Here is a 217,198-nt window from a genome sequence, read left to right as displayed (position 1 = left end):
CGCAGCAACACGAATGAGCTCATCCCGGCAGCGCGGGATGGAATGAAACACCATCTCTGGCTGTAGAACTGTCCACGTAATAATCCCACGGGCCTCGGTCGTTCGGCTCATTGTCACTACCCAGCAAATACCTCGCCTGGGGTCCGGGGCGAAGGGGGGGTTAGCGGGCCCTGGCTTCTAGCGGGGTGCTGCGCTAAAGTTTGGGGCACCGTGTTCCTCGCGGAAGGCAAACGATATCGGTGGGACGGGGGATAAGGCCCAGGTACATGTTGGTGTGAGGCGCATGCTAATGTTAATACCTGCTGCACTGGGTCAGCGGCTTTTATGAATGCACACAGTGCTCTTCCCTGTTTGAATAACCCTGGTTGTCTGTCCCATCCATATCCCCTACAACCTCTAACACGCATCGTCATTTTGTCATCGTGTGACCCCCAAGTACCTTAGGGATGATGGGTAATGATGGGAAGGGATGAGACGAACTCAATTCCTTGCGACATTATCATGTGAAATCCCCCATTTGGCAAAGGGTCTTAGTGAGACAACATGTTTTTTGAGAAACGCAGACACTACAGAACATCATCCAATTTCTCAGAGAGCAAATCCCACGTTACCCCAAACTACTCAGGCGCTTTGAAAAACCACACAAGGATTCAGCCAAATCAAGAGACTGCTTGTTAGACACAGGGCGCATCTTGTCATCTCCACCCCCACCAGCGGCCTCACCACAACCCCGAGATCTGGTCCACGCGGGGAAACGGGCCATTGGTCCTCGGTTCACCGCTGCTGCTTCGACCTGCACCGTTGACTCTGCAGTACCTGCAACAACTCTTCAACTGCTAGATTCGGTACGACTGTGAACTCAAAATCTCACCCTTTCTCCAATCCAGCCCAGTCAGGACCAAAAACCCCTGGTCAGGCAGGCCTGCCCTTTTTCCTGCACGTCGAGTGACAGTTGGCCCACACACTCCCTTATTTTGCCTTACATTAGCCAAGTCCCCCCCAACCGCCGCTCCGGGCGGACGGAGGTGGGAACAACCATTTGGCTGCGAGGCGGACGCGAGATGACGGTGACGAGCTTGGTTGCTTGACTTATGTCATACCCTTGAAGGATCTCGGGTCGACGGAATTTTTGGCCTTCGCATCGCTCTTGGTTGCAGCTATGGTGGAGTGCAAAATCTTGGCCTCAAGGGTATCTAGTTTTCCATTGCCGCGCAAAACAATATGTGTGTCTACTCATACAAGTCTTTGAATGCCGTCGCAATGCCTCCCGTGATATGAGTACCTCTGTGTAACTTTCCCCCGACTCCAACAACACGTGTACGAGAAAAAGAAGCAGAAACCCCAAAAATAGATCAAACCAACCCGTGCGGGTTCAAGAAGTTGGCCGCGCCTCATCGAAACTATGTCTCCGACTAACCATCGTCTTTTTTCCACGTTTGCGACACACTCTTTCAACCTTCCTCACCATATCATAAGAATAGAATAGGCGCAAGGGACGACCCTTAATCCCGCTTCGTGCGGTCGTCTTGTTCCTGTACCGGCTCGATAATCATTGGCACCAAGCTCCTTGGCGATGTGTTTTCCTAAAAGCTCCTCTTCAGCGGCGTCGTGGCCAGCCCCGTCGATCGTCCAACACCGCACCAGCAGCCGGCGTCTCCTTCTCGCTCAACCTGGACTACAATGTCCATCGAGTGCTTGAGGAGGTACTCGCGCACCCGATCGCGTACCTCATCCAGACTAGCCCCTCGGCCCGCCACAACGTGTACTATGCCCTGCAGCTTGTCGCCTGTGTCCTCGCTGCTGCGGTCGTCCATCCAAAACTTGGGCACTGAGTAGTTGACAACTCCTTTCTGTTGCAGAATACCGGCGAGGGTGTTGCGCAAGTTGTACTCGACATCATCAGGGATGTTGAGAAGCAAGTTGCGTGCCGAAGACTTGATAAGGGGTATCGCCGCCAGGAAAATAAGGATCGCGATAGCGCAAGATGCCAAGGGATCCCAGAACGTCCATCCAGTATAGTACGTGAGGATTGTCGAGAGCACCACTGACGCACTGCCCATGGTATCGGCAAGGACGTGCAAGAAAATGCCCTCCATGTTGTCATTGTGATGGGAGTGTGCGTGGCTGTGCTTCTTGCCGTGGGAGTGGTCATGTGCATGATCATGATCGTGCCCGCCGTGCGAATGCGAATGGCCATGGGAGTGGTCATGGCCGTGGTGATGGTGGCCGAAACCCCACAGACCCAGCAGGTTAATCACTCCGCCCAGAAAACTGACAATGAGCAACTCCTTGAGACGATGAAGTTGTTGGCCTTCCCATATCCGTTCGAACGCTTCTACGATAATCTCTACACTCAATAGCCTGTGTTGATTAGACATGATACGTCATGTTCCAGTTTGGAGTACCCACATCAGCAAAATGCCATTGGCGAAACCACTCAATGTCTCGATCTTCCCAAGACCAAAAGGAAATCGCTGGCTCTGGGGCCACTTGCTTGTAACCGCGGCGCAGAGACCGACGAAGAGGGCGAAACAATCGAAAAACATGTGGATCGTGTCGCTGAGCAAGCCCAGTGAGTCGGTAACGTAGCCGTAGAACGCTTGAACAGCCATGAAGCCAAAATTGAGCCTATGAAACGCAATGGTCAGCCAATAAAGACACTCGAGGAACACAGCTTGACTCACGTCATGAAGTAGAAGATTCTCCTTGAGTCCTTTTCCGCGACAATCGTATGCAGAAATGGAACTGCTGGTGTGTATTGGAGAATAATCCTGGTGAATAGGGAGGGTTTCGAGTGATCGTGTGCATGGCTGTGGGCATGGCCGTGGGCATGGCTGTGGCTGTGGTCGTGGCCGTGGCCGTGACAATGACTGTGACTGTGGTCATGGTCATGGCCATGATCACCGTGGATATGATCGTGGTCATGGTCATGTTCTCTTATCGATGTGCTGTCGAGAGGCTGGAAAGCCCCCGAGAAGGAACCACTTGTAGGCGTCAGGAGTTGGCGCCCGCTCGGGGTGACGTCTGTTTTCCAGCCGTCCATTGACGCGAGCGATCGGGGTGGCGCCCTTTCTCGAGAGTGTAAAGAATGGCTCGAGTTCGCTCGACTGTGTGGATGGCCATGGGCGTGGCCATTGTGACTATGGGAGTGATCGTGATCGTGTACGTGGCTGTTGCCGGCCGAGTCTTGGCTCTGGCTGTGGGTATGCAGCCCGCCGTTGGACATTGTCGACTTCAACGCATTGAGGGACGGCGGCGAGTGGGAGTGGGAGTGCATGTGATGATGGTGAGCGTGCGGAAGGGCGGAGGATGGCAAGGCGTAGGACGATGCCATGCTTGACGGTAGCGAGACGATGTTGGGTCGGTCTGGGGACGACGTCGGTGTCGGTATCGGCGGGGATCTAGGCGAGAAAAAGAGGTCTTTCTCCCTGGGCCCCCTCTGTCGTAATTTCTTTGGCTCGTTCTCGTTGGTCTCTCCACCGAAGATCCGTTGGTTCGGGACCCTTTTAAAAGATCCTCCTTATCGCGAGAAAGCCTGAGTCATGAGTCGGAGGAATATTTGCTCTCCTTGGATGAAGTTTTGAGAGAGGAACGGTGCTGTAAAGGGGATTGTTGCAATTGAGGTGTCGTGGGACCCTCCGATGCCGTAGAGCTGGGAGGAGCTGGAAGGGTAAAGGTAACGGCGCTGCGACAGTAGAATGACAGTCGTGTGCTCGTAGTGGCGCTGTTGAGCCTTATCCCAGCGGCAATTCAGGGGACTTGCACAGGCTAAAAAGGCCGGAATGGAGTCGCCCCGTTAGCTAATGACGTTGCGGTGCACACCAACGCTGCTACGCCCAGAAGTTCGATCGATGATGGCCGTACTGGCGCGTCGCACAGACAATGTTGAAAAACGCGAGGTTGAACGGTGTCTGTCACTGATGGCTTGTCAAAACAGAGAGGGGGATGGACGCAGAGAAATGGGCTGAAAAGCTCAGATCAAAGAATGAAAACAAGCAGCAGTGGGCACCTAACGTCAGAGGTGGAATGCAACACCGGCAGCGGAAGCGTGGTTTTTTTTTTGGCTGAACCACGGGACGTCGGGTGGTGCCTCCTTTCAGATGAATCTCTCTCTCCCCTCCCACTTTGTCCCAATAGGGAATCCGGCTGTCAACCCCTGCAGATTTCTCCGTGTGGGGAGGGAGCTAGGCGACACGTTCGTAGTCGCAGTGGACATGATTCGTTGGAGAGGCGTAGAATGCCCATCCAGAGAGACACTCTGAACTGGGTCTACGTGGGCGCGTTGGGAGCTGGCTGCATAAAGATGCCCATGCAGATAATGCGGCCCCGATCCCAGGCTGATAATATCTGATGGGCCTCCCGCGGAAATGGCGGTGTTTTTCAGTGGTTCTGCTAACAGTGGCCATCCAGTCTAATTGCGACATGTCTCTAAATGTCTGGGCATGCCATGCCTGTCGGAGGAGCAGTCAAGATGGAAATGCGCCGAGTTGGCAGCCGTCGCCGACAAATTTCTGACAACGCGGCTGGTCTGTGTCTGTTTGGCATGTGCAGCAGCCGGTTTCTCGTTGATTAGATGACGAAAACACAGAGGATGGTCAAATCTGGCTGATGCCCATGGAGCAAGAGTCCGATTTCCAAAGCTGCGGGTTTGCTGCAAGGCTAGAAAATGTACTCTGTGCGCAACGCAGGTACCTATCTACTTTCATATTGTACATTTGGTCCCCTGTGTGGTACGTACCTGCTTGCTTATCGGTACACGTGACCAATGGACTTGCGATATCACCAGCAGTAGCCCCCTGATTGGCGCCACAGTTGCAACTGCAAAAGGCCCATCCCAAGTTGGAAGGCGCGAACGAAGACGAGCTTCTTGGAAGAGGGGTCTAGCCCAGTCACGCACTTTTGCGCATTTGACCACCTTCGACAACAGGCCACCGTCTCATACGCAAGGCATTCAGAGATACGTACGTCTGTTCACTGACGTACAAAAGCTACTGCCCGTGTCCGACCTTTCCCATCGCCAACTTGGCCCCTCATGCGCTAAGACCACAGGACGGCAACGGGACAGCTTGCATAAGCGCTACCACCACGGCCAACGCCTGAGGGTTAAGGGTCAACGGCAATCTGTGATTCCACACAGCTCATCTTATCACACGACCTCAACTGGCACCGTTGTACTTATCTATCTAATCCGCATCGCCATCATGTCGGCGGCGCCTCTTGTTTTTGCCGTCCTGGCCGGTGTGTTGACCACCCTCGTTGCCGCCTCTGGTATCAACCTGATATTCAAGATACTGCCCTCGCGCTATCATGCGGCAGAGAATCCCAAGGATGACCACATCCAGATCCTAGTCTTGGGTGACATAGGCCGAAGCCCTCGCATGCAGTATCATGCACTAAGCGTCATGAAGCACGGAGGAAAAGTTGACCTCGTGGGCTACAAGGAAACAGCCCGTCATCCTGATCTCGTAGGCAATGACAGAGTCACTTTGTACCCTCTGCCAGCACTTCCAAGCGTTTTCAAATGGAACACGTTGCCCCTCTTGATCAACAAGCCTGCCAAAGTCGTCTGGCAGGCTTGGTCTATCTTCTACGTGCTGGCTTACACGGCGCCTCCAGCTCGATGGATCATTATTCAGGTACGTAAACTGCAATCTCTTACCCACATGTCTAACTCTTTACAGAATCCACCATCGATTCCAACATTGCATCTGGCTCTACTTATATCCCTACTGAGGGGCAGTCACCTGCTTATTGATTGGCACAACTATGGCTGGTCCATCATGGCTACCGGTCGCAGCAGGAAGAACCCCTTGGTATGGATGTACAAGAAGTACGAGACCTTTTTTGGAAGGATTGTGCCTACAGCCAACCTCACCGTCACTCAAGCCATGGCCCGCCAACTCCGCGAGAAGCCTTACAACAATAAGAAGCCTATTCATGTGTTGCATGACCGTCCTGCTGAAGTTTTCCAGCCCATTCAGTCGGCTGGTGCTCGCAAAGATTTCCTTTCTCGTCTTAAAGAAACCAAAGACTTTGCCGATGCTATTCTGGAGGGTACCACCCGCCTCATCGTCAGCAGTACCTCATGGACACCTGACGAAGACTTTGGCTTGCTGCTGGATGCATTGGTAGCATATGCGCACCCTGAGGAGGCCGTTACCGAGAATGGAGTTGGAAGGCCTCACATTCTAGCCATCATCACCGGCAAGGGCCCTCAAAAAGCCGAATATGAGGAAAAGATCAAGACTTTACGCCTAGAGGGCAAGCTGCCGGGTATTACGATTCTTACGACATGGCTATCGACACGGGAATATGCCACCCTTCTCGCCTGCGCGGACCTCGGTGTCTGCCTGCACATGTCCAGCTCTGGCGTGGATTTACCAATGAAAGTAGTAGACATGTTCGGTTCCGGTCTGCCAGTCGCCGCCTACTCGGCCTATGAGAGTTTCGGTGAGCTTGTCAAGGAGGGTGAAAATGGATGCGGCTTTGAGACTGCTACCGAGTTAGCCGAGGTTTTAATTCGACTGCTGAGTGAGAGTGGTAGGGAGGAGTTGAAGAATTTGAAGGCTGGTGCTGTGAAGGAAGGCAGCCTTAGATGGGACGAGGAGTGGGATCGCGTCGTTGGCCGGGTTGTTGGAGTTATTGACATCTGATACCCATGCAGTAGCTCAGACGAGCCGCACAATCGTAAAATTAAGTTCCTAAAACATGAAAACTATACAAAGTAATTAATTCTCAGGAACAAAATTGTTGAACAAATGCTATATAACTTCTCGGCTGCAAGACAAGGTTGCCATGGGGTTTGTTGGATTGGGAAAAAAGAAAGTACGACAAAAGATTGATTTCGCCCGGACTTGAACCGGAGACCTTCAGTGTGTTAGACTGACGTGATAACCAACTACACCACGAAACCATGTAACATCTTGTCAGATGCTGTGGTGTTGATGTGGAGCGGCAGAATTCGGCTCATAACCTAACGGCAATTTGTGGGGCTTCAGTTACGGCCCCCACAGCTACGCTGGAGACTCCATAACAGCCGTCAACTTTCAATGTAGCAAGAACAAAGTAAGTACTTGCCTTCATGATAAGGCTGTTTTAGAATTTCGCTTAACGCAGCAGGTGGGATTTGAGCCTAATTGTCTAGTGTGCAACGCTGGGTGTCTACATGATATCATTTTCCAATCCAAAAACACCTAGACTAGACTAATTGCTTTACTAACCTTGCTTCTGACCTACAACTAAACATGTTAACACCGCAAGGTCAGACTTAGCACTAGCAGTCAACAACGCGACCTTACCAACACCGTTCTTGCCAGCGGGTTTTCTAATTACATAATCATGCTCTTCGAGTCATCAACCGCTAGACACAATGTGAATATCGCGGCACTTGAACTTCATTGCAGCCGTGAATCTTGGAAATGCAAGTCGAGTAACCTCTTCCTAAGAGAGAGAAAGTTATCGCAGCGGATTCTTTTTTTTCATCGACATAGTTATTGGGCAAACCGATGTGAGCCCATTTTTGCCCACAGTGCGACTCAAAACTGTGTTGAGAAGTACCCGTACTTGGCCTCGCACAAGTCGCGTTGCAGACTGAATCTTATGTCCGTCAGAAGGAGTACCGACAAAACTGCACTGCCGAGATGGGCTGCAGCAACGGCTTAGACTGCTGTGCCTCAATTGTAGTATCAACAATAACAATGCTCCAGGCAGCAATGGTCCATGGCAAGGGTCAGCTTCGGAAATTGGTACCAACACCAGCAGTTCAGACTTGCGACCAAAAGCGCTTTCGCTGTTGAACAGCCACTGATTTCTTTGGCGTTTCCGGATAGGATCCGATTCGCTGCGTCAGACAATTAATTGCATTTGGCTCTTATTCCTTCTTTCCGCGTTCACTTCCTCAACAATGTGTCGCACTACGCCGTGATTTGCCAATGTGGTCCCTACTCGAGGCGGATTACGGCATGTAAGGGAGGAAGGGGGCTTACCATCTCCTTCCAATCCAGGGGTAGTGACTACTGGAGCTGCCATGAGGTTGATGAAGATCCTGGTTCTTGAATGGAAACCACCCACTGCAATCGGCTAATTGGTTCAACATGTATGCCGGGCTGTGAAGTATAAATGTCCTCGCAACCTGCGTCTCAGCCGTCGAGAAAACATATTGACTTTATTTGCAACAAAAACCCAGACTTCTTACCTGTCCATCTGTGGACCATCTCTGAAAATGAGCCACGAACACTTTCAAGAGCGCCTTGACCTTGTCAAGGCTATCATTGTCGGTTTTGATCTGGAGGTGAGAGCTTGGCCACGTTATCATAAAATAAACTTGCTAATACTTTTTCGAAGCCAACGGACATTCTGCCTGTCGACTATGACGAGAATTCCCCATTCCAGTACAACAACTTTATTTACAAAATCACACTTGCAAACTCGGCTACGGCGAGAAACTTCGCCAATGGTGGACCATACACCATCCCTCCGCCAGCGGGAGGCGTCTCGACTTTTATTATGCGCTTATCCAACCCCAAGGCGGAGGGTATCGTGCAAGACAACCGCATCGAGAATGAAGTCGCAGCAATCCATCTCGCCCGTCAGGGCCTTCTAGCTTTCAGACCAGAGGTTGCATTTCTCATCCCAGCCGTCTATGCTTGGCGGTCACATAAGAGCGCAAAAGGTGGTTTCGGCTGGACATTGATGGAGTTCAAGGAGGGCATCCCACTTGACAGAAAGTTCCGGGACTTGCCTGACGAAGACAAGAAAAATATACTCGAGCAGATTGCGGATGTATTCTCAGGGATTCAGCGGGCTCCCCTGCCCGATAGCATCCAGTCTCACGGAGGGTTGACTATCGATGATGCTGGAAAGATAGTAGGCGGAGAGATGACAACGCTCAAAGGAGGTCCCTGGGCTTCATATCTCGACTTCTGGAAATCGAAGTTGGCTTACCAGCTAGAGGATTCTGGAGAAAGCCCTGTACTAGAGGGTTGGAAGCCCAATGGTGTAGAGGAACGCATCAGCCGTTTCATCTCTTCCGGGCTCGATCAATACTTTGCCAGTACCGGCCTAGACACAGCCAAGCGTGTACTTATACACGGGGACTTAAGTAAGTCGTAACTCCATTTCTAGCCTTTTGTAACGCAAGATCTGATTCCATCGACAGCCACGAACAATATTCAATACCAACCTGAAACGAACAAGTTGACGGGAATTCTCGATTTCGACTTTGCCTACGTCTCTCACCCGTGCCATGAGTTCTTTGCCTCACTTGGGGACATTGGAGGAAACACTGGCGGCGGTACCGGAAGAGACCCGGACCTCAGCGGAGGTCGCTTGGGGAAGGCTATGATTACTGGCAACTTTGACATTCCTGACTTGCCGGAGGAGGCAACTGGACAACTTAGGACAGCCAAGGCGTGGGATGACGCTTTAGCTGCCAGGGGCACCATGAGACCAAGCGATATTCCCCAAATGCCTGCGCTTGATCAACTCAGAAAGCTTGAGGGGCTACTATGCCCTTTTGCTTTGTTGCACCCAATGGTGTTGAGGGGGCAAACGCCAGAGCAGATCACAGAAATGCGGAAGGCTGCGGAGAAGGACTTGACTGACTGCCTTGAATCCTTTGGATACTGAGTTGGTCAAGTCAGGGCCGCTCATAGAATGTACTTAACCCAGGAAGTTGATAAGAACGTTAAACCGGAAACAAAGAGAACAATTGAGGTAACCCAAGTAAGTATCCTCAAGATGGGGCATGTGTTGATTTTGGTTAGATCGTGGATCCCAGTTAAATGGAGGTGGCAACGGAACCCCACAACGACGATCCAAAGAGGGCTAAACCCACACAGAACATAGTGCAAATTTTCCTTAGATTTGACAACAGCCAGTAATGGCTCAATCATCCCGACAGGTCTATTAGTCTAGTTGGTTAGGACGTCGGATTCTGATTAACACCAGAACTTTCCGTAAGCCCAGGTTCGAATCCTGGATGGACCTAATATTTTGCTTTTTGAGTGCGTGAGGTCTCAAAAAATCGAGAACGTCTCTCTCTATTCTTTTGCAAGGTCCCAAAACCGAAAAATATGCTTCAACATATCGCGGCTGAGATGTCTGGCTACTGCATGTTCGCAGTAGTTTCATCTATAGCCGTAGTTGAGCGTAATGAGTCTCCAAGTAAAGTTAAGGGTCGGTATAAGAGTGATTCAAACCAGATCTGTCTGAAATAGTAATGGGTCTTTTAACAATGGGAAGGAAATGAGGGGAAGTTTGAAAAATTGTAGCCCAAAAGTTGATGGTGCTTAGTATATAAAGGTGTATAATTTACTTGAACATTCAACGATATCGACAATGGAAGTTCAAGACGTGAAGTCAGCCGAAATGCTGAGGTTAGATACTTATTTCCGTCCATGTAAAGGTGTCTCGCCTCAGTCAGATGCTCAGAATGACGGTACATTCCCGGCAGTGCTCTAGTGTATCTTTGGTGTTCCGGCTCAACTTGGTACACTGCTCTGTTCACAATAAGACTGACAACAGTGCGATGTCAACATTTGCCTCGCAGAAAGATGCTAGTATCATCCAGGTAAGGCTTGACAGCTAAGCTAGATGTTGCCGGACACGTGCAATATAGGCTGAGACACATGTTTGCGACTAGCAACCTAACCATTCAGCCGGTGACGCTGCCTTTTCCCCCACAGCTGTCACTTTCACTACACGATGGGGAATTGGCCAAGCTAAATTACCATTCTGCATAACCTGGTGTTTTAGTAGACTTAGATCCGGTGTGAAACAGAAGTTGGGAAGTTCTGCGAGGTTTCTCTGGCTGAAGGGAATGCTGTGGTAATTGGCGCTACTTGCAAATTTCCCGTGCATTCCTGCCGTTCTTTTGGAAATCGCAGAGCTCATAGCTCAGGGGCAGCCTGGATATAAAACCTATGCCAAATCTTTGAGTAAACAGGGAGAAATCTTTTTCGATGGTCTTCAACGGGGACAACAGAGAATACAATCGTTTATGACCTAGCCCAAGACACGCTCGTTAATTAGGTATTCTGAGCTTCGTTCTAAGTTGCCTAATGATCATAAACAGCACAACGTTTTGATATAATCAAGCCTCGTTAACAACAAGATGGCTCCCGTTACCAATTCTACGGGACTCGACACAGGCGGTCTTGCCTGCACAACCCCAGCATGCCTCGGACTCGCCGCAGACATTTTCTTCAATCTTGCTGCCAACTATACAGAAATCGATCCCTGTACAGACTTTGACAAGCGTAAGACTGCTGACTGCTTGCCCCTCTATCACCGTCCCTGGAGTTGCGTCTCCATGTTCATGTTGTCCTCCACTTCCAGAAGAATGGTTTATTTCTTCGCAGACTAACGTTGCTTCATAAAGTCGCATGTGATGGCTTTAGAAGGAAAAGTGTGCCATCCGCCGGCTCGGGCCAAGCATCCACGTTCAACTCTGATTCGGTTCAAGCCTTGTTAAAGAATATCCTTGAGAACCCTTACCCCTCGGGACCGGCAACCGGGTTCATCTCTGAATCTTTGTCTGCAGATCAGGTTGCTGTCGACCGAGATAACTTCAAGCTCACAACCGATGCATACAATGCATGCTTGAACTACACCGCCGTCGAGGCCGCAGGGCTGGCTCCTCTCATCGCTGTTCTTGACCTCATCGAGGAGGCTTTTCCGAAAAAGAAGCCTGAGGACCTGATCACCAAGGACGATAACTTGGGCAAAGTGCTCCTTCTTTTTACCCAGCACTCTATCCCCACATTCGAACTAATTCAACCTTCCTGGGATGAAGCCAACTCTGTTAGTATTTTCCCGGTTCTACTCATAACGATCGATACTTTCTAGCCCAAGTTTATCAGCTTGCATTGTGCCAAAAGAAAAAAAAAGAAGAAGCTCATAACTTATAGAACAGGACAATCATTAGAGTCTTGCCCGCCGGCGGATCGCCACTCACTCCCGATACTCCTGATGAGACAGTCGACAAGTATCTAGCTATCCAGGCATCAGTGCTTCGAGCGGTTCACCCAGCAAACCTCACCGAGGAAGCAGCGGCGAAGCTTGCATCGGGTGTCACCAAGTTTGAAATAGATGCTGCTAACTTGGGAGAATTTGACGACAGCAAGGATGGCAAATATGTGTGTGGCAGAAGCCGATTCCTCCGTCATCATCATGATGAAATCCTCATACTAACGGCTCCTAGCAACCATACAAAACGTTCACGTTGGAGCAAGTGACAAGCGTCGCTCCGGAACTCGGACATGATTTCGTCATCAAGAGCATGGCACCGCCTGGCTACACTCCCACCGACCTCGTCTTCTCGCCTGGCTATTTCGGCAATCTGTCTGTACTGCTGTCCAACACTACAGCAGACACACTAAAGGGGTTTTTCATCTGGAAGGCGGTTCGCACGTTAGCCGGGTACGTCGAGGCCGAGGTCATGGAGCCGCTGGTTGACATAAGGGGTACACTACTAGGTTTGGACCCCAATTTAGTTGGCCGTGCCCCTCGTTGGAAACGATGTGTCTCCCACGTCGAGGAAGGAGCCTCATGGATTGAACTATCCAACGGGCTCGGCTGGATTCTCGGCCGCTTCTTCGTCGACAAAGCCTACTCAAAGGCGGCCCGAGAGCTTACCACGAACCTCATGAGCAATATCCAGACGGAGTTCATAACACGCCTTGCCGATAGAGAATGGTTATCCGCCGGGGTTAAAAAGATTGCCGAGGAGAAAGTCCGCGCCATCACGAAGAAGATTGGCTACCCCGACGTCGGGCCCAACACGGTAGACCCGAAAGACATCGCGAAGCACTATAGTGATTTCAAGGTCAGCGACTCCTACTTCAACAACACGGTCAGCGCTGCTCTTTGGTTCACCGGCAAGCTGTGGTCTCAGCTGGGGACGCCTACAGATAAGGGCATTTGGCTGTTCAGCCCGTCGGTGGTCAACGCCTTCTACTTTCCAGAATTCAACGACATCTTCATCCAAGCGGGAATCCAACAGCAGCCCCTGTACGACGTCGACTACCCCTCGTACATCAACTACGGCGGCATGGGCGCCGTTCTCGGCCATGAGCTGACCCATGGGTTCGACGACCAGGGTCACAACTACGGGCCCGACGGCTCCTTTACCAACTGGTTCGACGAGAGCAGTGAGAAGGCCTTCCAGGAGCGCGCCCAGTGCTTCGCCAAGCAGTACGACGAGTTTGCCGTCACGGCCCCCAACGGCACTCTCGTGCACGTCGAAGGCAACTTCACACTCGGTGAAAACATTGCTGACTCGGGCGGCCTCACCACCTCGTACGCGGCTTGGAAGCGCCAGCAGGCAAGTGGCACAACCCAGGACTACAACCTCCCGGGCCTCGGTAACTTTACCCACGACCAGCTCTTCTTCATCAAGTATGCCCAGTCTTGGTGCGACGTCTCCAGCGCCAGGGGATTCGACGTTTGGCTCATCAAGAACGATCCGCACTCGCCCGGCTTCGCGCGCATCAAGGGCCCCTTGGATAATTCGAAGGAGTTCAAAACCGCTTTCAACTGCCCCGTCAAAGAACCCAGGTGTGAGCTTTGGTAGAAAAACGTGAAAGCAAGCCCACGGAGGTATTTTTCCTCTGGAAAACGGTAGCCCAGCGTTGCTTCACATATTGTTGATTACAAGCGGATTAATAGTCTTCTGGGATTGAAGACGACATGAACTCATCTCCATCTGTATGGCATTAGATCCTATGACTACGCGTTTGTTTCTTAATGAAAGCGGTTGTGGTTACACTGGTTTACTCTACTCGTGAGAAATGATGACCTTCCACACCCAGAACCCTAGCAAGCTCCTCAATCCCGGTATGATCGCGACAACTCTTCATCCGATGACACCACATCACGCCCTTCTTCTCCTCGTCCTCAAACACAAACTCACCGCCACGGCGACAACGGATGTGGGAACGCGGTGGGACAAAGGGACCACGGACGCGAGAATACTAGATGGCAAAAGCGTATACGTCTGACATGGCTTCGTCTCATCAGTTTTTTTGCTCAATAAACACAAATCTAGAACAGTTGGAAAACTACCCCCGCAGTGAAAGTGTCGTATAAAGACGCCGAAAACTCTGGAAGGGGACTCAAGCCGCTGTACAGACTCTTGAAAGTATGAGGCTTGACTTCCTTGTCAAGGACCTGTAACTCACTCCCCGGCGTCGACGAGCATCTGGGACAACGGGCAGATCGCCCGTCACCGCGACGTGCCCGCCGGCGACCCCCGGTTCTATCTAGCAGGTATCTTGCTCAGATTGTACCTTGGCATTTTCTCAACTCTGGGAGACAAAGATCTAATAAAGTGTAGAGATGCCTTGTGAATTCGAACTAGCGCGAGACTATCTGCAAATCACGCATATTCAGGGGCCATATTGTTCTACTATCCATTTCGGAAAGACTGGGGAGATGCGACGTTGTAGTCATCACCAAACTCAGACGAACGCGGAAAATTCGTATGGCCATGCAGACTGCCTTGCTGTACTAGGTGTTCCAACCAAACTCACCTCTAATCCAAACTCGTGGGCGGCGGCAGACCATGCAGCCGGCACACACATAACCGGTGTCAGATAGCCATAAATGTCATTTGATCTCTTCTTCATTGCCTGATAGGAATTGACTTTCTTTTCAGGCGGGCGAATACGCCACAGTCACTTCTGAACCACGTATACATGGCGGATGCCTTCATCGCCATGTCTGCTCTTCACTAGTCGCCCATCTCGCACAGTACAACCAATATACCCAAAAGGCGGATTCAAATGTACAGTTCCTCCAAATAACCCGCTCAAGGCCTGTATATACAAAAGGAAATTCATGTTTCCTTTGAGAGAAGACAAGACATTACGATCAATAAGAAAAATATACACGCTCAGAACAAATGTTTTGTTGTTGCAAAAAGAAAGCAAGGGGAATCAAGTCGTAACGAGAGTTGGCTCTTTAGCCGGCGACGCCCGAGGCGGGGTACCCTATCGAAACATGTTAGTGATATTTCATGGATGGGTGCGAGAAAATGGTACTTACACCACGAGCACACAGCGATAATGGCATACAAGCAGATGAGCTGCAGCCCCTCGAGCCAATGGCTCTTCCCGTCGCCAATCAAATAATTCACCAGCAGGACTGCAACAAACAACACGGCAACCTGGAACAAGTCGAAACTGAGGGTCATGGCGTCGTTGCCCATGCCCCAGCCGATGATAACCAACAACGGGATGAGGAAGAGAGCGACCTGCATACTAGAGCCGACAGCGACGCCGATGGCAAGGTCCATCTTATCCTTGATAGCGACAGTAACGGCCGTCGCGTGCTCGGCGGCGTTTCCAACAATGGGTAGCAGGATAAGACCGACGAACTCCTCGCTGATGCCGGAAGTCTTGGTGACATAATCGATGGAGCTAACCATGGCTTCGGCGCAGAAAGCGATTAAAACAGTGGAGATGGTGAGAGTGCCGACGGCAACGAAGAAATGTAGCTGGGGATCCTCCTCTTCATCGTCATCTTCAGCAGGACGCTGCATCATAATCCTGCTCAGCTCCTCCCGCTCGTTCTCGCCTCTGACGCCCGTTTGTGCCATGCGCGCACCAGTGCCGGCGAGGCCACGAGCAAGCGCGCCCTCCTTCAGCCCACCACGGCTCCACGGTTTGGCGGCGACCTTTTGCGACTCCTCGTTAAAGACAGCCTGGTGAGTCTTGAGCTGGAAGAAGAGGTAGGAAGCATAAATGATGAGGAGAATGACGGCGGTTCCGCGGGAGAGGGCAGCGACGTGAACGTTGTTGTCCGTGCCATCGTTCTTGTCGAAGACGGTCGGGACAATGACGGAAGCAACGGCCAGGGCGAGGAGAGAGGCAGCAGTCTGGGCGACGGTGGTGTTGAAGTACTGTTCAGGCCGACGAAGGCCGCCGAAGAAAAAGCAGAAGCCCATGACGAGGAGCAGGTTGGAAAGGATAGAGCCAATGAGAGAGGTTTGGACAATGAGTACCTTGCCTTCAGCGAGAGCGATAATGGCGACAATGAGTTCGACAGCGTTTCTGTACGTGTTAGTTGGGATGTACGGAGGTGCAAAAACAAACTGACTTACCCGAAAGTCGCATTGAGAAGACCTCCCAATGATTCACCGGTCCTCAGTGCAATTTCCTCTGTTGCGAAACCTAGCATTGCTGCTAACGGGATAATGGCGATAAAGTTGACAACGAAGACGGCAATCTTGTTGACCGAGCCGACGTATGAGATGGCGATACCGGCTGGGGCGGCCAATATCAAAATGTTGATCCACGAGTTGAGAAGCGTTCGTTGCAGTTGGTTGGCAACGGTAAAGGGCGCCTTGGGCTGCACATGCTTGATCAAACCCGACTTTTGCTTTTTGGGCTTTTCCCTTTCCTCCTCGGGTGGCGTCCTGTCTTCCGTCGAGTTGTCGGTCTTGCGATTCCTCAGGGCTGCGCCGCCCTCCTGCTCCTTGTTTTCGAACATGGTCTCACCGCTACCGCTGCCTGTCCCTGACCTCGTCTCCTTGCTCATGCTGCGTACTGTATCCGAATCCCTGGGCGCAGGCTCGCTCTGTACATGGTGAATGGGCTCTTCGGTCTCCTCCTCCTCTGGCGTGGTGCCGGGTACCACTCGCTGGGCTTCAAGGTTGGCGCCATCCCAGGTGGAGCGCTTGCGGGGGCGGGTATCCCAAGAAACATGGCGAAAAGGATTCCATGTCTGCTCCTGACTCCGGCGGCTTAGGCCGTGAGCTTTGCGTTTGATATCGAAATGGTTAACTGAACCAATAAGGTTGGGCATGGTTAGTGAGGGCGAACGAAACGCAGGCTGAACGACGAAGGCGGGAGAAGACGAGGATGAGTGAGAGTGAAGAGAGTAAAGTAAAGTAGTTCGTTAAGTAAGACAGGGTGATGACGTGAAACTGGTGGTGTGGAGTGCAGGGTGGACAAATATGGAGAGGATGGAGGCAACGGGGGGGGTGGACGAAGATTGCTCGAATCCGCCCTTGAAAATCGGTAAATGATTGGGGGCAGGTGGGTAGGCTAAAAGCTCTAGAGCGGTAGTCTAACGAGATAGCTTCCCACCATACAAAAAAGGAGTGGGAATGAAAATGCCAAGAGTGGAAAACAACAAATTGTATCGTGTTATTGGGCAATGGGTTCGTGGTAAGAATGTTTTGAGACTCTTGTTCTCTTCTCCCGCGGCTAAATGCAACAGTGACGGGGGTAGAGGGGGATGGGCAGGTAATAAGCTGATGCAGATTGGATTTCTTCACTTACAGGTGCTCATGCTGACGACAGGTGGTGTGTTTTGTTTGCCTGCCGAGTACCTACTGCTATGCTTGTCGGGTGTTGGTTGTGGCAAAGATCAGATCGCTTCGGATCAGCGCCTGAATGATGAGACGAAACGCGAACCGAGCTGTACTCGGGGTATTGTAGGTTGCCTTCTTTCCGAAAAGTTTGTAACCTTGTGGCCAAACTGTCTTCGTGTATCGTCGCTTTGTATACAGCTTGAGGAGTATGTGTTGTGGCGCGGTAGCCAGAGAGGCCTCCTTACGTTTCCGCTTGTTGGGGGATGGTAGCAACCGCTGCTGACCGGAGATGAGATGGGGCCGAGATCGGTTGGTGGTGAGGTCGACAAAGCCAGGGCGGGAAGACGCGCAAGCCAAGGCCGGTTGCCGCTGCAGTAGTAGTGTAGTTGATGACTACGAGCCAACAAGTCGGGCGTCGTCTGCAAAATGGGCTTGGCTGGGCTGTGTGTGTGTGTGTGCGTGCAGGTTCGATGGAGAAAAAGAAGTATCGAGGGCAAAGGCGGGTTGGCCGCTGGTGCTTCTGGTCCGCGACGGCGGGTGTAGTAGCGTATGCAGTATGCACTCTCGATGAGGCTGTGCTCCGGAAAAGTGGGAGCTCTGGAACGAGTGCGAGTCGTGTCGGGCGGTTGCTACGGTTTTCCACAGCTCTTATTACTAGAGACTGACTAACATTAACTTGAACGTTGGTAGACCTAGCTGAGCTTAGCAGGGCGCCGAAAAAAAGCTCTCGAGGTGAAGTGAGGAAATGGGGGGAAAGGCGAGAAGGATGTTAAGATGGAATGAATGACAGATGAGGGTGGGAGTGAGGAAAGGGAAATGAGGGTAGATGTACCTACTGTACTATGAATGTAGCTCAGGGAATAGGGGAGAGAGCTCTGATGAAGGATCTTCAGCACAAAGAAAGTAGACACAAGCGCTCATACCGTTTCAAACGAACCCGCCTACGTCAGTATTTTCCCCCCCTCTGCCATCCATCGCTACTACGTTGGGTGCAGCGCTAATTTCCCTGAATCGATACCTTCACTTCCGCCTATCCAATTTTGTCCATTCTGCTGTTGCTCACCTCCGTCAGTGACTTTTCCAATTCCGATTTCTCCAAACCAGCCAATGTCATCACTCAACCATATCCAGAAAGTGGGGCCACCCATTTAACGCCCCTTTTTTTCGTTTTAATGTTTATTTTTTTTATTTTTTTGTATTATTCATTGGCTGTTATTACACTGCAAGAATAGTCTATGCATTATTTTCTCATCTTATTGGACTGGATTGGCAATGGAATTTCTGTCCCATCATCTTCGAGGTAGTCGGTGTCAAGCGAGTCCCGACGCACTTGAAAACATGTCGTCAGCAAGCCCTGGTGACGTGCCAAGCCGCGCCACCTACTTTAATACTACTATGTTCGACGCAGCACACCAAAATCCATCCAAAACAAGCTTCTGCCAAGGCACAACCCTCAGCCAAGATATTCTGCCAAGGCGGTACCAGTCGATCTCGTCGCCTTGGCTTTTTGCTTCTCCCATCTTTCTCTCAACTCAATTCTTTACTGACAGGAACCACTGCTATTTACCGTTGAAGAAAAGCAGATGCAATGAATTGCCGCCCTGTAGCTTACCTACCTGTACACATTTGTGTCTTGACATCGCTATCCCCATCTTGAGCAATATGAGATGCGCGATGACATCAGCCACACACACCATCCCTCACACTCCGTTTGCCAGCCACATCAACCTTGACGAACAAATCATCATCTCTCCGCGCCAGACCGTCACACCTGTTGCCCGCGCATTAAGGCTCACAACAGAGTTTCGCCCAACATCAGACCTGATTTTCAGGCGGACCTGATCCTTACCCGCAACAAGGCTTGCTTCCATACCTGAACAGGGGATATGCTGAGTTAACGTTGGCAAACAATTAGCAACTAGCCCCCAAAAGCCAACTCAAATCGTAGACTCCTAAAGCCATGAACCATCCTTCCCGAACGAGGCAAGACTCACCCAATAGCTTCATCTGCTAAAAGAATTTGAGTATATCTCGGCGAATAAGATTTCAACAAGCCTCACGGCGACAAACCCGGCAGAGGCCTTTCACGGGCGTTGGGAGGCTGTGTGGCTGACATGCCTCAACAGCCACCCCCGGATATCAAGAATACTATGTCAACAATCCCGCCACCTTGTTTGAATGCATTGTTCGAAATGACTTCTAGCCTTGAATCCTCCCCGCCTTCCATTCACAACACGCGCATGCATCATGTGACGCTACCGGCTCCCGGAGTGAACGAGCCAAAACCCTCCGTCGTGGCGCAGCACATGATTCCAGACCCGCACGGACCAAGCCACACCGAGGTACGACATTTGACATGACAAGCACCAGTATACCTACACCAGTAACTGGGGGGGGGGGGGGGGGGGGGGGGGTCCTCGCCCAACAAACTCAATGCACCGCCACACCTCTTCAGCGTCGTCCCCAACGGGCAAGTCTCCGACGCCGTTGTTACAATGACGCGCTGAAGGCTGTCTCTGGTGGCTTTATTCGTGTCAGAACCAATCGTCAAAAACCTGCTCCATAGGTACCGGCATGTCCTGACTCCCGATACGCAGTTGTACTGCTACGGAATCTAGAGCTACGACGTTGCCCAGACAAACAGAGCAGCTTCTAGCTCTTTTCCCTTTTCGTAGTGACACAACTAGATAAGAATCATCGCTCTCGACACCTTCATCTCGAGAGTTTCAATCTACCTAGGTAACAAGTGGCCAGATAGGGAATGTAGCATGTAAACATTACATGTTGCAGGAGACCAAACCACATCCATCCAATACATCACTCCGTGAACACAGACGCACGCACACACACACACACACAACCTAATATGCCATTATTTTCATGATATTCATCGTAAAGCGTAGAGAATTACACTATTCACACAATCCCAAACTCCGCATCGAGACTTTTTGTTTCCCCCTTCTAACCCTCTGACGTCCACCCACGTCAACCCTCTTACTCCCTCTCCCCCCTCTCCCCCCTCTCCCTCTCGCGACCCCTCGGCCCGCCTCCCAGCCCAAGCCCATCCTGCACACTAGCCCTCCTCAAGAACCTCATGCCATCCGCCGGACTACTCATCAGTCTCGGCCCCGGACTCGGGCTCCCTCCGATGCCGCTCCTCTCGAACGCCGGCCCCCCGCTCACACCGCCAGGTCCGTGCTGCTGCTGCTGCAAATCCCCGAGCACGCCCGCCGGCATGTTCAGACTGGGGATGCTAGCCTCCGGGACCACCTCCAGCGTAGTAGGCCTCATGGCCCCCGGCGTGGTCATGGCCTGCGGCGGTCCCCTCTCCAGCGTCTCCTTGTAGAAGGCCTCCAGCCCCGCGACGTCGCTGCAGAACCTTTCCAGGTCGTCCATGATGGGTATCGGGTCGCCCACCAGCCCCGTCTCCTTCCCCGTCGCCTTCCCTTCAACGGACCGTATCGCGGGCGAGCCGATGCCGAAGTGAGCCGGCTTGACCATCGGCGAGCTGATGGGCGTAGGCTCCGGGATGCCAAAGGGCGTGTAGCTTCCCACGGGAATGATCCTGCCTCCCCTCTCGACGACGTTGTTGTTGTTGTTGGTGGTGTTATTGTTGTTATTCCCCCCCGTGCCGCTCGCCGACTCTCTTATATCCTTCAGCTCCTTGTCCCTGGCCGCCGAGGCGCGGTTGCTAAACAGCCTGTTTGCCAGGACCAGGAAGTGCCCGTCGTCCGTGATCTCCGCGAGTAGTACGCCGGAGCGATGTATGTACTGGCTGTATTTGAAGTCCGGCTTGCCCCACGAAAAGCTGACGTCCACGTCTTTGGGGTAGTTGGAGGCGGCCTCCATGTCGAGTACGAAGTCGAACTTGCGCATAATGACCTTTTGGTAGAAATGCTTGCCGGGGGCTGTCTGCGGGGCGAACGAGTTGGGTTCGTAGTACGTCACGGGCTGCTGGCTGGGCGGCAGTACGGCCAGTTTGATGAGGTACGGCCGTCTGAACGGGTTCACCTCCGTGATGGAGCACGCTTCCTTGATGGGAACCTCGACGAGCCTGAGTCCGTAGGTAGCCGCCTCTCTCGCCCAGCCTTCCACGACATCCTCGATCAACTTGGCAGTGACGTTCATCCAGTCGATACGGATATGGTAGCAGTTATCAGGGTTATGCAGCCTGTCGTAGTGCAAATCAACCCTCTCGGGCCGGTAGGAGCGTTTCCTGTGATCCACGTCGTACTTGATGACTTTGCTCAGCACGACCTTTGGCATCTTCTTGTTAAACATGACCGAGGCGGTCGGCGTCGTGGACCCGGACGTTGGCGAGCTGCCCTCGTTGATGGAGGTAGGCCGTGAGATCATGCCGCCACGGGGCGAGTCCCTCGGCATTGTCTCCGTCATGGGCGTTGAGGGCACCGAGAAGTCTTTTCTGCGCGAGTTGAACCAGCCGGGCTGCGGCTTCGCGTACTCGCCTGCGATGGAGTAGAAATACTGGCCGTCCCTGAACGGATGCCGCTTCTCAACGTGCTCAAACAGGCCCCCGCGGTCCTTTTTGTCCTCGGACCGTTCATACGTCTCCACCATGAGCATGTTGCCCAACTGCTCCGCTTCCTCACGACTATTGAGGTCATCGAAATTGTCCATGAGCCACGTTGTCATGTCCGAGCCGATAAAGCAGTTGTAATGCAGCCGTAGATGCCACCTCCGATTTTGAAGTTTTACGCCACCGTTTTCGACGGGTTGCTGTATTGCCTCCGCCAGCGCGCCGAGATTCAAGTTGGACTTGCGGAAGCGTTCCCGGGAGGAAATCAGCTGCCCCCGGCGGTTTCCCTCCATGCCCTCCACGAGCGGGAGGTTGTCCAGCTCCGCAGCGATGACGACTGAAGGATCCTCAGTCTTGTAGACAATATCCAGCGGGTTGGGATCGCGGCGGTCATTAACGGTCTGGTATCTCCGCTCAGAAGGCGGGATGTAGCGGTGCTTCTGCCACGATAATGACAGCCGCCTGATACCCTCCAGCCGGACCTCTTCCGCGTTGTCGCCGGCCTGGTTTCTCGGAACGGCAGACGACCGTGATATTATCGGGATAAGCACAAACCTCGCCCGCCAAAACCTCAGGTTTTCCGTCATCTCATCGTGGTGACCGGCAAGGTACGAGTCGATATAATTCCAGTTTCTCTCTGGCCGTGGCGCAGAGATGTCCACCTCCTGGGTCTGGTACCCGACGTCCATCAGAGTTCGGATGGCAGGCCTATACAGCGGCCCCGAGTTCGAACTGCCCACCGTCGACTCGGCCGGCTTGCGAATGTAGATATTCACCTCGATTTCGGTTCCGTTGACGCAGGAGAGCTGATGGATCGTGTTGCCCACAGACAAGAAGATGCTTGTGCCGTCCTCCATCACATGGTCGCGCGAGAAAATCTCCGCAATACGCAGCAATCTCTGCCCAAATGCCTTGGCGACTGACGGTCCGATAACGACCTGGAAGCCCTGCGAGAAACGGAGACTGATCAGCTCCCGTAGGAACTCCTCTCTCGATTTCGGTTCTTCAGAAAGTTCGTCATCCGCGTTCTGCGCAATGACATACGGCTGCCTCTGGTACTCCGTGTCGAACTGTGTTTTGCTGGGGAAGTACTCGGTGGTTAGCGGCACGGCGGCGGGGCAACACAACGCCTTCCACTTCATGACCTTCATCTCCGAAGTACGCGGGAAGACATGCTGCCACCGGCTGTACAGCACCGTGTCGTCCACCTTGTGTCTATCCGGGTTTGACGGGTTCAACACCGTCAGCCAAGGCGAAATAGCCGTGGTAGGCGATAATGTAGACGGCAATTCCGGCATGACCCCGGCCCTCAACTTGCTATTAAACATCTTCTGGTTATCGTCCTCCGCCCTAAAGACATTAGAGTGTCTCTGATCGCGATCTTCATGGAAATGATCCTTTCTCGCCAGCGAAGACGGCAGGACTGAGCCGTGGCGATGCTGCTGTGCGGTTGCAGATTCTCCTCTCCGTGACGCCCTCATATTGATAGGTATACTTGGCGTCGAGGGTAAGTCCTTCAGCGTGTCCCTAGAGTCCGAACGGAACAGCCCCGGCGACAGCGACGAAATAGCCGGCTTGATAACCTGTGGCGACGAAGGGCGCGGAAGGGTCGACATGACCAGCGGCGTCGTGGGGCTGGTAATGTTCTGCTCCGTCGAAGCGCGCACCGTTTCGAAGCTAGCTTCAGCAGCCACGACTTTGGGCGCGGCAATACCGAAACCTCGTATGCCGAGACTGATGTGACGCATGAACTTTGGTGGTTTTGAGGGTGAGCTCATGGACGACGCCTTGGACGTGTGGTTGTTAGAATCGGCTGTTGAAGAAGCGGCTGTTGAAGACGCGGCTGTAGACGCCGTTGCCGGGACCGGGTTCCCAGCCTTCCTCGTAGCAGCTATAATCTCGGCCTTTTCGCTGTCGCCAATGTTGACAGACAGTTTCCGACCAGCAGCAACAGCAGCGAGACTCTGGTTCGGCACAATCTTCTTTTCCGGCAGAGAGGTGCCGAATAACCCGGTGTCCTCCATCAGCTGCCTTCTCGTAGTCTCATCCAAGTCCCTCGACACCTTGGGCAGCGCCGGGCGCCTCGACGTCGGTAGCCGCGCCCTCGATTCGTCATACTCCTGTAACTGCTTCCACAGACTCTTCTCCCCAGGTCGGACAAGCCTATCCAGAATGAACTTTTGAAACCCGTAAACATGATCCACAAGGCCATCGGGATGGCGCTTCAAAGGTATCATTGCAATCTCATCCGCCCCGGCTAGTCTCGACTTCAACGAGGTCTTCGTCTCTGCGATTGTAACCGGGAACAGCGGGTCAGCCTGCAGTGGCGTGGTCTCAATCTCGTTCGTCTCGAGCACGCTCCGCATCTGCAAATCGTACATCCTTGCACGGATAGCAAAGTCCTCGCTCGCAGCCCGGTCCTCGTCTTCCTTCGGATCAGCCACAGATATCGCAATGCCCTGGTAGGAAAGCGCCTCTTCTGAGGTGCCTGTCCAGTACGAGACATGAAGCCACTGCGGCAGCGCGTACGACCACTCATCCTGCGGGTTCGCGAGCCTGTCGATGCGGTGGACGAGTTCCAGCCCCTTGGTTGGAGAAAGCGACTCCGCCAGAGACTGGTAACTCCCGATAATGGGTGTGGCTTGCTGCTTCGGCGTGCCCTCGCGGCTCCTGGCAGACCTTTTTCTCGACAGTCCGTGGGAATCCCCAGATGTCTGCGGGTTTCGGTAGCGAAACAGCGGCACCGAGTGGAGGGGCATCTTGGGCACGCAAATCAAGTCGATGCCGATGCCGTTCCCCACTAGCGCCTCTGTCGTCCTGCGCAGGCTCTCATACTCAACCTCGAACACTCCCGGGCCCGGGCTGATGACGGCAATCGAGATGCCCGTCCGCATGAGATCGCGATCGATGTAGTCGTGCGCAAACTGCGAGGATGCAAGGTTAATCGCCTCCAGAAAGTTGCCGTGCATTGCCAACGAAGACTCGGCTTTCACTCTGTTCGACGTAACCCCCTTTGAACCCTCCTCCGCCAGCGGCACAAATGCGCTCCCTGCCTGTTGGTGGTGCAGACTGATGTCACGGCGGAAGAAGTTGAACTCGCGCTTCAACTGGTAGAGAATCTTGGTCCACTCTCCGCTCGCCATCTCGCTGACCACGACCCGGTAAAAGTCCTTGTACGGTCTCTTCTCGCCCGAGATCTGCGTGCCGGTGTAGTAATCCCCATGCAGAGTATTACCCGCGAGTTCCGTCGTCAGGCCGGTGTCGTATTCCACCCTCGCAAACAAGACAATGGAGACGAGGTGCTTCGCCTTGAGCTTCGCCCACTTTTTGAACAGCGCAGGCAGGAAGCCGTTGACGACCTTGTTGAACAGGATCTCTCCACTGCCCTCCGAGTCAAAGTCCCACATCTCGCGCGCCATCTGAATAAAGAGCACATACCGCGCCGATTCGCTCCTAAAAATAGGCCGGGTGTCTTTGGTAAAGAAAGCTGAATGCGTTTTGCGCCCGTCAACGTACACGGCCGTCACCTGCGCCTTTATCGTGCCCATGAACAGTATCGACTGGCCCTTGTACACGGTCCGCTCCGTCAACTCCCCGATAGCCAGGCGCCACATATCTGACCTCGATAGATACTGGTCTTTGAAGGAGAGCTCGACGTGCGAGGCGGCCGTGGCGGGGTTATCCGCATCCACAGGAGTCAAAAGCACCTGCGTGCCCTTCTTCATGCCGAAGGCGTCGGCAATGTGCTTGACGACGTAGATGTCGACGTTCGGCAGCCTGCACTTGAGCTCCTTGGACATTTCCTTGGCGATGAAGAAGTACTTCTTCCCCAACACTGGACCCTCCGCATTCGCAGTTGTGGCATCGTTCTGGCTTGAGTTCGCTCCAGCACCCGCGGTGTTTCCTCCGCCGGCGGTGCGCACATGGTCCTTGGTCGCCGTCTTATCGCCCTCCGTCTTCAACACCGTGATGGCAACCAGGCTTCCCGGCCTCACTTCGCCTTTCACGAGGTCAGGGCTGAGAAGCACCTCATCACGCGAGTACCCCTCATTTACGCCGACAACACACCGTTTCTCTAATCGGCGCTGCTTCACTGACGTCGACGAATTATCGCCGCGAACCGTAGAAGCGCTGGAGACGGTATCTGGGGATCGTGGAGAGTCTACCGACGAAGTGGCGGATGGCGGCTCAAGGCTGCTTCTACTAAACTGACGTAGGTGCGAGGGCCAGTTGGTGCTCTTGCGCATGGAGGGCGGCGGGCCGGAGCCATTGCGCATCGTTGGTGGAGGCATGTCGCTAATCTCGGCGGGGGAGGGGAGGACGTCTTCGGTCACGGGGGGCCTGTGACGTGGTTTCGCAGTGGCATTTCGTTCCTTCGAGTAATGTATATTTCTTTTGTAGTATATTTTGCGCGCGGAGAAGCAGTGGTCGTCGTCAATGGGAGTCTATTAGTCGCACCACTCGACTCTATCGTGGAGTGTGGTGCATCATGGCAGATGCAGCTCCATCGCGACGGCAGAATTGTGGCATCGAGCTTCCGCTAAGCTACACCGCCTTCTTCTTTGGGGGTTCCCCAGGATTTTGACATCTGTTGCCCCCACTGTCTTGTCCTGTCTTACCTTGCCGACTTCGGTGGGACTGCAGACCGTGCTCGTTCTGACGGATTAACGGGTTGTTAAGATAGTTCCAGCTTTTCAGAGGCTTTCTTTGGCGTTCAGGGTGTGGTTATTATGTATATATATATACATATATATATATTAAATTCTAGTATCTTAGTGTAAGTGATGAAGTTCGCACCAATCAATAAGACATATAGACACATTATCATTAAATCTTATTACCAATACTTCGGACTGTCACAAAACGCAATGTCAAGTTCCATTCGCGATGCTATTCACCAGCAGTCTTTTCCGTGAGGAGGTCGCAACGGAGAAGAAAATACTCAATGTTAATTAAGCTTCGCATGTAAGTCTTCACATCCATGTGTAAGTATCTTGCTCCAAGATTCAAGAGCACGCCATAATACCAACACGAGATCATACTCGTTCTCCGCCCGTCAAAGCGATATGCTCCCCGTCATCAAGTTGATGAGAAATTACGCATGTTGATTTATTGAATCCACTCTTTCCTCGAAGCAATATCTTCGTGCTCCAGTCATCGTTCTGTCAGCTTACACTTTGCAAGAAACTGGTTAACAGCGTGAGAATTCAAGTATTGAAAATACCAAAGTTGGCAGTGTGAGAATGTATGTGATTGGTAGCTTCTTGTATCAAGCGTGACTGAGCATAATAAAACGCTAACAGCTTCTACCGAGCTCGACCGTTGATGACCAGTGGGAAAACCATGGCTTCTTGAGATTACTGCGCAAAGTTAAATAGCAGGTAAGATCTTGAAATTCTGGCCGAAGACCCGACATCTATCAAAAAGCAAAATTTAGATATACCAGGTACAGGACAACCGTCTTGCAAGCTACCATAATTCGTCCTGTCTTTAACCCAAAACGGAGGTAAGTGTGGCCAGTCTTTACGGTGAAGCTAGTGATCAAGTTGATTGATGGTGCGGAAGAGGACTCTTCATCCCACCCTTTAGATAACGATTGAACTAGCCGAGGATAAGACGATAGGAAGAATCATGACTTTACGGCTGAGCGCCACCGATAAGACATCAGACATCATCTTGATTGCTGCCCTAAGGCTGCCTGGTTGGAATATGCCGACGAACTACCGAAATGCAACGCAATCGGTGGCGCATTATTCCCTCTTGTCTATTATATGAGCAGAATAGTAGTATGTGCAACAACAAGATGCGCAGAATGGCGGATGGAGTTGCGGTGACTTGAACTATTGGTCATCGCCATTTCTCTAAATAATCGCCTCATAATACAGCATCTCTAAAGAACCCGAGGCTACGGTAAGCCCCTCTATTCGGGGTGCGCGGGCGCTTCCAAAATGCATGGGGGTGAACGTGCCTGTAGAGTCTGCATCAAGAGGCGTGGTGGAGGCTGCATATCCGAGTGGCTGACAGAGATCCCCTTGGCAGTGCAAAAACACAAGCGATTCGGCATCGACGACCCGAAAGGTGAGCCGATTTTTTCGAGCGGCAGACTCGCTTGCGCGCAAGCGAGACCTCGTTCACATTCCTTTTCGTGGGATTGATGCGATGACCTCTCAGCCTCACTGTTGGCAATTGGCAGGCGCATATGTTTCGCTATAGGTCCGGCAAGTGACATCAAGACACGTCTTATCCGTTGTGACTCAATAAGACTGTAAATGCCGTGATCAGCAGCATTGTAACAGTCGCAGTTTCTTGGTGACTTATAGGTGTTACGGCTCCCAGAATGGAAAGTTTCGTCACATTTTATGTTACGCAAGCCCATCCATGGGGTTTGCTCGTTGTCTTATCTAAACTTGCGCTGCCAGTATGCCAATGTCAGAAAGAAATCACATTTGCTGGCATAAGCCGGTCAGGGCCGGCCCGCGGGCTGGACGGGCGGAAGAAAGGGCTCGTTGTACTATGTAAGAACCAGGTTACATTGACATGGAATATCAACGGCGGCCTCAGAGTATGAAAGGCTAAGACAACCGTAAGGAATCAGGAGGCCTTTAGCCACCAGATGGGTCATCATGAGGCGGCGTCCGCCGGCGGAGTGGCAAGAGCAGTTGCCGAGGAACAAGCCTTTTTTCAATGTTGCCATATAAATGAATAGTGAGGCTGTAATGAAACGAAAGAAACCGGCGGTGGATGACAGCCAACTACACGGAGGCGCTGGGCCAGGGGAAATAGTCGGTGACCAATGTCACCGGGATATTACGATAGGGAAACGTTCCGTTGGGCATGCCCTTTTGCAAGGTCATGTCTGAAAATGAGAGGAGCCCAGGTACCGATAAGACGCACGGCTACCTTTGCTGAGCTAGGACAGCCAATAGCTAGTCATTATCCCCCAGGATGATGTGAAATGAGATCATAACGCAATGTCGGCCGGAGAGGTTCGCAGCTCGTTTGGCCGGAAAGTTCAATAATTGTGAGGTAGTTTGCGAAGGGCGTGCGCAGATAGCTCGCTCTCGCGTGAATGCTTCCGACTTCCGTTGATACCTTTAGACATTCAGAGAAAGCAAACTAGAGACCAAACGCATAGCACAAGCCATGCGAAAGCCAAGGTAAGGCTTGCTCGCTAGTGAGCAATTGCAAGGACGAACCAGTCAGTCACGGAAGACTACATTGTATCCCCGGGGAACCGTGCGTTGGGTAGCTTCTGTCATGGCGTCATGGCTGGATGGCGTCTGCGCCAGGAACCTGGACGTTGGGCTCTGCATGTTCCGAGTTGAAATCCCATGACCATAATCTCTTGTTAAGATCATACAGTTGTACATCGCGATTTGCAAAACGATGCCCATCCTCTTTTGGCAGCAGAGGATTGCAAGAGATTGCGCAGGGGGCCTTGGTCAGGTGCCCATCACGGAAGGTGTATCCCGTCCCACAACCTGATCGGCGGGCCCATGCTGGACATGGGTTGTGTTTCGTCTTGGCTCTAAGTGCCAGTTGTTTGTAAGGACCGCCGGGTATCAAAAACCTGAGGGAGAGTACCGTGGCAAGGCTTCTGATGGCCGGCGGCGCAAATCTAATCTACCTAGTACATCGCTGGCAGATGGTCCATGCGATGTGCGCCTCGCGTGTTCAGATGTAGGGTGTAAGTCTTGAAAGGTAGTGAGTGATGTGTGTCGCGCCACAGGTAAGTCTGCATGAGCATGTCGGTTAACTTGTGCGATACCCTGTACTCTGCCTGTCTGCACATTGCATTCTTGATTACAGGGCAGAGCGAGCGCAGCTGGTTGGAGCACAAAAAGGCACATGGCAACAGGGCTGCCCCCTCAACCACAGCAGAGACGCAGCAAGAAGTTTGCAGCTGCCTTACGTGAATGGGTGTCTTATCTGCAGCTCGCACTGCACCTTGGCTCGAGTATGGCGCGTGGACAGGGCCAAGAAGGCCTTATCCACCCTTTCGTAGGCTCTGAAGACCGCAGACGTGGCGGTGCAACGCAACAGCAGTGTGTGCACAGCAGCTTTAACGTCATCCGGTGTGTGAGTCAATGTGTGGTGCACACGAAGAACTTCTGTTGATATGACAGGAATTGAATATGTGAACTGAATTAAGATTGATCCCATGGGCGAAGGCCATTTTGGGTTCCGGTTCCGGAAGCCCGGTGTAGTATTACCCTGCTATGCCTGCCTAGACAGTGACAGGCATCTGACCTCTGGGCAGCAACTGGGTGAAAGGACAGGGTCAAGGCTGGTCGGACGGGCACTTGTTTGTCTCGTCGTCGGTCAAGGGATTGTGGCACTACGCCGAGAGTACCGAGTAGCTTGGCAGGCAAAATAGCAACTGGATAAGATGGCAGCATGGGAAACCGTAGATCGATTGGAATTCGAGCGGCGGTGAGAATGACTGATGGGGAGGATTGCCCAGGGGGTTTACTAGAACATCATAGACGCAAAGGGCGGGGTGATTGACTGGCGGATGGAGCGACGAAAGGCAGATTTACATCTGTCGTGGTGATGTTCCTGTAGATCATGCCTATTGGATAAGGTGAGCTGATCTGGGAGGATAGGCTTTCACCCTGGGATGTTTTATCGGGTTGTACGAGATACTGTGTGCAGTGTCAAAGTATCCTGTCCGAAAGTGATTCGCGTCGCTCCACCGCCCCGAATCCAGCCACGGCGATTGGGATAGAAATCCACATCCAGACATCTGGTCCATTTGCTGCTGCAACCTTGTCGATGACTAGCAGTAGGTCACTCGCAGCATTGTGTGGGCGCTCAACATGGACTTGCACTGCTGCCCCTCATCATGGTTGACCTGTCAGCGTGCTGGACCATGGTCTCCGCTCGTCGGGATACGCGGCATATTGCAAGAGACTGGCTTTTGCCCAGTAGATTGGCGCTGTTGCGAGCAGGAGCAAGCGCCGGGAATGAGGGTCGGCGAATGATTATTAGTCGGCGACAACAGCCTTTGTCAGCGACTGATGTAATATTTGGGGGTCTGCGGGTTGGGGCAGCGACGAACATCTGTTGGCCTCGCAGGGGTATGCTGGACATGAGGCATCAGAGGCGGAACGCTGGCGTGTTGTCGTGGGGAGGTGTGGGCACAGAGGGCACAGCTCCGTCGGGTCGGCTCCGACAATGAGACGCTGACAACGTATTGTGTGCACCACAGGCTGTGAGACCGAATGACCAATGACTTTGACAATGAACCATGAATACTATGTACAGAGTAGAAGGGCTCTGTCATACTGTAAACGGGTCCGACCTGTTCAAGGGCCAGGATCAGGGGCGATGACGGCCAGAAGTGGGAGAAGGCGAGGCGACACAGCGAAGCCCAATCAGTGACAGTCGTACCCTGTACAGAGTAGAGGTGGATGATTTACGGGAAGTTGAAGGGTGGATGACGACGTCGCCGGCGGGATGAACGACTAGGGTCCTCATTATGACCTGAAGCAGGCATGGTTCGGGCCATGGACGGGAGGTCGAGGTCACGTCGAACAGCAAGACAGGCAGGGCTGCCTCGGGAGAAGGAAGCTGAACGGAACTCTAAAGAAGAAACTCTCAGAAACACTTTGGAGTTGAAGACGGAGTAAAGGCGGAGGAAGTGCAAGGTATGGTCCTGTAGATGTAATTAGTCGGCGTGGGATTGGATGGCGGGGGGCTCAGGTGGGCAGAAGCTGAACTTGTTGAGGCGCCGAGATGCTGGCTACAATTTCACCATAAGACGCGGAGGAGAAAGAAAGATGGGAAAATGGGAGGTCACGAGGTCCAGGAAGGGGAAGAGTCAGGGACAAGGCAGGTAACAATTGCCCACCGCCTGTTGTCTCTGGAGGTTTGAACGTGTTGTACTCCGTACCCCATACATAACTAGGGAAGGTAGTAAACTGGAGGGTAATAATGGCAAAAGCTATTCTGCGCAGCAGCCCGCCCTATGTCGCCTCAAAATTCAGGGTCTTCAGGTCATTTAGCAAGGGTCCTTTGGAGGCTCTCACGCGCTGGTGTCCAGTAAAAGAGCTGAGCGGGACGAGTCCAGTTTAATGTTACCTAAGGGGGTTTGTCTTAAACTAGGTTTACCCCAGTCCCGGGCCTCGTCTTTCTCTTCTCTCTCTCTCTCTTTTTTTTCTTTCTCCTTTTTCCCTTTTTAGACTTAGAGAAAAAATAAAGATAAAAAAGAATAAATATAATAAAAAAAAGACCCCCGCAGCCGTCGCCCATTTTAGAGGGGCAAACGGCAGGCACACGCAGCACTAAGGTGCGTATGCAGTAGCGGGAGAGGCAAGGACAGAAAGGAGTACCGCGGCCGTGTTCACCGCAATTTTGCCCCCTCCTCATACCCTCCTATGTCATATTTGGGGTAAAAGAGCGCTGAGTGCAGTGTGACTGCATCTCATCAGGGTAGGAATGAGAAGATACCATGGGTGTGGTGAGCTGAGGGTGGTGGCTGCCGTTGCCATTGCCGTTAGGTTATAATTGATGTGCCGCTTACCAAGCCTTACAGAGCCACAGCACACAAAACACACAATAGACCAGAAGGAAAGAAACAGGACAGAAGGCGCTGCTTCTTCCTGCTGATTGGAGTCGGTTGGGTGCGTTTGGTGGGAAAGGAGGAAGGAGGAGCGGGAAGGATCCCACGAAATGTTCGGTACGTACCGGCTAGCGGGGCCTTTCCCTCTCAGTGGTAGTACTAGGAAGTGTCTCTGGGGCTTCTGGGGCCTTGCCATCAATCGGCCAACCACTCATTATCACCGCCATTATACGGCATCAACCCCTAGCACCGCTAGCTACGTAGTGGCAGTCTTTCTGTATCGTACCTAGTACTAGTCCCTACCTGGCCTGCTAGCTTGCTAGTCTAGCCTGCCTAGGCAGTGCGTAGTGGAAGGTACGATCCTAGCCCACCCACATCCATAACCTATCCACCTGCTCATCCACCCACCCGGTACGTATTTTCTGCCACCACGCGAGCCACCGACGATTGCGGCACTTCCGTTGTGCTCTCTCTCTCTCGGCTCCGCTTAGCGCTATCGTCGTCGAGCACCACTGGTTTGAGCTGTCTCTCCTGCTCATCTCTGTCTTTCTCCTCACTCAGACGCTCTTCCCCCCACCAACACACACACACACACACACACACACTCCCACCCCCCCAAAACTCCAACAACGCTCGAGACATCAAACTCACAAACAAAACACCATGGCCGGATACGCAACATTGACCTGACCACATAGCTTCTCACACACCCACCCACCCTTTCCGGGCCATGTCCATGTCAATCTCTCTGCCACCCTCGCCCTGACGCTCGTCCCGACCACTCCCTTCCAGCGTCGCCTTCGTTTCTTCTGCCTGTTGACCAGGTCCTCCCGTCTTGATTGTCCCCGCCAAGTTACACGGAGTAATTCGCCTTCCCCTTCGACCACACGCATACGCACACGCACATCACACATCCCTCCGCGCCCAACGCTGCCCCGACGCTCCTAAACAAATAGTAGTACATTGCATTACTTCATACCGACCCCCCGGCCCGCCGAGTTCATCCCGATCGAAATATCACCGCTCTTCTTCCCATTCCTCGACCACTCACTTACTTACCACCCATCTTCGACATCTACTGCAACTCAAGTACTCTTCTCCGCACCGACGCCAAACAGATTGCTATTGCGTTTCTCTGACGCCTCTGTGTTGTTGCTCCCGTAACCTTGCTCGACAACCTGCCGCCAGCACGAATGCGAACAAATACCGAGCAACACTCAGCCCAGCACCCCGGCTACTTCTTGATCCGCCGCTGCCATTCGCCGCCTTTGTCCCGAGCATCTGGTTTCCCTTTTCGCCTGCGTCACATCCAGTCTCTCTCTCTCACCCTCCTCCCTTCTAAACTGCCATCAGCCCTTCCGCCCCCCCGATTTCGATAGTTCACTTTACGTCGTCGCCGTTACTCCCTCGCGACACATCACTTTGTGACGCCCTTCGCCGCCCGTTTGACGCGTTTAACTCCCTCGCTCCGCATCCCAGCCTTTTCGTCTTTCTGAGACCGTTTACTGCAAAGATCCCCGCAATCCGTACCAAAGCTTGTACTGCATCCGAAGTGTGCTTTTTTGCACCTTACCTGGAGCTGACGAGTAAGCTTGCAAAGAAGCATCTCGTCGCTACGTTCCGATATCGTAGCAACGCCTAATTTGTTCAACCTTCGACGACCTTCCGACGACTCGCCACGATTAAGCTTCAGGCCCCGGCTAGCTCTCCCCAACTCCGTGCACCCCTCAACTCTGTTCTGTTGGTCTCAGCCCGCGTCTAGCCACCGCATACCGCCTTCTGGATGAGCCTCACCCTGCACCATCACGGTTTCTCACGTCGCTTACCCTCAATCACATGGAATCTCTGTCGGAAGCAATGCTGCCCCCATTAAGCCATCATCACTGCGCGCCCTGTTGAGAAAATGGCCGTGTCCCCCAGAATTTGAACGACTAGAGTCTCTGCAAGCCTCTCGTACCTTGGAATTTCCCAGCCGGCTCATTCAAAATGCTGGGAAAGCTCTTCAACCTGGGCACTGGAAGTGCTGCGAACGCTCCCACCCCATCACAAGCCAATAACAATACTTACAAAGACCCCCCACAATCCCTCGAGTCTATGCAGGAAGACATCCACACCCGCAACCTCCTGTTCCCAGACACTGAGGCACTATATCAACATCGAAATGATCAAGTTTTCCCACTTTCCATGGCTTCTGCCCTTCCTATGGCGTCCATGGCAAGTGCCTTTGATTATGACGGCGACATTGATCTAGATACTCGGCATGTTCGCCTCCTCATCATGCAAGATGCCGTGGCTTCTTTTCCGGCCCAGCTTCTCTTCGACAGCCATCCCGCTCCCCCAAAACCACCAAACACTGCTGATCGCCCGGCGACGGGTATTCCTGGCCAGGACTCTCAAAGAGCTCCTACTTCGCCTCGAAAAAGCAGCTTGAACCAGACATCACGGCCACTGGTGATTCAGCCGGACAGTCCCCAACCCCGCCAAGGTGCCTTCGACCGCAGGGCCTCAATGCAAGGCCGAACTCAATCTCAAGCTGAGACAGAACTCCAGCGCGCACGACGTGAGTACAATGACGAGATTCATGCCTTTGCTGGGTCCGTCTTTGGAAACTCGGAATTGATGGCCTACAAAGGCACCTCGACAAAGGTTCATATTGTTCCGACTGACAATCGACCCGAGTATGGAGGCTCTTACGTCGGCGACGGCCGTGGTTCTATCGGCCGCTCAAGTATGCGCTCCAGCAGACTGGCTCAGTCTTACACATCGGACAATGTTTCGCCTATCCAACCACCACAAGGATTCAACTCCTCGGCGCCAACTCCACGGAGTCTCCCAGAGAGGAGGAAAATCCTCATCACACGATTGTTCCCCGTTCTCTTGCCCAGTGACGACACTGATGCACAGAGTGACACTCCTTTGAGCCGCTTCTCGGACCAGAATACCGGCTTTCCATTTCCTCAGTCGGCGGATGATACTAACCCACCCAAGAAGAAGAAACCGCAACCCAAACAAAAACGCACGCCCATGTACGCCGTGGTGCTGGTAATCCAGCTTCCCCCTACATCTGCCCAGCCGATTCCTCCCTCCGCCATCAGGTCGACCTTTCGCGGCGCCAGCTCATACACTGAACAAGAGTCCTTCCCATCATCCATGAGTTCTGCACGGCGCTCTGGGTGGACTCTTTCGGGATCTGGCTTTCCCATTGACTCTCTAGATTCTTCCTGTTCGACCGATGTGGATGACCGAATGGACACCATTACTCAGCACTGGGATATTATAATGCGTACACTGACACACCTCCAGGGGGTCGTTGCAACTACACTTGGGGGGCTGCTCAAGCAGGCGGACATTGCTTCCCCTGATCCCTACCCTCCATCGTTTTCGTCATGGGCTGGCAGAGCCCCATCGATGAGCGGCAGGCGCGAGGAACCGCACTTCATCAAGCCCCCCAAGACTAACGCAAAAGTAATTGCCTTGTCACCCAATTGCTTGCAGCACGAGGAGAACATCGTACAGGAAGCAAACCTGGCAAGGGTGAGAGTCGTTACTGGTCTGAGAGCACAGCGCGTCATCACCGCGCAAGGAAGGTGGGGCATTTGGAGAGACGAAGCCAGGTGGATGGCGAAAAAGGCTGGAGAAAAAGAACATGGGTTCTTCTTCTTCAACCTTCTTACCGGGTTCCTTGCAACACACACCGACTGGCTTAACGCCATGAGTCCGGCATGGTATCGCAGGAAGCATCATCAGCAACAAAAGGCGAAGGGTGAGGAGGACTTGTCATTACCGGCACGAACCGTCATCATCGCCCACGACAAGATGCTGGCGCGGCGGCTCCTCTTCCTCCTCTCTGCCTTTTTGCCTTCGCATCAGCACATCTCTTCAGTCCGTCCCCATAGACCAAGTACATCCACGTCCTTTGGGGCCTTCTCCCAGTCTCCCCCTTCGCTCATCATACCAATCCTTCGAGAAGAGTCCTTGCGTCGCAAGATTAACCGACGAACTGGTCCAAGGCGGGCCTCACACTCCCGCACTGTCAGTCAAAGTACGCGGGCTTCTGGCGTACCGCCTCAGTTGGCGCATCTGAGCATGGAAAGCCGTCATGAGAGACGTGTTTCAGATGCGGCCTCGATTCGATCTAATCTTCCCATTCCTGGTAATGATCAGATTAGCAGGAAGAGCAGCGCGGCGACGACAACCACAATCACTCCAGAAACTACCATCCCGCACTTTACTACCGCGCAGAGATTTGAGAACCGGCGAAGTTTGAGGCCTGGCAGCAGCGGAAGTGTCGCCGCAGATGATCTCAAGAGAACATTGAAGCGAGGAGAAAGCTCAGGACATGTGAGCACAGCGAGTACCGACTCGCGCATGTCAGGCTCAAGATGGGGTAGTGTTATTAGCACTCTTTGGAATGGAAAAAGAAGGGACTCGACTGGCCTTACAACACCTAATCACCCCTACGGCAGCAACCCGACCTCTCCGACAAAATCTGTGCATAACGGTCGAAACAAGCTTGCAGAAATGGTCAGAGAGGCCAGAACTGAAGGTCTTCGCCGACCAGAAGATCGCGGGCAGAACAACCAAGGCAACGGGAATGGTCCTAATACGCCTCGTGGGTTTGATGAACAAGCCATTGAAGATGCCCCCGAGAGATTTACCTTTCCCGAGCGGGTTCCCGATCCAAGTGGTGATTTCCAGTCCCCCGTTAAAACATCGATCAATGCTGAAGATGGAGTCATTGACGTTGATATACCCTTCCCTGATTACATCACGTCTTTTGAGACTGCAGTAAGCTCGCCATCAAGCAGCGGGTATCTCTCGACGCCAGGAATCGGCAGCGGACTAGAGGGGTTTGAACAATTCTCGAGGATCACAATTGACGGAGACTCTCCCATGAACGTGACTGGGTTTCTTCAGCGCTACCACCAGGACTTCATTCTTCAGGCTGTACCCCCTCAAGACGATCTCATGGAGGACATCAAGAAGTCCATGAGAGCCGAGCCCACTCCGTTCATCACGCAGCCGTTCTACTCGATGGAACAACCAGCGGACCGATGGGTTGACGTCAGCAATGCTCTCATTGCAGATACAACGACACATACCATCATGAGGATTCGCTACCGTCGACTTATCCGGCCCAAGCCGTTCTCGGATAGGTCAGTCCCTCTCGGCTCTGCTGGCTCCAGTTCGTACAGCGCGGCCCCTATGACTCCATCCATCCTACCTTACGAAACACAACTGGACGACGAATTCATCGAAGAACCAATTGCAAGCTTGGACGAAGTATTGATCGAGGCAGTTGAACGAGTTATTGCTCAGAGCAATGAAGTGAGCAAACAGAGCTCGTCAAACTCTTCTCGATCAACCAGTAAGCGACGGGACCGCAGCAATAGTGAAGCTTCGGCATCAGTCGACTCGCATAACACCCCTCGCATTCCAATGGCATCTCAAGAAGTGCCCCGCGATCAATGTAAGACAGTAGTACTGTCGGCCTTGGATGAAATTATTCGCGACGTCATCGAAGAACGCGACCAGGAAAACGCAGACACCAACAGCCATACAGACCGGGACCGAGAAAGCGCACTCCGCGAAGCAGTGCGAATTTGGCTCGACACTGTCGACTCCAGCGAATAAACGCAAAATTTCCCTCACGAGCAATATAGTCGGCGGCCATCGGCATGCTACTATAACCGTGGGCTTACGACGTAATGACATTAAGCAGCAACAACAGTCCTGCTATCACCTGTACTACCACCAGCCTATTTTCCTTAGTCAGAAGAGAGAGAGAGAGAGAGAGAGAGAGAGAGCGAAAGGAGACGTAAACTGAATTGATACCCCGAGGCATAAGGACTACTTTTGCTTTTTGAGAGAGTGCTCACGCCGTGCTGCATTGCAGTCAGCATTGGCTAGTGGATGGCATGAGACGATTTACACACGAGACGTGAGCCTCAGATCGGCGTTATGGGTGGTTTAGTAGACAAATCGTACCATATCTGGTTACGACTTCCAGAGCAGTGGAACGCAATGCGTATCTGGGTTGTCGGTTAATACAATGTAGTGCCAAGAACGAGAATAAAATAGCAGCAGGAACTTTCCTGGTACCTTGACATGTCTCCTGCTCAAGTGACTCTTGCAAGTATTAGCGCATGTGGGTTGCTAACAAGATCATTATTTTAAGTGATACACAGCCTGCGTTCTCAGTAAGAAAAGTTACGGTTCAATTTGTAGCCATGTGACTAGTTTCAAATGTTTCAGCTTCTCAGAGATATCAGTGTCAAATGGCCCAAAGTCATTGTTTAGTTCCATTCGTCGTGAGCCCCTATGCTGTGATATTGAGCTTTGCATAATATTCTATCAGTCTTTGAACATAGGCCTAGGTCAAAAGAGTTGGAAATCCCGATGGCATCCATATTCCTCAAGCAAGTCTCTTTGACCAAGCCTTCACAGGGGGGGGGGGGGCTCTAAACAGTTGTCCTTGGCTTCAATGTGACAGACAGGCTGTGTGCACAACCAGCATTGACAAATAAAGACATCGATGCCCAAATTAGTACAAAGCACTAGCCATCAATGACAAGAGAAGCCGTACTATTATCGTTCTTTATCCATGTCTACCCTTGTAGCAAGGTGCAACCGTTACCGAGGACGAAGGCAAATGAAAGCACAAATAGCCAATACCATCCCAAGATGGATGTTTCTGCTTGTGGTGATCAGCTATTTCCTATAAGCGCCATCTTCTAATCACGATTTCACGCCCTGAACTTGGACAAATCGCAGAACAGAACGCCTAAAATCACCGAGAGCTACATGTCCAACGTCTGGAGCGCAACATGTCTAACCGAGTGCCTGATATCATTGCCCTTCCTACAGGAGAGCACAAATCTACGCAGCAACAGTCGCTACATTCTAACTTAGTCCCTGATCAAATTGCGCTACCCTCGGGAGAACCGAAGGCGAAACAGCCAGAACTTCCACAGCAGCCTGAGCTAGAAGAATATATTGATCCTCGACTGCTACAGGTGCAACCGCAACTCCCACAACACCACTCACCCAACGGATACCTACCGGAAACACCACAAGATCTCCCCCCGACCCCATCCTCAGATGGGTTCTATGGCTATCAATCATCTCTCCCGCAGCAGCCGCCTCAGATGCCATTGCGTTCGGACCCGTCTGGCAACTTCAACATCGGGCTCCTCGCCGAAGCTAACGAGAACTATCTCCTCGCAGGCCAATCAACCTTTAACCCTTCGCCTCCCCAAGACCACGCTCCACAAGAACAACACATCCAGCACCAGGCCGAACCAGAGGACCCCGAACACTATTTCAAGTCCTGCAACTTCTGTCGCAAAGGACGGCACCATTGCTCCGGTGAACGCCCCTGCAACGTATGCGTCACCGTCAACGTCCGCTGCGAGTACGAGCTCCTCCCTGGCGCCGGCGCCAAGGTCTCTCGCAACCGCAAGCGCAACCTCGATGTCGCAGCGGGTAGCCAACCGGTGGCCCCGAACGATCCATCCGCGAAGCGTCGTAAGACGGGCCAGTTCCAACAGCAGCCTGAGATCCAGCGTCCTCCGCTACATCGCATAAAGTCCCCTCACAACCTCACCGAGAACGGCTCCTGCGACCACTGCAGCGCGGGCGGCAACGAGGGAAAGGACTGCGACGCGAACCACGCCGAGCAGATCGAGTGCTCGCAGTGCACCAAGTACCGCAACCTCGCCGACCCGAATCACATATGCAAGGTCCGCGGCGGCGGCGAGTACTGGCAGAAGCGCTTCGCAAACTCTCGGCCCTTATACCCCAACACCGATAGTGAGGCGAGCTGCTGTGCCGGATGCAAGAAGAAGCGGACCGCGCATAAGCCTCAGATGTGCGACATCGACATTCAAGTCAAGATCGGGTGCACGCCGTGTAGGAGACAAGGCCGGCTCTGCGAAGCGTACAACGAGAGACGTGCCAACGGGACGCTCCAAGGCGAGTCGACGGCGGCGGAGCAGATGTGGAACCGGCCGGACCCGAGTGACGGCGACCTCGCACCCGGACGGAGGCCGTGGTGGAGACACCTGTGCGAGGCTTGCATCCCTGAGCTCGACAACAAGCGCTGGACGCCCTGCTCGTGGATCAACGATTTCAGACTCGGGGAGTACAAGTGTCTTACCTGCACCGAGAAGGGCCGCCGCTGCGTCGACCCCTGGACGAAGCGGGAGTTCACCGAACCGTACGTCTACCCGGGGCACGGCGACCACCTCGTCATTGACGGCAAATCCGTCAACCGCATAGGAAACCGGAAGTGCGGGAACTGCAGGGTGAACCACCATTCCTGCCGCGGCTTCGACGGCCCGACTGGCTTTGCGTGCTCCAAATGCACGGCTTGGGGTCTCCGTTGCATGGTGCAGCGCGAACCGGGAAAGCCCGCCGTGGAGCTGCCGCACCCGGACCGGAAGTTGATCGGTTGGACGCGCAACACGGGCGACACGGGGCACTTGTTCGTTGCCTGTGTGACGTGTCGGATGAAAGGGCGCAACTGCGATCGTAAGCGGCCGTGCGATAGCTGTGTCAAGTTCGGGTCCCAGTGTGACGCCTTTCTGGGCGGCGGAGGGCGGTGCAGACGTGACGAGAACCTGACTGGCGCCGACTCGCCGGACTACTACATGGCTCTTGGGTACGGGCCGGGAGGCGTGGATACTTCTCGGTGGGATGTGCCCGAAAACGAGCTCATCGGACCGAATAGGCCAAAGTGGGTGGTCACGAACGTCCAGCCGACGCAACAGCAACAAGAGCAACATCATAGGTCTGAGGCGCAGAATGTCTTGCCGCGGGAGTATGGAGGGGTTGAGGCTGCCCCGGATGGCCTGAGAAGAAACCCGCCGCGGTCCAAGAGGGCACCTCGATCTTTACAACCTGCGCGGTCTACCAAGCGAGGCGGCGGCGCATCAAGTGCTTCACAACAACAACAACTACTTCCGGGAACATCGTCAACACAAACCCCTACGCCAACCTCTGAAGGCGTCGGGGAGAAATACGATGCTTTCTGGAACTCCTTCTCACCAATTAAGGGTTCATACTGGGATGATGCCACACGGGTGAACACGCCGGTGGGGAGCAGCCCCCGTTACTTTGGCGACAACCTCGCCGCTGCCGAGGCCACGCAGAATGGCAAGGACTGGGAGAGCTGGGTGACGGACTTTAACGATTTCAACGACTTTAACGCTGCGCCCCAGAGCATGGCGCCGTTTGAAGGGCGGCCGCAAAACTTGGACGAGATCCAGCGGATCGTCGGTGAGGATGTCGTTATGAGCGACGTGGATGCAGAACGGCTTGCCAACGAAATAATTGACCCGATATTGCGGGAAATGGCAGCAGACATACGAAACGCCGAGGCTGAAGAGGACAAGGAGCAAAAGTCCATCCTGGGCCAAGTCCGGGACGCGATGACGGCATTCTGCCGGGATGCCCGCTTCGTGCCCGTCGAGCTCCGCCACTACCCCATCCCGGACCTCTTCGAAGTGCCCGAGCAAGCGCGGGTCCCGGGCCCCGAGCGGATCCTTCTGCAGCTCACTGACCAACCCGGCGCCGCACCCCGGCAACCATTCGCCAGGTCCGCGAACCCCACCGCCCAGGAGCAGCACCTCCAGGGTCTTTTGGTGAAGTGGAAGAAGCCGGGCTTCAACGTCCTCAACTCCATCCCCGATCAACCCCTAGCGGAGGGCAACTTATGGAACCCCGAAGGTAACGACAACCGCACCTGCGAGGAGTGGCAGACCAGCCCTGCCAACGGGCAAAGATGCAACCGGCCCGTGCCAAACGGCGCCGCCTGCGAGAACCTGGAACACATGGTCCGGCCAACGGCCTACATGGTCTGCGACGGCTGCGACGGCAAGAGCAAGACAAGTCTCTTCGAGGGCGCGCAGCCGCTGACACACGGCGAGTTCATGAGGATGCGGGCGTACGCCTGCGACGCCTGCTCCGGCCGCGAAAAGGCCGCGGCCGACTTTGGCGCCCCCGGGAAACCCGCGCACGCGCTGACGGGATGCATGTGCGGGCTCAAGATCCTGGGGAGGAGGCTCTGCATGCATCACCGCTGGGGGCTGGCGACGCAGCTCATGGTGCAAACCATGTTCGTGGCCGAGTGGGCCGTGGCGAACTACGGCCCCGACGCGTGTCTCTTCTGCAAGGGCGGCGGCACCGGTAAGACGGACCTCGGGGGGGATTTCCTGGGGTCGCTGGTCTACCTGTGCTTGAACTGCCAGGGTGTCGTGGCCGAGAGCTTCGAGCCGGCGTTGAGGGATGGTGTTCAGCGGTGGTTGGGCGGGACGGTTCCCGCGACGCTTGTAAAGCAGCACTGGGGCAGTGTTCTGCCGCCTCCTCATTCTCCTCCTCCTGCTGACATGCCGTCATAATTTCCGATTGTAGGTTGGGTTTTCCTTAGATGAACGACCTGTGGTTTTTTGTTGCTATGACGAGGTAGGGAACATTGGGGAAGTAAGGGAGACTGAGCAGGATATGGTGATTGGGCCCGCTGAAGCATACGGAGCGTACGCCGAGGGATTGGTCGCGGTTTAGGATTGGATAACCACGGGGGACGGAGACTTTTTAGCATAGGTTTCGGTGAATACCACCATGGCGGTGAGTGGTGAAACGTACGGAGGCTTGCAGCTTTGTTTTGGAAAGAAATAGACGATGGAAAAAGAAAGCATTCTTGGTTGTGACATCTTTCGTACTTTCTTTCTTTCTTTCAGGCTATGCGGGTGGTTGATCGATAATGCCGACGGAGGGGGCCGTAAAGCAGCCGTTGAGATTTCTTGCATGAGGAGGGGGGTTGGCTGCATTAGTTAATGAGGCAGGGGGCTGTGTATGTGTTTGTGAATGTGAGTGAGTGGTTGGATTCGACATGTGAGTTGTTGAGAGGTGGGCGAGCGAGCCACTTCAACATCCTGCTGGGTACGCGGACTTGAAACTGGAACTAGAACCGGAACTGGAACTGGGACGTGAATATTCTCTCTGTTCACACCAGCTCGTTTGATGCTATTTGGTCACATCATTTGGTGATGCTTTCTTTCCGTAGTTGAATCTTGGACATGGCTCGAGACTTGTGCTTACTTACTTCATACCAAGTAGCAAATACCGTGAGAGAGGAACAGTTCGCCATCCACACATCATCAGTACAGCTTCAAGCTCAACACCTCATATTGCTATTAAAGACAGTATTCTAAAACCACAGGAGTTCTTACTCACATGACCAAAGGCGTAGTCCCGACACTACAAGGACACAGCGGATGTTTGGCTCGTCAACATCACATGAAATCCAAAACAGGCATAACCTCTGGGTTCAACTAACGAAAAAAGGGAATTTGTATGACTTGACCACTGACTCTGACCTCGAAACCTCGCGGTGTCTCGGAAGAAAGAAGAAAATTACAGTATGAAAAGAAGAAAAAAGGAGTACCGATATAAAGAAGAGACAGAGACGAGCCGATTTTTGGTCTCAAAATGGCCCCCCCAGTGCGTAAAGAATCTCGAGTCTGCCCCTCGCGAGGTTTGGAGGCCATCAACCAGGCTGGTGAACAAACATGCCCGTAGCCCTATGGTTTCTCCATGACATCTGATGAGTGACACCCTTTGACAGCCCTGTCAAAAGGCTCACACACCTCCCCGCGCCATCCATACATCTCTAGTGACGCGGCCATGTCCATGAAGTTGCCCTTGAAAGAAAACATGGTCCAAAAGTGCAGCAAGTCAGAATCCGACTCCCCGTCCGATGCAGCACAAACAAGTTTTTGATCATTGATCCCCGCGTCAACATGTCGTCTCCGTTCCTGACTCAGTAGAGGGCCAGCTTGGGCCGCCTCAGAGTCTGGACGAAGAAACCGTGCATTTAGCATCCTGCCAGCATCCACCAGCCCAGTCAAGGCCCAGATGTTTCCATGCCCGTGGCCGCTCGGTTCGCCACTACCCCCCTCCCGCTCTCTCAATGTCGCAAAGAAACCGCTCACATTATTACACACTTGGAGCAGCATCCTGCTTCTTGCTCGCCGTTCTCGACGTCCATGGGCTTTGGTGGGCCGTTAATGCCTGAGGCGCCGCCGCTGCCCGTCGAGTAGCCCTGCATCTCGCGGTTGTATCTCCGGATCTCGCGAACAATATCGTAGAAAGCCTTGTCGACGTTGATGCGGGACTTGGCCGATGTCTCGATAAACTTGCAGCCGAAAGACTTGGCAAGAGCCTCTCCCTCTGTAGAGCGAAAGAAAAAAAAAATAGTGTCAGTCTTCATATCGCAGCAGTTGGGATAGAAAATGCGGCGTGGCAGGAATCATACCTTGTCGTGTGACCTCTCTCTCACCCTCCAGATCGCATTTGTTGCCGACGACAACCATGGGGAAGTAGTCCTTGTCCTTCACTCTCAGAATTTGTTGCTGGAATGTGGTGATTTCCTCGAAGCTCTGTCGCGAAGTAATGGAATAGACCAGCAGGAAACCCTCTCCTGTTCTCATGTACTGCTCTCGCATGGCCGAGTACTCTTCCTGGCCGGCGGTATCAAGGACGTCGAGCAGAGCAACCTCCTCGTCAATGACGCACTGCTTGCGGTAGGAGTCTGCAAATGGGATGATGAGGTTAGCACGCGATTAATTTGCGGTCGCATCATGGGACGATGGGAACTGTCGAGCGACGCACCTTCGATTGTCGGGTCATATTCGTCGACGAAATGGCTCTGGATCAATTGAATGGTCAAGCAGGATTTACCGACACCACCGCCGCCGACGACGACCAGCTTGTACTCCCTCAGAAACTGCGAGATGACATGACAGGTTAGCAACGGGGGCTGGACGACGAATGAGGAATGCGAACATGTAGAGACGAACCTTGGAGGCCATTGTGATGTGTGTATGTGGTTGAAGATGTCGATGATGACGACGGGCTTCCTCGTGGTGTTTGTTGATGGCTCGAAGCAGCAGCTAAGGCAGGCGACGCTGGAATCCGGATGGCAAGTCAGGAGGAGCCAGGCGGACTAGGGGAATGGACCAGATGGGAGATCGGGAAGGGGCTCGAATGGTTGATATTCAGGCGGATTTGCAGCGAGCGAAACGTCGGGCGGGAATCTAGGACGGCACAGGCCGGATTGCGAAGTTTAAAGGTGAAACGACGAGGTTCGATGGCAGAAATCCGGGACTGACAGCAGACAGTCTTTCGAGAAGGAGAACGAGAGAATGGGGTGGTGTTTCGTTGCTAAGGGGGGCTTTTTGGCAAAATGTGGAGATGGGGGAACGGGTCGGTCCAGTCGTAAGGAAGGAGCCACTTACCTAAGGTAACCTGCTTTGCCTAGGGCCATCCAGCAGGTCCCTTTTACCCTTTTACCGGGGCTCCTGCTCCTGCAGCTGCAGCACGGCGGAAAATCGTAATGGCCCTGCACAAGCCAATTTGTACCCTCCCCTGTATCTGCGGATACCTCTTTCGAGGGCCCTTGCTTTTTTGGCAAGGAGGGGAACAGGAACGGCAAGTACCTACTTCCCACAGAAACAGGGCAAGGTACCTATCCGTACACCTACCTACCTCCCTGAGGCACCTCACCTTACCTCTCCCTACACTGGTGCCAGAGCCGGCCTTAGCACCCGCCCTGTGCCTTGCCTGGACCTTCTTGTCATCTCCTTCTCTCCGTCCGTCTCTGTTTCTCACTGTCCTTGCCTGGTCCCTCTCACTCTCTCCTTATCCAGAAACGGTACCTTAACCATGGCTTTTACTACCTAGGAACCAGTACAGTGAAGTACACTCTAGAAGCACTGGGAGTGCCAGCAGTCCTCCCCCCATCTCGGTCTCTAATGATACTTCCTGTTTCCTGGTTTTTTTTTTTTTTCTCGGTTCACCCTTCCTCCTCTTCCTCCTTTTTATGAGACGAGACGAGAGACCCAATGCGCGCGGCTTCTGCCACACCAAGCGCTTTTTCGCTCGCTCTACCTAACCCAGGCACTTTGACTTCCTATTAGTCGCTTTCTCTTGCTTCAAGGCAGAATTGGGTGGATGCGGTTGGTCAGCGCAGGCCCGGTGTTAGCGCTCAAGTTATGATTTGACGATTACAGTTGCAGACAGCCCAGGCACTTCTCGAGGCACACACACTAATGCTAGGGTACGCATGCGCTACGCAACAAACAGAGTGCAGTGGGAGGTAGCAGCACACATCCGTAGGTTATTTAGCATCTATCTGACGGAAGCGCTATTGCGCTGGCGCCAACGTTGCTTCATTGACTGGTAGTCGCATGGGCCGGACTCCGACGAGGTCTGGGCATGGGAATGAGAATATTAAAATCGTGGTCGTATTGGCAGTCAATACCGAGTGCAATCCTACTTTGCCATGGAATTGGCCGTCCTCCTTTAGATACACCGAAAGAGGGAAAAACAAAATTCGGGTGACAACTACAGTACGGATAACGAAGATGGCTCTGGTGAAAGTGCCACTTGACTGGGGATAGAAGAAAAAAAAAAGGAACTCTTGGTGAGTTTGTCGCGGCGGCTTTCTTGTGCAGTAGCGTCGGGCTGCAGCAGGGGGGGCCTGGAACCATAAAAAGAGGCCCAGTGCAGACGCCTGCAGACTTTAACAGCGAGAAGGCGAGGGGGCCCAAGACTCCAAGGGGGGGGGGGGGGGGACGCCACAGAGCGCAAGCTCATCGATCAATGAGGTGAGGGATATCGAAGGCGGACTGGGGGGGTGGTATCCGCATGTGTTGTACTGCGGTTCGCGCAGGTCGAATTGAGATGCGAGTGTGAGATGGGGAATCCTACTTTGTAAGGCAACAGAGGGAAGAGTGGCCCGAGGTACGTACTTGTTGAACAAGGACCAACACTGGCAGAAATGCAGCGACGCCAGCGGCAATTCCCAAATCCTGTGACAGGGAAGCACAACAGTGGGCTTATTCGTTTATTGACCTTTGCCATAGAGCAAATATGCAACTAGTGCGAGTAGACGAAACCTCGTCCCCAGCTTCCCGTCTCTGCCCATCCAGATCGTGATTTCACAGCAAAAGAAAACGAAAAAAAATACTAAAGCGTAAAAACAGGATCAAATGAAATCAATGTTACTGGTCTCATGGTGGTGCGACATGGGCTCTCTTGTTGGAACCGCCCCCAATTCTTCAGTCATTTCATCTCACTAAACAACCCCTTCCCCCCCGACACGGTAACAGAGCAAAAAGACGTATCGCATTCCCTCGTTCTACAGCCCCACTGGTCTGATTGCTTTAATAACACGCGAGGTCAAGTGAGGTGAGTTACCTCGCTTTCTGTGCGCGTTCATCTCACTTTACCGCTAAGTGAGTGACACCTCATTACCGCCTTTTCTTGCCCTTGCTTGGGTTGATTCTTCGTCATCTACTTATCTAGCTGTGCCACCTACAACACTGGCAGCCACTGAAAGGCATCAAAATCCACGGCTCTGCCTCGGCCGATTGTTGGTGATGCGTGGGACTAAGATAGCCTTGACCAAACTGGTTATATTATAGCCGGTTCATGATCGACCATTATCCGTCACTGCTGTCGTCCAGAGACACTTTACAATATGACAAGGAAAAAAAACAAAAAAAACAGCCGCAATCCTTTCCCAATCAACGGCCAGGATGACGATAAATTCATCCAGGGCTCCAGGGCTCCTCGTCCAACCGCTTTACCGTGCCTTGACGATTGGCGATAAGTGGAATCGGGAGCATGACCATATGTAGCTAAAGGGGCGGAAATGTGGATACCTAAGCTGCAGCAGACAGGGGGGCTCTTCTGGCCACACGTGCCTTCCGGTTTCAATTGGCACGGTGTATACAGTGTCCCCCGTTCATGTCCATCTCCCTCTTAGACCCATGGAACAACACCATGAAAAAAAAACTCTACATTTCGTACTGCGCTTCACCCTGATCAAGGGCTGCTCGGCCTAGACCTCCTCCATCTCTTCCCGGTTGCCCTCAACCGTCCCGAGGTAAAAGTTAAAGATACGACAACCCTAAGCTAATCTTTGCAGTGAGAGAGCCATCGCTACAACTTTCCGGTCTCGCCCCAACATCATCTAAATTCGCCTCGTCGCCCCCCTTCGTTGTTATGGCAGGTAACGCTCAACTCCGCCTCGCCATCGGCAAACATTCAAACCCCTGTTCTCAATGTAAAATGTCCTGCTACAAACCTCGACAGCTCCCTGCCACATCCTAGCCTTGGTTCGGTGCTTTAAATCGCCACCAGCTTTATTACGGATCCATCTGCTTGCGTCGCCTCCTTTCTTCACCTTGGAACTTGAGCCTCCTTGCGTTCCCCGCGTCCACGTGGAAGTCCGTTAGGCGGCTTTGACCATCCGGGCACCAAAGCAAGGTCCTTACCTTTCGTGTTGCCTTCAGCTTACACTACACAATCATGGCCAGGTCGACATGTCAATCAGCTAGTCTTGGTGTGTGTGTGTTGTCGGGTGGCGGCGATGTTTGCCCAGACATCGTGACATCTTATAGAAATTCTCATTCCAGTCGTTGCTAGCCTGTCAGCCTGAACCGGTCCTTACGGCAGCCGACAAAGACGAGTCTCTGTTGGCCGTCTTGCTTGAATGCCTCGTGCTGCACACGGCAATCTGACAACGGAACTTCCTCGACGTGTCACGACTGCAAAGATGCAAGGGGCAACGCGTTGGAACGCTAAATATCTCCCGCCTCTCACACATATGAGGTGCCACATCGGCACTCATCCCAAGTTTTCGCTGATACGGCTGATGATACGGACTGAAGTGCGGTGCTACTATCTGATATACCAATACTCTCTTTTTGTGAAAGAATCTATCCCTAGACATGAGTTAATGCACCGCCTCAGCCCAGCTTAGACCGAATGCGGCTACTTGAGCACCATCTTCAAAGACTTGGCTCTACCCAACCCTTGCCCGAGTACGCCATCATCGCACCCAGCTGCATGCGGTCAACTCAAGACAGTGGAGATAACAGAAAGTCCGTAGAGACGGGGATGATGTGCTCAGGCCAACATAAATGCCTTTCACAATTACTTGACCTTTCTCGCGACCTGCTTAGTTTCGATATCACTGGCATACACGCGGAATCCACTTACAGAGTACCATCTTGATAATAAGACCAACTGGGTATAGTTGACGTTGAAATTGAATGAAGACGTAAGACGGAAGACGGGTGACGGCTTACAAGACGAGCTTATACCGTGTGCATAGCCATATGGTACGGTATCGCAACGGCAGCAAGCACTTGGCACAAGGCCTCGCTCCATGATGCCTGTCATGAAGGACCGGACTATTAATCACATTTCATTCCTATTCTTCCAGTTGTAGCGCTGTAATGGACATCCCCTCGTTCATTCTTTGGCTACTTCAAGCTTTCTGTTTCAACGGCGCAACAGTGCATGGGCTACTGCACCCCATACCGCAAAAGCTGCTAGGTGGCTTCTGTCATTATGACAGAGCAGGTCGAGCTTGCTTCTGCCCCGGACGTGTTGAAGCAATGAAGCGTCAGAATGGGCATGGATTGTCATCTTCCGTTTAGCTAAACTTTCGCCGCAACATAACTCAAAACTCCAGACCGGAACACTGTCGCCCATACTGACATCCCTGCAGACCACCCGGACATGGGCCAACTTTGCTTTGCCCTGACATCTCAACTTCGCTCCTCCTTCTGCCAGAGCGCCTTGACTGCGCTGCGACTGTCGTCAGACAACCGCCAGCCAACGCCTCGTGAGCCGTCAGATCTTGAGTGGCTGTCCATGCGCACCGCCAAATACGCCAAGTTCATTATATACTTCCTTTCGGGTCCAGCGACCCAAACCGTCAATCGGATTTCGTGAAGGCGCCATTAATCGTGCAGGGTCAAATGCCCCAAGGGCCAAAGCGCAGGAGTACATCCTCCATCGCACCGTCCCACGCGTCCGGCCTCTTATCCGTTCCAAGCTGTCATAACCAGTAAGACAGTGCCGATCGTGTTACTCGAAGTTCTACTAGCATTTTGTGTCGATCTACCATGATGTTGCGCTCAGGACTCTTCTTTTGATCCCCTCGACAGGTTTCTGGTCTTTCAAGTGGAGGTGACAGGGGCATCCACAGGCCATCTGGGGATGGATGAATGCACGACACCCACAACAGAAGATGCAAGTCACCTTAACGGGGCCGTTCGCCGTGTCAAGCAAATTCGTATCACCCAACATACCACACGAATGATTGTCTAATGGGGAAAATCGCCTCTCAGCGACTTATGGTCCACAACCTATTTGTTCTATGGTTCATTAGACAGTGGATAACCTTGGAGCCTAGACATCTAGTGAACACTAAATTCGTGCCCCGGATTTGGGCGCTGGCACTAAACACGTCGCCTTGTTAGTGATCGCTTCGCTACAAGGCGTTGTGATAAATGTGTTGGGTCTTAGCTTCTAGAAGCCTTGTCTGGGTCAGAGGACGGCCCTAGACTGCGGCCGAGTCGGGCATAGTAAGTCAGTAATGGGTATTACCATCTTGATGAGGCCGATAATCAAGAGCTGGCCCTGGAGTATTATCATGTCGGGCATTTGTCTCCCCCAACACCGATATACAAGCACCGGCCTGACCTTAAACCATGCTTCACATTTGGTCTTTTTTTCCTGACACCCGAAGGGACCTGGCCCCAAAGCTGAACCAGAGCACAGTGCGGGATCACTTTGGCGTGGTGAAATGCCCGATAGGCCAACCGATGAACAACGGATCCATGTCGTTTGAGGTGACCTTTGCAACAACGACTGGGTTATCTTCGCAGACATACTTTTGTGGAGCATGAACCGACCTTCCATCACGTCTTCATATTCGGCTGACTCGATGCAACAGGCATAGCGTGACCGAAGTGTGGTCGCTAGGAGTCTTCAGAGGATTCTCCTATTGCTATGTACGGATACGCCAAAAGAAGTCGTCGATAAGGATCCGCAAGCGACTGCCCCATCGTGCCGTCACGCGACGGGGACCTAGCCAAATGTTGTCAAGCATTAATCCAAGATAGCACCGAGTTCCAACCCACACTCATCTCCCGTCGAAACGAAGCCAGTCTCCAATCGGTAGGTAACTGGATGCCATATCTCGCTCGCGGGTCCTATTATCTTATTGGTAACACAAAAGACTGCCCCCACGGCGTGCTCAACAACAACAACTTTTCTAGAAGCCAAGTAGAATCATTTCGATCGGCCCCTGACTCTGCAGCTGTTAATCTGCAATCTGCGCGTGGTAACCACACCTCTATACGGGTACCCGGGGATGCATTACGTCGAAACCCCAATTTACGATACTGAGCCTGCCTTTCGACCCTGGCCAAATGGATGGTTGGCAGCGTCTGGAATTACGGGATCAATTGTCTTGCGACGTCGAGTCAGTCTGTGCGAGAGTTGCCCTTCTCCCGCACCATTAGAAGATCTGCGATTTGATTCCCACCTCGCTCTCCACGTGGGCCGAAATTGGCTTCCAGGTCTGGCGAGGACCGTCCCCACGTGTGGTCTTTGCGCGTTTTGCGCCGCCTGCCTCCCGCCAGGTTGACCCGGACGAGACCCAGGTCTCTCTCTCTATCGTACGGCAGCGTCACGAAAGTGCGGCGAGCCAATCCGAGTCTGGACACCGAGCAGGTAGTTGTGATGCTCGGTATCCGTATCAAATTCAGAAAGCCGATGACCAGCAACAACATTGCATCTACCGCGCAGCGAGAAACAGCCACATCCATGGTCGTGCAGTAGTGTAATCACCTATTCGAGATGACAAGGTTACAGTCGGGAAATCCGACGACAAGGACATGTAATTGCCGCATCGGCGCCATGCTTTTCGGATCGTGGGGGGGTTTTGCTAGCTAACTAATTTGAGTTTCTACAGAATCACTCACTCGCCTTTGCTCGCTGCGGCGGCGGCGGCGGCGGCGGCGGTGTCATCCTCTCCTTCAACGTATACACGTTTACCCTGAACGCCCTCGATAACCTCATCTATGATGCTTTCGATGTACGCCTGGTCCCTGTAAGAGGATTAGTATTTTTTTTTTTTTTTTTTTTGGGTGGTATTTTTTCCCTTCTCAGAGGGAACCCTGAAAATGGAATCAAAATTGCGGCGCGGCCCGAGTAAATGTCAACTTACCTTCCGACAAGCGTCACCGTACCGTTCTGTTCCCATCGAGGGTAGCTGCCGACCTTGACACCCTTTGGCTCCACCTTGGCCGCGAGTTGTGTCAGATAAGCAGCAACGGCGCTCTCCGGAAGCGGGGTGGAGATGAGAACTCGGCAGAGACCCTTACCCTCCGGGTCGGTAAGTCGGGGCACAATGACCGGCTTCAGTCCGTCCAAGAGCTTCTCAACTGTCGGCGTGTTAGTCGGTCCTTACCGGACTCATGTCTCTAGGGGATGACCTACAAAGCCGCGGAACGCCGGGCAAGATGTGAATGTTGCCGTTGACGACGTTGACCGGCACCCAGAGATCATCGTGGGGGAAGAGGAACTGCTTGGCGGGATCGCGCTTCTCATCGGTAGGGAGGATGACCATTCTCAGCTTGGCCTGCAGCGCGGGAGAGTCGACGTTCCAGTCAAAGTTTGGCTGATTCGGGTGTGGCTTGGAGAGTTTCTTCATGCGTTCGAAAGCGTCCTGGTTGAGGACCAGAGGTAGATCAAAGGCCTTGGCTATTGATTGATAAGTGATGTCGTCGTGCCTGTCATCGATGAGCAATGATCTGTGAATTGGCTAGTCCAAAAACCTACGTTGGCCCGATTCCGCCGCTGTAATATCCCGTTAGCTTCTTTCTCAAAGTTGTTCGGCTCGGAGTACCAACCTAGTGACTACGAAGTCGTAGCGGTCACTCATCCGCCGTACTGCTTCAATGATTTCGCTCTCATCATCCTCGATGACTTCGACTCTCTTCAGGTTCTAGTTTCGGGTCAGCATTGGCATAGGGCCTCTACTGGTCCCAGATGCCAACTTACAATGCCTAGGTTGAAGCACCACTTGGCCATGTAGGCCGAGTTGGTCTGACCAATGGGTTAATACGCCTTCCAAGCCTTTAGGTCGACCCCATGACGCGGGGCCACACTCACATCAACCGTCTACGAATGCATCAGTATGTTGATAATCTCAGGCCGGATACGGACAATGAGTCACCTTTCCGCCGAGAACTTCATCTCCGATGATCAGACACGCCGCCGTGTGGATCATGCGGGTGTTTCGCTCATCCGCCGAGACCATGATTCTACGGGCGAGACCGGAGCTCGGAGCGGCGGGGGGCTTGACGGCGTTTACTATTGTTTGCGCCGAGGGAAGATGCCGAGACAGCTGGGACAGGCGGGAGAACATGGAGCTCTCTGACCGTGTCTATTTTGGGTTTTGTCAGGAACGATGTTTGGAAGGAAAAAGGAATGACCAACGGTAAGACTGCGGATGAGTGGGAACGCACGCAATGGTTTGGATACTGGCCAATTGTATGTGCGTATGTCTCTTGCGGGCTTTGCAGAAAGGAAGGTTGATGAATCGCACGAATCAAGTTAATGAACGGAGCGGATACGCGTCAAGTAAAATGGACGGACGGCTATGTATTGAAAGTCGCGAGCTTGCAGTGTAAACTTGAACGAGTGGCCGCCGTTGTTCGGAGGTGCCCTGGGAGAATGTCGGCGTCACTATACCAGCTGTAAGCCCCACTAGTCGGCGGGTGAGGTCACTGGTGGGGCATCCTCTCACAGCTCTCTGCTATGTACTGTTAGTGTATGGCGGGGCCTGCTGTTTTGGGTGCTTACGGGTACTGAGTTGGACGCCGGTCTCAGCTTTTGCCCGCCAGAAGAGCGGGGGGAGGGGAGGGGAGGGGAGTGAGGGGTGGCTTGACTTTTTGGTCTGACGTCCTTAGTGTGGCGACCCGAATCAAGCATCGGTCGTTGGACCCTGAGAAGTCATTTGTCGAAGCCAGCAACTCTTCTTCTTGGTTGCTTGATTATTCATTGATTTTTGGTTCTGGTACTCCTCAAGCTATTGTATCGTCGAATACTTTGTCGCCCACTCTTAGGCGACTTCGAATTCCTTGCTCGATTCCTAAGCGCCCACCCCGCCTTTAGACCTAAGCAGTCATGGTGCGCAAGCTTTCTCTGACCCGGCCGCGTGGCTGTCTCGTCTGATCACAGCGCTGACTTCGTTCTGAACGATTTTTCAGGCGTCCGAGTCGAGACTTTATACCTTCTCGCAGGAGACTAAGGACCACCTGCGCAAGTTCCGTCTCGGAACCTCGCGGTCGAACGACCCTCAAGCTGTTATCTGTATGTGCGTCTCCTAGCTGTCTGTTCCGCGATTCAATAAATTAGACAACACGAGGCGCGACGTTTGCTTACAGCTCGCCACCACAGACTACATCGACAAGAACACGCACGAGATCAAGCAGGATGACGACAAGGTCGTGTACAAGACGCTCGAGGAGATCGGAGACGACCTACCAGACCACAGCCCGCGGTTCGTTCTGCTGAGCTACCCGCTTACGCTGGTATGAGCCCTCCTCTCACCAAAAATATCCAGCTGGAAGAAATACAATAGGACTGACGAGACGCACAGCCCTCCGGCCGCCTGTCGGTGCCCTACGTACTGCTCTACTATCTCCCCATCACCTGCAACAGCGAGATCCGCATGCTCTACGCCGGCGCCAAGGAGCTGATGCGGAACACGAGCGAGGTCGGTCGTGTGATTGACATACAAGACGTCGAGGACTTGGAGGAGATACCAGAGAAGCTGGGCGCTGCATGATTTAAAATAAAACAAAACATACTGAGGGCATATGGATGGTACACATAGAAACAGACAGGCTGGCCGTCACAATGGAGCGGGATGGTGGTATGCAGCAAGCGTACATAATACAAGTCTTCAAGCTGAGAATGGTGTGCGCGAACGGGATATCTTTGAATTTTAAACGTAACTCGTGATATAAACGAAAAAGAAAATACACCCATAAGACCAGATCTATTCCGGCAGCACCTCCTTCTCGTTCAGCCCCATCTGTTTGCTGACATTCCTCACCACCTCCTTGAACGCTAAACATGCGGGACTATCAGGGAAACTGTCGAAGAAGCTCTCTCCGTAGTCACACGCCATACCGATGCGCGGGTCCAACGGCACGCTCCCCAGGAACGGAATCCCCATCTCCTCGGCCAGCGCCCGTCCGCCTCCCGTGGTTGCCTTGAAAATCTCGCTCTGGTTCGTGCACTTGGGGCACACGAAGCCCGCCATGTTCTCCGCGAGACCGAGGACCTTGATCCCGGCCTTGCGGCAAAAGTCAATCTCCTTGCGGACGTCGAGCAGGGAGACCTCCTGTGGTGTGGTGACGACCACGGCGCCGTCGATGCCGGATTCACGCAGGAACGTGTTCACCGAGAGGTGCTCGTCGCTCGTCCCCGGCGGCGTGTCGACCAGGAGGAAGTCCAGGGCACCCCACTCGACGTCCTTGAGGAACTGCTTGATGAGACCGTTCTTCTTCGCCCCGCGCCAGATGATGGCCGCGTCGCGGTCCGGCAGCATGAACTGGATCGACATTACGCCGAGGTTGTCGAGGACCCAGACGGGCGACCAGCCTGCGCCCGAGACGTGGATCGTCTCCGTCTCGACGCCGAGCATCTTGGGGATCGAAGGCCCGCAGATGTCCGTGTCCATGATGCCCACGCTGCTGTCCGGGTTTGTGGCGAAGGCGTGCGCCAGGAGGGTTGTGAATGTTGACTTGCCGACGCCGCCTTTGCCTGACAGCACCAGGATCTTGTGGGAGATGGAGGACAGCCGTGACGAGATGATGGGGATGTCTGGGTCCGGGCCCTTGGTTGCCGTCGCGGCGCAGATTTCCTTGTTCGGGCAGCCGGCACAGGAGTCTGCCGTGCCTGCTGTGGCGGACTCGGGGCCCGGGCAGTGCTCCGGTTCTGGGGCGACGAGTTCAGGAGCTTGTTTTTGCGGGTTGGAGATGACATCCTGAACGGAGGTTTCAGTGTCCGCCTCGTGTGAGGGTGCCATTTTGGCGAGCTGGCGAGGAGCGTATGTGTGTGTGTGTATGTCTGTGTGTGTGGTGGATGAAGGTGAAGTTGGTCAAAGTTGGAGAGAGACGTATGGCGGGATGAGATATTGTCTCCTTGAGGCGAAAGTTCCGGGACCGGCGTTGACTTGATGTCAAGTTGATTGATAAGCCGGGTTCAACTAGTGGCTCTGTCGCAGCGTCAAAAATGGGGACCTTATGAGTAACAGGAGTGAAAGATGAGTTCCTACGTTTTTTTTTGACAGCGGTGAATATCACTTGGTATAATAAGCCTGTTAATTGAGAGGCTTTTGTCGATGCGCCGATGCGAATAAAGGTTGCAGTGAGTGAGCGATGGTTGACAAAAGAAGTTGTTGTGAGTGAGTGGTGGCGAAACACACTCAAATCCACGGTCGACCCGCGGAGATGGAACCCCACTTAATAGAGTCACTAGCGATGCCCAATCTATTGACAACTAAACATGACAAAGTTTCTTGTTATTTCTAATCATGAGTAAAGATTCCGTGGGAAAGGTGTAGGGACACAAACGAAGAAGAGAGATCACGAACGTCGGCAGCAAAAACAAAAGGATAGGTCCATCCAGGATTCGAACCTGGGCTTACGGAAGGCTCTGGTGTTAATCAGAATCCGACGTCCTAACCAACTAGACTAATAGACCGTGGAAGGCTTGTTGTTCGTTGATGCTAGTGCGAAAACTGCGACCTATGACGGGAATTTTCCGACTGAGACCACAAAACTCAGCAGAAACCCCTCGTCTGATTTCGTGCAGAATGCGGGCTGTCCTGTGGCTGGGTCTGTGGTGGGCACCGTTACAGGGCTACAGGGTGGCCTTCAGTGAGGGGCAGATCTTATCGGAGCCAAAAACACCCCGCTGTTGCCCCTCGCAAAATTTCTACAGTTTCTTTATCAGATCCGCAAACTGAGCAGTGACTGACTGTCCCAAGCCCGCGCCGCCCGCACCACCGCTCGGAGGTAAGTTGTTTCCCTCGTACGTAACCCTCTAGAAAATCGGCCCACGCCTCGCTTTCTTTCTTCCTCTCCTCGTTTTTACCCCCCTTTCAGCTTTATTTTTGTCCAATTTCTTACCCTTTCTTTTCAAGTCTTTTCCGTCTTTGCATACAGATACCCTATAGACAGCAATCATGTCTTCCACCGCTGAGATCCCCGAGTCCCGCGAGGCCCTCGAGGCCATCGCTGCCGCCGCCGACGAGTCACAGGCCCAGACCATCGCCGAGCTGCGCCAGACACTCACGTCCGAGACTAGCCCCCTCCCTCTCCGTTTCCGCGCCCTCTTTTCCCTAAAGCACGTCGCCTCCAAGTCCAAGGGCCCCGACAGCGAGGCTGCCATCGATGCCATCGCCGCCGGATTCGCCTCGCCCTCGGCCCTGCTCAAGCATGAGCTCGCATACTGCCTTGGCCAGACCGGCAACCTCTACGCCGTGGAGCCGCTGCGCGCTGTCCTGAAGGACCTGCAGGAGGACCCCATGTGCCGTCACGAGGCCGCTGAGGCCTTGGGCGCGCTGGGCGACGAGGGCCAGCTGGAGATCCTGAAGGAGTTCAGGGACCGTAAGGGAGAGGATGTCTGCATTGTAGAGACCTGCGAGATTGCCATCGACCGCATTGAGTGGGAGAACTCCGAGCAGAGGAAGCAGGAGAAGCTTCGTAAGAGGTACGATACCAAAGAAAACTACGCGCACATTTCTGGAATCAAGGGTATCATGTTCTATGTGCTAACGCCTATACCCGCTTAGCGACTTCACATCTGTAGACCCCGCGCCGCCCATGGAGGAGTCGCAGCGCAGCGTTGAGGACCTTGAGAAGACCCTCCTGGACCCCAAGCTGCCCCTCTTCCTCCGATACCGCGCCATGTTCGCCCTGCGCGACCTTGCGTCGCCGCCCGACCTGCCCACCGCCGTCCCCGCTGTGCTTGCCCTGGCAAAGGGCTTCGCCGATTCATCCGCTCTCTTCCGTCACGAGATTGCCTTTGTCTTTGGCCAGCTATCGCACCCAGCTTCTATCCCCGCGTTGACTGCGGCGCTTAGCAACACCGAGGAGGCGAGCATGGTGCGCCATGAGGCTGCCGAGGCCTTGGGAAGCCTTGGTGACGAGGAGGGCGTCGAGGCGACGCTCTTGAAGTTCTTGCACGACAAGGAGAAGGTCGTACGCGAGAGTGTCATCGTTGCCCTTGACATGGCTGAGTACGAGGCCAGTGGGCAGGCGGAGTATGCGTTGATCCCTGAGGGGGCCAAGGCGGCTGCTTAAACGAAGCACATGGGAAGGGTATACGTGGTAGTTCGTTTAGGTTGGGCGGGAATTAGATCTTTAGTTGGGATAAGGTACTTAAAAGCGACGGGCAAAAAGTTTAGTGTATTTCAGTTGTTATGAGACCACCTGGAAATCGTCAGCATTTCGTCTCTCAATAAGTCCACTGCATTGTCAAAAGGGAAGTCATACTTGAAGCCACAATCACAGGTGAAGAAGATGGTGCTGCCTTCGTCTGCACTGCGGAGCTGCACAGCAGTAAAGCGAACTTCCTCTCTTCCGCACTTGGGGCACGTTTCTCTAATCGTGGCCTCGGTGTTGATGTTCCTGTCGACCGTCTGAACGTTCGATTGCAACTTTTGTCTCAACTGGGAAGGGAAATCGGAGGGCTTCGTCTGAGTAATGATCGTCTTGGAACCGGTGTCTGTAGGACTCAACTGTGAGTGGGGGGTGTCGCAAAGTATTCGCCAGTGATTGACGTACCCTTGTTGTCGGCGCCGCAGCAGTCGCAGACGAGAGTGTTTTTCTCAGTGCCCATGGACGCGGGCAGCAAGTTGCCGCAGTCGTTGCAGAAGACAAGGGTTCCAATGGCAGACATTGTGGCGCTAATGAGTTGGTATTGTCACGGTTGAGGTATCGCTGTCTTTCTATCTTCAACGGAATGTCGCGGCAAAGAGACCGACAAAATATTTCTCTGGAAGATTTTCGGCAGGCATTATCGTTATCGGTCTTCTCTCCCTTATCGGCACTATTCTTATCAGGGGAGGAGCCGCCCGGTGCCGGATTAACCGATACATAGTACAAGACAAGGCAAGGCAGCAACAGTATCTGGGGGGTGAGAGTCAGGAACGGAACAACTGGCCACTGGCTGGGCTAAGCTCACGCACGGACCACGGATCGAACAAGGGTCTTTCCTCGCGAGGCTGTCGCAACCTTCCCACTCTCCATCCCATACACGACAACGTCGACGGATCGCAGCTCGACGTTTGCCTGTTGCAGTTGAGATTCTCTCAATCAAAGGATGATGCAACCCACTCCAATTCTATCACCAGCCTTCCACTAGATTGCCCGCTTGGCTCCGTAAACGACAGACGTTTCCTCCGTAGATGCGACCACCTCCGAGCGCGCGACTCGCCAACCGAACCTCATTGCTTCGATTCTACATCTAACTCGGTAATATGTTTGTAGGAAAGGCCTAGGTCCGAGGACACTATCATAATGGTGAACGGCCAAGGAGTCATGCCGGGTGGCCCTCCTAATGGAGGCTATATGCAGCCTCAAGCTGCAGAACAGCGTCCCATGGCGCGGCCATTCACACTCCCGGAGGCGTTGCCTTATTCTCCACAGACCTCTGTCATCCCATTTACGTCCGGTATGTTATGGCTTATGGGCTTAGGCTTTATTGTGCTGACATCTGCCAGACCTGATTCCAGACCCGACTATCGGTTCAGGATCGCTTGCAGCCAGCGTCTCTCACCTCTTTAACAGCCAAGAGTTCGAGAACCTCAACACAGAGGCGACAGGTCCGAATCAGAACCGAGGGCTGAAGCACCTGAAATACGCCGTCGATCATGTTCTTCACGATTTGAAGCCGAACCAAAGGACATACTAGTGAGACTGAGGACTTCCGGTCGCAAGATGATGGATGCTGACCTTGTGATCCTTACAGCAAGTTTAAGTCCGTACCTAAACCGAACGTCAACTCGAATGCGAACCCGACGGGCGGTGTCCAGAGCCTTATCTCTGGTCTCTCTCCGGTAGCCAAGATGATGTTTGATAGAGCTCCAACCTTCATCAAACCGCCCCCTGGAGCGCCTGGCCATGCCCCTCTAAATGGACAAGTACCTGCTCAGTCACAACATCCTCCAACACCGAAGAGCGTTGCATCCCAATCAAAGCATACACCAGGTCCTCCCGAAACACACCAAAAAAATAATTTCAAGTTTGAGGTTGCCATTCCCTCAAAGAAATTTGATCCCAGCGCATACGTAGAAATCCCCGATGGCTCAGTTCCACAACCTACTATCAAGTCTGAAGACCGGAAACCCTCAGCCCCAATCCAGCCTCCTTCCGCTCAGCAAACTCCTACGCAAAGCCATAAACAGTTGCAGCCTGCGCCTTCTCAAACAACTCCCCAGGCAGTTCCTGCCCCAGTCACTCCTGCTGAATCCACTACACTCGCTCCTGCCCAGCCTGGCGCTGTGCAAATTGCACCCAAGAAGTCTACACCGCCAGGAGCATCAGTTACTCCAAGAGAAGGCTCATTCACTATAGATCTTTCTCATGCTCCTGGCTTTAACAAGGACGAATATCTGGAAATGCCAGTTCCCAACTCGCCAGACGAGCCAATGGGCTTGTCCGCGCGTAGACAAGATAGCGCTTACCAAAACAGGCAGGAAGAGATTAATACAAATCTTAACCAAATACAGCGAGCAGAAGCGGCACTACAGGAATTTGAGCGATTGACGAAAAGCGTTTTCGAGGCCATTAGAGGTGTGCTTGGAGGCGAACCAGGATATGAGCATGTCGGAACCCGAGGCAGCGACGGCGAGGCTATCTTGACTGCCTCGACCCAGCAAAAACTTCAGACTGCAATACAGAAGACTATCGATCTCGGAAGCTACGATAGAGCCCCTATCGAAGACCTTCAATACATTCAAAGGCTGAGCGAAGCCGGTTTAACGCATATGCTGAACCTGGACTTTAGGGTTGAGGAGTCTTGGGGTGAGTCGGAAGTTGCGGGCTGGTTTAACCAGCTGCCAGAGATTGAGATGGGGCTTAAAACTGCTCGCACTTGCTTGCGCATAATGTGTGGTGGTAGAGAGGAGAAGCAAATTTATGCAGAGACGATCATCCAGAAGTCCATCGATGTCTTCAAAGGTGTCGTTGAAGGTATCATCATCCCCATCGTTGAAATGAGGGGATCTGGCTCATCGTCTGCCTTGTTCAAAATGCTGCAACCACACAAGAAGGCGATTGGACCAGTTTTGACAAACTGCCAGAAGTTGTTTGCATTACTTGCCAAGCTCGTTACCACCATCGAGCTGTCGGACACAGCTCTCGGCACCTTGGAATTTACTGCATCAAATCTCTTATTTGTGGACAATGCCTATCTGGAGAAAGATTCTGTCGTTGGGGTCCAGAAGTTTGACGGCATACGTCTTGTTGCTATGGACATGCTTTGCCAGATCTTCCTCGCCAAGCCCGATCAGCGTCGTGGCATATTTGATGATATTCTTACCTCGCTGGAGAAGCTGCCTGTTGGCAAGCAGAGCGCACGGCAATTCCGTCTAGCAAATGGTGGAAGTATCCAACCCGTATCGGCGTTGATCATGCGTCTTGTTCAGGCTAGCTCCGGCAAAGTGGAGGAAAAGGGCGCCCGCAGTCGACTAGCAATGGTGGATGATGATGACGAGGACCAGGAGATGCATACTCAGGGGAAGCCGAATATCATTGCCACCGTCAAGTCCGAGGAAGCGGGAGCCTCTCAGCACCGGCTTGCATTGGAAGAGCTAAAGGCCGTGGCACTGCCTTTGACGGAAGGCGCGACGCACAACGCTAACTACGTTGTCAACTTCATAGTGAATCGCGCTCTGAAGTCCACCAAGTCTGGTGATACACCTTATCGCAACCTCCTAGACCTTTTCGTCGAGGACTTTACGGAATGTCTCGACTCTCCGGACTGGCCTTCTGCGGAGCTCATTCTACGCCAGTTGACCTACTACATGATGCAGCTGTGGGAGGGAGAGAAATCTGCGGCACCGGCCAAAAACATGGCCCTCGAATTACTTGGTGTCATGAGTGCTGCGATCTCCAAACTGCGATCACATGTCCGCAGAACCGCGAATTCTATGGACATTAGTGAATCAAATGGGCTGTCCAAATACTTATCGGAGCTAGCCACGGCCGCTTTGGAGCAAAAGTCCCGTGTCGAACATGACGTATCTTGGTCAGGACCGTATCGAACGACTCTCGAGCATCTTCAGCAGCGCCGGAGCGACGATCCTCACCTACAGGGCGCCATTTCCTTCATGATCGCGGACTGGGCTTACAGAATTATTGCCGGATACGATGCGATGCAAGAGACTAATGAATCAATTGATCAGGAATTCGGCCGCCTCGCATTCCGACTTCGCATGATGATTGAAGATCCCCGGTGGCTGTCGAATGAGTACACATTTAAGGACGTCAGCAACATGCATACAAAGCTCTCATACGCGACTATCTTGCTCCGGTCGCCATTCTGCGAACATTTTCAGGCTATGCTCAATGTGCTTCTCAAAGCTATGGCTAGTGATCAAGCTACTGTCCGAAGCAAGAGTCTGAAGAGCATCAACCAGCTCTTGGAGACAGATCCTGCTATCCTTGATGGAGATTCCGTGGTTGTTCACCTCATCATCAACTGCTCGAGCGACTCATCACCCCAAGTGCGTGACTCTGCAATTGGTCTTATGGGCAAGTGTATTGGCCTGCGCCCAAGGCTGGAAGATAAAATGGCGGAGAGAATCATTGAAAGATTTATTGATTCTGGTATTGGCGTACGGAAAAGGGCCATGAAGCTGGCAAAGGACATCTATCTACGCAATAACAGCAGAGAGATCCGAAGCGCAATCGCCAATGGCTTACTTCATCGCGTACAAGACCCAGACGAGAGCGTTCGGGAGCTTGCTCGCCAGATGATCGAAGAGGTCTGGTTTGCTCCATTTTACCAAGTTGACGATACAGCAACTTACAAGACGTCCCTCACTGACCATGTTGCTCTCATGATACAAACTGTCAAATCAGGAAACGTGGGAGCTGTGCTCGACAAAGTGCTTCAGTCCATTCTTGGAGGGCAAAACAAGGCTAACACTGGGCCCTTCAGTGTCAGCATGAAGCTGGTCGAGAAGATGTTCGAGTTGATTGACAATCTCGATTCCGACGACCCTACCATTCCGTCAGGGCGGGACGCTTTACAAGTCCTCCAAATCTTTGCAAAGGCAGATGCAAAGCTCTTCACCTTTGAGGAAATCCGCCTTCTCAAGCCTCACCTTGCCAGTTTTAGCGGCACAGACGACCTCACTGTGTTCAAGGCCGTCGCAGTCATATATCGCCAGGTATTGCCCCAGCTCTCGAGCAAGTATGCCGATTTCTTAAGGGAGCTACGAGAACAGCTTCAAACCTGTGTCGGCAGATTAGGCAAGAGTTTGCTGGACGATGTCATTGCTTGTTTATGGATTATTGCTGAACTACTGGACAACCGCGACAAGCTGGCTCATCTTGGTGCCTCTAGCCTACGCGGAGTTGCCAGCATGCGCAACACGCAATTGGATTCTACAAAGCTTCAGAAATTTGCCAGGTACTCAATTATCGTAGGAATGGTTGGTAAACACTGCGATCTAGATTCTGAAATCGCAGTGTTCAAGAAGATTTTCCCCAAGTACTCTGGCACATCGGTCGCCAAACTCATGGTTGACAACTTGTCACCTTGGGCCGACGCTTCGCAGCCTATGGAGGCGAGAAGACATGCCTTGGATGCCATAGGTCTCATCTGTCAGGCTCATCCACGCAACTACGTCTCGCCCAATGTATACACCAAGTTCCAGCAGGTTTTCGAGGCCAGGCTTCCAGCACTTGAGAGCACTATCCTTCGGTCATTCAAAGAGTTCCTCGTCACCGAGGAACGACGATCCGAGGCTGCTAGTGCGGCTGCCGCAGCCGGCGTTGAAAGTGACAAGAAGCGTGAGCTGACTGTCATGGGTGGCACGAGCTTCGATGATGTAGCAAGCGCAACTACCCAACGCTTCCTGAAAGAAATAACTCGTATCTCTCTAGCATCACAAGATGAGCATGCTTTTCTGGCTGTGGAGGTACTTGGCAGCATCAACCGACAAGGTTTGGTTCACCCCAAGGAAACGGGTGTCACACTCATCACTTTGGAGACCTCTTCAGTTCCCAAAATTTCCGAAGTGGCTTTCATGGAGCATCGAGCCCTTCACGAGAAGCACGAGACGGTGCTCGAAAGAGAGTACGTCAAGGCGATTCAGGCTGCATTCGAGTATCAGCGAGATATTGTCCATGATACTCGCGGTGCAACTGAAAACCCTTTCCAGTCTAAGCTTCATCTTCTGATGGAAGTGCTCAAAGTGAGCAAATCAAAGAATCGACAAAAGTTTTTGGAGAAGCTCGTGGCTCAGGTAGATTTCGACCACTCTAAACTTGATGTCTCCAAGCCGATGCCTGCGCATGTCGAGCTCTCGCGATTTATCATTGAGAACCTCGCTTACTTTGACTATGTCACAGTCGGAGAGGTCTTGGTTACGGTCAACGCTATGGAGAAGCTATTTTCCTCTACTGGATCCAGCATGGCACATGTCATTGAGTCTGAAATTTTCAACATGCGTATGGATTTAGATCAGCCGACAGAGCCCCAACCTGACGGACAGCCACCTTTACAAATCCAGCCAACGATACCCCCGAAGCGATTGCGGCAGCTAACGTCTGGTTCTATTATCCTCCTGTGTCTTTGGGAAGCGCGAACCTACCTCCGGCGCGTTTATGGTCTCAAACGCGAGATGAAGGCCAAGCCCGCGGCCAAAGATCTGACCAAAGCACCGACTAGGGTACCAGGTGTCACGGGTGACAAATTTTGGGAAGAGGTCACATCACACATAGAGGGTCTTGCTTCCCAAGAAGCTACTCTGAAAAAGTGCAAGGCTTTCGTCGAGCTGATGAATGTCGATAAAGAATTCAAGGTCGCATCCGATGATGACTTAGATGGCGAAGATGACACCCCGAGCGAGGGCGAAGATGAAGAACCAACAGGTGATGGTCGAGGGCGAAAACGAAAAGCCAGCAGCTCGGCCGGACGCCCTAAGAAACGCCAGCGTTCCACGTCACGCCCGCGTGGTCGTGGCCGGCCGAGGAAGAACCCAATCGAGGGTGAGGGTGACGTCGAAGCCGACATTGACGAAATGGACTTTATTTAAAGTCACGATAGAGCAGCAAGGTATTCAGATCGCTTTCGTTCGATACCAGAAGTACGGCTGCGGCTATAGAAGAATGGTGGGAGAGGACAAGGCATACATACGTCTTCCTCGGCCTGCCTTCTGTGTACATGTATATCATTGCCATCTTTGCACAAAAAACACATACAGGGCATCATGGGTTTGTGGAGTCTGCATCAAGAAGGGGAGAGAGGTTTAGGTGTTAATGCCTGCAGTTGCACTTTGATGTTGTCGCTTACACGAACAACCTATTCGAGATAATTGCTGGCAAAGGGCAACTGAACTAAAGAAGGGGCGTTTTTTATTTTATTTTATTAATGAGCGGTAAATGAGACAGCGTGGGAGGCTTTGAAGATCGTGGGATAAAAAAGTCTTTTGGTTTCCCTACGCAGACGGGATGCTTCTTGTTTTTGGAATGATACCTCTCTATTACTGGCTACCGCATATCTAGATTGTGCGGGAATGCAAACCATATGAACTAGACTTGAGGAGGTCCATGATGGTGAACTGCAGCAGGCAACGTATGAAAGTGAAGTGCTCAATACAAATGCATAGGAACATCAAAACTATTCGTTCCCGCTAATCCGTCTCCAACCGTTTGCCAGCCTGCACAGATGGGCTACGAAACCGCAATTCCGAAACGAGCGACTGATTTTGTCTAAAATGCAGGAAGTCTGGTATGGCCGTTGATTGTGTATTAAAAACAAAGTTGCATGAGTGAGCGAACATACCTACCTGGCTGGGTGGTGAGGGGAGAAAGGTTCGTGATGCCCCCAAAACCACAGCTCCAAACGCTGGTACCCGGCCCGGAGAAGTTGGAATCGAATGAAAAACAAAGGAAAAGCAAAAAAATCGTCACCCACAGGATTCGAACCTGCGCGTCCGAAGACACTGGCTTGATAGCAGATAATAGCAGGCCAGCCCATTAACCACTCTGGCAAGGTGACTAAGCTGTTGTTGTAAAATGGAGCGCACCAAGACGTACAAGATGGAACGTGTTGGTGCAGTAGCCGCTAAACCGGTCTCGTCTCGTCTAGTGGGTTTGCATGCATGGTTTAGGGAATGGCTGAGTATGGTGAACGATGAAGAGCTTCTCTTAGGGATAGCCTTTTCCGTGGTGTATTTACTTGCACTTCGTCCTTGAACGCAGGACGCTACATTCAACATTCGTGACACTATGACGTCCAGCAACAAGATTGCAGGCTGTGGCGTCGCTTGTGAGGGAAGGGCAAAACATCTAGGCCGGATTTAATGTATTGGTGCGGCCAATTGAGACTTCGAATACGGCACACAAAAATCCTGACAACGACCTCATGACACTCAAAAGCAAATTAAATTAGGAAACGACCATCCTTGGTAACCCGAAGATGTGGTTTACGGGGGTAAAAAAAAAAAAAAAAAAGACACATTATAGGATATCCAACGCCTTATATCATGGCAAACATTTCACTAATAGCCTACAAGCCTTATTTCCTCGATCCGAGGTCGTCTTCGCTCTCGTGGAACATGCTCCTCCTAAGCGTCCCTGTTCCAGCGGGGCTCACTGGCAACATCCTCGCTGAGATGTAATCTTCACCGTCCGACGCTCCCGTGGGCGGGCTCAGCGGGCTCGGGTGCCCTGGCGTCGGCGTCTCAGGCACCGTGGCCGGGATACCGCGAGCACCCTGTTGCGCGCTCGGCTGCGCGCCTGATGCATCTTGTTCTCCCCCTGATGACGTCGAGCTGACAGTCGCCTGGCTAAGGTTCCTCAGGTGTCGGGCATCATGCTCGCTTAGTCCTGATACATCGGAACCGACTCGTCCCGCAGGAGCGGAAGTGGTGATCGGTGGCGATGGCGGGCCAGGGTCCGGAGACTGCGCGCGGGTCTGGTAGCCGAGGGCACCTGAAGAGCGGGAGATTGACGAGGCGTTCTCGTTGCTGGAGACAGAGGCGTAGTAAGAGGACTGGTGCACCGTTCCGGGGTTGGAGCCCGTGCCGAAGTGCGTGTGTTTGTTGATGATTTCCACGGGGGTGAGGCCCACGCCGTGGAGCTCTGCGCGTGGGGAAGTATCTGTGACTTGATTAGAACTACTGTACGTAATGTGCATTGAGGGATACTGGAGACATACCAGGCAGCTCAGCGATGTGGTTGTCAGCCATCTCATGAGCCACGAATGGCACGGGGGATGCCGCGGGAGGCGGAGGCGGTGTTCGGATCTCTGACATGTCCTGTGTAGAGGGCATCTCTTCCGTCGTGACGGTGGGGGCTTTAGCCGGCTCACTGGGCTGACCCCTGATCCACGAGATGATGCGCGATCCGTTGTCGTCTGTCGTTGTAGCGGTTCCATTGCCGCGTCTAAGGATCTTACGTCGGCGCCAAAGGCAAAATCCGACGAGGATGGCTGTGATGAAGACGAGACCGAGAACGACGCCGAGTACAGGCGCAACCCATTTAGGGGTTCCGCCGCCGCCGCCACCGCCACCTTGGTTATCTGAATCTCCAGGAACAGTTGGACGAGGGGTCGCCTTGTCTTCAGTGTACGGATACCAGGTATTGATCTTTGAGGTGACGTAGGGTGTCGCGAATATAGCTGCCAAACTAGGGTTTGACCAGCCTGATACTACGGGTGTTGTTGCTGTAGCTGAACCCCGTCCGTTGCCGCCAATCTTGCTCTGAACTGCTGTTGGGACAGTGTAGTTGGACCACTTACTAGGGCTGTATGAGTCTGACCACTGAGCACTCGAGACGTTGAACATCCGCAATATGGCCTTGTCAACGCAAGGTGGCTTGCCACCTCCGGACGTCTCTGCAAAGCCACCGATAACCATCATCTGGTCGGGGTACGGCATCACACACTGGTGGCCTGCACGAGCATGGAGGCTTTCTCCTTGGTAGACTCTGGTCCATTGGAAGGATGGAAGGGACAGAACCCAGACATCATCGCTGAAACCCGTCTTGGCATCAATACCGGAGTAGCCGCCGTAGTAGTAGACGTTAAAGCTGGATCGGTCTTGAGCAGGAGCCACCACGGCGCAGCCTTTCGTAAGGGCAGGGGGCCCGTCTTTGGTCTCCTGTTGATACCATTTCTTACTAGCAACGTCGTATATATCAATCGTCTTCATAAACGTGGGGCTCTCTTCTTTCTGTAATTGGGTGTCAGCTATAATGAGGAGATAATAATTTTTACGCACAACCTACGTTGAGCACGGAATCATCAGTCTTTCTGATCGCAAAGTTGGCAACTTCGGGATAGGTAACACCTCCCACCACGACCAAGATGCCCTGTGGTCCAACCGGAACCCAGACAACCGATGGGTTGGCTCTGGGTTTAATAAAGCTAGGTAGCGTTTCGTTGGAGAATTTCTCAGCATACTGTTGCGACATGTCGAGGGTAATGAGGTAGTTGGAGGTAGTATTCGCAGTGAGAGTTCGGTTCGTCTCCCCCCGAAACACATCACCCCAGACTGGCGAACGCATGCCTCCTACATACCAGGCCTTGTTCTCGGAAGGGGCGCTAGCGGCTCCTCCGTATGCGACATATCGGGTAATGCCATTTGATAAGGTCATTTGGTCGCCGCCGGCCTCGAACAATGGTTTCTCTGGATAGTCGTACCAACGCCAGACGAGAGCCCTGTCGCCGTCCGGTGACTCGGCGACGTCCGTCTTCTTGCGCAGTGCGCCTCCGTAGAGGAAGAACTCTGCGTCATTGTAAAGCAGTGCGCCATCGATCATGTTCGGGGCAATACTGTTAGTACTTCCAGATCCTCCCAATGACTTTGCTTTGGTTCCAATCAAGTTGGTCAGGTTCGTCGTCCCATCAAACGACTTGCTGAAGTTGAATGAGTACATCAACCCACGCGGGTTATCTACGGCTATCAGCTAATGACAATGTTGATTGCGCCGCTGGCAAACTCACTCAACGAAGACAAATCGCCGTAGCTCCCATCCTGCATTGTCGGAACCCAGGCGAGAGTGCCTCCATCAATCCATAGGGTATCGCGGATGACAGCAACTGCGTGATTGTCAGTATGTGGATGTGGCAGTCTACACACAGCGTTCGCATACCTCTTGGTGAATCCCAGTAACACATGGTACCGGCAACTTGTCCCGGCTCCCATCCTTCATATTGCCCAGCTACAAGGCCAACGAAGGCGGCGAGGAGGACTGAGCGCGAAGCAGCCATCGTTGCAAAGGCGTTGTGCCTGAGTTTCCTGGACTGGCGAGGCGTAATGCAAGAAATCACGTATGCCTTCGTTGTCTCAGCACATGGCGGCTGTTCGGGGTGCTTATCTGGGGTGGGGATGCCACTGCGTTACCAAAAACGGGTGGCAAAGGGGTCTACCGGTAAGCAGCGGGGGGAGCGGACGATCAGAGTAAGCAGAAAAGAGAACGGAGGCTCAGGTGAGATCAGGCTCACTGCCCAAGAGAAAGAGAAGACAAGGTCTACAAAACTACCAAGGCGGTGCCTGTGAGAGAAGAGGGATGAAAACCTTCCAAGACGAACGGTTCTTCTTTCGAGGAATAGCCGCAAGAGGGATGGAAACGGACGGCTCGAGAACACGTTCGATAACGATTATCCCCGCACCATCGCCTTCGCCGAGTGCCAGAACGAACGGATCGGTACGGTGGGTGGCGAGTAAGGCCCGATGGAAGACAACCAAAGAGTCGGCAGACACACTGATAGGATCCTTGCCACAAGAAGATTCCGAACGACTCCCAACTCAGCGACCTGTATAAGGCTGGACCCACTGGACGAAAGTACGAATGGAAGAGGCAACGGAAAAGATGGAGGGTAGCAGAGGATGTGTTGGGTGTATGCAAGCCTTCGGCCCAGGTCAAGGCTGGGGGTGGTCGCCTGGGGCTCATGGATAGGACCACTTGCGAGGAAAGGAAGCTCGTACAGACTCACTTGAGGGTGGGAGGCCCTCCAATCATGATTGGTGGGTAAAGACGGGCGAGGAGTGACATTTCGGAGCAGTGCAGCAAACTCGTAGTGCTGCTCGTGGAAGCCCCCTTGGCCCCAGCCTCATCATCGGCTCAACAAATCAGCAAGTCAGTTGCTGTCTTGTTTATCGTGGAGGGAACTTAAAAGTGCAATCGAGCTGGACCGGATCGTCGCTGCAAAGTTTGTGTCCATGTCTCACGTCGAAGAGAAAAAAAATAGCTAGCTTGTCAGTTATTCCTGCTCCCACTGCCATGACCAATAGACAAAAGTTTTGACAAACTAAGCACCCATTCATCAAAAGAGAAGTTACTGCAGGCAAGAGTGCCACAATCAGGCTGTGCTTCAGTTTGCGGAAAGACGGAAAAGAGGGACGGCAACCCCGGCTAGGACATTCAAAAGAGCAACCGTTTTCTGCCTCTCTTGGCATTTGTTGCCGAGACAGAGCAGCTACAACAGTCATGGGTTGTTTAACTTATCAACAAAGAAGGATGAATTTGAAAGCAAACGTGTGCTATGTCTAGTAAATAATAAGCGGATTTCAGTCCACTGTTGTTAAGAGAATATTCTTTCCCGTGTTCTCAAACGTGGTATTTCCTGTCTCTCGGTATGATGGAAGTTTCCTCGTAAACTTTTGCTTGGATGGTTTCGGAGCGTGTCATTGATCGTCCCGGGAGTACTTGTTGATCTGGACCTGGATGAGGCGCAAGACAACACCATCGGGTAAAATGACATGATTCGGGGTGAGCACGCTAGAGGTAAAAGTCTGCTAGTCAGCGGGACGCAGATGGTATAGTTGCTGCCTGTGCCTCTCATGAGCTTTTGGGCGTGAGCGGTCCCGGCATAAGCATGCATATATGAGGGTGTAGTGGCAGTGGTCAATACAAGGGATGAATATCTGCAAGTCAGTCAATAGATGGGTTGCCAAGTTTACCTACAAGGCCTGGAAGGAACCAGCACAGTTGGAGCTGTGGGCTCGGACTGGGATTGAGGACAGGGGGGAGCTCTGGGAAGCTCCAGTGTCGATATGCCCAGCCTTATAGGTTATAGCGCTGCCAGGCACAAGCAGAGTCAGTTGCTCACTAAATAAAGTATGGTAGGATCATAGTGTCAGCCTTGTAGGATGGGTCAAGTAAGACGTATCCTTGAAATATCAATTGTCGGTGAGACCTTGGGATTATTAGAGATTTTGGCCAGGTCGTTGTAGTATTTACCACTTTCATGCAGAGACGGAGCATCATACATCAGGCTGCTAAAAGAAGCGAAATGACAGTCTGTCGGGTGTGGATGAAGAGGCCGGCCATGAGGCCAGCTTCTTCTATTATGACATTGACTGATAAGGAAGAAAGGAAGGGCGGGAGAACAAAGACGGTTGACAACGGCTTGCTGGAGGAGCACATGGGAAGCTAACCTCAATACAGTAAGACTCGGATGAGGTAATCGCAGTTGCCGCCAATAAAATGCCTCAAAACTTGATGTTTAAAGAGCTAGAGGCGTGGGCAGGCACAGACGCAACAGACCCACTTTCACCCATTACCCCTCTTTCCCTCTCCAGGCTTAGGCCCGCTTACTAGGCCTAAATAAGATAAATGGCCCCATCCTGCGCTAACCGGATAAAGATCTAGTTCGTCTCTATTGTAAGCTCTCTTCCTCTTCTCTCCCCTGATCCCAGTCATCTTGTTTTCACTGTTGACAACTCTTCTTCTCCTCATTCACAAAATCTCACCCTAGCTGTTGTTCCCACAGCCTGCCCAACCACCCATATCTATCCCTCAAGACCATGACATGTACTATGTTTCCGCAACAGTCAATCAGAGCTCGCGACATAGCCACCATCTTACAAATACCTCACTGTTTTTTTACATCCAGATTTGAACAGTGCTTACCTTCTCAGCCTCACCTCCACCCATTGAGCAATATATGACCGGGAATACACAATGGGCTGAAGGACCCTGATGAAGCCTGCTTCCAGAGTAACAAATTGTTGTTCATCTCGGAATGTGGGCAAGCTGCCTCGGACTCTCTTATTCTGCTTACGCCACACTACCCATGATTCCATCAATTACCACTCCATCACACGAGCATTTTGCACCGCAGGATTCTGGTACCTCTCGTCCTCTCAGGGAACGTCTTTATTCGTACAAGTGGCACATCAGACCAACGCTGTGCAGCTTAGATTGCCTCCCAGAGAACCCCTGTTCGGTGCAGATCAACCGTGCCACGAGGTAATCGTAAGTCTCTTTTTCCTTTGTTACTACTTCAGCCATCTTCTACAGGGTGTACAGTTGGACAGCATTTACCAATTATGACAGTTGCACAACTGCCCATGTTCCTTGCTTTCTACTCATGCCTTTTCCTCTGGTTCCTAATACCATGCTGTCCGATGTACCTGACCGCTTGAAAAATAATATCGCATGCGTCTCTGGGTCGGATGATCTTCAATCTTTGTTCCCCACGCCGGAACTTAACCGTTACAGGCGCTTCGCATCCCGCATGGCTGCCACCCTATTGCTTTTCAGTTATGTTATGACCCCAGAAGTCGCTCCCGCTCCAACAAGTATGCTTCAAAGAGTTTGGTTACGTTACTTTCCATCTCCACCCCACACTACCTCTTTAGACCTAGACTGATCCAACATGAGCAGGTATACATAATACACGCAAAGTCGGCCATGGAATGCAGAGTGATGGATAGTTGTTGCGCAGGCAGAGCAGAATCTGGCCAGTCGCATCCGCCGTCCAAGCCCGGGTCCCCTGAATGTGCAGGACTCTCTTCGGTCTTGGCCTTGCCAATGCCACCCGCCTCAACCCAGGCACAGTAACAATGGCCGGCCGATGCCGCCCCACCGTTGCCCGACCTCGTCCATCCATCCATGTGGCTAGGCTTCTAGCGAGTCGCGACTCGTCATTCTCACCACCCACGAAGCCGTGGGATTTGGTATTGTCTTACTCTATACTACTCAGTGATCCATTCACTCTTCCCTTTGTCCTGTCTGTCTGTGTCTTTCTTGACCCACAGACGTTTTTCAGCTCCAACATGGTTGATCATGTCATACATCTGGCCAAGTCAGAGAATGCTGTCCTGCTCTCGAGGGGCCTCTCCAGTGGTGCTTTTCCTTTTCCAACCTTGGTGTTCAATCTCGATACTGCCACCTCTCATGATACTGGTAATGAAGTGCATTCGGGCGTTGGCTTTAGTCCTCAAAGCACCGCCGCACTGCCTGCACGATCCTCCCGGAACACGTACCCAAGTGGCGTATGTTGCCTTCATCACTTCTATTGTTCTTGGCGACCGTACCTTTGGAGCCGTTCCTGTGTGCCGTGGCTATAGACACCCGTCCACCTTTTGACCAAGGCTTTCGCCTGCCTTGAAAGGCAGTTGTTGTCCGTCTAAATTCAACACCCCTGTCGTCATCATCAGTGCAGGTCCGAGCCGGGGTCGCAGTGGATTACCACACCCCTCCTCCCGCACCCATATCCTCGTTTTTCTCGCCTCTTGCGCGCCATTGCACTTACCTGATCTTGTATTCGCCAATGGCTGTCGAACGAAGCCTCACGGCGGGAGCCTGACTCCATCTACCCCGACTGCCGTCCGAATCACGCCCCTCTAGCGTGGTGGCACGCCAGTACATGACTTGGCTCCCGCGTCGTTGGATTGCTTCGTCATTTCGTTTCCCTGTCATCTTCTGCTGGCTTAATTAGTTGACCCCTCCCCGTTTGTTCTGGGGAGAAGCTTGCAAGATGCCCAGTTCATCGGGCCACCCACCTTTGTCAACACCATCTCGGACGGAGGTCCCGCCGAGCAGACATTGCGTTGCTGTCTTACGAGGTACGGACTACTGCCTCTGGCCTGAGCTAACGGGGGATATCATCCTGCTGTCTTCGAGTCCGCGACTTAGGTAAGGCTGTCTTGCCGGTTCAGCTCTCAGCCTCCACTCCTCTCGCTGCATCTCATCGTACATACATATGAGCCCCAGAGCACGATTCCCAACTTGCTCTGCCCCCAACCCTCTCCCGGCATTCTTTGTGTGCACCCTCAGCTCCAAAAGCCGTCCTCCCACACTCGCTAGTCAGTCGCAGTAACGCGACAAACCTGCCCACTGCCTTGTCAGTAGGCCACTTGGGAAACAGTCGTTCGTTCACTCGAGTTGGGTTTATCATGCTGTTGAGATCGCTGTTGGTCCTTGGGACCCTGGCCGTCGGTGCTGCTGCGCAAGATGGCATTTACGCCAGACAGAACGAGTCTTATGCGGAAACCCCAGCCCAGTACACTCCTTTACCCTCACCGGAATCAGTAGCCGAGTCTGTTGGCCCTTCGTCCACGCCGGGATCTGTCCCAGAGCCCGCCTCCTCGGCGGTGGCCCAGCCAGAGCCGACGCCTGCTGAGAAGAAGACCGGAGATCATGGTACCGATACGGAAAATTGCGCGCATTGGGGCTCAAAATGCCCTTGGGGAAAGACAGTGACTGTCACCGTTACCGACAAGGGAAAAGAGACTAGCACTGTCACCAAGACGGAGACGGTCTATGCGACCGACAAGAAGACAGTGACTGTGGAGAAACCTGTGCACGTAGTTTCAACGTGAGTTGAATTTACCATTCTGGAAGAGAACCAAGAGGCACTGCTAATCAAGAGACAGGGTCACTGTTGTGTCTAAGGAGACCATCTTCACAACCAAAGCATATACCACTACCGACTATGAGACCACGACAGTTGTGCAAACAAAGGTCTCATCTTACCCGGTTACAACCACGGTTGCTGTGTAAGTGCAGATTTCTCTACCTTGGTTCCAGTTCCGTCAAGCTAATTGTTCGCAGCTGTAAACCTGTTGTAGAGCCTGAGCCTACCAATGAACCAGAGCCTACTGGATATCCCACGGGTGGTGGATATGGCAAGAAGCGGACTCCTCACCAAGTTTGTGAAACTCGCACGACCACTGTATGGAAGACGACGACGAAGAAGTACACTGAGTTCTCGACTGTTCCAGTGCCGACCACTATCCACGTCACTCAGAAGTACACGGATTTCCAGACCCAAAAGTTCACCGAGACCAAAGAGCGCACCGCGACTCAGAAGCTCACCGAGACCCAGCACGTTACTGCAACAAAGATTCACACTTCGATCTCAACGTTCGTCACGACGCATACTTACACTACTCGCATCCCTACAACAGTAGTCTCCAACAAGACGCAGTACATCACCACGACCTTCACAACGGTTGAAACGTCGACCTTGACATCCTACTCCACGGACACTGTGACGAAGAAGATTACCGACACCGCGACCGTTACGAAAGATGTGACTAAGAAATACACCGACACCGCGACTGTCACCAAGCCGTTGACTAAAACTGCCACAGTGACTAGAGTGAAGACTTACGTGTCTCCGACCACTGTAGTTTCGACTTACAAGTACACCACACGAATCCCCTACACCATCACTGTTGACCACACAACAACTACGACGGCTTGGAGCGTGTCTACTTGGACCAGTTACGCAACGTACACAAAGACGGCAACAGTCACAGCCTCCTTGACAGATTTCCAAACACGAACGGCAACAGCCACAGCAACAGCCACAGTCACTGACAAGCAGACGGAGAGATTCACGGAGAGGTACACTTCATCGACAACCATCTACGTCTCCACTACGTTCTACGAAACAATCACCGTCTCGACTCGTTACCCAGTCACTGTCCCCGTCACTGTTACGAATGACCGAACTATCAGGGAGACCTCTTTCACTACTGTATACGAGACCATAATTTCTACGGTCGTATCCAGAGTGCCGGTCATCTCCTTCATTACCAAGACCCGTACGAACACTTTGACGGCGACAGCGACGGTGACTGGCCCTGGCGTAACCATAACGTCTCCTCCCGAAACCATCACTCTTCCGGGATCGACCATCATCTCGACCGTCGACGGTGAGGTAACGACCATCAGGCTTCCGGGAACTACTTTGACTTTCATCACAACGGACTTTGATACTATCACCCTGCCGCCCGAGACAACCACCCTCCCCGGCACCACCGTTGTCACCACTGTGACGGAGACTGCGCCCGCCTCTACAGTCACGATTACTAAGGATGGAACAATCGTCACGACCGTGGTCCCTGGGCCGACGTCAGTGGTAACTACAACTCTGACACTGCCGCCCATCACTCTCACTCTGCCTCCTACCACGGTTACTCAGACCGAGATCCGCGACAGAACCGCATGCCCTGCTCCGACAAACACGCCTGGACTCAACCCCGACGTCGAATTCAACCCCCACTCGAACCGTACCTGGGGCTGCAAGCCTGGATATGTCTGCAGCCCTCCCAAGCCGTCAGGCTGCAACCTGTGGGCAGACTCGCCAGCGGATGAATACACTTGCAACCCCAAGTACTGCGTGCCCGCGCCACACTACACTCTGGCGAAGTGGAAGGATAATGAGACTGGATACGTCCCTACGAACGAAGGCTACTTCAACTTGAACCCTAACGCCTTTGGTCTTCCGTTCGACATCTTCGACTACGACGTCATCGTGACCAAGGTCAAGGGCAAGCACGGCTACAAGAAGACCACCATCACTACGGGCAATTGGGCGTCCGCAACCAGCTTGACACGCTTCCCTCCCCCCGCTCCCGCAACACCAACGGTCGCGCCGTCGCCGTCGTCTACCCCAGGATCAGGCGGTAAGCACCATAAGGAGGGCAAGAATTACGAGCGCCGGGCCTTCCTCAGCAAGCGTGACGAGACCATTGTCCCAGCTGTCTGCTACGAGAACTGCAACAACTGCTACATTGAAGTCCAGAGTCTCGGCAAGGTTCCCGCCATCTGCGCGGAGGGCTCTGCTTTCCAGAACGACCTTGCGACTTGCAGAGCTTGTGTTGAGGCGAACGCAGACGACGCGAAGATCACTTTGCAGGTCTACCTTGAGCCCAAGTTTAGTCAGTACGTTAACTTCTGCTTGGGTGAGGCGCCTTCGACTTCCTCATCCGCATCTGTACAGCCACCTCAGACCCAGCAGAGTGGAACGGCTACTGTTACCACCGTAAGCCAGGACCCGGGATCCAGTGACACCTCGGCCGTGCCCATTCCAGATACCACCACGACGAGTGCAGCGGAGCCTACTTCTCCGACTTTGACGCCGACTCTCACTCCCACACCGTCTAGCAGTCCCTCTCAAGTGCCTGAGACTACATCCTCCCCCACGAGCACTCCGGAAACAACAGTCACTGCCTCCCCGTCCGAGACTTCATCTCCATCTGGGACGGTTTCCCTTTCAGAGACCGCATCTCCGAGCGAGACTGACTCCACGACTGGGGCTTCCAACCCATCAGTGTCAGCCTCGTCGACCATAGCTTCTTCCTCTGGAGCTACTCCATCTGGAACTCCTTCTGGAACCCCCTCAGGAAACCCCTCTGGAAGCTCCTCAGGTTCGCTTTCTACCGCCGTTTCCTCGACAGCATCGACCACAACCGTGGGAGGTGCCGGGTCCAGTCCTTCGGCATCCGGCCCGGAGGAGTCTGGTACGGCGGCGCCATCCGTGACCGGCGGAGCCTCCAACTCCACTTCGAGCGCATCCACGACTCTCACCGGACCGAGCACCACCCGCTCCGGCCCGGTTGTTGTGCCCACCGGTGCGGCCGCGAAGCCCGCCACCTCCACCTTCCTCGCCATCTTCGCGCCACTTTTGGCCCTTCTACTCATCTAATTTTCCAAACACTCCTTTTGGTGACATTTATGAAGCGCCTTAGCTCTTCATAGTTTTTTACATTCAGGCGGGAAAAAGTTACTTTGCTTTCTCATTCACGACACTCTTTCCGGCTTCGGCCGATTATCATTCAGGCGTTGTTGACAAAAGACTTTTGATGATATTTATTTTACGACGGAATTCACGACACTCCTTAAGAAATAATGAATAATTCAGCATACTTATGGGCGGGTACAGGATCGGAATTTTTTTGCATATTTAATGGATGGACTTTATTTCTTGTTCATGATACCCACCCGACACTCCTTCACGACGTATATGGTTCGAATCCTGGCGCGGCTTTCGAAATGGCCGCAGCAACATACACACAAGGCGGGGTGTTACATCTCTTGCCTGGAATGTGACGATTGAGATTCGAGATTGGAACTTGTTTTGATTTTTATGGAGGGGTTAATGGGGGACACACAGGGTACAGGTTGAGGCGAGGTGGCCTCTGTGCCTGACGGTTGTATGCGAGCGCACGATATCCACTGCATTAATGTCTTTCTATTTGCACACTTTTTTCGGTTCCACGCGGTGATGTTTCGATGTATGTTTATGAGTCATCGGAGATGCCATTTGTCCTGTGTTCCCGGCCATGATGTGCATTTTGTATGTTCTACCCTGCGGCACAGCAAAAACCGCTCGATGCAGGTGTCGAGCCCCTGAGCTTCTGCCTGGAGTTCGCTAGGAGTCCGGGGCTGTCCACCTCCAGACACGATTGCCTCGAACTTTTCAGAAATCATGAGAAACGTAGCTTAAGGACACATTTCGTGAAGCGTTTAAAATCAGTGCCGCCGAGATGTCGTAATATAGATCAAATATTGATCATCCGTATAAAAAGGAGCAGACTATGAGAGTTGGTCATGACGCTTCAGTGAAAGCACACGACAGAACACGATGAAAACCACATCTACGCTATCACTGCTCTGCATCGCCGCTTTGCTATTCCAGAGTTTCGCAGCAGCATGGCAACTTCCCTCCTTTCAGGTCCCTCGCATACCCTTCTGGGCCGACAGCCCAGCACCCAACGTCCCGGACTTCGTCGTCCAGGCAAACCACCCGTGGTACGCCGCACACGCAGACGAGCTCTCCAAGCTCGACGACCCAACTTCATTCCTCTGCTCGCTCGCCGATGAAGCCGTCGGCGATGATCGCGCACCTCCTGACCACGATCTAGTCATCCCGCACGACTTCTTCCACCGACTCGTCATCGATACCTGCCGTCTCCGCAGCGGCGCCGAGAACTGGCATGACGTGCGCAACCGCCTTCTCGAGATGAAGGGGTGCCCCAGAGCTGTGGCCCAAGTCCGCGAGTTGGAAGTAGACGTGAAACACTCAATCGACCCGGCGCTCCCACCCAGCGGACTGGCGTCAGTCTTTGCTGACGTCATGGGTTCGATGAAAGGCCTGCGGAAGTTATATTGGAACGTTCCCGGATGGGAGGAGAACCAGGTCTTTAAAGAGGGGTTTGCCAGGACTGGCACGCACTTGGCTTCTCTGAAGGAGCTCAGCGCGAACCCGCCTGCGTTCTGGCTGGTGGACGCCGCACCGGGCTTGTACATGATCGAGGCTTCGAATGGGGAGCCTAGGGTTATAACGGAAGGGAACACCGGCTGGATCGTTGACTGTGTTGTGCAATGGATGGATACAGCGCTTTGTTTGGAGAAGGTGACGAGGCTTCATTTGGGTAGGACGAATTGGAACCGCACGATGCATGAACGTGAGTTGTCTCTTACAAGGGGGCATGAAGTCAATCTCTCGTGGGGGGGGCGATGAAGCTGACGAAGAACGCAACACAGTCATACCCAAAGTGTTTCCCAATGTCGAGGAACTCTGGCTCGGCGAGGCCGGCTTCGAAGAAGAAGCTCCCGAGGGAGAGTTAATGCGTGTATGGAGTTTCTTTCTCCCTTTTTCTCTTTCTTCCCTTTTCCCGCTCTGTTGTGTTCGTGTGGTAGACATAGCTGACAATATACCTAACAGAACATGACCATAGCCTTTGCGTCTCTCCCGAAACTCAAGATACTTCACCTCCCATGGTCCGGGCTTCTCAATCTGGGCTTTCATCCCCCCAACCCCTGGGAGCACACGTACGATATGGGATACAGAGGCAGGCTTTCGCGTGACGACTTACTCGCAGACGCGGCGGCCTCGGAGTTGGCGGGACAGCTTGTCCGTGAGGAGATGCCCTGGGTAAAAAGTGTTTACATTGGCACCCACCTTGGAAACTTCACTGTGGATGCTGACGGGAAAGAAGCCATTACTTGGCCTTGGACGGGCAGGATGGACGAGTGGTTGCGGGAGGAAGATTGGCTTCTGGTTGCAATGTAGTGTAGCCTCGTGTGCTGGGTAGATCAGGGGTCGACATGTAATCTGTTTCAACTGATGGCCCCGAATTATACATGTTTGAAATTTCATCATTGACAGTAGCGGTGTTGCCATGGTCGTCGCTGTCGGCACAGCTGTCTTTATTATACCAGACTGCTTTTTGAATGCGGGTTGAAACAAGTTTCCAAAGCAACAGGCTTAACTCGTAGCTTCAGTTGTTCAGCGGCTTTCAGCCAACAACAATCCTACAATCAAACTGACAGAACACTCAGAATTCACAATCAAAGATGGGCGCAAGAGTCAAGGGTTGGCAAAATGCGTGTGCCGTATTCATTTCTCATCTCCTCGCTTCTTTCTTTGTAATCGTTAAAGTACATTAAACCTATGTATCACGCCTCGCTGGCTTTGCGTTGCTTCTCCCGCACAGAGTTGGTGGAGGAACTGATGCTAGCCTTGGAAGACGAATGCCGCAACGACCGGTCAGCCACAGACTCGGCTCCCGAACCGCTATCCGACCGCGTCACGCTGCTCTCCCTGGCCAACGGCGACGGTATGTCGGGCGTGACGGACCTCGATTCGACGTGCGGACGTTTGGACTTGGAGATGGATCCCAGCTTCTTCCTTCTCTTGTCTGAGGCGTTGGATCCCGTGCTGGCCTTCCTGCTGACGCTTCCGTCTGGGTCATCGGCTACTGCTGCCGCTACTGCCGAGGGCGTCAGGCTGCGGGACGAGCTCGTCGAGCTGCGACGGTGTACGCTGGTGCTGCTACTCCGGCGTCGGTGCTCGCGCTCAATGGCCGCCGCGCGCGGGTGTAGCGTCGCCTTCTCGCTGCGGGAGGGGGAACCGGAGGTGGGGTTGGAGCGGTCGATGCGGTGCCAGGGAAGCCACCAGAAGATGCCCCAGCGCTGCTTGGCCACCTGGCGGTCGCGAGCGGAGAGCTTCTTTTGGATGAGGGCGCGGCGCTCGTTTTCTTTTTCCCAGTACTCAGTGCGGTAGATCTCCCAGTTCTCCCTAAAGGTTGGCGTAAATGGCTTCGCAAGCAGGAGAAGCTTAACGTAGTCGCCTCCCGGCGCGAGGTCCTCCTCGTGGCCGCCCTTTTCTTCGTCCTCGACCAGAATCGGCAGCGTGGGGTGGTTCTCGGCGGTGAGGCTCAGTTCTTTCTCGACCTCGCGGAGAATGGACGGTTCGACATATCGGTATGAGGAGCTCGCGGTGTGAGAGAATAGGCCGTAGGTCAGGAAAAAGCCAATGGTTGAGCCCATCTCGGCCCACCACGGACGGCGAATAATGACGAGCTTGCAGTTGAAGCCGCGCAGGCCTCGGTTAGAAATGGGAAACCACCGACGCGGCCACCTGATGCCCCGTTCCCATATGCCTGTAGCCCACACAAGAATGGCAGTCATGACACCTCCCATGAAGCAAATCTTCTCAAAGGTCTCAACACCCCAGTAAACGGAACCGCCAACGCCGCGGCCGTCCTCGCGCGGGGCGAAGAAGAGGGCGTAGCCGAAGCCGCATATCCAGGCGGTGAGCAAGGTGAAGAAGAAGGTATGATGGCGACGGCGGGCGCGCAGCTCGAGGTACTGTGCGCGGAGAGAGGCCTCGAGAATAAGGAGGTTGAGGTAGATCATGGATGGGGAGCTGGGCGTGTGGCTCAAGGGGTCGCCCTGCTTTCCCGAGTCGGGGACGACACCGGTGGTGCCGACGGCGGCCTTGTCCTCCTTGCCCGGCGGCGGGGCGCCTTTGACGATGGAGTCGACATCGGCCATGATTCCGGTCGCAGGAACGACCTGGGTGTCCGGCGGGGGAGAAAATTTCTTTTGGTCTTCCCTTTCGGGTGGTACGGCGTTCACGTTCGTTCGGGACGGGATTGGAGGGTTTTGGAGGGGCCTTGACCTCTGCGGCAGGCGCGTCAACAGGTGTATGCAGGCATGCGCGGTGGTCGGAGCGGAGCGGATTCTGGGGTGCAGGTGCAGAAAGGGGGCAAGGACAGAGGGTTCTGCACTGCCCTTGGATGGGGGAAAGGGAGATGTGTGGTGTCGATGTTTCTTGGTGCGAGACAAGGGCGCGGAATTTGGACGGTGGTCAGATGTCAGACAGTGTTGCCAGAAGCTGGCCCTGCAGTTTCTAGTGGGCTGGCTTTGCTAGGCTTTGCTGGGGTGGAAATTCCGCTCCGTCTGGTGGCAGACATGTGGAACGTCATAGCGAGACCGATGGTCCGAGCGTTGGGGTCGGAAAAGGGCGATAAGCGATAGCGATAGTGATAATGATAAGGATAAGGCTTGTTGGGGGGCATGCGTTGAAGAAGAAGACAGGGGAGCTTCAGTGAACTACTATGTGTAGATTGGGGGCAGGCTGGGTTCCATTTTAGACCTTCTGTAATTTTTTTCCCACTCCAATGCCTTTGGCGGATTGGTGTAGCGGCAACTAGTGACAGTACGTGGCGTACATACAACGAGAGGTCTCACTGAGGTCAGTGTGGTTTGCAGAATCCAGGAACGGGGGCTTTGTTTCTACCATGCTTCGAGGCAGGTAATGTGTGAGTTTTAAGAAGAGTTCAAGAGGCTCATAAAACTTTCTGATGGTGACTTTGTTTTTTTGTTTTTTTTTCATGTTGACTCTCATCCAAGTAACCTACCTCATCCATCCCTACTCATCGAACTCGGCCGCACGGATTTAATGCAGCCTTAAAAAGTTTCGGTATCATCGTATCATGCATCGGTGTGTCCAGAACAACAAAACATATATGGTTTCTTGGCCTGAATAAAGTGACATTTACTGCAAACAACATCGTGATTGCGTACTCCTTATACCCGCCAAACATCACAAGCCAGCCAGGCTGAAATGATGGAATCTTCTGGCCGGGTTATCGGGAGTTTCGTGGCCCCTTACCACCGACACGGCCCAATGCAACAGGCCGCCCCACTGTCATCCCGCCAAACTCCGATTGCTAAGTCCATGAACCGATCCGCAACCCGCCCAACCCGCATCTCTGGGGTGGCCTTCCTTGTTCCGCAGTACTCTATTACCCCTGCCCTCTCAACTCAACTGCTCAACAAGCTTGTCGATTTACGGAGCCTTGCCAGGGTTTTGGTTCGTTCTTCTCTGCTTTGTCACTTCCCGCACTTCCACTGCCCCCTTTGTTCCTGTTCCTCTGCCACCACCAGTCTGCGTCACCACCTTTCAGCCTGGTCTCTCTCTATTGGAAGGATTCCCGAATTTTTTCACCCATCTGATCCTCCGTCCAAAGACCACACACCCCCCCGGTCTGGTACCTATCTTTTGATGACTGATTAGTCGTCGCAAAGTTTCATAGGTGCCCCGAGACAACGCAAAATCCGTTCTCCGGACACGTACATCCGGCGCCCGCAGCCACACCTTGACACCATTCCACGTGTGTTTTGCTGCTGTACGCATTACCCATATATAATCACTCACCCTTCCCTTTCGCCACCCCAGTATCCGGTATGATACACCAACAAACTGCCTCTGCTGTAGTGAACGGGTCGCGATTCAAACTTGCTTCCTCTATAATCACTTCCTCTTCCGCAACCGCCAAATCCAGCTCCCCCAGCCTTCGAGCCTCATCCGAGGAGACTGTCCCTCGCCGATACAACCAAACCATGGCTGCTCCTGCCGCACCGGCGCGTCCCGATGCGCGAACTCGTCCTGCTGGCACTTATTTCCCCTTGGGTTACAAAGATGCCGTGTACCAATGGGTAGGTATCCAATCCCTGAAGAGCCTTACGGATGGCAGACTAACAGTCTATCGCAGTGGTGTAGCGTAACACCCCAGATGGCCGAGCGAAATGTTCTCTCCCACATCCCCTACCTGAAAGAAGCCCGCGAGAACGCCGCCTCTCTCGACACCGACAAACACGACCCTTTCGGAACCCGCGTGTGGAAGTCGCAGATGGTCGAACTGTCTGGCAAGAACCGCGCCCTGAATGAGTACTCCGTTGAGCGAGTTGGCGAGAATGTTGACAACACCCTTGTTGTCCTCCACGGCTACGGCGCCGGCCTTGGCTTCTTCTACAAGAACTTTGAGCCCCTCTCCCGCCGAAAGGGCTGGAAACTCTACGCCCTCGACATGCTCGGAATGGGTAACTCGACGCGCCCTCCTTTCAAGGTCCACGCCAAGGAGCAGGAGGCTAAAACCGCCGAGGCTGAGGCCTGGTTCATTGATGCCCTCGAGGAGTGGCGCAAGAAGCGCAACATTGATAAATTTACTCTGATCGGTCATTCCCTCGGCGGGTACCTCTCCGTCGCTTACGCGCTCAAGTATCCCGGACACATCAAGAAGCTTATCTTGGCTTCACCGGTCGGCATCCCCGAGGACCCCTACGCCGTCAACGCGGAAATGCCCGAGCCCGAAGAATCAACCTTCCAAAACGAATTCACTCAAGACCAAAACACCGTAACGGCCGACGACCACAACTCAATGACCTCCCGCGCCAAGAACAACGCCCCCACAAACTCCAATAACGCCCCGAAACGTCCTCTCCCTGGCTGGCTCGTCTGGCTCTGGGACGCCAACGTTTCGCCCTTCAGCATCGTCCGCTTCACCGGTCCTCTCGGCCCGCGTTTCGTCTCTGGCTGGACTTCCCGCCGCTTCAACCATCTTCCCGACGCCGAGTCGAGCTCTCTGCACGACTATGCTTTCTCCATCTTCCGCCAGCGCGGCAGCGGCGAGTACGCCTTGCCCTACATCCTCGCCCCGGGTGCTTTCGCTCGTAGCCCCATTATCAAGAGGATAGCTGGTGTTGGCCGACAAACCATCGAGAAGAACGGCGAGAAGATTAAAGAGACCGGCATTCCCGTAGTCATGATGTACGGCGAGAACGACTGGATGGATGTCGCCGGCGGCCTGGCCGCAGAGGAGAAGCTGAAGGAGGCGAGGTTGCAGGCACTGCTTCACGGCACGGACGAGGAAAAGAGACGAGAGAACGGCTCTGCCAAGGTGAAGATCATCTCCAAGGCAGGCCACCACCTCTACCTCGACAACAGCCAGGAGTTCAACGACTTCATCCTAAAAGAGCTAGAAGACGTGGAGAAGAGCAAGCTATAGACCCCCTTGACGACAGGCAACACTGCTGTTGTGTTTTTTTGAAAGGAAGAAAAAAAGACGGAGCTAGCGATCTCGGCCACGCCGGCCGAGTGGCATTGTAATGGGCGTTCTTATTTGTTTCATTTGTTGGGTGCATTGCATGATAACTACGGTTTACGAGCCTAAGATGGCCGAATGGGAATATCCAGTGGGGAGCGTTTGGCTTAGAAGCCTATTCAACCGGCTACATATAGATGCAAATACAGCTTAACAGCATTTTACACTAAATTTTTTTAAAAAAACAAAAAATTCGGTTCAAGATTTTGCCACCCGCCCGGATTGAAGATCAGATTACGCCTTTGGTTCGCCAAGGTGTTGGTTGGCTGGGCTGGAATGAGGGTCCGATCTGCGAAGGGGGGTGCCCGGTTCCGCGGTTTAACCGTGATCACCGTTCCTGCAGTAGCGGCAACGGTCAACCCCCTGGCTGGCTGGCTGCCAGCCGCAACGTCTTTTGTGGAACGGGAACGTCTGTGGTGGTTGACTACGGGAGGATTATGGCGTGCTTTGTTCTGATCCGGAACAGACTCCGGTTAAAGATGCCAAGGCGGAAGCGAATTAAACAATTGAGGTACGAATTCGTGGGGGGGTTCTGATAGCTTCAGCATTTCTGCTGATATTGGACCCTTATTCATAGGCACTACTTCGCTCTTGTTATTCGGCAATCTTGGTGATTTAGGACTGGTATCCGGTTTGGTTGGCTTTAGTAGTGATTCACAACTAACTAATATCTTAGCTGGGCGTGCTGAACGTATTTCGTGTTTTCTGATGCAGCTTGGGTGCTAAGGTGACAAACATCCAAATCCTATATCGCTACCAGGTTGACAACATAAAAGAAACACGCCGGGCACCTTGTGTTTAAATCCTGTTTTGCAACACGTCATGTTATTGTTGGAGAATACCAGGACTTCCTGCGACTAGGCAAATCTTGCCAACAAGTTTCGTATAAATATCTGTGTCGTCGAACATGACTACGCCTTTCACAACAGACATACACTGTGTTAAGGTGTCCAGAGGCGCTCTCAAATTAAGGCAAGCTATTCTGCAAACGCCTCAGTACATATCGCAAGTGACTGCCAAACTACAACCGACCACTGACTCCTATCCAACTCATGACTTTGAACTTTCCTCGAAGCATCATTCCATACTCGAGAAATGTTGAAAACACATCCCCCAGAAACAGAATTCTCCATAATGAGGCCCCCAAACAAAGCCCGGAAACTTTCTCAACACGACACGTTTGTTTCCCCAAGGTTCTAGACCAGTCATCCCATGTCAACAAAGTCACATGAGCACCAGTCACAAAGGCGACGACCCGTTATGAAGCCATCGTGGGCCTCACTCAACGTCTCGTCCACATGGTCGACTCGACGATGGCATGCTTAGTCGTCCCAAGTTCCCCCTTGTTTACCCCCACGAGACGCGTTTGCCCCTCTAAATATCTTTCTAACCTGGGCGTGACCATTAATCCCATCTTCTCCTCAACAAATATCGTCTGGAAAGAGGCCTCTGATTCTGTGCCTTGGCTGTATGGTCCTACATAAGGATACCGATACAGAACTTCCCCCCTACCAAACTTTCCCATTCACACAATCACACCCCATTCCTTGCTCCAAATACCTGTTTTGAGCATCACCAACACCACTATCCATCTTCATCACTCCCCTTGAGAGTGAATTCTCATTGCTGTTTGCTTCGTCCGAGACGAGACGCTCCGAAATAGCCCCAAACACACTCTGAAAAAACCTCATCGACCACTGCTACCAAATACTCACGATGTCAGGTCAGCACCCAGCCATGATTCAAGACAATAGCCAGGGCCAGTTGCAAGGCTCTCAGCACCGCAATTTCGGCAATGGCGCTGTGAATGACCTCCCCCGCCAGCTCCCTGGTCTGACGGCGGCGCCGAACAGCTTCCACCTCGAGGAGGCCCAGAATATGGTAGGTTTCATGAACATGGCCGACATGTACGACATGGACGACATTGCATCTGATTCGGGCGACACGTACAGCACCTCCTACATGGGACACCAGGGTTTTCAAGGCCACATGCCAGACACCACCACCTTCCAACTTCAGCAACCCGCCCCGGTGCTCTATGGTCACCAGAACCACCCAGACCCCGTTCAAGAGCAGGGACTCAACGGCTTGTTGTCTTCTTCCAACAACGTGATGCCTTCCTTCAACAACTTGGAGTATCCTGTCGACAACTACGCGGCGGGAGTTACAGAGAATATAGGCGCCATCTCGGTCGACGAGGCCTCCCAGATCCCCCGCAGCACCACCCCGATATCCCCGTCCCCTCTGAGCTCTCATTCTCATACACCCCCTTCATAACCCAACTCCCAAATATCAACGGACCCAACGTCGTCCGCGGCGGCTACACCGAAAAGCTCGCCAACGCGTGCTCCATCCCTCTGGGCGTCCCGCAGGAGGTCTTTGAGCAACGCTGCGCCGACATAATGGCCACGCTGGCCTCCAACACCGCCAACGTCCTCCCCCTTCCCTCTCCCAAGGTCAAACACATCCCCGACCCGGGCGTCCCCTCCGAGGCCTACAAGATCCGCCAGAAACCAGCCCGGATCAGAATCACCCCGCTGCTCCCCAAGCAAAAGGTCGAGCACTACAAGCCGGTCCAGGACCTGCCGGAGGGACCGGAGAAGGAGGCCGCGAAAGAGTACAACAACAAGGTCTCCAAGGCCCGGAGCGGGCGGGACAAGGCACGTAACAACGAAGCCGCAAACCGCACCCGGGACCGCAAGAAGAGAGCCATGGTGTACCGCGCCGAAGCGCTTGCCAAGAAGCGCGCCGAGTCCAACTTCTGGAAGGCTCGCGCCATCGGATTGGGCGCCGGGGTCAACGACTGGGAGAACCTCGACGGGGTTGTCAAGAGGGAGATGGTGGCCGATCAGCGATTCGACCCGTTTGACTTTGTCAATGATGAGCTCATCGAGGCGGCCGAGGGCTTCCAGGAGGAGCAGCAGCAGCAGCAGCAGCAGGAGATTGTGCAGGTTGGCAAGAAGGCCCAGAAGGGAAAGAAGAGAAAGGCTACTGAGATGGAGTGATTTCATCTGCCTCTTCTTTTTTCCCTCATAGTTTTTCTTATTTTCTTTTTCTTTTCTCTTTGTGTGTTTTTTTTCTCATTCTCCACTCTGTCTGTTTTCTCTTTTCCCCTTTCTTATCAGTCCATATCATGGTTATCATGGGGGTGGGATATCGGTGTGGCGGTTTCGTTTTGGTTGGTACCCCTTTATTACCTCTGCTGCGGCTCAGGCTTGTCCAGTGGTTACGGATGGCAAGGAACCGTTGGATTGTCGGATTACGTGTATTATTAGACAAAAGTGTGGCCCTCTTTTTGCGTTAAAGACTATCACAGGACTATAGTCACCAATACAACGGTATAGATAGCAACGGACTAGCCCTACGAGAAACATGTGACGTTGATAAACTCCCGAGTCTCACATCAAAAACGACCAGTAGATAGACGGCATACACACTTCATATCGAGCAAATCTTATTAGATAATAAGAACCAGTGGTATCTTCCAAAAAACGTCATCAAACAGTCAGAATCATCCCCGTGGCAAACAGCCGCCGCAGGATGTCAAATACCCGCAACACAGTCAGTCATTCATCTCACGGTCGATCCCGTATCAAACCCCAAACTCCAGTCATTACGAAAAAATTCCCAAATACCACCTCGCGAATCGCGTATCCTGTCATCAAAACCTTCCCCCGACATTTTTGCCGTTCTGTCACATACTCTCGTAGACAAGAGCATTACGCAGAGACAGACGTCTGGGCAGGTGCCTTGCTCTCGGCCTTGATGCTACCGAGCTCAGCGCCGTGACCGGTAGACACGCCGTAGCAATCCGGGTCCGCGAGGCATCCCTTGATGAAGCAGAACAGGACCGCAATCATCATGACCCTATGCAAGCAAGCAAATTAGAATCCCGTTTCTCGCTTTTACAGTCAAAATTGACGAAGGGGGGAAAAAAAAAACGTACCAGTTCACAGCGCCAATGGCAGCGGCAGCAGCCATGCTCCCGCCGTACCGCTTCTCCTCGGTCGTCGGGCCGAAACAGGTCGTCCCGATGCAAGTGTTGCCCAGGAACAGCGCAGCGATGCTCGCGGACCAGGCCCAGCCAGACAGCCAGAAAAGGACGTTGGTGCCGTAGGCGATGAGAAGGGCGATGCGGAAGTAGATTTGCGGGGCGAAGCGCTCGAGAATCATGGCGCCGCCGAGGATGAGGAGGGTGAAGATTGCCTGCGGCGGGAGTCAGTCAAGAGGTCCATATTTCACGAGTTTCTCTCGGCTTTTTTTTTTTCTGTGCTACAGGAGAAACTGATATGGGCGGGAAGACCCAGGGAGACATACGACGAAGAGCATAAAGCCCGGCGGGCCGCTGTAGCTTGTCCCGGAAACGCCACCGAGCAGCGACAGGTTGTAGGCACAGGCGGCGAGGACGGCCAGCGAGAGAACCATGACGGAGACGCGGATGATGGAGAAGAAGGAGGGGGTGGGCGGGACACCCTTGCCCATGAGGCCTCTGATATTGTTTGCGGCAGTCATTTTCTTGTCTTGGTTTCGAGTGATCGCTAGGTATTCGTAAACGTGCGATTAGACAAGGCGATATCCGTATCGACAACGAAATGAGTGGTAGCTTCGGAATAAGTATTACAGAATAGTGTCCTTTCTTATTTCCCAAAAGGAAAGAATCCCACGAATCCAAAGCCAAGCCAAGTTTATCTCGGCCCACGACGTATATATAAAAAAGACAACAACACAAAAGTTGATAAAGCGGTAGAGCTCAGGAAACAGGGCCGCGCGCGTGTCCTTGGGGACGTCCGTTTCCTTATAATACACATCCATACACCAAAACCCAGACCCCCGTCCTGTCTTGTCTCTCCTTCAAACAAAACAAACCCCAGTCCGTGCCCTGCTCAGCTGCATGAACAGACGGTCCCAACTCCCACCACAACATCCAAAATGAGATCCAAACGCCATGTCTGCGCCAAAAAAAAAAAAAAAAAAAGGAACAAAAAGTAAAGGAGACATGAAAAACCTGGGAAACGGCTTTGCATTCTTCTCCCCCTGGCCCCACATCAATGCATCTTTGACTGGGGAGAGGCTTGGATTAGCTTCAGGTACCCGTCGACGGCTTCAACTGCTGAAGCCCCCCCCCCCCCCCCCCCCCCCCCCCCCCCTTCAAAAAAGGCCATCTCTTCAACGCCTTGGAACCAACAGGAAAAGCTGATGGCGGTTGATCGATAGGACCAGGGCCCACGCTGTCTACTACTACGGAGTATTATACACTACTGTGAAGTTAAAAGGGGTGGAAAAAAAAAAAAGGGATGCATCACCGCATAAAGAGCCTTAATTCACAACCTCCAGGGGCTCAACCCAGCATACGCTCTCCAATTGGCTACCGCCTTAGGTTAGTTGTTCCTGGCGCCGTCACGGCACGGCAGTGCACGACAAGAACCCCCTGCCCAGTCCCGTCGATCATCGCCGTGGCATTGGACAGCCGGTAGCCGGCCCCCTAGGCGAATAGGTAGGTACTACCGTAGTATAGATGGTCACATTGGTGTAGGGGGAATCTGACGTTCTTTTTGCTCATCGGGGGCGGCGAAGTGCGAATTTGATGAGTTTCAGACCAGTAGAGTAGCCAGGGTTCCTCCTCGTCACGGTTTCAATGCAGCAGGCCGACCACTCTTAAGTCTATTTCTCCTATTCCTTGGCTCCAGCATTTCTATCTTTGGGTCTCATGTTCTCCTGTCAAAAAAGTTTTCTGACAGGCCTACGCATGGGAAGAATACCCTGCCTCACCCTCACCCCCCTCACTCTTCATCAGACGATAAAGATAGGAAAAAACGAATAATATGTCTTGACTAGAACATGTTCGCCCAACTAAAACATTGAGCAAAGCAAGAAAAAAACAACAATAAACAATATCGCCAACACGTGCCAAAAAAACAACTACGTTCAGACCACCAATATTTTTTACCCCCCAAAGCCACAAGCAACATCGTAATCTTTCCCCGCCGCCAAAGTTCGCGAAATGAAAAAGAAAAAAAAAAAAAGGGAAAAAAGAGGAAAAGAGTAATCCGCCAAGCACCAACGTGCACGCGTCCAAGCTTCCCCCCAAGTCCTGGCGCCCATTCTGTGACGACACAGCCCACTCCCCCCTCCCTCCCTCCCCTGATCCATCCCGCATCTTGGTCCTGCCGTCTTGGCGGCTTTCTTCACCCTTTCCAACGCCCTCCGCCGCTTCTGGTTTACTGCTCTGTCGTCGTCTCGCTCACAGACAGTTCACAGACCACACGTCGTAACTACGGCGATATCGAGACCCTTTTTCCATCATCAACCTCCATATATATAACATGTACTACGTATAACCTCCGTAGTCTCTCATCATAACTGTCACAAGCACCTGCAAACTACACAAAACACCATTCCAATCTGACTTACTACTAATCTCCGAACAGAAAAAAAAAGTTTAAGTCAGCCAGCCCCCTTCCCCCTCCCTCGTTCCAGGCCAATCACGTCATTTTAATGTGAGCCCCCCTCCACCCTGTTCGTCCCAATTCATCAGATGCAGACGCCGTAGATCAAATTCCTTGCACCAAGCCAGGATCATACTGCCCCTTTCCGTACAGATGGGAGGGAATGTAATGGGCCGACAAGTTTAGATAACGATAAGGATGTGGTGTCGTGCCTGAACCCCCGCGCTACGAGGATATGCGATTATGCGCCAGAGCCCAAAGACCTCCTTCCTGGCATGAACATCCAAGACACACGCTTCACGCACACATTCACTAAAAACATTTGATGGATTTGATACAGATTCTATTGTGGCATCGAGGAACTAGCAGTCTATCGCGGTGCGCCGTTCCCTCCTCGTGCATTACTCGTCAATTCATCCGACGATGATGGATTGTGCGATGACACTCCTCCCAAAGTGTCCCCGCCATCTATACTCCCATGCTTGTATGATTTCAAAACACGATCGAAGCGAACAGGACAAGATCCCATGCCTGCCTATATCCCATAAACTAGAAATGCACTATACAGTCTATCGCTATTTTTTTTTTTTTTTTAGAAGTTGGCGATGGCAACAGCAATCGCTTGCGTCTCCGAGTGTGAGATGGAGACGCTAATGTCCGTGAGGCCGACCTTCTTAGCGGCAGCAGCGGCATCACCGTGGAGCTGTCTAGTTGTTAGTAAACGGGTCTTGTACCATCGACAGGGTCTTCTTGGCTTACCTTAACAACGGGGGCACCCGACTCATCCTTCGCAATCTCAATGTCCTTCAGCGGTGCACCGGCACCCTTGCTGGAGACGCCGAGAGACTTGAAAACGGCCTCCTTCGCGCTCCATCGGCCAGCGAACGAGCTCTGGGGGCTGGGCGCCGAGGAGCAGTACTGGATCTCGCCTGCGGTGAAGTTGCGCTCAATGAAGGTCTCGTTGTCAATGTTGATGGCTGAGATGTCCTCAACATCAACACCGACGTTGCTGTTCTTGGATGCAACCTTTTTGGCCAGCGCCTCCATCATGTCCTGAGTGGCCTTGGAAGCCGTAGGGGACACAGTCTTCTCAGAAGCCTTCATGAAGTTGGACGGGTAAGACATGGTGGAAGTCTTCTTGTCCTCCGTCACACGAGCATCAGGGTTAAGCAGGACCTTGCTGAGTTGCTCGTCAGTGTAAGGAGCGTTAGACTTGGCAACGAACAGGGTGTTGTTGACCAAGCCGTTATGGAAGAAGCGGTAAGCCTTCTTCTGGCGGGCCTGGACCTTAGCAGAGTACTGCTCGTAGGTCTGCTCGTCGAGAGTAGCGAAGAGGTACTTGGGGTGGACACCGATGGCCTGGGCACCCTTCTGACCGAAACCGAAAGAGGTGACGGAGAAGGCCTTGATACCGTCGGTCTGGATGCTACGGCTGGGGTAGACGATCATGTCGAACTGCTCCATAATAGGGTCGACGTTGTCGGCGTTGCGGTTGCCAGGAACCAAACCAGTGTTCAGGACCTGCAAGCAGCCGTTCATCATCCAGGCACCGGCCGCACCCTTGGGGTGACCAGTGAGGTACTTCTGGAAGATACCCATAACGGCGTTACCCTTCTTGCGGCCAAGGTGGCGCAGCTGTTGGCAAATGACGGAGGACTCGTTCTTGTCGTTGGCCTTGGTGGAGGTTCCGTGGAAAGAAGCAACGGCAAGGTCGTCGATGGTGAGACCCCAGGTAGCGAGGGCTCCACGGAGAGGAGCAATCTCGGGGTTGTTCTTCCAGAAGTTGTTGCCCAGGCTGCGAAGGACCTCCTTCTCTTGGCGCTCAGCCTCCTTCTTGATGTGCTCAGCACGGTTGTGGGCGTACTCCTTCTCGTTGAACTCAGAGCCTTGAGCCTTCATGGCCTCGACCTCATCGTAGAGGTACTCAAGCTCAGACTCCTGCCACTGCTTAATCTGCTTCTTGCGAAGGTTGATCTGGCGGCGGCGGTAGTTGATGTCGAGCAGCGGCGAGGGGAACTTGCCGGCGTGCTCGCGGGCGGTGGTCAGGACACCCTGACCAGGAGCAGGAACTGATCGGCCAATCTTGTCGGTGGCAGTAGTGGTTAGGGCAAGGACACCGTGAATGGGCATACCCATGTCAAGAGCGAGCTTGGCAGTCATGAGCAGCTGAACACCGCAACCCTGGGACTCCATGAAGCCGTTACGGGTGGTGGTGGTGGGACGCGACATTTCGGCGGGGGTACGACCGTGAGCAAGTTCATCAACGGCGTTGCTGGTGGCCTTCATGTTGGCGAACTCGTAAGAGCCCTCCTCACCGAAGTCGTCGAAACCACCGACGAAGACAACACGAGCCTTGCCCTCCATGATGGTCTCGTAACCAATGTCAACGGACTCGACGGCAGTGGCGCAAGCACCGACAGGAGTCTTGATGGGACCAGAAGACGAGATCAACAACATGTTAACCCAAGCGGCCATGGTGTTAATGAAGGACTCCTGAAGAATGTCGTTCTGGACGGGCTTGTCCAGGAAGCGGTCCCTGTGCATGCCACGGAGAGCACCCGCACCACCCATACCAGAACCGATGCAGTTACCCACCTCGGAGACGTGGACGTACTTGTAGAACTCGTAGGGGTCAGTGATACCGGCGGACAGCAGAGTTTCGGCAACGGAAACGAGGACGAAGAGGGTGACGGGATCAACCTGGGACACAATGTCCTCAGGAATACCGTATCTCTTAGCATCCCAGCCAGTGGGGATCTGACCGGCGACCAGTCTGTCGAAACGGAGCGCCTTGGGAATCCAAAGGGCAGCTCCCTTCCTCATGCGGACGGTGTATTCGCCAGACTCGGGGATCTCAAAGATCTCGGCCTTGTCACCGTGCTGGCGCTTGAACTCCTCGGCAGTCTCCTTGGAGGCCTCGAAGGGCTCCAAGTCCTCCTCAATGACAACCTCGTGAAGAAGCTCCTTCTGGTTGGGGTCGTAGCCGCCGAAGAGCTCAGGCTCAATCAGACGGATGCCAGAGTGCTCAAGGATGAACTTCTCGTACTTCGACTTGATGTCCTTTTCCTCAACAGGCTCGCCAGTCTTGGCATCAACCCAGCCAGAGTAGGGGGCAGGCTTGCCCTTGATGGGGCCGTTGTGGTTCTTGATCAGGCCCATGATCCAAGCCATCTCAATGCAACCCTCCAGGGAGAACTCGCCGTAAGCCTCCATCTCCCAACGGGTACGAGAGTTACCCCAGGGTCCGACTTCAGCGAAACCGGTGACGACTACGACCTTCTCGAGGTCGACCATGCCCTTGAGGCGGTCGTTGAGAGGAGCAATCTCATCATCCCAGTCAGGGAGGTTAGGGAAGTCAAACTTGATGTTCGCACGCGGCTCAACGGTCTTCTTCTTGTAGAGAGCCTCGGAGTTAGGGCCGTTAACAACCTTGTTCTCAATGGCATTCTCCTTGGTCACGGCGCGGCGGACCTCACTGGTGTCCATGATGTCCTTGCGGAGCTTGGTCATGGTCTGGTTAAGGTCAGGGATGAACTGAAGACCGCCGTTGAGATCAGCGAAGACAGGCTCGCTCTGGCAAAGGTCGACAATAGTAGGCGACATGAGGCCGAGCAGGTTGAAGGCCATCTCCTGCTGGGAGAAGGTGCGGACGCCGAACGCCTCGACACCTTCAGCGACGATGTTGTTGGCGCTCATGAGACCAGTGCCACGAGTCCAGCCGATGACGGCACCGCAAATGGTGAGGTAGTGACCCCAGTCCTCAGAGTGCCATCTGTTGAACAGAGTCTCGAGAGCGAGCTTGGACTCGGAGTAGAGACCGTCGTTACCAAAGGTACCGTGGTTGGGGGAAAGGGGGAGAACGACCTGAGCGGGACGAGTCTCGTAGCCACGCTCAGACTTCTGGACCTTGACGCTTCCGAGAATGCGGAGCAGGTTGGTCAACATGATACGGTGAGCAAGCTCAGAACGAGAATCGATGTTGTCAATCTGGCGGCCGTTCTCAGGGATGGCAGCGAAGGGCACGATGAAGTCAAGATCCCAGCCAAGACCGTTCTTGGTGTCGTAAATGTATTCAATGAGAGCCTCGCAGTCCTGCTTGCTACCCTGGTTAAAGGGAACAACGACAAGCTGGGAGCCACGAGCACCGAAGCGAGTGTACATAGACTGGTAGTACTCAGTGACCTCACGAGAGAAGCGGGAGGTAGTCACAACAACCTTGGCACCACCGCTGATGAGACCCTGAAGGACCTCGGCACCGATGGAGCCAGCACCAGCACCAGTCATGAGGGCGTGCTTGCCAGCGAAGCTGACACCGTCCTTGGCAGCCTCCTCAAGAGACTGGAGGTAGTGGCCGGTGAGCTTCTTGCTGTAGTCCCAACCGTGAAGGCTCTTGCGCTTCAAGTGCAAGAAGGGGATCGTTTCAACCTTGCCCTTAGGACCAGTGGCAGGCTTGTCCTTCTTGGAAGGGCTGTCATCAGGGATGATCTGGTTCTCGTTCATCGCAAGAGAACGCAGGACATCGCCGTACAAGTTCTTAATCTCAAGCTGCGAGGACTTGGAGACCTTGTGCTGCTCCTTGATGAGCTTGTAAATTCGGCGAAGATCGTTCTGGACCTTGGTGCGGTTGCCGTACTCGGAGATCTTGCCACCCTCTGCCATCTGCTGGACGTAGTGCTCCAACTTGCGGCAGCTGGCGCGGGGAACCTCTTCATAGTTGAGGTTACCACGGGCGTCGACAGTGGTTTGGGGTCCGGTAGGAATGGCGACATCCTTGTAGACGGGGTTGGCATTGAGGACCTCCTTGCAGTTCTCGATGAGCTGCTCACCAAGTTCCTTGGCAAGCTTGTAAGTCTCACCGCGCTCAGTGGGGCAGTTGTCAATGTGATACTGCATGAACTCGACGAGGGTGGGGTTGGCGCGGTTCATGATGCGCAGGCACTGGCTGACGATCTCACGGTCAACGGCCTTGAGGCGGCCGAAGATGATGTCAAAGTACATGTTGAGAGCATCCTGACGAGCCCAGTTCCACGAGGAGTCGTAAGAACGGGCCTTGAGGGAGCTGAAGACGGGCGCAATACCCGCGGCGTAGAACTCACCGTGTTCAGCGGTCCAGAGGTCGAGCTGGGCCTGGAGCAGCTTCTCAGACTCTTGCGAGTTGATGTAAGCCTTGTCGCCAGCACGGAGATCCAGCTTGAGGTATCTAGCAAGGAGCTCAAGCTGCTGCTTGAACAGCGCACGCTGGTCTTTGGTGAGAGCATCGATGGCAGCAGGATCCATCATCATGCCACCACCAGAGCCGCCGGCGGGGCCGGCAGCGGCGGCAGTAGTCAGGCTGATGCCAGCGCTGGCCGCATACTTGTTCGCAACATCGTCAAGGAAGGCCTTGGCGTCAGCTTCGGATCCAAGACGAGCGGCGGGCTCCATGGTAATAGCCAGAAGCAGAGTGCCGTCCTGTCTGCCAGGGCCCAAGCCCCATCTCGACTCGAGGTATTTTCTCGCAGCGGTGATGTTGAAACCGCCAGGCATCTTGGAGGAAATCAAACGCGCAATGAGAGCCTGGGACTGCTTGCCGAGCTGGCCGTCAAAGGTAGCCTGCATCGAGGCACCAAGCTCGTCAAGAGGGGTATCTTCAGGCTTCTCAGGGGTCGAGCCGAATTCCTTGCCAAGGTCACCGAGAATTTCGTTTTGGAGGGTGGACTTGCCTGTAATCGAGCTGTCAGCGGAAAGTCATGCCTAGCATTAAAAATTGTTTACTTACCACCAACAAGGTCCTTGATAGCCTTACTCAGGGGCACCTCAGAAAGGGGCTTCTTGAGCTTCTGGGAAATCAGGGACCGAAGAATGTCGATGGCCTGGACGGGCGCATCGGCAACCGCAGCAGCCGGGCCAGCGCTGGGAGCAGGCGCTGCGGCAGCGGGAGCAGCAGCGGAGGGTGCAGCAGCCACGGGGGCAGCAGCTGGTGCACCAGAGGAGGCGGCAGCAGGTTCTGGCTCCTCCTCAATAGGGTCGGCCTCGTAATAGATCTCCTTTGCGTCCTTGTTGTAGCAAAGAATCTGACGTTGAACGGATTTGGCGGCATCGTAGGCTTCGTACTTGGAGGCGAGTGTGCGCTTGGCCATCACACCGAGAGTGTCGGCAGGACCAATTTCGACCACCCTCTCGGCAGTCTTCTCAGCAAGGAAAACATCTTGGGTCTCAATCCACCGCACGGGCGAGGCGAACTGGTAGGCAAGGAGCTCGACAAGGAGCGTGTGGGCAAGCTCTTGCTCGACTTCGGGACGCATGTTGGGCAGCTGGGAGCTGGAATCTCAATTACACGGAGCTGGGAGGAGAACCGGGAAACCGAGGGTATTCTATCGTCGACGAAAGTGACGTTTTGCTGTGTTTACTCGTTGGATGCCGTGGGAGGTCGGAATCCGTAGAGATTATTGTTTCGTGGTATTGCCTGCGTGTGGGGGTATATGAGTGGCAGGGCAAAAGCTCGCGAGACTTTTTTTTATTTGGGCAAGTCGAGTGACTGTTGGAGGGAGATTAAGTCCGCGCCAGAGAGAGGGAGAAACAAACTGGCGGAGGCGAGCGAGGGAGATGAAGAAGTGGGAGAAGATGGAATTGGCGAGGCCACGGGTGAAGGGAAGAGGTTTGGATATGATGGAAAATGAAAGACAAGGTAGAGTCGGTGGCTCTGGCCCCTCGATATCGGGTCACTGGCACTTGATTGACTTTCTTGGGGGGGACTTTGAAGAGACACCAACTGGAAGGGAGGGGATTGGATGGGATGGGACAAGCAGGAAAAAAGACGATTGTTGAACCAGGCAAGGGCCCCCACCGGCTCAAGGAAGCGGTGGTGAAGGGTGTGGACGCTGAAGTGGAAGGGTTGAAGGTTCGAGGCAGAGGTACAGTACATTGCAAGTTGTAGTCATCTCGCCGCTCTACTCTAGGCATGTATAGTACAAGGGTACCCATACTTGGGCGAAAGAGAACCATGTCTCGACACATTTCGACTGGCTGTTGTCTGTTTCTCTCTAATTTTTTTTTTCCCTTCGCGAGGGAAGAAGGAGGGAGGGAAAAAGAGTGGGTCTTTAACCATGCTTCCTTATGGACTTCCCGGTGGTTGCCCCCCCATGCAGGTGGGAAGCTGCTGGCGCTGGTGGTGCTGCTCGGCGCAACAGCGCCTGCAGAGAGCTCCTCAACCATATTCAGACGCCTAACCCAATCGAGCATGGGACGATCAGGGGGGCCTTCCCCACAAAATCATTTCATTGGGGGAAAGCAGGGTGGGACGATGGAGACTTTTTTTGGGAGGGACGACAGGGAGGTACGTCGTCGTCACTGTTGCGAAGTTGACGTTTGGAAGTTGGGGCGCTACAACAACTCCACGGCTGAAATTAAAAAATATCTGTGACGAGAGATGAGATGAGGCGAGAGCTGCCGTCATCTATGCCGTGAAGCTACCAAGAAGCCACGATGGCATGAAGTTGTCGGCCAAGCCATTCTTGTCATCTGCCTTGACTGCGGAGACACAAGATCTGTGCGGAGTGCAAGAGCTGGGTCAGGCGCATTATTATCATCATGCTGCAGACATTGAATGCTCTGGGATATCAACAAGTTCCCCCTTCCAGAACAACTCCTTCTGTGCGCCTCGTCTCTGTATTGTATTTTCTTCTTCCCTTTTTCTCTATGCCACCTCTACCTGGTCCCAGCCTGGCGCGCGATATGATGTCGTGAGGTAGGGTGAGACACTTGGAGAGACTATATGTAACTGCCCAAGCTAAATAGGTGGCGCTGTGGCGGCTTTTTTTCTGGCTCTTTGTATTATCCGTCACATTCCATCTCATCCTTCTCTGTGTTGTCGGAATGTTGAATTTGGTCTAGTCGCGGCGTATGTAGTGCAAGGCTCTATGTCTAAGACCATGGACGTTTAGTTCGCTGTGTAGAATGACACTGTGAACGTAGCAGCTACAATTAGTATGCCTGGAGGTACCCGTTCCGACGACCCTTAACTCTGATCGGGGTTCTATCGACCGATCTCTTATCGCTGCGTTCCTGTTGGCCGCCTCCTGAATGTCGCAACATCCAGGTAAGCACACTTTCGGGAGCTTGATGGAGCTTGGCAGAAAGGCTGAAGGAGACAAGGCTCACCTCGACAAAACCATGCCGTCGCCGCCCATTCAAGGATTAGTGATAGTTGATACGTGTTCGTATGGTTCAGTAATACGAATGCGGTATGTTGTGGGAAAGTGGTGTCATGATAGCATTTTGGCCTGTCAACAAACGGGGGTCCGGAAAGCAACAGCCGTGACAACAATTCCTCAGCAATAGGACCCAAACTTCCAGGTTGCAAGCAGAATCTGAAAGGGGGCAAGATTGCAAATGGGAGGGAGTGGAGGGGCAGAAAAGTGGCCGATGCTCCAGGAACCCGCCAAATTTGATAGAGAGGAGGGGGCCAAAGAGCATGTAGCGATACTTTCAGCTGGTTCCATGAGATCAAGGTAACTTGACCCAAGCTTTTTGGGGAGTGCTTCAGATCCAGCCCTGAAAGTTGTTTGGGAGGGAGCTAACTTTGGCCGTGCTTGATTACTATGCGGATGTTGACATTGTCATTGCCTCGCGACTGATGCTGACAATTCGACGAACCGCGACGGGTTTCTCCAGTTCTTCAGGGGGTATTGGATTAGTGTAGACGGATGGCAAGGAGGCAAGAAACGGGGGAGTGTGGGCGAACTCCTTTAGCTGGCTCCATTGACTCTGCCCAGACTGGATTGAACGAAATTTCAACTCGCCAGCCAACAAACAATAGTGATAAGCATTACTCACAACGGGATCGCCGTCTTGTCTCTGGCTACCTCCTAGTTCTTCGACGCAATCCAACACATTCAAGGAGGAAACCCGATTATTGGCCCTTTTGCTGGAACACCTTTGCAGATTTTCAAATTCCAGTCTTCTCTCACGCCAGTTCATGCAGTAGTCATATCGGCTTGGCTAGACTGTCGACATCATGCCGTGTGCACCGCGATGTCTTGTGTGTCAACCAGCGAGTGCCAGCTGCCCCTCAGCTAAGGTAGGAAGAAAAAAAAAAAAAAAACAAGAAATTCGGGCATCGAGGGGCTTGCATTCCCCGACAAGCGTCCGCGTGGCATGGCAGGCGATAGCTCCCGCCCCAGCAAGTGTAGTGGCGGTATCGGTACCTGACCATGCCGGGCGGTGTCTCCCTTCCTTCGACTAGTACAGGGTCCCGCGCAATTCTCATCCCCCAGCATCAGCCCCAGGCGTGGGGTGAAAGCGGTGGGGAGAAGTGCGGCAGAAAACCCGTTAACCCCTGACCGCCTGCCAATAGACAGGGGGTTTACGGGAACGAAACGGGGCCCTCAAGTCCCGGGTACTTTTGGTTGGACCGATTCCGCATATCTGGGACTGGCGCCGAGTTGCCTATCGAGGGTCCAGCTGAGCAAAGGCGAAATGGATCAATGTCACAGAAAAAAAAAAAAAACACGCACACACTAGACGCCAACAACACTGAAATGATACAACGAGGCAAGCAATGTAACTAACTAACTTGCAGGCCTGATGATGTCTGAGAGCGCTGTCATTGTTATCATCCGTTTTCTGCATCTGGGGTAACATCTCGGCATCTTATCGTCATGCAAATCGATAAGCAATAGTTGGCTCGACGCGGCTTCCTCTGAAGAGCCGAAGATGATGCCGTTTGGCCGAGCGTGCGTACACCGAGCTTACGATGAAGGAGGCGAAAGAGAAAAAAAAAAAAAACAATACGCGGGCTGAAGGGTTGAGAGGTAGACGGGAAATATCCGGGCAGAAAACAGTCTAGCCAGCGAGAAGAAAAAGCCCAAAATAGGGAGAAGACGGCCACTGTTCCGGCCCCATCCAGCCAAGTCGTTACGTCCCGCCAACAAAAGTATCGGTACATTGCCGCCCGTTCTCCAACGCGGCACCCTTGCGGATCACTCGGGCTGCATGAAGTCAAGGGTGGAGCTGGAGGGGTGGGCTTGGTGCGCGACCATCCCCAACAGAACTAAAAATTTTGGCGAGACATTGAGATTTGAGACTTGGAGGATGAGGAGGTGGAAGAGGAGGAGGCAAGCAGGCGGGAGGAGCAGGTACCACTTACCACGCAGACGTAGTACTTGTCTTGCTTGTGTACCAGGTTTGTGAGGAAAGAGTATACAGACATTGACCTTGCTGATGTAGAAGTCGTGGCTGTTTTTTCCTCTGTCCTAGACAAGCAACAGCAAACCTCAAAGATACGTACCTTTGCTTCTCTTTCCTTCCCTGTACATGGCGGGGTGTGAGGGACAAGTAACTTTGGCCAACAGTAACAGCAACAACAGTAAACCGTTCCGTCAGCCCGGACCAACTAGATTCATTCCAATACTCCAACCGTGGGAAAGGAGAAAAAAAAAAAAAGAGAAAGACCCGGCCTAATTTTTAATCGTTGAGTTCACTGCGAACATCCCCAAGGTACCTTCTCCAAAATTGGAACCCGAAACCTCCAATTACGTTGGCGGGATTGACCTCACCTACCTTGCTTCACGCAGTGAGGACCCATCAAACACATCCACACCCACGCCGCCCATCTCACAAAGTGCTGGTACCTCTGTCTTCCTTGGTGTCCCAATCCCACTATCCCAATCATCCCAGTCCACATTGAGAGACCCGGGCAACCTGTCCAAGACCCAATATCCAGGACCCAGGCTGCACGCAAACGAAAGGGATGCCGTTCAATTGCCTCGCCTTCCCATCATAACCACCCATAGACGCCCTCCCAACCTTCCCTTGACTCTCCAAAGCTCTCTTCTTTAAGCTGCCATCTGCCACTCCCACTCTCTTCCTCCCTCAAACTCCACGTCAAGGACACATCGTGCTGGGCAGTCTTTCTCGTTTCTTTTTTTCTTGTCCTTCATAGACCATCAATTGCTCTCGGAGAATCGGAGAGACAGCTCTAGACGACCCCCGTCCCTTAGACATACTGCTACTACTATTATTCCCCCACGAACAGTTCGTGCCACCACCGCCTCTTCCTCCTACACCGCCGTCCCGGAGCATTTTGCAATCGCCTCCTGCTCTTCGCTGAGTACACGGAGTCAGACACTGGTAAGCCACTGACTTTTCGCCCTCAATGCCCCCCATTGAAAACTTGTGCGGGGAGACGAGAAAGCAAAACTACAAGACAGTAACATTTCGGCTAACCACGTGGCGGAAACAGCTCCATTCGTAACCCACGAAAAAAAAACTTCTCCCTCTTGATACCCCAAAAACCGCCATCATGTACGGCGCCGGAACTGGCCCCCAGACGGGCGTTTCTACTCCCCGATCTAACGCTTCTCTTCGCCCCCTCACTCTCCGACATGGTTCTCTCGAGACCTCCTTCCTTGTGCCGACCGCACTCCACTTTCACGCTTCGCAACTGAAAGACCGCTTCAATGCTACCCTCCCTCCCGCCACAGATGAGCTTGCTCAGGATGACGAGCCCTCGTCCGTCACCGAGCTGGTTGCGAGATACATGGGTTTCGTCGCCGACGAGGTCGAGAAGGGTGAGGACGACGAGTCGGGCTCTTACGAAGAGGTCCTGAAGCTCGTCCTTAACGAGTTCGAGCGCGGCTTCCTCCAGGGCAACGAGGTCCACGCCCTCACTGCCACGCTCCCCGGCATCGACGCCAAGAAGTTGGTTGTCATCCGCAGCTACTACCAGGCCAGACAAACGACTGGTCGCTCAATCAAGGCCTACGGCTCAGCGCTCTTCCGCGCTGCTGATGATGGCTCCGCCAACATCTACACCATTTTTGGTGGCCAGGGCAACATCGAAGAGTACTTTGACGAACTGCGTGAGATCTACAAGACCTACCAACCTTTCGTCGGTGAGCTCATTCACAACGCCGCCGAGCTCCTCCAGAACCTCTCCAAGCACCCCAATGCTGAGAAGCTGTACCCCAAGGGTCTGGACATCTTGAGGTGGCTTGAAGATGAGGACGCGACCCCCGATGTTGACTACCTCATTTCGGCGCCTGTTAGTTTCCCCTTGATTGGTCTCGTTCAGCTTGCCCATTACGAGGTTACCTGCAAGGTCCTTGGTGTCCATCCCGGTTTGCTGCGCCAGCAAATCAGCGGTACCACGGGTCACTCCCAAGGTGTCGTGCTCGCTGCTGCTACCGCCGCCGCTGATTCCTGGGAGTCCTGGAAGGAGATCGCTCCTTCTGCGCTCACTATCCTCTTCTGGATTGGTGCTCGTAGCCAGCAGGTTTTCCCTCGCACCTCTCTGACGCCTACAATGATCCGGGAGTCTGTTGAGAATGGCGAGGGCACTCCTACTCCCATGCTTAGCATTAGAGACCTCTCTCAGGCTGAGGTCCAGAAGCACATTGACGCTACCAATCAGTACCTTCCTGCCGACCGTCACATTTCCATTTCCCTGATCAACAGCCCGCGCAACCTTGTTGTGACTGGTCCTCCTATCTCTTTGTACGGTCTCAACGCTCAGCTGCGCAAGGTCAAGGCTCCCGTTGGTTTGGACCAAAACCGCATTCCTCACACTGAGCGCAAACTGCGCTTTGTTCACCGCTTCCTGCCCATCACTGCTCCCTTCCACAGCAAGTACCTTGCTGAGGCTACCGAGCTGATCGACGAGGACTTGAAGAACATCAAGATTGACTCCAAGTCGCTTGGTACCGCTGTCTTTGACACCAATACTGGCAAGGATATCCGCGAGGAAGTTGATGGTAACATTATTCCCACACTTATCCGCCTCATCACTAGAGACCCCGTCAACTGGGAAAAGGCTACCGTCTTTCCTCAAGCGACCCACGTCCTTGACTTCGGTCCTGGTGGCATCTCCGGTCTTGGTGTTTTGACCAGCCGCAACAAGGAGGGTACTGGTGTGCACGTCATCCTTGCTGGTACCGTTAGCGGAACCATCACTGAAGTTGGTTACAAGCCTGAGCTCTTCGACCGTGATGAGGAGCACGCAGTCAAGTATGCGATCGACTGGGTCAAGGAATTCGGCCCTCGTCTGGTTACTACTTCCAACGGCGATACCTATGTCGACACCAAGATGTCTAGACTTCTTGGTCTTCCCCCTATTGTCGTTGCTGGTATGACTCCTTGCACGGTTCCTTGGGACTTTGTTGCTGCCACTATGAACGCTGGCTACCACATCGAATTGGCCGGTGGCGGTTACTTCGAGCCTGGTATGATGACCGAGGCCCTGCGAAAGATCGAGGGCGCTATTCCTGCTGGCCGTGGTATCGGTGTCAACCTGATTTACGTCAACCCCCGTGCCATGCAGTGGCAGATTCCCATGCTTGGCAAGCTTCGAGCTGAGGGTGTCCCCATCGAGGGCCTGACCATCGGTGCTGGTGTTCCTTCCGTTGAGGTTGCTCAGGAGTACATTGATACTCTTGGTCTTAAGCACATCAGCTTCAAGCCTGGTTCGGTTGACGCCATCCAATCCGTCATCAACATTGCCAAGGCCAACCCCACGTTCCCTGTCCTTCTGCAGTGGACTGGTGGTCGCGGCGGTGGTCACCACTCTTACGAGGATTTCCACCAGCCCATTCTGACCATGTACAGCCGTATCCGTCGCCAGGAGAACATTATCCTCGTGGCTGGCAGTGGTTTCGGTGGTGCCGAGGACACTTACCCCTACCTTACTGGTGAGTGGTCTAAGAACTACGGCTACCCTCCTATGCCCTTCGACGGTACCTTGTTCGGTTCTCGCATGATGGTTGCCAAGGAGGCCCACACGAGCCCTGCTGCCAAGCAGGCCATCATTGACGCTCCCGGTGTTGAGGACAGCGAGTGGGAGAAGTCCTACAAGGGCCCTACTGGTGGTGTCATCACCGTCCTCTCCGAGATGGGCGAGCCCATCCACAAACTCGCCACTCGTGGTGTTTTGTTCTGGGCCGAGATGGACCGTAAGATCTTCTCTCTTCCCAAGGAGAAGCGTGTGCCCGAGTTGAAGAAGAATCGCGACTACATCATCAAGAAGCTCAACGATGATTTCCAGAAGCCGTGGTTCGGTCGTAACCGCGCTGGCCAGGCTGTTGATCTAGAGGACATGACCTACGGTGAGGTCGTCCGCCGTATGGTGGACCTTCTCTACGTCCGTCACCAGAAGCGCTGGATTGACCCCACCCTGCGCACTTTCACTGGCAAGTTCATCAGCCGTGTGGAGGAGCGTTTCACCTCTACTCCCGGCCAAGCCGCTCAGCTTCAAGATTACAAGGACCTCGAGTCTCCTTATGAAACTGTTGAAAAGATCCTCGCGCACTACCCTGAGGCCGAGACTCAGCTCATCAATGCCCAGGATGTTCAGCACTTCCTCATGCTGTGCATGTTCCCCATTCAGAAGCCTGTTCCCTTCATCCCCTGCTTCGATGACAACTTCGATTTCTACTTCAAGAAGGACTCTCTTTGGCAGTCTGAGGATCTTGACGCTGTTCCCGGCCAGGATGTTGGACGTGTTTGCATTCTGCAGGGCCCTACTGCCGTCAAGTACTCCAAGGTCATTGATGAGCCTATTAAGGACATTCTGGACGGCATTCACAAGACTCATGTTGAGTACCTGACCAGGGATCTCTACAAGGGCGACAAGAACACCATCCCCACCATTGAATACTTCGGTGGCAAGCTCATTGAGACTGAGATCCCTGTCGAGGACGTTGACGGTCTTACTGTCTCGTATGATGATGCGCACAAGAACACCTACCGTCTGTCTACCGCGCCTAACGCTACCCTGCCCAGCCTTGACTCCTGGCTGGCTCTGCTTGCCGGCCCTGACCGCAGCTGGCGCCATGCTCTGCTCACCTCCGAGGTTGTCGTCCAGGGACAGAAGTTCCAGACCAACCCCATCAAGCGCATCTTCGCCCCTGCCCGTGGCCTCTTCGTTGAGATCCACAACCCCAAAGATCCGAAGAACACCAAGATTGTCGTCAAGGAGCAGCCTCGCCACAACCACTACGTTGAGGTTATTGAGGTTACACTCCAGGGCAAGAACGAGATCGTTGTCAACATGATCAAGGACACCACTGCCCTTGGCAAGCCTGTTGCCCTCCCTCTCAAGTTCACCTACCACCCTGAGGCTGGTTATGCTCCTCTTCGCGAGGTGATGGCGGACCGTAACGACCGCATCAAGGAGTTCTATTGGCGTGCGTGGTTTGGTGACGAGGCTCTTGACCTTGATGCCGATGTTGCCAGCAAGTTCGATGGTGGCAAGGCCACCATCACTGGAGAGGACATCAACGACTTCGTTCACGCCGTTGGCAACACCGGCGAGGCTTTCGTTGAGCGCCCTGGCAAGACTGTCTACGCTCCTATGGACTTTGCCATCGTCGTTGGCTGGAAGGCTATTACCAAGCCCATCTTCCCTCGCACTATTGACGGAGATCTGCTGAAGCTTGTCCACCTTTCCAACGCGTTCCGCATGAAGCCTGGTGCCCAGCCTCTCAAGAAGGGTGACGAGGTATCCACCACTGCCCAGATCAATGCTGTCATTAACCAGGAGTCTGGCAAGATGGTTGAGGTCTGCGGTACCATCTACCGTGATGGTGAGGCGGTCATGGACGTCACTTCGCAGTTCCTGTACCGCGGCACCTACACCGACTACGAGAACACCTTCCAGCGCAAGAACGAGACCCCTATCCAGCTGCATCTTGCCACCAGCAAGGATGTCGCCGTTCTCAAGTCGAAGCAATGGTTCAACACTGATGACATGCCCCGCGATATTGATCTCCTTGGTCAAACTCTGACTTTCCGTCTGCAGAGCTTCCTGCGCTACAAGACCAAGACTGTCTACAGCAGCGTCGCTACCCAGGGCCAGGTCCTCCTTGAGCTCCCCACCAAGGAGGTTATTCAGATCGCTAGCGTTGACTATGAGGCCGGCCAGTCTAACGGCAACCCTGTCACTGACTACCTCGAGCGCAACGGTACTCCTCTCGACCAGCCCCTCCACTTTGAGAACCCCATCCCTCTCAGTGGCCGCACACCCCTCCAACTCCGCGCTCCTGCCACCAACGAGAACTACGCTCGTGTTTCTGGAGACTACAACCCCATCCACGTTTCCCGCGTGTTCGCCAACTACGCCAATCTGCCCGGCACCATTACCCACGGCATGTACTCTAGTGCCGCTGTTCGCAGCTTGGTCGAGACCTGGGCTGCCGAGAACAACATCGGTCGTGTCCGCAGCTTCCATGCTTCTCTGGTTGGTATGGTTCTGCCTAACGACGACCTTGACGTCAAGCTTCAGCACGTCGGCATGGTTGGTGGTCGCAAGATCATCAAGGTTGAGGCCAGCAACAAGGAGACCGAAGAGAAGGTTCTCCTTGGTGAGGCCGAGGTTGAGCAGCCTGTGACTGCCTACGTCTTCACTGGCCAGGGTTCTCAGGAGCAGGGCATGGGTATGGAGCTTTACGCTAGCAGCCCTGTCGCCAAGGAGGTTTGGGACCGTGCCGACAAGTACCTGTTGGACAACTACGGTAAGTTTTCTGCATTCATAAGCTTTTAGGTTGATACTAATTTGTCTCAAGGTTTCTCCATTACCAACATCGTCAAGAACAACCCCAAGGAGCTCACCGTTCACTTCGGTGGTCCCCGCGGAAAGGCCATTCGCCAGAACTACATGGCCATGACTTTTGAGACTGTTGCTTCCGATGGTTCCATCAAATCTGAGCGCATCTTCAAGGAGATTGATGAGAAGACCACCTCTTACACTTACCGCTCCCCCACTGGTCTCCTGTCCGCCACTCAGTTCACTCAGCCAGCCCTGACCCTTATGGAGAAGGCCAGCTTCGAGGACATGAGATCTCGTGGCCTTGTTCCTCGGGACTGCACTTTCGCCGGTCACTCTCTGGGTGAATACTCTGCCCTTGCTGCATTGGCTGAGGTTATGCCCATTGAGAGCTTGGTGTCTGTCGTGTTCTACCGTGGTTTGACGATGCAGGTTGCTGTCGAGCGTGACGCGGCCGGCCGATCCAACTACTCCATGTGCGCCATCAACCCCAGCAGAATCTCCAAGACCTTCAACGAGGAGGCTCTCCAGTTCATTGTCAACAGCATTGCTGAGGAGACTGGCTGGCTTCTCGAGATTGTCAACTACAACATTGCCAACATGCAATACGTCGCTGCGGGTGACCTGCGTGCACTTGACACCCTCACTGGCGTCACCAACTTCCTCAAGCAGCAGAAGATTGACATTGAGGAGATGCGTGCCAACCTGGAGGAGGCTAAGGGCGCCCTCAAGGATATCATCAAGGGCTGTGCTGAGGCGACCCTCAAGAAGCCCACACCTCTGGAGCTTCAGCGTGGCTTCGCCACCATTCCTCTTCGCGGCATCGATGTGCCCTTCCACTCTACTTTCTTGAGGTCTGGTGTCAAGCCCTTCCGGTCTTTCCTTCTCAAGAAGATCAACAAGACGACGATCGACCCTGCCAAGCTTGTTGGCAAGTATATTCCTAACGTGACGGCCAAGCCCTTCGCGCTCACCAAGGAGTACTTTGAGGATGTGTACAAGCTCACCAACTCTCCCAAGATTGCATCTGTCTTGGCCAACTGGGAGCAGTACACGCAGGATGGCCCTGCTCCTAACGGAGTCAACGGTACTAGCGGAGACCACGAGGGTCCCGGTGCGGCGGCTTAGAGCGTGCAAAAGATATCAAGCTACGCCATGATGAAAGGAAAACAAGTGCGAGAATATTGATGAAAGGCGGGCACTGATGACTCTAGACGGCGTAATCGTTGTACAAATTACGGATTTTGTTTTTTTTAATGAATTGTTTTATCACGTTGCGTTAGAAAGCTTTAGTGTTTTATGGGAAGGCGTCAATTGTTAATGGTCGTACAAGGACAAGAAGAATAGAGAGCAATTATTTCATAACAGTGGCATTGATTCATTTTGAAGTGAACAAAGGAATGCATGATGACTGTTGTATCAGGCAAGGATGGGAAAAAAATGCCCGAACCCGTTGTCTTGTCCTACGTTTTGAGCCGGGCAACTTGTGATACACATGAAGAGCAGCAGCCAGTTGGCACAGCAGTTGTGACAGCGGGGATCATGGAAAAGGGAATGCAGGGACCCGGCATCGCAGAATAGTGATCCTTCCGGACAAGTTCGAGTTCATCTCTAGAAATTGGGTAAGCTACAAGTAGGAATGGGACAGCCAGTCAAGACGAAGGAGGTGTGGATGCTTATCGGGTGTGTCAGTTGTTATCAAAAGCTATCGATTAGGTCTTATCTGGTATGTGTTCGTGCAGCCACAGGCACGGCTCGGTAAAACATGGGGGGGTAATGTGTATCGCGTGGTGGTGGATAAAGGGCTTATCGGACCGTGGCATTCTCCAAAAGAAACCGGAATTTGGAAACGAGGGGTAGCTGGTAATAAAGGGCTATTCGTATCCGTCCGAGGTCTAGGAAGCTGTCCCGAATTGGGTCAGTTTGGGGTTTGGGGGAGGGCCGAGGGAGGCTACGATCGGCCAGCGGCGAGCGCCGTGCGACATGCGACGGTGAGGAGCGCTCCTACCAACAAGCTGCTAGGTAGTGTGGCGGGGGAGGAGTTTGGTTAAAGTGCCTAGTAAAAGTATAGTCGATTTGGCGCTCCCGAGGCCCCGATTTCCTGGAGCACAGAATGTGAAAGACTGTGTCGGAATGTCGCCCGTTGCCTAATTGCGGAATTAATTTGCCAATTTGTTACCAAAGTCACAAGGGGACTGGACAAGGGCCAAGAAATGCGAACGGTACGTAATCATGTTTCCTGAAACGGGAAACTCGAACAAACGTTTACACGTGTATGGTTGCTTTGGTGGCAGCGTTTATTAGTGGCTATTCCGTTAGTGAAGGAGGCTTTGAATCACAAGCGTCTCCTCCCCCCACTACCGCCGCTGTTTGGTGTACTGCTCGGTCGCCCGTCTACCACTCTTTTCGCTTATCTTTCCGACCACCGAGCAAAGCGTTCTTGCTTGGATGCGCGTCATCTGTGACACTGCATATATTCTGCCGCCACCTTTGCTTTTTCCTCCATCCCGTCTTCCTGCACTTTTAACACTGTTCCTCTGGAAGAAACCCCAAGAAGACACTTCTTAATTGGCTTCCCTCTCCTTTCTCTTAAAGAAGGAAGGACAACAGGATCTACATAGTATCACGGCACACATTCAAACCCCTTTCTGTGACATTCTGTGAGAGTCATTTGTCGACGTCACCTGGAGAAAACACAAGGCCGTGGGGTTCCGACTTGCCGACGACAACCGAAGAGCTTCTTAAGTCACTTGAAACTGCGCATTTAGTCACCGACGACGGCTCAAACTCATTCATTTCCTTCAACGGCTACGGCGGGGGAGAAGCAATCATGGGCGATTTGATCAGGGACCCCTCACCAGTCCCGTTGCGGAGGGAAGAACGGCAAAATCAGTTGTTCCTTGGAACCTTTGTCCACTCGAAGACGCGCGAGAAGCTGGAGTACCTTCACAACACGGCCGTCTGCGTCGACGCTACAGGAACCATTGTCGCTGTCGAGACGTGCGGGAGCCGGAGGGAAGCTGAGGAGGTGATCTTCCCCCGACTTGGGTGGACCAAGGGGGATGTGCGGGTGCACGTGGGAGAGGAGGGGCAGTTCTTCTTCCCTGGGTTTATCGGTATGTTTCTGTTGCTATTGCTTTTTTGGAAATCGTGGTTGAGACACCATGTTTTGGCCTGTCATTTCACTGTTTCACCCCCGCATGCTGTTGCTAACCGGCCCCTCCACTAGACACCCACGTCCACGCATCGCAGTACCCCAATGTAGGTATCTTTGGCAAATCGACGCTGCTGGACTGGTTAAACACATACACATTTCCTCTTGAGTCAAGCCTCAAGGATTTGAAAAAGGCGAAGAGGGTGTACACGTCATGCGTGAAGCGCACCCTCGCCCACGGGACGACAACGTCCGCTTACTATGCCACCATCGACGTCGCCGCTACCAACCTCCTAGCAGACATCTGCCTCAATCTGGGACAGAGAGCATTTGTTGGCAGGGTATGTATGGACCGACCGAGTCTTTGCCCTGATTTCTACAAAGACGAGTCCGCGGATGATAGTTTGCGGAATACGAGGGAAACAGTGGAGCACGTACGCTCGATCGACCCTGACTTTGAACTTATCGCACCGATTCTGACGCCTCGGTTCGCCCCCTCGTGTACTGAAGATGCAATGAAAGGGCTTGCAAGGATGCAAAAGGAGCTGAATGTGCTTGTGCAGACGCACATATCGGAGAACCAAGGCGAGATCGAGCTTGTTGCCGAGCTCTTCCCCGAGAGCGAAAGCTACACGGCCGTGTATGATGACTGCGGCCTGCTGAGTGAGAAGACGATTCTTGCGCACGCGATTCACCTTTCCGAGAAGGAAGCGAACACGATTGCCGAGCGGGGGTCCAAGGTCTCACATTGCCCTTGCAGCAACAGCTCCATCACCAGTGGTGCGGCGAGAGTCAGGTGGCTGTGGGACAAGGGAATCGATGTGGGTTTGGGAACTGATATGAGCGGAGGTTACAGCCCGAGTATTTTGGAAGCTGCGAGACAGGCTGCACTTGTTTCGAGACACGTTGCCATGGGACTAGAGGGGGCTGAGAAGGAAAGGGCGAAGCTCACGGTCGAGGAAGTTTTGTATCTTGGCACAAGAGGCGGCGCAAAAGTTGTCGGATTAGGATCCAAGGTTGGCGGGTTTGACGTCGGTATGCAATGGGATGCGCAGCTTATTGGGCTGCCTTTGGTTGATGAAGAGGGGGAAGTCGAGAATGATTCGAATGTCGACGTATTTGGTTGGGAGAATTGGGAGGAACGGATTGCCAAATGGGTTTACAATGGGGATGATCGGAACACGAAATCTGTTTGGGTAAAGGGGAGATTGGTCCATTCAAGGAAGTAGATGAGGAAGTCACAACGAAGTTTCCATTGTAACGACGGCGATGACATGGCATGGCATGGCGGTCCGGCGTTTGTTCAACCTTGTTTTACCTTTGTTTTTAGCTATAGCTATTGTAGCTATCTATGTAGGATTTAGTCTCAACAAGATATGAAGCTCAGAGCAATGGACTAATAAGTTGCATTCATCTATTCTGGTGCCAAGTTCGAATTTGCAGACTGCATCAACGGTGCTTGAGGACGCGGGCAACTTGATGAAGTCAGAGAGTAGAGAATATTTTTAGGTCCACTTGAACGTCCCGTTGGGGCTCAAAGTTCGTAACTACCCTAGTGCAACCTTCCCCTGTCTATTTTCGGGCACATGCGCCTTGAGGATAGCCCTATGGGAATGTTTGCTTGTCAAAATCTACGCCCAGCCCGAATGGGGGCCTGTTTGGCTGAGGCTCCTACCAGGGGTAACGGTGTCATATCCCATATAATCGAGGGCTGAGATTCACATCCAGTCAAAAGACAACATCATTGAAGCAGCGAATGACTAACAGACCAGTTTGAGGCTTCTAGTAAACAGACAACGACAGGAGCGCATATACCCCCGGAGGGGGGGTCTCAAAGAGTCGTGGCATACTGCCAAGAGAACGACAGTATACGGAAACGTTTTCTCTCGGTTGGCTCGGCTTTTGCAGTTGCAGATCAGCTAACCCCCCCTCTCCCGCACAAAAAGCAATATCATGGTCAGGCTGCCGTTTTGCCAAGTGCTGCGCCTGCGCCGCCCGAAGCGCTAGTTTCTATTTCTTATCCTTCCCCCCCGACACTGCCCGCTGCCTTGGCTGTCTCGGCACATTGGTGTAGTGGCGGGCGTCAGCTGACTGCTGAAGTGCCCTTTGATCTTTTCGAGTATTTTGCCGTGGTCTAGGGAACATACGTGTTACCCTCCCCACGTACGGGTCATCTTGATCATTGAGATATTTTTGAGAGATGCAACGTGAACCCGTTGACTATAGGTAGTAAACTGTCGATGACTTTCTCATAATTTCTGCAGTAACTGCCATACAGGTCAACAATCGTGAATGCTGTACAGAAACTAGCAGATACCACCGCCGGTGACCTCGCTGTGAACACAGACAGATGTAGCGGAAGGAAGTTCAGGAAGAGGAGAGCACATACCTAATGGTTTCTAATACTGGTCATAATAATATTAATACACAGGCCTTTGTCGTGCTCTCTATCAATATCTTGCTTAGTAGACAACATAGTATTTGAGGGCAGCTGTTGCTTGCTTTGAGAAGGAGTATCGATAGACTGTTAACAGCGAGGTGTGACCAGTGGATTGCCCTTTTAGCCTTCCCTGAGGAGCATGATTAAGGTACTATTAGCCTATTACTAGAGTCTAGCCAAGTAGAGTTGCCAACCATTAGAAACAGTAGCATTCCAAATAGACTTGGGGAACTCCAACCAAACCCACCAAAGCAAGTACTTTCAAGTTAAGTACCGGAATTAACTTCGTCCAATGTGGAACCGTTTTTTCATCCTTCGGCTTGAACAGATCCTACAAGCCTCAACGTCCTTGCGTGTAAGAGGCGAACCAGCACATCATGTAGATGAAATGTCTTCAGAGAGGCCGCGGAGATGCGAGTGGAAGTTTTTCTGCAAAACCTAAATCATTTCACCTGTGCCAACTGTTGCTCTTTTGCAACCTTTGAGGATCTTTGATGGATGAGAGTATCAAAGCGTTTGGGAATGGCAACAAAGTATGTACTTAAAATCAACGACATTCCTGATGTAAAAAAACGTGAAATATCACTTGGTATGTCAACTTACTGTTGTTTATTGCGAAAGAAAAGGAACCAACGCAACTGCTCACTCGTTGCGATTGGGTGGTCACCACAATAAGGAAAGATGAGACAGTTCGGAACCAGCTTTGTCTTTCTTAATTTTGTCAACCACTTCATCACCCTATATATTCTTCAACTTGACTATTTCGGGAGGAACTGGTTACGCATGGGCATAACACCCAATGATTTACAGGGGATTGGTTCAAAAGTTCTTTCCGCTGAAGACCTAAGCACGTACGGTTGGACATTTGACCTATCAGCGACCATAGCTGGGTCAACGATTCTCTGGGCCCTTACTGGTGGCCTTCTCTGGTTTGCCGCCACTCTCTCGTCGGATGCCGGATCCCCCGCCTAGCAATCCCCTTCTCAGCCTTTCGACTTGGCCCTTGTATTTTTGTCTAAAGCATCTATCACGCTTTCTCAACTTCCCTGAGCTCGACTCACACCATTACTCTACACTGCCATTTTTCAGCTCGATCATCCTTTTCGTCTGCCATGTCCGGCCTCGAGGGCATCGCGGGCCTCGGCCTCGCGTGCAACATCATGCAGCTAATCAGCTTTAGCCACGAAACAGTCGTCATATGTCGTCGCATCCATGAGAATGGCACTCCTGAACCCGATCTCGCCGAGCAAGCGAAATCACTGAAAGACCTCTCAGACGATCTGGAAAGGTCGCTCAAGGGAAAGGCTTCTGCGTCTTCTGGGGCGCCTGCAGATAAGCGTGTTTTGGATCTTGCAAGAAAATGCATTCGTCATGCCAAAGATCTGAATGAAGAAATTGTGTATCTCACACCCAGCCATCCAGGAAAAGTAGCAGCCTTGGTTGCCACTCCAAAAGCGATATGGCGGAAGCGCCGTCTGGAACGGCTCAAGACAAACCTGGCGGATGCTCAGAAATTGATAGAGACTTCGATTCTCGTTCGACTTTTTGGAAAAATAGACGATAGTTTCGAGAAGAACGAAAAAGCTTTTAATGGTATGAGCCAGCAGCTGAAAGATTTCATCCACACATACTCCCAGAACTCCAACCTGATATCTAAACTGGTTCGGGACGAATCGAAAGCCACCCGAGACCATGTCACAATTGCGACGACCCAAACACGGAAGGAAATCAATTCCCAGATCACTAAAGAGCTAAAGTCGCAGGAGGAGTCTATAAACCATACTATATCCATCTCCGGTGCTGAAACCCAACAAGCTTTGTCTCATCAAATGGCAATTTCTGATGCCGCTATTGCGAGAGAGAGAGCTCGCCAACGCTTGCTCGCAAGTCTTAAATATGCGAGAATGAATGAGCGCAAAAATGATCTTAAACCGGCACATTTGGGAACTTGCCAATGGATATTCGGGAATTCTCGATGTAGAGATGACTCGGCTTCAGACTGGGTGACAGAGGATGAGTCGACCTCTGAATACACAAATGAGAATAGCGACGAAATCAGCGAGACCGGCAAAGAAGATGAAAAAGATTCAGATATTGAGACTGCCCATGCGTTGAACTCTGGGCTATATCTGGGTTCTCTCAAATTGGGTGACGATGTCAGTAGAGTCTCTGAGATTCGCGACAGTGACTCGGACAACGACAGCGTTCGGGCTAACTATTATGGCGGCTCCGAGAGATCTTTTGCGTGGAGCTCAACAACGGGGGACGCAAATAATATGGGTGATTCAGACGAGTTACAGATGTGGGATAATTTTGTTGAATGGTTGCAGGGAAACGAACGAACCTTATACTGGATTAGTGGAAAGCCCGGATCAGGCAAAAGCACGTTGATGAAGTTCATCGAATCAAGTGACGATACGTATGAGACCCTGAAAGGTTGGCACTCTGATACAAAGGTTCTGTCTCATTATCTATGGAAACCAGGCTCATGGATGCAGCAAAGCATCAAAGGCTTATGCTGTTCTTTACTTCACCAAGTGTTGGAGAGGGATGCCGAACTGAGTGATACACTCCTGACAACTCAGCCCGAACTTGGCATGAAAGATTCCGATACCGACTGGACTATTGGGGAGTTGAGACACACTTTAGTCCGCTTGTTTGAATGCTCAACTTACACATACTTTGTTCTTTTGGATGGGCTTGATGAGGTTGCTGCAACTACCGACGAGGGACCCGAAGAGCTTCTAATGTTCCTTAAGAAGCTCATCCTGAATGAAAAAGTGAAGATTTGCGTTTCAAGTCGTCCAGAACCGGCATTTGAACGACATCTTGGCCAGTTTCCAATGTTGAGAAGGCAAGATCTGACCAGGCGCGATATTGAAAAGTACACCGAAGACTTTTTGCAAAGTATCTGGACACAAATCGATAAGGCACCCACAGACATGTTGGAAATTGTAGTTCGAAAAGCCGATGGTGTCTTTCTCTGGGTTGTTCTTGCTTTGCAAAGCGTCAAAAGAGGATTCAACAATTTCGACAATTGGGACACGTTGTGTCGCCGCATAAACACACTTCCCGGAGATCTCAAGAGTTTATACAAGGACATGTGGTCGCGGTCGAATGGCGACAGTGTTTATTATCTCAAAGAGGCAGCCTTGTATTTCCGTCTCGTCATTTCCCACCAGGCTATTTCGAAGAAGGACTCAATCAATGTGTTGGAACTGGCAACAGCAGCGAATGACGATTGTCTCGCAGCTTTCACTCAGTCGGTCAAAGCGCCGGACGTGGCAAAAATCGTAAAGCATTGTGAGCATTTAAATCGTATCTTGGCTTCAAGATGCGTTGGGCTGCTGGAAATGCAATGCCCGGAAGACTCTCCACGGACAGCTGAGGACTACCTATGACAAGGTTCATTTCTGGGCAAAAGCTAGAGTGTCGTTCACACACAAAACTGCAATCGATTTTCTTGTGGATGACGAGGATGGGAGGAAAATCTTTGAAGCCTACGAACCAGAGCCAGAGGAAACGATATCTCGACTGGTGAAGCGGGATTTGATGCTTCTTTCCCTATTCAATTGGCTCAACCTGCCAGACTCTCCACTTGTAGAGGCCATCAAGTACCGCTTGGCAACACCGAAAGTTGGGATTTCAGATGCAACACTAAACAGCCTGGTGTCCCTGACACATCGGTGGTCAAAAACCTATTGGTGCCCGCCCGAAGACCTAAGTCAGGATCACTTCTTCATAGCAGCAGCAGCTTCTAGCGGCTACTCGGACTACATTATCCGATATTTGGACGCGAGGCAAGCCGACAGCGATTTGAATGATATGAAAATATTTGTACTCAAAGGAGCTTGTGCAAGAGCAGTAGGATTTTGCAAATTCTTCGGATCTTACAACGACCCTCCCCAGCTGTCAAAAAACCGACAAATCTTGATACAAAAGATCCTGAGCAAGCATGCTTCTTGTTTGACAAAAGGCGTAGATTCGGACGAGGACCTCGAGTCGTTAAATGTAGGAACATCTCAGAGTCTGCTGCAAGCTTGGCGCTGCTTTTTGATACATAGCCTAGAGCGGATATGCGCTAAGCGTGTCTACGAAAACAGAGCCGAACAAAGTGGTGTATTGGCTCCAGATGGTACATATATCTCGAACATCATCGAAGCTTTCGCTTCCACTGCCATAGTGGCCAAATCTTCGTCTCAGAAGTACATTCCCCGTCTAGGAATTAGCGGTAAACGCCCATTTATTGCAACACTCGTGGACAGGGCCTCGGAAGGGCTCACAGAAGTTGTCTTTTTCGAGGTGAATGATGCATTCATTCTGAACCTTATCTGGACTCACCTTTTGGGCAAAAAACGCTCGATTGGGCAAAAGGGCCCGTGGAAAACCGAACCCTTTGTTAAAACCATTATGTTTGGCGGCTACATCCGCAAAAGTGCCTATAATGCATCGATCTTTGCTAAGGCTATCAGCGAAGAAGCCGACGATGATTGGGATTCCAAGTATTATACCCCTAACCCAAATTTCGATTTAGGGGACAATTGGGGGCTTGCAGAAGAACTTTTGCCCTTTGATGCATCTCGTCGAATGCCATTTCGTGACAAAGCCATTTGCCAGTCGCGCATGATAAATGACGAGGGATTAGGAGTTCCACGTCCTGTTCGTATATTACAACAATTAGGATACCAGCCTAGTGATTTGGATGGTTTTCATAGCTGGGGTTGTGTTCACGAGTACTTGCCTAGTTTCTAAACTAAATACTTGTACATGATATAGCAAAGACAGAGGACGATGTACAAGCCGGCATTAAACCATTGAACATCTTCCCCCAAAGAAAAGACAAACGCCAACCCTGGTGGTTTTCGGTAGTCGCAATTATCTGCCGGGGATATGCAATATTGGCGGTTTCTATGTGTAAGAATATTTCAGGGGCTGTGTGATTCAGTCACTGTTTGTTTCTAGAAGAGCTGCCACCATTCTCTTGTCATGTTGTATATATCCCTTTTTACCCCGCCTCTGTATTCCACAACTGGCATCTTCTATACCTCGACTCCCAGAGTAATGTAGGCGAGCATTCCCTTGGTAACATCCTCGCCATCGAGTGGCTCGACAACCATGAGAGGGTTCCAGCTGCCAGCCTGCTCGTCCGCGTAGATGGTGTCGACGGCGTTGATGGTGCGGTTGATCTCAGTGTGGCTGACATAGGGCTCGAGGGCCATTATCTGCTGGCTGAGTTGCTCATCAAAGAAGAGCTGGCCAGTACTGACAATGTTGGAAGCGACGATTGTGCCGTTGCTGCGGACGGACCAATCGGTGTGTACCTGAGCATGGACTGCATGGAATTAGTGATTCCTTCAAACAATGAAACTTCATGAATTTGAAGTGGTGACACCAGTAATAAAATCTAGGGCTAGGGGACACTTCGGGACACTTACTATGGATAGTTCTTTCCACGTAGAAACCAGGGAACACTGTCTTCATTTCCATTATGCCGTTAGAGTCAGTTGGCCACATTCCACGGAGCCAGGTTGTCGCGTCGGTGTGCAAGTCCAAATTGGGACCGATAAGTGACATTGAGCTCCTTCAGGAGCTCTTCGAAAGGAGTGTTGGGGTTGTGATGTGTGAAAGAGCTGTAAGAGCCGGTCTATTAAGAGGCTTGTTAGTGAAAATGTTTCTCTTCTTGCCGTTGGGATACGGGATGACATACGGCATTGCAGTGCCAAAGGTCGACCAAGGCATCTTCAACTGGCTCACAGGTATTGACGTTGAGGACGCCAATATCCAGATACAGAGGGACACCGGCCTGGCCCTCGCTCATATCTTGTCGCAGAGTTTGTGACTGCGGCCATACGTAGGGTCCCTTGGTGACCTCGGGTGTTAGGACGCAAGTGTCGTTCTGAATGGTGCTGTAGTGGGGGCCCTCCGTGTGGATGGTGACGTTTGTGTCACGCTTGGCTAGCGAGCGGCTGACGAGCGAGCGCTTCTCAGCAGCACGCCTTTTTCTAACCTCGCTGAACTTGCCAGCTTGAGCCGCGCAACGCCTCGATAGATTCGAGCGGCGCGCGATCTCAGCATGGCTCAGAGTGTGGTCGTGGCCGGGATGTGCAATGGCTACGCCAGTGAGAAGGGCGGTGGCCAGAGTCAGGAGATGGAACTGCATTGTGTAGGCCTTTTCAAAAAACTGCCGTAGATAAAAAGAATGTGTGAGGACCTTTGAAAGAGAGACCAGGACAGGTATTGACTACAGCTGGTTGTCTTTTTTTACAAAAGCTCATTAGCGATAGCGAAGCCATACCCTCTTTATAAGTCTGTTCAGGTTCTCAATATTCCTTACTTCCTCAATACTCTCCCGCTTCGCCACAAAAACACGCCCCTGAATAATCCCCAGAAGTTAATCTCATCGCAGCTTTTCTTTTGTCATACCCCTTCTCATCAACGCTCAGTTCCCTAAACCGCCAACCAAGCCGCAGAGTGCTGTTCCTGAACTCCACTGACGTCGGATCAACCAAGAACGTCTCTCCCACATCCCGAAGAACCAAGTCCTGATCAGTTCCCCAAGCCGGCATTTCAACAAACACGCAGCCACTCACAGGCGAGGTATTACCGTTGTGCCACTCGATTCAGGGCTTTAGGGATCCACCAGGCGGGCCGCCAAGAACCCCTGGCCGCGTAAGTTCAAGGCACTCCCGCCTGGCCGCTACACCAACGAGTCAATCTCCTCCCGACGGCCCTGCCAATCTATATGGAGTTCTCATCGAAGTACTCGGTGGTGCCGACTACTCGCTGATCTTGATGTATTCATGGAAGTGACTAGGGCATTTGTTTTTCTTCCTTGGGCAAAATGCCATTTCGAGATCCGCATCTGTTACCACTCTGGTTCGGAATGCGGGCGAGAAGAGGCTCCGGGTAACATAAAGGTGTCGAACTACAGGGTTCCTATGAGCCAGGGAGCTGTACTCCAGCCGATTGTGGAAGGTGCATTATGAATGTTCTCCCGCGGGAGCTTTATCTGCGATTGATGCTGGAAGAGAAACACCAGGCATTGAGTAAGCAACAATAGGTTGACCTTAAGCCGTCGTTAGTGCTGCTAGGCTTTTATAGTTCAGAAACCATGTTAACAGGTGATACATAAAACCAGTAATGCAGGAGCTTGCGTATTCTTGGCCTGTGGTTCTCCACAAGAAAGTTGAACGGTTGTTAGATGATAAACATCATATCTTCTCCTGACGTGAGGGAAGAAATTGCTTCTGGGATATATAGTGTAACTAAACAAGGAAGAGCAACCCAGGCATTAAGCATATGAACAAGGAAGTGCAAGCGAAGATTTTGGGTGGAATTTAGTAGTCGAGCGGAGGTGGAGAGGCGCCACAATTGAAAAGTGTTAAATGTAACAGGCTATAATGTAGACATGAGGAAAATGAAAGCATACAACCGGTTTCGTATCACTACTCATCACTAGATTGTAGAGCACATTGCTCCTGGAAACAACGTATCATAAAGAAATCTGAACGAGAGAAACTGGCTTGTCCCTTCCAAGTAGCAAAACTCGCCCAGGAACATGTGAATGGCGGCCACTAGAGCACCCATATTAGCAACTCATTGTAACACAATGACTATGCAGTCAGCGTAATGTGTCACATGGCACGTAGACGCGAAAATATACAGTCATTTAATGCTCACATTTTCACCAGTTCTTCAAGCTGTTGATAATGGATAATTTCTCAAGTCGCCTGGGCGTAGTAATTACCACTTGGAATCTGTTGTCCTTAGGTAACCAAGGCTCTTTTGGCATCTGGTACGCTGACTTGAATTGCCAATAACTACTTGATATTGTGGTTATCCGCTCTGTGTCTTACTTGAATATTTTTATCTTGATCAAATGTTGTATGACTTGCTCCCACCGTGTCTCTCATGACAAGTCCGCTATGATGCCTTGTAAGCAGCAGGGTCTCCGCAGCTGGGATACGCTCATCAGGTGCATTAGTGGAGCTTGAAAAAATACTGTGAAATTGTCATGATCAAAAGACATACTACACTGCTACTGTAAAGCTTCAATTCCTGCATATGGCATTCTCTGTGGAATATCGGGGCTTGTCTTCATGACATTAAAGGTTCCAATCTTATGGCTAGCAACCAAGTGAACAAATGATTCGATGGACGTTGTATGTACGGTAGGGGTCCGGGCCATGAGCGCTGGCGATGGGATCGCAAATTAAGTGTAACCGGTATGGAGCATGACCTCAGAAAGAAAAGAATTTCTAGCGCCTCGTCTTGTAAGCCAAAGACTTTCGGCCCTCAAATCCCTCTTGAAACACTGTTCATAAGGAAGTGACTTTCTAAATAGCCATATACCTATCAGTTATTGTACAACTACAGCCATGAGTCACGGCGGCTAGCATAATTTCCTTGATTTACGACAATTAATGATGGCTGGTAGTTGCTGGTTATTCCAGCCCACTTAAGCAATGATGGCTTCACAATCTTCTAATATTCCTAACGCCTTGCCTCACAGACGTTCTTTCGGCCCCTGTAGCGTTTTTCGCAATAAGAAATAGGCTTGCAGCACCTAGGTAGGCAGGCATGGGTACAAGGCAGGCCAAGTACTTTACCTTTTCCTGGATTCGCACAATGATAAGGGATTAGGTTTATTGTGCAGATTGAAGTCTCGCCACTTGAGCGACTTTCTTGTGCTCGCGTTGCTTGTTTGGTTCTTGGGCTCCTTGTAACCCTCAACACTTTCTAGATATAGACTTGGGTATGAAGGCAACATGGCTGAAGCACAGTTTGAAGTAGCATGACTGAAAGTATACCTAGCGAGACATCCAAGGGGAGTAAGTGGTAATGTACTGTTTGAATTTCAAATTGAATGAGCCGTAACGCTAAGTGCAGTCAATTCTGAAGTCATTCTTGAAGGAAATGTTTACTCGAAACGACGTTCTTTTCGCTGCAGTCCTAAAGGTGCCACGTCTCCGCTACATCCTACCACTAGATAGCCTGTATCCTCGTGAGATTTGATATCACCGAGGCATACCCGAACGCCGCCGTTCCTTCTGATTTGTTCAGTTGCATCCTCCATTGAAGTAGATTGCACCATGTGTACGTGTGGATTGTCCCTCAACAAGCCAGTAGGATGATCCAAGATGTCAGGACCTCGCCTAAAAAGATTCAGAACGCTTGCTGCGATGCCTGACGCAAGCATTACAACAGAGGCAATAAACAACACAGCCAACCAAGACTTGTTGACTTGCATCACAAGTACATCGGGAGTCCTTGTTCCCGTGACGTTCTGACGGATAAAATTTAGAGCGGTTTCGTAAGCAAGCGTGTAATCAGGTGCCCCAAAGTTGAAGTTTCCCGTAATGTTCTCGGGCGCTATCGAGGAAAGCCAGAAGGTATTTAGTAGTTGTGAGAATCTCTCCGAGAAGAGAACATCCCCTATAGGGTAAATTTCTTCTCCTCGCCACCCTGGAAGTACTTCAGTCTCTCTATTGGGGTCTATAGTTGCTGAAAATGGTGTATCTGGGTGCGTGAAGAAGTATTCGATTGGCGAGGAATACGGCTGCATCTGCCAATTTCCTTCCTCGTCCCATGGCGTGTTGAGCCCTTTGATGAAGGTTGATAGGAAAGCATTGACCACGCCCGCCCGTAGTTTCGGATTAGCAGCTGGCACGTTGGACGGTCTGATGTTGTCCAAGACGGTGAGAACTGTCATATTCTTTGCCTTTTGCAAGGGTCGCGCCCGAACTGCACTACAGGTTGCCCCTCTGCAAGCAATATCCAACTCTACATGCGTCGTTGTAAGCTTGCATGTTGCGTTGGTTATGCCAAAGGCAGTGTATGATGTAAATGTCCATTCTGCTGGTGTTGCGATATTCATATCGGTGCGGCTCTTCTTAGTTGGCCTGATGACGAGCGAATGGCCATTGTCATAACCACCCGTATTGTTTTTCAAGTAATCCTCAAATAGGGTATAAGGGTTTTCCGTCGCAACCTGACCGACAGAACAGTTCGTGTACATGTACGAAGTTTCCATCGTGTACGTGAAGTTTGCTCCCTCAGAAAGGCCGCCCAAACAAGTGGCAGGAACACCTGCCACAGACGACCAAACGGTGCTATTGCTACCGGAAGTCTGGTTTACCTTGAACCAACCCTCAAGGTCTGGTTCTTTACCAGTCATTTGGTAAGCCTCGACCAGCGGGATCTTGATGTTGCCGAAAAGGTCTCGTGGAGACGCTTTGATTGCTTTCGGGCTCGACAGCGTACCAACAAACGCACTCAAGATTGGAGGAAGTGCTTTCATGCCGGACTGAGAGAATGACCCCTGATGGGACAAAGGTGACATGACCTCAAGATATTGATATGGCCACGACTCTGTGGCCTGTGAAGGTACCACATCCATCACGCGCAAGCCTGCTTGACCACCAAGAGGTGAGAGAGCCCACAGCACGATAAGAAAAGGTGTAAGAAGGTTGACAGTGCGTAGAATAAAGGGGGCTGTCAATGTGCTGAAAACTGTACGACTGCTGAGGAGATATTCCAAGCTGAGGACGGAAATGCCCCGTTCTAGCTTCCAAGCTGCTGTAGCCTTGAGAAGATTTGCTATTACGGCGGCAAACGCGATTGGAAATATCGTTGGACTGTATTTGGCAGCTGTTTCTAGATCGGGTACAGGATCCTGATCTATCGACTTGCCGTTGTTGCTGTATACCATGAACGCGTAGATCAAGAAGCATATTGACGGAATAGTGAGAAGAATATCTAAGCAGAGCTGGTAGATTGCCGAAGCAGATGTTGGCCTTCTAGCATTCCGTGCGGCCACTGAAGAGGTTGCGGTCGTTGTGACTTCCGGCGTAGGCTTGGGCATGAGATTAACTGAAGGGTCACTGCCTGTTTCGAGATGATACTCTGCCCTCTGAGTCGTTTCAGAAGACCTATACCGTGGCAGAGAGATGGCCGAGCTGGATCTAGATGGGTCAGAGACCAAGACTGGTCTTCCGCGGTGGTGGTCTGCCATGTTCATTCATTCGGTTGTCAAGATACAAGGCCAAGGCCAGATTGAGCTGCTAGCCAAGCCTTTCCAAGATAGGATGATGCAGGAAAGATATGGACGACTTAACGAGGCTGAAGCGCGGCTAGCGAACTGAACATTTCTGGAAGGATTTGCACCCCTGCTGTTCACTCACATTCGCCTGCGTCCTAGGAATCATGGAACTAGGGTATTGAAACTAAGCGCTGTGGCACTGCATCATTCTGGCTGGTATCATTGGTCAATTGAATATCACTACAGTATGCCTAACCATAAATTGCAGGCTGAATTGGACTCTGCAATGGGTGGGCTGGCTGCTGTGCTTTTTCCGGACAGGGGTGGTAAAATGGGACTTTTGTTCTCCGTATTCGCACAGGTCTTCAAGGGCGGGAAAAAAGAAAATCATTGGGGGGGGGAGGTAGCATCTTGATCTTCCACCACTTCAATATGCCGATGGACATGGTCTGATTTCTTGTCAAACACAATCTAAGTACACAAATGGAACCTTGACAGGAAAACCTCTTAATCAATCTTAGTGTGACTCGTATGTACTTGGGGCTATCATTGACTTGAAGCACCCAAACTCCTCTCTTCTACAAGTGAAATTATAGACCAATTGCCCTGACATTTTGCTGCTTTCCGTCTTGAGAAACGGCGTCCGCAGAGGTGCTGCTGAAACCAGTGCAAACAAGTACGATATTAAATCTGGAATTGACGGTTATGTATTGGGAAGGATTTCGGGCATAACTTCTTCCTAAGAATCTCTAAGCGGGGTCTTCTTCTTTGAACGGCTAGTTGTGTGCACATTTAGTCCCTCGATGTCGCACCCTGATTTCCTCAATCCCGCTCTGGTGGTCTATCGGCAGGCAAGGGCATGAATGTATATCGTTCTAAAGCTACTTTAAATGATGAAGAAAGCAAGTTTATACGCGAGGACTCCGCCTTCAACTATAGCGTAGACAGACGGGTAAAGACATGTTCTCGCCAACACCAAAGTGCCGCCCAAGTTGCACCTGTGCCCAACACAAACTGACCAAGTACCACCAGAGTAGCAGCAACAATGGCCTCACTGGTATTGATGTAACCCATTCGACGAAGCTCCCAAATGGAATAGAAGTTTTGAACAATGACCCCCGTAATGTAAAGAACCAGATCGTACTTCAAGACATTGGCGATCCATATATGTCGCCCTTGAACGGTCCAATCGGCCCAGGGGGAGGGGAAGCCGAAAAAAAAGTCCATGACCGATATTTTCGGGTGATAAGACGCGTAAAGGACGGTGACTACGTGGCTGATAGCTTGCGTTGTACAGGCACATATGTAAGCCGCCTGAAGCCATGATGAGTCTCTGTTCTGATACCGCTGGAAGTATACGTCCAATTGATCTTCGTGCTTGTTTTTAGTTTGTCCGGAAGATCCAGATGTGCTTTCAGACCTCCGCCACCATCTGATCGTGCGTGCAAAGATGTCTGTCAACCCAATGAACATAAATGTCCCAAATTGCCAGAGCGCGTTCCAGTCTTGTCGAGTTCTGCTATCTGGAACAGGCAAGAACACTAAACAAGCAGGGAGAACGAAGCCAAGAGCAAGAGCAGGCAATATGCTATGAGCAACCTCCAAGGGAATAGAGCGACCAGTTGGCAGGTTGTGACCGAACAGGACATGAATAATCGTCCAGTACTGCTGGGCGCCTGCAAGAGCTACTATGCCCATGATAGCAAAGTTCAAGAACGGAGACGCTAGAAGAGTGCCTTTGTTGCCAACGCGGTACGCCTCAATGGTGTATATCAAGTTGGGTGAGATCATCTGAGCCAAAAGATACATGAGATGTGCTTCTGGCCCTGGCTTCTTGTCAATGATAGGATGTGAGCAAACTGAGACGACGGAAAGAAGGTTATCGTTCAGGAACTTAGTTGGTAGCCACTTCCTATCCAGGGGCTCCCCATATCCTCCCCAGGTGAAGACAATGTCGAAAGGGAACTGTATGTTGACAACAAGGAAGAATAGAGTCAGACTCGCCCCGATGGTGAGAAAGGACCCGGTAAGACGTAGGAGCCTCCCTTTCAATGGTTTTGCGGGGAGCTCGTCGTCGAAGGGGATCGCTTTTGGCCGTGGAGGAACCGATAGTCTTTCTACCCGCACCGCTTCGCTCATGATAGAAGATATTTGCGCCCAAATTTGTTCATCATTCTGCAAAGGCAACATGATATTGAAGGCAAGATGAGACAGTAGAGGTTGCTCAAACGACGCCAACGCTTGGGCGGTATGCGCGCGAGCGATGACGTTATTTGCTCGATCATATTGGGCCTTTTGGAAGCTAATGAAGATATTTGCGATGCTCTTCTCAGTCAAGCCGTCAAAGCCTTTTCGGGTTCTAGCTATCTCGGTCTGCAGAGCGTTCAAAAACAGAGCTGCAGCTTCCACAACACTACTCCCACCCTGAGACCCGATGGGATTGGACTGTGATGGTTCGCATCAGTAACAAATCATAAAGTTAAAAAGATCCTAGAATACCCCTTACCTTGTGGGCGGAGTCGCCCATTAAGAGTATTCTCTGGAAGAACCACGTCTTGTGGACACCCTCATGTAAGGGTGTCAATGTAGACGAGACACGCTTGGCATATATTTGGTCGAATGTCACGTTCTCAGTGATGGGGAGAGAACCGTACTTCTTGATGAACTCCGCCTCGTCCTCATTGGAGTATCGCGGAATGTCGTCGCCGTACTTAGTTTCTTGCAATCTCACAAAGACGAACCAATAAACGCGGCTCTCAGGGCCAGAGATGGCGACCATAGTGACCCCTTTGCCAGGCACAGGATTGAGCTGACCATCCACATACCCAGGGACATCTTTCGCAATTCCAAAACTGCACTGATATGAGCAGGCGACGCTAAGATTCTCTTGAGAATCAACGTATCCAGGCTGGACCTCGTTTGCGATGCGGTACATCTGCTCTCGGACGGTACTGTGTACGCCGTCGGCGCCCATAAGTAGGCTACCACGGAATACACTTCCGTCTTGGGAAATGACCTCTATTCCTCCTTCAATCAGCTTAATTTTTGAGACTCTCTTGTCCGTTAAGACTCTTTCTTTATGATCTAGACTGTCGTAAAGGATCTGCAAGAGCCATTGTCTATCGAAGAAACGTATTGTGTAACCGTGCCTGTAGTTGGCAATGAGAAAAGCCGCAGTCAGAGGGAACCAGGACAAGAGACAGCCTACCTCTTACTGCTTTGTAAAAACGGAAGCTTGACACGTTTTAGAGGCTTGCCCTGTGCGCTGCGTACACAAACTTCGTGTATGTGGTTGTGAGGCAATGCCTCGATAGCATCATAGACTCCAAGCTGATCGAATATCCGCAAAGCATTCGGAATCAAGCCGATGCTGGCACCAACTGCGGGAGAGATATCTTGATGGGCTTCCAAAAGAATATAATCGATGCCGAATCTCTCCAGCATAATAGCCAGAGTGAGCCCGGAGACTCCACCACCTGCAATTATGACCCTGGAGTTCTTGGTTGAAGCCATATGGACAATACAAATAAACCGAGCTGTGTGTATGGTGATGATAAGATGCAAGGCCAGGTGGGTGAGCGATCATGTATAAGTGCTCGCTGAATCTACATAGCAACATAAGTCCATATCAGGTATTTGTTGATTTCCACACCTGTCCCCGTATTACAGCATGTTTGACCGGACGGACCGGGTTTTTTGCTCACCGACGGACCGGAGTTTAACGCACAATAGGGGCGGGCGTAAAGAAATAAGGGGCTGCGTATGTCACAACATGTAGCACGCAATTTTTACGCGTTTACAGTTCAACATTTCTGGGAGTCAGCTTTGAACAATGTCTGGGATGTTAGGCCCATCGTTCTTGAGCCTCTGACCATCTCGTTTTCTTCAGGTGGTAGTCCCCACCCGCAGTCAGAACTGCCATGAGATTTAGAAAGAGTAACATAGACAGGAGTGTCACCAGCAGCTGGCAAGGTTCATGGGGTTCATGCCGGTATGCGAAACCGAGATTTGGGTTTGATCCATACAGTGCGCGTTAAGTTAGGGGTTGCGGTCAAGTTCAAAGTTTGGATAGTAAGCTCGTTGCGGAGGTGTAGATCTCTGGCGGAGATGTAATGCTGACGGGGACATTTGATTTAACCGCTGTCGTGCTGGCTCCGGGCCTCCGGACCCACTCTGCCGCGTCTCGGCCGCGAGGTCACGTGACCTCGCTCCAGCGACCGTATTCTTAAGCGTCCTTCGCTCCGCTCGCTCACTTAGAGAATACAAGCCGTTTTGTTCCTAGTTGATGCCGCCCGTGCCTGACGTCGGTCACCACAACCGCGAACACGCGAACATGCAAATAACGGCGTGCTGCTATGTAAAGACAGAGCAGGGTACAGGCAGTGGGCTCACTGGCGCGCTGATCTCTAGGATTGAGGTAAATATGCACGGCCTTTCTTCAATACTTGCTTTACATGCCAATGTTCTCTGCTTAGAAATGGTCAAAATAAATTAGATCCGCCATATTATCTGTTACGTGCTTCTGAAAGAGCAAGGCCTGCGCTAAAGTGCAAAATTTGAATTTTGCAGACACAATAATGGCGCAGGTGTCAGTAGGAGTTGACCATTGGCTATTGTTGGTCATGGCTGTTCAATGGGTGACGTCTTTCACAGAAGTTACTGGCACTGATCTAGTAATGATAATTGAGTCATTGGATAATCTAAGGCTTGAGACCGCCGGTTTGCTTTTATCAAAATTTCGGAAGATGTTGTGACTGTGGCGACGTTTTTTCACGCTTTACATGCTGGTATCAAACAATTGAATCAAAAAGAGCAAAGTTAACGCCCAAAGCCTATGTAAACTCCTAACGGTCCGACAATCTGATAGAAAATAAGGGCTTAGAGCTGAACGCTAATGGTGCCGTCATTGTTCGTACAATTGAGCATTCCGTAGCGAGGAGACTGGGCACTCCAGATGACCACCCCAGTTACAAGATGGCGACAGTAAGTGATGAAGGCATCTGCCCCGACTTCCAAGGAGACATCCCCAACTGCCATCTCCATCAGCTCCTTCGCTGCGCTATCGAACCTCTCCATAGAACTCTTAATTTCCGTCATGATGTTATGAACCACTGCATCGAGAGTCCAGATGCCAGACTTACTATGCAGTAATACGGGAACAATGCTCAGTACCGCACCATCGGCCTATGCACTCCTGTTAGCCGATGCTTAGGCAAAACCACATCAGGGCAGTCAATATGTATACCAGTTCTTTAGGCAAGGAATAGAGATCGTTGATCAACCAGATCAAATCCGTTGTCTCTCTACTTAAAATCTCAAAGGCAAGAGAACCTCGGAGTGTTTCCGGTACTTGAGTTCGAACCATGTATCTAAGAAAGTTCCTTAGCCCAGTTTAATAATGAATAAAGGGATTTCCATCGACATACTCTGCTAAAACCACAACAGGCATCACAGCGGCGGTACCCCGCCTGATATTCTTGTATTGCCCAGGTGAGGGAACTTTGCAATCAAGGCGATAATCCTGCTCTACAGCGACGTGGGCAACAAAGGCATGAAGCTCCGTTGAAAGACGCTCTCGCAGTCGCAAATCCATAGAATCACGCACGAGGTCACCAAATCTGCCGAATAAGGCCATATTGGTAGGAGCAAGGCTCTCGTCAATCACATCGGTACGTTTTACGTCAAGCGCCCGACGAATATAAGCCAGCGACGACTGATAATGCAATTGCGCCAGTTTCTTGCTCTTTGAGACATCAGTTTCAATGACATCAATTTCGTCGTCCCAGATGAACAGCCACAGTGCCAGGAGACTTAATGCCTCCAGCTCAGGCCATGCGGACCATGGATACCAACTGTAAGCAAGCGTGTTAGTATTTTACTCGCTGAAACTTGAGATTAATCCAGCTATGACACAACTCACACGGCTATAAGTCGGCCTAAGTCAGCTGTCTTCAATGCAGTTCGTCTCTTTTCATCAGGAATAATCCAATCCAAGGTTGTGTTGAAGAGGTCTCTCAGCTTCCCCAAGTGAGCACTTGTGGCGAGCGGCCAGTCTGCAAACACTTTTAGGAGATTGGGAATGTGCAGATTTGCGCCTTTGAAAAGCTCAGCCAACTCTAAAGCGTCGCCTTGAAGTCCAGTGTAAGTGGCTTGAATAGAGTGGCTGATAGGATGGGGCGCAGACTCAAGCTGAGTCTGGGAGGCTTTCGGGAGCAATGAGGGAGTAACTTGAGAGAGCATTTCGAACAAATCTTAGACTGTTTGATGACATTTGGCTTCCACTCAACAAGACTAGAGAACTATCAACTTGTTTTTAATACCTACCAAGGCGGACTAGACTATGATCACCACGACGAACGTAATTAGACCTTCGATCTCAATGTCCATTCTCCGCCTCAGTACCTTCGGCCGGAAAACCGGGCTCCAATAAAAGACCGATGGAACGAGCTCTACTGAAACTGAATCAACATTAGTAATCTTTAAGATGTCTTTGACTTGGCGTACTGTGTACTCAATATCAGCATCGTGAGTATCTAGCACTACTGAGTTTGTAATCCAAGTTTGGTCATGTCCGTTCCGCTCGGAGATTCTTTGTCAGCCCGGGACAATCGTGTATCATTGCAGCGCCTTCCATATACTCGTACCAGCCTATTTACTAGGGTATTTATGGAGTAAGTTGCCGATCCTAGATTTCATATACGGAGAGTCGGAAAACCACTTTTAGTATATCCCTGTCATGAAGTCGTGCCTGACTCAGTTGTCTGTCAATTACGCTCCACTCGTGTGAGGCTACTTACCTCCCATGGATCTCTGTACGCTTTGACTCCGTAGTACAGGGAATTAGGTATGAGGTGCATACGCCCCGCCATGCAGAGGTATACTCTTAGGCAAGGAGCAAGATCATAGGAATGCGAGGGGAAAAATATGCGCAGCGCTCTACCTCCAGATTTCGATGAATTGCATTTAACCGAGTACACCAGCTTTTTCTTTAAAAACTGTCATTCAAGTATCGTTATATCAAACAGGACTTGACTAAGTGATAGCGTGACAACCGGCTGATACGGGTATATATGCATGTTAACTGTAACGATTTAACACCAAATTTATATACCTTGACGAATAACTCTGTTTCATATTATAATAATTCTGTCAGGAGCAGCTAGAGACATATGTTTACTTCATTCATTGGCCATCCCTAACAGCTTGCTCACATCTAGCTGAGCCGTGCGCCAGACTTCCGTCCAACGCAACATATATCTTTCATCATAACGCGAATCACTCGAATCTTGATATCTTCGACATGCTCAACCGAAAGAATTGGAGCTTTGGCTCACTTGTGGTGCTGCTGTTCGCATTGTTCATGGCTGTGGCCATTCCGAGATGTGGAAAACATCCACTCCCAAACGATTTTATCATCGGTAGGAACAGCACGGTTCTGTTCTTGGCTAGTGGGAATCGAGGACAGTACAACGTTCAGTTGGCGACAATTCAAGCTCTCCAAGAACGCCATCCCTCGATTGACATCCACATAGCATCAGCTCCTGATGTGGGAGGGTTGGTCCAACGAGTCTCCAGCTACGCCAGCACAATACACTCCTTGTCTTCTAGCCCAACGTTCTATGAACTAGATGGACTAGCTGATGTCAATGTGGATCTGCCGAAGCTTCTTCACAATAATTTGTCTTTCGGTGAATTGGTGATGCACCCACCTGGAGCGTTGGGGGTTTTAAAAGGCTTCAACGTTGTGCGCCATACCATGAGTCCTTGGACCTGTGAGGAGTACGGAAAGCTCTATCATCAGATCTCCGATATCATTGATAATATTGACCCCGCCCTTATTGTTTTGGACTTTGCATTACGGCCGGGCATAGACGTTACGAAGAACAAACGCCGAAAGCACATATTCCTTTCACCATTGCCACTAGTCCATTCACTGGGTTTCATCGAGCTCAGAATTGATGTAGGCATGGGCATTACCCGGCCCGCGGGTCCCACGGGTACCCGCGAAATGGGTCGGGTAGTTATGGGTAGTGCCCGAAAGTTTTACTATTACCCACGGGTACCCATGGGTAAAGTGGGTTTGGGTAAAAAAGCCCACGGGTAGTAAACTGAAGGGGGGCCCACGGGTTTGGGTACCCACGGGTGTATACCCGTGGGTAGATTTCAGTAAGTATGCATCACGAATTTTAGACATCTTTTGTAGTAGCCAGCCTCAAGAGTGGATATATTGCGCAACGAATAGACCTGCTACCTTGTTACTCCTAACTTCCGAACGCCCTGAATGCCTTCAATTAATCGCCTGCATTTCCCAGACTCGGGGTCGAACCACTTGTCTCCGTGGACTCTGCCGGCCTTCAAGATAGCCTGGACGAGATGCAGATCCTTCGGCTTAATGGTGACGCGATTGGTGTGGATCGCAGCAAAGTTAATCACTAGATAGTTCGTTCAACTCGATAAGAGTTTGCAAGTGAAGCTTACTGTCGAAAACACCAAAGAGAAGAGACTCCGAAGACTCTTGAAGAGCGCTAATAGCAGTCGCCTGCCAGCGCAGGCGCTTGGAGGGGTCGATGTCATCGCAGATTTCCTTCCAGAGTCGCTGGAATAGGGGCTTCGGAATCAGGAAGTCAAATGTCTTCTGGTAGTTCCTGACCTCCCGGAGAGCTTTTGCTAGGTATTAGGGTTAGTGTGTAGCCATCTTTTGTAGCAATCTAGACTTACTGCCAGGGCGCTAACGGCGTTTCTGCTGCTCCTTAGTACTAGGCATAGTCTTTCGGGCTATGCCAGGCATTATATTATAAAGTTAACTATGAATCAGGTAGGACTCCTAGAAATACAAGTCTAGGTCTAATCAATATAGAATCTTTTACAGATAACTACTAAACAGAGGTTTTCAAAGAGATTCTTTTTGAGAAAAAAAACAAGAAGCCGCGGCTACGCACAGACCACTTTTTGGCGTATTTTGTTTTTTTTTGTGAGGTTCTGAAGCTTTAGAAAACTTCTCCCCAGACAATACTACAACCTACCTCTACCACTAACACCCAGCCGCACCGACAAGCCTCTTAATTAAGGTAATTTGATACTTTGATCTCACAATTATTGGTTTTGACTTATTAAATCAATTAGGGAACAGTAGTAAAATATGTCCTCAGGACAGGATTGCGGTACGTTCATACCAGCTTTGTAGCAATCATTTGTACTAATCTCTTCTAGGCCGACCGCTTGGATCTGGTGCTGGAGCCAAGCGTAAAGCTGAAGAGGATTATTCCGACAACGCGCACACCAAGAAGTCTCGTCAGCGCATCGATAAGATGACTGAGAAGCAGAAGGCACTTGATCGCTTGAAGAAGTCGATCAACTAGTAGAAATCCCGCAAGCTTAAAGCCTTGAGGGCTAAAAGCTCCTACATCAGTGCGTCTGCTGATGAGCGCGCGGCCCTTGAGGCTAGGGAAATCCAGCAAGTTGATGCACGATAGTGAGTTCTTTTTTATTTCTTTTGGTGTTTCAAATCAGTGCTCAAGTGCTTTTAGCTTCCTCAAAGGCAACCATCCAGACCAGCTGCTAGCTTAGATGACTGGCCCAGTCTCGTCTAGCTCCTATAATATCGTCGATGACGATGAAGACGAGGCTTGGGAGGATATCCCTTTGAATGAGATTGATGAGGCTACCTAGGAAAACCTGGATGGAGTTGAGGGCATGCTTAACTTTGACGTTGACCTTGATAACCAGTTGCCGACCATTAATGTTGCTGAGCAGTCGAATGCGATTATCGACAAGATGATCTAGGTAACTGGATGACTATAATTAATTACTATAGCAATAGCTAACAAACAGACAGGAAAACTAGATCCGAGAATACTAGTTCTTCCGTGATACCTGGGAGATGACTCTTGAGATACTTTACATCAAGGTCAAGCGGCTGAATAGCAATCCTGCCTTTACCCTAGCTGCGATGGAGGATTATGGCTTTATTCGACCTGGCTTTAAATTTCTAGTAGCTGGCGATATCTTTACTAAAGAGGAAGTGCTTCTTTGGTTTGCACTCGCTAAGTACTGGCACCTGAACCGCTTGTCTAAGAAGAAGAAGATACGCCTGGTTCTTAATTCTTCTGTCAAGAAGAAGAAGACGTAAGTGCTTAATTGTAGCAATCCTTTGTAGTAATACTAATATTCTTAGCTAATTCGCACTCGCGCACCGCCTAGCCATCAAGATTCAAGGATCTCTCTTCACTACAGCTCAGCGCCGATATGCCTCTACTCTAAAGCCTTTAGTGAAGGCTATGTTCTCTGAGATCAGTGACTCGATGATCAAGAAAGGTGTTTAGGAGCTTCTAGGCCCTGCTGAAGTTTGGGAAGAGTTTACTGCTCTCGATAAAACAGCTAACATCTTATCTGCGATAGATAAGAAGTTCTCAGCTATACTAAAGCTGATACTATTCTTCCTGAAGCTTGACCTTGCTCGGGATAAAGCGCTATACAACTGGCGTCAGGTCTATGAGTTGGCTTAGAAGCTAACTCGTTTGCTTGACTTTTCTCTATAATTGTAGATGAGCATAGCGAGAGGGTTTGTTTGACAGATTAAGAATTAAGAATTAGCAATAAGGCTAGCATGAATAAGGATATGAATTCTCTCTAGTCTGATTCTCGTATTGTAGCAATCGTTTGTAGTAATCTATAGCTGTTAAAACAATCTAGCACTCTATGCTCTTATCTTCTTTATTAACTGTTTAACTAAGTCAAGATCTTTCTTCTGTAAAGTTACTCTTTTAGCGTGAATAGCACAGAGATTTGCATCTATTAATATTCATGTTAATATAATAGTTTGAAGATTAGGATAGGATATCTTACTCTCGAACATGTTGATTAGAAACTGTTCGCTTATCTTATGGAGAGCCTCTATAGCTATTGACTGGTAGCGGATCTTATGGCGGTTTCTTAGTGGAAGATCAAGTGTTATTTCTCGAACTACTCTTGCGAAACTGCTCCGCGGAATTAAAAGATTAGTGGTCTTTTGATATTTTCGAATCTTACGAAGTGCATTTGCTTCACATTTCAGTAATTAAATAATAAAGAGTTACTTCTTACTTACTACTAGGCCTCTATCTACGAACTTTCTGGCGTTTAGTGATCTGGACGGGCTTTTTTCGAGCAGCTTTTAGCTGCTTCTTTGGCGCGAAGTTTAGCTGATCTTTCCGTGCAATGGTTGGTGGTTGGCTAGTATCTGTTCGTCTCGCTAACTTCGTCGCAAAGTTCCGCTTCAGCGGTGGTAATTCTGGTTGACTCAGGTCTGGGCTAGCCTGGCTATAGTAGGTTGCATGACTTGAACTTCTTGGCGGAGTCTCCCGAATCTCTGTAATTGGCTGTTTTAGGGGATTACCCCTCGCTGATGATGAGGGGTAACTATTTGGCGGTGAAGAGCCCTCTACTGTTAGCGGAGAGCTCTGATCTGACACAGGGCTAGTTGATAAGCGAGGCATTGAAGGATGAATGTAAGTGGGAGAAAAAACAAGTCGAAGGAGAATTCAGAGCTTTTAGATTTGTGTACGAAACGTATTAGTTAGAAACCCTAAAATAGAAATTTACGTAAGGCTATATAATCAAATGTTTGTATTCATCTTGTAGTAATCCTGCAAACTACTTCCTGTTTATACTAAAGGTAATTCTTACTACGTATGATGTCGAACTCAATTGCGTCTGACCCTTTTGGGCCAGACCCTTTTGCATCCGATTGTTCTGCTGCTTTCGAGCTTGTAAATTCTACGCAGACTCTAACAATCAATACTCCACCTTCTGGTTTATAGATACAGTCGGAAATCATTTTATTTGTTATTGAGACTTTCTAGACTTTTCTCTCGTTTTTCAAAACCCTGCCATGGTATCTCCAATGGGTAATCCTTGGCAAACATATACCGTTGTCTAAATCCCCTCAACCTGAACGAAAACGCTTCGCCAAATCCTTGTGGACTTTACAACGCCGAGTATCATTCTGGGATCACTTTCACCAAGGCTACCATATGACATCAGGGGAGCTAAAATTAGTCTGCAAGCACTGTCACCAAGTTTTCAATCATCTAACAATCAAAAACTCTGGTATAAGTGCTATGCAACGACACCTCGCTGCAAAGTCTTGTAAGACTCGACGTTTAGGCGTAAACCAGGTGCCTGTAAGTTTTACAGGTCATTGTAGCAATCATTTGTAGTAATCGCAATCTAGGGTACCTAATTGAAAGCAGTCTCGGAGCATCAAGCATTAGTTTACTGTATTGTTAGATCTAACTTAGCGCTTAATACTGTTGACAACTTAAGTTTCTGGCAATTCTGTTTATACCTGAATCCTCTCTACTACCTCCCATCTCGAAAGACGCTCCGAAGCTAGATATCCGAGGAGGCCTTACGCATTCAACACCACACTCTTTAGCTAATTCCGCCTGGTAGCTATGTCTCTCTGATGATTGATATCTAGAGTACACCTGGGTTAAAATATTCACTGCTTAGTGTTTTATGCCATTTTATCGACAAGCACTAGAGGTTATAACAGGTTCTTCTTAGTACTATTAATATGATAGATAGTCATACAGCCTCTAAGCAAGCAACGGCTTTATCGACTCTGTTAGAAAATATTCGCCAGAGGACGAAGAAGACAATTCGATTTCAGACAGTCTCTGCAGACAACGCAAGTTCTTTTAAGCCAAAAGTCCTAGCACAAGAACTTGCAAAAGGGTCGATATCTATAGTATAGCCGATATATCATATTCGCTGTTTAGCCTATATTTTCAACCTTGTTGTTCGAGCGATTTTTGAGGCTCTTCGAATTTCGATGGTAGAAGCCTCTACAGAGTTTGAGCCTTCTACTACTCGAGCTAAAGATCAAGAGGACTCTGACGATGATTTTGATACTGAAGATTCTACTGCTGGGGAAAATCCTTTTGGAGCTGTTATTCAAAAGGTTAGATACTTCACCTAGTTATAAGATTTTATATTAACATATATACCTCCAGATTCGTGACCTCGCAGTTTCCCTTAAGCTTTCTAGTAAGAAGACGCAAGAGTTTCTCGACCTCCAGAAATCGACTCGCATTGGCCAGCGACCACTACGCCTCCTCCGCGATGTTAAGACAAGGTGGAACTCTACTACACTTATGTGTCTCCGCGCAAGAGAGCTTAAAACAACGATTTCAGCTTGGGTTGAAAAGCACTCTCTACAGGAACAATTCTCTCTTGTGGAGACCGATTGGGAGGCTCTTGATATTCTGCTTGATATCACCAGCCCGTTTTTACTCTTTACAAACATCCTCAGCCGGTTAAATGACCTTACCCCTGGTCATACCTTTACTTTATTACAAGTTGCAACAGTTCACTTGTACTTTTGCGCCTCTGCACTTAAAGATAAAGTTACTAGCAAAGACTTTACTTGGATATCAATCCTTCAGGCTGCTACGAAAAAGGGCCAAGAGAAGCTGGAAAAATACGTTCAAAAGCTAATTGAAGAGGATTCCTTCAAGGTATATGGTATTGCAACTCTCCTTACCCCTGAAGCTGGGACATCAGTTTCGAGTACTTTTGACACGCGATTCCAATTCGCAAATTACTTCGAATACCTTCCTTCTTCAGCCTCACTTCGAACTCGAGTACAGCAAGAATTTATCGAGGTATATACAAAGCAGTACCATCAAGATTCGGAACGCCATACCAATACTCAAAAAGCTGCAACTGAAGGACTCCGATACACTCTGCATAGTTTACTATCACGCAGTCCAAAGAAAAGGGTATTTGTAGCAATCTATTGTAGCAACTCACTGTACTAACCTATTATAAGGGCAAAATGTCATCATCCCAAGACGCACGAAATATCTGTAATGACTTTTTTAATATTGGTAAGATAAAGACTTATATCTTACTAGGCTTAACAGCTAATAACTATATTTAGTTATGTTCCCTGATGAAACTGTTTAGCAATTTTGGGTCCGCCTAGACAATAGCTATCCCAGATTCCATGGTATTTGTCGCATGGCTCGAGACTTCTTATCTATTCAACCGACGTCAATACCCTTAGAGCGATCATTCAGCCTTGCTCGCCATATCTGTCACTACGCTCGGTTTAACCTTTCGGCTGATACTATTTTTGATACTTTGACTATCAAAATTAGCCAGAATAATGAGGCCTGGCTTTCCCAAACCACACTTGAGGAAGTTCTAGATGATACGAATATTACTGAAGCATCTGAAGAGCGCTAGCATATTATTAGAGAAGCTTTTAACTACTCTTCTCTATTGGATAAAGCTGATATTCAGAGATATCTGAAGGTCTCTGATGATCTTACTAAGATCTCTATTACTGCTATAGGAGATGCTCCCTCCCCGCCTCCTTACGAAGTCTCAGTAGAAGAGGAGGATATTAGCGATAGAGATGAGGAGCTGCCATCCTTATCTAGCTCTCAACAGCCAAAACTATCGAGTCAAGTTTCCCAACTTAGCAACTCACCTACGCCTTCTGTATCCCAAGAACTCCCAAACTTCTCCGAGCTTGGGGGTCGCAAAAGGAAGAGACTTACTCGGCTAGATCTTGTCGAACTCTCTCCTGACGAGGATAGCGATTAAATATACATTGTTCCTCTGATTTCACTCCGACTTTATCGTATTATTCTCTATTAGTTTCTTATATTTGTAGTAATCTATTCTAGCCATCTATGTTTTATGTAACTTACTCTTTCTCCCTATAACTAGTTATATTTTCTTTCTATCTTAGTTACAGTATTTCCCGCGTTTCTTGTGGGTAGCAAAATTACCCGTGGGTAGTGTAACCCATGGGTCGTTTTACCCACGGGCCTTTCAACCCGCGGGTAAATATAGTGGGACTGCCCGTGGGTAATTCGGGTTTACCCAAACTACCCACGGGTAGTTTTGGGTACTACCCATACGGGTACCCGCGGGTATTACCCAACCCTAGAATTGATGCACTTTGGAAATATCCGACGTAAGTTATCATATTCCCCAGCAACACTCATTTCAATTAAGCTGACCTAAGCCCATTACATCAGTATTGGGACTGACTTTACATACCCGCTGTCCTGGAACAAAGTGCCCGAGAATATCCTAGTCGCGGTCCTAGCAATTTTTACCTTCTTGCGTAAGCCTGTGCAAGCCCCGTCTCCACAATGCCTTCAGGAGCATGGCATCAGAGGCGTCAATGGCCCCATGACAGATCCGGGTGTAATGTGGATTACCCCTGATATGCCAGGTGCCAGTATCGCAGTTCATCCAGTCCCGAGCAACGCTAACCAAGTCGGGCCCATCGTTTTGGACGTTGCGCCGGCAGTTGAGCAGCACTACGAGATTACCCAATGGCTTAAAAAGGCGCCAACGGTGTATGTCAATTTAGGAAGCCTATTCAAATACGATGAAGAACGGGCAAATATCATGGCTCAAGCTCTGAAAAGTCTATTAGATAGTACTTCAGTACAGGTTCTTTGGAAAATGGGCGAGATTGACCAATTTCGGGTCGAAGTTGAAGGCGAACTTCAAAGTCATATAGATCAAGAACGAGTGGTAATCCGTAAATGGGTTGAAATCGATGCCACAGCGTTGATGATGACTGGCAATGTAGTTTGTTTTGCACACCATGGTGGTGCAAATTCGTTCAACGAGGCGTTATGGTAAGTCATCTCATTGTCAGTTCACAGATTTAAAAGAAGCAAAGTGCTCATCATCACCACATACTAGGTCCGGAGTGCCTCAGGTCATCATACCCATGTGGTTAGATTTATACAATTTCGCGCAGGTTGCTGAGAGCATTGGGGTAGGCGTGTACGCTACCCGTGGAACGGCACCGGCATGGACGACTGAGGGCTTAAGCGAAGCCTTTCTACGTGTTGTTGGAAAGAGTCAAGAGAGTAGAGCCATCAGGAATAAAGCTCACACTTTAGGCAGAGAAGCAAAGGAAATATCAGGCAGACATACCGCAGCAAAACAAATCTCTGATATGGCATCGGTTGGCCAGGGTCAATGATATCAATACTAAATAAAAGCTTCCGAATTTCAGAGGTTTACCGAACATGGATTTTAAAACATGAAGTGTTTGGTTACTAGTTACAAATACAATAGATTGTTTAGCGGGGTTTGGCGTCGATAGTTTTGGATTCCAATCAATTCCAAGCCACGGTAAATCCTATCAGCAACTCGCACGCACTTTCTTCTGAATGAAGGCGTGAGACATAGCCTGTGCCAAATGTTCCATGTTCCAACAAAATGAAGTAGGCTAGTTCTCGCCCAGATGAAACTAGAAATCCGTCTCTAACTCCAAATGTTCATAATTAAAACCGCTGAGCGGACAAAGCCAGACAGATAAATTCATATAAGCTCTTGGTACTGTGAAGCCTACGATGCTGTAATGTTGAGTCAAACAGGCACAAAAGATAAAGTCAGAAGAAGTTGCTATATAGTTTGAAAAAGTAGCTTAACAACCCTTCTCCAATCTTTTTTTTGTGTTAAGACTGAAGCATTGCATCAGTCCTAATTAAAACCCCCTTCGGTAATTGCCACCCACATGTCCTTTTGAGTACTAACAATGAGAGCCCTTTCTTTCCATCCTTGTCTTGGATTCACTAGCTGAAAATCGAATTGGCGTAGCAACTGGACGGTTGCATAGGTGTCAGACCTGTTCGTAAACTGAAAATTCAAATCCATGCAACTTGTACTGACCTCAAAAAAGATTTTGTTTAGCTCCAAAAGCGCAACCTGCTTGCCGGCACACAAAAGTCTGCCGGTGCCAAATGCCATATCGACCATCTTCAACATGTCACGTCGTTTCTCTTCGCCACATTCTAGGAACCTTTCAGGCCTGAAGAGCTCAACATCCATTCCAAATGTCTCGGTCGAGTGCATCATGGCTACAATGTTGAAACCAACTCCAGTTCCGCCAGGTAGATACATGCCGTGAATTGTGTCTCCCTGTGGAGGTATCGACATGAAAGCGCCATACGGCACAGGTGGTCGCATGCGGAAGCCTTCTAAGATGACAGCCTGACGAGGGCGGTCAACAAATTTAAGTGAAACAATAGGCAGTATTAAAGCAAAAATACCTGCAAGTATGGCAACTTCTTGGCCTGTTCTTGTGTAATAGGATGAGAAACAATATTTCCATTGACAGCAGCTCTGATCTCGTCCTTGAGACGGTGGTATACCCGGGGTGTTGAAATGATGTACAACATTGTTGTAGCCAGAAGGCTTCCTGTAGTATCGCTACCTGCTGCAATTTGGACGAAGGTCTCCGCCTCGCACTGAGCTTGTGTCAGGCCGTGTCGCATGAAGGAACCCTAGCTCAAACAATGAACATATAATTCATAATGTTAACCGAATGCAGGCACTTACCAACATATCGACTTCATCTTTCTGGTCTTTTTCGAATCTTTTCTGAACGATTTCTTGTGCAATACTACCAATGATTAGCTCTAGCTTCCAAAAGAAGAACTTGTCGGCATCTGGCAACAAGACCAGTGGTCTCACAAACCCCATAATCTTTCCAGCACCTGACTTGTCAGTGTCCTTTGGCAAGAAGAAGGAAATGAGCTTCGAATGCATTAGATTTCTGAAGAACGGAACGTCCACTCCAAGGGTCATTGCCATGACGTAAGTGTCCATGGTCTTACTGAAGGCGTAAAGGTCTTCACCGTTGTCTAGGAATCCGAAGTGTTTCCCGTACGAAAGGTGTGTTGTAACATCCAGTGTGAAGTAACGCATCAAGTCTGTGAAATCTGCCACTCTATGAGTTTCTGGGGTTGAAAGGAACCGTCGGCGTATGAGTTTCACCAATCGCTCAACCTGTTCGTCAACCTTGTCGTTCACGTTAATCTTGTCTCGACCGTTGTATCCGTTTGATGTCTTTGCCTTTATGTCGTCGTGCTTCTTAATGTCAAGCGTGCTAAGGATCGAATCTTCCGTCGGATGTGATCTCGCACCCTTCCACCAAGGATGCTTCCCGTAAGTGCTTCGAGCGCCCATCACTTTGCGAACCACTTCTGGATCGTGGGTGACAACATACCCGGGTCCAGTTCGCACCAAGGGTCCGTAAGGCTTCAGACTTTGATGTCCGAGATTCATGGTGCCTTTTACGATGTGACGCATAACCCATAGATATGAGAAAGAAGCAATGAATGGGCCTGGAATATGGCGTAAACGATACCAAGAATAGACAGCTGTGGCTATGTACCAAACAGTGAACCCTATGAAGGCACATAGGGACAGGACGAATAAGTTCAGAGCCATTGTAACAATGAAACACTTGGGGAGCTGAGGTTATGTGGAAATAGCTGTTTGTACTTGGTTGAGTAGGAATCAAGCGGAAAACCCCACGACTGCGCCGAACTCGTGGCAAATATGGCCTTTTGGTGATGGTCAATAAGACAGATGCTTGCCGGAGTGCAAGACAACAACCCGTTATAGCAATATGCAAGTTCATGGTGTGCTGCACACATTTGACATATTTTGCCAAGCCCCAAACCCGTTCAGGGCCTGTAAGCGTGATTCTATTGTGAGAAGAACAAGGACAATTCTCTTGGTAGAAACTCTGAGTCATGTTGGTCCACCCGGTGTCCGATTCTCCTAAACCCGTGGTACCCTAATGTCGATTGCTGACACTGACAGCAAGTTACTTGCTTGTGGGGACCTCAACGGGCCGTCTCATCCTAGGAGAACCTTAATGCCTAGACCATGCTCACAGTGCCCAAACTTATTAGGTTGTTTCCCGAAATCTGCCGTCATCGTCTAGCTGCTCAACTCAGGTTCGTCTCGAGACAAAATGCCGTCCGTCCGGCTGATGGCGAGCATTTTTCTGTAACTCCGTAGACCCAGATTTTAGCCTTTGCGGAGATGGCGGCAACGATTCTTGGGCATTACAAGGGCATGTTGGCGGAGTTATTGCGGAATCAAACTACAGTTGAGACTGACACTGCCGATCAGAGTCACCAGCATGGAGAGCCTTTAACATTGAGTCAAAGGTTACTTGTGCAACTAAAGGCTCTACTCGATTACCCAACTGTTCATGCCTCCCCCGCGACGTCTTCTAGTAATTGACTCCATATGATCAATTTGTACTCCCCTATTGCCGAACGACAATGTTGGATTTCACTGCAATAATCCTCCGTTCCCCAGTCCACGCTTTGGCATATGCCATTGGAATGGTAAGAGTCTACTTTCAGACTAATGACTCCATTTGATTCTGAGATAGAAGGCTAACATGACAGATAATTGTGTGGCAATTGTCGGCTGCAATCTATAATCTCTTTCTACACCCACTGCGCAAATTCCCCGGTCCGGTTCTCCAACGTGCTTCTAGTCTCCCGTGGGCATATCAGCATTCTATTGGTATACAAGCTTTCCACACCCAGAAGCTTCATGATAGATACGGACCCGTGGTGCGGATCTCGCCAAATCATCTATCTTTCACCGATGCGCAGGCATGGAAAGATATCTACGGGTCCCGCACCGGAGGTCATGGTAGTGTGAATGCATCTGGCATGCCCAAGGCTGATATTTTTGCTCGCACGGTGAAACAAGTTCCTGCGAACATCCTCAATGCTGATCATGATGAACACCAAAAGTATCGTCGGGCCTTGTCAAACGGATTTTCCAGCAGCTCCATGCGCGAGCAGGAAGAAATCTTCGCTGAGTACACAAACTCCCTAGCTTCCAAACTCCATGAGAGATGTGATAGCGGTAAAGCCACACTCAACATTGAAGCCTGGTACAACTGGACGACTTTTGATATTGCTGGCGACCTCGTGTTTGGGCAACCCTTCGAATGCCTTGCAAATGCTGACTATCACCCCTGGATCGCGTTTATCTTCCAAACTGCTCGTTTCAATGCTGTCATGGTGGCAATGAAATACGTTGGACTTGGGTGGATAGTCGAAACGCTTTTTGTACTTGGCGGGATGGTTGCGATGGATACCCTACGAGAAAACACCGCGAAGATGTTGAACACACGATTAAGTATGCCGCGAGATAGAAAGGACCTTTTTGAAGGACTTGTCCAGAAAAGGGAAGAGTGGGTAAGGTATCATACGTCCATATGGTCAACTTATTGTTGCTAATGTTAGGACGACTCCTAGAACCTCTCCTTCGATCAGCTTGCAGGAAACGCAACCGTCCTGATTTTGGCTGGCTCTGAGACGACGGCAACTACTCTATCCGGAGTCACGTTCCTGCTTCTCAAGCACCCTGATGTTCTGCGCAGGCTCGAGAAAGAGATACGATCGTCTTTTGAAAAATCAGATGATATCAACATCAATTCAGTGAGCAAATTAGCGTACATGCTGGCCGTGCTGAACGAGGCGCTTCGCATGTATCCGCCTGTATTGTCGGGTTCTGTGCGGCGGGTTCCTACACATGGCGGCCGAATTGCGTCGAGGTCCGTGGCGGCCGGGGTAAGTCTTGAAGCATGCATTGTGTTGGATGGCTATCGCTGACTTCAAGTGCCCAGACTCTGGTCGAGGTGCAACAATGGGCAGCGAATCACACCAAGGGAAATTGGTCAGATCCATTTGCCTTCAAGCCTGAGCGATTCATAAATAGGGACAAAGAATCTCGCGATAATTTAGATGCGCTCCAAGCCTTCAGCGTCGGGCCCCGTAACTGTATAGGTCAGAAGTCAGTAATAATAACTCGCCTTGTATGGATCTTTAGCTGACGATGAGTAGTTTGGCGTACGCAGAAATGCGATTGATTCTGGCCCGGGTTATCTTCGACTTTGATATTACATATGCAGGCGATATTGCAAATGAAGATTGGATTGGACGTCAGAAGGCGTTTGGTGTCTGGGGAAGAATTCCTCTTAATGTACATTTGACGCCTGTGGCTCACTGAGAAGCAACTGCGTCAACAATATTACTATCGTTCTTGAGAGGATAGTCATTGTCGATCTCCTTGGGTGAATACACTGTGTTTGCATCCGTTTTTGTAGCGAAGACGGCCATAAGAAACTAGGGTGATGACCACCGTCACCAAAAACGTTAGTGATACACTATTTCCATAGGTATCATAAATAGTAAATAGTTGGTTCAAACCATCTGTGAATCTAGAGACGTTCAGTGACTGCAGCTAAGACACCCTTTCCGAAGGGTAAACTAATTAATTAAACGATATCGGAATTCTGCTATCTTGTTCTTGAATAACGACTTCTTCAGAGAATTACTAAAGCCCATAGACGGTCCTCCGCTTTGATGTTAAATTCCAGCTAATCCAAGTGCCTTTCCAGCCCCTGATTCCTGACCTAGTGTTTCACACACATTGCCACTCTGTTGTAGTAATCTATATGGCTCCATGTTAGGGAATCTCTCGTATAGACTTCAGTGTTACTACCGCCTGAAGTTTCATAGGTTTTTAATAATTATTACTCTATATCCCATATTTTACCAGAGTAACGATTTGGGGCAACTTGAAGATGATATAGTGATATCATCACGCACTACGAAAGCATTCCTTTCGACTGGTGCCAAGTCAACCACGGGAAAAGTTCGACCTAAAGGGAAATGGGAATTGATAAGCAGGTACCTTTGAGAGTGAGGAGGTCTGATATGGAAATTATGGCCTGGTCGATCTTTTCGGTAGGCAAGTCAGGAGCACATTCGGAATGATTAGTGGATCAAGATAATTAGTTCATGTTCTCGCACCAAGGGTTGGTGCCTCTTTGCCGAGAGTTCCAGAACCAAAGAGGGTCGCATGTCCGCAGGCAATTTCGACATTTACACTTGTTGGGACGTTGGATTTTGGGGGGCGATTAGGGAATCGAAAGGCAAGAATGAAGCGTGAGATGCATGTTGGTGCACTTCAACACGGCCCAATCCCTAATTTGGTTAACTGAGGGGTCTCGGGTGCGCTGTGATTGCCTGAAATACGGACGCTAGTGAGTTGGGCAGACTTTTGTGGAAGGAGTGGATAATGATCCAGATGCAGAACTTTGAGAAGCTAGAGATGAACAGTTGGAATGCATGCACGACTTCAGGTGAAGTGGGTAGAACAAGTGATGAGGGGGAGAGGCAGCCGGTCTTGGGCTTCCGATGACGGCTTCATGCTAGGGGGTACGTAGGCAACAGCTTCAGTCTTGATGTCGTTAGCTGCTGAGCTGTCGGCGAGTAAGCACTTGTCTTGGAGTGACAAGCGTTGGCCAACTGTTACCGGTTACTTGGCCCCTTCCTGCTTACCACCCTCTTCCAGGGCGGACCGAGACGCTGGATTTAGAACTATCGCCAGGAGTAGTAAATTTTTGGCCGCGCCTGAGACTTGCATGGTTCCTTGAGGCACAGTCAGCCTTGGGGGTCTTTTTCGGTTTCTCAGGTCGTATCATGAGCACACCCACTTACCAAACTTGAGGCGCAAACCTTCCCCACAGCCATACCCTGGTAGATCGCTAGATGAATGATGTCAGAACTTACCAAAGTTGGTAAAATGTCTTCTTGTGTTCCTCACGCAAGTAGCGTGGAAACATAAACAAAAACATAACGAGGCATTGAACGCATTCAATCAACAATCATAGATACCAATTGCAAATATCTGCACATCAAGCATCTCCACCATGATGTCTTACAACATGCGCCGATGGTTTAGTGGTAAAATTCTCCGTTGCCATCAAGCAGCGTCGGGGAGCCGGGGGTTCGATTCCCCCTCGGCGCAACTCTTTTGACAAACTGGTCAGATTTATTTTTGTTAGTGAGAAGGAAATGATATTTTGCCAAAATTTATTGCATTTCTACTACCACCTCGTCACTCATAGTTCTTAGCAACAAACAAGTTGCAGCATGACCTGGTCACTTAGCCATGGATTCCAAGCAAGGTACTTATTTCAGATAGTTCCAAGTCAGAGTCTGGCTGCCGAACCTTCTCCCAAAAGATGCTTCATGATCTTTCCAGATCCTGTCCTTGGTAAACTGTTTACAAAGACAGTCTCTTTTGCAATTTTAAACCGAGCAATTCGTGACTGGCAATGGGCGACCAACTCGTCGTGGCTGAGCCGAGACCCAGGTGCGGCGACAACGAACGCGCGGCCGACTTCTCCCCAGACCACATCATCGATCCCCACAACTGCAGCTTCCAACACTTCAGGGTGCTCCAGCAGTGCCGCCTCAATCTCTGCGGGGTATATGTTTTCACCTCCAGATATGAACATGTGCTTTCTTCTGTCAATGAGGAAAATGAAGCCATCTTCATCCACTCGTCCAATGTCGCCGGTTCTGAACCAGCCGTTAGTGGTAAAAGCGGCAAGATTCCCTTCAACATTGTTCCAGTAACCCGGCGTAACACCTGGACCAGAGATGAGAATTTCACCAGGAGTGCCTACAGGTACAGGCTGGTCCCGGTCATTAACGATTCGGACTGCAGTCAATGGGCCCGGGAGACCCACAGAGCCGGCCTTTTTGCGAATGAGTTCGAGCGAAAGTGGCATACCGGATGCCGTTCCCATTTCCGTCGAGCCATATCCATCAACCATGGGAACACCCAGATCGAGCCACCACTTGATACGAGATGGTGGATTGGGTGCGCCGCCTGTGAAAAGAGCCTTGAGGGTTAGCCATTCTGATGGGTTGAAATTGGCGGCCCTGGCGAGAGCCTCCGCCATCTGAGGAACGCAGAAGTAATGTGTTATTCCCAGCCCAGGGTCACTGAGTCTTGCATTGGTTGCCTCAGGACTGAACTTTGAAGAGACCACAAACGTACCACCGCGCATAAGTGGCGGCCATACTTGCGCGATGAGACCCATGAGGTGGAACATCGGCCCGTCGCAGAGAAACGCGGAACCAGTATCAACTTCTGTCAAAACCCCAAAGTTGACAGTTGTTGCCACGATAGATTTCGCATTCAGCATCACCCCCTTCGGTGCACCAGACGTTCCAGACGTATAGAGAATAATGCTGGTTTCTTCAGAAGACCTCGCTTGGAGGCGAGGTCCCGGTTCCGCGTTGTCAACATCTGCAGCGAACCTTGCAAGTCTACTGCGGCTGCACCCAAGGGGTAAGTCGGGTGGGTCGAGGTCCGTGAAGAGGATAGTAGGCGAGCAGTCTTCCAACAGCTTGGCAAGTTCAGGTAGGGCAAGTCGCCAATTCAAAGGCACGTGAATGGCTCCCAATCTCATCAACGCCTGCTGCAGAATGATCTGATGAACGTTGTTGACTGAAATTGTGGCCACTCTGTCACCAACACAGACACCGTATGCAGACAGGACGGTGGTCGCGCTTTGAACATCGGAGTTGAGTTCCAAATACGTCCATTTGCGATTGGTTGCGAGGTCGATGCAGGCCAGGCTTTCCGGCCGTAAACCTGCATGCAACTGCACTGGATCCGGGGCAAGAAAATCCGCCATCTTTTTGTTCCCTAGAACCCAAGAGAAGTGGGAGGAACCGAGCGAACGGGTAAAGACGCCGTATCGGTAAATGGAAAAAAAAGAAAAAGGTCCCGCTTCGGTGGGAGCTTGTTGAAGAATCAGGGGCTCGGTGACAGCTGATAGCCTACGTCGATCGGTTAGCATCCGAATGTACCACCCAACAGATATAGTTATTCAACTGACGGGGGTCTATGATTTCGCAAGACCTGTTGTGTGTGAGGATACTTGTAAAGGAAGAAAAAAAAAGGAAGGGTTACAGTCTGATACTTTTGAGGCAAATATATCACTGCCTCTGAGCTGCGACCGTCCTTCCGCGCCTCCTCAAGCTCCGGAGTTGTTTCCATTTCCTATTTTGCACATCAATAATTACAGAATCGTTGCATTGGAAAGCCAGCATCTTGCAACCACCTTCGGTAAGCGGGCTCGCGTGGATTCGGCTTCGTGCTCGCCAACATGCATGATGGCCATGTGGTGTGTGTGGGGAAAGCCACTTGCGTACATAATTTTGCTGCGCCGTAAGAAGTCTTGATCCTGCGCCATCCCACCAACCTCTGTCTTGCATTTGCACTAAGTCATATTTGTCTGTCGTATTTTGAGTAATCTGTGGGATGGTCCAATGGGTTCCAAGAAGCGACGCAATCGACGCTAGTCTTACCAATGGATCCTGCGCATCGCACTCTAGGCGGCCAAGCATCACTTTGCTTTCAGCTATGGTTTGACTGGTCGGACTTCCAACCAGATGGGCTGACCTAAGAATGGAACACCTGCAGATAATAATCTCCATGTATTCATAATCACGAGCTGATACGATGTTCCTGCTGCGCCGCTGGAGCTGAGATTTCGATTGGGAGAGTGCGGATGCCTAGACTCATGTGCATATATCAGGGGATCTCTTTACGTAGGTACATTCCGATCCAGGAGAAGCTGAGTGCGCGAATTAGTAGATAATAACTGTGCCTCGGCGTACCCAAATGACATCCATTTAACTGCCAACTGAAAAGTGCATATGAACCTAACGCTATTGGTTTGTATGGCCTTGATGAGCTTTTGACTTGTTCCGAGGCTCCGTGAAAGGGGGGTGCACACTATTTTCTATGACCTTTCTTATTCTGTGGTGTGCGATATATCTCTGGCATATAAATTGACGGAAACACCCGTAGATAGGTACGTGCTTGGGCCGTTCTTCAACAAGTCCAAAAGCTTTGGCAGCAGCAAAGATTATACGTTGGCACGCTGCGGAAGCTAATTCGACACAACATGGAAACTCAACCCACACAGAACGTTCAAAACTCTGGCGATCAGTATGTGGGTGAAGCTAAAATGTTTGAGCCTATTGCCATCATAGGCATGGGCATGCGGCTTCCTGGGGGCGTTTGTAACGCTACTGACTACTGGGACCTCCTCGTCAATGGCAAGAGCGGACGATGCCGAGTCCCCAGCAGTCGTTATAATGTCGACACATGGTACGGCCCTGGCAGGCCCAATCATGTACCAACAGGGTTTGGCTACTTTCTTCAAGATATAAATCTGGGGCACGTCGACCCCAGCTTTTGGTCATTCACGAAGCAAGAAGCCGAACTTATGGACCCCAGACAACGACTGTTCTTGGAGGTCGCCTACGAAGCCCTGGAAAGTTCCGGAACGACAAATTTTAGGGGTAGTGATGTGGGAGTGTATGTTGGCACCATGGGCGAAGAGTGGAATCATATCGAGTCCAAAGACCAGCAAAATCTTCACCAAGTCCGACCAGACGTATATGGAGATTACATCATCGCCAACAGAACCTCTTATGAGTTTGATTTTACTGGCCCAAGGTATGCTTGAGACTTTCAGCATTGGTATGTGATTCGGTTCTGACAAATATTTAACAGCGTCGTGCTTCGTACGGCTTGCTCTGCTTCTTTAGTCGCGCTACATATGGCTTGCAGAGACCTGCAAGGCGGTGATTGTGCTTCAGCTCTCGTTGGAGGCGTTAATCTCATTCTGACGCCCAAAGACACGGCAGTCATGCATCAGCAAGGCGTCCTGTCACTTACGGCGTCCTGTAAAAGTTTTGACGCTGATGCGGACGGATTTGCTCGAGGCGAAGGAGTTACTGCGATCTATATCAAGAAATTGTCAGACGCTGTACGTGATGGCGATCCGATTCGTGCAGTCATCCGGTCAACTTGCATCGCTGGCGATGGCAGGACCCAAGGGTTAACAACGCCTAATCCCAAAAGTCATGAGAAGCTAATGAGAAGGGGGCATCAACTGGCTGGTATAAGTGACCTTTCTAAGACAGCGATGGTTGAGTGCCATGGAACTGGAACTACCGTAAGTAATATGACAACCTGTCAGTTGCATGCCTGCTAGTTCAACTGCTCATCTTTGCCTGTTAGGTCGGTGATCCTCTGGAAGCCAACGCGATTGCAAACATATGGTCTGAGCACGGAATTCATATTGGATCGGTAGGTCGCCACGATTGTGCTGTTGTTGACGAAGCTGAATAGGTTTCTAGGTGAAACCAAACATTGGCCACGGTGAGGGTGCTTCAGGATTGTCTAGCGTCATTAAGATGGTGCTAGCCTTGGAGAATTCCACCATCCCCCCAAATATCAACTTTAAAACGCCAAACCCAAAAAGTAAGCAATCAGGACTCAATTGGATTTTCTCGCAGCTGACGTAGAGTTTTATCACAGTTCTGTGGGGAAACGCGAAACTCAAGGTCCCGACAGAGCCTCTGCCATGGCCAGCTGATAAACTCGAAAGAGCATCAGTCAATAGCTTTGGAATAGGCGGCTCTAACGCTCATGTTCGTACTCATCTCGATCTTCACTTCGAGTAATGTGCCTGTTTGACACTTTCGTTAGGTTTTACTTGAGTCAGCTGCCTGCTTCGGTGTATCTTCTGCAAGGTCTATCGAAAACGACGACCTAAGCCCTAAAGCTTCCAAGCATCATCTCCTGGTCTTCTCCGCAGGCCACCCAGATTCTGTCAAAAGGACGGCTGCCAACATTAAACAATACTTGTCTCAACAACCTGATAAGATTAGAGATGTAGCCTACTCTTTAAGTTCGCGTCGGGAACTCCACCAGCACCGCGCTTTCTGCGTGACTGATGGCGTCCAGGAGCTCCATATGTCACATATCAACAAACCAGGAAAGCTATCACCGTCATTAATTTGGGTCTTCACTGGACAGGGAGCTCAATGGGCACAAATGGGAAAAGAGTTGGTCGAACAAGAACCACTGTTTCGACAAAAGATTAACAGTCTGGATGGCGTACTAGCCAACCTCCCATGTCCGCCATCATGGACAATCAAAGGTACTTTATGCTTCACCCCTCAACTGCAAGATAAGCCTATCTAAACCAATCTAACTTGAATAAGGGCTGTTATTGGCACCGAAGTCAGAGAGTAGACTTGACGAGGCAGAATTCTCTCAACCATGCCTTGTTGCCATTCAAGTGGCTTTGGTTGACTTGCTTCGCTCATGGGGCGTTGCACCCTCTGCAGTTGTCGGGCACTCTTCTGGAGAAACTGCTGCCGCGTACGCCAGCGGTGCAATCACAGCTGAAGATGCCATTAGGATTGCTTATCATCGAGGCCAGATCACTCGGTTGATTAAATCTTCTCATAAAGGGTCGATGGCTGCAATTGGGCTGGGTCGAGGCCAAGTTGAGCACCTCCTCAAACCGGGAGTTATTATCGGCTGCGAGAATTCACCAGCAAATGTGACTCTTTCAGGCGAGGCTGACGTCTTAGAAACTGTAATGGAAGATATCAAGAAAGCATATCCAGAGGTGTTGGTACGAAGCCTTCGGGTCGAATGCGGTTATCACTCACGTATGTTCTTTGCCACAGGACTGGCTTCGATATGGATGATTAACTTACAAACTCTCCAGACCATATGAAAACCGCGGCAGCAGACTTTACAAGGCGTTTGGAGGGACTGTTTCAACCCAAATTGCCCAACGTGCCATTTTATTCTTCCGTCACAGGTAAAATGAACGAAGACATGTCTTCTTCATACTGGGTCCGGAACGTTGTATCGCCTGTCTTGTTCAGCACAGCGGCTGAGTCCGTCCTAGACGATTTCAAGTCACCAATCTTCATGGAAATCGGTCCGCACTCCGCACTAGCTGGCCCATTACGACAGATTCTGCAGGCCAGGAACCGGAATGCCGAATACATTTCAACACTAGTACGAAACCAAAATGCGGTCTCATGCGTAATGAAAACAGCAGGAGAGCTCTGGGTGGCCGGAGCCACAATCGATCTCTCTGCGGTGGTTCCGCGGGGAGAATTTCTGGCGGACCTTCCCACATACCCATGGCATTATGAAAAAGAATTCTGGGTAGAAACCCGACTATCCCGCAGCTGGAGATTCAGAAAACATGCTCACCACGAGTTGCTGGGAACTCGAGTCGAGGAAATTGCGGATGCTTGTCCGGCTTGGAGGTGCAACTTGAGAGTTGAAGACGTGCCATGGCTTCGAGAACACACTGTTTTTGGAGAAACAGTGTTTCCTGCCACGGGGTTTATCTCGATGATTGGAGAAGCCCTGAAGCAACTCACAGGATCTATCGATTACACCATCAAGCACATCCGTTTCGACTCGGCTTTAGTTCTCCATGATCAACCAGTTGAGCTGGTCACTATTCTCAACCCCTCGCACGTCAATTCTGAAGCAGATTCGGGCTGGTTCGACCTGTCAATTCATTCGTTGAGCTACGGCTGTAACACCTGGGTCAAGCACGTCACAGGTCACTGCAAAAGTGGTTCAGACCGCGAGCGCCAGGCCCTCAAGGCTATAGCTCTTCCCCGAAAGGCCTCTGCCGCGCCATTCTACAGCACTTGGAAGAGGTTCGGATTGAGTTACGGTCCCCGGTTCCAAAATCTCACCGACATTAACGCTCATGTCAGCGATGGAACAGCCATTGCAACTTTACAGTCGGAGTTGTCGGAATACGAAAAGTCATCCTACACAATCCACCCAACTCTTCTGGATTCCAGTATGCATTTCTCAATGATCGCATCCTGTCGTGGCCTTGTTAAGAATCACAAAAGTTTGGCGGTTCCCACTTTTATTGAAGAACTGTACATCGGCAAGCCTTCAGGACAAATCCAGGTGAAAGCAACCACAAACCTTGGTAATGCAGCCAAAGAAACAAGTCAGGTTGTGGGAGTATCGGAAGGGCAAGTTGTAATAGACATTCAAGGGCTTGAGGTAGAAGCCATTGGAGACAGCTCCCTGGACCACGACACAGACCCTCATGCTGGAGTCGTGCTCGAATGGAAGCCTGACATTGACCTACTTGATCTATCCCACATTCTTCGTCATAGGGAATTCGGACTTTGTTCCGACAACCTGAACAAGATGGTCTTGGCTTGTGTCGTGGAGTCAAGAGCTCAACTTCAATTTCTTCCAGCAACAAAGCCACACCTTGTGAGATTCAAAGGCTGGCTTGACGAATCTTACCGAAAGGCCATGACTGGAAACTACCTAGACGTTTTGAACGCTTTTGAAATTGCGACGATGAGCACCGAGTCAAGGCAAACAATTATCTCGGAGATGCTCCAAGCCTGCAAAGGCACACCGTCAGAGAGCCATGCGCTAGCGGTATACGAAGTTTACACAAACGTCGCAGCTTGGTTCTCTGGTAACCTGGATACAAGTAAGCCAACTTCGAAACATCAAATCACGGCTCAGGCGTCCGGCTTTCTATGCGATGTGGACATCACCAGTTTACTTCAACTCTTGGTACACAAGAGGTCAAGACTTAACATTTTGCAAATTGGCGGTGTTCCCGAGGACATGTTACCGTCTTGGCTTTTCGCAGCCAAGCATAACCATGACGTGCATAGTACCTACACCTACACTACGGCATCGGCACAAATTGATAGTACAGTTAAGCAGCGTCTCGCGGAGATCCCCACAGCCAGACATGTTCAGCTTGACATCAACGTCGACCCTGTCTCACAAGGCCTTAATGAAGAGTCATTCGATCTCATTCTTAAAATTGAGCCAACTCCAATCTCACTGGCAGCCGCCAGAAATATGCGCAAGCTATTGAAACCTACGGGACGGTTGGTTCTTCAACATGCAAATCCAACATCGAGAACTCTTCAGTACGTCTTTGGACTTTCTCACAACCCAAATGTGCTCTATGAGGGATGGGCGGAAGACCTAGCCTTGTACGATCACTTAAGTCAGGCAGGGTTTGATAACAATGGAGCCACGACGTATTCAGGAGACCATGCGAGGCTTACCATTGTTACACCATATCTGGACCATTGGAAAGCCACGGCCGCAAGCATCATTTGTCAAGATCCATCTCATCATTCGATCAAAGATGCGACCAGAGCTCTTAAGGCTCGAGGGTTCGATCTTGATTTCGTCACTCCAGGTCAAGAAGTTCCGTGGGGTCAACCTGCCGTGTGCCTTCTAGATCTTGAAGGCCCCTTCCTCCACAACATGACACCGCAGCAATGGACAGACCTTAAAACCACAATTTTCTCGGCACAAGATGAGAAACTGTTATGGGTTACAGGTGCATCCCAGATCGATTGTAAAGATCCGAATTACTCTCTGATACTTGGCACTGCTCGCAGTCTTCGCAGAGAGCTTTCCATGGATATTGTAACTTTGGAGTTGGACTCATTCGACGCCAATGGTTGGAATGCCATGAACAAAGTTCTTGAGACTCTCGGACAGCGCTTTACAGGGGGGGAAGTTGAGCCTGAGTCAGAGTATGTGTTTTCTCAAGGCTCACTTCAAATATGTCGGTTTCGCCCTATTAATATTTCGGAGCAATTGTACCAAGGGGGGAATAACTTGTCTAAGCAGTTGAAGATAAGTAAGCCAGGCGTCTTAAATAGTCTAAGGTGGGAGGCTATCGAGCCGGTTCCCCTGGAGAGAGACTTGATCGAAGTCGAAACCAAGGCTATTGGACTTAACGTTAGGGTGAGTAGGCTACCAACCTTTCACAGGATAATCGAGCATAACTGACTAGAACACTTTAGGACATGGAAATTTCAAAAGGTGATAACCTTGAGCAGCATGCTGGCTGCAGCGATTTCGGCTTCGAAGGTAGTGGAATCGTACGAAGAGTAGGTTCTGAAGTCCGGCGGTTCCGGCCTGGAGATCGAGTTGCTTTTACTTTTGGCGGCTGCCTTTCTACCTCAATCACATTGCCGGAGACGATGTGTGTGGAAATTCCAGGGGCTATGAGTTTTGAAGAGGCAGCTTCATCGCCATACTCGTATGGCACTGCGTTGTACGGACTTATGGAGCTTGGAAAGTTAAGGAGGAACCAAGTAAGTACCATCTGAAGCATCCTTCTGGCACATCACTGACAAACAACGCAGGCTGTGCTTATTCATTCGGCCTGTGATGCCCTTGGACTTGCTGCAATTCAACTAGCTCAGACTGTTGGCGCCGAGGTACTATGCACCAATCCCTTCAGCGTGGGTCACTTTAGACAAATCATGCTAACAAGTGCTTGCTAGATTTTCTGCAAAGTCGAACACGCAGATCAGGCTGAATATCTCAACCGTTCCTATGGGATTCCGAAAAGTCATATTCTCAGTGGCGATGATGCTTCTTCTGCATTTGAGGTCCTCCGATTGAGCAACAATCAAGGGGTAGATGTGATGTTCGGCCCTATCGCCAAAGATTCTCTCGGTCTCTACTGGAAGTGCCTTGCTACATCCGGGATCGTGATTCAAACCAGACATGGCGGAAGTTCACGCGGATTCTATTTCAACATGCCACAGCCCAGTAGCAACCAAGCTTTTGTCAGCCTTGATCAAGAAGAACTGAGGATGCATCGCCCATCAGAATGTACTCGGTATGTTTCTTGAATCCTTACGTTTAGTCACTCTGCTAATGTCACATCAGTCTTATAGAGCAAGCTTTCATGTTTTGCAAGCTTGGGCTTAATCATCCTCCCCAGCCAATCACCTCTTTTGAGGCTGCACGTGTTGTTGAAGCTTTCCAGTACTTGCAAGAAAAACGACACATCGGCCGAGTTGTCGTGAGAATGCCAGAGTGCAACGAGAATCTTCTATCAGCTCCGTTAAGGGCAAACATGAATCTCCATCCGGATAGGACATATGTGTTCGTTGGTGGATTTGGAGGTTTGGGCCAAGCCACAGCAAGATACCTTGCGGAGCACGGAGCTCGCCATCTTATCTTCTTCTCCAGGTCTGCCGAAGAATCGGCAGTGGAATTCCCTGAATACGTTGAAGAGTTGCAAGCGCTCGGCTGCACTGTACAGGCAATTTCTGGCAGTGTCGATGAGATTGCTGACGTTATGAAAGTTGTCAGTTCTGCCAGGACGCCAATTGCTGGAGTCTTGCAGGCGGCTATGGTTCTCCAGGTACGTATTTTGCACACCTTATGTTGATAATTCTACTAACCGCAAAGCTCAGGACATCAACATTACTGATATGACTTTCGATCAATGGCAAAAAACTGTCAAGCCCAAGGTGCAAGGCACTTGGAATCTCCATCATGCTTTACAATCACAGAGTGAACCACTTGACTTCTTCTTCCTCTTCAGCTCCCTTTCTGGGCTTGGAGGGCAAATTGGACAGGCCAACTACGCCGCAGGAAATGCCTTCCTTGATGCCTTTGTGCAATACCGACACACACAGGGGTTGGCATGCTCGGTTCTGGACATTGGTATTATGGAAGATATTGGTGTGCTTGCAAGGGACCAAAACCGCCTTGAGGCACTCCGAGCAACATCACAACACTGTCTCCACGAGCAAGACTTTCTCGACGCCCTGGAGTTGATGATCAAACGGTCGCATAAGAAGCCGGCAGACAAGACTTTACCTTACGAGATATCAGAAGGATGCACAAACCACAGTCAAGTCGCTATCGGTATGAGATCATCTGCCTCAAAGAACAGAACGGGTTGGCAAAGGGACCCTCGGACAGTATTCCTGGGAAACTCCTCAGTTACCGATCAAAACGACCATATGACCGAACCGAATAGGACTTTGAAGGAGTTCCTCCAAGCATGCAGCTCTGATCCCGCGCAGCTTCAGTCGGAAGAAGGAAAACTCTTCTTGGCTAAACAGATCAGTGGCGCATTACAAGATTTCACAATGCATAAGCATGATGAGGTTGATTTATCGTTGCCCTTGCAGACGGATTCTCTGGTTACAGTTGAGCTTCGGAACTGGCTTAGGCAGAAGATGGGTGTGACGTTTACTATCTTAGAGCTACGAAGCGCAGAGAGTATCGCGTCTTTAGGGCGGGAGGCAGCGGTGAGGCTTTTCGCTACGCACAAGATGGGCTTTTAGTCAAAGCTTGTGTGAAGGTCTTGTCCGAAGATGTTGGCAAGCTTAATTCAACCTTCCCAGTTACTTATTTAGTCTCAACCATTTAGGCTTATTAACAATTGTTATTTGAAGAATTCATCTCAGTTTTCTCACATATTTCGAATTGCTTGGGTTGCATAAACCAACGAGTGTCAGTGCAAACATGTCACCTTCTCTAGTTTTTTCTCCTTGTTTAAGGAACCATTTTTAAAGGTCTTTGAATTAGGACTGTCCTTGAAATAAACAGTATTACAATTCCTACAAATATCCACCGGGTCAGAAGTTATTAAATTTTCGAGCATCCTTAGGAGGTTCCAGGTTTTTCATAGTTTATTTGTATTTAGTATCTGGAGTTTTCATAGAACACTAGATAAAAGTCATTAAACCTCATTTAATTGCCAATAGAATTGTTGATAAAGAGCCTGCTGAATAATACGAAGCAAAAACATCCCTTCCTCCTGCTTTGTCCCGACACCGATGCCGAATCTATGTTTGGTACGGTGATGTTGCAATCAGCGTCCACTGTCAAATTGTGTGTTGTAATTGAAATTGGGCCCTACGCAAGGGATGACACTCTGCTGACGAGTTCAATTCAAGGATAAAATGAAGGTGGATTTTGGACTCATCAGATTCCTGGCCTACGGCAGTCCGCAGGGCGCACTGGGTCAAAATTCAAACATTGCCTAATTAGGATGCATAAACGAGATAAGCATATACTACCTATATAGATAGTTAAGCTTCTTATCTTTACTATGTAATTATTATAAATTTAAGCGAATTCTATATTTCGTATACGTATATGTATAGAGTTTTACAAGGTTGTATAGGAGTATATTCTTAATTCTTAATAATAATATTTACTATATTTTATACGAATATGTCTTTAAGGTGCCTTAAGCAAGCTGACCTAGACTATTTCTTAGCAAAACTGCTATAGAAGTAGAAGACGTATGTATTTTGTTTAATCGATTTATCCTAAGTATAAGAACTAGACGAAATCGACCTTATAAATACTAACGACTTCGAAACTCTAACAGCTATGATTTTATTATGTATACGACTTTCTAATACTATAACCAACCCGATCGAATAAGTACTTTATATACTAGATATATAGCTAGATAATAGTCTCCTTACTACTCTTATTAAAGGCTTAGAAGAGCGTATAGCTAGTATCTAGCAAACCTAGAAGAAACTAGTTCCGAACCTAACTATAGATTGTTACGACCCGACAGTTAACAGACCACTGACGACGACCCCGCAGGGGCTCAGCGGTTATAGGGACGGCCGTCAGCCGTTACGTCGTAACAACCCCCACGGAACGGAAGAACTAGGATACAGGTCACGTGACGATAAGCAGGACCGACGGACGATAAGCGGTCCTGGGACAGGACCGACGGTGCCAAGGGCGGTCCATGGCGATGGACCGACGTCCTGGGTGTCGGTCCCCCAGGATCAGGAAGTGTTCAGCATGGAACCAGACTTGTATATAGTTGGGACTCGAGTCCTCTCGAGTCCTACCTTTCCTAGTTCTTCAGCAATCAACTTCGTGATTACCCTAACCGGTACTTTCAGCTATACCTAAGTGACGACTACTCTACGACTCTTGTTGAGGCCTTGACTGATCACCAAGACCTTTGAAGATCTACGATCTATTCGACCAGGACCACGGAACGACTGTTACTACTCTCAATCCCTGGCTTACTGTTAACACAAACCCACTGTCAGTTAGCTGGCCGTAACATAGATATTATTATTTACCTATAGCTTATATCTTTTTATATTACGGATATAGATAGAATCTCTATTCGAATATATACTTAGGTTTAGTTTATTAAAAAGTTTATTAAGAAGTTATAGTTCTTATTAACTTCTAAGTTTACTTTATATATAGATATTGTCACAGTTCTATTAGACACAACAGTAGGGATGCCACAGTTATGGGGCTGCCAGTGTGGCTGCCAGTGGGGCTGCCACACGTGGGGCGATACTGTCGCCCTAGACCGCCCTATAGGTATATTAGACCACCTGTTCGCTAGACCTAGGATAGACCTAACCTAATAGACAACAATGACTAGAACGACTTATTAACTGTGACAAGTGGTAGCACGACCTACTTTGCGATCCCTCGCGACCTCATAGTTAATTTTTCAGCATGGGCAAATAAGCTACTTTTTTCAATCCGTTGAGAAACACCAGACCGTGGCCAATCCGCCCGCACCAGGCTAATTCTGCTGCTAACGCTGCTGCTAACGCCGACGCCGCCAATATGCGCGCACCAGCTATACTATTCGCCTCCCCTCAAGACCCTACGCGAGACCATCACCCCTCGTACCGTCAACGCCGTTATCCCTCTACGCCTACGCCAGCGTGGGACCCAACGGTATGGCCGTCAATTGACGACCTCAAGGCTATCCAGACCCGCCAACAGCGCCCAGAGCCCTGCCGGAAGTGTAGCGCTAGATTCCCCAGCAAGAACGCTCTCTTCCGCCACGTCTATGCCAATAGCTGTGGAAGCCAGTTTCGCTGTCGCATCTGCTATAGCGATTTCACATCTCGCAACGCCCTATTCCGACACCTACAACAGGGCTGCCAGCCCTCAGCCTGTAGGGCTGGAATCCCACAGCAGGAGACTGCTAAGACTACTGCCGAGACTACTGCCGAGACTGCCGAGACTACTGCCGAGACTGCCGAGACTACTACCGAGACTACTGCCGAGACTGCCGAGACTACTGCCGAGACTACTGCCGAGACTGCCGAGACTACTACCGAGACTACTGCCGAGACTGCCGAGACTACTGCCGAGACTGCCGGCCAGACCATAGAAGTTATAGAACGGGCTTCTGCGCCGTTTCTACAGACCCTCTTCAACGCCGCTAAGCATGCCCATATCTATACCGAAATTAGCCTCTGTATGACTATGCTACAGTCTCAACGACAACAACAGCAACTGCTTTTCCTACCAGACCCAGGGAGAAGATTCGCAGCCATAACGAACATTCAGCAACGATACGGAGTATTCTGGCCCGACGCCGACAGCAAGTACGGCAGGGAGCCTATATTCTATGACCAACAGACACTATGCTACCGAGACGTAGATCTATGGCTCTTAGCAATTGGAAGGAAAATCGTTAATCCATACGCTCGAGACGAAGTCCTCCGAGAATGGCAGAGCCTACTCAGAGGTAAAGCACTCAGCTGGTGGGAATATCACCTTAGGCCCGTGGAAAGGAACCGGTATAGGGCCCTAGGATGGTACGGCCTACAGAAGGGACTAAGTGCCCGCTTTGGGCCAACCCAGCTAGTTAATTACAGCCAGCCAGCCAGCCAGCCAGACAGTTACGCCCAGCCAGACAGTTACGCCCAGCTAGTTAATTACAGCCAGCCAGCCAGCCAGCCAGACAGTTACGCCCAGCCAGACAGTTACGCCCAGCCAGTTAATTACAGCCAGCCAGCCAGCCAGCCAGACAGTTACGCCCAGCCAGTTAATTACAGCCAGCCTTAGGCATACCCCCCTATTACGCCTCGCACTAATAGAGGCCTAAGGAAGTCATGTTATTAAGCCGTTTAAAGTCATGTTTAGGCAGCCGAAACGATCGGGACGATCGTCTTTTTCGGGACGGGCACCTGTCACAGTTCTATTAGACACAACAGTAGGGATGCCACAGTTATGGGGCTGCCAGTGTGGCTGCCAGTGGGGCTGCCACACGTGGGGCGATACTGTCGCCCTAGACCGCCCTATAGGTATATTAGACCACCTGTTCGCTAGACCTAGGATAGACCTAACCTAATAGACAACAATGACTAGAACGACTTATTAACTGTGACAGATATAATAAATAAGGTCTTAGTAAAGTTTACGTCTAAGAAGTAATTCCTTAACTAAAACTAGAAGGTAATACTTATTATTTTAAAAAATCTTATAAATATATATAAGTTTCGTAAGGTAGCATATAAGGCTAAAAACCTTTTTACTTTTCTTCGCAAAGCCTTAATTACTTTTAATAAAGACGTTTATACTATTATACTTATTTTCGAAAGTTAAGTAGATCTGCTTATTACTAAACTATAAGTATAAAAAAGTTACGACTAAAATAATATATGCTTAACATAGTAATAACTAGTATAATACCTTTACTTACTATTAATATATTTATAAAAACGCTTATATCTAAACCTCTAACTTAAATTTAAACTTAAACTAAACGAAAGCTTTTTCTTAAGGTATAAGAAGTAATAAAGTAGGAGAGAGAAGGAATAAAGTTACGTAAGCGTACGTACTTATAAGTTAAGTAGTAAGGCTATATAGACGTTATTTAGGAGGATATAACTCTTAAGGGGGGTAGCTAGGAAGATAAGGAAGAAGACGAAATAGTAGTATAATAAGAGGAAATAATCGTTTAGGTATACTTTATATACTTAAGTTTTATCTATTTCTAAACTATTATTACTTCCTAATAGCAATATATAAAGTTTATCTATACTAATCCTACGGCTACGGAATTATTTTTTTACTTATTTAATACCTTTATTTTGTTTTAATAGTAAGTAAAGTTCTAGTTAAATCCTAGCTTTAATATATTTTTTAAGACGTTATCGTAGGAAGTTTGTTGGAACGGTAGGTAGGTGTTACGGCCAGCTAACTGACAGTGGGTTTGTGTTAACAGTAAGCCAGGGATTGAGAGTAGTAACAGTCGTTCCGTGGTCCTGGTCGAATAGATCGTAGATCTTCAAAGGTCTTGGTGATCAGTCAAGGCCTCAACAAGAGTCGTAGAGTAGTCGTCACTTAGGTATAGCTGAAAGTACCGGTTAGGGTAATCACGAAGTTGATTGCTGAAGAACTAGGAAAGGTAGGACTCGAGAGGACTCGAGTCCCAACTATATACAAGTCTGGTTCCATGCTGAACACTTCCTGATCCTGGGGGACCGACACCCAGGACGTCGGTCCATCGCCATGGACCGCCCTTGGCACCGTCGGTCCTGTCCCAGGACCGCTTATCGTCCGTCGGTCCTGCTTATCGTCACGTGACCTGTATCCTAGTTCTTCCGTTCCGTGGGGGTTGTTACGACGTAACGGCTGACGGCCGTCCCTATAACCGCTGAGCCCCTGCGGGGTCGTCGTCAGTAGTCTGTTAACTGTCGGGTCGTAACATCAGCTCCCCTCTTAAAGGTCTTGTCCTCGAGACCTGAGTATAGGTAGGTCGTTGGTCCCAGGTTGGGGATCCACAAATTTGCTTCCTTTGTTTTTCATGATGCCGACACCATGTCAGGTCGCGTTCGAAAGACAAAGTCGCACTTGACTGTAATAAAAGATCGTGAGAAAGCTGCGCTTATTGAATACGTGGAGTCCCGATCGATTGCTAGCGACATGCCTTGCACTCGTTGTTTCCGTGCAAAGGTCCCGTGTCGTTTTGGCGAGAAGTCTACACGCTGTAGGACTTGCATCGAGGCGAAGAAACCTTGTGACGGCGTCCTCGTGGCGTCTACTCGTAAGTCGTGTTTTTATGTTTTCGCTGTTCTGGGGGTTGCTAATGTTTGCTTCTAGTTCAGAAGTTGAACTCTCAGCAAAAGGAGTAGGATGAGAAAGAAGAGAAAGCGGGTGAGGAGCTATTCGCGCTTCATCAAGAGTTTGCTCGTTTGCAAGTTCAAATGGCGGATGCTGCGGGTCGTCTGAAACGGATTCGGACGGTCCGTAAGATGGTTCGGGAGCGGCAGACCGAAGTTTTTGAGCGTGGTATGCAGGAGGTTGACAGGGAGGATAGCGTCCTGGCGGACGACGAAGTCCTACCTGCCTTGGATGCTTACGAGAGGTTCGTCGTTAGTAACCTCCAGGCAGTGGGTCTCGGGAATGATCCTCCTTGGTCCCTTTTTGGTTTTGGTGACGAGTTTGTGGGTTTGGGTCCTCTGGTAGATAGCGCGGGTGCGGGGAGTGTTAGAGGTTCCTCGGCTACTCAGGGCTAGGTGTTCCTAGGCGAAGAAACGTTTTGTTGCCCTGGGGTTTCTTGGTTGGTCGAAACTTGGGTTGAGGGTTTCTGACGCGAGGGTTGTGTGTTGGTCTTTGCATGACTTTGGCGTGCTGTCGTGTTTCCCATTGCGTCCAGTATTCTTGAAGTTCCTCTTGTACGTGCTCCAAGTTTGATGCGGGTTCCCATGTGTTTTCTTCGTGTCCGTAGTTTTTCTACTTGATTAGGTATTGTATTTCTATGTCATCGTGCTGATCGATGTGATCGAGGATCCTTTCGACCTCGTAGTCCTGTTCCGGGTCGACTTCGATGTAGTCCATAGTTCGTAATCCTTTTGGTACTGGCTCGAGAAGTGAAATATGAAAAACTGGATGACACTTCATAGTGTCTGGTAGTGCGAGTTTGAAGTTGACGTTGGATACCTTCTTCGTGATTTCGAAGGGTCCAAGTTTCTTGAAGTCCAACTTATCGCTTGGTCGTTTTGTTTTGATGTTCCGGCGGAGAAGGTATGCGCTATCCCCCTCCTTCAGAGTTGGTCCCTCAACTCTTGTCTTGTCAGCGTATTTGCGCATGCGTTCGCGCACAAATTCAAGGTCTCTAGGAAGATCTCGTTGGATTTCCTTAAGTTTGTTAATATCTGCCACAGCTTTCAGAGCTGTTGGGCCTTGTCGGGGTTGTCCATAGGCTGTCGGGTTGAATCCGTAGTTCAAGTAGAATGGTGATTCTTTTATACTTTCTCCTACTGCGCTGTTGTAGGCGAACTAGGCCATAGGTAGCAGTTGGACCCAGTTGTTTTGCTGATAGTTGACGTAGCAGCGTAGGTAGGTTTCCATGATCTGATTGATTCGTTCTGTCTAGCCATCGGTTTGCGGATGGAAAGCGGTGGACATCTTGTAGTCAGATCCTAGCTGCGAGATCAGGGATCTCCAAAACTTGGAAGTGAACAGCTTGTCTCTGTCGGATACGATTTCCTTCGGCATTCCGTGTTGGCTTACGATCACCTGCAGAAACTTGTAGGCGAGGTCTTCTGCAGTGCTTGACTCCATGTACGGAATGAAGTATGAGTACTTTGTGAGTCTGTCGACGATGACGAGGACACTGTCGTAGTGGACGTTGGTCATCGGTTCTCGGGACTTAGGTAACTTAGTAACGAAGTCCAGCGAGATGGATTCCTATACGGTTTGCGGCACTGGGAGCGGCTGTATCTTTCCATAAGGCTGATGTCGGCTGGGTTTGCTTTTTGCGCAAACCTCACAGTCCTTAATCGCTAAAGATACTTCTTGTCGTATAGCCGTTTTATCGTAGTGTTGACGGATGCGTTTCCACGTTTTGGTTACGCCTTGGTGACCATGTGCGGGTGCGGAGTGTATCTCCCTAATGGCTTCAGGAGACATCCTTCCAGGCGTGCTGGTACTGTCTCTTCTAGCCATCATTAAGAGTCTGGCTGCTAGCACAAGGTCTCCGTTTTTGTCTGTTTTGAGGATAACTCGGGTTTCCTCAGGTACCTAGACCTCGTGGTCCGGTCGTCGGCTGAGGGCGTCGGCCCTGCCGTTCTCCTTGCCCTTCCGGTAGATGATTCTGAAATTGAATTCTGACAAGAATTCGGACCATCGAATTTATCGTTTGTTAAGATCTTTCGATGTAGTGAAGTATGCGAGGTTCTTGTGGTCGGTGTATACTTTGACCTCGTACTTGGTTCCTGAGAGTTGCGGTCTCTATTCTTTGAATGCCTCGATAATTGCCATAAGTTCCTTGTCGTGTATCTGGTAGTTGAGTTCTGGGCCGTGTAACTTGCGTGAGAAGAAGGCGCAAGGGTGTAGTCGTCCTTCGTCGTCTCGTTGGCCTAGTTGTCCTCCTATAGCGTAGTCTGAGGAGTCGGTCTCGACTTCGAATGGTTTCTCGGGGTTTGGTATAACAAGTATTGGTTCCGATGTGACTTGTTGTTTGATCTCGTTGAAGGCTTGTTCTTGTTCTTCTTCCCATTGCCAGGGAACATCTTTCTTCGAGAGTCTCGTGAGAGGGTCGTTTTTGTCTAAGTACCCTTCTAGGAACCGTCGGTAGTAGTTCACATATCCAATAAAGGATTGTACGTCCTTAACGTTCTGTGGTATAGGCCAGTCTCGTACTGCTGCGATTTTGTCTTTGGACATTTTGAGGATTCCTGGGGCTATCGTAAAACCTAGGAATTCGACTTCTTTGGCGTGAAACTTGCTCTTCTCGGGTTCCACTAGGAGTTTGGCGTCTTGCAGTTTCCGCAGTACTTGGTGTACGTGTTTTTTGTAGTCTTCCAGAGTCTTGGAGAAGATTAGGATGTCGTCGAGGTAAACTACGACGAACACATCTAGAAATTCTCGTAAGACGTGGTTGATCATCGTCTGGAATGTCGCGGGTGCATTAGTGAGTCCGAAGGGCATCACAAGGTACTCGTAATATCCTCGGCGTGTTCGAAACGCTGTCTTCCATTCTTCACCTGATTTCATCCGGATTAGGTTATAGGCTCCTTTTAGGTCGAGTGCTGTAAACCACTGTGCTCCGTGCAACAGGTCTCGTAGTTCGGAGATGAGCGGTAGTGGGTAGCAGTTCTTGATCGTAATGTCGTTGAGTTTCCGGTAGTCGACGCAGAGTCGTAGTTTGCCGTTCTTTTTTGGTACGAACAGGATTGGGTATCCCGCTGGTGATGTAGAGGGTCTGATGTATCCCTTCTGTAGATTTTCTTTGAGGTAAGCGTCGAGTGCTTCCATTTCTTTCTGGTTGAGTCTGTAGATTGCTTCTAGCTTTGGCTCCTTCCCTTCCTTAAGGGGTATCTCGTGGTCGTAGTTGCTGTGTTCCGGGAGTCCGGTCTCGAGTTCTTCGGCGAATAGCTTCTGGTATTGCCGGTATTCTTCTGGGATAGACAGAAGTCGGTCTTCCTTGCCGATGTCTGTTGCTAATAACGTCCTGGCGTTTGCATCCTTTATCCGTAGGTATGCTAGAAATCTCTTCGCTTTAGGAGTCTTGAGAGGTTTGTTTGAGGCACCGTTCCGTAGTTGCTTCTCAGTGACTAAATCCTAGTCCTAATAGAGTTGGCCTGTTCTCTAATCTATCCGTGGGTTACTGTCGTATAACTATGGTCTTCTAAGGATGACATCGTACTTGTCTCCTATCTCCGTAATATCGAAGTTCAGTCGCTTATTCCGGCCATGGATCTGCAAAGGGAGTTGCGCTGTCTCCATAGCAATGCGTCCTCCGCCGTACTGGACTTGTTCTCCTTTAACGGTGCTGAGTTCGTAGCAGTCTTCGGCTGCTTTTCTTTTCTAGGTTATCTTTCTTTTATTTACCGTTCTTAGTGATATGAAGTTTCCTTAGGCTCCGCTGTCGATCATGGCGGTAGCTGTTCTTCCGTTGAGCTGTATTTGGACTTGTACATGCTCGTGTCGTTGTGTCGTGGGCGTCGTTGCGCTACATAGGGACCTTGTCTGGACTGCCTGTCGTTGTCCCTTGTCTTCGGTAGGCGAGTCTAGTTTTTTGACTGCTCGTCCGTTCCTTGTTCGTCGTTTTCTTGCTGTTTCTTCCATGCTTCGTCTTTCTTGATATAGTGGACTCGGCGCTGGTCTTGGTAGCAGTGATACCACTATATTTCTTCGTCAGAGTCCTCTCCAGAGCTGGTGTCGTTGACTGAAGCGACTTCAAAGGCGACTTCCAGTTGGGCATGTTGGCGGGCAACATCGCGAGGTGTTTCCGAGTCGTTGGGGGTGTTCTTGGTCGTTTCTGATTCGACCTGTTCTTCTAGTTCTTGGTTGATTTGGCGGATCCGTGCGGGATCTCCTTGTGCATGTTGTCGTCGTTCGATGTGTGCGTCCAGCGCACCGAGTTGTCGTTGCCATATAGGGTTTTGTGAGTCCTGTTGAATCCGCTGCAGGTTGGCTTGTCGTCCTGCGTAGAGGAGGTTCAGTCTTCGCTAATTGTCTTGTTCTAATTCCTCGTTGTCGTTCATACTGTCAAGCTGTTCGATTGTCTTGCGCTCGATTTTGCTGTTGCTTCTATATCCCACAGCGAGGGTCCGTTTAGGTGCGTTGGTGGTGTCGTAACCAGATCGTTCTTGAGGTTTCTAGGGGTACCATCCTGCGTGTTCCTTACTGCTAGAGTGGATATGGCAGTTGTCATCGAAGCAGGTGGTCCAGTTGAGTTGTTCATGAGGGATCGTCTTCGTAGCGATACTCGCTTATCGTTTCTCTAGTACCGGTTGGAAGCGTTCCTTCTTAGGTAACCTGCATTCGTATGCTAGGTGTCCAATCTTCTAGCAGTTATAGCACTGTCTATCTTTCTTCCAACTATCGTTCTTTTTGTCGTTTCTCTGTATAGCACTAAGGTCCATTAGTCCACTGTGGTGACCATAGGCAGTACTTTGTCAGGGGTTGTTCCAGTTGTTACAGGGTCTATTGTCGTTTCGCTGGTTGTTGAACTGGTGCTAAGGCTGCCACTGGTACTTGCGTCCTGAGTTAGGGTTTTGTCGTTTTTCGCCTCTTTCCTTTCGTCGTTCGAAAAGCCGGTTGTCGATTTTGATGGCGAGTTCGGCGTACTAGAGAAAGTCGTTAGGTCGATCAATCTTGATGATCTCGTCCTTGACTTCGTCTTTTAGTCCTTAATAGAACATAAAGATCTTGGTTTCCTCGGTGAGGTCGAGTTGAACGCTAAGTTGTCGGAAATTAGCGGAGTAGTCTTTGGCGGACTTAGTCTGCTTAAGTTATGCCAGATCTCGTTCGGCTTGTCGCTTTTCGTCGGGGTCTTGGAAGAGTGACCTGAGCGCATCCTCGAATCCTTTAAAATTGGCATAGATGTCGCGGGTCTCGGTGGTGCACTCGTCGAGGGTCTCGCATTTGAGGTATTCTTCCTGGATTGGTTCAAACCACTTGAGGGCCTTTCCTCGGAGGTAGGTGGCTGCGTGTACTACTTTTTCGGTTTCGTTGGTGAAATCTCTATGGTGAAAGTTCTGGTAGTTTTTGACCTGAATCAGGAATCCTTTAAGGGTCCCGGGGGTTCCGTCGTAGGTGACAGGCGCACTGAGCTTAAGCTTTTGTCGTCCTCCGTGGACGGGCGTGGTGACGATGTTGGCGGCGGCCCGGAGGGTGGTGATTTCCCCCTGGAGTTCCTAGATCTTCCGGAGGTTGGCATCCCCCTTGATGTCTTCTTCCAGCTTCTTGTAGGCCTGTCCAGCGTGCTGGAGTTGCTCGTTAAGGTTTTCCATTGCTTGTCGGTTTTCGTTAACGATTTTCTGCATGTCTTTTGTCTCGGCTTCTTGTTTCTGGATTATGCGTCGGAGCTTATCGTAGCTTTCCTTGGTGAAAGAGCCATCTCCATCGGAGTCGTACTTAAGGTCCGGCATGTCGAAGTCCTCAGTGTTGGCGGGCTCCTGCGCGAGGCTCTGAGGCTGGTTGCGCGAAGAGGATGAGGATCCTGGAGTGGGTGATTTGGCAGAAGCGCGAGAAGACATCTTGTCTATACTGTTTAGTAGTTCTCAAAAGGTGACTTACTGAACAGGAGCAATCAAAGTGTTACGGCCAGCTAACTGACAGTGGGTTTGTGTTAACAGTAAGCCAGGGATTGAGAGTAGTAACAGTCGTTCCGTGGTCCTGGTCGAATAGATCGTAGATCTTCAAAGGTCTTGGTGATCAGTCAAGGCCTCAACAAGAGTCGTAGAGTAGTCGTCACTTAGGTATAGCTGAAAGTACCGGTTAGGGTAATCACGAAGTTGATTGCTGAAGAACTAGGAAAGGTAGGACTCGAGAGGACTCGAGTCCCAACTATATACAAGTCTGGTTCCATGCTGAACACTTCCTGATCCTGGGGGACCGACACCCAGGACGTCGGTCCATCGCCATGGACCGCCCTTGGCACCGTCGGTCCTGTCCCAGGACCGCTTATCGTCCGTCGGTCCTGCTTATCGTCACGTGACCTGTATCCTAGTTCTTCCGTTCCGTGGGGGTTGTTACGACGTAACGGCTGACGGCCGTCCCTATAACCGCTGAGCCCCTGCGGGGTCGTCGTCAGTGGTCTGTTAACTGTCGGGTCGTAACAGTAGGAATCTCGTAGATAGTACGATATCCTTATAACAGGGTATTAGAGTAAGGGAACTTGTACTTATGAAGTAGGGCTTTAATAGTAAAGAATGTATAGGCTTATATTGAAGCTGAGTTGGTTGAGGAACTAATAGCTAGCTAAGGGAGAGAATTAGGCTAGTTATATAGTAGTATAACGTCGCCTATAATAGCTAATATAGGAAGCTATAAGCTAGGTTTAGTATACGTAAGTATATACGTCAACTAGCTTATAAAGCAGCTTATAAATCAGACTAGAATCTTCTTTAACTAAATAGACTTTTAGATAAGGTTAAAGAGAGTATTCCATAGGGATCTGAATGTCATATGTTTAAACTAGCAAGCAGCCATTCTTAGCTAGTTACTTTTGTAAGTCCTACTAAGTCTTAGATAAGACTAAATAGGATAAATAAGTAAAATAGAAGTATAATATACTTATACTTCTAACATCTTATCTAGTATAAGCTTAGCAGCTAGCTTTATATCTTAAGCTATAATATACGGTAGTATAAAGTAATGTTAAGTATCGTTCGGGATTATAAGGATATTATAAGATGTTATAAGATGTTGTAAAGCTTTGTTAGAAAACTATACGTAATATAACGGGGGCGACGCCTAGCGCCTAGGGATATGCGAATCTATATAAAAGCTAATAGTTAGCAAATGATTATATAGAAATATATAAAAGCTTAAAAAATCGGAAAAAAAAATCAAAAATAGAGAAGATAAAAGAAAACGGAAGTATAATAAAGGATAAAAACTAAATCTCTATAAAACAGTATAGAAAGCGTTATAAATTTCTATATAGTAAAGGTTATATACCTAAACTCTGTGTTACGACCCGTAAACAAGGATAACAGCTGAAAGACCCACTTGGACGTCGGGCGGCTGTAACGATTGATTGATTGATTGATTTATTCCTACTCGGTTATGAAGCCGCTCTTATGCCAGCAGCTATGCCCGGAAAGCAGGGTTTGGCAGGTAGCCGAAGCGTCGACAATAAACAGCGACGCCCCACTTCGCCCTGATGTTGCATCAGGGCCAGCTATCCCCAAGCTCCCCACTATGTTCTCTATTCTGTGTGTTTGTGCCCTCTGTTGAAGAAGTGTGTTGCTCTCCTGTCTGCTTTCTCGCTTTTGTGTTGCTCTCTAGAATGCTTGTTTTGCGTCCTCCTGCTTCGGTTCAGTTGGTGCTGGTAGCACCGTATCTGGTTCTTTGTACCTACAGTCTCCCCCCAGCGCTCAGCTTTGTCTCTTTGTTTTGTCCGTATCCTCCCGGACTTGTATGTGCCGTTTTCTCAGTTGCATCTGTAAATTCTTTGTTGCCTCCTGCCGGGTTCCTATGTGGCCTCTTGTTTCTTGCCTGTTGACCACTATTGCCCTCCACCACATTGGCCTAAGGGTCTTCCACGAAGCACAATGCTCCACTGACTCCGACATGTTCGATTACTGGGTATGAGAGCTCCCGCACAGATTCCGCAGACATTGTCGCGCGTTGAAGGGACACCAATCCTTCTTCGCAAAAGGGGCGACAGGGGACCAGTCTGTCTGTGGTCTGTAGTATTGTGTGGCATCGATCGTAGCATGCCTAATGCCTGGTGCTTTCTCCGTGCGGAAGGTGATACTGTTCTGTCGGACTCATCTTCGTCGTTGTGGGACGTTGCAAACTTTGTCGGGGGTGACAGGTGACCCAAAACCTGTCGGCGGCTGTTGTGTTGAAGTTGATTGTTTGGGCGCAGTCTTAGTGCTTCGTGTAGCGGCTTGTGGCTCGCCTGTGGTGGTGGTAACAGTGTTGTCTATTGATATGTCGTATTTTGCGGCTTGCTCTCAAGTTTTTCATTGTAGTCGGGGCGTGCTCTGCGGCCATCTTGGGCCCCTTTGGGACGTAGAATCAAGGCCGAGGATGGCATTGCATCGAAGGGGGCTCTGTGGCCGCGAGCACGCGTATTTGGGGCCGTTTTTGCTCCGATTTTCAAAAATTTCGTTCTCGCTGTTGTTGATGTTTTTTTTGGGGCGGCTGTAACAGGACATTTGTACTGCAGATTGATTGATTGATTGATTTATTCCTACTCGGTTATGGAGCCGCTCTTATGTCAGCAGCTATGCCCGGATAGCGGGGTCCGGCAGACAGCCGAAGCGTTCGAATGTTAATCCGAGCCGCCCCACTTCGCCAATGCGAAAACATTGACCAGCTGTCCCCAAATTCCTGCTTTGCACTTTAACCTCTATCTACATTTGGCGGCCACCTAATGTTGATCGCGGTTTCCTACTAATGTGACCTCTATGATAGGATCTGTCGAGTCCTAATGCCTCGTTCTGTGGTTCTGCGTACCTACAGTCTCCCCCCAATGTTCAGCTTTGTCTGGGTTGTGACTCGATCCTGAATTGCCCAAGGATCTCGGTTTGTTCCATGAATCTGATGGCTTTCGCGGCTGCTTTGCGTTCGTTCAATACGACCCGGAGGTTATGTCGTCCTGGGATGGCTCCTAGTTCCTGGCGTCGGAGTTGTCGAAACCTACGGCACCGCAACAGGACGTGCGATACCGTTTGTCGTCCTTCCCGGCATTGGCAGTTGGCGTCCGTGGCGTCCGGAACTCTTCGGTTGAAGAGGAAGTCCCTGAGTCCGATCTTTTCCGTGCGCATCTGCACGAGGATTGAGCTCTGTCGTTTGCTTAGCCTACTATGGAGCTGTAACACTTTCTTTGTTGGTTTCGGCGTGTGACGATGGGTGGTTCTACCTCGTGTCTCTCTCGACCACTCGGCTTGCCACGTTTTATTTGCCTCCCTATGCGTCCATGTCTTAAGCGTTGACCGGAGTGCGTATAGCTCCTTTGGTGTGTCTGCCTTAGTGCCCGTCTGGCCGTTCTGCCGCCAGCCTGTGGCTTCTTTGGCTGCTATGTCAGCGTCTTCATTGCCCTGGATTCCCGTGTGAGCGGGTACCCATCGGATCTCTGTCTTAAGTCCATGTTCCTGGAGTTTCTGTGTCTTGTCTGCAATGGTCTTGAGCAAGTAGGAGCCTGATTTGCCCTTCGGCTTGGCTGACGATCTGATGGCTGCTTGGTTGTCGGTGTAGATGAGGATTTTACTTCTGTTGTTCCCTTTCCGTTTATCCTCTTCCGCAATCTCGAGGGCGAGGATAATGCCTCGCAGCTCCCCTGCATAGACTGTTGAGGTGGCGTCATCTCCCATATATGAGCTACGGGTTTGTCGTGTAGTGTGGCATACCGCCGCTGCTCCTATGTGGCCGTTGATGCCGCTTCCGTCTGTATAGATATGTAACGCTTCATTTTCTATATCGAGACTTGTCTGGTGTTCCTTTGCTGCCGTTTCCGCAGTGTCTGCGATATATATGCGCGGCCCTTGCCACCATGGAGGGGTGATGAAGGGTGGGATCTGCTCGCTCGGTCTGGTGTTACTGCCCTGTTTGTTGTGAAGCTCTTGTTCGATTGTGTGTCTTGGGCTTAACCTTTGCTTCTTCTTTCTTCTTCTCTTCCTCCTATTCTGGGTGCTTTCGCAGCCTTGCTCTGGTGGGCCTAGCCTGTTGATCGTGTCGATGTTGTGTTTCCATATTCGTTGCTCCATCGGTAGCAGGTTCATTTCGACGTCGAGTGCTGGAGCGGACGTAGCCCTGAAGGCTCCGCACATTGCCCTTGCCGCCCTTGCTTGTAATCGTTTCAGTCTATTGAGAGTTCGGTCTGTGTATCCCTTTCCCCTCCAGCCGGAGTTAGACCATGCTGAGCAGGCATACATCATCTGTGGTATTGCTACTCCTTGGTATATTGTTCGCATTTCTTTGGTCTTCACTCCCCAGGTGGAGCTCCCGAGGCTGCTGATCGCGGAGATGGTTTTTGAGACTTTACGCTCTATCGCATCGATGTGTTGTTTCCATCTAAGTATGGCATCCATCGTGAGGCCAAGGTATTTGCATGTCGGTTTGGGGTGTATTTCCCCCCATTTGCTCTGTAGTGGAGTATTGGTATTGATTCTCGACCTTGCCCTTGTGAAGTGGACTAGTTGGAACTTTTCGGGCGCGAAAACGGAGGCGTGGGTTGTTGCCCAGTCCTCCGCTTCGTCTAGTGCATCTTGGAGCTTGCGGCATGTTTCTTCAGTCGTTTCTGCCCATGCTAGGATCGCTACGTCGTCTATAAACCCAGTGGCCAGTGTTTCCTGGCCTTGGTTACATCTGTCGAGGATATCTGCATTATAGAATAGGTATAGGATCGGTGAAAGAGGAGAGCCCTGTGGGATGCCGGTGGTGAGCGTGTAAGGCTCTGACCGGTATCCGTCGATGTGTATTTGGGTTTGTCTGTTTCCTAAGAAGCTAGTAATCCATCGTACTATGGATTCGTTAATCCGTCTCTTCCTGAGGTTGTGTAGGAGTCTCTGGTGTGACACGTTGTCGAACGCCCCCGAGACATCTAGGAGAAGGAGGCTCGCCGCCATCCCTTGTCTAGTGTTCCAAGCCTCATATATCTTATCGATAATGAGGTGTAGGGCATGTTCCGTCGATCTCTGTCTCCTCCCGCCCATATGGTTCTTAGGCAACAGGTTGTATGTCTCTGCTAGGTAGCTTAGCCTTTCCGCTATGATTGCATCCATAATCTTTCCGACTGTGTTGAGCAGCGCTATTGGCCTATATGCTTTCGGAACTGTATAGTTATCTTTACCTGGCTTCCGTAGCACTATGGTAGTAGATTTCCTGAAGTGCTGGGGGCAGTAACCGATGCGGAGGCTCTGGTTAAATGCCCTGGCTAGGTGAGGGCTGATCCATGGTTTGGCGATTTGTAGCGCTCTGTTCGTGATGCCGTCTGGGCCGGGTGCCTTACGCGGTGCTGTTTTCTTTATTGCTTCCTCTACCTCGTTCTCGGATATTGGTGGGAGCGTGATCTGGTCTCTATATGTTGCGTTTTGTATGTCCTCTAGGTTTGCTTCTGGTGGTGCTGGGAAGAATGTTTCCCGAAAGAGCTCTGCTTTCTCTTCAGGTGTGGTTGCCGTATGATTACTACCTGGCTTGGCGATTTCTGGCGTGACTGTCGGCATTTGGTTCTGTCTGGTTCTGGCCCATTTAGCAATCCTCCAGAGTGATTCTGGTGATTCTGCTGCTGTTTCAACCGCCTCGCGATGTGCCTTTTGTAGCGCCTTTCTTATCGTCCGGCCTTTCTTGTTTCGGGCTATGATATATTCTTCCCAGTTCTGTTCTGTGTGTTCCGCATAGAACCGTCTTCGGAGTCGTTTGGTCTCGGCCAGGACCTCCTCGCACTCTTCGCTCCAGCCGGCTCGCGATTTGGGGGACAAGATCTTCTTTGGTACCGCTTCTTCAGTCGCTATACTGAGGGCTTCAGTGATGTCCTGGACATATTTATCGAGGGCAGACTTTGTTCTTGGCCTCCTTAGTGGTGGGAGCTCCCTTTTAATAGCCCTTATGAATACCCTTTCGTCTAGGGCTTTCCAGTTTCTCCTTTCCTCTGGTTGTAGTTGCGCGATTGTGAGGTCTAGCGACGTTGCTATCGGAAGGTGATCTGAATCGTGGTTTACTTCGTCTTCTATGCCGCACTTAATAAGCCTTTCGATGAGTCCTACTGTAAGTAGACACAGGTCTATCGTTGAGCTATAGTCTCCTTCCTTGTATGTGATTGTTCCCGCGGGTAGCTGGTTGATGAGGTCGGAGTCGTCCATGAGTTCTACCAGTTCCCTGGCTCCCGCGTCTGTCGTTCGAATGTCGCTTCCTCCCCATAGTTCGTGGTGGAGGTTAAAGTCCCCCACCACTATTTGCTCGATGTGATTGTTGGTTTCTAGGGCTGTTCGTAGTTGTTGTAGGACCGTTTTCTCTCCCTCTTCCTGATTTTGGGGATTATATATGTTGTGTATGGCAATTTTGACGCCCTGGTCAGTCTCTGATCCAATGGTGAGGGTACAGAGATCCTTGCTGTGTTCCTTAAACTGCCACTTAGAGTGGTCCAGCTTTTTGTTTACGAAGAAGCAGACCCTGGCTGGGCCTCCCTCTCTGTTCGACGGATAGCAGAGGTGGAAGCGGTCCTTTGCTGGGTGGTGTGTTGTGGCGTTAAATGGGTTCTTCCATGGTTCCTGGATAGCGATGATGTCGTATTTATCGATCCGAGGGTCGCGGAGGAGCGTAGCCATAACGGTGTCTCTTGATTTTCTGACGTTATACTGTAGTATTGTAAGTGTATGTTGTGTTATCATTCACTATCGTCGACTATTTCCATGTTGTGGCTGTTGTGTATCGTCTGCGTGTTTACGTCTATAGCTTCTAGTGCTCGGCGGGAGGGCATTATTACCCTCCTTGGTCTGGGCTTCTCTGGGGCGACTGTGATTGTGTTTTCGTCGTTTTTGTTGTTTTCATGCTGTGTATCGCCGCCTGTTGACTTTTGGCGTTTCTGTACTTTCTTCTTAATGGGTGATCTGCTACGCCCCGGGCGGGTATCCTGAGTTGGGCCTGGTTCCAGTACCGGCCTTGTTGTTATTCCAGTTTGGGGTTCCGTCTCCTTAGCGGTTGGGGATGTCTTCGCCTCTGGGTGGTACCGTGGTCGTTGTCTATAGGCCTCCTTGATCTTGGCTAACTCGCGCATCCTAGTCGGGCAGCGGCCGTGCCAGGCCTCGTGTTCTCCATGGCATGCTGCACACTTCCGGGGTGTGTCTGCGTCGCTCTTCGTAGGGCACTCTCGGGTCGCATGTTCTTGCGCGCAGTAGCCGCATGTTGTCGTTGCCTTGCACTGGGTTCCTATGTGGCCGTATGAGTGGCATCTGAAGCATTGCCTCAGACGGCACTGTCTGTCGTATCGTTCGCATTGGAACACCTCTCCTTGCCAGATAAGTCCTTCGTCGATAAGTCTATTGGCGTCTTCCGCTTTTGAGAATTCAACTATGACGGATGATGCTGACTTGGTGTTGGTAGGGTTGGGTAATACCCGCGGGTACCCGTATGGGTAGTACCCAAAACTACCCGTGGGTAGTTTGGGTAAACCCGAATTACCCACGGGCAGTCCCACTATATTTACCCGCGGGTTGAAAGGCCCGTGGGTAAAACGACCCATGGGTTACACTACCCACGGGTAATTTTGCTACCCACAAGAAACGCGGGAAATACTGTAACTAAGATAGAAAGAAAATATAACTAGTTAGTTATAGGGAGAAAGAGTAAGTTACATAAAACATAGATGGCTAGAATAGATTACTACAAATATAAGAAACTAATAGAGAATAATACGATAAAGTCGGAGTGAAATCAGAGGAACAATGTATATTTAATCGCTATCCTCGTCAGGAGAGAGTTCGACAAGATCTAGCCGAGTAAGTCTCTTCCTTTTGCGACCCCCAAGCTCGGAGAAGTTTGGGAGTTCTTGGGATACAGAAGGCGTAGGTGAGTTGCTAAGTTGGGAAACTTGACTCGATAGTTTTGGCTGTTGAGAGCTAGATAAGGATGGCAGCTCCTCATCTCTATCGCTAATATCCTCCTCTTCTACTGAGACTTCGTAAGGAGGCGGGGAGGGAGCATCTCCTGTAGCAGTAATAGAGATCTTAGTAAGATCATCAGAGACCTTCAGATATCTCTGAATATCAGCTTTATCCAATAGAGAAGAGTAGTTAAAAGCTTCTCTAATAATATGCTGGCGCTCTTCAGATGCTTCAGTGATATTCGTGTCATCTGGAACTTCCTCAAGTGTGGTTTGGGAAAGCCAGGCCTCATTATTCTGGCTAATTTTGATAGTCAAAGTATCAAAAATAGTATCAGCCGAAAGGTTGAACCGAGCGTAGTGACAGATATGGCGAGCAAGGCTGAATGATCGCTCTAAGGGTATTGACGTCGGTTGAATAGATAAGAAGTCTCGAGCCATGCGACAAATACCATGGAATCTGGGATAGCTATTGTCTAGGCGGACCCAAAATTGCTGAACAGTTTCATCAGGGAACATAACTAAATATAGTTATTAGCTGTTAAGCCTAGTAAGATATGAGTCTTTATCTTACTAATATTAAAAAAGTCATTACAGATATTTCGTGCGTCTTGGGATGATGACATTTTGCCCTTATAATAGGTTAGTACAGTGAGTTGCTACAATAGATTGCTACAAATACCCTTTTCTTTGGACTGCGTGATGGTAAACTATGCAGAGTGTATCGGAGTCCTTCAGTTGCAGCTTTTTGAGTATTGGTATGGCGTTCCGAATCTTGATGGTACTGCTTTGTATATACCTCGATAAATTCTTGCTGTACTCGAGTTCGAAGTGAGGCTGAAGAAGGAAGGTATTCGAAGTAATTTGCGAATTGGAATCGCGTGTCAAAAGTACTCGAAACTGATGTCCCAGCTTCAGGGGTAAGGAGAGTTGCAATACCATATACCTTGAAGGAATCCTCTTCAATTAGCTTTTGAACGTATTTTTCCAGCTTCTCTTGGCCCTTTTTCGTAGCAGCCTGAAGGATTGATATCCAAGTAAAGTCTTTGCTAGTAACTTTATCTTTAAGTGCAGAGGCGCAAAAGTACAAGTGAACTGTTGCAACTTGTAATAAAGTAAAGGTATGACCAGGGGTAAGGTTATTTAACCGGCTGAGGATGTTTGTAAAGAGTAAAAACGGGCTGGTGATATCAAGCAGAATATCAAGAGCCTCCCAATCGGTCTCCACAAGAGAGAATTGTTCCTGTAGAGAGTGCTTTTCAACCCAAGCTGAAATCGTTGTTTTAAGCTCTCTTGCGCGGAGACACATAAGTGTAGTAGAGTTCCACCTTGTCTTAACATCGCGGAGGAGGCGTAGTGGTCGCTGGCCAATGCGAGTCGATTTCTGGAGGTCGAGAAACTCTTGCGTCTTCTTACTAGAAAGCTTAAGGGAAACTGCGAGGTCACGAATCTGGAGGTATATATGTTAATATAAAATCTTATAACTAGGTGAAGTATCTAACCTTTTGAATAACAGCTCCAAAAGGATTTTCCCCAGCAGTAGAATCTTCAGTATCAAAATCATCGTCAGAGTCCTCTTGATCTTTAGCTCGAGTAGTAGAAGGCTCAAACTCTGTAGAGGCTTCTACCATCGAAATTCGAAGAGCCTCAAAAATCGCTCGAACAACAAGGTTGAAAATATGGGCTAAACAGCGAATATGATATATCGGCTGTACTGTGGATGTCGACCCTTTTGCAAGTTCTTGTGCTAGGACTTTTGGCTTAAAAGAACTTGCGTTGTCTGCAGAGACTGTCTGAAATCGAATTGTCTTCTTCGTCCTCTGGCGAATATTTTCTAACAGAGTCGATAAAGCCGTTGCTTGCTTAGAGGCTGTATGACCATCTGTCATATCAATAGCACCAAGAAGAACCTGTTGTAACCTCCAGTGCTTGTCGATAAAATGGCATAAAACACCAAGCAGTGAATATTTTAACCCAGGTGTACTCCAGATATCAATCATCAGAGAGACATAGCTACCAGGCGGAATTAGCTGAAGAGTGTGGTGTTGAATGCGTAAGGCCTCCTCGGATATCCAGCTTCGGAGCGTCTTTCGAGATGGGAGGTAGTAGAGAGGATTCAGGTGTGAACAGAATTGCCGGAAACTTAAGTTGTCAACAGTATTAAGCGCTAAGTTGGATCCAACAATACAGTAAACTAATGCTTGATGCTCCGAGACTGCTTTCAATTAGGTACCCTAGATTGCGATTACTACAAATGATTGCTATAATGACCTGTAAAACTTATAGGCACCTGGTTTGCGCCTAAACGTCGAGTCTTACAAGACTTTGCAGCGAGGTGTTGTTACATAGCACTTGTACCAGAGTTTTTGATTGTTGGATGATTGAAAACTTGGTGATAGTGCTTGCAGACTAATTTTGGCTCCCCTGATGTCATATGGTAGCCTTGGTGAAAGTGATCCCAGAATGATACTCGGCGTTGTAAAGTCCACAAGGATTTGGCGAAGCGTTTTCGTTCAGGTTGAGGGGATTTGGACAACGGTGTGTGTTTGCCAAGGATTACCCATTGGAGATACCATGGCAGGGTTTTGAAAAACGAGAGAAAAGTCTGGAAAGTCTCAATAACAAATAAAATGATTTCCGACTGTATCTGTAAACCAGAAGGTGGAGTATTGATTGTTGGAGTCTGCGTAGAATTTACGAGCTCGAAAGCAGCAGAACAATCGGATGCAAAAGGGTCTGGCCCAAAAGGGTCAGACGCAATTGAGTTCGACATCATACGTAGTAAGAATTACCTTTGGTATGAACAGGAAGTAGTTTGCAGGATTACTACAAGATGAATACAAACATTTGATTATATGGCCTTACGTAAATTTCTATTTTAGGGTTTCTGACTAATACGTTTCGTACACAAATCTAAAAGCTCTGAATTCTCCTTCGACTTGTTTTTTCTCCCACTTACATTCATCCTTCAATGCCTCGCTTATCAACTAGCCCTGTGTCAGATCAGAGCTCTCCGCTAACAGTGGAGGGCTCTTCACCGCCAAATAGTTACCCCTCATCATCAGCGAGGGGTAATCCCCTGAAACAGCCAATTACAGAGATTCGGGAGACTCCGCCAAGAAGTTTAAGTCATGCAACCTACTATAGCCAGGCTAGCCCAGACCTGAGTCAACCAGAATTACCACCGCTGAAGCGGAACTTTGCGACGAAGTTGGCGAGACGAACAGATACTGGCCAACCACCAACCATTGCACGGAAAGATCAGCTGAACTTCGCGCCAAAGAAGCAGCTAAAAGCTGCTCGAAAAAAGCCCGTCCAGATCACTAAACGCCAGAAAGTTCGTAGATGGAGGCCTGGTAGTAAGTAAGAAGTAACTCTTTATTGTTTAATTACTGAAATGTGAAGCAAATGCACTTCGTGAGATTCGAAAATATCAAAAGACCACCAATCTTTTAATTCCGCGGAGCAGTTTCGCAAGAGTAGTTCGAGAAATAACACTTGATCTTCCACTAAGAAACCGCCATAAGATCCGCTACTAGTCAATGGCTATAGAGGCTCTCCATGAGATGAGCGAACAGTTTCTAATCAACATGTTCGAGAGTAAGATATCCTATCCTGATCTTCAAACTATTATATTAACATGAATATTAATAGATGCAAATCTCTGTGCTATTCACGCTAAAAGAGTAACTTTGCAGAAGAAAGATCTTGACTTAGTTAAACAGTTAATGAAGAAGATGGGAGCATGGAGTGCTAGATTGTTTTAGCAGCTGTAGATTACTACAAACGATTGCTACAATACGAGAATCAGACTAGAGAGAATTCATGTCCTTATTCATGCTAGCCTTATTGCTAATTCTTAATTCTTAATCTGTCAAACAAACCCTCTCGCTATGCTCATCTGCAATTATAGAGAAAAGTCAAGCAAACGAGTTAGCTTCTGAGCCAACTCATGGACCTGACGCCAGTTGTATGGCGCTTTATCCCGAGCAAGGTCAAGCTTCAGGAAGAATGGTATCAGCTTTAGTATAGCTGAGAACTTCTTATCCATCGCAGATAAGATGTTGGCTGTTTTATCGAGAGCAGTAAACTCTTCCCAAACTTCAGCAGGGCCCAGAAGCTCCCAAACACCTTTCTTGATCATCGAGTCACTGATCTCAGAGAACATAGCCTTCACTGAAGGCTTTGGAGTGGAGGCATATCGGCGCTGAGCTGTAGTGAAGAGAGATCCTTGAATCTTGATGGCTGGGCGGTGCGCGAGTGCGAATTGGCTGAGAATATTAGTATTACTACAAAGGATTGCTACAATTAAGCACTTACGTCTTCTTCTTCTTGACAGAAGAATTAAGAACCAGGCGTATCTTCTTCTTCTTAGACAAGCGGTTCAGGTGCCAGTACTTAGCGAGTGCAAACCAAAGAAGCACTTCCTCTTTGGTAAAGATGTCGCCAGCTACTGGAAATTTAAAGCCAGGTCGAATGAAGCCATAATCCTCCATCGCAGCTAGGGTAAAGGCAGGATTGCTGTTCAGCCGCTTGACCTTGATGTAAAGTATCTCAAGAGTCATCTCCCAGGTATCACGGAAGAACTGGTATTCTCGGATCTGGTTTTCCTGTCTGTTTGTTAGCTATTGCTATAGTAATTAATTATAGTCATCCAGTTACCTGGATCATCTTGTCGATAATCGCATTCGACTGCTCAGCAACATTAATGGTCGGCAACTGGTTATCAAGGTCAACGTCAAAGTTGAGCATGCCCTCAACTCCATCCAGGTTTTCCTGGGTAGCCTCATCAATCTCATTCAAAGGGATATCCTCCCAAGCCTCGTCTTCATCGTCATCGACGATATTATAGGAGCTAGACGAGACTGGGCCAGTCATCTGAGCTAGCAGCTGGTCTGGATGGTTGCCTTTGAGGAAGCTAAAAGCACTTGAGCACTGATTTGAAACACCAAAAGAAATAAAAAAGAACTCACTATCGTGCATCAACTTGCTGGATTTCCCTAGCCTCAAGGGCCGCGCGCTCATCAGCAGACGCACTGATGTAGGAGCTTTTAGCCCTCAAGGCTTTAAGCTTGCGGGATTTCTGCTGGTTGATCGACTTCTTCGAGCGATCAAGTGCCTTCTGCTTCTCAGTCATCTTATCGATGCGCTGACGAGACTTCTTGGTGTGCGCGTTGTCGGAATAATCCTCTTCAGCTTTACGCTTGGCTCCAGCACCAGATCCAAGCGGTCGGCCTAGAAGAGATTAGTACAAATGATTGCTACAAAGCTGGTGTGAACGTACCGCGATCCTGTCCTGAGGACATATTTTACTACTATTCCCTAATTGATTTAATAAGTCAAAACCAATAATTATGAGATCAAAGTATCAAATTACCTTAATTGAGAGGCTTGTCGGTGCGGCTGGGTGTTAGTAGTGGAGGTAGGTTGTAGTGTTGTCTGGGGAGAAGTTTTCTGAAGCTTCAGAACCTCACAAAAAAAAAACAAAATACGCCAAAAAGTGGTCTGTGCGCAGCCGCGGCTTCTTGTTTTTTTTCTCAAAAAGAATCTCTTTGAAAACCTCTGTTCAGTAGTTATCTGTAAAAGATTCTATTGATTGGACCTGGACTTGTGTTTCTAGGAGTCCTACCTGATTCATGGTTAACTTTATAATATGATGCCTGGCATAGCCCGAAAGACTATGCCTGGTGCTAAGGAGCAGCAGAAACGCCGTTGGCGCCCTGGCAGTAAGTCTAGATTGCTACAAAAGATGGCTACACACTAACCCTAATACCTAGCAAAAGCTCTCCGGGAGGTCAGGAACTACCAGAAGACATTTGACTTCCTGATTCCGAAGCCCCCATTCCAGCGACTCTGGAAGGAAATCTGCGATGACATCGACCCCTCCAAGCGCCTGCGCTGGCAGGCGACTGCTATTAGCGCTCTTCAAGAGTCTTCGGAGTCTCTTCTCTTTGGTGTTTTCGACAGTAAGCTTCACTTGCAAACTCTTATCGAGTTGAACGAACTATCTAGTGATTAACTTTGCTGCGATCCACACCAATCGCGTCACCATTAAGCCGAAGGATCTGCATCTCGTCCAGGCTATCTTGAAGGCCGGCAGAGTCCACGGAGACAAGTGGTTCGACCCCGAGTCTGGGAAATGCGGGCGATTAATTGAAGGCATTCAGGGCGTTCGGAAGTTAGGAGTAACAAGGTAGCAGGTCTATTCGTTGCGCAATATATCCACTCTTGAGGCTGGCTACTACAAAAGATGTCTAAAATTCGTGATGCATACTTACTGAAATCTACCCACGGGTATACACCCGTGGGTACCCAAACCCGTGGGCCCCCCTTCAGTTTACTACCCGTGGGCTTTTTTACCCAAACCCACTTTACCCATGGGTACCCGTGGGTAATAGTAAAACTTTCGGGCACTACCCATAACTACCCGACCCATTTCGCGGGTACCCGTGGGACCCGCGGGCCGGGTAATGCCCATGCCTAGGTGTTGGCGGATCTCGTCAGCCATCCAATGTATTTAATCTCTGCTGTAGGGATAAACGCCTTGTTGTCCTGTAATAGTTCCTCTCGTAGTTCCGTGAAGCGCTCCATGTCCATTGTGCTTGTGCGTATGCCGTGGGCGAGGATCCCGTATGTCGGTATCCGTACCGCGGCCCCTGTGCCAATACGGTGTTCCCAGTCCTCGGCGAACTGGCGTAGGGCTTCCCTTTCTGTGGCTGTGGCTGTTTTGATACTGAGGTCTCCGCTCTTCAACTGGTTTGCGGATACTGTTTTCAGTTTACGGATATGTTCATTGTTGCTCTGTTCGATAGCGCGGTCTACGTGCGCCTTAAGGGAGCGGGGGTTCATAGCTCTTATGCTGGCGATTGTAACAGGGTCTCTAATGTTTACAATGATTTCGCGGAGGGTCTGGACATGGTTCGGTCTTTGGTTCTGCGGGTTATGTATGCTTCCTACGAGTCCTCCTCTGGCAGCTACGCTAGCATAAGACTGCGCGGCGCTTCCCTGATTCATTGGTCCCAGTGCTTTGATGTCCCTCACCATTTTGGCTGTCAGTTCGCCAACTTTCAGCGCCTCCTTAGCGGTAGCGTTAGTATCCTTCGAGGTGTTTGTATTCTGTGTGATTTCGGCTGTGTTTTGCTGAATGGCGATTCTCAGGCTGCTTGTGGTACGGGTAGCGTTCTCATTCGCTGCCTTGGTCTCCACTCGCAAATTTTCAACTGCTTCGTGAACGTGGCTGATATCAGGGATGTGCTGTAGTTTGGCAAGGAGGGTAAGGGTTCCGATGAATGCGGATCTGATGCCCTTCGGCTCGATTGGATGTCCATTTGCGTTATCGATAGATTTCAGTGCTGTCTGTAGGTATCTGCTGAGTTCCGTGGCGTGCTCTCGATAGGGCGATGGCCAGGTCTGATCCTTGGGCCATGGGGTCGCCATGGTGCCTACGTCGCTTTGGGCTTTACGACGAGCACACGGCTATCCAGTTGACCGGTTAGATCGTGTTTTGGTGCTGTTTTAACTCCGATTTTCAAGAATTTCGTTCTCGCTGTTGTTGATGTTTTACATTTGTACTATTTGTACTGCAGAATCACAGGAACAACAGGGATTCACTCGGAAACGGAAGAACTATGGTGCAAGTCACGTGACGATAAGATAAGAGATTAGATCCGTACGCCAAGAATACGGAGTCCGTCCTTGGCACATACGGGATCCGTATGAACGAGGAACGGACCCCGTCAGGATCAGGAACGGTAAAACAAACAAAGGGTACTGTTCGGACTTGTATATAGTATGACCTGAGCTCGACTCATAGTCAGACTTCCATAGCTCTTCAGCAATCAACTTTGTATTCATCCTCAGGATACTTTCAGCTTACCTTCACTGCGAATACTTGTTAAGCCTAAGATTGATCACCTTAGCCTCTGACTACCGATCTACGACACAGCCTACGACCTACGAACCAGACTTACGACACGACAATACTGTTTACTAGCGTCAATCCCCAACTTCTGTTAGCAGACCCTACTGTCGGATAGCTGACCGTAACACTACCATGCACATTGATTAATTTTGGTTTTGTCTTCAGATTGCTGAAGTCTAACCGCGCCTCCCGCAGGGCCTTTCACGGCAAAGTTGCCGTCCGAGCTTCTGTGAAGTTAACCCGAAACCTAGTTCAGATCGACTTGTGAGAGATCCGGTTTTATTCTACACCTTTGAGGTTATTCTGAGCGTCTGAACTAGACAAGCAATGGTATCCACTATGAGCCCCGAAACTCTATTTACTGCTTGCATACTACGTATAATGTAATTCAGATATATGAGGAAACCAGGGTAGAATTAGAGAAAATTGCTTCACGTTGCAATTGTTGGATAGATACGCAAATTTCGAATCCAAAGAGTGGGGGCTTTTCCATGTTTAAAAGCCGTTGCCGCCGTGTTCCAAGCTTGGTATCTAGATCATCCTCATTCCAGTTCTAACCGACACTGATCAAGTTCATTTTTGAAACCCCTTTTCGCGTCTATCAGCTTTCAACATGCAGTTCAACAGCATCATCATTGCTATCAGCGTTCTGGCTGCCACTGCCGTCGCCGACTATCAGTGCTACACGGGCCACTTCACCTGCGTCAACGCCTGCAAGTATGGCAACTGCCAAGAAATTCTCAACAGCGACAACAGCTGGTGCTGCACTTAGGGGAAATCTGGAGGTATGTTGATTCAGTTTCCTAATCTTGACGTAGAAGTCTGACTGTTGTACACTTAGTTCATACTCAAGGATCCTGAAAGCTTGTCAAAGCGCATGCTTTCCCGGCCTCACTTTCCAAGACACGGGTGCAACACCAACGACCCTTCAACTTGATGAACCAAGAGCCTGTAATTGCTTGGAACTGAGTTAGAGGTCTTACAATGTACATATGGCTTCACTTCTTAGTAGCAAGCGTTTTAGTAATCCAAGGTTGCGAGATCAACTGATCTAGCATGACTTTGTTCTCTCTTTGCTACCTACACGTTCATTGTGCATTTGATTCGGTTAATATGGTATTCATATGTAATTTGAATCAAACTGTTAGTCAAGACTCTATTTTCTACTTTCCTTTTATGTACGCCTTCGATGTTTGAATGAGAATGCGGTTGTTGTGAAAAAGCGTTCCTTTGCTCAATTTGCAAAAAATCATGCTGAAAAAGTATCGTTCAGCCTCCGGCTACAAGCGTACGAGGTGACCCAAGTAGTCGCTGTCTTAATCTACCCAAAGAAATAACTGTATGCTTTAGAAATTTCTCATGTTTCCATGACTTTTACTCTAGAGTATGAGATCTCGAGAAGAAAGTAGACAGATTGAAGTAAATGCTTTGTATTTCTTACTCCAACCTTGACTACAGTGTTCTGGCCATGTGATAGATCACCATTCTCGGCTACTTCAAGTAAGGTATCTAGTACAGTAGCTGTATCATCAACATTGTCAAGAGCCACTTGATGTCTCAGCGTTCACTCCCAACAATCATAGAGTATAGAGTAAGTGCTAATCTATTTGTCTTGGAGACCACGCAAGTATAATAGGCGAAAGCGTGTTGTCTTGTGATTGATGACGGACTCCAAGTCCGCTGCAATTGTGGCATAGTTCATCCTTCTATGATGTAGGCTTACATTTTTTGATCTGGCATCTCGCTACAGATTCCTACCTTACCCACTTGATCTAAGAGCTACTGCCGTATGATTGGCTTGAAAAGTTCAAGGAAGCGAAGAAGTGTAAGGAACCTGGGGTAAAGAGCCAAAATGAGAATAAGATAAACTGGTTGAACATCATGAGCATCAGTATGTATTAGTGCGTACCTTCTTGCAGCTGATTCGTCTGCTTGGTGTTAATAAGTTCACTTGGGAACACCTAAACCCTTGATTTGAAAGGTCGCCAGATAGCTTTCTCCACTGCTCTAGAAATATTGCACCTTAAAAACTCACAGTCACCTTTACCCCCACGTTCAAACGGGTCATATCGACTGACTGGATACAAATGCCTTCGGAAATGGGCGGGTTAGCATTCTAGAATAACTACGTGGCATGGCATCAGGGGGTTTATCTTGAATAATCACTTGATTGGTTCTAGGAACAGCGGCATCTTCAAAAAAGCGATATGATATGCTACAGGATCCTCGCCTTTGAGTGCAGGGCAACAGTCACCACCAAGATGTGGCGGCGCTGCAGGGGTTCTGGCGAACAAGGAACCAGAGGGGTAAAGTACTTGAAAAACAGGGCAGTGGGTGACCCCAAGCAAGATAAGCCTCGAAGAGTCTAGAGTCTTGCGGGCTTGCGCCGAAAACTTGCCTTTTTCAGCGAGATAGGCAAAGCCAAGCGACTCCACTTCATGTGGCGTAAGGGTCCAGATCCTTGTGAAAGTCTTACAAGTGGACCCCCGATGACGGCTTTGAAGGTGATGAGCGCGGAAGGACTGAGTCGTATACAATGCGAAAATGACCAAGTTCATTCAGCCCTATGAAAAGTTCACGTAGAAAATATAGCTACGGAACTTTAAACCTTGATTTCAAGATACAGCGCAGATTTTATTTTCATACCAGTGAACTTCTTATAAGTATGCCAAACAATAGACAGCTTGTCAGGTTTGATAACCGGTCTTTTACCACAACCCCACGACAGGGAACCATGGCGTAGGATTGGCGCGCAAATGCTGTGGAAACTCTGTGGAGCATCACGACATACTGCGTTAGACCTCGCCTGAGGTTGGAATCAAAGTCTGCCATGTGGCGAACGATGCCCAACACATAAAAGGACTTATTTGACATCACTGCAGCCCTCGTGAAACTACACAGAAACAGTCTCCCATTACCCCATAAAATTCGTGCTTACCTCCACATGAATTTTCAACGCATTGCCAACTTCTGCTGTTGACGCACCTTTCTTTTGTCGTCTGAAAAGCCCTAGTCTCGTGCACTGAGACAAGACTACAAGATGACGCACGAAAAACATACCACCGAAACCCGCCGAGTTTCCATCGATGCGGATGGAGAATCTCTCGGCCGCCGTACTTCAGCTTTGGAGGAAGTTCCAACTTTCGTTCCTCCACCAGGCTTTCCAGGCCTGCCCGTTACACGTCGCAGAAGCACCGTCTCACAGACTTCTCGGGTCACCTTTGAGAATGAGCGCCCAGAGGACATGGAGGAGCTTGTCCTCAGCGCCTCGGCATTGAGCAAGCACCGGTCGAGAGATAAGCGTGAATCTCAGGACAACGTCTTTGAGCTTCCCGCGTTCCCTCGCGCAGCCAAACCGGGGCCCGTGGGCACGATTCGCGAAGTGCCATCGGAATATACCACGCCGCAGTCTACACGGCCTCCGTCTCCCGTTTCTGGCTTCACCCCGGGACCGACGTCTTCCAGTGAGGCATCCGGAACCCAGACTCCGGCGGAGTTTGAAGTCGGCGCCGGTCAAGCCTACCCAGATGTTGGCACGGTTGCATCTTTTCGTAGAGCTATTGTGCTCCTCTGTACTTGCGGCGCGCAGTTACTTGACAACATTTTTATGACCGGAATCAACATTGCTCTTCCTGCTATTCAAAAGGAGTTCGATGTAAAGAGTAGTGAGCTGCAGTGGCTCATCTCAGCTTACACTCTCACATTTGGCGGCTTTTTGTTGCTGTCGGGAGTTCTTGCGGATAGATTCGGCAGGAAATTGATCTTCTGCTCCGGTATGGCAACTTTGAGCATCTGGACGATCGCCAATGGCTTCGCAACTTCGTTCATTCAACTATCCATCTTCCGAGCGCTTCAAGGAATTGGTGCTGCAATGACAGTACCGTCGGCTGTCGGAATCATCAGCAATTACTTTGTCGCAAAAGATCGAACTCTGGCTCTGACAATTTTTGGCGCCGCCGGAGCTGTTGGCTTTTGTCTCGGTTTGATTTTTGGCGGATTTCTGACTTCGTCCCTGGGATGGCGATACATTTTTTACATCCCAGTGGCAGTCACTGGAACTCTTGGTGTAATTGGATGGATTTTCCTTCCAAAAGACAGGATGGAGGGTAACTCCCGACCCAAACTGGACTTTGTTGGTGCCGGTTTGTCAACTGCTGGGCTCATTCTTCTCAGCTTCGTACTTTCGAGCGGTGGCGAGTATGGGTGGGGCAAGGCTTTCATCATTGCTCTGCTTGTCGTCAGCATCGCCATGATCGTCGCCTTCACTTACGTCGAGAAGAAGGTAGCGAACCCCATCATGCCTCTTTCACTGTGGAAACTGGAAAACTTTGCCGCTCTGTGGATTGGCGGTTTCGGTAAGTTTTCGACTTGCATTGTTCGACCAGTAATCCAAAATACTGACCCTTGAATAGTTATGTACGGAGGTTATCAAACCACCATTTACTACACGACACTCATCGCCCAGGAAGTCAATAAGCTCAGTGCCGGTGAGACTGCGCTTCGTTTCCTTCCCATGGGCGCGACTGGATTCATTTTCAGTCTCGCCATGTCTCGGATGCTCGAGATCTTTAATCCCAAGTGGTTGCTTACCGCAGGCATGGCTATCTGTGCCATTGCCCCGGTGCCCTCAGCGCTGATGCGGGATGACGATCTCAACTTCTGGAAACATATCTTCCCGACCACAGTCATCGGTGTTGCTGGTACCACTATCGTGTACTGCACCATCACCGTCGTGCTTCTGGCGTCAGTCCCGGTGAACGTCAAGAGCCTCTGCGGCGGGATGATAAATACGGCGTTCCAGATCGGCAGCGGCGTTGGGCTCGCTGTGGCCAGCGCTGTTGTTCAGGCTGTTGATATTAAGAAGGGCCATGGTCTTCTCCAACAGTATGGCACAGGTTTGTGGTGCTGTGTTGGTTTCGCTGGCGTTGGTGTTGTGGCAAGTATCTTTGGTGTTAAAAATATTGGTAGAGTTACCAGCGGTCCAGTGATGGCTCACTAACTTGACGATGTAAATGAGAGCCTGCAAGATCTTGTTTTTTCTAAAAGTTTCACCTTGCTCTGGTTTAATTGATGGGGATTATTTGCAAATCGGTTCCGGATTTTAAAGTATCGCATGGCGCATTCCTACGGGAAACCATGACCTATACGAATCAAGTTAAAATGCGAGCTTATCTCATTTTCTAATAATAATATAGTAAATCAATTTATGACCTAGTTCTACTTTTATTGTGCACATCATAAAGGTGGTGTAAAATCACATACGAATCTGTTTGCTATAGGTTCGCGCTTGCTGGCATTTCCGGCCTTGTCTGGCTTGGCATCAGAAAGTGTTAACGAGTTTGGTCAGCACTGTGACAAATTACAACCTGTTCGTGGTGTACCGACAAATCGAACGTTGCTTAGAAATTGGCCTGGATCTATTCGGAGGATGCAAGTCGGACTTCTGCGTCACTAGGCACCTGCTCCGAGCACTTTCGGAAGACTAGCCGGGGGCGGTAGTCAGATTGCTCTTTTAGGGGGCCGTGGCAGAGACGCCTAGAGACCCACTCCACCACCGGATCTTAAAGTGAGAAAGAGGCCTGAGCTTCTCTCCGACGCCCCTCGGAACTTACAGCTGAACCGGAAACCTGGATTGACTCGGTGGGCATCGCATGCTGAATAAAATTTGGACTATTTCCACTTGGGCGAGCCAACATGTTTATGCTAATCAATTGAACGGATTATTAGAAGGAAAGCTACAATGGCCACTACTTACTTTTCTCAGTCACTGCCAACGACCATGACCACTCTTGCGCCGTATCACATTATTTCGTATGCGACATTGCTCGGCACGACCCTCTTTCAAACCTTTGTCAACACAAAAGTCTGCCACAGCGCGCTCCCTAAATCCGCATTTACCACTCTTCAAAAGAGAATCTTTCCGATATATTTTCGATGCCAGACTTTCCTTTTGGTCTTAACGGCCCTCACATTTCCTCCCGGCGGTCCGGCCTCTCTTGTAAAGGAAAAGCGGGACTGGATCCCTTTCGCCATTGCAGGAGTCACGGCAGTTTTGAATCTGCTGGTTTACGGACCAAGGACGAGACAAGCGATGATTGATCGTATCCATCAGGGTATGTCGTGGCTTGAACCAAGACATTCAGGAGGCGACACTAACATGCAATACGAAGAAACTCGCGATGCCAAACTGCCGAACACTGTTGATGAGATAAGTCCGGATATGCAGGCTTGCAGAAGGCGGTTCTCGAGAAACCATGCCATGAGCATTCATCTCAACTTGATTTCCATTTTTGCCATGGTATGGTACGGCGTTAGACTTGCGTCTCGGCTGAACATCGAGATGGAGTGAAGGTTCTTGGTTTGGACAACTCCCGACATTTGAATTGCCCATCTTTTCCCCACGGTTAGAAAGATGATCTGAACTACCTGTACATTAGCAACATATCCAAATGAAAAAGAGATATACTAAAATACGACATGTCACTTGTCCGCATACCTCGATTCGGCATATGATGGAGGCAACGGGACTAATGGAAGATATCTTTAGGTGTTGTGAACATAAGGATCATTCACTCCGAAGCTATTATATCTACCATGCAGTTCACACCAATCAATTGAAGTCACACAATCATTTAAGCAACTCCTCCGGCAGTTGTTCGATATCTTGGCGGCATGTTTTCCGCCCTCGGCATTTGCTTTGCTCTGCCACCTTGTCTGGGTCCTTAGCCGAGAACCAATGGGGTCATCTGCTCCTATGTCACCACAACTGCATCCTAAGGGCTGCATACTTTGTTTAAATTGCTGAAAATTTCCTATTGCTTGGTTTCTTTCGGTGTCCGGATAAGAATCTTACAGGAAGGTTCTGACAAGCGCAAGCGAAATCTGGTGGCGGTAGCCAAGCAGGCTTATAAATTTGGCATTCTCTCCTGATTGCATTCAAAGTTATACTCGTATTCTCCAGAACTTGAACCAGTATTTTGCTTTCTTATTTTCATCCAGTGGGCCTAAACTCAACATGCTCTTTACTTTGCTGGCACTAGTGACACTTGTCAATCTCAATCGGTTCACTGAGGCCCAACAGATGATGCGCTTCCAGTGCTCTCAACTGGTTATTGAACGCCTGGATCCTTTAGTTCAACCAGGTAAAGTTGGGTCAGCACACCTCCACCAAATCGTCGGGGGCAGCTCCTTCAACGCTTCAATGCCTCCGGGAGACTTTGACCCTTCTTCCCAGTCGTCTTGTACCAGCTGTACATTTAGTGAAGACTTCTCTAACTACTGGACTGCCAATCTGTTTTTCCGAGCGCGAAATGGAACCCTCAAGCGCGTCCCTCAAATGACCAACCTTGGTCTCAGGGGTAATGGAGGAATGACAGTCTACTACATCCCGCCGTACGATGGCAGAACCAAAGTCACCGCATTTAAAAAGGCAAGAAACTTCTCCTAAACAACATTCCCATGACTAATGAGAATCCGGTCATCAGGGCTTCCGAATGCTTGCGGGTGATCCCTCCAAGAGAACCCCAGTCGGTCTACAGCGACAGATCTGCCACCGATGCTTTTCTAACATTCAACAAAATCCTTTCGGAGGTGCACCTTGCACTGGTGATGATACGACAGCCCTTCCGAAAGGGCCGTGTGGTGGCGGCATCCGCACTACTGTCACTTTTCCAACGTAAGCCCGCGTCACCTTTCCTTTGCCTTTGGTTCGATCATCCTCAGATTCTTTGTACTGAACTGAGGCTTGGGAATACAGCTGCTGGGACGGAGTGAATGTCGACAGCCATGATCATCGCTCGCATGTAGCCTATCCGGAGAGAGGAACTTTTGAAACTAACGGCCCATGCCCTGCTTCTCATCCAGTGAGACTGCCTCAAGTTATGTATGAAGTTATTTGGGACACAAGGAAGTTTAACGACAAAAACCTCTGGCCACAAGACGGCTCCCAGCCGTTTGTCTACAGCTATGGCGATCCGTAAGTATATACCCCTTTAGTAGTGCATTGAATACCAACCTGGTGTTAGGACTGGCCACGGCCAACACGGCGACTACTTGTTCGGCTGGAAAGGAGACACTCTTCAAAGAGCTCTAGATGCCAGGTGCAATCTCGACCAGTGCAATCAGCTCAAATCCCAGACCCCTGAGAAGGCAGCCGCCTGCACTATACCTCAGCATGTGCAGGATGATACAGAAGGATGTGAGTGGAAGCCGGAATCTTACCGCGATACATGACAAGACACTAAGAACAGACAGGGCTCCAACGGCTTCCTGGGGGCATGGCTATCAACCCTACTTAAAAGCTCTTTAAATAGTCATTTAGCAACCATTCGTCACTCACAACAGACGTTTACCAGAAATCTACTAGTACTTGGAATCTCAAATTGTATTCAGACATGGCTTTTACGTCTCATATATGATTTCGGAAAGGCACTTGAACGAAATTTTCTTAATGCACTAATCATTAAAGCTCTCGTTAGTTTTATTCACACAGACAGACCGAGTCTTGTCACAGATTCTGTAGTACTTTGTCGCATTCGCGATTCTTATCGACTTCCCCCAGATTTGAAATGGAACATGGGTGAACGTGACCACGAACACAACTACAGCAACAATGATGCTTACGTTGAGCGCTCCATTGTGGTCGACCCAGGGCCGAATGCAAAAAGATAGTGCGCCACCGACGACGTTGCGGGCTGTATTGCAGAGCTGCGAGACTTCGTCCTGCAGATCCGGACAGCTGTCGAAAGCAAATCCCATCGACAGAGGCAGAGAGATGTTTAAATAGACCCCGATGAGAAAAAGACCAAAGCAAGGCAGCGCCCAATGCAGTCCTTTACTAGCGCCAACACCCCATAAGAGAATACCACCGGCAGAAAAGAAGGGCACGAGGGAGTATACCCAGAGTCTGTTCTCAGGCTCATGGAAGCCACCCTGGCGTCGTGCTTGACGGATGAGTAGCCAGTCCACCACCGGGCCCCCGATTACGGAGCCGACCACGTTGCCAACCAAGAGTGGGAGATACATCAGTCCCATCTGGGCGGGCGTGAAGTTATACGGAGGGAGGGAGAAGAAGCTTGCCTGTGTGGTCATGACGAAGCTGACGACAAAGCTAGCTACGGAACCCTGCAGGCTGGCCCACAGCGGAGCAGGTAGAGCGGCCATCGGGACGATCGAGCATACCAGTTTCCAGTATCCGGCACGGACGTCTTCATTGAGACGAAACAAAGTCATCCGCTGGAGGTAAGAATGTCTCGACTCCGGCTCAAGGTCCGGGTTAACAGACGCGTGTGACTGAACGTGTTGCAACCGCATGGACTGTGTGCCGTCTGCCGTGTGGCCCTGTTTCAAGTCAAACTTGCCGACCGCTTCCGTTTGATGAGCAGGCTGCCGAGATCCTTCGAGGATTTCTGTTGTAAGTCGAGTGTCTCGAGGGAACGAGGTTTCCTCTGCTGTAAGCAGCAAAATCATGGTGACTGTAACGAAGAAGATCAGCAAGTAGCGGAAGCACCATTGTCAGCTTTGGCCACTGATTATGTAGCCAGCCGCCAGTGGGGGCAGGAAGTTGCCGGCGATGACTACCAAGCCATAAACACTGATGGCTCGTCCCTTCTGGTGGAGAAAGGACATGTCCAACAGTGAAGTGACTGCCGTGCTGTATGATGGCGCAGATCCGAAGCCGGCAAGCGCCTGATAAGCCAGAAAGCCCTTGATGGATTTCATGAGCAGTCCACAGATTAGGCCGGCGATAATCAACACCGAACCAATCAAGTATTGTAACCGTCTTCCGTATTTTAGGGCCGCCGGTTGAAGGAGGAAGACGCCGAAGCCGCACGTCAATACGAGGATAGCTTGGCCGTAGCCAAGAAGGACGAAGGTAGTCTTGAGTTCCGCGGCCCATTCTGCCCAAGCTGGAGAGGACCATGCGATACTGAAAAGTTTTACATGTACATGTCAGCAATGTATCGTTAGGTTTACAGAGAACGAGTTCTGGGGGGTTTTTACCAAGCGTTGGCAAGGAATGTCCATAGCATCAAGATGCTCTTAGTCCATAAAGTCCATCTTTTATTCCAGTTCTGATGCAAGCCACATGTCAGCAGCCGGCTACGACATCTCCCTTTGATGGTTCGTTGCTCACCAGTGGGTCGTTCGGACTGTTGGTACGTGCTGGGATCAAGATCAAGTCGCTGCCTTGGCCTGGATTATCGCCGGTTTTGATCGATTCTTGAACTGATGATTAGCTGAAAGATTTAGAACTTCTCCGGTGGATAATTCCTTACTTTCAAAGAGACGAAATGTGCCGGGGGCAACATTAACCGGGCCACTAGCTGCCTCAATGGAATATGTAGACATGACGGAAGCGAAGAGGCAAAGTTGAGAGGATGTAGATGTCTATAGAAGAGTCAAATGCACACACACACACACACATATAGATACTCTATATATATATTATGCTTATAGAATGGTTTTGGGAAAGAGATAATCAAAGCAAGTATTGGTTTACTATCATATGCCATCTTTTGGCCAAACTCTTCTAGGTACGCAAAGCAGGAGGTTGACTTGATGAGGCATGTTTTCTTCCAGCCGGGGTCCGGAGCATAGATAAGCTGGGGTACCCAAGTATGTGGGCTACTTCCCCCTTACCCCAGATCTCGGCAAGATTGTGTCCTAATAGGATTTCTGTTATGAGCTTAGCGTTATCTTCTTCTATTCCATCTAGGCCCGGGTAGCTACAAATACATACCTAGTCTCCAATTTACACCCACCTTTTCCCCCTCATATCAAAGATACATGATAATGTCTTGCCGAATTTTGTATTCCGCTAGCTGCGTTTTTGTAGCTCCGATATCTACAGGTACCTACATCATAGCCCAAATCTGCAAACTAAACACACACCTTTTTTCCAAGATCATTTGATTGGTTAGAGAGAGTCTTAGCCATCCTCGAGGTGCCTAGTTCTCCTCATTTGGATATACCTGTAGTCACGGCTGATGCATGCAACTATTAGGGTCGAAGTTCTTGCATCGGCAAATCATGATGCTTCTGGTATTGATTACAGTCACCTGAGCCAGAAACCCTTCGCAACACTCTCAATTATCTTACGTACAAAGTTATGGACGCGGAAGCGATCATGTATCAGGTCGTTTTATCAGAATCCATGACGTGAAGCCTGACTTGTCCTGTATGCCTTTGTTAGGGTGCTGTGTTGGCCCTGCCTCCGGGCCGGATACCTTCCAGGTATACCCGCCGGTTGGCTCTTTAATGTATGTCACATCTGAGTACTTATTTACGCAATCTAAAGTAGCACGCTGGACCGTAATGTTCCACATTCAGATCGATAAAACCAAGTGCTCATGACATTATAGTCTATCTAGTGTTCAGAGTAGTTTGCCCGATAACTATCACGACGTCTCACTGTGTGGACGTGAACTTATCGAGCACATTCTTGGTGATCATTTCTGTAAAAACGTCGCGGTATATGAGACCCGCAACCCATTCGCATGAACCCGCGCAGAAAACCTGTCCCTTGTTTCTCGAGAAACTAGCAACCATGCCGGAACCGTATTCACGATCCTTAAGGTACTCGGGCATGTCGATATCTTCATAGCACGCTGCAAGCAAACCGACACTATCATGCAAGCTGTCAGTACTTGTCTTAAGGTCAAATTTTCACAAGGTTTAAACTTACACGTCACGAAGTGGGCCTCCTATCGGTTCCTTGCCACCTGAAACGTCTGTCTCTCCAAACACGGCGGGACACATGGCGATGATCTCGAGATTTTCTGGGGTCCCGTCCTGTCCGGTAGGATAGGGAAGACCCTTCCTGAAGGTATAGTCACATCCATCAACTTCGAAAGAAGCAATATTGATCGGGTCCTTGCCGAAACTGTCGCCGTACCGCAACTCGGTTCCCTCAAGGGCCCAGTGGTGGGGACGGTAGACCTGGAAGCCTCCAGACGACCGCGGCGTGGCCATGCCGTACCTCGTGTAGCAGCCCATTACGCCCGTCAAGCCGACAGACTGAGCACCGGGCCTGTTGATCTTCGTCCAATCCCACATGGTGGTCGCTCGGGTCGGATCGGCCTCGGTAATGGGATCGGCCTGGGGCACCCTGTAGCAGTACTGCGTTTGCATCTCCTCATCAAAACGGACTTGCCAGATGAAGTTGCCGCCAAAGCGCGCGAACTTTCCGCCATTATCGACAAATGCGTCCAGAGTGTCGCGCTGCTCCCACGACCAGTACTCGTCGTGGCCCATAGAAACGGCACAGCGATAGCCGGAGAGGCAATCCGGCTCCGCGTGAAGATCAGACTGGGTGAGATGGTGGACCTTGTACCCGTTCGCCTCAGCCCAAACAACAAAGGGTCGCTCATAGGTTGCCCAGCCTGCATCCGCGTAATGCCTAGAGTAGCGGAAGTACCAAGAATACTCTAGTGATGGGTATCGTGGTGTGGCTCCATGCTTGACGTCCATGGCGCCATTGGCCTCGCGGGGCGCGTTCTTTGGAATCCTCAACATACCACGAGCGATTGGGCGCTGTGTGCTGGATAGGGGCGAGGGCTCGTCATTCTGATAACCATCTGGGATGCCTCTGTAGTGGTTGGCGCCGCCCCAATCATTGTAAGCGAGCATAGTCGACGTTGCGTGTACGAGCACAAAGTCGGCTGATTCTCCTGCCGTGGTGGCTCGGTCCTTGGACTTGATAATGAAGAAACCCTCACGTTCAAAGACAGCCCCGCGGAAGTCTTTGATGCGAATGATGACGAGGTAGAAGGCTGATTCCCAGCTGCCTTTGTTAAGGTGAATGCTCAAAGCCTCAGCCCAGCCGCAGCCGACTGCATAAGCATCGGCAGGGGTGTCCTGCTGTTTCCCTGGCAGGTCTTTTCTGGTGAAGACTGTACAAGGCTTGAGGCCGTCTCGGATCACTTCAATATCGAATTTCTCAGCGTTGGTGTGCACCTTGAGGGACACATTCTCTCCCTCTTCGTACGAGAACTTGTCACAGTATACCCACGCCTCGGGCTCTCCAGGATACTCGCCAGGGCGCTCGATCAAGCCGTGAGGGCGCGACCAGGCATAATCGGCGAGGTTTGGCGACCGGACTACCTGCCGCTTTTCTTCCGAAAACATTGCAGAGTAAAGGAAGGAGGCGTGATTGAAGACAAAGACGAAGCTTCTAGCTTCAAGTAATGCGTGTGTTTCTGAGAAGTCCAGAGTAAGCATTCATAGAACTGGACGCAAGTTTGCCATATCTCACAACAATCGCCTTTTTATGCGGTTTGGCCACTTTCCATCATGCATCAAGCCATGCCGTATATGGAGATTCCATAAGGACTGAATTGGCTCTCATGATCGGCAGGCCGCGGAAAGCGAAAGTGTAAGAGCGGAGAGAAGAAGCAGCACAGACTGACATGCAAGCAGGCCATTCTACCAGAGGCCTACTTCGAACGACTGATCCACCAATTCCAATCCCCTCTGTAGACATGGACCTGGTCCCCGAGGCGGGGGAAAATCCACCCCATCCGATCGCCACTGTCTGTACATAGCGCCTATGGGCGTACCTCCGTGGCCCCAAGACCCACTAGTACCTACCCTTGGAACCGCGCGCCCTAATACTTCTTCTACCAACTCAAGGTTCTTCCGGGATCGCGACTGTCGGCCTAAACAGAACGAAGGCCAAGCCAGTGCGGAGGCGTTGATAGGCCCCAGATCCGAGTACAACTCCCGTATAAGATTTGCAAGCTCGTTTTCCATCTCTCGAATCACTTGCACGTCGTGTGACGTGAGGCTTTTTTTTCGCGACTGTTGCAATGTCAACAAAGAGGCGACAGCAAAGCAGTGCCAGTGCTTAACGGCAGGGGAACGTATGTTTGGCAACGCTGCGATAAAGAGCCCCAGCTCCTCTTTCACATCCTCGTGTCGTCCCACTTGCGATATGAGGTCTATGAGCGGTCGCGGGAGTCCCGTGACAGGCTCTATACCCTGGCGCCCACGGCAATACGTAGCCCATATGTGCATTGGTTTCGACTGCCGGCCAACTATCCACGCATCCATCTCGATACCGCCGAGAACCTCAAGCATCCGGTGCTGTTCCAACGGCAGGAAACCTTTCGAGAGATTATGGTCATTTGTTCCAAGCACAAGCGCCAACATCTGCTCAACCTGCCGAGTCCAGGCGTACCCGGCTCGCATCTGTGGGATGACTTATTAGCAGCGTAGCTCAGAATGGTGGCGGCCATGAGGGCACGCGCCTGGATCTAGCCGTACCGAGACTTGAGACACGATTAGCATGGAGACGACCGCAGTCCTTGGGTCAACCATGAGATTTGCTTGCTCAAAATACTTCTTCGTTTCAGTTATGGCATGCTCGAAAATGGACAGAACAGAAACGCGGCAGCAACCGCCTGATAATGCCATCTGAGCATTAACGGCATCACGGATGACGGAGTGTGAACGATATCCATCCATCAGTAACTGCAGAAGTTCTACGTGGTAATCATTGTTCCACTGCAGATATGTATGACCTTCTGTCTTGACTTAAGAAGGAGTGAGCACATGGAGAGCCGCGAGGTCCATGACACTTACATAGCTGGAGCAACTGTTCATCGGTTCGCATTCCAGGACAGCCACACGTGACTGAGAACTGGGGAGGGGATTGCGGAAGGTATCCGGAGGCCGAGGGATTGACGAGCTTCCATATCAGTCTCGGGTTGAAGTCGCACGGCATACCGAGCCGTATGCATCTGCCGCACTTGGGGCGTACCTCGTCACACTTGCGGCTGACCTTGACACATTGGGAACAGCCATTGCGCGAGCGCGTCCCCCGTGCCCTGATTCTGTGGCTCTTCATTGCGCGTTACTTTCGATCAGTCACCAACGTCTCAATGGTCCGTCTCTGTGTGCAGTGGCATGATGCAGGGGAACCAAGTGCTGTTATGTTCCGTAGGACGTCTTGTAGTCCAGAATGAGTGGGGGTGGTGGGGGCGGAGCAAGTGGGGTCACTAGGGGCAAGTTACATCTTAGCACTAAGCCTAAAGTGGTCATCCTATAAGGACGGCCGCTAGTTGATAGTCTCCTCATTATAGGGCCGCTTGCTCCTGCCCCAGGAAGCCGCCGGAATCAAGATTCCCACTTCTCGTGGAAATGCGCAAAGAATGATACCATCCATTAGATTTCACGGGTGGTATTCCATCTGGTCTCTACGGCCCATGACTGCGTGAGTAAGTGAAGAGCCCAACTTGGAGCATCATCGACTTGAAGATAACCAAAATCCTAAGGTACCTAGTTTGAATCACCAACCTCAGTTCCCTTCCACAATGTCTTTCATTGCCAGCTCAGACCAAATCGCCGCTTTCAAGCAACGCTGTGCAAACCCAAGCTACTCACAAGACGCTATCGGTGTCGAGTTTACAACGACGACGGAATTCATCAGCTCCGTGCTCCCCCCAACCTTGGAGCCGGCAGACAAACCGACGGGCTTGATTAGTGTTTCGCTGTGTCAAAGTAACGTCTGCGGCAGCTTTGAGCTCTCTTCCATCTCGGTGCGTTGTCGATGTGACGGCGTCGAAGGATATTGGGTGCTGCACCTCATCGTGAGCGAGTCAGCAGCCATTACGTGGGGGAGAGAAACCTGGGGCGAGGTCAAGAGGGATGGGAAAGCTCGGCTGCACAGCTGTGGAACACTTAAGTCGGCCTTCGCAGAGAGGCTTGGGGTAAGGCTCATAGAGATCGAAGCAGACTTCACCACGCCCCTCGAGCCTGAGCAGGTCGAGTGGTTTGACTTTGAGGTCAAAGCTTTTCCGAATGCGCAAGGCACGGGACTTGACGCCGATCCTAACTTGATTGCCCTCAAAGTTGTCGACAGTAACAACGTCCGAGCCTCCGGCAAGGGAAGGCTCACCATCAGGGGCACTCAAAGCGACCCGCTTCACACCATTCCCATCAAGGCGGTAGGCGACTTCTTTTACAACAGCGGCCCGTCCGACTGGATGTTCGTCTCCCAGCGCCGACTGTGCTCGGCTGATGAATACATGCCCTACTACGTCTTTCGACACTATGGCAATCTCGTTGATCTGCTCGTCGGGGTTGGATTGAATCCTATCCAGATGGCAGGGGAACTTGAGGAGGGGCTACAGTTTACGCGGGCTCGTACTTGGGTTAGTGCAAATACTGAGGAGTCAGATAGGACTTTATAGCATTGTGTAAATACGGTTAACGGTCGCCCAGTTAGAAACTTCACATGGTGCTATCGATTGATGGACGTGCTACGTAACAAAAATGTCACTTTGAATCGCGCTATACTTGGCTTCTAGAACGTGTTATAAATTAGTGCTCGCCTCGTTGGAACTGGCACTAGGAAAGGGACTGTTTCTCAAGAGATCTAACATTTTTCTATCGCCCCTATCAATTTCTACCTTGTGGCTGAGTTTGTATACCTAACTGGAATAGAACTCATTGCTACTTTGGTTATAATTGTCTAATTGTTTCATAAACGGCTGTGCAATCTGTACAGTTGGGGCATCATTTACCCAATGCATCATCTTTTTTTGACTTGAGAAGAGCTATTTGTACTAAGCGTCATTATGACTTGCCCATTACTCTCGTCCATGAAACACGTTAAATATCTGACATAACTTAAACAGACTCAGGTTAAAGCCTACGCTATGCCAACAACCTCAACCCATTCCACGAAAGCAGGCCCAACAAGCCCATGAGGCTTCGACGGGTTTGCATCGTAGTATGATGCACCTGCTACCGATGCAGCAGATCCAAACGTCCAAATGGAATCCTGCTCAGCTCGAACCCGGTTGTATAATGTAGAGGCTACCTCAATGCGTATCTCATTGCGCATACTAGGAGCCAAATGGTTTGTAATATCAACCACAATATCGTCCGCGCTTGTCAGATCAATGGAAAGTCTAGCGCCGTTGACCCAGAGACGAGGGGAGTCCACAATAGGACCTAAATGCAGACGAGCCCCCAACTTTTGGTCTGCAACTGTTAATGGCGTGCTGAATGTAGTTCGATAATCCGCTGTTCCGCTTGTGTCTCTCAGGTTTATCGGGTCCAAATCCTTCCAAGGAATCAAAGAGCTGTTTTTAAAGCTGTGTTGAGTAATTACGGTTTTCATGCTGTACCTATCAGCATCACTTTGCCAGTCATTGACAGTGATGTCCCAGGATTCAAGGGGCAGCGCGTCAGGGGGAGATGCTTCGAAATCGCGGACTTTGCCGTTTGATAGCGTTACTGTTGATTGACCTTGAGAAAGGTAAGCAAGGATTTTGCTCCCGTTGCCAACTCTCTCTGAGTAAACTAAGCCGGTGACATGACCAGAAATGGCTGAAACCACAGTGCACAATGGGCGGGGGAAAATGCCTCTTGATGATTGAAGAGCGCCATACTTGGCAAAAGCGATAATAGTGGTCTGATTTGGTGCCAGTGTGATTGGGGCCACAATCTTGTCGTTGGCGTTGGTGTATTGTAGGAGAGGTGATGTGGTGCCAGTCCAAGCGTCGAGAATGAAGGGCACCATTCCAGCAACATTCTCAAACTCAGCCTCGAAAGTTTCTGTAACAGTGCCGTCGTTGTACAGAAAGACTATTTCAGCCTCCGACGAGCTCCGCCAGAACGAATACCATCTTGAACCAGCGTTTTGGTGGGTGAGAGCGGTTCTCGGATTGATTTGCCTGGTGGCGAGCGCTGCCGGAAGTTCTTCTGCCGAAGAAAGAACAACTACACTGCCTTCAACAGCAAGAACGTTGTTCATGATGTTTGAGACGAGAGCCGATTCTTCAGCATTCATGCCAGCGCTGTGGAAGTCTGTCGGCCCAATGATGAAAATCGGCAAACCAGCCTTAGCGAATACTTGGACTTTCTTAGCCACATCGAGTGTCATTTTGGTTTGGTTGGCGAAAACAAGGGCTTTATAAGCGGGTCCATCAAGAGCTAACAAGCCACCCTTCACCACAGCAGCATCCTCAGAAATGCTTCGAGGGCCGAGGTAGTCGTATGTGAAGCCTAGGCGTTCAAGGTTGTTGCTTTCGTAGACCGCTTTTCTAAATGGTGCTGCATATTGGTAGAACGCAATGTCCACTTTTGGTGTGCCTGTTTGGCTGATGAACTGGTTTCTAGAGATGTAGGCAATGGTATCGTTCAGATGCATCCAAGAAGGCTGCCTTGGTCCCCACATATCAGTAAAGGTATAGGCGAAGACTGTGTAACCAGGCCAGGTTGTGTTGAAGAATGTCCCTGAGTATGAATAGCCATGAAAGACGTTCATCGTAATACCGGTTGCCATACCACGACGCACATGCCAGAGTAGGTCCTGGATGGTTTGTGTGTATCCTGCCCCTTGGATAGCTCCGCATTCCGATGAGACAACAGGGTTTCCAGCCATATGAGCGGGACCTGCTAAGTGCCGATACAAATCAGGGTTGTCATTGAATCCTAATGACTCCCCCTCGGGGCCATCGACCAATCTGATGGAATCAAGCTGGCCAGATAGTTAGTTTGGGAAAGCTTATGATGGATGAAAACTAACCATATTGAGCGGCAGATTGTATGCTGGTTGGTTGGAGTACTCAAGACCCTTCGAGCGAGCCCATTCAGCGTTGGCTCTTATATATTCTTCGTAACCGCTTTGTAGAGTGATACGGTAGTCGTCGTTGCAGCGCTCAGCATACGTCACGTTCTTGGACACAAAGGACTCTCCGTAAGGCAAGGTACTGGCTGCCCAGAACGTATCTCTGCGAATCAGGAACGGTAAACACTGACGAATATCGTATCCGTGATCATTAGAAAACTTCTCAGCAAACCCATGTGTCCACCAGAGCGCTGATTGCATTTCCATACTGTCTTCCCAAGCTATAGGAGTAGTTAGTTTCTCCTTTGCTAATGAAAAACATTGGAAGCATTCATCATGCAATAGTTTTACTCACCGTACTTGCCAACTCGTGACAGCAAAGCTTTGTCTTGGTCTTCAGGTATCAGGTAGTCGTCAAAGAACTTTGTAAGCTTTTCCGCCCCCGCGGCACTGAAGTGGTCAATAACCCATGACCCGTTCTGGATGAAGTCTACGGCATCGGGCGCCGCATCAATGGATCGTTGGTTGGTGTACCGTTCGTACCACGCGATTAGGCGCCACGGATTTTGTTCATCCGGGGGGGTCCACGATAAAGATCTCGTCTGCAAGTCAACCTCATTTGATAAGTCAATGACTCGGCCAATTGTGACAACGCCAGCCACAGAAAGGGCGTCATCAATAATCTCGGTCGCCAATACCGCAGACAGATTCTGTCTACCGAACTCTTCCAAGGGGTGCATGAAGTAGAGAAGAGCCGGGTCACCAGGTTGTGTCGATAGTGGCAGTGTACCATTGAAGGATCGGCCGGGTTCGATCGTTACATTACTGTACGCCTAATATTTGATTGATTTAGCAAGTGCAGAGTTGGGTTATGGAAAGGGGATCTACACACCAGTTCTAGAGCCAGGCCTACGCTTTCCGGATCTGCAGGAACACCTTGGCCTTGGTTTGCGCCAATGGCGAAATCCAGTAGAATTCCATGCTCATCGGCAGCCTTCATGGTGGCCCTCAACACAGCACTAGAGGCAGCAGAGCCGTAGCCATACTCAGACCAATTGGCAGAGGGTGATCGAAACTGATAATACGGGAGAAATTCAAGGCCTCCGCTGCCAACGGCTGCGATCTCCCCGACATCTTTCACCACTGATTCAATATCAACCTCCGCATCGGGCAACCTACCACACAGAGTAATGTTAGATTTCCAGGGCGCACCAGTTTGGATGGCGGATTTAAACTTCGGCGACTGTAGATTGTACTCACCAATAACGAAACTTGGGTCGGTAGTCGGCTGACGGTGATTGGAAATCCTCCAGGATATGGCCTAGAACAGCTGTGGTCGCATTGCAAAATAGCAGCAGCAGACTGTAATATTTCTTATTCATTGCATCCGAGAATTATGTTACGGGATCAGGTCGTCGATATAGCGTAAGGTAATTGTCGATGTTCGTCCTACCATACCAATACCACATTGGGGACGGGAAACCTTCCAATATATAGCTTGTAGATCATCTTGCTCTACTAGATGTTCTTGCTCTGTAAACTAATCACAATTTGGCGGATGTACCCCAGATACTTCCCCATAATTTGGAGATGAGCCACTCCCTTTCATACAGAGCACACCATGGTCATTGGCCAGCAGCAGACACCTGGCCTTGGCGAGCAAGCTACTTAATCTAGATCCGCATCTCTTGCCACTAATTATTTGGGCAGCTGGTTGTTCCCTTGTGAGCGTGGCTTGGGAGCACCGGCAATTCACAAACGTTACGTTTCGATTGAGGCTTTGTCGTTGGTCTGGGCAGAACTACTATCAAACCTGTGTGGGGCTGTGGCGTGAATCCGAGGAAAGAAGCAAATTCCGCGTATTCGGGTCATATTGACTAACCCTCGGATTGGTATTCTCTTGTCGTGGGGAAACCCGGCTGAGTGCCCGCTATGTGGAGGCCTAGCTTATGAACTTGCGAGATCTACTACTACGTAGAGACCCGAACACGCGGCAATCCCGCGTGTACAAGGGCTTGTCCGAACTGGTGGGATTTAATTGTTGATGACTTTTTCAGTGACCGCAATCTATTCCAATATTCATCACTCGCCCATTCTCTCTCCCTAACTAAGAAATAGTGGAGCGACTTCCAATGGCTCTTATCTCGTCACATTTACACCTTCACTGGTACGTGATGGAAACTAGACACCATGTCTGCTGTTAGATGGATACTTAGGCTGTGAGGACTAAGATTTTGTACCTCTAATGTCTAGCTGGATCATGATTCGGACATCTGCTTTACTCCGGTGTAAATTCAAACCCACGGGAGGAAACTACGCAAAACTCCCGACTAGACCAATTCCACTGCGCCACAACTGTACCAACAATCCCCACAAGTGCTCTTCATGATGAGTATAAACATTGGTGACAATCTCTGGTGATCTTTTGGTTCTTTCGCTCTTCTCACCCGGATCATAACATAGACCATAATATTACAAAACACCAAGCCTACGAATCCGTTTCTGAAACTGAAAAATATTTTTGTTTTATTTTCACTCGCATATATACATACGAAACTCACAAATACGAGCTTTGCTTAAGCTTAAGTATTCACCGCGACATCGTTGATATTTGCAACATGACGACCTCTACGGAAAATGACGAAAAGTTTGTTTATGTGCTATACCATTACACACCAACTCTACCTGGTGCCATCGTGGCCTTCTCCATTTTTGCCATTCTAACGTCATTGCATCTTTGGCGCTTGATACATAATCGCGCACGTTATTTTATAGCCTTTACAATCGGCGGCGTTTGTAAGTGACATTGCCTACTTTACTTCTCTTATTCCTTACTCCCTATCTCCAACCGAAGCAACGCCAGTCAGAGGAAATCAAATCTAACACATCCTTCTACTTTGGCAGTTCAACTAGTCGGTTACGGATTCCGCATATGGAGTCACTTCAACAAGGAAAACGTACTGCCCTTCGCAATGCAGAACGCTTACATCCTACTCGCGCCTGCGCTGTATGCTGCCTCTATCTATATGATCCTCGGTCGCCTTATTCGCACTTGCCATGCTGAGCATCTCTCCCTTATACGAGTTGAATGGGTCACTCGTATCTTTGTTGGAGGTGACATTGCCGCCTTCTCCATTCAGGCCAGCGGCGGCAGCATGGCTATGTCAAGCTTTAAACTATTCAAAATAGGTGAGAAGGTCGTCATTGCCGGTCTTTTCGTCCAAGTACTCATTTTTGGATTTTTCGTCTGCACGACTGTGCTCTTTCATCGCCGCATACTTAGCACGCCGACTGAAATAACTCTCCAGGGTGCTCTGCCCTGGCAGCGTCACTTATACGTGTTGTATAGTACGAGCGGCATCATTCTTGTGCGGAGCATATTCCGCATTGTCGAATACATGGAGGGGAATGGTGGTTTTCTCGTCAGCCATGAGGTATTTCTCTATATCTTTGATACGCTCCTAATGATTGCCGTAATGGGGATCTGTCTAGTTTGGTATGTTGGCGACCTGGAGTCTAAAAAGCAGAGTAAAGAGCGCTACCAACGACAACCAAACATGTCAACTGAGGACTCGCTAGAGCTAGGAGTCCAACCTCAAAAGTAGCAAAGCTCTTACAGCTTATTTATGACAAGCAATTAGTAACAGAACTTTGTGCTCAGTATCTGTCTTATCCTCAGTGCATATTTAGTGATAGGTGATTATTATACTGCTCAAGGCGGTTTAGGATTTCAAAAGATTTTTTGGATGACTGCTATCTCATTGTCCGAAGTTCATCGGGATATTCATAATTCTTCGAATTCTAAGAGCTGTGAATAGCCTGTTGTTGTCTTGTACTTTCTATATCCCACTCATTATTCGTAATTGCTTCATACAATACTTCAGATTAGAACTCACGGGTCGTAGTAAACCAGCGTGTCTTGGGGTCCCTCAGAGGCAATGTCGTAAAAGTCCTTGCAATCCGAAAAGGAGATCTTAGGCTGCCCAGCATAGAAATCGTCGTACTTTACATTCAATGCGTCTCGAAGGTTGTTCACACCACCGTCTGGGTGTATTTGTTTCCAGGGGAGCCTACAACTCTCTGCCTTGCAGCTTTTGAGAACCAGGAGTAGAGCATCCAGACGGTCCTGAACAGCCGAAAGGGGTCGCTTCAGAAGCTGGCCGGTGGCGCTGTCGGCCAAGTTGTCCATCTGACCTGGATCTTTCTGTTGTTGGAGTTAGTTACCATTCGGGGTAATTGATCGATCCAAATGCCTACCTTCATGTCATAAAACTCTCTCTCGTTGCTGCACCACACGGAGTAAAACAGACTATAGCCATCTCCAAGAACACGCATGGTCTTGTATGTATTGTTTGCCGAGACTTTGCACCTAGCAGTTAGTAAAGTTCGTTTCTAATGGCAATGATCTGCTTACCTCCACCGAAGACATCATAGCCTCGCTGGGTTCCCCAGAACTCGACATTGACATGGTCATGCTTAGGGTCCTTTTGAGCCTTCACAATTCCTTCCTCCAAAAAGGGGATGGGGGATCCGTCAAAGTCTTCACGCAACGTAATGTTCGCAATTGAGAAAATTGTCGGGGCAATATCAGTGTGGGTGGTGACGAAATCAACAGTCTTTCCCTTAGGCACGCCGGGGCCGCGAATAAGGAAGGGAACGTTGATGTCTTCCTCAATTGCGCAAGTTTTTCCTGGCTTGAGACGATGTTGACCGATGTGAAATCCGTTGTCAGAGGTGAAGATGACATATGTGTTGTCCAGGATACCGGCTTTTTCGAGGTGTTTGAAGATAGCGTCAACCATTTCATCAACGGACTGCAGAGTCTGGAGACGGCGGCGGTAATAATTGTCACCGTAGGCAATCTCAGAAGCGTTGAGTTGAGGAATTGTCAGACCCCAGTTGGCCATGCTAGGCTGTTGCTTATGTTAGCGTTTATGGAAAGACTAACGTGATTGGTACAGAAAATATTTCACCTTTTCCGGGTTGAAGTTATAGGTTCGAGGCACTGTAACATTGGCAAAGAGATGTTCATGTCTCTTTGCCGGAATCGGTGGTGTGGCACCTGGACTTGTCTCTCCGCCAAGACCATTGTTGTGAGGGCCAATGGGCGCAACTCCCAGGAAGAACGGCTTGCTGCCATTAACTTTGAGAGCATCTTCCAAGAATCCCAGAGCTCTTTCAGCTACCAAGTCATTGCTGTACTCTCCGGGATAGGTCTTGGGAGGGCTTTGATTTCTCTGGAATGTTGCATTCAAGTACATGTAGGTGTTGGGGTCGAGGAGGACTGAAATATGACGTTTAACGAAGCCCGGAAATTTGAAGATGTGGTCTTTAACTTACAGTCACTTCCAGTCCATCCCTTTGGATGTGGGTTGTTCCAGTTGTCTGTGTTATGGGCATTGAAGAGCTTGCCAGTGTAGTATGTGTCATAGCCGGCCTCTTGCAGCCACACTGGGAGATACTTCTCATTGTAGCCTTGAGAAACAAACTTAGGGTATCCACCTTCACAAGTAAGAAGTTTCAGTAACTTTTTCATATGAACAGACCGAGTTCTGAGAAGGAATTGCCTACCGTGGGGCGGAGTAACGTAAGTAACATTGGTGTTGTGCGCGGCTTGCCCCGTCAACAGACTGACACGGGAGGGGCAGCAGATTGCAATCGTGCAAAAGTGCTTGCGGTAGTATGTCCCCTCTTTCACGAAGTGCTTTTGAACAAATGGCATGTAGTCAATGGAACCGAGTTGCTCATCTTGGTCGTCGGTTAAAATAAAGACAATATTGGGCTGACGATTCTGTATGCTCTCGGCAATGACAAAACAGGCACCAAGCGCCAGTGTTGCCAACGCCGACAGGCTAGGTTTTGACAACATAGTATTATGGAATCTCTCTTACACACTACCCAGAAGGCTTAAGAATGTGTACAATGCAGGAGATGAAGTTGCAGCACATTTCCGATTTGCCCAAGTGCCTGGGCATTTAAAGGATTTTGCAAGTCGTGCGTGAATTAAGGTAGCCATGACAGAGGAGCACATCATCGCTCCAGCCTCCCAGCCCAATTGTTTTCAACTATTTTTGCTGCTATAGCTATGACTCCAGAATGCTATCTCAAAAAGGGCCCTGAGCCGAGCCCACTCTGATCTCAACGGTCAATGCCGTGGCCCAGTAAGAACCGAAGTGGAGTCCCGGCCCGGCACTGTCCCACAACTAACCAACCGGGTGAATTCCAGAGCCACGTTATGGATACAAGCACAACAATCACAACTGTCGCAATCGGGTCTTGCGATTTCGTCATTCCATCCGCTAGCCTTATTTCACCACGATCACCGCTTCACTCTTGGAATTGAGCCGTACTTCCATATTAGGTCCATTTTAAAGCCGGATAAGGCTCTCGCTAAAGGTAGATTAAATGGCACGGCACACGGGGGTAAGGAATTGGCCAGTTGTGGGATTTAGACCCTACCTATTTCCTCTTATCTTCATAAATACACGACTGATATAATTTGTCCCTCTAGTGATTAGTCTCTCATTACATACTAACCTCTTTTAAAGCTTCTTTCACAGACAAGACGTTATGACCTGCAAAGCTTGACTTATCAGCAACTTATTCATTATTATTCATTTTTTCCTAAGGCAGCGAGCAGGGTAAACGTGTACCAAAAGACGTCACAAAAGGAAAATAATACTTCGTCAAAGGAAATGACACAGCTTCATGAGTGTACCGCATCAGTATTTCTACTATTTTCTGGTCTTCGTTTTACACGTCCGTGTCAACGAGCAAGGAATTGTACAAGGAGGACTGTAAATCGCAGATCCGGCCATGGATTAGTCTATCAAAAGATTTTGGGAAATACTTACATTACTCCTTTTCCTATCAAAAGACAACATGAATGCCATACCTTGAAGAATCCTTTTCCTTACACTCGTATGGGTAATCCCAATGATATCAACAGCTACACACCCGATCGTCAGACCGTGTTTGTCAACAAGCACAAGCATTGGCCAGGAATTATATAACAAAAGAACTTTACTGACCATTCTACTTTGAATAATTGCCACGAACTGGGTTGCCTTGTAGTAATGAATCTTTCACAGCTTAAGACCTTAAGACTCGAGATTATAGCAGAGAATGAGGTCAGTGAACATACACCATGTGGAGGCCGCCGAGCCTTTTCGCAAGTCCTTTGGGCAAACAATTACCCAGCCAGTGCTCGTGTCGCAACAGTCAGCGCCCTGTATAGGTCAGTTCCTCGCATTGAGATTCGATTTGTGTCTCTACTTAGACAAGTTTCGCAGACTGGCCTATGCGTGCCTTTGATGAACACCTTCGTGCAGAAGTTACTGGCCTCGCTCTCTCTTCTCAAGACAAATCCACCGTTCATTTGCCCTAGGCAAGCGTCTTTTCCATCTGAGCCTCTCCAGCAGCAATCTGCTTTGGTCCACTTGAGTTGGCACTGTCAAACTTGTCAGGGAAATGTTGCAAGGCATCGTGGTAGGTATTCTTACTTCTGAAGTCACTGCTTACTGCACGGTAGCAGCGAAAGTGACAGACTGATCATAGAGAAGTGCATGATGACAAACTTGACAACAGTAGATTGAGTATTTTATTGAGTTATGTGTGAAGTTGGTGTTGAGGGATTGCAGGTTATTGTAGACTGCGAGATTTGATTTTGGTCGTAAAAGTAAAGTGATAACAAGATGGTGTTTGTCTATCCTTGATAGACGTTTCATCAGCTTCCTCGGGCCGTGTAAAGGCACAAAGAAAAGACACTCGTCGGGCATAAGGACAACACTACGCCTCCGTGGGTTTTGATGAATGATACTGCGGCCACAAAATTATAGCTGATGAAGATGAAGCTGCAAGCCATGTGAATCAAATCGAGTAATTCTGTGGTGAATGTTGATTACCGAGAACAAGTAAAACAAATTGCTGAATAATGGACGACGCTAATGCTCAGACAACTACATACAACAACACAAGGATGAGATACTTAACGACGGAGTTCGACAGATATGAAGACAATAATGGACCTCGCTGAACTTCCTGGCAAGGAAAGTAGACTATGGGCATAATCGCGCTACACAAGATAATACAAAGTAGTTGCTGTGAGCGTCAAATTGCTCAGCTTGGGCTGTCTTGGCTGACCAAGCACTGCCCGCCCCCACTACCTGATCTGCAGCTACAGTTATTATAATTAGCACATGAATGTAATGACGCAAAATATGTTGCAAACCGTGATATAATCGGTTGTTTATTCATTTATTCTATACTAATGTATGGGACACAGGCTGCAAAGAACCGCCGTGATCCCTAACAAACATTCATAATCACTATCGGTTATGTCCCTGACTCTTTCAAACGCAGGTGGTAAGTCAATCGTGCAATATAGACTCCATAGAGATCATTGAGAATCTCCGGCGGCCACTTACAATTATATTAGACCCGTTCAATAGACTTTTCTGACTCTGGTCGAAGCTTACCCTTGAAATATCTAATGCGATGACCCGGTCGTGAGCATCCATATGGATATAATTTAGTCTTGTCAAGGCTCGTCTTGCATCCAAACAAAACGTTAAAAGGTATTGATATCATCTGATTTCATTCAACATATTGTACTAATTCAATCCGAGCAGTGAATAAAAGTAAGAGACAATTTAGAATTCCCAACCAACGCAGCACTTATTGGTAAGAATTAAGCTACTGAGAAGTTTGGCACATCTTCTGATGTTATTGTTGCTACCTTATTTAGACGCATTAATTTCATATCACTGTCGCTCGAAGGAAATTGATGGGTTGAGGGACTCTGGTGTCACTTAAACATCAGTTTCAGGCAGTAACACTCACGACATACAACCTACAAAATCTTGAATAACATTCAAAGTTTACTTGGCTATTTACTTCCCGTCATTGTATTCATTTCCGCTACCTAAGAAGGATGAAGCTCACCCCAAATACATATGTTTTCCACAGATGAATGCGTATCCACCCATTTGAAATGCCTAGGTTTGGCAACGTCAAAGTAATGTCTGGCAGACCATCGACTTCCTTTTTCAGAATTCAGTGCTTTTTTAACGCTAGTGCAACATGCTGACATTGACCTGTGCTCATCTTGCTAAAGAGCAGGATCTATTGTGGAATGTCCAATTTCATTTGCCATTGTTGACTCAAGTGTCGTCCGATCACCTGTCGCCTTAAGATCGCGCGACCTGGATGATCCAGGATGAAGCACGATGAAGAGATAAAGCTTAGCGATATACATATAACTACTAATATCTATTTGCAGGATTAGAAAACCGAAAATGTTGCGGCCCAAGGTTGATTAGGCACTTCGCGGATAACCAACAGGTAACGAAGGACAATTGAATTAGAAACAATCCTCACAGGACCACAGAATAACTGGAAAATTTGACAAACACTTCAACAAGACATCCTTAACCATCTAAAGAGTCCGCTAGAGGTGCCATACACGCTGCGAATTCACCATTTTACGCTTTGCTTTGGTTGCTGTGGCTATCACTCATGTCGCACTTGTCGCTCTGGATACTAGCCACGTTTGCAAGTCTACCAAGTACTGCCATAGTCTGCTGTAGCAGTCTAATATCACAGTCATACCAAGAATGCCTAACTCCATGCTTTGACGGTATCTCTACCTTGCGAGAAAACCAGTGACTTCCATGATTGTCATGTTGCTTGGTAAAGGAGCAGCTGCCCAAAATTGGTCAAATAATATGCATTTATAACCGCTGACCGATAGCAGGTGGCTAGAAAGCTCGATGTCTCGCTTTTCTAGGCATCAAAACAGTGTCCACCGTACACTCAATCTCCGCCGGAGCTGAGTAAGCTCCTCCATTATCACTGATTGCAAATCCTTAGCAAGAAAAACGCTAAAGTGCTTGATAAGAAAGTAATCATTTATAGTGGAACATTTATCAAGGGCACTGAGTAAGCCTGTTTGCGGAATTCCGGCCTTTTCCATTGCAATGACGAAGGGCTTGGTTTTGAACAGGAATGGCAGTGAATAGGGCTAGATTATAAATACACCTATGTAGAACACCGATTGTAAAGACTATAAACCATTCTCAGGATCATTCGCTCAACTCAACACTAGTTCGCAAAATCAACATTCACCATGAAATCTCACTTCCTCGCCTTGTCCCTTGCTATTGCATTGGGTACAGCTGCACCGGTGCGTTTCCTATAATAAATATAGAGCAACCTATGGAAACTCACTGGCTTCTTACTAATACGCATATATTAGCTCTCTGTAGGCAAAGCTGTAAATATGAGAGAAGAAATCCCTGACGCTGTCAGGCCCCCTGAGTGGAAGAGGGACGGTACCTCTGAGACCGACGCCGTCAGACCCCCTGAGTGGAAGAGGGACGGTGCCTCTGAGACCGACGCTGTTAGGCCCCCTGAGTGGAAGAGGGACGGTGCCTCTGAGACCGACGCCGTCAGGCCCCCTGAGTGGAAGAGGGACGGTGCCTCTGAGACCGACGCCGTCAGGCCCCCTGAGTGGAAGAGGGACGGTACCTCTGAGACCGACGCCGTCAGGCCCCCTGAGTGGAAGAGGGACGGTACCTCTGAGACCGACGCCGTCAGACCCCCTGAGTGGAAGAGGGACGGTGCCTCTGAGACCGACGCTGTTAGGCCCCCTGAGTGGAAGAGGGACGGTGCCTCTGAGACCGACGCCGTCAGGCCCCCTGAGTGGAAGAGGGACGGTGCCTCTGAGACCGACGCTGTTAGGCCCCCTGAGTGGAAGAGGGACGGTGCCTCTGAGACCGACGCCGTCAGGCCCCCTGAGTGGAAGAGGGACGGTACCTCTGAGACCGACGCCGTCAGACCCCCTGAGTGGAAGAGGGACGGTGCCTCTGAGACCGACGCTGTTAGGCCCCCTGAGTGGAAGAGGGACGGTGCCTCTGAGACCGACGCCGTCAGGCCCCCTGAGTGGAAGAGGGACGGTGCCTCTGAGACCGACGCCGTCAGGCCCCCTGAGTGGAAGAGGGACGGTGCCTCTGAGACCGACGCCGTCAGGCCCCCTGAGTGGAAGAGGGACGGTGCCTCTGAGACCGACGCCGTCAGACCCCCTGAGTGGAGACTTGCATAAAGGCTAAAGTGCAGCACTTTTAAGTTGACCAGATCGTGAGAAAGCCACTTCACAGACGAGATACGGTCTAGGAATGTCCATCGTACTATGCCCAAAGGCCAATCACATAACTCGATAGTTTCGGGTGCCTGCCGGTAGTATAATGGACATTCGGGTCGGCAAAGTCCGCTGTCATGAAAGATGACGCCTTTCTCTGCGTTGCTATTGATGTCATTGCTCTAAATATTCAGGAAGTTCAGACAATCGCCAAGAGGGATAAAAGTATATAGCACAAAGCGACTGAAGTCACATGAATCCAAAAGCCGCATTCTACTACGAACTTTCCTATTCAGCTCCTCATGTACATTCCATTGATCTCCCTCTATCAACATTTGCTGTCGCCCAATACTCAAAATACTTCCTCCGCTAGCTTGATCTTTTGGATACTCAAGTGTAATTCAGTGCTCGCAAAACATCTCAAAAGTAGTCGATTGGGGGAAGAATACGGCAGTCGAACCTGGCCTAATAACGGGGCCTGTGGGCATCAGCTCGCCAGCTTCGCCACAGATGTCATAGAGTAACTATTGGAGTGGATTCGCTGGTTTGTCAGCTGCAATGTACTTGGATGGCCGAGGATCGAAATTACTGCTGGAAGCTCGAGATCAGGTGAGTGTAGAGCATGGGCCGCGGGAGTTGACGTTGAGGCACAGCAGGGCCTGCTAAGAATAACCATAACACAGTCGCGATCGCTATAGATTCTGTCCAATGCCCTAAGAACCATGGAGGATCCAAGAAGATATTGACATGCGTCGATGGCGTATGTGAGATCGAAGCTGAACATTTAGAGATGAAGGAGCCCTTCCCTTAAATGCTATTTTACATTCGCCTCGCCACCCTTGTGCTGCAAATGATCGGTGACCAGCCAAGGTCAACAAGGAAGAAAATGGATCGCCGAGATAAAGGGACAATCACACATGACGGCTCGATGGCCAATAATGGAAGTATCACCGTCGATAAGGGCGAACGCATTTACACATCTGGACGGGCGAGTGACGAATGACAATGTTAGTTAATGTTCC

At 50.4% G+C, this 217,198-nt stretch overlaps 57 protein-coding genes across 57 annotated transcripts, besides 1 other annotated feature; 30 read left to right on the top strand and 27 right to left on the bottom strand.

Moving 5' to 3' along the window:
- Positions 1-1,583: 1,583 nt before the first annotated feature.
- CTRU02_212321 (cation efflux protein/zinc transporter) lies at positions 1,584-3,334 on the bottom strand (the record flags this gene model as incomplete). Its single annotated transcript, XM_036727039.1, has 3 exons — positions 1,584-2,361; positions 2,410-2,628; positions 2,685-3,334. 3 exons carry the CDS (start codon positions 3,332-3,334, stop codon positions 1,584-1,586), a joined length of 1,647 nt encoding a protein of 548 aa, XP_036581283.1.
- A 1,867-nt stretch (positions 3,335-5,201) lies between these two features.
- CTRU02_212320 (glycosyl transferase group 1) lies at positions 5,202-6,653 on the top strand (the record flags this gene model as incomplete). Its single annotated transcript, XM_036727040.1, has 2 exons — positions 5,202-5,636; positions 5,682-6,653. 2 exons carry the CDS (start codon positions 5,202-5,204, stop codon positions 6,651-6,653), a joined length of 1,407 nt encoding a protein of 468 aa, XP_036581284.1.
- Positions 6,654-8,221: 1,568 nt separating this feature from the next.
- Positions 8,222-9,627, top strand: CTRU02_212319 (phosphotransferase enzyme family protein; the record flags this gene model as incomplete). The annotated part of the gene is made up of 3 exons (XM_036727041.1): positions 8,222-8,290; positions 8,344-9,100; positions 9,158-9,627. 3 exons carry the CDS (start codon positions 8,222-8,224, stop codon positions 9,625-9,627), a joined length of 1,296 nt encoding a protein of 431 aa, XP_036581285.1.
- A 1,486-nt stretch (positions 9,628-11,113) lies between these two features.
- Positions 11,114-13,573, top strand: CTRU02_212318 (peptidase family M13 (endothelin-converting enzyme 1); the record flags this gene model as incomplete). The annotated part of the gene is made up of 4 exons (XM_036727042.1): positions 11,114-11,258; positions 11,381-11,820; positions 11,910-12,137; positions 12,203-13,573. 4 exons carry the CDS (start codon positions 11,114-11,116, stop codon positions 13,571-13,573), a joined length of 2,184 nt encoding a protein of 727 aa, XP_036581286.1.
- A 1,388-nt stretch (positions 13,574-14,961) lies between these two features.
- CTRU02_212317 (Ca2+:H+ antiporter) lies at positions 14,962-16,806 on the bottom strand (the record flags this gene model as incomplete). Its single annotated transcript, XM_036727043.1, has 3 exons — positions 14,962-14,990; positions 15,046-16,052; positions 16,103-16,806. 3 exons carry the CDS (start codon positions 16,804-16,806, stop codon positions 14,962-14,964), a joined length of 1,740 nt encoding a protein of 579 aa, XP_036581287.1.
- A 3,505-nt stretch (positions 16,807-20,311) lies between these two features.
- On the bottom strand, positions 20,312-26,131 carry CTRU02_212316 (vacuolar membrane-associated protein iml-1; the record flags this gene model as incomplete). Its single annotated transcript, XM_036727044.2, has 1 exon — positions 20,312-26,131. One exon carries the CDS (start codon positions 26,129-26,131, stop codon positions 20,312-20,314), a length of 5,820 nt encoding a protein of 1,939 aa, XP_036581288.2.
- Positions 26,132-34,404: 8,273 nt separating this feature from the next.
- Positions 34,405-38,052, top strand: CTRU02_212315 (uncharacterized protein; the record flags this gene model as incomplete). Its single annotated transcript, XM_036727045.1, has 1 exon — positions 34,405-38,052. The coding sequence occupies one exon, from the start codon at positions 34,405-34,407 to the stop codon at positions 38,050-38,052; it is 3,648 nt and encodes a 1,215-aa protein (XP_036581289.1).
- Positions 38,053-39,245: 1,193 nt separating this feature from the next.
- Positions 39,246-42,818, top strand: CTRU02_212314 (uncharacterized protein; the record flags this gene model as incomplete). Its single annotated transcript, XM_036727046.1, has 1 exon — positions 39,246-42,818. One exon carries the CDS (start codon positions 39,246-39,248, stop codon positions 42,816-42,818), a length of 3,573 nt encoding a protein of 1,190 aa, XP_036581290.1.
- Positions 42,819-44,407: 1,589 nt separating this feature from the next.
- CTRU02_212313 (Ras-like protein) lies at positions 44,408-45,290 on the bottom strand (the record flags this gene model as incomplete). Its single annotated transcript, XM_036727047.1, has 4 exons — positions 44,408-44,649; positions 44,735-45,010; positions 45,091-45,205; positions 45,279-45,290. The coding sequence occupies 4 exons, from the start codon at positions 45,288-45,290 to the stop codon at positions 44,408-44,410; spliced, it is 645 nt and encodes a 214-aa protein (XP_036581291.1).
- Positions 45,291-52,264: 6,974 nt separating this feature from the next.
- CTRU02_212312 (molybdopterin binding domain protein) lies at positions 52,265-53,716 on the bottom strand (the record flags this gene model as incomplete). Its single annotated transcript, XM_036727048.1, has 7 exons — positions 52,265-52,394; positions 52,514-52,730; positions 52,786-53,078; positions 53,128-53,145; positions 53,199-53,293; positions 53,350-53,403; positions 53,525-53,716. 7 exons carry the CDS (start codon positions 53,714-53,716, stop codon positions 52,265-52,267), a joined length of 999 nt encoding a protein of 332 aa, XP_036581292.1.
- Positions 53,717-54,477: 761 nt separating this feature from the next.
- CTRU02_212310 (GMF family protein) lies at positions 54,478-55,141 on the top strand (the record flags this gene model as incomplete). Its single annotated transcript, XM_036727049.1, has 4 exons — positions 54,478-54,480; positions 54,561-54,663; positions 54,751-54,884; positions 54,953-55,141. The coding sequence occupies 4 exons, from the start codon at positions 54,478-54,480 to the stop codon at positions 55,139-55,141; spliced, it is 429 nt and encodes a 142-aa protein (XP_036581293.1).
- Positions 55,142-55,354: 213 nt separating this feature from the next.
- On the bottom strand, positions 55,355-56,389 carry CTRU02_212311 (uncharacterized protein; the record flags this gene model as incomplete). The annotated part of the gene is made up of 1 exon (XM_036727050.1): positions 55,355-56,389. The coding sequence occupies one exon, from the start codon at positions 56,387-56,389 to the stop codon at positions 55,355-55,357; it is 1,035 nt and encodes a 344-aa protein (XP_036581294.1).
- A 1,161-nt stretch (positions 56,390-57,550) lies between these two features.
- CTRU02_212309 (deoxyhypusine hydroxylase) lies at positions 57,551-58,670 on the top strand (the record flags this gene model as incomplete). Its single annotated transcript, XM_036727051.1, has 2 exons — positions 57,551-58,077; positions 58,160-58,670. The coding sequence occupies 2 exons, from the start codon at positions 57,551-57,553 to the stop codon at positions 58,668-58,670; spliced, it is 1,038 nt and encodes a 345-aa protein (XP_036581295.1).
- Positions 58,671-58,780: 110 nt separating this feature from the next.
- On the bottom strand, positions 58,781-59,268 carry CTRU02_212308 (transcription factor S-II; the record flags this gene model as incomplete). Its single annotated transcript, XM_036727052.1, has 3 exons — positions 58,781-58,799; positions 58,863-59,094; positions 59,154-59,268. 3 exons carry the CDS (start codon positions 59,266-59,268, stop codon positions 58,781-58,783), a joined length of 366 nt encoding a protein of 121 aa, XP_036581296.1.
- A 620-nt stretch (positions 59,269-59,888) lies between these two features.
- CTRU02_212307 (sister chromatid cohesion protein mis4) lies at positions 59,889-65,638 on the top strand (the record flags this gene model as incomplete). Its single annotated transcript, XM_036727053.1, has 3 exons — positions 59,889-60,042; positions 60,092-60,281; positions 60,340-65,638. 3 exons carry the CDS (start codon positions 59,889-59,891, stop codon positions 65,636-65,638), a joined length of 5,643 nt encoding a protein of 1,880 aa, XP_036581297.1.
- Positions 65,639-67,122: 1,484 nt separating this feature from the next.
- Positions 67,123-69,819, bottom strand: CTRU02_212306 (kelch repeat protein; the record flags this gene model as incomplete). Its single annotated transcript, XM_036727054.1, has 5 exons — positions 67,123-67,706; positions 67,765-68,779; positions 68,835-69,502; positions 69,553-69,648; positions 69,702-69,819. The coding sequence occupies 5 exons, from the start codon at positions 69,817-69,819 to the stop codon at positions 67,123-67,125; spliced, it is 2,481 nt and encodes an 826-aa protein (XP_036581298.1).
- A 4,915-nt stretch (positions 69,820-74,734) lies between these two features.
- CTRU02_212305 (Agglutinin-like protein) lies at positions 74,735-78,276 on the top strand (the record flags this gene model as incomplete). The annotated part of the gene is made up of 3 exons (XM_036727055.1): positions 74,735-75,156; positions 75,215-75,337; positions 75,393-78,276. The coding sequence occupies 3 exons, from the start codon at positions 74,735-74,737 to the stop codon at positions 78,274-78,276; spliced, it is 3,429 nt and encodes a 1,142-aa protein (XP_036581300.1).
- A 939-nt stretch (positions 78,277-79,215) lies between these two features.
- Positions 79,216-80,646, top strand: CTRU02_212304 (uncharacterized protein; the record flags this gene model as incomplete). Its single annotated transcript, XM_070205810.1, has 3 exons — positions 79,216-80,038; positions 80,118-80,155; positions 80,299-80,646. 3 exons carry the CDS (start codon positions 79,216-79,218, stop codon positions 80,644-80,646), a joined length of 1,209 nt encoding a protein of 402 aa, XP_070060623.1.
- A 386-nt stretch (positions 80,647-81,032) lies between these two features.
- CTRU02_212303 (Sporulation-specific protein spo7) lies at positions 81,033-82,412 on the bottom strand (the record flags this gene model as incomplete). The annotated part of the gene is made up of 1 exon (XM_036727058.1): positions 81,033-82,412. The coding sequence occupies one exon, from the start codon at positions 82,410-82,412 to the stop codon at positions 81,033-81,035; it is 1,380 nt and encodes a 459-aa protein (XP_036581302.1).
- A 1,698-nt stretch (positions 82,413-84,110) lies between these two features.
- On the top strand, positions 84,111-85,711 carry CTRU02_212302 (alpha/beta hydrolase fold containing protein; the record flags this gene model as incomplete). Its single annotated transcript, XM_036727059.1, has 2 exons — positions 84,111-84,362; positions 84,419-85,711. 2 exons carry the CDS (start codon positions 84,111-84,113, stop codon positions 85,709-85,711), a joined length of 1,545 nt encoding a protein of 514 aa, XP_036581303.1.
- A 1,812-nt stretch (positions 85,712-87,523) lies between these two features.
- CTRU02_212301 (uncharacterized protein) lies at positions 87,524-88,812 on the top strand (the record flags this gene model as incomplete). Its single annotated transcript, XM_070205809.1, has 2 exons — positions 87,524-87,970; positions 88,027-88,812. The coding sequence occupies 2 exons, from the start codon at positions 87,524-87,526 to the stop codon at positions 88,810-88,812; spliced, it is 1,233 nt and encodes a 410-aa protein (XP_070060622.1).
- Positions 88,813-89,526: 714 nt separating this feature from the next.
- Positions 89,527-90,319, bottom strand: CTRU02_212300 (uncharacterized protein; the record flags this gene model as incomplete). Its single annotated transcript, XM_036727061.1, has 3 exons — positions 89,527-89,674; positions 89,754-90,013; positions 90,125-90,319. 3 exons carry the CDS (start codon positions 90,317-90,319, stop codon positions 89,527-89,529), a joined length of 603 nt encoding a protein of 200 aa, XP_036581305.1.
- A 2,526-nt stretch (positions 90,320-92,845) lies between these two features.
- CTRU02_212299 (fatty acid synthase alpha subunit) lies at positions 92,846-98,537 on the bottom strand (the record flags this gene model as incomplete). Its single annotated transcript, XM_036727062.1, has 3 exons — positions 92,846-92,956; positions 93,013-97,955; positions 98,012-98,537. The coding sequence occupies 3 exons, from the start codon at positions 98,535-98,537 to the stop codon at positions 92,846-92,848; spliced, it is 5,580 nt and encodes a 1,859-aa protein (XP_036581306.1).
- A 4,997-nt stretch (positions 98,538-103,534) lies between these two features.
- CTRU02_212298 (fatty acid synthase beta subunit dehydratase) lies at positions 103,535-109,897 on the top strand (the record flags this gene model as incomplete). The annotated part of the gene is made up of 2 exons (XM_036727063.1): positions 103,535-108,737; positions 108,789-109,897. The coding sequence occupies 2 exons, from the start codon at positions 103,535-103,537 to the stop codon at positions 109,895-109,897; spliced, it is 6,312 nt and encodes a 2,103-aa protein (XP_036581307.1).
- A 1,702-nt stretch (positions 109,898-111,599) lies between these two features.
- CTRU02_212297 (guanine deaminase) lies at positions 111,600-113,152 on the top strand (the record flags this gene model as incomplete). Its single annotated transcript, XM_036727064.1, has 2 exons — positions 111,600-111,885; positions 111,999-113,152. The coding sequence occupies 2 exons, from the start codon at positions 111,600-111,602 to the stop codon at positions 113,150-113,152; spliced, it is 1,440 nt and encodes a 479-aa protein (XP_036581308.1).
- Positions 113,153-115,475: 2,323 nt separating this feature from the next.
- CTRU02_212296 (uncharacterized protein) lies at positions 115,476-119,115 on the top strand (the record flags this gene model as incomplete). Its single annotated transcript, XM_036727065.1, has 2 exons — positions 115,476-117,656; positions 117,748-119,115. The coding sequence occupies 2 exons, from the start codon at positions 115,476-115,478 to the stop codon at positions 119,113-119,115; spliced, it is 3,549 nt and encodes a 1,182-aa protein (XP_036581309.1).
- A 287-nt stretch (positions 119,116-119,402) lies between these two features.
- CTRU02_212295 (uncharacterized protein) lies at positions 119,403-120,523 on the bottom strand (the record flags this gene model as incomplete). Its single annotated transcript, XM_036727066.1, has 4 exons — positions 119,403-119,695; positions 119,799-119,838; positions 119,936-120,007; positions 120,071-120,523. The coding sequence occupies 4 exons, from the start codon at positions 120,521-120,523 to the stop codon at positions 119,403-119,405; spliced, it is 858 nt and encodes a 285-aa protein (XP_036581310.1).
- A 2,760-nt stretch (positions 120,524-123,283) lies between these two features.
- On the bottom strand, positions 123,284-125,383 carry CTRU02_212294 (uncharacterized protein; the record flags this gene model as incomplete). Its single annotated transcript, XM_036727067.1, has 1 exon — positions 123,284-125,383. One exon carries the CDS (start codon positions 125,381-125,383, stop codon positions 123,284-123,286), a length of 2,100 nt encoding a protein of 699 aa, XP_036581311.1.
- Positions 125,384-126,337: 954 nt separating this feature from the next.
- Positions 126,338-128,917, bottom strand: CTRU02_212293 (FAD-dependent urate hydroxylase 3; the record flags this gene model as incomplete). The annotated part of the gene is made up of 3 exons (XM_036727068.1): positions 126,338-127,849; positions 127,911-128,553; positions 128,613-128,917. 3 exons carry the CDS (start codon positions 128,915-128,917, stop codon positions 126,338-126,340), a joined length of 2,460 nt encoding a protein of 819 aa, XP_036581312.1.
- Positions 128,918-130,282: 1,365 nt separating this feature from the next.
- On the bottom strand, positions 130,283-131,644 carry CTRU02_212292 (uncharacterized protein; the record flags this gene model as incomplete). The annotated part of the gene is made up of 4 exons (XM_036727070.1): positions 130,283-130,588; positions 130,650-130,773; positions 130,831-131,256; positions 131,325-131,644. 4 exons carry the CDS (start codon positions 131,642-131,644, stop codon positions 130,283-130,285), a joined length of 1,176 nt encoding a protein of 391 aa, XP_036581314.1.
- A 2,007-nt stretch (positions 131,645-133,651) lies between these two features.
- CTRU02_212291 (histone H3) lies at positions 133,652-134,192 on the bottom strand (the record flags this gene model as incomplete). Its single annotated transcript, XM_036727071.1, has 3 exons — positions 133,652-133,836; positions 133,883-134,071; positions 134,138-134,192. 3 exons carry the CDS (start codon positions 134,190-134,192, stop codon positions 133,652-133,654), a joined length of 429 nt encoding a protein of 142 aa, XP_036581315.1.
- Positions 134,193-140,205: 6,013 nt separating this feature from the next.
- Positions 140,206-141,407, top strand: CTRU02_212290 (UDP-glucoronosyl and UDP-glucosyl transferase; the record flags this gene model as incomplete). The annotated part of the gene is made up of 3 exons (XM_036727076.1): positions 140,206-140,375; positions 140,440-141,054; positions 141,122-141,407. The coding sequence occupies 3 exons, from the start codon at positions 140,206-140,208 to the stop codon at positions 141,405-141,407; spliced, it is 1,071 nt and encodes a 356-aa protein (XP_036581320.1).
- Positions 141,408-141,910: 503 nt separating this feature from the next.
- CTRU02_212289 (cytochrome P450) lies at positions 141,911-143,497 on the bottom strand (the record flags this gene model as incomplete). The annotated part of the gene is made up of 3 exons (XM_070205808.1): positions 141,911-142,420; positions 142,480-142,713; positions 142,769-143,497. 3 exons carry the CDS (start codon positions 143,495-143,497, stop codon positions 141,911-141,913), a joined length of 1,473 nt encoding a protein of 490 aa, XP_070060621.1.
- Positions 143,498-144,510: 1,013 nt separating this feature from the next.
- CTRU02_212288 (isotrichodermin C-15 hydroxylase) lies at positions 144,511-146,260 on the top strand (the record flags this gene model as incomplete). Its single annotated transcript, XM_036727078.1, has 5 exons — positions 144,511-144,576; positions 144,640-145,446; positions 145,507-145,821; positions 145,878-146,044; positions 146,095-146,260. The coding sequence occupies 5 exons, from the start codon at positions 144,511-144,513 to the stop codon at positions 146,258-146,260; spliced, it is 1,521 nt and encodes a 506-aa protein (XP_036581322.1).
- A 1,693-nt stretch (positions 146,261-147,953) lies between these two features.
- Positions 147,954-148,022: a sequence feature (Short protein (CTRU02_212287, KAL0933324.1) was converted to a misc_feature.).
- Positions 148,023-148,250: 228 nt separating this feature from the next.
- CTRU02_212286 (AMP-binding enzyme) lies at positions 148,251-150,115 on the bottom strand (the record flags this gene model as incomplete). Its single annotated transcript, XM_036727079.1, has 2 exons — positions 148,251-149,895; positions 149,955-150,115. The coding sequence occupies 2 exons, from the start codon at positions 150,113-150,115 to the stop codon at positions 148,251-148,253; spliced, it is 1,806 nt and encodes a 601-aa protein (XP_036581323.1).
- Positions 150,116-151,091: 976 nt separating this feature from the next.
- Positions 151,092-159,069, top strand: CTRU02_212285 (Lovastatin diketide synthase LovF 1; the record flags this gene model as incomplete). The annotated part of the gene is made up of 13 exons (XM_036727080.2): positions 151,092-151,585; positions 151,643-152,087; positions 152,153-152,221; positions 152,272-152,395; positions 152,453-152,565; positions 152,624-153,077; positions 153,142-153,597; positions 153,657-156,718; positions 156,778-157,071; positions 157,123-157,197; positions 157,264-157,604; positions 157,655-158,135; positions 158,188-159,069. The coding sequence occupies 13 exons, from the start codon at positions 151,092-151,094 to the stop codon at positions 159,067-159,069; spliced, it is 7,290 nt and encodes a 2,429-aa protein (XP_036581324.2).
- A 2,287-nt stretch (positions 159,070-161,356) lies between these two features.
- CTRU02_212284 (uncharacterized protein) lies at positions 161,357-162,592 on the top strand (the record flags this gene model as incomplete). The annotated part of the gene is made up of 1 exon (XM_036727081.2): positions 161,357-162,592. The coding sequence occupies one exon, from the start codon at positions 161,357-161,359 to the stop codon at positions 162,590-162,592; it is 1,236 nt and encodes a 411-aa protein (XP_036581325.2).
- A 1,758-nt stretch (positions 162,593-164,350) lies between these two features.
- CTRU02_212283 (uncharacterized protein) lies at positions 164,351-164,664 on the top strand (the record flags this gene model as incomplete). Its single annotated transcript, XM_036727082.1, has 2 exons — positions 164,351-164,576; positions 164,633-164,664. 2 exons carry the CDS (start codon positions 164,351-164,353, stop codon positions 164,662-164,664), a joined length of 258 nt encoding a protein of 85 aa, XP_036581326.1.
- A 72-nt stretch (positions 164,665-164,736) lies between these two features.
- On the top strand, positions 164,737-165,048 carry CTRU02_212282 (uncharacterized protein; the record flags this gene model as incomplete). Its single annotated transcript, XM_036727083.1, has 1 exon — positions 164,737-165,048. The coding sequence occupies one exon, from the start codon at positions 164,737-164,739 to the stop codon at positions 165,046-165,048; it is 312 nt and encodes a 103-aa protein (XP_036581327.1).
- Positions 165,049-170,178: 5,130 nt separating this feature from the next.
- CTRU02_212281 (uncharacterized protein) lies at positions 170,179-170,520 on the bottom strand (the record flags this gene model as incomplete). The annotated part of the gene is made up of 1 exon (XM_036727084.2): positions 170,179-170,520. One exon carries the CDS (start codon positions 170,518-170,520, stop codon positions 170,179-170,181), a length of 342 nt encoding a protein of 113 aa, XP_036581328.1.
- Positions 170,521-173,475: 2,955 nt separating this feature from the next.
- On the bottom strand, positions 173,476-178,178 carry CTRU02_212280 (zinc knuckle; the record flags this gene model as incomplete). Its single annotated transcript, XM_036727085.1, has 2 exons — positions 173,476-177,294; positions 177,384-178,178. The coding sequence occupies 2 exons, from the start codon at positions 178,176-178,178 to the stop codon at positions 173,476-173,478; spliced, it is 4,614 nt and encodes a 1,537-aa protein (XP_036581329.1).
- A 4,267-nt stretch (positions 178,179-182,445) lies between these two features.
- On the bottom strand, positions 182,446-183,844 carry CTRU02_212279 (uncharacterized protein; the record flags this gene model as incomplete). The annotated part of the gene is made up of 5 exons (XM_036727088.1): positions 182,446-182,809; positions 182,859-183,148; positions 183,201-183,456; positions 183,512-183,773; positions 183,823-183,844. 5 exons carry the CDS (start codon positions 183,842-183,844, stop codon positions 182,446-182,448), a joined length of 1,194 nt encoding a protein of 397 aa, XP_036581332.1.
- Positions 183,845-184,218: 374 nt separating this feature from the next.
- Positions 184,219-184,557, top strand: CTRU02_212278 (histone H3; the record flags this gene model as incomplete). Its single annotated transcript, XM_036727089.1, has 2 exons — positions 184,219-184,264; positions 184,316-184,557. 2 exons carry the CDS (start codon positions 184,219-184,221, stop codon positions 184,555-184,557), a joined length of 288 nt encoding a protein of 95 aa, XP_036581333.1.
- A 461-nt stretch (positions 184,558-185,018) lies between these two features.
- Positions 185,019-185,975, bottom strand: CTRU02_212277 (uncharacterized protein; the record flags this gene model as incomplete). The annotated part of the gene is made up of 1 exon (XM_036727090.1): positions 185,019-185,975. One exon carries the CDS (start codon positions 185,973-185,975, stop codon positions 185,019-185,021), a length of 957 nt encoding a protein of 318 aa, XP_036581334.1.
- Positions 185,976-187,072: 1,097 nt separating this feature from the next.
- Positions 187,073-187,396, top strand: CTRU02_212276 (uncharacterized protein; the record flags this gene model as incomplete). Its single annotated transcript, XM_070205807.1, has 3 exons — positions 187,073-187,176; positions 187,232-187,244; positions 187,301-187,396. 3 exons carry the CDS (start codon positions 187,073-187,075, stop codon positions 187,394-187,396), a joined length of 213 nt encoding a protein of 70 aa, XP_070060620.1.
- Positions 187,397-189,499: 2,103 nt separating this feature from the next.
- Positions 189,500-191,458, top strand: CTRU02_212275 (efflux protein; the record flags this gene model as incomplete). The annotated part of the gene is made up of 2 exons (XM_036727091.1): positions 189,500-190,814; positions 190,872-191,458. 2 exons carry the CDS (start codon positions 189,500-189,502, stop codon positions 191,456-191,458), a joined length of 1,902 nt encoding a protein of 633 aa, XP_036581335.1.
- Positions 191,459-192,238: 780 nt separating this feature from the next.
- On the top strand, positions 192,239-192,808 carry CTRU02_212274 (uncharacterized protein; the record flags this gene model as incomplete). Its single annotated transcript, XM_070205806.1, has 1 exon — positions 192,239-192,808. One exon carries the CDS (start codon positions 192,239-192,241, stop codon positions 192,806-192,808), a length of 570 nt encoding a protein of 189 aa, XP_070060619.1.
- A 666-nt stretch (positions 192,809-193,474) lies between these two features.
- Positions 193,475-193,906, top strand: CTRU02_212273 (wsc domain-containing protein; the record flags this gene model as incomplete). Its single annotated transcript, XM_070205805.1, has 1 exon — positions 193,475-193,906. One exon carries the CDS (start codon positions 193,475-193,477, stop codon positions 193,904-193,906), a length of 432 nt encoding a protein of 143 aa, XP_070060618.1.
- A 433-nt stretch (positions 193,907-194,339) lies between these two features.
- CTRU02_212272 (WSC domain-containing protein-like protein 6) lies at positions 194,340-194,756 on the top strand (the record flags this gene model as incomplete). The annotated part of the gene is made up of 3 exons (XM_070205804.1): positions 194,340-194,434; positions 194,484-194,656; positions 194,713-194,756. 3 exons carry the CDS (start codon positions 194,340-194,342, stop codon positions 194,754-194,756), a joined length of 312 nt encoding a protein of 103 aa, XP_070060617.1.
- A 3,112-nt stretch (positions 194,757-197,868) lies between these two features.
- CTRU02_212271 (uncharacterized protein) lies at positions 197,869-199,680 on the bottom strand (the record flags this gene model as incomplete). Its single annotated transcript, XM_036727093.1, has 2 exons — positions 197,869-198,085; positions 198,146-199,680. 2 exons carry the CDS (start codon positions 199,678-199,680, stop codon positions 197,869-197,871), a joined length of 1,752 nt encoding a protein of 583 aa, XP_036581337.1.
- Positions 199,681-199,884: 204 nt separating this feature from the next.
- Positions 199,885-200,649, bottom strand: CTRU02_212270 (uncharacterized protein; the record flags this gene model as incomplete). The annotated part of the gene is made up of 1 exon (XM_036727094.1): positions 199,885-200,649. The coding sequence occupies one exon, from the start codon at positions 200,647-200,649 to the stop codon at positions 199,885-199,887; it is 765 nt and encodes a 254-aa protein (XP_036581338.1).
- Positions 200,650-201,773: 1,124 nt separating this feature from the next.
- Positions 201,774-202,652, top strand: CTRU02_212269 (uncharacterized protein; the record flags this gene model as incomplete). Its single annotated transcript, XM_036727095.1, has 1 exon — positions 201,774-202,652. The coding sequence occupies one exon, from the start codon at positions 201,774-201,776 to the stop codon at positions 202,650-202,652; it is 879 nt and encodes a 292-aa protein (XP_036581339.1).
- A 461-nt stretch (positions 202,653-203,113) lies between these two features.
- CTRU02_212268 (uncharacterized protein) lies at positions 203,114-206,421 on the bottom strand (the record flags this gene model as incomplete). Its single annotated transcript, XM_036727096.1, has 5 exons — positions 203,114-204,949; positions 204,998-205,320; positions 205,395-205,872; positions 205,932-206,214; positions 206,300-206,421. The coding sequence occupies 5 exons, from the start codon at positions 206,419-206,421 to the stop codon at positions 203,114-203,116; spliced, it is 3,042 nt and encodes a 1,013-aa protein (XP_036581340.1).
- A 1,236-nt stretch (positions 206,422-207,657) lies between these two features.
- On the top strand, positions 207,658-208,644 carry CTRU02_212267 (Protein RTA1-like protein 2; the record flags this gene model as incomplete). Its single annotated transcript, XM_036727097.1, has 2 exons — positions 207,658-207,835; positions 207,944-208,644. The coding sequence occupies 2 exons, from the start codon at positions 207,658-207,660 to the stop codon at positions 208,642-208,644; spliced, it is 879 nt and encodes a 292-aa protein (XP_036581341.1).
- Positions 208,645-208,931: 287 nt separating this feature from the next.
- Positions 208,932-210,908, bottom strand: CTRU02_212266 (arylsulfatase; the record flags this gene model as incomplete). Its single annotated transcript, XM_036727098.2, has 6 exons — positions 208,932-209,243; positions 209,297-209,400; positions 209,454-209,952; positions 210,013-210,323; positions 210,380-210,541; positions 210,611-210,908. 6 exons carry the CDS (start codon positions 210,906-210,908, stop codon positions 208,932-208,934), a joined length of 1,686 nt encoding a protein of 561 aa, XP_036581342.2.
- A 1,231-nt stretch (positions 210,909-212,139) lies between these two features.
- CTRU02_212265 (uncharacterized protein) lies at positions 212,140-212,417 on the bottom strand (the record flags this gene model as incomplete). The annotated part of the gene is made up of 2 exons (XM_036727099.1): positions 212,140-212,268; positions 212,319-212,417. The coding sequence occupies 2 exons, from the start codon at positions 212,415-212,417 to the stop codon at positions 212,140-212,142; spliced, it is 228 nt and encodes a 75-aa protein (XP_036581343.1).
- A 2,748-nt stretch (positions 212,418-215,165) lies between these two features.
- Positions 215,166-216,140, top strand: CTRU02_212264 (collagen triple helix repeat-containing protein; the record flags this gene model as incomplete). The annotated part of the gene is made up of 2 exons (XM_036727100.1): positions 215,166-215,222; positions 215,295-216,140. The coding sequence occupies 2 exons, from the start codon at positions 215,166-215,168 to the stop codon at positions 216,138-216,140; spliced, it is 903 nt and encodes a 300-aa protein (XP_036581344.1).
- Between the last annotated feature and the right edge of the window lie 1,058 nt (positions 216,141-217,198).

This window comes from Colletotrichum truncatum (genome assembly GCF_014235925.2).
Source record: "Colletotrichum truncatum strain CMES1059 chromosome Unknown Contig_0008, whole genome shotgun sequence".
Lineage (NCBI taxonomy): Eukaryota > Fungi > Ascomycota > Sordariomycetes > Glomerellales > Glomerellaceae > Colletotrichum > Colletotrichum truncatum.
Note: the sequence above shows the minus strand (reverse complement) of the source record. Positions and strands in the feature narration are given on the sequence as shown.